At 38.5% G+C, this 276,736-nt stretch overlaps 1 protein-coding gene, 1 long non-coding RNA gene and 1 pseudogene across 2 annotated transcripts in view; 2 read left to right on the forward strand and 1 right to left on the reverse strand.

The window, feature by feature from the left end:
- The window catches only part of LOC105485091 (melanoma-associated antigen C1-like), a 6,249-nt gene extending 747 nt beyond the window's left edge, over positions 1-5,502 (forward strand). The window contains exons 2-4 of the mRNA XM_024793897.2: positions 1,478-1,575; positions 1,731-1,837; positions 2,173-5,502. Coding sequence (XP_024649665.2) covers positions 1,834-1,837; positions 2,173-5,033 — 2,865 coding nt within the window. The 5' untranslated portion in view covers positions 1,478-1,575; positions 1,731-1,833 and the 3' untranslated portion in view covers positions 5,034-5,502. The remainder of the gene's footprint in view (positions 1-1,477; positions 1,576-1,730; positions 1,838-2,172) is intronic.
- A 21,589-nt stretch (positions 5,503-27,091) lies between these two features.
- LOC105485101 (melanoma-associated antigen C2-like) lies at positions 27,092-28,219 on the forward strand (annotated as a pseudogene).
- A 90,894-nt stretch (positions 28,220-119,113) lies between these two features.
- LOC139360900 (uncharacterized) lies at positions 119,114-241,570 on the reverse strand. The gene is made up of 4 exons (XR_011618480.1): positions 241,401-241,570; positions 199,170-199,509; positions 132,388-132,437; positions 119,114-119,183 (listed from the first exon to the last, which is right to left on the reverse strand). It is a non-coding gene; the product is annotated as an uncharacterized lncRNA (long non-coding RNA).
- Positions 241,571-276,736: the final 35,166 nt, after the last annotated feature.

The raw sequence follows: 276,736 nt of genomic DNA on the forward strand, positions 1-276,736 counted from the left end.
CGCCGCCTTCGCGGTCCAGCACGAGTTCTGGCTCCGGCGGGCTCGGTGGGACCCACACATGGAGCGGTCAGCTGGCGCCTCCAACCAAGGGCAGTGAGGGGCTTAGCACCCGGGCCAGCAGCTGCAGAGGGTGCTGGTGGGCCAGCACTGCGCTCGAGTTCTCCCCAGGCCTCAGCTGCCTCCCCGCAGGGCAGGGCTCAGGACCTGCATCCCGCCATGTTGGAGCCCCCCTTCCGGGGTGGGCTCCCCCGTGGCCTGAGCATCCCCAACAGGCGCTGCCCCCTGCTCCATGGTGCCTGGTCCCATTGACTGCCCAAGGGCTGAGGATTGCAGGCCCTGCTCGGGACTGGCAGGCAGCTCCACCTGCAGCCCCCATGCAGGATCCACTAGGTGAAGCCAGCTGAGCTCCTGAGTCTAGTGGGGACTTGGAGAACCTTTATGTCTAGCTAAGGGATTGTAAATACACCAATCAGCACTCTGTGTCTAGCTCAGGGTTTCTAAATACCTCAGTCATTACTCTGTGCCTAACTCAAGGTTTGTAAATACACCAATTGATACTCTGCATCTAGCTAACTTAGTGGGCACTTGGAGAACTTTTCTGTCTAGCACTCTGTCTGTAGCTCAAGGATTGTAAACACAGAAATCAGCACTCTGTCAAAACGGACCAATCAGCTCTCTGTAAAATAGACCAAACCCTCTCTGTAAAATGGACCAATCAGCAGGATATGGGTGGGGTCAGATAAGGGAAGAAAAGCAGGCTGCCCAAGCCAGCAGTGGCAACCTGCTCGGTCCCCTTCCACACTGTGGAAGCTTTATTCTTTTGCTCTTTACAATAAATCTTGCTGCTGCTCAATCTTTGGGTCCACGTCGCCTTCCTTTAAGAGCTGTAACACTCACCACGAAGGTCTGCAGCTTGACTCCTGAAGCCAGCTGAGACCACAAACCCACTGGAAGAACGAACAACTCCAGATGTGCCACCTTCAAGAGCTGTAATACTCAACCTGAAGGTCTGTAGCTTCACTCCTGTCAGCGAGACCACAAACCCACCAGACAGAAGAAGCTCCAGACACATCTGAATGTCTAAAGGAACAAACTCCAGACACACCATCTTTAAGAACTGTAACACCGCGAGGGTCTGCGGCTTCATTTTTGAAGTCATCGAGACCAAGAACCCACCAATTCCGGACACAACATGTGCATCAGAACAGACGTGAGGCCACCCGGATCACCCCCGTGGTAGAGTGCTGGGAGGTGGCTGCCACCTCATTACCTCCCACTGCTCTCAGCGCTGTGGAGTTTCACCTGAGGTTTTGCCTCAGGCCAGCAGAGTGGTGGGGGCCTGGCCCTGTCTCAGAACATGTGACAATGCTAATTGAATGCTGAGGGGGCCATGAACCTCAGAACTGTGGGACTCTGGGAGTCTGGCCAGTCCCAGCTGACGTCATAGCTGGAGGGTCTCCCTCACTTCTTCTTTCAGGTGCTCCAGGAACCAGGAGTTGAAGACCTGGGTGTGAGGGACACATACATCCTAAAAGCACCACAGCAGAGGAGGCCCAGGCACTGCCAGGAGTCAAGGTGAGTGCACAGCCTGACTCTGTACCAAGGGCCCTACCCCCAGAAACAGGGCAGACCTGGCAGCACCCAGCCCGTAGCCACCCACTGTCATTCCTGGTGCCTCCGACTCTGCCTGCCAGCTGTGCCCTGAGGTGCTTTCTCACATCCTCCTACAGGTTCCCAGGAGACAAACCCCCTAGAAAGACAGGCGACCTGTGAGGCCCTAGAGCACCACCGTAAGGGAAGAAGAGCTGTAAGCCGGCCTTTGTCAGAGCCATCATGGGTGAGTTTCTCAGCTGAGGCCACTGGCACTGTCCCTCTCTCCCTCAGTCCTGTGGGATCCCATCATATCCATTCGTGCTCACACGTTTACCTGCTGCTCCTGAACAATATTCATCATGCCTCTCTCTCCAAACATTCCATGCCCCAGCTTTGAGCAAGGCTTCCAGAAGCCAAATTTCACACTGGAGTTGGTAGATGCAGAGGATCCCCCAGATGAAGGACAGGAGGAAGCCTCCTCCATTTTCTCTTCCTCTTTCCACTTTTGATTCCCCTCCTCCTCCTCCTCTTCCTCTTCTTTCTTATCCTCATCCTCTTCTCTGATTCTGCGTTCTCCAGGGGACAAGGATATGCCTGCTGCTGGGATGCCGAGTCTTCTCCAGAGTTCCGCTGAGAGTCGTCAGAGTCGTCCTGAGGGGGAGGACTCCCCGAGTCTTCTCCAGAGTCCTCCTGAGGGGAAAGACTCCCAGTCTCCTCTCCAGATTCCTCAGAGTCCTCCTGAGGGCGAGGACTCCCTGTCTCCTCTCCAGATTACTCAGAGTCCTCCTGAGGGGGAGGACTCCCTGTCTTCTCTCCAGATTTCCCAGAGCCCTCCTGAGGGTGAGGCCGTCCAGTCTCCTCTCCAGAATCCTGCGAGTTCCCTCTTCCCCTCCACTTTATTGAGTGTTTTCCAGAGTTCCCCTGAGAGTACTCAAAGTCCTTTTGAGGGTTTTCCCCAGTCTCCTCCCCAGATTCCTGTGACCTCCTCCTTCCCCTCCACTTTATTGAGGCTTTTCCAGAGTTCCCCTGAGAGTACTCAAAGTACTTTTGAGGGTTTTCCCCAGTCTCCTCCCCAGTTTACTGCGAGCTCCTCCTTCTCATCTACTTTATTGCGTGTTTTCCAGAGTTCCCCTGAGAGTTCTCAAAGTCCTTTTGAGGGTTTTCCCCAGTCTCCTCTCCAGATTCCTGTGAGCTCCTCCTTCCCCTCCAATTTATTGCATATTTTCCAGAGTTCGCCTGAGAGTTCTCAGAGTTCTTTTGAGGGTTTTCCCCAGTCTCCTCTCCAGATTCCTGTGAGCTCCTCCTTCTCATCCACTTTATTGAGGCTTTTCCAGAGTTCCCCTGAGAGTTCTCAAAGTACTTTTGAGGGTTTTCCCCAGTCTCCTCTCCAGATTGCTGTGAGCTCCTCCTTCTCCTCCCCTTTACTGAGTCTTCTCCAAAGTTCCCCTGAGAGTTCTCAAAGTACTTTTGAGGGTTTTCCCCAGTCTCGTCTCGAGATTCCTCAGAGTCCCGCTGACGGAGACAACTCCCCGTCTCCTCCCCATAGCCCTCAGAGTGCTCCTGATGGGGAGGACTTCCAGTCTCCTCTCCAGATTTCCCCTGAGGGGGAGAACACCCTTTCTCCGCTCCAGATTCCTCAGAGTCCTCCTGAGTGGGAGGACTCCCTGTCTCCGCTTCACTTTCCTCATAGTCCTCCTCAGGGGGAGGACTCCCAGTCTTCTCTCCAGAGTCCTATAAGCATCTGCTGCTCCTCTACTTCACTGAGTCTTCCCCAGAGTTTCCCTGAGAGTCCTCAGAGCCCTCCTGAGGGGCCTGCCCAGTCTCCTCTCTATAGTCCTCAGAGCCCTCCTGAGGGGATGGACTCCCAGTCTCCTCTCCAGAGACCTCAGAGTCCTCCTGAGGGAGAGGATTCCCTGTCTCCTCTCTACATTCCTCAGAGTCCTCCTGAGGGGGAGGACTCCCTGTCCCCTCTCCAGTTTCCTCATAGTCCTCCTGTGAGGGAGGCCTCCCTGTCTCCTCTCCAGATTCCTCCGTGTCCTCCTGATGGGGAGGATTCCCAGTCTCCTCTCCAGACTCCTCAGAGTCCTCCTGAGTGGGAGGTCTCCCTGTCTCCTCTCCGCTTTCCTCACAGTCCTCCTCAGGGGGAGGACTCCCAGTCTTCTCTCCAGAGTCCTGTGATTATCTGCTCCTCCTCCACTTCACTGAGTCTTCCCCAGAATTTCCCTGAGAGACCTCAGAGACCCCCTGAGGGGCCTGCTCAGTCTCCTCTACAGAAACCTCTCAGCTCCTTCTCCTACACTTTAGCGAGTCTTCTGCAGAGTCCTCATGGGAGTCCTCAGAGTCCGCCTGAAGGGCCTGCCCAGTCTCCACTCCAGAGACCTGTCAGCTCCTTCTCATCCACTTCATTGAGTCTTTCCCAGAGTTCTCCTGAGAGTCCTGAGGGGCCTGCGCAGCGTCCTCTCCAGAGTCCTGTCAGCTCTTCCTCCTCCACTTCATTGAGTCTTTCCCAGAGTTCCCCTGAGAGTCCTCAGAGTCCTCCTGAGGGGCCTGCCCAGTCTCCTCTCCAGAGTGCTGTGAGCTCCTTCTCCTCCTCCACTTCCTTGAGCCCAGTCAGTGAAGAGTCCAGCAGCCCAGTAGATGAAGATACAAGCACCTCAGACACCTTGCTAGAGAGCGAGTCCTTGACAGACAGTGAGTCCTTGATAGAGAGCGAGCCCTTGTTCACTTATACATTGGATGAAAAGGTGGACGAGTTGGTGCGGTTTCTTCTCCTCAAATATCAAGCGAAGCAGCCTGTCACAAAGGCAGAGATGGTGACGAATGTCATCAACAGGTACAGGGGCTACTTTCCTATGATCTTTAGGAAAGCCCGTGAGTTCATAGAGATTCTTTTTGGCATTTCCCTGAGAGAAGTGGACCCTGAGGACTCCTACGTCTTTGTAAACACATTAGAGCTCAGCTGTGAGGGGAGTGTGAGTGATGAGCAGGGCGTGCCCCAGAACCACCTCTTGTTTCTTGTTCTGAGTATCATCTTCATGAAGGGCACCTGTGCCTCTGAGGAGGTCATCTGGGATGTGCTGAGTGGAATAGGGGTGCGTGCTGGGAGGGAGCACTTTATCTTTGGGGAGCCCAGAGAGCTCCTCACTAAAGTTTGGGTGCAGGAACATTACCTAGAGTACCGGGAGTTGCCCAACACTGCTCCTCCACGTTACGAATTCCTGTGGGGTCCAAGAGCTCATTCAGAAATCAGTAAGAGGAAAGTAGTGGAGTTTTTGGCCATGCTCAACAATACCGTCCCTATTTCCTTTCCACCCTCGTACAAGGAGGCTTTGAAAGATGTGGAAGAGAGAGCCCAGGCCATAATTGACAGCACAGATGACTCCACTGCCACAGACAGTGCAAGCTCCAGTGTTGTGTCCCCCAGCTGCTCTTCTGAGTGAAGTCTGGGGTAGATTCTTCCCTCTGAGTTTGAAGAGGCGGTTGAGTTTCTACGTGGTGTAGGGCTCGCGTGAGGCTGGGGAGAACACAGTGCTGTTTGCACTTCTGTTCCATATGGGCGGTTAAGGGATTTACCTGTTTTCCTTTTGGGTATTTTTCAAATGCTTTTCCTATTAATGACAGGTTTAAATAGCTTCAGAATCTTAGTTTACGAATATTAGTCACACGTGTATTGCTGTTTATCTGGTTTAAGAGTAACAGTTTGATACTTTGTAAAAACAAAAACACACACAAACACACCACATTGGGAAAACCTTCGGCCTCATTTTGTGATGTGTCACAGGTGAATGTGGTATTGCTGTAGGAATTTTCTTGAAACTGTGAAGGAACTCTGCACTTAAATACTGGAACAAAGTAAAGGATTGTTAATATTTGCATTTCCTCAGGCCCTTTAGTTTGTTGTTCTTGAAACTAAAGATACATACCTGGTTTGCTTGACTTATGTAAGAAAGTAGCAGAAAGTAAAATGTAACAAATAAAAGTGTCAGTGACTCGTTTATTTGATGACCATTATATCAGCATTTGCTCATAGAAGTTACTGTTAGTAGTGAAGTTACTATTAAAAGCAAGACTTATCCCTACCTTTAAAACGGTAGAGTGTAGCTACAGACGCCATATCAGGAATGTGGTAAGATTTTCTCTACAATCTAAAGAATAAGTTTCAAAACAAGTGGGGAGGTGAGACTCCAGATGGAGGCTTTGAGTAAAAAGGCCCTGAGTTAAGGCAGTTTTGGGCTTTGGGAAACTGCAGGTGCTTCTTTGGTTGCTGATTGTTATGAAGCTGGGTGGTGGCAGGGCCCAGACTCTCAGAAGGTGATGGAAAAGCCTGGAATGGAAAACTACTTGAGCAGTTGGCTCTGGGTGGAGGATGAAGCAGAGAGGAGTCTCCACATGGGGAGGTCATGGAAGGTGTCCTGTGGCTCTGTCACTGGGGAGCTTGAACACAGTGCAAGGACTAGGTGATTGATCCCCATCATCTGCAAGGGTTTCCTGAGAAATGTGGTTAGAATTCCTTGATGTGGTGCTCAGAAGCCTCCGGGCTGACACTCATTTGCCAGGCCTGGGAGAGCCCAAGCCCATTCCATTGACAGTAGTTTTAATTGGGTTCTTTTGAATGTAATGTGGACAAGTCTAAGCCATGTGTAGATTTTTAGTGTAGCTTAAATAAAACGAGCGGTTTGGATGTATGATCAGTGGGGAAGGCGAAAAGGAGTTCGTCCTTAACTCAAAATCTATAGTCATTGAGTTGCATTCAGCTGTGAAAGCCTCTCCTTACTTGAATGATACAATATGTCCTTTTAGAAAGAAAATGTCCTGAGTTATTCTTATGAAGCCAAACTTTTAGTTCAGTTCATATTCTATGACATATTCAGCTAGATGTTCTGTGAGTCGTTTTGCATAACAAAAACAAGAGCTGAATTTTTCTCAAAAGACAGTGGTAGACTTTGGGGTTGTAATCAACTGCCCTTTATTAAAATTCCAAGGTATACCAAGCTCTCTGCCAGGTGTTTTGCCCACAGTGTATACATTCCAGCAATTCTACAGAACAGGGATTTCCAAACCATTTTACAGACAAAAAAGCTGAGGTTTATAGCTCATGACAGATACCCCACGATCACATGATCATCACATGATTAGAAAGTGACTGGGCTGGGACTTGAGTTCTGAATTCATCAAGACCCACACTGTCCCCACTCCTCTCAGCCTGAGCATAGTCTTCTTCCTGTTATGTCACTTCTCTTCACACTTCCTAATGTCTCTCAGATATCAGGCAAACCCGCCCCCAATATTTCAATGTAGGCTCTTTCTATTTTCCCTAAGTGTCGGCCGGTCTGAGAAATAAAGAGGAAGAATACAAAGAGAGGAATTTTACATCTGGGCCACCAGGGGTGACATCACATATTGGTAGGTCCATGATGCCCACCTGAGCCACAAAACTAGCAAGTTTTTATTAGGGATTTCAAAAGGGGAGGGGGTGTATGAACAGGGAGTAGGTCACAAAGATCACATGCTTCAAAGGGCAAAAAGGTGAACAAGGGTCAAATGCTTCTGAGGAAACAGGGCAAGGACAAAATTAGGAACTCCTGATAAGGGTCTATGTTCAGCTGTGCACGTATTGTCTTGATAAACATCTCAACAGAAAGCAGGGTTCCAGAGCAGAGAACTGGTCTGACCTCAAATTTAACCAGGGTGAGGTTTTTTTCCCCACCCTAGTAAGCCTGAGGGTATTGCAGGAGACCAGGGCGTATCTCAGTCCTTATTCCAAACGCATAGGACAGACACTCCCAGAGCAGCCATTTATAGACCTCCCCCAAGGAATGCAGTTCTTTCCCAGAGTATTAAATATCAATATTCCTTGCTAGGAAAAGAATTTAGTGATATCTCTCCTACGTGCACTTTAGCGATATCTCTCTTAATTGCACATCCGTTTATAGGCTCTCAGCAAGAAGAAAAATATGGCTCTTTTTTCCCGACCCCACAGGCAGTCAGACCTCATGGTTGTCTTCCCTTGTTCCCTAAAATTGCTATTATTCTGTTCTTTTCCAAGGTGCACTGATTTCATATTGTTCAAACACATGTTTTACTATCAATTTGTACAGTTAATGCAATCATAACAGTGGCCCTGAGGTGACGTACATCCTCAGCTTATGAAGATAACAGGATTAATAGATTAAAGTAAGACAGGTGTAAGAAATTTTAAGAGTATTATTAGGGAAGTGATAAACGCCCATGAAATCTTCACAATTTATGTTCCTTTGCCGCGGCTCCAGCTGGTCCCTCCGTTCGGGGTCCCTGACTTCCCACAACATTCAGATAACATAAAAAGGAAACCTGTGACAAATATTTAGATAGGCCTAGAGAAGAAAGGTGACAATGAGAATCAATACAATTCAGGAATGGTTTTAGGCTTTCTTTACTGAAATTCTTTCGTTATGAGCCCTAGGTTTCTTGAGATCTGACTGTCTGGGTGCCAGTACTTTTGTCCAGCCCCAGGCCTTTCCCACATTACAGCACCCTCCATTTGATCTCCCCTGGGTGCTCTCTTGTGCAACTCTGGAACATGGCCTGCTAACTTCTCACTATGTCTCCCACCCTGAAGGCTGTGCCCAGCCCTCAGTGCAAGAGCCCAGAGACATCTGCCCATCCCCTGACATAGAGCACTGTGTGTCCCTGGAGAAGTTCCCTGACTGATTCATCCCTCCCCCTGGCTCCTCTGTGATAATGGCCCTTCAATGTGAATATTCATTTTGGATAGTGGCATTTCCATATCTAGGCTGGGTATCTTCAACACACTGCTAACGTATTTCCACATACGCTGCAGAGTAAAATCTGATTTGCCACATAACACATGGATTTTAGGGATGCAATCCTAAGATCAGATACAGCCTATTTGAAATCTTCCTAATATTTGATACTTGTAGTTAGTATGAGTTTAATGAGATGCATTATTTGAAACAGGGCACTGAACACAAACAGAGATGAATAAGCTTTTGTAGATGATCAAATACCAATCTGTCCTTCATAAACTTTGTAGATGAGGAAAGGCTATATACATCCCTTTGTAAATGATCTACAAGAAGGTGAATTTCTAATAAAACAAAACCATAATGAAATCTTGAAGACTGCCTAGGAGGTAACAAGGGTACTTTGGGGGACATGCCAGCTCTGATGAGAAATAAACAATAGTTAAACATCCTTCCACTGTCTCTTGTGTGTGTACCTGCTCCACTGGAAAATCTTGACTTGCAGTGAGCCACAGGCACATGTATAGCTCTTCAGGAATGTTCCATCATATGGAGGGTAGCAGAGGCTCACAGGGCAGGTTATTTATCATACACCAAATATATGAGAGAATTCTCAGACTAAAGAAATTATATAGGTTATTAAAAGGACAGTGCCAAGTGATATTGAGGAAGTAAGGTTGATCCTCTCTGTGAAGACTTACATAATTGTTTTAAAACTGGATGTAATCCTGTATTTGAAACCACCAGTCACCTCGTAGGTGCAAGAAAAAGCTGGAAGATTTCAAGGCTATGCAGACATTCCCAGAAACAATCCCAAGCAATGAAGAGACTTACTGTCATCAATTATAATAATTGCTTTTCATTGAGCACCGTAATAACATATGGAAGAGACTACAAGTGCCTGTCTCTGTCTTGTCTAGCTCGCCTTCCTGGCTGGTTCATTTGTAGTTAGACAGAAGCCAGTGCACCGCTCCCATGCTTCCGTTTCTGTTCAGCACTTAACATCTGTTGCGATGTGGAGCTACAAGGTGAAAGCAGCTTGGATTCCTGGCTTAGGTGAAAGCCAGGACCCGCTGTGGATTAGCTTATTATACCATCACAGAATACCACAAACTGGGTGACTTTAACAATAGAATTGTATTTTCTCACACTTCTGGAGGCTAAATATCTAAGATCAAGATATTAGCCAGTTTGATTTCCTCCCTGGCCTCTACGTGGTTTGCTGGTGGCAAGAATTCTCAGTGAATTCTTCCATGGTTGTTCCTTGGTCTGTGTGTCTGTATCTTAATCTGCTCTTCTTATGAGGACACCAGTCATATTGAATATGATCCTCACCATAAGAGCTCATTTTACCTTAGTTGCCTCTTCAAGGCTCTGTCTCCAAATACAGTGACATCCTGCAGTCCTGGGGTTTGAGACTTGGATATATGAACTTGGAAAGAGGGACACAATTCAGCCCATAACACCCTGCCAACTTAAATCAGAATTTATTTGCACAAAAATAAACTTGTGTTAAGCCATTTAACTTTCAGGGAATTTTTTCTGTTCCATCAGTTTACTGTTACTTAATGTGACTCCTGGAGTGCTCCTCTTCCTTTTCTTAGGGTTACTTCAATATTTTACTTAAAAGTAAATAGTGCACATATTTTTCTTGCAAAAATTCTAAAAATACATAGAAATTGCATTGTTTTCTTTACAAAGTTCCTCCAGAACTCAGCCTCCTACTCAGAAGTTCCCACAAGTAACGATGTGGCTGTGTAAATTTTAAAATATGATTTTTGATTTCTGCCTTTCATAAACATTATATACACATATATGTACATATACACACACGTGTAATGATATAATGATAAGCATATAGATCTGCCACTTACCTTTGCCACTATTATAGGTTCAATTGCCTGTTCCACAAAATTCTACATTGTGGCATTGATTTTGAGATAGGATTATTTCAAAGACAATCATGTTAAAATGAGGTTATTAATGCTGGCCTTAATGGAAGTCACTATAAAAAGGGGATATTTGTACATAGAGATATGAGTAGAGAGATGACAATGTGAGTAGACACGGAGGGAAGACAGCTAGGTACAAGGCATGGAGAGAAGCCTGGAAAACATCCCGCAATCACAGCCCTCATAAGGAATCAATCTTGTGTACACTTTGCTCTTGGGCTACCAGATTCCAAAACTGTGAGACAATGAATTTCTGTTGTTTTGTCATCCAGGTTATGGTACTTTGCTATTGCAACCCTAACATGCCATGATACTCACTTATTAAAATGTATCCAGCATCTTTCCATGACAGCACATAGAGATCTGCCTTACTTTGGCAACTTCCCCCGAGAATGCCAATTTATTTCTGTGCAATAACAAACTGAACCAACCTCCTCCTGATGAACACATATTTGCTTTTTCTTTGTGGCTAAAATTAATACAAATATAATCAACATATTTGAGCATAAATTCTGGGACAAATGCATAAAATTCCTTATAAGGAATACATATCAATGTGGAAGTTGAGTAGAAACGAACAGGGTATGAATTATTTTATACCTTTTAAAATGTTATTTTTTCTCCCAAAGGTTTCACCAATTAATTTCCCTACACATTTGTTTATGTGGAAATGATTCAGTTGTTGTCAAACATATTTTATCAGAATTTTAAACCTTATTCAAACTTAGGGGTGAAAATCCTAGGTGAGTTTGGGTTTGGTAATGACTTTTTTAGATGCATCACCAAAATTTTGGTCAAACTTATAGGTGCAAACCCCAGTTGACCTTGAGTTTGGTGGTGACTTTGTCAGATGCGACATCAAAAGTGCCAACATCTAAGAAAAGAGATACAAATTGGACTTCATTAAAATTAGCAACTTCTACTCTAAAAGACTGCTAAGAGAAAAAACAAGCCAGAGACTGGGATAAATGTTCTGTGACACACATATCTGATAAAAGATATATATTTAAATATGCACAAAATGCCAAAACCCAATCATAAGAAAACCAAAACCCCAATTTAAAATGGACAAAAAATTCTAAGCAGTTACCCCACCAAAGGATATATAAGAAAATTAAGTAATCATAAACAACTATTCAATTTCTCTTATGGTTTTGCTCTGTGTCCCCACTGAAATCTCAACTCAAATTTTAATCCCCACATGTCAAGGAAGGCAGGTGATTGGATCATGGGGGCAGTTTCCCCCATGCTCTTCCCCTTGTAGTGAATGAGTTCTCACGAGATCTGATGGTTTTATACATGTTTTGAAGTTCATCCTTCCTGTTTCTTCCTCCTGCCAGCTTGTGAAAAAGGTACTTGCTTCCCCTTCACCTTCCGCCATGATCATAAGTTTCCTAAAGCCTCCCCCAGCCGTGTGGAACTGGGAGTCAACTCAACCTCTTTTTTAAAATAAATTATTCAGTCTCAGGCATTTCCTTATAGCCGTGTGAAAACAGAATAATATATGATTAGAGAATCACAAATTGAAACAACTAAGATACAACACTACAGACCCAGAAGAATGGCTGAAACCCAAAACACTGAACCAACAAATGTTCACACATGTATTGAGGAACAGGAACTTTCAATCATTGTTAGTGGGACAGACCTGAAGGAATCGTGAAAGCCTTTTGCTAAGTGAAAGGAGAAAATATAAAAATGTGACATAATATATGATTCCCATCATACGATATTCTGGAACAGGCAAGATGAATACACTAAAAATATTAGTGGTTTCCAAGGGCTGAGGGGTTGGAGTTGAGGAATGGGGGATTGATCAATAATAGGTGGAGTACACAGGAGATTTAGGATGGTGAAACAATTCTGTATGATACTGTAATGATGAATACTGGCCATTTCACACTTATCAAAACCTATAGCATCCGCAGTGTTGAGTGAGTCCTGATGTAAACTGTGGACTTGAGTTAATAAATAGGTATCAATACAGATCCATCACTTGTAGCAAACATGCTATAATGATACAAATTGTAAATAATAGGAGACACTGTGTGTGTGTGTGTGTGTGTGTGTGTGTGTGTGTGTGCGCGCGCGTGAGGCAGGGCAGGGAGAGTAGTGTAGATATGGGAAACTCTATAATTTTGACGAAGTTTTCTCTCTGTATTTTTTGATTAGCAATGCTCTAAAAATGAAGCCTATTTTTTTTTTAAACATACAAATAATTTGAACAGACACAGTATCAAACAGTATACGCTTATTGGAAAGAGGTATGTAATGTCATTTGTCATTAGGGAGATGCAAACAAAAACCAAAGCAGATTCCAATACACACTTATTACAATGGCTAAAATCCAACAATCTAAAAATATCAAATGTAAGAGAGGATATGGAACAACAGGAGTTCTCATTCCTTGCTAGTTGTGATGAAAACTGATACAGCTGCACTGTTAAATCAGTATTTTCTGCACTTCTTCCTATGACATGGTGAAAGCTAAAACTATAGGAACTGAAAGCAGAACGTAGTTGCCAGGGCCTTTGCAGAAGTGCAGTGACTGACCTCAAATGGGATGCACGGGAGAATTTTAGGTTGATGAAACCGGTCATTATGATACTTGGAGGGTACATATGGGCCTCCACGCATTTGCCAAAATACATGTAACTTCACATAATAGTTGCATTTGATGTGTGGTTTGAAAATTTTTCTCAACTTTTATCTTAGAAGTGCACGTTTGTTACCTAGGTAAACTTTGTCATGGGGGTTTCTTGTACAGATTATTTCATCACCCATCTAATCCCAGTACCCATTCATTATTTTTCCTGATCCTCTCCTTCCTCCCACTCTCCACCCTCTGAAAGGCCCCAGTGTGTGTTGCTCCCCTCTGTGTGTCCATGTGTTCTCCTCTCTAGCTCCCACTAATAAGTGAGAACATGTAGTATTTAGTTTTCTGTTACTGTGTTAGTTTGCTAAGAATAATGACCTCTGGCTGCATCCATGCCATGGATTGGGTTTTTTCTTCAGGTAGCAATAACAAAGAAGCCTTTAACCTCATCTAGGTGAGAGATAATATTAACATCACACACAGCAGTAGTAATGGAGATCGAAAAATTGGAAGGATTTGGAATAAATTTTAGAGGTTGAAGGAAAAAAAGTTGCCATTGGATTGGATTTGGGATAAGACAAAGGGAGAAATCAAGCACAAAAGTATAAATTGTGTGTGCCACCTTTGATGTTAACAAATATCAAATGAAGACATACTTTGGTTTTTCCATTTTTTGACAGCCTTCATGTGTATTTTGTAACCTCTCTTGCACACACTCAAATGATTCTGATTCCCTGAAATCTGGGAATGCCCTCCCCTCCTTCAACCTGGCATCCAACAATTCTACATTCATGGCACCTGTGGTAAACCTCCACTGGCAGTGGTAGCATCTTCATTGAAGGCTGAATCTAACTGAGAAATAGGAACTGAAGGTGAGTCATTTGGGCATGTTTGGAGAAGGGTTGTGTTCACTCCTTTAAAAGGCCCCTGACACTCCCCACTGATTCAATCCCAAGAACATTAGTCCCTCTCTCTTCTGGACAGGAGACTTATTTCCAATACCAGGAGGTAAAAGGATAGGCTGCCGTCTTCTTTTTACCATCCATAACTAATGCTCCCTTCTTGGGACCTCAGAAGAAAAGCTCCATGAGGATAATTCCCAAGGACATGGGAACGAGAACTAGAATTTACCCACCAGCTGCCTCCCAGTCTGGGAGAAGAGCTTCCTTGTCTGTGGGTTTCCACCTTGAGCGCTGAGGTTTGATGATCCACCAATCCTGGCTATGAGCAGAGGCCCACTGCCCCTGGGACACAGAGACAAAGCTAAGGAAGGAGGTCAGCTCTTGAACAGCTGAGTTGATCCTGACCATAGTGGGTGTAGAGCACCCCATTCCTCAGGGTAATCTCTGGCAAAGCCACAATCACGTTTTTTGGAATCTCAGGACTCATGAATCCTCCTGAGAGTACTGTCAGGAGTAAGAGCAGCTGAAAAGAAGTATGTGGAGCTCTTATCCATGTGGAGAGGGAGATAGGCCTCTACTCCTATCATGTGAGCAACCTGGCACTGCCACTAAGTTAGTAAAGTGTTTGTGGACCTGGTCAGTGTGTCTGTCATCAACACAACAGCCGTCCGTCATGACTTTCTAGAATAGAACTGCTCAGGTTGTATTTCTTGAATCCCCAGAGTTCCAGAAGGCAGCAGGTGGACGGGTCAAGTAAGAGGAGGAATAAATCCATCATGGTCCCAGGTAGCCTTCCCCCAGCTACTATTGAGATCTAAGTTCTACTCTCAAAAAGCAAAGGCTTATGAAAGCAGCTAGGGCTTCTATGGCTGAGACAAGGGGGTGAGAGGATATCACATTTTCTCTGTTGCTCTTTGACTTGTATCATCTTGCTCCTCTTGTTACTGAGGTGACCATTGACCCCAGCATATTTCAGTTCTTTCAACTCCAGCCTTACTGATGCTCTAATTTACTCATAATGGTGACTCACTAAGAGATAATCTATACAAAGACTTATTTATTTTTCTGTGCATTTCTGTGTTTTTGAAGTTTTTATAATAAACATTTTTAAAGTAGGTATTAAATAGCCCTGTAATGGCATATTTGGATAATACAAAAAAGGGTTCCACTTACATTAAATTGTTTATATGGATATTTAGTTGTTCCACTGATACTTATTTCAATAAGACAGTCTCCAGCTCTAAAGCTGCAACACTTTTTAATCAATTAAGCTTGCATTCATATACTTTGTTGGTTTTGTTTTTCAGGACTTTCCATTCAGTTCCATTGGTCTCTCTGTTAATCCCTGCACCCAAATTTCAAACTCTTCATTACAATAGTTTCTTTGTAATTCTTACTATCTGGTAGATGAATTGCTCTTCTTCAAGAGTGTGCTGTCTATGCTTGGCAATTTCCATGTCTTTATATTTTAGAATCAGGTGATTCACAGATGCCTTCATGTCCAAAGAAATGATAGGTTAGATGTTGTATTTTCTTTATTTTCATATTCATTGTTGCTGCAGAAAAACAAAGTTTATTTTTCCTGGGTTGATTTTATACCTAAGAAGTTTATATATTTTCATCTATTAATAAGCTGGGCCATTCCGCTGTTGCTGGTGGTATGCGCATTTGAGCATAGACTCTGCTGCTGCTGCCCCAGTGAAGCACTTTAGACAGCAACTCCCAGCAGAGTGTTGTGGTCGGCGGACAAGAAACACCTCGGTGTCTCTAGCAGAGCGGCTGCTTTACATCACAGGGACAGAGAACAATGATGTGGGCCTGGTACCAGTCCCCAAAGGTGGAGCACACAGTCCAAGAGTACTGACCTGAGCTTTTCCCCCTAACAACTTCCAGAAATGAAGCCTCTTGACAAAACCCACTACCGTCAAACCCTCAAGGGCATCAGCGAGTATAAAATAATATAAAACCTATTCAAAGTAAAGAAACTTCAAATAGCAAAGGAACATCAGCCCACACAGATAAGAAAGAACGAGCACAAGAACTCTAGCAACTCCAGAAACCAGAGCCTCTTCTTCCCTCCTCACTACCACGCTAGTTCTGCAGCAATGGTTCTAAAGCAGGGTGAAATGGCTGCAACGAGAGACAGAGTTTAGCATCTGGATGGACACAGATCATTGAGATTCAGGAGGTAGTCAAAACCAAATCCAAGGAATCTAAGGAATCCAATAAAATGACAGAAACATGAAAGATGGAATCACCATTTTAAGAAGGAACCAAGCGAAGAGGTAAGGCCAAAAAACTCACTGAAGAAATCTCATAATGTAATTAAAAGTATTAACAACAGAATAGACCCAGCAGAGGAAAAATCTCTAAGCCTGAAAACCAGTTCTCTGAATCAACTCAGTCAGAAAAAACTATATAGAAAAAATAATAAAAAATAACGCCTCAAACCCCCAAGAAATTTGAGATTAGGTAGTAAGACCAATCCTGCAACACATTGGCATCCCTAAAAGACAGGGAGAAAGAACAAGCAACTTGGAAAACAAATTTGAGGGTATCATTCACAAAAATTACTCCACCCCTGTTGGATGGTCAACATTCAAATTCAGGAAATCCCGAGAATCTCTGTGAGATACTATATAAGACAACCCCCAAGTCACATAATCATCATATTCTCCAATGTCAAGATGAAAGAAAAAATATTAAAGGCAGCTGGAGAGAAGGAACAGGTCACCAAAAAAAGGAACGTCATCAGAGTGGACATCAAGGTGGATAAATGTCAGGTGATATTTATCCTGGTAAATATGAACACTATTCTCTGACTAAATAATCATTTACATAGTACTTGCATATGTTTATCAGTTACATGAGGTATTTTGATATAGGCTTGCTATGTGTAATAATCACATCATGGTAAATGGGTTATCCACAAGCATAGACATTTATCCTTTGTGTTTCAAACAATCCAATTACACTCTTTTAGTTATTTCAGAAAGTACAATTAAATCATTTTGACTATGGTCACCCTGTTGTGATAGCTAATACTAGGTCTTATTGATTCTCTCTAACAGTTTTTTATAAACATTAGCCATCCTCACTTCTCCCCCAGCACCCCTCTACATTTCTCAGTCTCAGGTAACCATCCTTCTACATTCTGTCTCCATGAATTCCATTGTTTTGATTTTTAGCTTCTACAAGTAAGCGAGAACATGTGAAATTTGTCTTTCTGTGCCTGGCTTATTTCACTTACCATAATGACCTCCAGTGCCACCCATGCTGATGCAAATGACAGGGTCTCATTGCTTTTATGGATGAATAGTACTCCATTGTGTATATGTGATACAATTTGTTTATCCGGTCATCTGCTGATGGACACTTAGGTTGCTTTCCAATCTTGGCTACTGTTAATCATGCTGCAGTGAACATGGTTGTGCAGGTAGCACTTCAGTGTAGTGATTTTCTTCATTTTGGGTAAATACTGAGGAGTGGGATTACTGGATAGTATGGTAGTATTGTTTTCATTTTTGGAAGAGTCTCCAGGCTGTTCTCCATAGTGGTTTTACCAATGTGCATTCCCACCAACAGTATAAACAAACTGTGATACACCTATACAATGGATTACTATGCAGCCATAAAAAGAAAAGGCCTGCCAGACATGGAAAGACAGAGATGAACAAAAAAAGTGTGTTGCTAAGGGAAAGAAGTTAATCTGATACCTTGGTTCTGATTACTCCTATTTCAGTTATCCAAGCTCTGGTGTTCTTTTTATGTTAAGATTTCTGGCCGGGTGCAGTGGCTCATGCCTGTAATCCCAACACTTTGGGAGGCTGAGGCAGGCAGATCACCAGAGGTCAGGACTTCAAGACCAGCCTGTTCAACATTGTGAAACCCCGTCTCTACTCAAACTACCAAAAAAAAAAAAAAAAAAATTAGCCAGGTATGGTGGTGGGCGTCTGTAATCGCAGCTACTCAGGAGGCTGAGGCACAAGAATCTCCTGAACCCAGGAGGCAGAGGTTGTAGTGAGCCAAGATCGCGCCACTATACTCCAGCCTGGGTGATAGAGTGAGACTCCATCTCAAAAAAAATAATAATAAAATAAAACATAAATTAAAGATAAAAGATTCCTGCATGACAAGGTTGGATTGATCCAATAACATCAATTTTATTTGATACACTTCCATTCTCACATTGATTTTTTTGTTTGTGCACCTCCCCGATGAAAATGCATAGGTTGTAACGTAATCCCCAATATTTGGCATTTTCGTTATGGCAAGCCAAACTGACTACCACACTCCTCTACATTCTCTGACTCTCTTTCTGGTACTCTCACGAGAAATTGGGCTTCTAGTACATTCCACTATGCCATCCACCTACTTTTTATGGGTTTGCCTCCCTGGCTAAATAGTGAGAGCATATAAAGAGAAAAATAACAGAGAGGTTTTCTCCCATATTTTTGGAACAAAGATCTTCTTGACAGAAGGAAGGATGTTCCTCTCTCAGAATTTTGATGCCTGACCAGCTGTGGCTGGTGCTCTCATTGGAAGATTACACCTTCAAGAATGGCGCTGGCTTGCCTGGAGGCCAACCTTGAAGAAGAAAGGAATTTCTCATGTTCTCTTTGTCTTTTAGGAATCTCCTATCCTATTTCTTCAAACACAAAGGGTTTTCTAGAAAAAAATGCAAACATAAATTGACATTGATCACTTTCTGTCTCTATATCCTGTGCAATTCTTCAGTTTTATATGCCTTTAAGTCCAGGCTGGAAGACTGAGAAGGAAAAAAGTAAAGGAAACTAATCACCCTATCAAAATATTACTTTGAATTCTAGTTTCCTTCCGTAATTCTCCTGCTTCTATTTACTATTTTTACAAAAAAAATTTTGCTTTAGAATAGTTTTAGATTCACAGAAAATTTACAAAATAATAACTCCAAGATCCAGATGTTGGCTGGTTTGATTTCTTCTCTGGTCTCTCTGTGGCTTGCGGATGGCCACTTTCTCACTGAATTCTTGCATGATTGTTCCTTGGTCTGTGTGTCTGTATCTTAATCTGCACTTCTTATGAGGACACCTGTCATACTGAATATGAACCTAACCTTAATACCTCATTTTACCTTAATTACGTCTTCAAAATTTCTATCTTCAAATACAGTCACATTCTGGGATACTGGGCTTTACAACTTGGATATATGAATTTTTGGGGTGAGTCACAATTCAGCCCATAACACCCTGCCAACTAAAATCAGAATTTCTGTGCCAAAAAATAAACTTGTTGTGTTAAGTCATGTAAATTTCAAGGATTTTTTTTCTTGGTGTTCCATGAGCTTACTGATACTTTATCTTCCCACTGGACTGCTCCTCATGCTTTACTTAGGCTTATTTCAATACTTTACTTACAAATGAATACTGCATATATTTCTGTTGCAAAAATTTTAAAAATAAGTAGAAATCACAATTCTCCCCTTTGGAAAGTTCTTCCAAAATTCAGCCCCCTATTCAGAAGTTTCCACAATTAACCATGTGGTGTTTAAATTTAAAAGCTGATTTAGAATTTTGAGAAAGATAGGTGTGGTTTTTAAATATAATTTATATGTATATGAGCATGTGTGTGTGTTTATAACTAAACATGGGTAATAATATACGTATAGGTCTGCCACTTCCTTTTCCACTATTATAGGTTCAGTTGCATCCCCACTAAAATCTTATGTTGAAATTTACATGTGGCATTATTTGGAGATGGGATTATCTCAGAGGCAAGTAAGTTAAAATGTGGTTATTAAAGAAGAGCTGGTATTATTCCAACTGAAACCATTCCAAAAAAAATTGAAAAGGAGGAACATCTCCCTAACTCATTCTATGAGGCCAACACCATCCTCATACCAAAACCCGGCAGACACAAACAAAAAAAGAGAAAACTTCAGGCCAATATCTTTAACAAACATTGATGCAAAAATTCTCATCAAAATGCTGTCAAATCATATCCAGCAGCACATCAAAAAGCTTATCCACCAGGATCAAGTAGGCTTGATTTCTGGGATGCGAGGTTGGTTCAACATATACAAATGAACAAATGTGATTTATCAAATAAACAGAAATAAAGATAAAAACCACATCATTTTCTCAATTGATGCAAAAAAAGCTTTTGATAAAATTCAACATTTTTTCTTATTAAAAACTCTCAATAAATTAGGTGTTGAGGGAACATACTTTAAAATGATAAAAGCCATATATGACAAACTCACAGCCAATATTATACTGGATGGACAAAAGCTGGAAGTATTCTTCTTGAAAATTAGCACAAGACAAGAATGCCCTCCTTCACCACTCTTATTCAACATAGTATTGGGAGTTCTGGCCAGGGCACTCAGGCAAAATAAATAAATAAAGCATATTCAAATAGGAAGAGAGGAAGTCAAACAATCTTTGTTTGCAGATGACATGATCATATATCTAGAAAACCCCATTGTCTCATGTCAAAAGCTTCTTATGCTGATAAACAACTTCAGCAAAGTCTCAGGATATAAAATCAATGTACGGAAATCACTAGGAGTCCTATACACCAACAACAGGCAAACTGAGCGCCAAATCATGAATGAACTTTCATTCCTAATTGCCACAAAAGGAATAATATAGCTAGGAATACAACTAACAAGGGAAGTGAAGTATCTCTACAAGGAGAAAGACAAATCTCTGCTCAAATAAATCAGGGGTGACACAAGAAAATGGAAAAACATTCCATCCGAATGGATAGGAAGAATCAGTATGATGAAAATGGCCATACAGACCAAAGCAATTTATAGATTCAATGCTATTCCCACTAAACTTTCACTGACATTCTTCACACAACTAGAAACAAAAATCTATTTTGAAATTCGTATGTAACCAAAAAAGAGCCCAAATAGCCAAGGCCATCCTGAACAAACAAACAAACAAAAAAAGCTGGAGGCATCATGCTACTTGACTTCAAACTATATTACAAGGCTACAGTAACCAAACAGCATGGTACTGGTACAAGGACTGACACATAGACCAGTGGAAAAATAATAGAGAATCCAGAAATAAGACCGCACACCTAAAATCATCTGATCTTTGACAAACGTGACAAAAACAAGCAATTGGTAAAGGACTCTCTATTTAATAACCGGTGATGGAAGAACTGGCTAGACCTAAGCAGAAAATTGAAACTACACCCCTTACTTACACCACATACAAAAATAACTCAAGGTGGATTAAATACTTCAATGTGAAACCCAAAACTATAAAAACTTTAGAAGAAACCTAGGCAATACCATTCAGGACATACACATGGGAGAAAATTTCATGACATATATGCTAAACATAGTTTCAACAAAAGCAAGCATTGACAAACAGGATGTGTTTAAAGTAAAGAACTTCTGCAGAGCAAGAGAAACTATCAACAGAGTAAACAGACAACCCAGAGAATGGGAGAAAATTTTTGTAATCTGTGCATCTGATGAAGATCTATATCCAGCATCTATAAACAATTTAAACAAATTTAAATGAAAAAAAATTTAAAAACCCACTAAAAGGTGGGCAAAGGACATGCACAGACACTTTCCAAAAGAGGACATACATGCTGCCAAGAAGCATATGAAAAAAGCTCAACATCACTGATCACTAGAGAAATGCCAATCAAAACTACAGTGAGACACCACCTCACACCAGACAGAATGGCTACTATTAAAATGTCAAAAAATAAGTGATCATGGTGAGGCTGTGGAGAAAAAGGAATATTTTTGCTCTGTTGGTGGGAGTGTCAATTAGTTCAACCCTTATGGAAAATAGTCTGTCAAATTCTCAAAGACCTAGAGACAGAAATAGCATTCAGCTGAGCCAGCAAACCCATTACTGGGTGTATATTTAAAGGAGTATAAATGGTTCTATTATTAAGACATATGCAAGTGTATGTTCAATGAGGCACTATTCACAATAGCAAAGACATGGAATCAACCTAAATGCCCATCAATGATAGACTGGATAAAGAAAAGGTGGTATATATACACTGTGGAATACTATGCAGCCAGGAAAAGGAATGAGATCAGGTGTTTTGCAGGAAAATAGATGAAGCCAGAGGCCATTATCCTTGGCAAAGTAACAGAGGAACAGAAAACCAAATGTCAAATGTTCTCACTTATAAGTGGGAGCTAAACCTTGAGAACACACGGACACATAGAGGGGAACAATGCACGCTAAGGCCTACCAGAGGGCAGAGGGTGGGAGGAGGGAGAGGGTCAGGAAAAATAACTAATGGATATTGGCTTAATACCTGGGTGATGAAATAATGTATATAACAAACTTTCATGACACACATTTACATACGTAAAAAGCCTGCACATCCTGAACATGCACCATGAACTTAAACTAAAAGTTTAAAAAAATGTGGTTATTAATGCTGGCCCTAATCCCATATGATGGGAGTCATTATAAAAAGGGGAAATTTGGACACCGTGCTATGAGTAGAGGGATGACCATGTGAACATACACGGAGTGAAGACAGCCATCTACAAGGCAGGGAGAGAGCCTGGAAAGCATCCTGCCCTCACAGCCCTCAGCAGGAACCAACCTTGTGTACACTTTGCTCTTGGACCACCAGACTCCAAAACTGTGAGAAAGTCACAAAACTCTGCAAATCCAATCATGAGGAAAAAGAAAACCAAATATAAAATGGGCAAGATAATCTGAAACGATATGCCGGCAAAAACATATACAAATGGAAAATAAGCACATAACACTGTCGAATGTCCTATGTCATTACAGATACACAAGTTAAAACAACTAGGAGATAGCACTCGACCCCCAGGAGAATGGCTGAATTCCCAAACACTGCAACATCAAATGTCGACATGCATGTTGAGCAACAGGAACTTTCAGTCGTTGTTTGGGATAGACCTGGAGGTATCATGAAAGCCTATTGCTAAGTGAAAGAAGAAAATTCTAAAAGGGCTACATAATGTACGATTTCAATCATACCATATTCTGAAACAGGCAACAAAGAATACACTAAAAATATTACTGGTTTCCAGGGGCTGAGTGTTGGGGTTGGTGCACAGGGGATTGATAATTAGGTGGAACACAGAGGAGATCCAGGATGGTAAAACAATCTGTGTAATACTATAATGATGAATATTTGCCGTTACACCATTATCAAAATATATAGTATCCTCAGTGTTAAGAGTGAGTCCTGACGTAAACCATGGACTTAATAATGAGGTAATACAAGTTCATCAGTTGTAGCAAACATGTCATAATAATACAAAATATAAATCAAAAGAGACACTTTGTGTGTGTGTGCAGCAAGCAGGGCAGGGTGGGTGGTGTAGATATGTAGGAACTCTAATTCTGATGAAGTTTTCTCTTTGTATTTTTGGATTAGCAATGCTCTAAAAATGAAGTTTATTCATCTATAAAAAGATGCAAATGATTTGAATAGATACTTTATTAAGGGGGTATACCAATGGTAAAAAAAAAAAGCACATAAAAAGATGACAAATTTCATATGTCATTAGGGAGATGCAAACACAAACCAAAGAAGATTCCAATACATGCTTATGAGAATGGCTAAAACCTGAAAATCTAAAATACTAAATGTAAGAGAGGATATAGAATAACAGAAATTCTCATTCCTTGATAGTTGTGATAAAAAAAAAAAAGAGTACAGGCACACTTTTAAGTCAGTATCTTATAAACCTAGTCATATGACAAATTGGAAAAGTTAAAACTCCAGGAACTAAAAACAGAAGAGGGTTGCTAGTGTAGCAGGATGAGCCGCAGACAAAACCTCTCAGATACCGAGTTGTAGAAGGAAGGGCTTTAGTCAGCTGGGAGCATCGGCAAGCTACTGCCTTAAAATCCCAGCTCCCCCAGTGCACAATTTCTGCCCCTTTTAAGGGTTCATAACACTAAAGATTTCACATGAAAGCGTCGTGATTGAGCAAGCAGGGGGTATGTGACAGGGGCTGCATGCACCGGTGGTCAGAGAGAAAGAGAACAGGGCAGGAAGTTTCACAGTGTCCTATACAATGTCTGGAATCTATGAATAACATCGGTTTCTCAGTTATGAGTTGATTTTTAACTACTGGGTTTAGGCCAGGCAGGCCCAGGCCTGGTTTCGGGTCTGGCACCGGGCTGCCTGTCTTTGGTTTTACTTCCTTGTTTTTTTCTTAAAATAGGTACTGAGTATAAAACCATATAAAACAATATGAGAGGGTCTCTCTCTTTCCTCACTAGGAGCTTAGTAGAGTGCAGTGATTGACTTCAAACGGGATGCACAGGAGAATTTTAGGCAGGTGGAACTGGTCAGTATGATACTTGGTTGGTAGATATGGGAGTACATACATTTTCCAAAACACATATAACTTCACATTCTAGTTAAATCTGATGTGTGTATTTAAAACGATAATCACATATTGGTTTTTAAAAGGAACACCGGGGCCTATCACGGGGAGGGGGGAGGGGGGAGGGAATGCATTGGGAGTTATACCTGATGTAAATGATGAGTTGATGGGTGCTGACGAGTTGATGGGTGCAGCACACCAACATGGCACAAGTATACATATGTAACAAACCTGCACGTTATGCACATGTACCCTAGAACTTAAAGTATAATAATAAATAAATAAATAAATAAATAAATAAATAAATAAATAAATAAAAATAAAAGGAACATGGGCTGCTGAAAAGACAACGGTTTTTTCAGGAACAAGGATAGGAAAAGAAGCAACAATAAGGAAGCCTTCAACATAGGCTGTGGGAGAGATGATGCTAACTTCACACTCAGCAGTAATTAAAGTGGAAACATTTGGAATGCATTTTAGCGGCTGAAGGAACAAATGTTGCTGTCTGGACAGGAGAGGGAGGGAGTGGAGGCCCCCTAAGAACTAATACCTTGAGGGAGACTGAGGGGCCTTCCTACCCCATTTCAGACAGGGGCAGTGGAGCCCTGCGTTGGGCATGGGAGGTTTTATACCACTGTGGGTGGATGGGATTCTCCCTCTCTTCTACCTTGCTGGTCTCGGGGATGGGAGGGGCTTATTCGGAGGTGAAAGACTCAGATGCACAGAGGCAGGGAGCCCAGGCAGTTTCAGGCTGTGCCTCCCAGGAGGGCAGGAAGGGAACACCCATGACTGGTAGTGCCACCAACCTGTCCCTGTGCCTGCTGCCAGCTCTGGAGGAGTCCATCAGGGTCTCCAGATTTACAACTTTCTGACTTCCATTTTGGGAGTCAGCCAGAGGGGAGATTTTCTCTGAGGAGGGCAGCTTCCGTTAAACAGAGAGAGTAGCCCCTGGGAGGCCATACCCCACTGTGGATGGATGTGAGTCCACCTCTCTTGCACCTTGCAGGTCTCAGGGATGGGAGGGGCTTATTCGGGGGTGAAAGACTCAGATGCACAGGGTCAGGCATCCCAGGCAGTTTCAGGAGTCCAGGCACAGCCTCTCAGGAAGGCAGGAAGGGAACACCCACGACTGGTAGTGCTCCCTGTCCTGTCCCTGTGCCTGCTGCCAGCTCTGGAGGAGCCCATCAGGGTCCCCAGATTTACAACTTTCTGACTTCCATTTTGGGAGTCAGCTACTAGAGGGGAGGTTTTCTCTGAGGAGAGCAGCTTCCGTTAAGCAGAGGAAGAAGCCCCAGGACTGGCCAATAATCAAGAAGAGAATTCTGTGGAAGGACGATGACCTCCCACCAGGGAGGGGACGCCGAGGCTGCAAAGAGACACTCCTTGCTGTCAGCCCTGGAAAAAGGGGCAGGTGGAGGGTGTCAAGGACTGGGGAGGTGAGAAGGTAGAGGTCAGCAAAGCTTAGGGAGTGAGCAGGAAAGGGTGGAGGGCGACCAGAAAGTGGTCAGGAAAGGATGGAAGGAGACTGACACGTGGGGGTTGGCTCCTCCGCAGAGAGGAGGCCCCACCCCTCGCTGCCCCTGCTGTCAGCTCTGGTCAAGCCCGGCAGGGTTCCTGGATGTGCTTTCCCGACTTGCACCTTGGGAGTCTGAAAGACCTGAGGCACTTTGTGAGGAGGCTCGTCTCAGTTCAGCAGAGACAAGTCTTAGACCTGGCCAATCCTCAAGGTAAGGGCCCTGAGGAAGAACTGAGGGACCTCCCACCACAGAGAGAAGAAACCCTGGCAGGTGTGCTGCCCCTGCCGTCGAACCTGTAGGTCCCAGACAGGAAAATGGCTGCCAAGGGCTGAGGGGTCCTCATGATAGAAGAAGGGAGGAGGTGCCGGCCCTCTAGGGAATAAATAGGAAGACTTTGAGGGAGACTCGGGGAACTCCCACCTCAGAGGACAGATTCCCGGAGATTCCCACCCTGCTCCTCATATCAACCCTCTTAGAGCTCCCCAGTCAGCTCAGGCTGAGCCGCAGCCCTCTCATTTCTAGGTGACAGGTGGAGGGGAGGGGGGCCTTGGTCTGGGAGTCCTGTGGCAAGTCAGCAGGGGAACTGCTTCTGGTTGGCAGAGGGAAGATTCCCAGACTCTGCTGGGGACAAGAGTGAGGACTGAGGAGTCACATGTGCACCAGAACAGGCGTGAGGCTATCCCGACCGCCCCTGTGGGAGAGCGCTGGGAAGTGGCTGCCACCGCACCACCTCCCACTGCTCTCAGGGATGTGGAGTTTGCTCTGGGGTTTTGCCTTAGACCAGCAGAGTGGTGGGGGTCTGGCCCTGTCTGAGAAGCTGTGAGGTTGCTAATTAAATTCTGAGGGGGCCAAGCAGCCCAGAACTATGGAGCTCTGCGATTCTGGCCAGCCTAAGCTGTTAGCCCTGGGAAGTCCAAGGCTCTGCTTGCAGTCTTTAGCCTGAGAGGCTCCCTCACGTCCTCTTGCAGGTGCTCCAGGAACCAGGATGTGAAGACCTGGGTCTGAGTTGCACTTCCTAAAGTCAGCAGAGCAGGGGAGGCCCAGGAAGCGCCAGGAGTCAAGGTGAGTGCACACCCTGACTTTGTTACAAAGGCTCTACCCCCGCAAACAGGGGAGACTCCTCAGCACCGAGCCCTAACCACCTACTGTCATTCCTGGTGCCTCAGGCTCTGCCTGCCAACTGTGCCCTGAGGTGCTTTCTCATATCCTCTTACAGGTGCCCAGGGGACAATCTCTCTAGGAAGACAGCCAACCTGTGAGGCCCTAGAACACCACCTTAAGAGAAGAGGAGCTGCAAGTCTGCCTTTGGCTGAGCCATCATGGGTGAGTTTATCAGCTGAGGTCATTCAGTGTCACTCTCTTCCACAGGCCTGTTGGATCCCATCATCCATATCCCTGTTGATACGTTTACCTGTTGCTCCTGAAGAAGTCGTTATGCCTCTCTTTCCAAGTGTTCCGTTCCCCAACTTTGAGGAAGACTCCCAGTACCCAGTTGTGATAGAGGATTGGATAGATGCATAGGATCCCACAGATGAGGAAGAGGAGGAAGCCTCCATTTCCTCTTCCACTTTCTACTTAGTATTTTCCTCCTCTTCCTCCTCCTCATCGTCTTCTCTGATTCTTGGTAGTCCTGAGGAGGACGAGGTACACTCTGCTGGGATGTCAAGTCTTCTCCAGAGCACTCCCAAGAGTCCTCCACAGGGTCCTTCCCAATGTCCTCCCCAGAATCCTCTGAGCTCCTGCTCCTCTTCTGTTTCATGAAGCCCAATGAATGAAGAGTCCAGCAGCCAAAAAGAGGAGGATGCCAGTACCTGTCCTGGCCTGCCAGAGAGTGAGTTCTGTTTCACATATACACTAGATGAAAAGGTGGCCGAGTTCCTGCTCCTCAAATATCAAACAAAGGAGCCTATAACAGAGTCAGAGATGCTGACGGTTGTCATCACCAAGTACAAAGACTACTTTCCTATGATACTCGAGAAAGCCGGTGAGTTCATAAAGCTGCTTTTTGGCCTTGCCCTGATAGAAGTGGGCCCTGACCACTTCTATGTGTCTGCAAACACAGTAGACCGCACCGATGAGGGTAGTGATGACAAGGGCAGGTCCGAGAACTGCCTCCTGATTCTTATTCTGAGTATGATCTTCATAAAGGGCAGCTGTGCCTCTGAGGAGGTCATCTGGGAACTGCTGAAGGCAATAGGGGTGTATGCTGGGAGGGAGCACTTCGTCTATGGGGAACCCAGGGAGCTCCTCATTAAAGTTTGGGTACAGGAACATTACTTGGAGTATCGGTAGGTGCCCAAGAGTTCTCCTCCACATTATGAATTCCTGTGGGGTCTAAGAACCCATTCAGAAAGCACCAAGCAGAAAGTACTAGAGTTTTTGGCCAAGCTAAACAATAGTATCCCTATTTCCTTTCCATCCTGGTACAAAGATGCTTTGAAAGATGTGGAAGAGAGAGCCCAGGCCATAATTTCCACCACAGATGATGCCACTGCCATGCCCAGTGCAAGCTTCAGTTTCATGTCCAGCAACTTCTCCTGTCCTGAGAGAAGTTTAGGGTAGTTTCTTCCCTTTGTGTTTGAAGAAGGCAGTTGAGGTTCTACATAGTGGAGGGCCCAGGTGGGGCTGGAGATAAAACGTGTTCTCTGCATTTCTGTTTCATGTGAGTGGTTTATATATTTACCTGTTTTTCTTTTGGTTATTTTCAAGTGCTTTTACTTTAGTAGCAGGTTTAATTGGTTTCAGAATCTTAGTTTATGAATAGTACTTACACACGTCTTGTCATTTATCTGACTTAAAAGTAAGAATTTTATATTTTGTTAAAAAATTGGGAAAACCTTCTCTCTTATTTTGTGATCTGTAACAGGATAGTGTGGTATTATAATAGGAATTTTCTTTAAAATGTGAAAGTACTCTGCAGTTCAGTAGTTGAACAAAATAAAGGATGGCTAATATTTGCATCTCCTCATATCCTTTATTCTCTTGCTCTTAAAAATTAAATATGTATACCTTGCCTGGCTTGGCATATTCAAAAAAGTAGCAGAAATTAATTCTGAATACAAGAAAGCCTCACTGACTCCTTTATTTGCTGAACATTATTTAAGCATATGCTTTGGGAAGGCACTCTTCATAGTAGGGATAGTGTGAAAAGCATGACTTACCCCTACTCATAAAACAGGAGATTATTGGAGCAGAAGCCATATCAAGAAGGTGGTAAGGTGTTCTTTACAATTTAAAGAACAACTTAAAAAAGGACTGGGGAGGTTAGACTCCCATGTGAGCCTTCGAGTATAAAGGTCCTGAGCTAAGGCAGCTTGGGATTTTGGAAAACTGCAGGTGCTTCTGTGGGAGCTGATTGTTATGAAGCTGGGTGTTGGCAACAGCGGGACTCTCAGAAGGTGAGAGAAAAGCCTGGAATGGAAAACTGCTCTGAGCAGTTCCCTCTGGGTGGAGGATGAGGCAGAGAGGAGTCTCCACATAGGGAATTAATAGAAGGTGTCCTGCAGCTCTCTAACTGGTGAGCTTGAACACAGTGCAAGAACTAGGTGATTGATACTCATCACTTGCAAGGGTTTCCTGAGAAATAGAACGATAATCCCTTGAAGTGCTTCCCAGAACACTCTAGGCTGGCACTCAATTCCCTGGCCTGGGAGAGCCAGAGCCCACTTCATGGAAAGGACATTTAATTAGGTTATTTTGAATGTAAGTTCGTCAACTCTAAGCAAGGGCTATTTTTAGTGGAGGACAAATAAAAGTAGTGGTTTGGATGGACGAGCATTGGGGAGGGTCAAAAGGAGTTGGTCCTTGACTTAAATTCTAGGATCATTGAGTTGCATTCCACCTTGGGAATTCTTCCCTTACCCAAACTATACAATATATCATTTCAGAAAGAAAATGTGATGAGTTTTATTTATGAAGCCGAATTTTTAGTTGACTTGGTACTCCATGACATATTCAACTACATATGCTGAAATGTTTTGAATAACAAAAACAGCTGAATTTTCACAAAAGACAGTGGTAGCCTTTGGGATTATAATTATATTGATAACAACTGCCATTTGTTAAATTTCCAATATATGTCAGACATTGTGCCAGGTGTTTTACTCACATTACATACCAGCAATTCTACAAGGCAAGGCTTATGAAACCCCTTTTACAGATGAAGAACCTGAGGCTCATAGTGCTTGATAAATTCCACAAGATCACATCGCTAGAGAGTGACAGGGCTGGGCCTTGAGCCTTGCTCTGAATTCATCTAGACTCATACTGTCCCCACTATTCCCAGCCTGAGGAAGGCTCATATCTGTTGTGAAATTCCCCAATATCACATTGCTAGAAAGTGACTCGGACTTGAGCCCTGGCCTGAATTTAATCTAGGCCCACACTATCCCCACTTCTCCCAGCCCGAGGACAGCCTTTAATCTAAGTCACTTCTCTTCATGCTTCTTAATGTCTCTCAAGTAACATAAAGATGAACCCTGTGGCCAAAGTTGTAAGTTAGGCCTAAAGAATGAAGGTGATAATGAGAATAAAGTACAATTCAGGGATCATTACTGGCTTTCTTTACCTACAGTCCTCGTGTTCTAAGCCAAAGGTTTCTTGAGAACTGACTATGTCCAGGTGCTGGCATTTTTGTCCAGCCCCAGTACTTTCCTACATTACAGCACTGTCCTTTTGATCTTCCCTGTATGTTCCTTGTGCAACTCTGGAACATGTCCAGGGGACTATTTTGTCACTAGTGTCTCTCCCTCTGAATGCTGTGCCCTGCTCCCAATGCAAAAGCCCTGAATCATCTGCCCTTCCCCTGAGATAGACCATTCTTACTCCCTGCAGAAGTTCCCTGACTCATCCATCCCTCCCCCTGAGTCCTCTGTGATAACAGCCCTTCAATGTGACTATTCACTTTGGATAGTGACATTTCAATACCTACCCTGGGCATCTTCAACACACTCTCAATGTATTTCCACATAGACTGGTGAGTAGAATCTGATTTGCCACATAATATACTGGTTTTAGACATTCTAAAGTCATAGACAGAGTATTTGAAAGAATCTTAATATGTGATATCTGTGGTAGGATTTTAATAAGACACATTATTTGAAACAGTGCACTGAACCCAAACATAGTTAAATGAGCTTTCATAGATGATCAAAAACCAACGTTTCCCTCATAATCTTTGTAGATGAGGACAGACTATAAAATCTCTTTGTAAATGATATACTAGAAGCTGAAATTCTAAAAAGCAAAATAATAACAAAATCACGAAGACTGCCTAGGAGGTGACAAGGGTTCCATGGCAGACATACTAGCTCTAATGAGAAAAACCAACAATGGTTAACCATCTTTCCACTCTCTCTTATCTGTATATCTGCCTCGCAGGAAAATCCTGGTTTGCAGCATGCCACAGGCACAGGTACAGCTGATCAGGAATGTTTAGTCATGTGGAGGGAAGTAGAGGATCTCAGAGTAGGATATTTATCATACACCAAAATGAATGAGAGAATTCTCAGCCTAAAGAAATCGTGTAGGTTATAAAAAGAACAGTGCAGAAAAGTGCTATTGAGGGAATAAGGTTGACCCTCCCTGCCAAGACTTAAGGAATTGTTTTAAAGCTAGATGTAATCCTGTATTTCAAATTGCCAGTCACCTCATAAGAACAAGAATAAGTTGGAAGATTTCAAGGCAATGCTGGCATTCCCATAAACCATTCCAATAAAATAAAAGACTTACTGTCATGAATTATAATAGCTGCTTTTAATTGAGCACCATAATGGCTTATGGGAGAGATTACAAGTGCCCCTCACTTTCTTGTCTACCTTGTCTTCCTGAGTGGTTCATTTGTAGTTAGACAGAAGCCAGTGCACCATTCAAATGCTTTCATGTCTGTTTAGGAGTTAACATCTGTTGCAATGTGGAGCAATAGGGTAAAATCAGCTTGGATTCCTGGGTGACATGAGAGCCAGGACCCACCATGTGTTAGTTTATTATACCATAACAACATATCACAGACTGGATGACTTAAAAATGGAAATGTATTTTCTCACATTTCTGGAAGCTGGATTATCTAAGATCAACATGTTGGCCAGTTTGATTTCGTCTGTGGCTTCTCCTTGGCTTGCAGATGACAGCCTTCTCACTGAATTCTTATGTGGCTGTCCCTTGGTCTTTGTGTTTGTGTCCTAATCTCCTCTTCTTATAAGGGCACCAGTCATACTGAATAAGGTCCTACTTTTAAGACTTTACTGTATCTTAATTGCCTCTTCAAAGGCTCTATCTTCAAATACAGTGACATTCTGAGGTACTGGGAGTTGTGACTTGGATAAATGAATTTGGGGAGAGAGGTGCAATTCAGCCCACAGCACCATGTCAACTCAGGTTAGAATTTATGTGCACAAAAATAAACTTGGGTTAAGCCATTTTAATTTCAGCAATTTTTTTGTTCCATCAGCTTACTGTTACTTTATCCAACTACTACACTGCTCCTCTTCCTTTTCTTGGACTTACTTTAGTATTTTTTCTTCTAAATAAATATTGCATATATTCTTGTTGCAAAAAGTTCTAAAAATACATAGAAATCACATTTCTTTCCTTTAGAAAGTTTCTCCAAAATTCAGCCTCCTACTCAGAAGTTTCCACAATTAACAATGTGGTGTGTAAATTTTAAAAGATTATTTTAGGCTTTTAGAAGTACAGATGCACTAATATATATACATATATATGCATATATTATATATAATAGCACACATGTATATGCTGTGTGTGTATATATACATGTATACATATAAAACTATACATGTGTAATAATATGCATATAGGTCTGCTGTTTGTCTTTGCTACTATTATAGGTTCAATTTCATCTTCCCCCAAATTCTACATTGACATTAAAATGTGACATTATTTAGAGATAGGATTATTTCAGATGCAATCAGGTTAAAATGAGGTTATTCATGCTGGCCCTAATCAAATATGATGGGAGTCATTATAAAAAGGGGAAGTTTAGACACAGAAATATGAGTAGAGGGATGACAATGTGAGCACGCATGGACTGAAGACAGTCATCTACAAGGCAAGGAGAGAGGCCTGGAAAGCATTCTTCCCTCACAGCCCTCAGAAGGAATCAACCTTGCGAATGCCTTGCTCTTTGACTAACAGACTCCATAACTATGAGACAATAAATTTTTGTTGTTTATGTCATCCAGGTTTTGGTACTTTGCTATGGCAGTCCTAATAAACCAATATAATCACTCATTAAAGTGGATCTGGCCGGGCGCGGTGGCTCACACCTGTAACCCCAGCATTTTGAGAGGCCGAGGTGGGTGGATCACCTGAGGTCAGGAGTTTGAGACCAGTCTGGGCCAATGTGGTGAAACCCTGTGTCTACTAAAAATACAAAAATTAGCTGGGCGTGGTGGCTCACACTTGTAATCCCAGCTACTTGGGAGGCTGAGGCAGGAGAATCGCTTGAACCCAGGAAGCGGAGGTTGGAGCCGAGATCACGCCACCGCACTCCAGCCTGGGTGACTATCTTACTGTTGGGACTACTTCCTAGAATTCCATTTTATTTCTGTGCGATAACAAATTGAACGATTTTCCTCCTGATGAACACATACGTGTTTCTCTTTTGTGGCTATAATTAATATAAATAAATTCAACATATTTGAGCATAAATTCTGGGACAAATGCCTATAGTTACTTATAAGGAATGCATATTCATGTGGAAACTGAGTCAGTGTGAACAGAGTATGAATATCTTATACTTTATAATGTTGGTGGCTTTTTCCCAAAATGTTTAACCAGTTAATTTCCCCCACATATTTGTCTACGGGGAAACTATTCATTTATTCACAAACATATTTTATCACAGTTTTAAATATTGGTCAAACTTACGGGTGCAAACCCTAGGTGACTTGGTTTTGGTGATTAATTTTTTAGATGCAACACCAACGTTTTGGTCAAACTTGTAGATGCAGATCCTAGGTGATCTTGGGTTTTATGATGACTTTCTCAGATGCAATACCAAAAGTACTAACCATTTATACCAACCTTTTAAGAAACAAGAGATAAATTGGACTTCTTGACAATTAAAAATTTCTACCCTGAAATAACACTGCTAAGATCATGAAAAGACAAGTCAGAAACTTGGATAAATGTTGTATGAAACACATATTTGATAAAATATGTGTATTTAAATATGCACAAAACTCTGAAAACCCAATCGTCAGAAAATAGAAAACCCAATTTAAAGTAGGCAAAAAAAAAAAAAAAATCTGAACGGGCACTCTACCAAAAAATAAATATATAGGAATGGAAAATAAGCATATATAATAAAAATGTTCAATATCATATAGCATTAGAGAATTGCAAATTAAAGCACCTGGGAGATAGCACTCTACACCCCGGAGAATGACTGACATCCCAAACACTGAAACATCAAATGTTGACGCATATGTTGAGCAACACAAACTTTGAGTCATTGTTTTAAGTGGGAAAGACCTGGAGGAATCATGTAAGCATATTGCTAAGAGAAAGTAGAAAATCTAAAAAGGCTGCATAATATATGATTACAATTATACAATATTCCGGAACAGGTAACTATGAATACACTAAAAATAGTAATGGTTTCCAGGGGCTTAGTGGTTGGGGTTGGGGCATAGGGGATTAATAAATAGGTGGAGTACACAGGAGATCTAGGATGGCAAAACAATTCTTTGTGATACTGTGATGAATACTTGCCATTACACACTTATCAAAACTTTTAGCATCCCAAGAGTTAGGGAGTCCTGATGTGAACTGTTGACTTTACTTAGTGAGGTATCAATACAGGTCCATCGGTTGTAGCAAACATGGCATAATAATATGAAATATAAATTATAGGAGACACAGTGTGTTTGTGTGTGTGTGTGTGTGTGTGTGTGTGTGTGTGAAGTGGGCAGGGCAGGAAGAGTGGTGTACATATGTAGGAACGCTGTAATTTTTATGAAATTTTCTCTTTATATTTTTGGATTAACAGTGCTCTAAAAATGAAGTCTATTAGTTTTGAAAAATATGCACATCATTTGAACAGATACTTTACCAAAGAGGATATACCATTCAGAAAGAAGTACATAAAAAGATGGCCAATATCATTTGTTATTAGGAAGATGCACACAAAAAACAAAGAAGATTCCAACACATGCTTATTAGAATGGCTAAAATTTGAGAATCTAAAATACCAAATATGAGTGGATATGGAAAAACAGAAATTCTCATTTCCTGCTATTTGTGATGAAAAATGATACAGCTAGGTTTATAAGTCAGTATTTTATGAGCCTATTCATAATGACAAATTTGGAAAGTTAAAACCATAGGAACTGAAGACAGAACAAAATTGCTACAGGCTTTGGAGAAGTGCAGTGATTGACCTCAAACGGAATGCACAGTGGAATTTTAGGTTGATTGAACTGGTCATTATGAGACTTGAATGGTAGATATGGGCCTCCATGCATTTGCCTAAATAAATATAACTTTACATAGCAGTTAAATTTGATGTATGTATTTAAAATGTTTAACTTTTATCTTAAATTCAGAGATGCAAGTGTAAGTTTGTTACATATGTCGACTTGTGTCATAGTGATATTCGTACAGATTATTTCATCACTCAGTTATTAAGCCTAGTACCCATTCATTATTTTTCCTGATCTTCTCCCTCCTCCCACCCTCCACCCTCCCAAAGGCCCTAGTGTGTATTTTTCCCCTTTACGTGTTCATGGTGTTTCCAACATTTAGCTCCTACTTATAAGTAAGTACATGCGGTATTTGGTTTTCTGCTCCTGTGTTTGCTAAAGATAATGGCCTCCAGCTCCAAATTTGTATGGATTGGATTTTCAAAAGGATCATAGCCTGCTGATAAGACGGTGGATTTTACGGGGACAATGATAGAAAAAAGTAGCAACAACAAAGAAGCCTTTAACCCAGCCTAAGCGAAAGATAACATTAACTTCACACACAGCAGTAGTAATGGAGATTGAAAAAGTAGAAGGATTTGAAAAGGATTTTAGCAGTTGAAGGAACAAAGTTGCTGTTGGTTTTGATTTGGGATAAGATAAATGTAGGTATCGAGCACAACAGGAAAAACTGTGCCATCTTTGATGTTAACAAAAATCAAATTGAGCCATACTTTGTTCTTTCAATTTTTTGTCGGACTTCCTGTGTGTTTTGTAACCTGTCAGAAACATGCACAAATGTTTCTTCTTCTTTGAAATCTGGGAATGCCCTCCCTTCCTGCAACCCTGTGCCCAACAATTCTATATTCATGGCAACTATGGTACACCTCCACTGGCAGAAGCAGCATGTTCACTGAAGGCTGAATCTGAAGTGAGAATAAGGGACTGAAGGTGAGTCATTTGGGAGATGTTTAGAGAATGGCTGTGTTCGCTCACTTCAAAAGTCCCTGACACTCCCCACTGATGTCATCACAAGAACCTCAGTGCCTCTCGCTTCTGGACAGGAGACTTACTCCCAATATCAGTAGGTAAAATGATAGATTGCCATTTCTTTTCACCTTCCATAAGAAGTGCTCCTTTCTTGGGACCTCAGAAGAACAACTCCATGTGGATAATTTCCAAGGACATGGGGCCCAGAGCTGGAACTCAACCTACTTGCTGCCTCCCAGTCTGGAAGATCTTCCTTCTCTGTGGGTTTCCACCTTGAGCACTGAGGTTTGATACACCAATCCTGATTGTGAGTAGTCAGGATTGCTGTGTAAAAGCTTTTTAAGATGATGCAATCCAATTTGTCTATTTTTGCTTTTGCTGCCTGTGTTTGTGAGAGTATTACTGAAGAAATCCTTGGAAATTCCAATATCTTGCAGATTTTCTCATTTTTTTTTGTTACAAGTTTCTTAGGTTGAGGTCTTCAGTTTAAGTCTTTAATCAATTTTGATTTGATTTTTGTATATAGCAAGAGATAGCAGTCTAATTTCATTCTTCTTTATATGGATATCCAGTTTTTCTAGTAGTTGTAAATTAAGTCTTTCCTTTCCCCAGTTTATGTTCTTGGCACCTTTGTGAAAAATGAGGTCACTATCGATGTATGGATTTATTTTTGTGTTTCTATATTATGTTCCACTGATCTGTGTGTCTGTTTTTAAGCTAGTACTGTGCCATTTCATTACTATAGCTCTGTAGTATAATTTGAAGTCAGGTAATGTGATTCCTCCAGTTTTGTTCGTTTTGCTTAGAATAGCTTTTGCTTTTCTGGATTTTTTGTTGTTCAGTAGAAATTTTAGGATTTCTCCTTTTTTAGTTCTGTGGAGAATATCACTGGTATTTTGAAAACGATTACACTGAACCTGTAGATTCCTTCAGGTAGTACGGATATTTTAAAATTATTGATTATTCCAATCTATAAACATAGAATATCTTTCCATTTTTTGTGTCTTCTTCAATTTATTTTGTCAGTGTTTTATAGTTTTCCTTCTAGAGCTCTTTCACTTCTTTGTTTATGTTAATTTCTAGGTATTTTATTTTATTTTTAACTATCATAATGGGATTAATTTCTTAATTTCTTTTTCAGATGATTCATGACTGGTATATACAAAAGCTACTGATTTTTGTATGCTGATATTGTATCATGCAAATTTACTGAATTTTTTAAATCAGTTCTATATTTTGGTTGAGTCTTAGGTGTTTCCAAATATTAGATTATATCATCTGCAAACAAGGATATATTTTCTTCCTTTCCAATTTGGATGCCTTTTATTTCTTTATCTTTTCTGATTGCTCTACCTGGGAATTCCAATACTCTGTTGAATAACAGTGGTTGAAGTGGGCATCCATGTCATGTTCCAGGTTTAGAGGAAGGACTTCCAGTTTTTTGCCATTCAGTATGATACTAGCTGTGGGTCTTTCATACATAGCTTTTATTATGTTGAAGCACGTTCCTTCTATACCCAGTTTTTCAGGGATTTTATTATGAAAGGTCTGAATTTCATCAAATGCTTTTTCAGCATCAATTGATATGATCATATGGTTTTTGTCCTTCATTCTGTTGACATGATGTATCACATATATCGATTTACATATGTTGAACCATTCTTGCATCCCTGGGATAAATTCCACTTGTTCACGAAGAATGATTTTTTTAATGTGTTGTTAAATTTGGTTTTCTTCCATTTCATTGAGGATTTCTACATGAATATTCATCAGTGGTATTGGCCTGCAGTTGTCTTTTTTTAATGTGTTTTTGTCTGGTTTTGGTGTTGAGATAATACTGGCCCAATAGAGTTTGGAAGCATTCCCTTCTCCTCTACTTTTCAAAATTCATTGAGCATGTTTGATATTATTTATTCTTTATGTGTTTGGTAAATATAGTAGTGAAGCCACTGGGTCCTGGGTTTTTCTTTATTGGGAGCTTTTGTGTTGTTGTTGCAGATTCAATGTTGTTCTTTTCAGGTTTTGAATTTCTTCATGGTTCAAACTTGGAAGGCTTTTATGTCTGGGAATTTACCCATTTCCTCTAGATGCTCTTATTTGTTGGTATATAATTGCTCATAGTAGCCACTAATGATTCTTTGAATTTCAGTGGTATTGGATGTAATGTCTTCTTTTTCATCTCAAATTTATTTGGGTCTTCTCTATATTCTTCTTAGTTAGTCTGGGTAAAGATTTGTCAATTTTGTTTATCTTTTCAAGAAAACCAACTTTTTGTTTAATTGATCTTCTGTATTGTTTTTGATATTTCTGTTTATCTCTGCTTTGATTTTTATTATTTCTTTTCTTCTACTAACTTGGGGTTTAGTTTGTTCTAACTTTTCTAGTTATTTAAGATGGATCATTAGGTTGTTTTTTGGAATTTTTCTTCTTTTATTGTTGTAGATACTTATAGCTATAATCTTCCCTCTTGTATTAGTTCATTCTTGCATTGCTATAAAGAACTACCTGAGACTGGATAAATTATAAAGAAAAGAGGTTTAATTGACTTAGGGTTTCATGGGCTGTACAGAAAGCACAGCTCAGAAGGCCTCAGGAAACTTATAATCATGGATGAAGGTGAAAGGGAAGCATACATGTCCTACATGGCTGGAGGAGGAAGAAGAGGGATAAGGGAAAAGTACTGCACACTTTTAAACAAGCAGATCTAATGAAAACTCACTCACTGTCATGAGAACCGCAAGGGCAAAGTCCACTCCCATGATTCGACTACATCCCACCAAGCCCCTCCTCCAACACTGGGGATTAAAATTCAACATGAGATTTAGGTGAGGACACAGAGCCAAAACATATTGCCTCTTATTACTGCTTTCACTGTGTCCCATCAGTTTTAGTATATTGAGTTTCCATTATCATTGTTTCAAGAAATTTTTAAATTTCCTTGTTATTGTCTTTATTGGTTCACTGAGCATTCAAAAGCATATATCATGTATTTGAATAGTTCCTAAAATTCCTCTTATTTATTTCTAGCTTTATTCCATTGAGGTCAAAGAAGATGCTTGATATTATTTCCTTTTTTTAAAAGTTTTGATATTCCTTTGTGACCTACCATAAGGTCTATTCCTGAGAATAATGTGTATTGTGCAGCTGTGGGACGAAATGTTCTGTAAATACCTATTAGGCCCAGTTTGCCTATAGGACAGGCTAAGTCTCATGGTTCTTTGTTGATTTTCTGTCTGGAAGATCAGTTCAATGCTGAACTTGGGGTGTTGAATTCCTCAGCTATTATTGTATTGGGGTCTCTTTCTTAGGTTTAATAACATTTACTTTATATAACTAGGTGGTCCAGTGTTGGATACATATATATTGACAACAGGTAGCTTCTCTTTCAGAATTGACTCCTTTATCATTATATACTGACCTTCTTTGTCTCTTGTCATACTTTTCGTGCTAAAATCTATTTTGTCTGACATAAATGTAGCTACTCCTGCTCTTGTTTTTTTTGTTTAGCATGGAGTAACTTTTTCCATCCCTTTATTTTCAGTCTCTGTGTGTCTTTATAGGTGAAGTTTGTGTTTTTTTTGTAGGCAACAGATCTCTGGGTCTTGTTGTTTTTTGTTTTAATCCATTCAGTCACTCTATATCTTCTAATTGGAGATTTTAGTCCATTTACATTCAATGTTATTATTGATCGGTAAGAACTAATCTCTGCCATTTTGTTGTAAGTTTTCTGAGTTTTTGTGTAGCCTTCACTTCCTTCTTTTTTCCATCCTGTTCTAGTTTCTGTGAAGATAATTATCTCTGGTGATATGATTTAATTTATTGCTTTTCATTTTTTGTGTATCTGTTGTATGTTTTCAGATTCAAAGTTACTGTGTGACTTATTAATACCGTATTAGAATCCATTACTTGAAACTGATAACAACACAGTTCACATTAAAAATCTAAAAAGCAAATGGAAAGCTAATACAACTCTATACTATAACTTTATCTCCCTGCTTTTTAAACTTTTTATTATCTCTTCTTATATCATGTTTTACTCTCTATCTTGAAAATGTATTGTTATAATTTGTGATTGGTTCATTGTTCAGTGTTTCTACTTAAGATCAAATTAGTGTACACAGTTACAGTGTTATAGTATTCTGTGTTTTTCTGTGTACTTACTACTGCTTGTGAGTTTTGTACCTCCTGATGATGTCTTATTGCTCATTAACATCATTTGTATTCTGATTGAGACACTGTTCCCTTTAGCATTTCTTATAGGACAGGTCTTATGTTGATCAAATCCCTCAAGTTACATTAATATTTGTCTGGGACAGTATTTGTCGTTCATGTTTGATGAATTTTTTGACCCTGAATATACTACTGTAGGGTAAAACTTCTTTTCTTTGGCCCTTTAAATATGTCATGCTGCTTTCTCCTGGCCTGCAAGGTTTCTACTGAAAAGTTGGCTGCCAGTCATGTTGAAGTGCAATTGTATGTTATTTGACTCTTTTCTCTTGCTTTTAGAATTCTTTCTTTGTCCTTGGCCTTTGGTAGTTCGATTTTTGATTATTAAACTCCTTAACTCTTCTTCAGGTTAAATCTGCCTGTTGTTTTAAATGCTTCTTGTACTTGGATATTGATATGTTTCTCTGGGTTTGGAAAGTTCTCTGTTATGGAATAAACATTAACCCCTCCGCCCCACTGCTTTAAGGCCAATCACTCTTAGATTTGCGCTTTTGTGATTATTTTGTATATATTGTATGTGTGCTTCACTTTTAAACATGTTTTTACCTTTGTCTCCTCTGACTATGTATTTTTACATAGTGTGTCTTCGAGCTCACTAATTCTGCTTAATTCTGCTATTAAAAGACTCAGATACATTCTTCAGTATGTCAATTGCATTTTTCAACTCCCATATTTCCACTTTATTCTTTTTAATTCAGTCTCTTTGTTTTTTTTATTATTATTATACTTTAAGTTCTAGGGTACATGTGCACAACTTGCAGGTTTGTTACATATGTATACTTGTGCCATGTTGGTGTGCTGCACCCATCAACTTGTCAGCACCCATCAACTCGTCATTTACATCAGGTATAACTCCCAATGCCATCCCACCCCCCTCCCCCCTCCCCATAATAGGCCCCGGTGTGTGATGTTCCCCTTCTGGAGTCCAAGTGATCTCATTGTTCAATTCCCACCTATGAGTGAGAACATGTGGTGTTTGGTTTTCTGTTCTTGGGATAGTTTGCTGAGAATGATGGTTTCCAGCTGCATCCATATCCCTACAAAGGACACAAACTTACAAGGGATGTAAAGGACCTCTTCAAGGAGAACTACAAACCACTGCTCAGTGAAATAAAAGAGGACACAAACAAATGGAAGAACATACCATGCTCATGGATAGGAAGAATCAATATTGTGAAAATGGCCATACTGCCCAAGGTAATTTATAGATTCAATGCCATCCCCATCAAGCTACCAATGACTTTCTTCACAGAATTGGAAAAAACTGTTTTAAAGTTCATATGGAACCAAAAAAGAGCCTGCATTGCCAAGACAATCCTAAGTCAAAAGAACAAAGCTGGAGGGATCATGCTACCTGACTTCAAACTATACTACAAGGCTACAGTAACCAAAACAGCATGGTACTGGTACCAAAACAGAGATATAGACCAATGGAACAGAACAGAGTCCTCAGAAATAATACCACACATCTACAGATATCTGATGTTTGACAAACCTGACAAAAACAAGAAATGGGGAAAGGATTCCCAATTTAATAAATGGTGCTGGGAAAATTGGCTAGCCATAAGTAGAAAGCTGAAACTGGATCTTTTCCTTGCTCCTTATATGAAAATTAATTCAAGATGGATTAGAGACTTAAATGTTAGACCTAATACCATAACAACCCTAGAAGAAAACCTAGGTAATACCATTCAGGACATAGGCAAGGACTTCATGTCTAAAACACCAAAAGCAACAGCAACAAAAGCCAAAATTGACAAATGGGATCTAATTAAACTAAAGAGCTTCTGCACAGCAAAAGAAACTACCATCAGAGTGAACAGGCAACCTATAGAATGGGAGAAAATTTTTGCAATCTACTCATCTGACAAAGGGCTAATATCCAGAATCTACAAAGAACTTAAATAAATGTACAAGAAAAAATCAAACAACCCCATCAAAAAGTGGGCAAAGGATATGAACAGACACTTCTCAAAAGAAGACATGCATACAGCTGACAGACACATGAAAAAATGCTCGTCATCACTGGCCATCAGAGAAATGTAAATCAAAACCACAGTGAGATACTATCTCACACCAGTTAGAATGGTAATCATTAAAAAGTCAGGAAACAACAGGTGCTGGAGAGGATGTGGAGAAATAGGAACACTTTTACACTGTTGGTGGGATTGTAAACTAGTTCAACCATTGTGGAAAACAGTATGGCGATTCCTCAAGGATCTAGAACTAGAAATACCATTTGACCCAGCCATCCCATTACTGGGTATATACCCAAAGGATTATAAATCATGCTGCTATAAAGACACATGCACACGTATGTTTATTGCAGTACTATTCACAATAGCAAAGACTTGGAATCAACCCAAATGTCCATCAGTGACAGTCTCTTTGTTAATTTATCTGATAGGATTCTGAATTCCTTCTCTGTGTTATCTTTATTTATTTCGTTTCCTTAGAACAGCTAGTTTGAATTATCTGTCAAAGAGGTCATATATCTCACGATTTGTCCCTGGTGTCTCATGTAGTTCATTTGGTGAGGTCATGTTTTCCTATGTGGTCTTGATTCTTGTGGATGTTTGTCAGTGTCTGGACATTGAATAGTTAGATGTTTATTGTAGTCTTTGTAGTCTGGGCTTCTTTATACTCATCCTTCTTGTTAAAGTTTTTCAGGTGTTCAAAAGGACTTCAGTATTATGATCTGGCCATATCTGCATTAGGGGACACCCCAAGCCCAGTAACTCCGTGGATCTTCCAGACTCATAGAGGTACTGCCTTGAAGAAGATCCGGAATAATTATCTGGATTACTAGGCAGAGACTCTTGTTTTTCTTCCTTACAATATCCTGAACAACCAAAGTATCTTTCTCTATTCTGAGCCTCCTGGTGCTGAGGGAGAGGTGGCACAAACACTCCTGTGGTCACCACTACTGGAATGGTACTTGATCAGACTTGAAACTTGTACAGCATGGGTCTTACACATCACCCACAGTAACCACTACATGGCCACTGCCTATGTTTGCTTAAAGCCCTAAGTCTCTACAATAAGCAGGTGCCAAAGCCAGCCAGGCTTATGTCCTTTTTTTCAGGGCAGCAAGTTCCCCAGCCACAGGCAGATCCAAAGGTGCTTTCCGGAGTCAGGGAATGGAGTCAACAACTTTATAATTCTACTTGGTGTTCTATTGTACAGTGGCTGAACTGGCACTCAAACCACAAGAGGCAATCTTTCCCATTCTTTCCTCCCATTTTCACAGGATGAGAAGCCTCAATACATGGCCACCACCACCATTGGCCCTCTAGGAGTACTGCCAGGCTACTGCCAAAGTTCCCTTTAGGCCCAAGGACTCTTCAGTCAGATTGTGTTGAATGCTACATGGCCTAAGACTCATCCTTCAGGGCATTGGGCTCCCCTATGGCTGATGGCAGGCCCAGAAATTCTGTTCAACAGCCAAAGCTTGGAATTGGTGACCTCAAGAGCTTGCTTAGTGCTGTACCCTCCTGTAGCTGAGCTGGTACCTAAGATATAGGACAAAGCCTCCTTTACTCTCCCCTCTGCTTTTCTCAAGCAGAAAGTGTCTCTCCCTCCACCCATCACATCTAGGAACGTGTTGAGTCTCACATAAAGCCAGCAAGTCTCAAAGTCTCGCGCAAGGCCCATGGCACACTACCCAAAAATTGCTTCTGGCTATTCAGGGCCCAAGTGCTCCTTAGTCAGCAGGTAATGGGTCTTGCTAGGACCGAGTCCTTCCATTCAAGGAAATGCTTTCCCTTCTGGCCCATGGTGTGTCTAGAAGTGGGAGCTAGGGCCTGAAAAGGGAGCCTCATGACTCTAATGCCCTACCCTACTGTGACTGAACTGGTATCCATGATACAAGACAACGTCCTCTTTATTCTTCCCTGTCCTCTCCTGAGGAGGAAGGAAGGGGTATCTTTTGGATCTGTGAGCTGTGCAGCCTGGGTCTGGGGGAGGGGTAGTGCAGGCACTCCTTTAGATGCCCTAGCTCATGTCTCAGTGGGTCAAATGCTTTCCATGTCCACTGGCACTGAGTCTAGTTGATTACTTAGACTCACCTGGAAATTGTAGTCCTTCTGGCCTAGACTGCCTTTCAAGTTCATTTAGAGCCCCAGAGCACTTTGGTTTGTGTTGGCGATGCTTGACAGACTCATGTAATGACCACTAGGATGAGTGATTTTCCTCTGGCTAGAGCTGGTTTGAATGCTCCCTCCATGGGAGGGCACTGGCTGAGTTTGAACCAAATTTCCTTTGTTCTCTGACACAGCAACACTGAGTCCAATTCAAGGCCTCATAATGCCTGTGCTCTCCCTCTGTTAAGGACACAGATTTTCTCTTCACCAAGCAGCTAATATTAGGGCATGAGGGCCGCATAGCATAGGGAATTCAAGATTGTCTTTTCTACCCTTTTCCAGTGCCTCTTTCAGTGAGGACCCAGAAGAAAGGCAGAGGGACCTCTCATAACAAACATGCAAAACCTCACAGAAACGTGGCCTTAGTGTCTGCCCTGAGAGGCCCCGGTGCCTGAATGTCAAGCAGCACAACCCTCTCCTTCCTTCTGGCTTTCTTTTCTGAAGTGTCAGGGAGATGGTGGCCTTAGTCCAAGGGTGGCATCCTCAGGTCAGTAGAAGGGAGGGGATGTACATCTTGGCTGGAGTAAATATGAATACATTTAAGACACCTGAGGATACATCTCACTATAGTACACAGGGAACCACATAATATTCAGCCTGTTTCTTCTATAATTCCTGGGGAGACAATGATTTCTTTATATTGAGTAAGTTCAATGTATCATTTTTTTCCTGTTTGAATCATGCATTTAATTTGCATTTCTCTAATGGCTAATGATGTAGAAGAATAATTAACGTGTTTATTTAACATCGTATGTCAACTTTAGTGAGTTACATGTTGATGTATTTTGCCTATTTTAAAAATTGAGCTGTTGCTTTCTGATTTTTGAATTAAAAAAAAAATCCTTCATGTATTCTGCATACAGGTCCTTTGTTGTATATTTGACTTGTAATATTTTCTTGCAGTCTCTATCTTTGGCACACACTTGTAAAATGATAAACATCATATGTCATTAGGGAATTAAAAATTAAAACAACATTGAGGTATCATTACACATCTATTTGAGTAGCTAAAACCCAAAACATTGAAAACATCAAATGCCTCCATGTGGAAGCCACCAATGTTTGGGCCTTGCACCCTCTGAAGTAATGGCCAGAGCAGTACCTTGGCTTCTTTTAACCATGACTGAGATAAAGAATGCCAAGTCCCAATGCTGCACCGAGCAAGAGCAGGGCCCTGGGCCTGACTCAAGAAACCATTTTTTCCTCCTAGGCCTCTATGTCTGTAATGGGACTGGCTTCCATGAAGGTCTCTGACATGCCCTGGAGATATTTTTCCAATCGTCTTGGAAATTTACATTTGGCTCCTTGTTACTTATGCAAATTTCTGCAGCCAGCTTGAATTCCTCTCCAGAAAATGGGTTTTTCTCTTCTACCATATGGTCAGGCTGCAAATTTTCAAAACATTTTGCTCTGCTTCTGTTTTAAATGTAATTTCCAATTTCAGATCATCTCTCTCAAGTTCAAAGTTCCACAGATCTCTAGGGAAGAGGTCTTTGCTCCAGTTCCCAAGAAGTTCTTCATCTCCGTCTAAGACCACCTCAGCCTGGACTTCATTTTCCGTATCACTATTAGCATGTTGCTCAAAGTGATAGCTCAAACCCTCTCAAAAAACAAATCATACAGCTTTAATAGTCACCCAGAGGAATTCCACAAAACATTCAAAAAACAAACAACATCAATTCTGCTATGTAAATTCCAAAGAAAAAAACAAAACAGAAAAGGGAGCATCTTCCAAGTTATATGAGTCCGGCATTACTCTGATAACAAAACCAGACAAATGCAATACAAAAAAACCTACAGTGTAGTATAGCTTTTGAACACAGATGCAAAATCCTTAGAAACAAGTCAGCAAAACCATACTTCAATATATGTAAAGAATAAAAAAAAACACTAGGACAAGAAAGTTTTAATACAGCAATGCAAGGCTGGCATACATTTGAAAATCAGCTGGGCGCGGTGGCTCACGCCTGTAATCCCAGCACTTTGGGAGGCCGAGGTGGGCAGATCACCTGAGGTTGGGAGTTTGAGACCACCCTGACCAGCATGGAGAAACCCTATCTCTACTAAAAATGCAAAATTAGCCAGATATGGTGGCACATGCCTGTAATCCCAGCTGCTTGGGAGTTTGAGGCAGAATTGCTTGAACCCAGGAGGCGGAGGTTGCAGTGAGCCGGAGATTGCGCCATTGCACTCCAGCCTGGGCAACAAGAGACAAACTCTGTCGCAAAAAAAAAGAAAGAAAGAAAGAAAAGAAAATCAATCAGTGTAATCCACACTAATTATAGTTTATAAAAGGAAAACATATCATCGTAAAACTTTATGTAAAATGTATTTGACAAAATTCAACTTTCATTAATGACAAAAAAAACTTTCAACAAATTAGGAATAGAAGAAAACTCTTTCAAATTGAGTTTTAAAATGTACAAAATTCCTACAGGAAACATAAAAACTGAATATTTTCCCCCTTGGATTGAAAACTGGCAAGGATATCTACTCTTACAACTCCTATTCAACATCATACTGGAAATCCTATCTAGTGTAATATAATGATAAATAAGTAAAAGGAAACACATTGAAGGAAATATAAATAAATTTTTTCTAATTTATAGATAACATATTTACCTACATAAAAATTCCAAGGAATCTATAGAAAATTTCTTTGAATTAATAAGCGAGTTTATTAATGCCATGAGATATAAAGTCAACACAACATAGTCAATCTTAAATTAAATAGTAGTGATGAACAATTGGAAACTGATGTTTTTAAAAAGCAATGCCATTCATAACAGCTTTAAAATAATGGAATACTTAAGTATAAAGATAATAAAACATGATATCAAAGGAAAAAACTCCAAAAAACTGTGGTAAGAAGTTAAGGCAGACAAATAAATGGAGAGACATACCGTGGTAATGGATTGGAGACTCAAGATAGTTAAAAAAAAAAAAAAAAATCAATTCCCTAGAAATTGATGAATGGACTTATAATTCCAATCAAAATCCTAGCCCAATGTTTTGCATCTATGGACAAGCTTTATCTAAATTGTATGTGAAAATACAAATCAACTACCAAAGTAACTTTTAAAGAGAAGAATAAGTTTGGAGAAATTACACTACTTCATTATAAGAGTTACTGTAAAGCCACAGTAACCACTGCATTATGGAGTTGATGGTCATCACTGAAATCAATAGAACAGAATAGAGTTCAGAAATAGATCCATTCAAAGGTGAACAATTGATTTTAAGAATGATGTGAAGGTAATTTAGTAGAAATAGTCTTTTCTGTATAGTGTTGGAACAATTGGACATCTTTAGGGTAGATAAAAACAAAAAGCTCCATTTAAACATCATGATAGTTAATGTATAAGTTAACTCAAAGTGGATGATAAATTTAAAAGTAAAATATAAAACTATTAAACTTGTAGAGAAAAACAGGTTTCATGATCTGGGTTTAGGAAAATATTATAAGATAGACACCAAAATTATAATTCATAGAATAAAAATATGATTTAAAAGATTTAATCTAAATTTTAAAATTTGTTGTATGAAAACACAGCTAAGATAAGGAAAATATAAGGTATAGACTGTGAGAAAATATTTGCAAGTTTCATATTCAACAAAGAACTTGTGTCTAGAACATATGAAGAACTTTCAAAATTCAACAGTAAGGGAACAACCAACCTAACTTAAAAACAATCACAATACTTAATCCAGAGAAGATATATGAGTAATAAATAAGTACACGAAATTATGTTCAACATAATAACCTATTAGGAAAATAAAAATTACAACCATGGTGAAATACTTTTACACACTTATTAGAATGGCTATATATATATATATGGCTATATAAGGTGATATATACATATACACACATATGTACATATCTACATATACTAATAATGTTAAGTATTGGCAATAATGCAGATCAACCAGAACCCACATACTGGTGGTAATGCTATGGTACAGCTAATCTGGAAAACATCTGGCAGTTTCTTATAATGGTAAACACACACTTCAATATGAGCCAACAATTCCATTCTTGGATATTTATCCTGGAAAAGTAAAATGTGTATGTACACACACACACACAAACTGAACTCAACTGTTTCTAGAAGTTACATTCATAATTACCAAAACTAAAGACAACCCAGATATATTTCCACAAGTTCGTGGATAAACAAACTATGGTCATCTATACCATAGAGTACTTGCTAGCAATAAAAATGAGTGAATAATTGATACATGCAACTTGGATAAATCTCAAAGACATTATTGAGTGAAAGAAACCAGCTTTCAAAATATTATGTGGTATATGATTACATTTATATAACATTCTCTAAAAGATAAACTATTGTGACAGAAAACAGATCGATGATTGTGGATTGTGGTTATGGGTAGGGAGTGATGATTAAAAGACAACATGAGGCTGGGCGCCATAGCTTATGCCTGTAATCCCAGCACTTTGGGAGACCGAGGTGGGCGGATCACCTGAGGTCAGGAGTTTGAGACCAACCTGGCCAACATGGAGAAACCCCATCTTTACTAAAAATACAAAAAGTAGCTGGGCATGGTGGCGCATGCCTGTAATCCCAGCTACTCAGGAGGCTGAGGTAGGAGAATCTCTTGAACCCGGGAGGCGGAGGTTGCAATGAGCTGAGATCGCACCACTGCACTCTAGCCTGGGCAGCAGAGTAAAACTTTGTCTCAAAAAAAAAAAAAAAAAAAGCAACACGAAGGATTTTTGGGGGTGGTGTAAGTGTTCTATATGCGAACTGTGGTCATGGTTACACAGATCTGTACATGTGTTAAAATTCATAGAACTGTACAAAAAAGTGAATTTCTATGTATATCAGCTTTACACACACACACACACACACATGCACACGTTGCATCCTGAGCAAAATAATAGATTAGTACCATGTTCAGAGATGTGGAGGGAGCAGAGGTACTTTTCCTGATCATATCATAATTTATCTCCTTTCTGGTTCCTGAAAAAATCCAGATAATGACTTATGACAGGGGACTAATGTAAACTTAATCAAGTAGCAGCCCTAATTACAACTATTGTGCCATCTGTGGTATCTTCACTAAAGCCTATTAACAGTCTTAGGTTTGTGAACATAGATATTGGTGTGGCAAATATATTATGTTTCATATTCATCACGAAGTAAAATATGAAACATTCCAGAGATACGTTAGCTCTTTTGCTCTTTGCCATATAATAGAGTCCAAAAATATCTGGACACATCCGGCTATTCCACAGAACATCACATTGCTTTACTATATTGAAGCACTTGAGCAAGAGAAGTCAAGTGATCCTGTGGCCACGACTACCAATCATAAACTAGATAATTCCATTCCTGGATTTCATAAAGTCTACCAGGTCCAGTCACAATCTCTCATAAGAGGAAATGGGATGGTGCACAGCAAAGGATACAAATAAGCTGAGCAAACAGATAGTTAATACCCAACCATAGTAGGGTCTCAGTCGGATCATGCTCAGAGATTGATGCCTCTCATTCAGACTACAGCTCTTGTCTTTTTGGAATGTCCTTGTGTCCAGGTGGAAAAAAAAGATGGCTGATATGTAAGCCTGGGACATTGGTGCAAACTGAAAATGGGCTGCTGCTATTTTGCATTCTTTCTCAGGCTTACCTTGAAATAAAGTGGTAATGGGAAATCCTCCCAATTAGAAAAGTTTCTGTCAGTGCATCTGGTAATTGACTTTATTTGGAGAGAGATGTGGCATGATATAGGAGTAGGTTTCAATAAATGTATGAGCTCCACTAAGTGGCTTGGTTGGTCAGTAGCCCAGACGGAGCAAGGTGCAAGACTAAATATGTGATGGACTTATGTGAGTGAATACAAAATGTAGAGGTCTTTTTTTTTTTTTTAACATTAGTCCACCTAAACAGCATCTGTTCCATTAGAAGGACTAAATATCCACTGAACGGATGACCTAGCAAATTACTGATAGTCAACCTCTTTCCTCAAATACCACTAAAATGCTGACAACAAAGACAGATGTCAATGCCCTAACATGGCACTAATGTTTGAGGATATCAACAGCTAGTCTGTGGCAAGTTGAATCACATTGAAGAACTTTCTACTTGAAAAGTGAAGCAATATATTCTCTCGTATGTATATATACATAAATATATATATGCATACACACACACACACATATATATACACACACATATATAATTTTCTGGGTATGGGTTTACATTTTCTGACCACAGGCCCTCGACCAAAACTGTTATCTGAAGGCTCACAGTGTGTCTGATTTCTCACTGTGAGAATCTGCCATTGCCTTGGATGAAGGGCCCACTTTACGGCAAAGGAGGTGTGGCAGTAGGCACATGATCATGAGATCCACTAGTTTTATAATCTAATACACTACCCAGAAACTGACAGACTAATACAGTGGCAAATGACCTTCTAAAGATGTTGCTGAAGCATCATTGTGGGAATGAGACCCCTTATTCATGGGCATTATTCTGCAGGATATGTTTTATTCTTTAAATCTATGGACAAGATACGGTTCTGTGTCTTCAATAGATAGTATTCACAGGTGCAAGAAGAAAGGGGTGGAATTAAGAATAGCCGTCTTCACCATTACTCCCAATTATGAACTTGGTGGATTTGTTTTGCCAGTCTCCTCGATTTTAGGCTCTGTGGGTGTAGAGATTCTGGTTCCCACAGTGGGATCACTTCCACAGTAGAAACAGTAAGATTCCTGCTGCATATAAAGCTTACAACCACTGCCTGGTCACTTTGGGCTTCTTCTGCAAGTATACCAACAGATATAGAAAATAGTTATTATATTGGCAGTAGTAATTAATCCTGATCATCAGGAGGTAAGAGTGTTGCTATATAATGTGGGCAGCAAAGAGTATGTTTGGCATTCAGATGATCTATTGTGGCATCTCTTGGTACTTCCATGCTCTTTCTTAGCTATTCATGGGAAAGTGTAGTAACCACAGATCTAATAAGGGAATGGACACTGGGCTTCAGACCTCTCAGAGATTAGGGTCAAAGTCATCCCACCAGGAAAGCCACCTAGACCAGCAGAAGTGATAGTTGACGTTAAGGAAAATCTGGCATCAGTGGTAGGAAAGGAGATACATATTAAATATGTACCTTAAATATATTAAATAAATACATAAATACCAGGAATTGTGCGAGAGAATGTATGCTCAAATGTAGTGAACTTAATATTAAGAAGCAAAAAGGCCTGAGTGGCGGAAGGGATGGATGGTAGTAGACATTGTGATGTCATGCTTCCCAAAACCCATTTATTCAGTGAGTGGATTCATTCTTCTAGCTGCTGAAAATGATCAGAGCCACCTTGCCTGGAAATGTACATCACCTAGTGTGGTAGTCCATAACTAATGGCTGAATGATAGAAGGATATAAAAGACTGGCTTACTTACTTCAAGTGAGGATCACACAAAGGTAATGTTTACTAGACTTTTCGTAAAACAGCTTTATTGAACTATAATTGATATACAAAAATCTGCACGTATTTAATGTGTATAATCTGATGAGTTTGGATATGGTCAAACACCAATGATACCATCATCATATGATACCATCATCATGATCAATGTGATAGACATATGCAAACCTCCCAAAGATTCTTTGTATTCCTTTGGTTTTGTGTGTGTATGTGTGTGTGTGTGTTTGGTAGTAAGAACAGTTAACATGAGTTCTACCCTCTTAACAAATTTTGAAGTGTACAATATTATATGGGTAACTGCAAGCACTTTGTCATACAGTAGATCACTAGAACTTATTTAACAAAGCTAAAGCATTATACCCATTGAACAATACCTCCTCATTTTCCCAATTCTCCCTCTATCCCCTGGCAACCACACTGTATATGTTCTGTGTATGAGTTTGACTATTATAGATACATTATATAAGTAAAATCATGCAATATCTTTCTGTGACTGGCTTATTTTACTTAGAATAATATTTTCCAGGTTCATCTAAGTAGCTACAAATGACAAGGTTTCCTTCTTTTTAAAAGCTGAATTCCATCGTATGTATATACATTTAAAAAATGCATTTTTCTATCGATGGACATTTGGCATACTGTGAATAATGCTTTAATGAACATGAAAGTGCAAATATCTCTTCAAGATCTTGATTTCAACTCTTTTGGAAATATAGCCATAAGTTGAACTGCTGGGCCATATGGTAGTTCTATTTTAATTTTTTGAGAAATTAGACGAGGATGTCTACTGTTACCACTTCTATTCAATATAGTACTATAAATCTTAGCCGGAGCAATTAGGCGAGGAGAATAGATAAAAGGAATCCAAATTAGAAAATAAAAAGAAGTAAAATAATCTGTGTTTGCAGATGACATGATCTTATATGTAGAAAACCTTAAAGACCCCACAAAAAATCTGTTAAACTAATAAACTAATACAGCAAAGTGGCAAAATACAAAATCAGCATACAAAATCATTACATTTCTACACACAAATAACAAACTATCAAAAAGAACACTACAAAACAATTTCACTTATAATAGCATAGAAATAATATTTAGAAATGAAGTTACTGAAGAAGTGAAAGACTTGTACACTGAAAACTGCAAAACATTGATAAAAGAAATTGAATGAGACACAAATAAATGGAAAGGTATTTTGTGTTCATGGATTTAAATACTTAATAATGTTAAAAGGTCCATATTACCAAATGCAACCTACAGATTCAGTGTTACTCCCATCGAAATTCCACTGACATTATTTAGAGAAAAAAAACCCACAATCCTAAAATTCACATAGAATCACAAAAGACCCAGAGTAGCCAAACAAATCTTAAGAAAAATAGTAAAGCTGAAAACATCACATTTTCTGATTTCAAACTATCCTACAAAGCTGCAGTAATTAAAATAGCATGGTACGGGCATAAGAAAAACATAAATCCAATGGAAAAGAACAGAGAGCCCAGAAGTAAATCCACACATATACAGTCAACTGATCTTACACAAGAGTGTCAAGAACATGCAGTGGAGAAAAGATTGTTACTATAACAAACGGTTTTGAAAAGTAGACATACACATGCAAAATAATAAAACCAAACCTTTATCTAAAACAACAAAAAAGTAAACTAAAAACAGATTAAAGACTTAAATGTATAACCTGAAAATGTGAAACTCCTAGAAGAAAAGATAGGGAAGAAAGCTTCTTGTCACTGGCTGGCAATAATTTCTTTGGTATGACTCCAAAGGCAAAGGCAACAAAGGCAAAAATAGACAAGTGGGACTACGTAAAACAAAAATATTCCACACAGCAAAGCTAACAATCAACAACAAAAAAGGCAACTTAAAGAATGGAAGAAAATATTTTTAAATCATATATGAGATAAGGAATTTGTGGTATTATGCTTATATATGCAGATTGGTTTTTATCCATGGTTCCTACCTTGTAACTCCCAGACTTTGTTACAGTATTTTGTCATAATGTTGTGGCACTTTAGGCACTAGGAGCAGACATCAGGAAATAGGATATGTCTCTCTGACCCTCTCCTGTCCTTTTACCTACGAAAAGCAGGACTCTACTGTGATCATGAGTCAAAAAATCCTCATTTCAGAGAATGTTCTGCCCATACTCTGGAGGCAGGAATTCTGTACAGACAAACCAAGAAGACTCTTAAAAGACATACCTTGCTGGGTTTCCCAACTCAGTCTATTAGTATAATGCCCGTTTGTCCAGTCATATTTCTACACAGTTTTCAATCATGCTCACATAATGACACCTCTATAAAAATCAAAACGAACAGGTTCAGGGAGCTTCCAGATAGCTGCGCAAGTGGAGGTGCCTGGAGTGTGGTACACTCAAGGAGGGCATAGAAGCTAGATGCCCCTTCCCTCACATCTCACCCTACTCATCTTTTCATCTCTGTCCTTTGTAATATCCTTTATATTAAGCCAGTAAACGTAAATAAGTATTATCCTGACTTCTGTGAACTGCTCCATCAAATCAACTGAACCCAAAGTAGGGATCATGGAAAACCCAACTTGAAGCCTGTGGGTCAGAAGTTCTGGAGGCCTGGACATATGACCAGTGTCCTAGAACGGGCAGTCTTGGGAACTGAACCCTCAACTTGTGGGATGGGAAACTATTTCCAGGTAGATAGTGTCAGAATTGAATTGGAGGACACCCAGTTGGTGTTGTCTACAAAATTAATTGCTTACTTGGTGGTAGGTAAAACTTAATCTCCCCAACATTTGGTCACAGAATTCTGTGTTAATGATGGTTGTGGTGTTAGAGCAGAGGAAATCATGGTTTGAGAATTTTTTCCCAAACTAGGCTAACTTCCAAAAAGATAAGAAACTCCTACAATTCAATAGCCGAAACCCAAATACCCCTATTAAACAACGGGCAAAGGACCTGAAGAGGTATTTCTCCAAAGAAGACATACAAATGTCCAACAAATATATAAAAATATGCTCAACATCATTAGTTATCAGAGAAGTGCAAATCAACACTACAGTGAGATATCACTTCATACTTTTTAGGATAGCTATCTATCTATCCATCTATATAATATGTATATATATTATATACATGTATATTTTATATATATATATATAAACAAGTGTTAGGCAAAATATGGAGGAAGTGAAACCCTTGTACCCTGTTGGTGGGAGTGTAAAATGGTGCGACAGCTATGGAAAATAGTATGGGGGCTTCCTGGACTAGATTTTTGCTAAGTTTACATATTTGCTGGGTTTCACTACTTTTTATCTTGCTCCATTTCCTCATCTACAGGTGTTTACTAAAGAGTATCCTTTAATAAGTCACTGTTCCAGCATTCCCTAGTTTAGAGTCTGATTTCAGAAACCAGACTTAAGAAATTTTTAGAATGGGAGTTAAGATCCAGTGGAGAAAGAAAGAAGATGTTTTTGACAGTTGATGAAACAAGGCCCAAGAAGGGAAAAGAAAAGGATATAATCCCAAGCACAGGTAGATTATATCCAAGTTACCAAAAGGAAAATTACATCCCACTAATTACCTGAATTTGGAGAGCTGCAAAAGTTGATGGAGACTATGAAAACTCTATGAGGAAAAGTAGTTGAGATTGGGCCCAAGAGTAGCCCATTAGGCTTCTTTGCTGCATTTCTTTCACTGAGTCCACTCTGTGCATGCAGGCTGACTAGAGACATGATATATAAACCACGGAAAGAGAAGTGGCATTCCATGGCACAGGTTCACCTGCAGGACAGCTGTACTAAGCTGATCTGTTATTTGTTTCAATATTACACTCATTTAACTATACAAATGTCATGAAGTTACCTAATACACATCAGAAGCTAGAATTCAAGGATAGCCCTATTCTATTTATACTGTAAATTAGTAAGTAGTCATTATGAGATTATGTTCATGATACTTACTAATAAACGTACTTCATCCCCAACCCTCTGTCTTTACTTTTAGGAAAACAAAATAGATTTTCTAACAGTCAGCACTGAACAAATGAGAAATATAATTGCGCTCTCTCTCTCTCTCTCTCTCTTTCTCTCTCTCTCTCTCTCTCTCTCTCTCTCTCTCTCTCTCTATATATATATATATATATATATATATATGTTACAAAGCTCAGAATCTCATATTCATTAGCTGCCTACAGCATGAACCACAAACATGCTCACTTGCTGTGTATCTAACTCACTGGTTTTAAAAAACAAAAAGCCATGCATGGTGTCTATAGTCCCAGCTATTTCTACTTGAGAGGCCGAGGTGAGAGGATCAGTTGAGTCCAGGAGTTTGAGGCTGTGCTGTGATCACACCACTGCACTCCTGCCTGGATGACAGAGCTAGACCCCATGTTTTTTCTTTTTCTTTTTTTTTTCTCTTTTTCAGATGGAGTCTCGCTCTGTTGCCCAGGCTGGAATGCAGTAGTGTGACCTCAGCTCACTGCAACCTCCATCTTCCGGGCACAAGTGAGCCTCTTGACTCAGCCTTCTGAATAGCTGGGACTACAGGTGTGCACTACCATGCCTGGCTAATTTTTTTTTTTTTTTTTTTTTTTTTTTTTTGTATTTTTGGTAGAGATGGGGTTTCTCCATATTGCCCAGGCTGGAATCGAACTCTTGACCTGAAGTGATCCACCCACCTCAGTCTCCCAAGGTGTTGGGATTACAGGCATGAGTCACTGCACCAAGCCCAGACCCTATCTTTAAAAAAAGAAAAGAAACCTAGAAATGAGTTCTGGATCTGGCAATAACTAGCATTGCAAAGCATTTGAGGCGTATTTTACTCATTAATGAAATAATGAGTTTGGCTAGCTTCCTTTGTTTCCCAACTATTTTTTGATGCTCTCCTGCTTATGGGAGGTAAGTGCTGATCACCAAAATCTCTCTTGGCAGCAATGTTGCTCTCAGTGTAATTATCCATTGTTGCATGGAGCATCACCCATATCCTGCAATTCTCATCCTAAACCTGTGAAGTGACTGTCACTATCCTTTTACCATGTGGGTCAAAGGGGTTGACTTTCCCAAGATAGCAGTCAGAATTCAAAGCAAGGCTGAAACTGCAGTTATACTGTTATGCATCCCAACTTGGGGCAAGCTTTTCTATCTCAAAAGTTATGAAGGCTTATCACGGCTTTGCGTGTATGTAATATTATAGCTTTACTATCATGACTTATTTTATTCAGAGTCCATGGGGGGGGTATTTCAGTCTCCTAGAGTCTCTAGGAGTGCATGGTGTTCAAATGGCAAGGGCTGTATATACTCAAGTGTTATATCTTATTAAAAATTCAAGAACAAAAGAAAACAAACTTATAAAACTCAAATCCACCACAGGGTTCCACAGTACTCTGGGAATTGGAAGCAAACAAACTCTCAAATTATGATTTGTCAAGGACTGTGTATATTTCCCCAATTATGTTCTTTTCAGCTACATGCTGATTATGGTGAACACAATATCTGTGAATCCTTAGGAGTTAGAGTTGTAGTTTAAAAAATAAGTGGTTTTAATAAAGTAATGTCTTTGGGAAATTTTGAGGGGGATCGTATTTCATGGCATTCCCAGTAATGATGTATCAACTACTAGTCCTTTAGTTTTATGAAAAACAAGTTTCAATAAGATGTTTTTCAATTCCTGAAAGCATTTGTGATATTATAAAAGTTCTTGTTATAAGTGAATATATTGTTCAGTAACAGATTTTCTGATTGCATTGATCTGTTTGAAAGAGCCTCAAGATCCTAACTACGGCTTCCAGCAAAAATGGTTCTGTATGGTACATTCAGTAACATCCCCACTTGGCTCCCAACATAACAATGATGAATTTTTTTAAAGGAATCACTCCCGAAAACCAAGATACACATCTCCATAAACCAGAAATGGAACATAACATGCAGCCTGCTGGGTTCCTGGAAAAGAAATATGCAATGCATCATCTTGCCTGTTTCCTCAGCACCCTACCTTCAACAAAGAAGCTGAAGAAAAGCATGATCACAGCCAAGGGCTGGGAGTGTGTATCTCAATGGCTAAAGGTTGCAAGCAGCTGCGCTACCAGGAACTAGGGCAAGCCATAGGCTAAGGGAATGAATTTGTGTCATCTTCAATATTGCTGCAGGGAAGGACCATTGAGTTTCTATTATCAGACCCATATCTGGACATGTGGTTCCCAGGAGACTGTGTGGAGGCAACCAGGAAACTACCAGACAACGAAAAGAAGAAAGGATGTATTTTAACCAGAGGAAGAGCAGGATGTGAGAAACAATATACAAATCAAATGGTTCAATATGTAGATAATAGCTCATTTTTGTGCTAAAACAAAAACTTGAACTCAATCTTGTCTCCACAATTGCTAGGCCATCATTGTTTCCAATCTACTGTTTATGCCTACATATATATAGTACCACAAGTGTTGGATACAGGAATGATCTGAAAGGGCTTGAACCATCAAATTGTTACTTAATCATGAAATGAATGCATATAGCTATATCAGAGGACAACTGCATGACTCAGAGTACTTTAAAATAGTGTGCCCATAGAACACAATGTTGAGTAAAGAATAGGTAATAAAAATGAAGTTTACATATACAATATTAAACATAACTACATTCTGCAGCAACTGTTTAGAACTAAGACCAAAACATTTTTCCAGGAGGAGTATTTTATCACTGACTTTGTTTAGAATTGCCAGTGGATGGTGATAGTGAAAAGCAGACCAATTCTCAGTCAACTTTATTGGTTTCAAATTGTCTACAAACAATATATCCCATATTGCCTGCACCCTGGGCAATTGTTCCCACTGCTATAATTCTTTCAACTCTATCAGTAGTGATATTCTCTTTCAATTATCTTCTTTTTGGCAAATTGTTTTGCAATTCAGGGGAAAGAAGTACTCTTCTGAGGGGTCCTTTGCTGCACACACAGTATTTACTATAGTCTTGGCCTCAATATGATGCTCAATTCCCTTTACACGGTCTCTAGCTGATCTTCTCTATTCTGCTGACTGTAATCACCACTCATATGTTATATTGTTAATCTATAAACAAAGCCTAGATTATTTTCATGAGAGCTCATATACACAAAAGCCTGATGGGCAATCTTTATCTAGATGGATCACAAGCAAGGGGTGCCATAAATGCTGGAGCTAAAGCAGGTAAAGAAAGCTAACACAACACACCATCTTGCCTGCCTCCTCACCACCCTACTCTCAACAAAGAAGCTGAAGAAAAGTGTAATCACAGCCAAGGGCTATGAGTGTGTATCCCAATGGCTATTGTGTATCTAACACAGTAGCACACAGCTGAGTGTTTACTATTAGAATTGTTATTCCTCAATTCAGAAATCTGAAAATAAGCCAAGTCTAAGATGTAACCTTATCATCTTCAGAAGGAGCCTTCACATGACATTTAAAAAGAACACCAGAAAAGTAAGAAGAAAGTCTGAGAATAAGTCACAGATGCCAAGGGAAGAGTGTATTTTGAGAAGGAGGTAAACAGTATTGTCAAGAGATCAAGTAGATTCTGTCTGAAAATTGCCATGGAATTAAAGTTTGTGCTATTGGAAAGGGGATTTTCAGAAAACTGGATGTACGTGTATGAGAGGAAGAATACACATCCGTTATAGATTATCTAATGCAATAATTTTGTAGGATAAATATTAAGAAACTGACACTCAGGTAAATTATGTAGCTTTCCTACATAGGTATTTAGAGGGAAAAAAGGTGAAAAGTCACTTATGTTTCTTCAGAAAACTTTATCCAACATTTGGAATTTTAAAAAATCTTTTATTTCAGGTTTAGGGATACATGTGAAGGTTTATTATGTAGGTAAACAGGTGTCAATGGGGTTTGTTGTATATATTATTTCATCATCCAGGTATTAAGCTCAGTACTCAATAGTTACGCTTTCTACTCCTCCCTCTCCTCCTACCATTCCTCCTTGAGTAGACCCCAGTGTCTGTTGTTTCCTTCCTTGTGTTCATAAGTTCTTATCATTTAGATCCCACTTATAACTGAGAACATGAGGTATTTGGTTTTCTGTCCCTGCATAAGTTGGCTAGTAATAGACTCCAGCTTCATCCTAGTTCCTGCTAAATACATGATCTCATTCTTTTTTATGGATGTATCATATTCCACGGTATATGTGTACCACATTTTCTTTCTCCAATCTGTTGTTAAAGGACATTTAGGTTGATTTCATGTCTTTGCTATTGTGAATAGTACTGCAATGAACATTTATGTTCATGTGTCTTTATGGTAGAATGATTTATATTCCTCTGGGTGTATACTCAGTAATGGGATTGCTGGGTCTATGGTAGTTCTGCTTTTAGCTCTGTGATCACACAGGTATAGGATAAAAATATAATTCAGGAAAAATAAAGCTCATTTGATAATCAATAGAGGAGTACTAGTGCATTAGTCACAACTCCTCAATATAAGATGCAAGACAACTCACTTTAAATGTCCTAGGTAAAAAAGGGGGATTCGTAGCTTGATAGTACTGAAATGTCCAGGAGTGCTTCTGGCTGCATAACAAAAACAACTGGATGCAGGGGTGCAGCAGTGTCATTAAGATGAGTTCCACACTCTCCTCCATGTACCTCTTTCCCAGCAATCCCATTTCTTTGTATTTATTCAAATGAGCTGAAACTTTATGCCCATGCAAATGCCTGCACATGAATGCTTATAGCATCTTTATTCATAATTGCACATACTTGGCAGCAATGAAGTTGTCTTTCAAAAGGTGAATGAATACACATACTGTGGCATATTCATGCAATAGAATATTTTCAGTGATAACAAGAAATGAGCTATGAAAGCATGACGAAACATAGAGAACTGCAAAAAGCATATTTCTAAGGGACATAACCCAATCTCAAAAGGCTGTATACCATGTAATTCCAACTGCAAGTGGTCCTCAACTTATGATGACTTGACGTAATTTTTGGACTTTGAAAAACAGTGTGGAGGGTTCTCAAAAAATTAGAAATAGAACAACCAGATGATTCAGCAATTCCACTACTGGGTATATATCCAAAGGAATTGAAATCAATATGTTGAAGAGTTGTCTGCACTCTCATTTTTATTGAAGCACTATTCAGAGTAGCCAAGATATGAAATCAACTTAAATACCCATGAATGGATAAATAGATAAAGAAAATGTGGTTATATATACACAATGAAATATTATTTATCCTTTAAAAAGAATGAATTCCTGTCATTTTCAGCAACATGGATGAATCAGGAGGACAAACTGTTAAGTAAAATAAGTTAGACACAGAAAGACAAATACTGCATGATGTTATTTATATGTAGAATTTGATGAAGTTGAAGTAGAGAAATAGAGAGTACAATGGTGGTTACTGGAGGTTGGAGAGAGGAGGGGATGAGAGATGGGAAGAGGTGTATCAACTGGTACAAAATTAATCAGAGATGGGAAAAGTAAGTTCTGGTGTTCTATTGCACAGTAGGGTGACTATAGTTAAGAATATTGGATTGTATATTTCAAAATAACTAAAAGAGAGGCTTTTGAATGTTCTCACCACGAAGAAATGGTAACTGTTTAAGGCGATGGATGAGCTATTTACTCTGATTTAATCGTATGTAATGTATCTATGTATTGAAACATCACAGTGTATACCATAAACATGTACAATTATTATGTGTCAATTATAAAGACAATGTTTTAAAAAGATGGTGCAAAAGCAACATGCTTTAAGTACGCTTCTTGATTTATGATGGTGTTACATCCAGAGAAACTCATCTGAATGAAGCCCATTGTAATCTGAGGGGCATCTGTCTGACATTCTGAAAAAGACAAGACTATGGAGTTAGTAGAAAGATCAGCTATTGTCAGGAGTTCAGGCTAAGACTGGGTTGAGGGGAGGGAGGTATGGATGAATAGATGGACACAGTGGATTTTTAGTGAAACTATTCTGCATGATATTGTAGATGTGGATTCATGTCACTACATACTTGTCAAAACCCACTGATACACAACACAAACAGTGAACCTTAATGTAAACCAGGGACTTTAGTGAACAATAATATATTGATATTGTTCATGAATTGTGATAAATAGAGCATGCTAAAACAACATGTTAATAATAGGAGAAACGGTGGGTAGGTTGATGGAGGTGTATACAGGAAATCTCTATACATTCAACTCCATTAATTCTGTAAACCTAAAACTGCTCTAAAAATAAAATCTACCAATTAAAAAATTAAATAATTGTGTTATTAATTTATTCACCTATTAATTCATTTGATAAATATTTTTTGAGTAAATACTATGTGCCAGACACTATAACTATATTTGGGGGTTACATAAGCAAATAAGACATGGTGCCTGCCCTCAAGTAGCTTATATTGCAGTGTCAGACATTGTCAACTAAGCATGTGCTCACACTGTAATCTGGTTAGTGTTATATGGGGTGAGTGTAAAGTGCTATGGGGCCACATAGAAGAAGCAGTTAATTTATTGTTGGAGAATCAGGAAAGGCTTCCTGGAGAAAATAACGTCAAGACAGTCATTTCCAAGCTAAATCAATATAACCCTCTGCATCCATGCCCCCTAACTAACTAATATCTTTCTCTTGGGTTTAGCCGAATTCAAGGTAGGAGGTATATGTGAATACCTTTTTCCTGCATGTTACATGCAACTGCATGTAATTAGGTCCATATAATTTTCACATTATATGTAACAAACACTGTTGAGTCCGAAAGCTTCTTCAAATGGAGCCTAAAAGCAGGTACCTGGAGAGCAACTGGGAATCTGGCACAAGACAGAGATCAGAGACCAGAGATCAAGGGGGGAAAAGGCAAAGAAGAGTAAATCATAACAGGAGAGTGAATAATCTGGGAAAATGTCACTGACATAAGGTTATTACTGACTACGGCTGATCTTTACAATATTCCTTTACAGGGATATTGTGCCAAGGGGACTGATCCATTTGAAGGGCCCTACAGCAGACAGACAGTACTATAAAATATCAAAATTAGTCATAATGATTGTTCAGTCTACCCAACATCTGTGTCATTTTTATGGCAGTAATGCCTTACTGTGCAGAACCTAGTGCAAAATAAAAATGCTAAAATTATTTGTTTGAAAATTGTTATCAGTTTCAAAATAGCGGCAGCAAAGAATTAAACCAAGTGCAGAGCCCTTTTAAGAGTGAGACTCTGTGCAACTATACCAGTCGCACACTTATAAAGCTTGCCCTGATCCCAGGCCCTCCTTACACAGTCAGTCATCTTGCAAATGCTTGAACTCTGCCAATGAACCATTAAAATTTGGTGTCTCTGGGACTTTGACAAAACCAAAAGGGCATCAAAATTCATCTAATCCAGATTGTAAATGTTTAACCCTAGCATCCTCCTCATTAAGCGGGAGCATGATCAGTGGGACCAGCTGGTCCTGACATTTTTATCACCTGAATTCTGAAGCTACATCTAATTTGGCCAAATAGATATATTCAAAGGAGCCAAATTTCTCCTCTAGCTTGGGAATACATAATAATAGGCAGTGCCTGGCATATAATAGGCACTCAAGACTGTTGAATGAATGAATGGAATCATCATATCTTACATCTCTGTACCTTTCAGTCCTGTATTTCCACTGCAAGGTTTACTTCTTAAGAACATAGGCCAAAAGGCATACAAATGATTGCGTATGAAGTTACTTATCACAACACTTTTATAATTGTACACATTTTCATATGATCTAAAATTTCTCTAGTTTTTTGACATGGGCAATTTCTGCATTATATTAACTGAAAACAAAGATACAAAGCTCAATGTAAGACTAAAGTACAATAGTCAAATACAAGAATGTAGAGGGGAAAAAAAAATGCCAAAATGACAGCACTGTTTTTTCCTGAATGACGGATTAGAGGTACTTTTTCCCCAGAAAGTTTATGTGTTGTTACATATGGTAGGATTTTTTAAAAAACTTACGTATATGAACATTACTCTTTATGTTTGTTTTACTTTGCCCCACAATTTAAGCAGGTGGTTCAAGCCTTTGTAATTCCTTGCCTCAAGCACTTTTTGTAGGATCCAGTACCAAAGCAGCTTATACTTATAGACATGTCCTATTGTTTAATTGAAGCTTAAACCCACTGAAGAACCATGAGTAGGTTTGCATAAGTGGAGTCATTAGAAAAGCAAAAGAAATATGCCTTTGAAAGTAGAGAAAGGGAGGGGAGAGATCTCCTCAGCTTGGGAAAGACAGACCTATCAGTCCCAAGGCAGGAAGGACCTGAACACCTCTTAGTGCGGGAGTTGTGTGAAGGTGACAAGATCCCACATGTAGAACAATGTGTATTACCATAATAGGTCAGAGGAGAGGTGAGAAGCTAATCTTCCATGACCTTTTTTTGGCAGCTCTTTAAATCCTGGTATTATCCTGGGAGTAGGAATTGAATCCATAAATGATGGGATTTTCTGCCAACACAGAGGAAAAATAACTTGGAGAGAAAATGATGTTGATTGAAGGGAAAGAATGATATTTTGATTCATTCTAATTGTATATATTTTCTAAACTTTCTACAGACATTATGCATTAATTTGTCATCAGAAATAAGCAAGCAACAATAACAAAACCATATAAAATATTTTCACACTTATTTCAGATTTTGAACTAGGTTGGGCCCCTGGATGAACAATCAAGATCAAGATATGCATTTTGCAGAAATAAAAGTTCAAAAACTCAAAATATTTTCACATCCATGATTGTGTGTGATTGTCACAACAGTCTTATGAAATTGACAGAGCTGCTTTTACTGTCCCTATTTTTCAGAAGAGAAAACTAAAACTCAAAATACTGAAGTACCTTGTCCATGGCTATAAAAATAAATTTTGACACTTAGGATTCAAACCAGGGTATGACAGGTTAAGGGTCAACATTGTATCATGGTGAGAAGAGCATAAGTTGTGGAGTCAGAGAGACTTAGGGGCATATCTTGGTTCCACCATTCCCAGATGTGTGACCTTGTTTCCAATCTGTAGAATGGGGAAAACAGCTCCCTTACAGAATAAAAATGTGAAAGTAAAACGTCATCACGTTACTAAGACACCCAGTACATACCAAATATTCAGATAATTGCTAATGCCTCTTCCATTTCCCAGGTGTTCCAATTCAATATTCTGACCTGGTTAGATTTCAGCATTTCTTAAAGCACGACCTATAAGCCATCAACTGGAGAACTTGATGAAATAATCATGCTCTTAGTTTAGTCCTACTGAATCAGAACTTCTAGGGTTGAGGCCCAAGAATCTGGATTTCATTATGCTTTTAAAATTATTCATATACACAATAATGCTTGAGAATCACTTTGATTCTCCATACCATCTAATGATAAAGAATACAGCTGGTTTTTACAACTTACCTCACTGAGTGAGAAATAACTTTTGTTGAATTCATCTCCCGTGTCTATCTTTCCTCTTACATAGGGACATTCATATACTAGGTTTAACTTGGTAAACACTAATTTGTGTTTATTAAATATTCAGAAAATATTTTAACAGATGAAATCCCTAATCAAACACTGAAATTCGAGTCTATTATGCCAGCACAAGGAATAATTCTCCTTCACTGATCTCTCTGCCAAGGTTGACAAGAGACTGAAATATGGACATGTGTATTTCATTTAGCACCCAAACTTCAAAGCTCCCTTTCTTGTTTCACAAGGAGACCTGTCTGGTTGTTAGCTTCATCCAGGCAAGTGCAGTGGCCTGAACATTTGTGTCCTCCTACATTTTATTTGTTGAATCCTAACTCCCTAGTGTGATGGTTTTAGAAGGTCCTTTGTGTGGTGATTAGATCATGAGGGCAGAGCCTTCACGAATTGAATTAATGCCATTTAAAAGAGACTGAATAAACTTATTTGCCTCCATCCATCATGTGAGGACCCAGTAAGAAGGTACCATCAGTAGAACAGAAAATACACCATCACCAGATACAGAATCTGCCAATGCCTTGATCTTAAACTTAGACTCCAGAACTGTGAGAAATAGACTTTTGTTGTTTGTAAGCTACCAATTTGTGATAACTGCCCAAAAGGACCGAGACAGCAAATAACATAATTTGGGTTTTTTATGTTCAATGTAAGGTGAAATCAAGACCAAGGATAGCACTCAGAAAGCTGTCAAAGTTTTAAGTGAGCCCTCAGAATAATAAAAATAGCAGCCCTCGATATCTATCCAGAGTTAATTATTTTGTAGGAAATCTTAATGACGTGACATTTGTCTCTCTAAAAAATGTACTTCTTAAATTTTAATGTGCAAAGGACTGACCTAGAGATCTAGTTAAAATGCAAATTCTGATTCAGAAGGGGTAGGATGGGTCCCAAAATTCTGTACAAGCTCCTAAGTGATATAAATGCTGGTATCACATGGACCATATTTTGAGTAGCAGGGAATTATAGCGCCCTAACAACCCTACTTCTTAATTTTTCCCATTCTTCTTCAATGTACTTTTAGAAATTATGTTTTATTGACAGATTATCATTGTGTATATTTATCAGGTACAGTGTGATGTTTTCATCTATGTATACATTGTAAAAAGATCGAATAAACCTAATTAACATATCCATCACCTCACCAACTTCTTCTTTTTGTGTGTGGTGAGAATGTTAAACTTTGATTGGCAACTTTGCAATATACAATATATTTAAGTTGAGCTCCTAAACCATTATTTTGCATTTAATTCTTTTAGCCTCAAATGAGAATTGTTCGTATATATGATGCTAAAATTACCTTGTAGTAACCTCGAAGATAAAAACCATGTACCCTTTGTTCAAATAAATGTCTATGGCACACTTATTGTGTACTGAGCACTGTAATAGATATGTTTACCTAAATTTTCTCATGTGATTAATATAACTTACTTTAAGCAAGAACTATTATCTCCATTTCACACCCATAAAAACTGAGGCTCGGGGAAATAATTTATTCAAGGTTACATAGTTATTAAATGGAACATATATGATTAAAAAATGACTTCAAGTCCAGTTTACTTTCAATCATAAAAATACATAATTATCATTGTATAATCAGTGACTCTCATCTTCTTCAGCAAGAGGCATAGAGTAAGACAAGAAGTATACATTTGATAATTTTGCTGAATGGATATTGAATAAAACAACTCTAGCATTTTGTTATTTAGTTGAATATTGTACTAAACTGAAAATCTGTTTGTGGTGAAGATGGTGAAATTTAAACTAAACATGTTTTCTCGGGATGTTCATTTTTTCCCTAAGCTTGTCTTGTGGAATATTCTTTTTTAAACTTTTATTTTAGGTTCAGGGGTACATGTGCAGGTTTGTTATATAGGTGAACTGCGTGTCATGGAGATCTGGCATAGAAATTATTACCCAGGTAATAAGCATGTCCCTGTAAAGGACATGATCGCATTCTTGTTCATGGCTGTATAGTATTCCATGGTATGTATGTATCACTTTCTTTTTATTCAGTCCACTGTTGATGTGTACTTAGGTTGATTCCACATCTTTGCTATTGTGAATAGTGTTGTGACGAGCATATGGGTGCATGTGTCTTTTTATTAGAATGATCTATTTTCTTTTGGATATATATCCAGTAATGGGATTGCTGGGTTCAATTTTAGTACTGCTTTAAGTTCTTTGAGAAATCTCTAAACTGCTTTCCACAGTGGCTTAACTAATTTACATTCCCATCAACAGTGTATATGCCTTCCCATTTGGCCACAGCCTCACCAGCACCTGTTTGAATAGGTTTACATTAATTACTGTATTCAAATAGCAATGTATTGTAAACCTATGTAAACAACAGAATTGGGGTTACAGCTATCCACCTGCAACTCACGCAGTTTCCACCCTAAAGAAGAGGATAATTTTGTATAAAAAGAGGGAGAATGAAGTGTAAGAAGGCTATTGTAATAGAAGTATGAGTGATGGGGATGTTCAGAGAGTGCTAAAGAGCACAGAGAAGAAAGGCTTTAAGTGGGGAGAATTTAGAAACGACTGTGACGGCATTAACTTGCGGGTTATATCTCAAAGGACGTCAAGAGGAGTACGAAAGACAAGGGGAATGACATTATGTATTACTGTGCACCAAATGGTCTGAGAAGCATCAGGATGTAGAAACACATGTATGAGCATAGTCTATTCTGGACTAGATGCATTTCAGGATTATTGGTCCATGAAGTGCAATGAGGCAATTAGAGATGAGAAATAAGGCTGGAAATAAAAGTAGAAGCCACATATGTGAGGCTGTGCATGTCCTGCTTAGGAACTTGTAATTTATCTAGTAGGATATTATTTCTCAAAGTATGTTCCTCAGACACCTATGGGTACTCATGACACTTTCAGGGAGTCTGCAAAGGCAGAACTATTTTCCAATTAATACATATACACTATTAGTCTTTTTCACTCTGCTGACACTTTCACTGGTGATTCAAGAGCAGTGATGGGTACAACTCCTGCCACATTCACAAAAATCAAGACTAGCAACAGGGCCAGGCATGTTGGCTCACACCTGCAATTCCAGCACTTTGGGAGGCTGAGGCCGGCAGATCCCTTGAGGCCAGGAGTTCGAAACCAGCTTGGTCAACATGGTGAAACCCCATCTCTACTAAATATATAAAAATTAGCAGGGCATGGTGGCACGTGCCTATAACCCCAGCTGCCTGGGAGGCTGAGGCAGGAGAACTGCTTGAACCTGGGAGGTGGAGGATGCAGTGGGCCGACATCACACCACTGCACTCCAGCCTAGGCAAGAAAGCAAGGCACTGTCTCAAAAAAAAAAAAAAAAAAAAAAAACCAGCACGATAGTGCAAATGTGTATTGTAGAACATACTAGTAATCCTGTATTCTTCACTGTTAGGTACTCATGGTTTAAAAAAAAAAAAAAAAGGTTTCACATGGGAATGCTGTTAATAAAGCAGTGAAAACGATTAATTTTTATAAATTTCAACCTTGGGCACATGTGTTTTTAACATTCTGTGTGATGAACTAGAAAGCATACATTGATCGCTTCTGCTGCAGACTGAAGTATGATGGTTGACTGTAGGAAAAGCACTGGTATGGTTTTAGAATTGTGAGCTGAACTAGATGCATTTTTCATGAAATACTGTTTTTGCTTTAAAGAATGACTGACAAACAAACCGGCTATTCAGACTGGGTATTTGGTAGATATTTTCTCAAAAATAAATGAAGTGAGCCTACCACTTCAATGACAGCAAACGGCAGTGTTTGTTGCCAATGATAAAATGTAAGCTTTCAGTGAAAATTAAAATTTTGGAAAACTTCTATCTACTATAGTGAGCTTGACGGCTTATTAATACTTAACTACTTTTCTGCTGAGATTGGCGATGATATTAAAATATGTGAATGTTTGATGTTTATAATGGAATGTGTCAACATTTGAAAGACCTATATATCTTAGTGAACCAATATTTTCAAACTGTCCAGTGGTTGATGTGACCAAATTATGCATGGGTAATATCCATTCAAAGTATAAGACAGGCCAAGGGACTTTAATGTAACAGAGTACAAAAAGTTCATTAATATGACATCAAATACCACATTATTGCCAGCCCTTAAGAAATGACTTCTTGTGTAGTTTTACCATAGTATCAAAGAATAATAACCAAATGACATGAAGAGGCTATTTTCCAGCTACATATATGTGGGAGGCTAATTTTTTTATGTAATTCAACCCAAATGATATATCGCAAGAGATCGAATGCAGGATTAGATATGAGAAACCAGTTTTCCTCTATGAAGCCAGATATTAAATAAATGAGTTAGAAAAATATAAAACAATCTCACTTTTCTTCATTTTTTATTTGTTTTGAAAAACATAGTTATTTTTAGTAACGTATTTATTTTAACTGTCAATGGGCTTATTATTGTTACTTTTCTTTTAATTTATAATATGGGTTTTGTCCTTAATACTTATTAGGAGGGTCATAAAACAAATTAAGAAAAGGGTCATTAAACCAAAAAGTTTTAAAACTGCTTCTGTAGGTGATAGAAAGCTACTGAAAGGTTCGATGTAAGGGGCGTCAAATTTAATGTAAAGAGGCCAAATTTGATTTTTAGACATATCACTCTGACTGCTCTTCAAGACTGCATGCAAGGTATCTTACTGTTAATTTCTAATTTTTGGAAGAATACCATTTTCTATAATATAAACATTAAACATATTCAAACCACAGCAAGATTTGCAGTGGGTGGGTCATTTTTCCAATAAGAAACAATGTGATTTTGATCTAGAAAGGTGAAGTAACTTGCCCTTGGTCACTCACACTATCCATGCCAGGATTTGAACTCAAATACGTCTGACACCAAAATCTGTATTTTTTTCCCATTCCACTGTACTGTTTTATTTTTTGATTCTTTATTACAAAACATAAGTATTTCCTTCACTTTGACTAAGTATCAGAGAAGTCATTCTTTTAATAACAAGAACTTCAAAAAGTTATTTCTTGTTTTCTTGCTTTACCTTCCTTTCTGGGTGTGACAGAAGCCAGAGGAATAGTTATTTCCAGGCAAGCACACAATCAATCACTGGAAAAAAAAAATTACTTGAAACAGTAACATTTTTCCAGAGTAAGGCCACTATAAGAAAAAGGTAAAACTGCACCCAAGAGCTTCCCCAACACACACATACATGGACAGGTATAATGCACACATAGTTACAAAGAGGTAATTGTGTTAGTTTCCTGTTGCTTCTATAGCAATTCACCAAAAACTTAGTGGTTTAAAACAAAGATATATTATCCTATAGTTATGGGCATCAGAAGCACAACAGAGGTCTCACTGTTCTAATATTAGGCATTGGCGGAGTGTGTTCTTTCTGGAGATTCTAATAGATCATCCATTTTCTTGCCTTTTTTAGCTCCTGGAGGTTGCCAGCATTCCTTGGCTCATAGTCCCCTCCCATCTTCAGAGCCAGAAATTATACCACTCTGACCTCTACTTTCATCATCACTTCTCCTCCTCAGACTCTGACTCTCCTGTCTGCCTTTTTCACATATAAAAACTCTTGTGATTACATTAGCAGTCAACTGATTAGCAGCTTCAACTCCATGTACAACCTTAATTCTTCCTTGCCATGTAACATAATATATTCCAGGTTTCAGAAATAACAAATTTGGACATCTTTCGGTAAAATATTTTGCCCACCACAGTACATTTTTTTGCACTGTCCATACCCCCATTTAAGAGTATAGAAAAGCAGACTGTTGGCCTAATTTCACTAGACATCACCTCCTGCAAGCACACACACACACACACACACACACACACACACACACACACACCCCACACTTCTAAGTAGTTTTAGCATCTTTAGTTTTCTTTACTATACAAATGTCACTCCAAATTATGGTGCACATCTTCTCTTGTCTTTCTTTCTGACGTGGTACTATCTAGAAATACAGACTTGGATGATAAGAAGTTGATGGTCCTAAATCCTGCTGAGGATGAGTTATTGCTAATTCATTCTTGAGCAGACTGAACGAGATGAGTGTCTTTCCATTTGCAATTGAAGAGAATAAATTTCATGTCAGCAAAATCCATGAAAATTCTTAGGGTGTTTTCCTCAATTTGGTACATTGTCTTTTTACTTGATCAGTACTTTTTTTTCAAACTAGACATATTAGCTGGAGAGGAGTTAGTGACCCGGACACTATGATATTATCTGAAGAAAGGACTGATTCTTTTTCAACAGATCTAAAATGTGGCAATAAACTTGTGTTCCCGACTCCATAGCCACTCATTTATCCGTATACAATCCACTCATATTCCTCAAAAATGGCACTAGTATTTTTTGTTACTACTTTTGTTGTATTTTTAAAATTTTTTATTTAAAACACTCTAACATTTAAAATGTCTACACAATAGTATATCAAATGGATAGACATAATTTGACTTCTCTAAACATCCACCTGTTTTTTGGGGTGATGGGCATCTAAGTTGTTTCCAGTGTGTCCCTAATTATACATACTTTCTGCAATCAGCACTTTAGAGCAGGGTTTCCAGTTTCAGCACTACTGATAATTATTTTTTGTGGGGAATTTCCTATAAGTGTAAGATGTTTAGCAACATCCCTGGCCTCTATCCACCAGATGCCCTTAGCACCCTCACAGTTGTAACAAACAAAAACATCTCCAGATATTGCCAAATATATCCTGGGGTCAAAATTGCCTTTGATTGAGTATCATTGCCTTAGAACATATTTGCTCCTTTAGTTGCATTATTTCTTTGTGACAGATTTCCAGGATCAGAATTTATGGGCCAAATAAAAATCTTTGCATAGTTCTTGATGTATTAGCAAATTACTTTCCCAAAGGGTGAATCCTCTTTCCCTGTCCACCAGTAAAATCAAAGTGACCCAATTCTGCATTAACTGCAGGAGTCTCAGTTAACATCACTTGATTTTTGTTAATTTGCTGATGCAAACTCTTACTTTACTATTATTGTTATGTTTTATTTCCTTGAATACTTAAGAATAAAATGCTGCTTATGTATGTTTACCATTTGTATTTGTTATTTTGTAAAATGTCATTTAAATTCCTTAGTCTCTTCATGTTATAGGATTTCTGGTAGTAACAAAAGAGTAAAAAATATAGCGAAAATGTGCTTTACAGAATTGGGGCAGTCTTTTGTAAGTGGGGGCTAATTCATAATTTTTTAAAAAAAGTTTATGGTCTGCATTTTTTCAAGACTGTACTATCATTTAGGAAAAATAAAGTGATATCTGAAATGACTAGTAAGTCTTATTTTATGATTTCTCAGTCAACAATGGGCTTCATTTCGGGGGAAGGTAGGCTAAGTTTTCAGAATTTGCTATCTAATGTGCATTATAGTAGCTTGTTGATAAATCTGCACCTTCAAATAGGTGTCCTTGTTGATTAGGACTCTTTTGAGGTTCTGATGTTTGTTTAGTCATTCTTTGACCTTGTAAGGCACACAGTTGTAATTTTTTTTAATGACTCAATACTGCCTTCTTGAGAAGACATTTGTTCTTCATATATATAATGATCAGAAATGTTTTTAAAACAAATTATGTACTACCTTGCCCACTTATTTTAAAAATATCTCTCTTCTCCACTCTTGCCATCTCACATCACTACTAGTTTATTTCTCCTTCTGCTTCCTAGAACAGTGCAAATGCTATCAATCAATTATTTTCTGTCTACTAGACCTGGCCAAGAAAGACTGAATTGTTTAATATATAGAGGGTTGAAGTTAGTAATAGAGAGGGGCCCTGGATTTATTTTTCTCTGAGCCTCATTTTTTTCCAATATACTTTGAGGGATGCTGAAACGAGATCTCAGGCTCCATAATAGACTCAGTGAGGTCAGTGGCATGACAAAGCCCTTGGATATTCTCACTGCTCTCGTCTGTTACTGTCATAGATCTAGAAAGTTCTCGTGAAGAAGCCACATCAAACTTGAGCAACAATACAAATGCCAAGGTTCTTTATGAGCAAAAACTAGAATTACTCAGAAACTCATTCTCAAACTATATAGTCAAATACAAATCTTTGTATAGTTCTTGATGTATTACCAAATTACTTTTCCAAAGAGTGTATCCTTTCCCTGCCCCCAATAAAATATATATCTACCATGTCAGAAAGCATTTATAAGTTTATATGAAATGCAAATTTTATGTTCAACAACTATCAGAATTAATACTTTGTAGAATGTTACATAACCCATCTATTTCATAAATTTTCTTTATATTAACTTTTTTCATTAGCCAAGACTTTTGATGCTATATTTTATCAAATTTTGTGGTCTTTTAATTAAAATTCAAGACTGATTTAACTTGAATATGAAATGTTTCTTTAACACAACTCCAAATTGCAGCTAAGTGAACTTTTAAACTACAGTATTTCATTTAGAAGAAAAAAAAACCAATGTAATAACTAGACAACCTTGTTGAACCTTCTGTCATAATGATATTTCTGCCCTGACTTGATTACTTGACTTCATTTTGCCAAGTTTATTGCCCAAAAAGGATAAATATATATATATATGTGTATGTGTATATATATATATATATAAATATATATATATATATATATATATATATATATATATATATATATATAAAAATATAAACGCACACAAATCGCTACCTGCAACAAATGTTGTAGATTTAATATTTCCACTAAGGCCGCTTCAACACTGGTTGTTAGGTTGTTACTCTAAGGAAAAGCATCCATTCATTTTTCTTGTCTTTTAATTTTCTAAAACTGAGTCAAGCAGTTGAATCAGACAATCTGTAGTCTCTTGCTAACAAAACATAAGAAGAAGCTGATACCCAGGACCAATGAACCATATGCCTATTAACAACCTATGGGATGCTCTTGGCTATGTCTTACACTACACTAGTGCACAGCACAGAAGAAAGTAATTTCAAGGTGCCGGTATTTATGCAAGTGAAAATGTGTATGGGAGGCAAAGGGCCATAATACCCAGAGAAATATCTGACAATGGGTGATGTTGGGAAAAAGGGAAAAGATTCTTTTTCCGGGATGGTTTGAATGCTGGTCTGGAGATGGAGAGAAGCTTGAGGTCATTTAAAAGCTTTCAGAATGGTTATGTAGCACCAGGTTTTGACAGAAATGAGCAGCGTTTCTCTGTCTCCTAGACGCTGGAAACATTTGGTAAAGGAGTAAGAGATCTTTGATTCCAGAAGACTTCTATTGGAGGAATTGCTGGGCAACTTAAAAATGCTAAAATCTCAGTTTCTTCACTGTTAAACAAAGATCAACTTGGTTGATTGGGAATTTCCACATTCTTACTTCTTATTTCCTTTAAACTCCACGTCATTGTTTACACACAGAGAAGCCTCTGTATTAAAAAGGATATCATCTTCATTTTTAAGCATCAGTTGACTCTGGGGATGTTTGTTGTTCCTATATCTTCAAAACCACTTTTTACACTATTTATACTATCCTGACAATGCAACAGTGACCCTCATCAGTGGGTTCTTTGGGTTAGCTCATTTTAGGCTTTCTGCTTTTTCAAGCTAAACTGCTTGTGGGATTCCATCTGTTTAGTAACATTCAGTCTATAATTAAACTAGAAAAAAAAAGTCATGCTGGAGGAATCCCTGGGCAAAGTTTAACTGAACGCCCTTTTCCCATTCCATCTCTTTAAATGAGTTCAGAAAATTAGATGAGAGACTCTGATCCTGTTGCTTTCTTTAAAGGTTGGAGAGTTTTACTTCTTACCAGAGTCCCCAGTTGTAATAAGGCAGGTCCTTAAGATAGAGTCATATCTCCAAGAGTAAGTCCACCATCACTCATCTGAGTAACACTTAGCCAGATAGATCATAAGCTTTGAAGCAAAGATCTGGATTTAAGTCTTGCATCTGCTGTTTACTTGCCATGTGATATCAAACCTTACAACTCCGAATATCATTTCCATATGTAAGATGGAAATAATGTCCTATAATAATCTTCTAGAAGCCTTGTGAGAATCAACTCAGGATTAAAAAAATGTAAAACAACAGCAAAATGTTTGGTGTGTAAGAGGCCAACTAATATTAGTTGAATATATAAATGCAATGATGACTCTGGGAGGTAGCTATTGTAATTCTCACTTTACAGATGAATAAACAAGTTCAGAGACATTATTTGTCCAAGGCCACACAGCACTCAGGCCTTTAACCAAACTGTTATACCCTTGACCTCTCTTTTCTCCTCCATCTTGTCCCCTCCCCAAATCTAATCCATTAGCAAATCTGCCCTAAAATTTGTTCTAAAATCCTGACATTTGTCATCATTTCTGCTACAATCATCTTATTCCAAGTCTCACACATTATCTCTCATCTGTTTATTTCGACAACCTCTTTTAACTCTTAGTTTTAACTCTTACCTTCTCTACTATCTGTTCCCAATACAGCAGATGTGATGATCTTTTTAAACCGTAAAACAGACCATGCCAGCTTCCTGCTTAACACTAGACAATGGTTCCCATCTGCAGTTAGAATCAAATACAAACTCCTTAGCAGAGCCTTCAGGACTCTGTATTATCAGATCTTTGTCTGTGCCTCTAATTTAGTCTCTTACTACTCTTTCACCTTGTTCACTTTTTCAATTTCACCAGCCTAACTGCCCCTTCTCATGCAGCCAAAATGCTTTCCTGCCTCAGAGCTTTTACCATTCCTCTGTTTGGAAGGCATTTGTACCAGAACTTCCCAAGGTTTACCCTCATCATTCATGTCTCTGATCAAATGTTACCTCTCCAAGAGGCCTTCTCAGACCACCTTATCTGAAACAACATCATGACCACACTCAGTCCTTGACTCCTCACCCTGCCTTATTTTCTCTCTAGCTCTTAACCACTATCTAAAATTACTGTATTTACTTCATTTTTTACTTGATTATATTCTGCCTCACCTTGCTCCCAAAAGATGTGCCTCTTTCAGGTAAAACAAGACGAAATAAAACAAAACAAAACCAAAAACAGAAACAAAAAAAAGTCATTTAAGTGGAAGGGTGAATTAGCAAAATATATTTTGTTTTTTAAGATTAATTAGCAAAACCATTTGATGCCAGACCACTGATGAGTTTCCCACTATAGAAACAATATAAAGGCAGGCATTTTTACAAGCATTCAAACTCTCAGGACACCATTTAGCAAAGAGAAAAATCATCCAACCTTCTGCTCACTCAGGAATCAGGTGTAGGAATGGCGTGGTTGATTTCCTCTCATTTTAGCGATTAGTTGTAAACGTTTCTCCACCAAGTCTTTCGTCAAAGCTACTAATAAGAAGCCAAACTGACTAATCTGATCTTTATGCTTTCTCTCCAGCCCTGCGCAGTACATATTGAAGGTGCTAATGAACAATGTACTGGCTTAATGCACAATCACAGGAGGCCAAAGAAGCAGAGCAGAGCAGAGATTCCTAAACATGTTGGCTAATTTGGCTTGCGTTTCTTACAAAATTTCTTGTCTAAAAACACGAAGATATAAGGTTTGGTTTACTTATCCTTGAATATGTGCTGATACAGGGAGATGACCAGCCTAATAAGAATTAGCAAGAAGGGGAGAAGTGGCTCAGAACCAGTCCAACCACCTAAATGACAAAGGATTCATCAAACTATTCAATGTTAGCATCAACAGGCTTCACACGTAAGTAACCCACGGCTTCATCAATACCTTAGTAAGGGAGGGGTGTTGTTTATATCAGTTTCATACTGTTGTAAAGTCTGTGTGTTATTGTCATTACAGTATACATATAAACTGCTTAGTAAATAACATAATGTATTTCATAATGATTTGTTTGCTGAACTAATTCTGAAGATTAATTTATCCAATGACTGAAATCACTCCATAGAGTGGGTATATAACACTGGCAAAATGCACTTTCACAATTAAAGCCATACCTGAAGTTCACAGTAGCTGGAGAGAGCTGGGTTTTTCCTATGAAACTGGGATTAGAGCTCTTGTATCAGCCAAAATATTTTGCGATACTGTGTGGCACAGACATAAACATGCTGGGAAACTGTCAAAGGGAATTTTCTCACCAATAAGAGTATGCTTTCATATATGTAGGAAAAAATGACATGGCTTGTTTGTTTATAAGTCTCATACTGCTTGCTACCACTTGAGCAGTAATTCTGAAAAGTGAAATGTTGGTGAGCACGTAATTCATTTGGAGCTCTGCGTTTTCCCATTTGGTGGCATACAGTGAGCAAAAAAAAAAAAAAAAAAAAAAAAAAAACAAAAAAAAACTAATAGTAGACCAGACTCTGTACTGTGTTGGCAAGACATCCTTAGCACCCCAGATTTCACCCCCAGTGTGAGATTTACACTGCTCCGCAGCCACTGCAATGCACCTCTTTTTGCATTTCTATTTAAACAAGTGTTTGGATAAATGCTCTGATGTCACTGCTCAGGATAAAGATTGCTGCAAGACCCAACTGCAAGGAGTTCTTTAACATTCTGTGCACATACCCCTGCAAAGTCAGCACTTTCTCAAAGTGATTTCATAGCTCAACCCTTCATTGTAAGAGAACAGTTAGGTCCCCCACATAAATTGGCTGTCTCTGGAGCATTTTCTCTTGGTCCCTAATTTGTCATGTTACAGAATCAGAGCGCTGTGTCTTTACTTCCCAGGCCAGTATGCTCATCTGTTCCAAGGATGTCTATCTTGCTAGTAATCAGTGCTTTTGTCCTATGAGAGTGTATTCTTATTGTCCACCAGTGAAGTCATGGTTCTTTAACTGAGGATAAAAATTACCGTTTTATTCATCTCACTTAATTACACACTACAACACATAGTCACAACAATAGCTATTCTTTTAGGACCTCTACTTTATGCTAGAAACCAGAGTTGTGTACATAATTCACGGGGTTCAGTATGAAATGAAAACACAGGACCTGTTCAAAATTATTAAGAATTTCAAGATAATGACAGTAGAGTATTAAATCAAATGCTGAACCCTTCTAAATGCAGGACCCTGTGTGATTACGCAGATAATGTGCCCATTAACCATTCCTAACTCCTCCCAGACTCCTACTACCTTGCCCAGACTCTGGTAATGATTCTTCTACTCTCTATGTTCATGGGTTCGATTGTTCTGATTTTTAGATCCCACAAATAAGACCCATTATTTGATAGCACAATAGGGTGACTATAGTTAATAATAACTTAATTGTATATTTTTAAATAACTTAAAGAGTGCAATTGGATTTTTTAAAAATTCAAAGAATAAATGCTTGAGGGAAGGGTTACCCCATTTTTCATGATGTGCTTATTTCACATTGCATGCCTGTATCAAAAAATCTCATGTAACCCATAAATATATGCACCTACTATATACCCACAAAAAATTTTTTTTAAAAAGAAAAGATAATGTGCTTATAAGCCAGTCCTGCTAAAAGTGAATTTATTTATTTATTTATTGTGGATCTATAATACTGGTATATATTTATGGATTACTTCTGAAATTTTGATGAGCATACAATGTGCAATGATCAAATCAGGGTAATTGGGATATCCATCATCTCAAGCATTTATAATTCTTTTATGTTAAGAGCAGCCATTTTTACTTTTCTAGTTATTTTTAAAATGCAGTAAGTTATTGTAAACTTGCTCTATTGAGCTATCAAAATTAGATCTTATTCCTTATATCTAACTGTATTTTTGTACCCATTGACCATCCCCTCACAGTCCCCCTCCACACTACCCTTTCCAGCCTCTGGTAAATATCACTCTACTTTCTATCTCAATGAGATCAATTTTTAATCTCTCATATATGGTTAAGTACTTGTGATATTTGTGTTTCTATCCCTGGCTTATTTTGCTTAACATAATGCTTTCCTGCTCCATCCAGGTTGTTGCAAATTACAGGATTTCATTTTTTATAGCTGAATAATATTCCATTATGTATATGTAAATCATAATTATCTCTATTTTCCAAGGATGGAAACCAAACTCAGTGAAGTAACACATCAGAAATTACACAGCAAGAAAGGGATAGTACCAGGTGCATTGACTCAAAAACCTATCTTCTTCCTATTACAGTAAAGGTTAGCAAACTATTGCTTACAGGCCAAATCTGTCCACAAGCTAAAAATGGTTTTTACATCCCTAATTTGTTAAGAAAAACAAAAGAAGTATAATATTTCATGACACTTGAAAATTACATACAATTCAAATTTCAGTGTCCATAAATATTATTTTGTTGGCACACAGTCATGCCCATTCTTTACTTATTGCCTGACTATTCTTGCACTATAACAGCAGAGTTCAATACTTGTGCCTAAGACCAAAGCCTAAAATATTCATCTTTTACAGAAAGTTTTCCTATGTGCAGCCAGTGAACACAGACTCATTTGAATGAAAAATAAAATGTATACGTGTATATTTAATTGGATATCTCACTGTCCTTGGCGTCCTCATTTTGTAGGGCTGCCATAACAAAGTACCACAAACTGGGTGGCTTAAAACAACAGACATGTGTTGTCTCACAGTTCTGAAGGATAGATGCTGGAGGGCAAAGTGTTGGCAGGGTTGGTTCCTTTTGGGGGCTGTTAGGGGGAATCTGTCCCTTGCGTCTTTCCCAGGTTCTGATGGTTGCCTATGATCTTTGACATCATTAGGCTTGTAGAAGCATCACCTTGATTTTTGCCTTCATGTTTACATGATATTCTTCTTTTGTGGGTGTGTCTCTGTGTCCAAATGTTCCCTTTTTTACAAGGGCACCAGTCATATCAGATTAGAGTCTTCCCTAGTGACCTAATCTTAACTAAATCATCTGGAAAGTTTCAATTGCAAATATGGTGACATTCAAAGGTAACTTTAGGTGAAACTCTACTGAGGGTTGGAACTTCAACTTTTTTTATTTAATTAATTAATTTATTTATTTATTTATTTTTTGCCAGAGGGAACCACAATTCAACCGATAATACTTAGGATAAATTTTTAAAAAGTAGGCAAATAAAAATATAAATGAGCAAACAATGTACAATCATGTATCATTCCTCCATTTATTTTCCCACCCCGGCCAAAGAACAAATCATGCAAGAAATATTTATGGCATCTTTCCAAGTCAATGTTCTCCATTTTTCAACTTTTATCTTACCAAACTTCTCAGATCCGGGGGCATCTTTGATGTGCATTCAACTCTGCCTCCAAACTCCTTTGTTCCAGTTTGTATCACTCAAATCAGGTGATGCAATATAGGTCTTTTTCCTCACCCGTGTTCTGAACATTAGGATATACACCCATGATGGGGTTTTACACTTCATTCATCCTGTCCATTTAAATCCTATTTTATCCTTAATACGTGTGTTTGTATTTTCTGTTAGATACCATATACTTGAAAATAGAATGATACTTTATCAGAAACCCAAGGCTATCAAGCTTCTCATTGTCTCACTTGAATTTTCAGCAAATGCCTTTTGTAATTCTTAAGCATTACGGTGTGCCTTCAGTTCCTGGCACAGTATTGCAGACTGCATCGTCCCTGCAACTGCTGGATACTTATCTAGCACTTTAACACTCAGGAATCACTTTCATCTTCAAAGCACTGTTTCCTGACTTAATTAGTCTTTCTAATTTTCAATGAAGTAAGTGTGCTATCTTTTTACTTTATATTAAGGGCAAGTGAAGTAACAAGAGGAATCATTTATATAGCATGGCTGATCCTTCTTAATGAGTGAGGATCTAGTTATCGTTGCCTGAGTTGAGAAAGCAAGTAAGGTTTTGGTCCCAGAGCCACAGAATTCCTAATTATCCTTACATGGACTCACTACTCATCAAATACAAATACCCAGCAGAGAATGACTGCTTAATCAACATTCGGTGATTGAATGAAAGTACGAATCAAAGCACATTTTAATATCTAGGATGCATCAGGCACTAAGTAAAGTCATGTATATACTCAGTTTGTTTTTCTCTCTCTTTATTTTAAGCTTTTTTGGGCACACATTTGATAAATAAAAATTGCATATAGTTTGTCTGTATATATGCATATATTATATATCTAATTATACACATTATCAGGTTTTTTGTTTTCTTCAATTAAGATGAGAGTACATGTATGCTAGGAATTTACAAAATGACCTCCCCATACTGTCCACCTCGTCTCTGCTGTTTCACTACCACGATCTCTGACACAACCCCATTATATAGAGATTTCAATTATTTTGTGTCATGTCTAAAGTGCTTTCAAAGCCTTAGTGTATAAGAGAAACCCCTCAATCTAACTTTTGCTGAAGGTACAATGCTAGGGAGTCATGATCCCTTTATCCTTGCTCTGTCATTCCTTTTTACTGCCTGGCTATGGTTAATCAGATCAGAGATAGGAACATGAGCAAAGGGCAAACTGTGATATGGCCTGCCACACACTGAAAAAATGACCACCTAAACATGAACAGGCAGCGCTGATCTGGTCCCTGTTCTCAGGAATTTGAACTGAAAACAATGCAGGGAGTGAGGCCATTCACAAAGAGCTAAATCTGAAAGGCAAAGAACCCATGAACAAGTATAGCGTTATGACAGTTATGAGAAAGTAGAGCAAGTGCAAACACTTGGGACCAAGGGTTTTCCCTCTCATTCATTTAATGTTCTAGATTTTAGCACCTTATTCCCTATGTTGCTCTCTAATCATATGATTATCATCAATTTGGCAATTTCAAAATCCATATAGATGACACTACTACACCCTGGACTCTTAGCTACTTGACCTTCTCACTTCCAATTTTCTTGGCCTCCATTCCACCTTGAACACTCATTTCACAATTAAAATGATCAGACTTACAACTCCTTGACTCCAAAGAGTGAACTAACATGAATAAAGTATTCAGTGTGGATTATTACAATAGTCAAGGGAAAATAGGATGGTTGCTCCTACTAGTGAGCGGGCAGTAGAAATGGTTATAGAAATGATGCATTTACAGTAAGTTTACAAAATACATTTTGATGTTAGAGCCAACAAAATTTGCTGATGCACTGGATAGTGGTGGTGGCGGTGAGGAAAGTCATAAAGGATGGCGACACATTTGTCCTGAGAAACTGGGTAAATGGTGATACCATTTATTAAGGTGAAGAAACAGTACTGGGGGAAATAAGAGTTCAGTTTTCAACAAGAGGAAATATCAAGTAGGCAATTGCACATAGGAATATGTGTTCAAAAGAGATGTCAAATTTGAAAGGCAGTAGCATACAGAGAACGGTTAAATCTATGAATCTGAAATCACCTAGGTTGTGAGTGTAGAAAGCAAAAAGAAGTGAATAAAGAACGAAGCTCTGGTACACTCAAACTTTGAGCATTTGGAGAGAGAGGAAGTAGAATATCCTTTCCTGGATAATGATGAGTGTCTCATGAGTTACCAGGGTGGTAGGATGTGAATCAAAGGATATGAACAGAAAAACGAAGGCAGTAAAAAGAAAATAGTGTAAAAAAAATCAAGTCACTCTGTTTTCTGGCTGTAAAGTTATATGAGTCAGCTCACGAGTGAGTATATTAACAAGCATATATTAGTATATTAATAAAATCACCATGATTGGATACTTGAATGAGTTGGGGTCAACAGTGCTCACAAAAACAAATCAAATCTATACACATATCAAACAACAACAACAATATACACTTGTTATACCTGTTTAGCTTGATATAGATACTATTTAGAAGTTAACTAAGAGCAATAGTAATATAATTCATATCCTCAGTTTTATTTTACAACTCTTAAACTCAACTTTTACTAAAAGAATAACTATTTATAACTAGATACTTTAAAAGAAAATATCAAATTTCTAACATACTTTAACAATGTTACCTACTTAAATTTCATTAGGAGCCACTCATTTTTCAGTTTAAATCAAGAATAAGTACTTCTCAACCAGGAGCGGTGGCTCACGCTTGTAATCCCAGCACTCTGTGAGACTTAGGCGGGTGGGTCACTTGAAGTCAGGAGTTCGAAACAAGCCTGGCCAATATGGCGAAACCCCATCTCTACTAAAAATACAAAAATTAGCCAGGCGTGGTGATGCATGCCTGTACTCCCAGCTACTTGGGAGGTTGAGGCAGGAGAACCGGAACCCGAGAGGCAGAGGTTGCAGTGAGCCAAGATGGCACCACTGCACTCCAGCCTGGGCAACAGAGCAAGACTCCATCTCCAGAAAAAAAAAAAAAAAAAAAAAGGAATAAGTACTTCTCCTCTGTGCTGCAGACATCTACCTTGTGTCTCTATTGAAACATCAGAAATTACAATTTTCTGCTTATATTTTATGTGCCTTCTCTCCCCACTATCATATACATTCCTTAAAAATAGAAACTATGCTAGTATATCCATTTGTATACTTAGTTTTCAGCTCAGAGCCTAGACCAGTGCATTCACTTGTCAAAAAACATGTGTTGAACACTCCCTAACTCCATCTTTAGGAAACTCCATTGTTCACGGGTTTTCTTTTGTAAAAAGCTTAGGAAAAGAAAGCCAATTACTTCTCAAATTGAATGCCATACTAGACCTTCTAGTTAAGAAGAAAGCACATTTAAAAGATAGCTGCATTATACAATGGAAAAGTGTGAGGAACCCTTGGCTTCTATTTCTATATGTCTTTAAAAGTTTTTATGATTCAGGGCTAAATACTTATTCAAATGGAAGAATTTAAACTAATAGACTACGATTATTTTAGCTATCAACTTATCCTTCATGCTAATTGTGACTTCCAATATTTCATGACTCTATTTGAATAAAAAAACAAAAAGGATTTTTATTCTACACCAGTATTTAAATCTGGGGAAATCATTATCAAGAAATTGGCATATGAATGTATGCAGGACACTTATCCAGGTACTGCATTTTCCTTTGGCAGACTGTAGGGGGCATGGGAATCTGCAACAGTCCTTCTGATGTTACAACTCCTCATTTATGGGTTAGTTTTTCAGGGACTCAGACTCTTTCATCTTCACTTCTCTAGCTGCAATTTATTCCATCATTATACTAAGATAAAAAGCAAAAGCAGAAAGCCTTTATATTAGGGGAACATTCTTAATATTTCTTGCTTTTATGTTCAAAAGAAATTTGATGTGTCAAGCTTTCTCCCATACATTTTATTTTATAGTTAGATGAAAATATTACATAATAAAACACACATCGATCAATGATTTTTCCATATAGTTTTCATTTTTACACAAGCAATTCTTATATACGGGAGGTATTAGGTTATCTTGCAGAGAGTATTTAAATGAGGTAAAAAACCAATTAGCTGAAATCCACATACTGTACTTGATTTTAGCCAATCATTTATTCAATCAATTATTTCAACCTCTTCTTCCTCCCATGCTAATATAAGAATCAACAATGACTGATACAAATTTTAGTCCCTTTCTTATAGAAAGGGGCAAGAGAAGATGCCAAAGGATGCATATACTGTTTTTAGTGTAGTGTTGCTGTTTTTAGTGCAATATTGCCAATTCTGAAAACATTGCAAATAAAAAATAAGGGCTAGTTTGGGACCATGCCTTATTCATCAAATAAAACAAAACCAAATAAATCATTCACCAGTTGGTTCTTTTCCCCCAGAGAACACTTCACTGATGTTATCATGAGAACCAATGAAAAAATCAGATTTGTTTTATAGATAATTATTTTGAAAGCATATGCTTCAATATGCAGATAGTCCATAACACATAAGTTAACTATAGTTACTACAGTTCCTCCACCAGTTTTTAGGGTTAAATAGGTTTATTTCTACTGTGGGCTTAAATAGGTATTCAGTTAAACCATTTAAACGTCTTCGGATTTGAGATGCTGCACATCTTAAGCCCTACTGTAAAGGTGGAAAAGGAGGCCTGGGAAAGATTATCCACATAAATAGTGTATGATTAATTTTTACTTACATTTGTTCAATTGCATAAATTGCTGACAACTATGTAGTACTGAACTTTCTGAAGTTATACATCACTAGTCATTGTTATGTTACTTGTGTTCAAGTAAATACATGAATTACATGTGCACTCATTTCTGAGTTTGTTCTTAATTGAGTTTTTATAAGAGTCACTTTGAATTTATAATGATGACTGACCTCCAGGAAATGCAACTGTTGAGACACAAAGAAGACTGTCCAGAGACTGAGAAAAAGACTAACTTTCATTAAGCAAATATTATGTTTCCAGATATGGATGTTCAGTTTTTCCTTTATTGTTCTAAAATACACAGATATTTTAATTCCAGCTTCTATGCAGAGGACACTCAAGAGTTTGTAACCTGGCTGGTGAAAAGACTCTGAAGAACACTAAGTAGAGAGATACATGTAAAGAATAATACATATTTTTTAAACATACTGCATTAGATAAGGGTTTTCTAGACTTCTGTCCTTTGCTTTCATGCTCTGAAATGGAAATTCCTTGTGAGGGTGGTATGTAGTTTTTTAAAAAAAAATCTTAGTAGCTATCTTTTTTAGGAACAGAAGTAGAGGCAGGTTTGCCTTAAGCAGCTCCAAGCTTGATTTTTCCCTTTGCCTCAGTGATTTTGGGGTCCCAAGATTTATTTTCCTTTCACATTTCCCCTCTTCTTTTTAAAATCTATCAGAGAAAGCATTTTAGAATAAAATGTCTCTCTGCTCTCAGGTTTCATCTGATCTCTCATAGCTAAGATGTTTTTTTCCTCGACAGGTAGACCCCACGTTATTAGGAAAGCTCATTTTCAGCAGGATGTGAAGTCTCACGTCCTATAAAGAGAATATAAGGGGACAAAGGGAGAAAAACAAAGAAAGAACAATCCTGGAAAACTGATATAGGCCATATTACTCTGAAGTCCATATGGTGGTCTTGCATCAGTGTGCTTTCAACATTAATGGTTAATTTATAGAGAAACTGAACTTATTTTATCTTTCAAAATTGGCCCTTACAATCTCACGCACTCATCTCTTCCGTGATAGTCCCTGGGCTTTCGGGAGTTGAATAGCTTTAATTTCTGGCCCTGTGTCTCATGAATGCAGTTTATTTTGATTGGCATCTTCTACTGGGTCTGAAGATGAGGCTTTAACTGCTGTCAGTTTAAGCTTTAGCAGGACGTAATGTACTTTTTAGACTCAGGAGTCAAAGCCCTGTAACTTAATGGCACAAAGATGTTCAAAGCACAAACAGAAAGCTACATGGATGTAATAAACTTATGTAATTTTTTTTAATCTCAGTTATTTCTAAGCAAATCAAACTTAGTAATAACATAGGAATTATTTTGATAGAGTGTAAGACGTGTTTATTAGGCCAGTTACCAAAAGGCAAAAGAAAAGACCTTCTGCAGTGTTACTGCTGTTCCCTATAGAGAATATTATGTTGGAAGGAAACACTTTCTTTAAACCTTTAAGATATAACTTTTTTGTTTGTTTGTTTGTTTGTTTTTTAGCATTAGGCCACAACAGTTAGAAGCTGAAAGGAAAAAAAAATTACAGGAGCTGAAAATTAGTTAAAAAATATAGTTATTATTTCAGGCCTTTTAAAATGGGAGAGAAAGTTGAAAATAGTGAGACTTAATAAAAGTTGAACTTTGCATTAAAAAATCACATTGTCTTTTAATTTATTAAGATTAAAGCAACATCTTAAGAAAATTTCGTAGTTCGAACCAATTCTTTAGCACATAAGTTTTGTAATCAAACCCAATCTCTAGAAAGACCACAATAATTTTCCTTTAATTCTAGACAATTCGATCATATAAAAGTTTTTCTAATACATGTTCTTATTATAACTTATACAGATCATTCATGACATGCTGGGATTTTTTGGTTTGTCCTGAACATCTCTCTTTCTTAAACAACCAGTAATTGTCTTCAAGGACAAAATTTACCATACGAGATTCTTTCTCATATAAAATTATTTTTCTTTAAGCTTTCTTACAAAAAATACTTCTTTTTTCCATAATTTTCTCTATATCTCTCTTATTTCTTGGTTATTTTTACCTTGTTTTATACATAACCTTTAAATAAGCTTTAAATTAGACAAAAGTTATTCACCTTTTAAAAAGGACAAACATTCTTTTAGAAACAATGTTTTTCTACAATATATTTTATTGGAAAATACCCAAGTAATGAAATACCCATTATTCAACTTAATATCACTTTAGATTCTAAATTAGGACAAGTTTGTCTACAAGTATTTATCCCATTACATTTACTGAATTATTTTAATAGGCTACTTAGAATGTTTATGAAAACTATAATAGTCATTATTTATGTTATGAAAATGCCACGCAAAACTGAGACAGTGAAATAAATTTGACCTAATGGACTCTATCTTGCTTCTAACCATGAGGCTGTCCTTTTATTTCTGGGCATAGGTCAAACTAACTTTGGGAGGAACTTAGTTTATAGTTTTGCTTTAAAACAAAGATGATAACAGTCCTTTCCAAAAACAAACCCTCTTCCTGCCTGGGGACTAGGCTGCCTAAAACCACAAGCTTTGAAACTATGGTTTAGGAGTCATGCCTCTGGAGGCTGCAAGATTCTAAATCTCCCCAAACTGTTCTTGGGGATAATATCACTATTCTAAAATATAAGATCAGTTCTTGAGATATTTTACAGATTCTGCACTCCATTGACCTACTGGCACCTCCCAGATCAATGATCTGGCTCATTGGGTCTTGAATCAGTGTAGGAGGATAGTTTCTACTTTCTATGATTTACTCTCTGACCCAACCAATCAGAACTCCTGATTCACTACCCCCTGTGCACTAAAGTGTCCATAAAAACTCTGATCCCCGAATTCTCGAGGATACTGATTTTAGTAATAAAACTTAGATATACTGCACAGTGGCTCTGCATGAATTACTCCTCTCTATTGTAATTCCCCTGTCTTGATAAATCAGCTCTTTCTAGGCAGTGAGCAAGGTGAACTCATTGGGTGGTTACAGTTACCTCATTGTCACCCATTTTATAGCCTGTGAATTTCAGGTGTTTACCTATGTAACAAACTTAAGATTAAATATACAGTTATTTTACAGAATAATTCAAGATTTAACTATTTTCATTAAGCCAATACTAAGGTCTTATTTATCAAAAATTACACAGGCAAAGATCTTTCTGTTTTGGGCTTGGTCTCTAGTTTTGTATCCCTTATGCCAAATTTTGACACTTGTAGTGTTTGGCAGGAATAAGTATGAAATTGCTTGATAAATAAATGCAGACAAAAATGTATAATGAAAATTCTTGAGACATTTCTAGTATTACTTTACCAATAATTTTAAGGCTAGCTTATTAAAACTTTTACTTCCATCACATGAACTTGAAAAGAATTTCAGTTTATTATTTAATTTATGAGTACTCTTGATATGGTTTGGCCCTCTGTCCCCACCCGAATCTCACATCGAATTGTAATACCCACATGTCAAGGAAGGGAACTGTAGTCCTGATGTGCTGAGGGAGAAAAGTTATTGGATCATGGGGCTGGCTTCCCCCATGCTGTTCTCATGATAGTGAGTGAATTGTCACAAGATCCAGTGGTTTCAAAAGTGGCAGTTTTTTCCCTTACTATCACTTCTCTCTCCTGCCACCTTGTGAAGAAGGTGCCTGCTTCCCCTTTGCCTTTCACCACGATTGTAAGTTTTCTGAGGCCTCCTCAGCCATATGGAACTGTGAGTCAATCAAACCTCTTTCCTTCAGAAATTACCCAGTCTCAGGGAAGTTCTTTATAGCAGTGTGAAAATTGACTAATAAAGTAAATTGGTACTGCAGAGAGTTGGGGTACTGCTATAAAGATAACTTGAAAATGTGGAAGTTACATTGGAACTGGATAACAGTCAGAGGATGAAACAGTTTGGAGGGCTCAGAAGAAGATAGAAAGATGTGGGAAAGTTTGGAACGTCCTATAAACTTGTTGAATTGTTTTGACTAAAATGCTGATAATGATGTGGACAATAAAGTCCAGGCTAGGGTAATCTCAGACTGAGATGAGGAATTTCTTGAGAACTGAAGCAAAGGTCACTCTTGTTGTGCTTTACTAAAGAGACTGGTGGCATTTTGCCCTTGCCCTAGAGACCTAGGGAACTCAGAACTTGAGAGACATGATGTGAAATTGGGACTTATGTTCAAAAAGGAAGCACAGCATAAAAGTTTGAAAAGTTTGCAGCCTGATTATGTGATAGAAAACAAAAACCTATTTCCTAGGGAGAGATTTAAGCCTGTTACAGAAATTTGCATAAGTAACCAGGAGTCAAATGTAAATTGCCAAGACAATGGGGGAAAATGTCTCCGGGGCATGTCAGAGGTCTTGGCGGCAGCCACTCCTATCACAGGCACGGAGGCCTAGGGGGGAAAAATGGTTTTGCGAGTTGAGCCCAGGGCCCCCCTGCTCTGTGCAGCCTCCTGACTTGTTGTCCTGCATCCTAGCCCCTCCAGCTCCAGCTGTGGCTAAAAGGTGCCAAAGTGCAGCTAGGTCAATTGCTTCAGAGGGTGCAAACTCCAAGCCTTGGTGGCCTCCATGTGGTGTTGAGCCTGCGGGTGCACAGAAGACAAGAATTGAGGTTTGAGAACCTCCTAGGTATCAGAGGATATATGGAAACACCTGGATCTCCAGGCAGAAGTCTGCTGTAGAGGCAGAACTCTCATGGAGAACCTTTTCTAGGGTGGTGCAGAAGAGAAATGTGAGGTGAGAGCCCTCACACAGAGTCCCCACAGCTGCATTGCCCTAGTAGAGCTGTGAGAAGAGGGCAACCCTCTTCCAGACCTCAAAATCGTAGATCCACTGACATTTGCACTGTGTGCTTGGAAAAGCTTCAGACACTCAACACCAGCCATGAAAGCAGCCAGGGATGGAGGCTGCACCATGCAGAGCCACAGAGGCAGAGCTGCTCAAGGATGTGGAAGTCTACCCCTTGCATTAGCATGCCCTGTATGTAAGACATGGAGTCAAAGAAGATTATTTTGGAGCTTTAAGATTTAATGACTGCCCTGTTGGATTTTGGACTTCCTTGAGGTCTGTGGCCCCTTTGTTTTGACAAATTTCTTCCATTTGGAATGGAAAATTTACCCAATGCCTGTACCCCCTTTGTTTCTTGGATGTAACTTTATTGTTTTTTGTTTTACAGGATCATAGGTGGAAGGAACTTGTCTCAGATGAGATTTTGGACTTGGACTTTTAAGTTAATGCTCAAGTGAGTTAAGACTTTGAGGGGCTGTTGGGAAGGCATAAGTTTTGAAATGTGAGGACATGAGACTTGGGAGGGGCTAGGAATGGAACAATATGGTTAGGCTTTGTGTCTCCACCCAAATCTTACCTTGAATTATAATACCCATAGGGAGAGACCTGGAGGGAGATGATTGGATTATGGGGGCAGATTCTCCCATGCTGTTCTCATGATAGAGTTCTCATGAGATCTGATGGTTTTAAAGGTGGCAGTACTTTTTTCCTGCACTCTGACTTCTCTCTCCTGCCACCTTGTGAAGAAGGTGCCTGTTTCCTTTTCACCTTCCACCATGATTGTAATTTTCCTGAGGCCACCCCAGCCATATGGACCTCTGAGTCAATTAAACCTCTTTCCTTTATAAATTATCCAGTTTCAGTGAAGTTCTTTACAGCAGTGTGAAAACTGACATAGACAACTCTTTAAGCCAAATTGGTACCTTCTGGCCAAAACACAATGAAATACATGTATGTATACATAAACACACACACACACACTCATACAACCAAAGATCCTATAGCTTTTACTTCAGAACTCTAGTCATGAGATATTAATACAAACTCATTGGTTTGCAAAATAGTAACAGAAAGAAATAGCTGGATGCAAATAGTGGATTTTATCTAAGTAGAAAAGCAACAGCAGCTTTAAAGCAGCCAGAAAAGAAAATAGAGAAAAAGAGAACTTAGGAACTCTACAGTTTGTGGGTCGACACTAGGACTCATTTTTCTTGGTGTAAATGTGCACAAAGATCATTATTTCCATTTAACACAAATTCTAGCAAGTAGAAGAACCATAAAAGCAACAAGGTGCCCCAAAGGGGAACATTCTCCTTGTTTTCTCCTCATTCATAGATTATTTGTTTCCCACTTTTCTTTCTTAAAAGGAGGAACTGAGCTGTGGCCTAGGCTCTTTGTGGAGTGAGTTAAAGTGTGTGCTGGTTGTGGGACTCCACAGTGTGCTACCTCTTAGTCATTTCTGCCCTCTTACCTGTCTCAGTGTCTCTCTCCAGAGGTCTAAGCACCTCTAGAAGGGCTGAAAGAGCAAAGTGACCAGCTCCCATGTGTGCTTCCTGGACAAGCCTTTTTAAAACTAATTTTGTTGGCAGTTCCCTGTAGGGCTGCTACATGTCACAGAGGCTCAATGATGGGGTTTGGCTCTGTGTCCCCACCTAAATCTCATCTTGTAGATCCCATAATTCTCATGTGTTGTGGGAGGGACTCAGTGGGAGATGACTGAATCTTGGGGCTGGTCTTTCCCATGCTGTTCTTGCAATAGTGAGTGGGTCTTATGAGATCTGATGGTTTTAAAAATGGGAGTCCCCTGCACAAGCTCTCTCTTTGCCTGCTGTCATCCACGTAAGATGCTTCTCCTTGCCTTCCACCATGATTGTGAGGCTTCCCAAGCCACATGAAACTGTAAGTCCATTAAACCCTGTATAAATTACTCAGTCTCAAGTGTGTCTTTATCAGCAGTGTGAATAAGGACTAATACAGTAAATTGGTACCAATAGAGTTGGGGGCTGCTGAAAAGATACCTGAAAATGTGGAAGCAACTTTGGAACTGGATAACAGGCAGAGGTTGGAACAGTTTGGAGGGCTCAGAAGAAGACAGGAAAATGTGGGAAAGTTTGGAACTTCCTAGAGACTTGTTGAATGGCTTTGCCGGAAATGCTGATAGTGATATGGACAATAAAGTCCAGGCTGAGTTGGTTTCAGATAGCGATGAGGAATTTGCTGGGAACTGGAGCAAAGGTGACTCTTGTTATGTTTCAGCAAAGACACTGTGGCATTTTCCCCTGCCCTAGAGATGTGTGGAACTTTGAACTTGAGAGAGATTATTTATGATATCTGGCAGAAGAAATTTCTAAACAACAAAACATTCAAGAGGTGACTTTGGTGCTGTTAAGGCATTCCATTTTATAAGGGAAGAACAGCATAAAAATTCAGAAATTTGCAGCCTGATATTGCAATGAAAAAGAAAATCCCATTTTCTGAGGAGAAATCCAAGCTGGCTGCAGAAATTTGCTTAAGTAACAAGGAGCCAAACGTTAATCCCCAGGACAATGGGGAAAAGATCTCCAGGGCATGTCAGAGGTTTCATGGCAGCCCCTTCCATCACAAGCCTGGAGGCTTGGGAGGAGAAAGTGGTTTCGTGGGCTGAACTCAGCATCCCCATGCTGTGTACAGCCTACGGACTTGGTGCCCTGTGTCTCAGTCACTCCAGCCATAACTAAAATGTGCCAAGGTACAGCTTGGGCTGTTGCTTCAGAGGGTGGAAGCCACAAACCTTGGCAACATCCACGTTGTATTCAGCCTATGAGTACGCAGAAGTCAAGAATTGAGGTTTTGATTAGCTATAGATTTAACTATTATTGACAATGGGCGCATTTCCTCATGGAGATATATATATATATATACGAAATTATAAATAGTTATGGGTATAATTAGTCATACACAGATAGTAATAGATTGGTAGACTCTTAGAGTTATATTTCTTTGACCCATAATGTAATCTAGTCACAGAAATACAGAAATATCTTTAGGTCTTCCAAAGCTTTCATCAAATAGGGTGACTGGGCAGCATATTTCTTCTCTTTGATTCCACCACGTTACATTCATTTATCGTTACTTACAGAGAATCTAAGGTACAATATCTTTAGACATAAACTCATGTATGTAAACTCCCGGGAGGTTTCTTGTGCTCCTGCACCCCATTTGTTATGCTCAAACACCAGGAAGTTCATGACGAATAAAAAGCCAACCACCTGTGCAATTTTGATTCCTAGAAAGTGCTTCCACTCAGAATCCCTGGCCCCTGTCCAATTCTAAGGAAAAGTGAGCAACACTAACAACAACAAAAAAAAAAAGAAGAAAAGAAAAAATCTATAAGGAAACTTGATCATTCCAATTTCAGTACCTCTGAATCACTCCTGTCTGAACTTTTAGTCCAGTATTCCCTCAATGAAAAATGTTTCCATGACCCTGAAATTCACATATGCCTTTCGCCCAGCATGGAAAGTAAGACAGGCATACAAGGAGGTTGACAACATCATCTATCTACCTTTCAAGTTGCTACACATTTACCAAGTCCTAGTTAAAATCCTACCTCCTCCAATAAGTCTTTCCAGATGTTTAAAGTCAGGATTCATCTATTCTTTTTTTTCACAAGGCTCTGTTTGGAGGTCTAGTGTAGCACTAAGTACATTCTTGCTTGCATTGGCTTTAATATTAATGTCTCTGTTTCCCTCAGTGGACTATGAGCTTCTAGAGAATAGAGATGCATGCTTAATTTGTTTCTCTATGCACTAGAGAATGGCAGTGCTTCTAAATTATTGGAGTATGTCATTCTTGTGAAATCAGTCATAATTAACATTACTAACAATGGAATATCAAAGTTTACAGTGGTATATTCGGCTTTGGTATTACACATGCATGTGTGTATGTTATATGTGTATGAAAACAAACCTGCACATTCTGCACATGTATCCCAGAACTTAAAGTAAAATAAAAAAAGAAACAAAACAAAACAAAAAGGGTGGCCCGTATAGGCCTCAACGAAAAGGTGGCCTTTGACTTGAAAGAGGGTCAGTGCCATGGATGTATAGGGAAGAATGATTCCAGGATGAAGCAGCAGCCAGTTCAAAGGCCCTAATTAGAGACCGAGCCCGGCATGATCCAGGGACTGTAAGGAGTCCAGTGTGGTTGAAGCGAAGTGGGTGGAAACCCCACTTCTCCATGCACCCACCATGTCCTGCACCCCAATACAATGCTGCCCTCCCTCTATCCTCCCCACTGTTACCTTGCCATGCCATCACCTGGCACACCGTCACTTTTCTCTCATGGGACTTGGACAACTACCTCTCCCTCTAGGGCTAGTTTCTGCCTCAGATTGCCGAGACTCACCTGCCTCTCCTTTTATACTTAAGTGCCCCACTGTGGCTCATTCAAGCCCTGAGTCCCAGTGCCCAGCTAGGTTATTCTCCCATGCAGAGGCCATCCAGCACTGCTCCCTGGTCACCTTCTGGCTGTGGCACAGGCAGCAGCGCCTCAACCTGGCCTCAGGAAGGAAGCTGGGGGGAGGTTCCTGGACGTTCAGGGGAGAGGAAAGAACACAGACTCAGGAACTCCACAATGCAGTGCTTCGCTGAGGAAACAAAGACTGACAGCTAGATACCTGTCAACAGGCACCTGCCACTTCTGCCTGTCAGGCACTGCATGAGACTCTAGCTCATTCGACCCACCTGAGAGAAAAAGATCAGGAAACTTACAGGCATTCCCAAGCTCACACAGTTTGTGAGGTTTGGAGCTGGGATTTGCATGAGGCTCCTGGGCCCACGCTCATAACTGCTGTGCTGTGCTCGCTTAAGCCCCATGTCACCTGTGTGTAAAATGAGACTAGACATTGTTTACCGTTCCATCTGCCTCTAAATGTGAATTTGGTCAAAAGACAAAGTCTAGAGGAAAAGTTTCTCTGCCACTCTTTTCTAGCTTGCTTTTTAATAGTTCAGATTACTTGTAGGTGGTATACTTGTTGAAAACAGAAATTGTGACCGTTCTTGTCATATGAAGTTTCAAGCTTAATATCTGAAATGCAGAAAGACATTGGGTATGTTTATCTGTGAATCTACAATCTCAATACATTCCCTTCTCTCTCCGTAATACTTTCTAGCAATATATTGAACTCTCTTTCCAACGTGAATGGTCACATTTTCTTTAGGCAGTTTCTTGTCATTGCCTGTCATTCATTCTTCCTAGGGGATATCTCCATCTAGCAGAGAGAAGTCCAGCTTCCAAAATGAAATCTGAAGTTGGCTTCTGTGTAACTTATCTACCTGATCTTTAACCCTTACAGCAGCAACCTGAACTATAGGACATAATTGGAATATTCCTTCCAAGTTAATAGATCTGCCTACCACCTAAGAAAGAGTAAGTCCCTTCTAAAACAATAAGCATCAACTGTCAAACATCCTCTCCAAACCTCATTCATTACTAGACATTTCAAATGCAAAACTCTGCACTAGGCAGAGGCCTGGGATTGGCTACTTTGTTCTTGGTTTACTCTGTAAACAGCACACCCAGCAGCAGCCTCATGCTATGTACACTCTTGAAAGAATTTGATCCAATGCCTTCAGTACTTATCTCACAGGATGTTTCAGAACAGAATCTGCCACCAGATGATTTTCCATCAGATTTGCATTCATCCTTCTGTCTCACCCATGTCCATTTATCCTGAGGATATTAGCTTTTGCTTTTTTTTTTTTTTTTTTTTCTGTGCTCTGTACATATGCAGTAATTCACCTAAGGGACTGGTTTTCAATTTACTCCTGTTCCTGACCTTGATTGCCAATCACCCTCCCCCTAACCCCTGTTACTGGACAGCTGGAATTCACTTTTCTAAAGGAATCAGTTACTTAAGGTTGCCTACCATGACATTGGTTTACTTAACTTTCGGGGAAATCTCAACGGAAGTGCACAGTCCCAGGAGGAATGGCACAGGGCAGGGCTTAATCTCCTTTCATATTTTAACCTTGCCTTTCAGCAGCTTCAATCAACCCTTATGTATAAAACTGATGCTATCCCATATTCTTTCCCACAATCCTAAAATATCTCGCTCTGAAACTGTATCTCAGACAAGCAGCATGTATGCCATGTGTCTCCTGAACAAGATGTCAACCTTGCTCAGCAACACATTCCAGATGGGATTTCTGTTCCCTTCTTTTTTCCAACTTCTCATGGAATAGTCAGGCCAGGGTTTTCCAAACATTAGGTCATAATAGTAACCCCCAATAAATATTAGCTACTGTCATTATTATGAAGCCATGCATTGAGTGCAATAACATAACCTTCATTGAATATAATATGAAGTAGGTGGATACTTTAAAGATTGTTTTTTGTTTTTCATGTTGTTGTTGTTTTGAGACAGAAGAGTTTTGCTCTTGTTGCCGAGGCTGGAGTGCAAAGATGCGATCTCAGCTCACGGCAACCTCCACCTCCTGGGTTCAAGCAATTCTCCTGCCTCAGCCTCCTGCGTAGCTGGGATTACAGGCATGGGCCACCAGACCCGGCTAATTTTGTATTTTTAGTAGAGACGGGGTTTCTCCATGTTGGTCAGGTTGGTCTTGAACTCCTGACCTCAGGTGATCCACAAGCCTCGGCCTCCCAAAGTGCTGGGATTACAGGCGTGAGCCACCACACCCGGCTGATACTTTAAAGATTTTTGTGTGACAAAGTTCAGAGAAGTAAACTAAACTCTTGGGCGTTATAACTACAAAGCTAAAATTTGAATAGAAGTCTTAGTGACTATAAAATTTATATTCTCTACCACTATGCTATTCCTTTTCCATAAATGTCTGAACACAGAGGAAGTAATCAAGTCTCAACTTGAGATATTGCCACATGTTTATGAGATTACAGAGCTAGTAAATATAAGAAAACATTTGGTGTGTTTTTTAAACTCCCACCTTTAGATGGAGACACTCACTATCTTACCAAATGTATTCTAAAAGGAAAAATCAGTATGCTTCAATTAATTTAATGAGAAACATTGGTACATAAAATAGAAGTCACAGGTATGAGGTGGAGATAGACACTGACTCACTTGTCCCCAGAATCTCTACCTTTGGCAAATTAAGGGAAATATCTCTTGAAGCAATCCTTCTTTGACCTGGGGATGGCTTTGGTTATTGGAACAAAATCTCCAAGAGAATAATTGAGAACTAATATGTGACTTGAATTTTTATAAGCCATGAGATGGGATGGGAAATATATGTGTCTTGAATTTTTATAAGCCATGAGATGGGATGGGAAATATATGTGTCTTGAATTTTTATAAGCCATGAGATGGGATGGGAAATTGAGTTATGGGACTAGATCAATATTAACACAACCCTCTAGGTTCATTAATATTCACTAGCATCCATTGGATTAAAAATTTGGAGTCTCCCTCTATTAGACTTCCTGAGAAATGTACTTTCTTTGATTTTATGGCCCTTATTGCTCTCTTTGTGTGTCTAGTACATAATGAGTACTAATTAAAGTACTAATTAAAGTACTAATTAAAGCAACAAGTCTATAAGAAATATGATTGTAAATGCATTTTGTTAGAAGAAAACATATTTGTAAACATAAAAACAGATAGGAATGTGAATGGCTAGATAGGATTCAGGAATGATGAATGCCTTGAAAATTTAATAGAAATGCAGCTATCTCCTCTGGAAAAAAAAAAAACACAAACAAAAAAATTCTAACATAAATAACGTTCTACCTATTCAGTCAAGAATGATTTCATGTTTAAAGTGGAGTAGCCAATGAATCAACATTTTGGTCGAATTGCTTTTAAGAAGTCTCGTTACATCCCATGTAGAGATAATTTGCCCAAGGTGCTACAGTTAGTAAGCAGCAATTTCTGGATGCAGGCCCTACTCCTGTGATATGAAAGAGAATAGATGTTGGAAAGTCTATTCTCTTTTCACTATACTCTGCAAGGGAAAAACAAAACAAAAAAAACCGGCAGCTACTGTGCAAACACATGAGAGGGTGAGTCTTATTTTGTCTGAGGAGGTTACAGCAATTTCCAAGAAGGTATTATTTGAGTTAACTCTTAAAGAATGAAAAAGGATTTTCCAAGAAGACAGGTCAGGGAAGGTGATATGATCATGTCCCCATCCAAATCTCATCTTGAATTATAGCTCCCATAATTCCCATGTGTTGTAAGAGGGACCCGGTGGGAGGTAATTGAATCATGAGTGTGGCTTCCCCTATGGTGTTCTCGTGGTAATGAAGAAGTCTCACAAGATCTGATAGTTTTACAAGGGAACCTCTTTCACTTGGTTCTTATTTTCTTTTTCCTGGCTGCCATGTAAGACATCCCTTTGCTCTTCCTTCATCTTCCACCATGATTGTGAGGACTCTCCAGCCATGCTGAACTGTGAGTCAATTACACCATTTTCCTTTATAAATTACCCAATCTCGGATATGTCTTTATTAGTAGTGTGAAAGCGGGAAAATGAACTAATACAGAAGGATGTCAAAAATATGTGTATTTGAATACTCCTGCATGCATAAATGGAAAAGGAGTTACAATCTGGTGTGTTCATTCAAGGATCTGCAAGTGACTGGTATGGCTGAAGTCCATGTTGCACATGGGAGAGTAGTGCCTCTTGGGGTTGCAGAAGCTATACTATGGTGTCTGAATGTTTGTTCTCTCCCCTATTCATATGCTGAAATCCTAACCCAAGGCAATGGTATTAGGAGATGGAACCTTTGAAGGGTGATTAAGTCATGAAGGGGGAGCTTTCATGAATGGGCTTAGTGACCTTATACAATAAGGCCCCAAAGAGAACTGTCACTTCTTCTACCATGTGAGGACACTCCTACAAGATGATATCTCCAAGCTAGAAAGTGGATTCTCATCAGAAACCATATCTGAAGGTGCTTTGACCTTGGACTTTTCAGCTTTCAGATAAGAAATACATTTCTGTTCTTTATACGCTGCCTAGTTTATAGTATTTTGTTGTAGCAGACCAAAAAGACTAAGATAGGTTGATACGGGCTAGACAACGAAGAGTCTTAGGTGCCAGGCTAGTGAATTTAAATTCCCTAGGTAATGTGAATCTATTGAAGGGTTTTGATCATGAAGTGGAAAAGTAAGATTTATATATCGGCTTCAGTATGTAGAATGAAAAGTAGGGGAGAAAGACCACGTAGAAATCTAGACAGTCTAGACAAGAGCAGAGAAATGATTACATTCAGCAGCAAAAGTAATGGAAGTAACAGAGTAGTAAGCAGAGTAGAAATTTGGAAAATCTCAATAGACTTAACAAGATCTAGTGACTGCATTTGGAGGGGGAAGAAGGAATTGAGGGTGACTGCAGTTTAGACTGACTTGATGGTCAGGCTGAACATTGGTATCATCTGTCGAGAGAGAGAATACATCAACAGAAGCAGATCTGGAGATGAGAGAGTACAATTTTGATAGTAGAATGGAATCACACTGAGGACTTGATTGGGTCTGAATCCCAATTTTGTCATTCACAACTTAGGCAAATTATTTAAGCATCTTAAGCCTCTGCTTTTCATTTGTTTGTTTGTTTGTTTATCTTTAAGTGTCTAATTAGAGCATGATATGGTTTGGATCTGTGTCCCCACCCAAATCTCACGTCAGATTGTAGTCCCCAATATTGGAGGTGGGTCCTGGTGGAAGGTGATTGAATCACGGAGATGGTTTCTTCTGAATGGTTTACCACCATCACCTCGGTGATATTCTTATGATAGTGAGTGAGCTATCATGAGATATAATTGTTTAAAAATGTGTAGCACCTCCCCCCTCTCTTCCTGCTTCTCTTTGCATGTGAAGTGTTGGCTCCCTCTGTGCCTTCTGTCATGAGTAAAAGCTCCCTGAGACCTCCTCAGAAGCAGATGCCACCATGCTTCCTGCACAGCCTGCAGAACCGTGAGCCAATTAAATCCCTTTTCTTTATAAATTACCCAGCCTCAATAAACATACATGTGCATGTGTCTTTATAGCAGCCTGATTTATAATCCTTTGGGTATATCCCCACTAATGGGATGGCTGGGTCAAATGGTATTTCTAGTTCTATATCCTTGAGGAATCACCACACTGTCTTCCACAATGGTTGAACTAGTTTACAGTTCCACCAACAGTGTAAAAGTGTACATATTTCTCCACATCCCATCCAGCACCTGTTGTTTCCTGACTTTTTAATGATCGCCATTCTAACTGGTGTGAGATGGTATCTCATTGTGGTTTTGATTTACATTTCTCTGATGGCAAGTGATGAGTGTTTTTTCATGTGTCTTTTGGCTGTATGCATGTCTTCTTTTGAGAAGTGTCTGTTCATATCCTTTGCCCACTTTTTGATGGCATTGTTTATTTCTTGTAAATTTGTTTGAGTTCTTTGTAGGTTCTGGATATTAGCCCTTTGTCAGATGAGTAGACTGCAAAAATTTTCTCCCATGCTGTAGGTTGCCTCTTCACTTTGATGATAGTTTCTTTTGCTGTCCGTGCAGAAGCTCTTTAGCTTAATTAGATCCCATTTGTCAATTTTGGCTTTTGTTGTCATTGCTTTTGGTGTTTTAGACATGAAGTCCCTGTCTGTGCCTAAGTCCTGAATGGTATTGCCTAAGTTTTCTTCTAGGGTTTTTACGGTATTAGGTCTAACATTTAAGTCTTTAATCCATCTTAAATTAATTTTTGTATAAGGTGTAAGTAAGGGATCCAGTTTCAGCTTTCTACATATGGCTAGCCAGTTTTCCCAGCACCATTTATTAAATTGGGAATCCTTTCCCCATTTCTTGTTTTTGTCAGGTTTGTCAAAGATCAGATGGTTGTAGGCATGTGGTATTATTTCTGAGGGCTCTGTTCTGTTCTATTGGTCTATATCTCTGTTTTGGTACCAGTACCATGCTGTTTTGGTTACCATAGCCTTGTAGTATAGTTTGAAGTCAGGTAGCGTGATGCCTCCAGCTTTGTTCTTTTGGCTTAGGATTATCTTGGCAATGTGGGCTCTTTTTTGGTTCCATATGAACTTTAAAGCAGTTTTTTTCCAATTCTGTGAAGAATTGGTAGCTTGATGGGGATGGCATTGAATCTATAAATTACCTTGGGCAGTATGGCCATTTTCATGATATTGATTCTTCCTATGCATGAGCATGGAATATTCTTCCATTTGTTTGTGTCCTCTTTTATTTCGTTGAGCAGTGGTTTGTAGTTCTCCTTGAAGAGGTCCTTCACATCCCTTGTAAGTTGGATTCCTAGGTATTTTATTCTCTTTGAAGAGGAACTGTTCACAATAGCAAAGACTTGGAACCAACCCAAATGTCCATTTATGATATACTGGATTAAGAAAATGTGGCACATATACACCATGGAATGCTATGAAGCCATAAAAAAGAATGAGTTCATGTCCTTTGTAGGGACATGGAGGAAGCTGGAAACCATCATTCTCAGCAAACTATCACAAGGACAAAAAAACCAAACACCGCATGTTCTCACTCATAGGTGGGAATTGAACAATGAGAACACTTGGACACAGGAAGGGGAGCATCACACACTGGGGCCTGTCATGGGGTGGGTGGGGGGGGAGGGATAGTATTAGGAGATATACCTAATGTAAATGATGAGTTAATGGGTGCACCACACCAACATGGCACATGAATACATATGTAACAAACCTGCACGTTGTGCACATGTACCCTAGAACTTAAGGTATATAAAAAAAAAAAATTACCTAGTCTTAGATAGGTCTTCATAGCAATGCAAGAATGGGCTAATACAGAACAAATACCTTGTAACACTGATGGATAATTTAAGTGAGAAAAATATATGTTAGTTACCTGTTTTGCACAAATACTGGCTCATTTAGTAAAAGCTCAAGATATACATGTTGGACTTATTGAGAGTTTGAGATTCCAGTGATACCCCCAGACAGAGAAGTCTTTTAAAATCAGGATCACTCTACTCTAGGCCTTCCTAGAGACCCTGGAAAAACATAAAAATCAAGGTCAATTAATTTGAAAAATAAGATCCACCTGCCTCAGCATCCCAAAATGCTGAGATTATAGGCATGAGCCACCGCTCCTGGCCCGGTTTTGCTTTCTTTAGGGTAAAACATTTTTTCTTCCTTAAAAATATAAGATACAAAAATACAAAATATTCATTTAAAAATTAAAAACCAGGAAGGTGAAAGTGCAACAGGAAACAATTTAAATTACACAAATACTCACCATATAAAACTGCTAACCTTCTGGTGTATTTCTTCCTGTTTTTTCTGTTCTATAGCATCCTCTTCCATTGATAGGTATCTGTATTCTTATGAAATCTCACTCTCACAATTTACTTATTAATATACAGAAGTTTTGCATTTATTATTTCTCAAACATATCCTGGCTAGTCTAATATATTCATTTGTTTAGATGAACCTTAACATTTCTGTCAAGCTATAGAAATTCTTTTTTTTCTCTGCAGTCACGTTAAATTTATAAATGCATTTGTGAAGAATGGATATCTTTACATTATTGAGTCTTATAATCTAAGGCTATATCTTTATTAATACAAGATTCATTTTGTATCTATGTGAGCTTGCTATGATATTTAAATACTCTGTGACTAAATTCCCTCAACTGTTAAGTTGTACCCACCTCGCAGTATTGCTGAAAGGATTAAATGAGTTAATACATGTAGTATGTAATGCAGTTTGAAGCAGTTTGAACAGCATCTAGCATACAGTAAGTGCTCACAAACTGTGTTGTCTTTTTTGTTGTTCTTTCTTCTAGTAAAATGTATAGTTTTCTTCATATATGCTCTACACATTTCTTGGTAAGTTTACTCTTGGAATTTTACATTTTGACTTTATTGGAAAGGTTGTTTTTTCTGAAATTATGCATTGATTTTCTGAAATTCAAATTTAATTGGGTTGCCTGAATGATTTTTTTCTTTGTGGTTAAATCTGGCAATACTACATCATTGAGAATGATATATTTTCATTTCTATTTTTCATTGATTATTTTGAGGAAACAGAGAAGGCTTTTCTCATTTTTTTTTTTTATTATACTTTAAGTTCTAGGGTACATGTGCACAACATGCAGGTTTGTTACATATGTATACATGTGCCATGTCGGTGTGCTGTACCCATTAACTCGTCATTTACATTAGGTATATCTCCTAATGCTATCCCTCCCCATCCCCCTCCCCACAATAGGCCCTGGTGTGTGATGTTCCCCTTCCTGTGTCCAAGTGATCTAATTGTTCAATTCCCACCTATGAGTGAGAACACGCCATGTTTGGTTTTCTGTTCTTGGGATAGTTTGCTGAGAATGATGGTTTCCAGCTGCATCCATGTCCCTACAAAGGACACAAACTCATCCTTTTTTATGGCTGCATAGTATTCCATGGTGTATATGTGCCACATTTTCTTCATCCAGTCTGTCACTGATGGACATTTGGGTTGGTTCCAAGTCTTTGCTATTGTGAATAGTGCCGCAATAAACATACATGTGCATGTGTCTTTATAGCAGCATGATTTATAATCCTTTGGGTATATACCCAGTAATGGGATGGCTGGATCAAATGGTATTTCTAGTTCTAGATCCTTGAGGAATCGCCACACTGTTTTCCACAATGGTTGAACTAGTTTACAGTCCCTCCAACAGTGTAAAAGTGTTCCTATTTCTCCACATCCTCTCCAGCACCTGTTGTTTCCTGATTTTTTAATGACTGCCATTCTAACTGGTGTGAGATGGTATCTTATTGTGGTTTTGATTTACATTTCTCTGATGGTGAGTGATGATGAGTGTTTTTTCATGTGTCTTTTGGCTGTATGCATGTCTTCTTTTGAGAAGTGTCTGTTCATATCCTTTGCCCACTTTTTGATGGCGTTGTTTGCTTTTTTCTTGTAAATTTGTTTGAGATCTTTGTAAGTTCTGGATATTAGCCCTTTGTCAGATGAGTAGATTGCAAAAATGTTCTCCCATTCTGTAGGTTGCCTGTTCACTCTGATGGTAGTTTCTTTTGCTGTCTGTGCAGAAGCTCTTTAGCTTAATTAGATCCCATTTGTCAATTTTGGCTTTTGTTGTCATTGCTTTTGGTGTTTTAGACATGAAGTCCCTGCCTGTGCCTATGTCCTGAATGGTATTACCTAGGTTTTCTTCTAGGGTTTTTATGGTTTTAGGTAGATCAGTGGTTCTGGAATTATTAACATGAGCCCCAATCACATGAAAGGGATTCTTGAGTCATGGTTTTCTGGGCCTCAGCATCAGAGTCTGTGATTCAACAGACCTGGGGTAGATTCTGAACATTAGTATTCTTTTTAAAAATTTTTAAGATTTTTTTTTAAATTGCTTGTGGCTACATATTAGGTAATCACATATATATTAATGGAGGTACTGGAGATATTTTGATACAGGGATGCAGTGTGAAATAAGAACATTATGGAGAATGGGGTATCCATCAAGCATTTATCCTTTGAGTTACAAACAATCCAATTACATTCTTTAAGTTATTTTAAAACATATATTATTCTCGACTACAGTCACCCTATTGTGCTATCAAGTAGTAGACCTCATTCATCCTTTATATTTTTTGTACCCATTAACCATCCACACCTCCCGCCCAATACCCCACTACCCTTCTCAGCCTCTGGTAACCATCCTTCTACTCTTTATGTCCATAAGTTCAAGACATACACATTGCAAACAGGCATATGAAAATATGCTCAACATCATTGATCATCAGAGAAATGCAAATCAAAACTACAAGGAGCTATCATCTGACCCCAGTTAAAACGAAAATTGGTATTCTAACAATGCTCAGGTGATGCTGACGCTGCTGGTCTGGGGACCACACTTTGGGAATTGCTGCCTTAGAGGAAGTCTTATTTCTTATTTCTCATACTTTATCAAGGAATTATCTTGCTTTGGTTTTGTTGTAGTTTGTTTTGGTAAACATTTAAATGATTTTCAATTAATAATAATATTGTCTCCAGATGTCTGATATCTTATGTTAGCTTTAACTTTCAGAGTAATGCCAAATAAGTTTAGTCCTGGTATGTGGTTTTTGTCTTATTTCTGACTTGCATAGGAAGGTTGATAGTATTTCCACAGTACATGTACTGTGGCAATTGCTTGAAAGATATTTTTCAGTCATTTAAAAATGATTAATTTTTAATTTGTCATCTTCCTGGTTTTATAGAAAGTTTAATACATTTTAATAATTATCTACATTTTCATATTTTTCCATTGTCCTATTCATGCTACATATTATATAAATTAGTTTCTAATATTAACCCAAATTTATATTTACAGCCCTGAAAACTGTCTCATCTCATATCTTATTTCCAGGATATTGCTGGTGGTAATCTTGGCAGAGTGGATTCATGTTTGCTTTTGCAGGAGAGAAAGGGAAATGAAGTCAGCGTGCTTCTACATGACGATAGATAGTGGAACCACCATAGCTTTTTTCTGTCACTTTATTTTGTTTTTAGTATTATACATGAGGCTTTATATTTCCATCTAAAATTCAAATTGAAACATCTGACAATTTTATTGGAGAAGATTTTATCTTTGAATGACATACATGAAATAAGAATTTTTTTTTAAGTCTGAACTATAATCTTGAGATTAAAACTCTTCATTCCAATAATATTTTACAGCATGTTCTTGTGATTCTGTTTACTCAGAAATACAACATTATTAAAATGTTGTTCTTTTGCTTAGCCAGATAGCAGGTATTGAGTAAAGAATATTCATTCACCATATAAAATGCGCATTAAAAATGAAGTTTAATTGTTTTTGATTGCTCTTAGTTAAAAAAAATCGTGATGTTTAACAAACATGTGTCATTGATCACTGGAAAGTCTGATGCATCTAGTCCTTTCACACCAATAAATGTCTTTTGTAGTTGGCTGTGTCACTGAATTTAAGCCTACGAATAGTAAAAAGGTCCAGAAGGAATTAGGTGGTAACCTATAAGTATATGGCGGCTCAAGTCTAGAACAAGTCAGATTATCCTCATACTTCAATTCTGGATTTGAACTGAAGTCAATTCAATTAAAAACAACTGAACTAACCTAAAAAAAAAAAAGATGTACATGTTTGGAGAAGAGCTGAATTACAAGTGAATATGTTATGGCAGGACTTTTGGCCTCTGTTATTGTTGCCAGTGGTATGGATATGTTGTGTCATGTGTGTGTGTTCACGCGCATGTGTGGGTGTGTGTCATGCAGATGTGCTTTGACAAAATGAAAAAGAAGAATCTGCTCTATACTCACATTATCGCTGAGAAAATTTGCCTTGCATATGCCAGCATTTTTGACTCCTATTGTCAGTAAGAAAAACATGTATTAATAATAAAAGCATGTATGATTTCCATGATGGATTAGCGAAAGCAAAGCATGCTTCAAAGGATATTTTTAAAGGACAATGATCCTGATGTGGCAGAGATGCATGATTAACATAACAGAATGCCAGCCAGAATCACATTTTGCCTATTGTAAAAGTGGTTCCTCTGTCACCTTACATTTCTGCCTACTCAGGCACTCCAATAGCTTTGTTTTGAATTACCTTTACCTTTCTGTTATCCCCTTTATTTGGCAACTCGCATTTTAATTACCCAGAGAAACATCTATGCATTTTTCTCCCAGGAGACTTTTGAATAGTAGTAATATATCATTAGCCATCTTTGGAGAAAAAGCAAGTACTTATCGAGAATTCATGTTACTCATATTCCTCTGAGTTGTCTGTTTCTTACCCAAGTTCTATTTAGGATTTCAAGATACAATCCTGACTCATACCTTTTAGAAGAAAACAGGCCATGGGCTGGTACTAAGAAGAAAACTTTTCTCCTATTTTCAAAACACTCTTGGAAAATAGTTATAGCACAACCACATATCACACTGTGCATGTGTATAATTCTTTACAATTCATCTGTTTGCTCCTTACAAAAATGTTTTCAGGATATTAAGGAAGACATTGGGATTGATTCCCATTTTTCATTGCAAGAAACCTAATTACATTAAGAGAAGCCATTTTAGGTTAGGAGAAAGGAGTAGGTGGCTGGCTTTTATCACACACGGAGTACATGACAAATTCAGAACTCCAACCTAGGATTCTAGTTTCTTACCCACACATTCTCCTTCTCTAAATTGGAAATTATTTTTTCTACCTTATTCCCTAAATAATAAAGATCACTTACATTTCACTGGGCATTTTATTGATGTCTTTTTTTTAAATTATTTTTTATTATTATACTTTAAGTTCTAGGGTACATGTGCATAACGTGCAGGTTTGTTACATATGTATACTTGTGCCATGTTGCTGTGCTGCACCCATCAACTCGTCAGCACCCATCAACTCGTCATTTACATCAGGTATAACTCCCAATGCAATCCCTCCCCGCTCCCCCCTCCCCGTGATAGGCCCCGGTGTGTGATGTCCCCCTTCCCGAGTCCAAGTGATCTCATTGTTCAGTTCCCACCTATGAGTGAGAACATGCGGTGTTTGGTTTTCTGTTCTTGTGATAGTTTGCTGAGAATGATGGTTTCCAGCTGCATCCATGTCCCTACAAAGGACACAAACTCATCCTTTTTTATGGCTGCATAGTATTCCATGGTGTATATGTGCCACGTTTTCGTAATCCAGTCTGTCACTGATGGACATCTGGGTTGATTCCAAGTCTTTGCTATTGTGAATAGTGCCGCAATAAACTTACGTGTGCATGTGTCTTTATAGTAGAATGATTTATAATTCTTTGGGTATATACCCAGTAATGGAATGGCTGGGTCATATGGTACACCTAGTTCTAGATCCTTGAGGAATTGCCATACTGTTTTCCATAATGGTTCACAACTTTTCCAGTGTATGTATTTGAAATGCATCTTCTTTACGGTCATGAGCACTTTCGTGAAGAGACAGGTGAGACTGAATGCTAAAACCGGGGCCATTAGAGCAAGTGAAAAGAGACTTTTTAATTGGACACTGCTTTGGTTTTAGCTGCTGTTGCTGCTACTACTACTGCTACTCCTAGAGAGACAATAACAGCACTTGTACACACTGATGCCAGCAGTAAGCAGGATACACGAATATAACTACAAGTCAGCACCTCGGGAAGGGAAGACTCCTTTGAGGGACATCCCATTTCTAACGGAAAACTGTTGGCAGCTATGATGAGGCTAGGAAAGGCATTCTGAGTATTTTAGCAATTGCAGGGCAAGGAACAGGAAGCAGTTGAGGAAGAGGAAAAAGCTGAAAATATACTTCCACTAATCTCCAGTGTATTTATCTTTTCTCCAGATAGCACTCAGTAGTGTTACTTGCATCATGGATAGGAATGGTTTTAGGAACAGTTGGCCTCTCTTGAACCAAAAGGGACTGGAGGGGCAGAAAGCATCGTTGTGTGTGTGAAGCTTGAGTTTGGGTGTCAAATATGGTTTCAGAAACTGCCTCTGCTATTTTCAAGCTGTGTGAATGGGGAAAATTACTTACATCTCCGAGTCTTTGTTTCCTTAGCTTTCAAATGTATATAATAATAACTAGGTCAGAGAAAATCTTATTTGCTCATATCACTGTGCCACTCCTGCTAACCCCCAATATTTCCTGACACGTTAGAATGAGATTCTCCAGTGCCAGGGCTCAGAAAACACCACCTCAAAATATGACTGTAGAAGACCAGAATACACCACACCAAAATATAGTTCTTTGGCATATTTTTAGCTAGTTATTCTAAGAAACTGCAGACACTGGAGTAACTCTGAAAAGCCACCCTTTTGTAAAGATAATTTGCATGTATGAAAGAAATCTACATTAGCAAAAGTATCTGTATCAGGAAGGGGGCTGCTGCAAGACAACTTTTATTACCTGAGATACTTTTTTTTAAACTATGTAACATGATAATCTTTATGCACCATACATTTCTCCCCTTAACCTCCCATAACTTGTGGCTACCACAACCTCAGAAGTCCCAATCACCTATTCCTTCCCGTGGCTCAGGATGTTATTATGTAAGTTTTAATCATCTGACTCTTCTTTGAGTCTTATGTTTTATGTAACTCCCATGTGGATGCAAGCATTTAAATATGCTCTTACTCCTGTAGCCCAGCCAAAGAACCAAGGAGGGTGGAAGGAAGTAATTTTTTCTTCTTCGACAACAGAGATTAAGCACATAGGGATGGTGGTGGTGTGTGGAGGTGATGCTATTACTTACAAGGACTAACTATGTGAGAGTGTGTATGAAGGGTTTGCTATTATTTCTAGATGAATTGTCACATGTCAGGCACTATTATAAATGATGGAAGAGTTCAGGAAATGCCACCCCAAAATATACAACTTTGAATATCAAACTGAGGGCAGTCAGGAAACAGCAAATGCATGGAGGAGATTTTTCTGAATTTCCCTTATCTGCCTATAGACAGATTCTACAAAATAAATGCAGTTGTCATGATTCCTTTCTCCAGGACTCTCATAAATTAGGAAGAATTAACTTGGATTGAAGGCGAGGAAAAGGGGTGTCTACATCACTCCCAGATGGGCTGCCACCTATTCTTCTAAGGACCCCCTTATCTTTCCTCCAAATCATTTACTTTCCCTTATGAAGAAGGCATATAAGCTTCTATGTCTCACTGGGTTTTGGCATATTCACTTTTCTTTTTCCTTGATGCCCCCATGCACGTAATAAATTTGTGTATCTTTTGTCCTGCTAATATGTCTACTGTCCATTTATTTCAAAGACTCAATTATCAAACCCTCAGAGGGTAGAAGAAAAGTTCTCTCTCTCCTACAGTGACTTCTAAATGAGAACTTATTTATTCCTTAAAACATGTATACATCCTCAATTTACAGATGAGAAAATTGAAGTAAAGAGAAGTTAAATAACTTGTCCAAGGTCACAGAGCTATTAAATGGCAGAAGCAAAATCTGAACCCAAAAGTCTTACTCTTAACCTTAATGCTAACTACATTACTTTTCCCAAAGTCTTAAATATTTTTTTAAAATGTGTCGCCAACATGCAAGCGACAAACAAGTAGCACCTTTGTGAGATTTACGAAGCATCGAATGGCCAGAAATCATCAAAATTATCTTCACATTCTACCTTATTCATTTTAAAGCTTCTTAAAGTCTACAGGGAAAAGACCCTATTCTCGAAATTTACAACCCACTCTAAACAATGAGTGTTTAGCTTTTATTGCTTTAATATTTCTTCATGAAAATACTGCTTAAAATAATTATAATTTCCATGTTATAATTATTTCATATTTATTCAGTTACTGACATCTCCATTGACTTTCATTACACTCTCTCCTTAGTCATCTAAGCTGACTATGTTTCTACAATAAACTCAAAAATCTCACTTCTCAGATAGGCTTTATTTCTCTAATCCACCTTGTTCACTCCCATTTTTCCTGCTCCACTACCAATATCCTCCTTAAAACACATGTATGTTCTTCATATTGACATCAAACAACAGTTCTGTCTTACTTTATCCTTGTTTTAAAACAAGACAAAAACTGAAAAACTATAGTTCTGAACATGGAATAAGTATTTGGAAACATTATTTAAAATTAATTTTTTCTAACACATTACACTAAAAGTAGCAACTTCGGCTTACTATAAGATTAGCACACTCAACTGAGTGGTTTAAGCATCCTTAGGGATTCGAGTGTTATTTAAAGTAGTTTTATCTTGTAATTATAAAATAATATAGAATCATAAAAAATCAATGATTTCACTTGCTCATGTTTATTAACTCACTTTAAAATCATATATCCCAGTATGCAGAATTATATCAGTTATTGCACAGGGCTTTTAAAATATATGCAGGGCATATTTTTATGAGTTTAAGTTACACATACCTAGTCAAAATTTATTAAGCACGTTTTAAATTCCATGCAATAGGAGAGGCACAATATGCTGGTCTTTTTAGTATATAATCTGACAATAATTATAATTAGTATATTTTAAGGGATATTATAGTTTAAGAAATACTAGGTTAATTATCATTCAGGAATGGAAAGTACATAACTTCTAACTTACACACACACACACACACACACGCGCGCGCACACACACACACCCCCCTAATTATAATAGGTATCACTAATAAAATTATGGCTATCTTTTCTAGTAAGCTTTGAAGAAGCCTCAGAATTCCCCTCAATCCTGTGCACTTGGCAACTACTATCAATTGATTGAAGTTTGCACAATAGATGAAACTCAATTGCCATTCCTAGTGTTACTAAAAATAATCTTATATAGCTGTTTTTAAGAGATTGGTCTTTTGTAGAGAATTATAAAAGAACACATGATAGGAATCATACAAATAGAAACTAGCCCAATTGATGACAATAATTGATCCTACTTAAACACTGACAAGATCATTACATAACATTTTAAATTAATAAAGCAAGATAAATTAAATCCTGGATGTTAAGGAAACTTTGGTTATGTACATTCCACATGCTTTCCAAAAATTTAATAAAAAATATGTAATGACCAGTGGCTCCCCATGATCAAGAAGTAATGAAGTATATGTAAATATGACAGTCTATGTTTGGAAAGGGCATGCAACCATTTTCACTAATTTCTCAAAATTTAGGACAGCTTTCTGATAGAAGCATTAAGAATTTTAAAGAATTGTGAGTATGTGGCTAAATCAAAGATGTTGAATCTCTTTACAAACACATCAAAGCACAGAAAAATAGGAAAGAGAAAAATAATCAGTCAGAGCTTCAGTAACAGGTCTCTTTAATGACATTTGAAATATGATATGTCCAGTACCCTATCCCAACAAGAGCCCATAGTTGTAGATTCAGACCTAATAATTACTAAAAAAAAGTATTGTACTTTATTTATAATAAAGAAATTCAAATGAAAATAACATTTTGATAACAAAAATAGCAAGAATTATTTTGAAGATGATAGTAAGACCAATTAACATAGAGGCTTCCATAACAGGTGACATGATAAACTGGTAAAATCATTATGGGAAGCAATATAACACTATATATCAAGAATATTAAAAACATTCACACTGTTTAATGTAGACTTGATCCATTCTAGGAATCTCTCCAAGAGAAATAATTACAGGTAAAGCTAGCCTAGGTGCTCCACCTAAAAAGATACAGAATGGCAAAATGTGTAAAAAAACCACCAACCAAATATCTGCTGTCTTCAAGAGACTCACCTAACACTTAAGGCTTCATATAAACTCAAAGTAAATAGGTAGAAAAAGATGTTCCATGCAATTGAAAACCCAAAACAATAGAGTAGCTATTCTTATATCAGACAAAAAAAAATGTTAAAACAACAACAGTAAAAAGGCAAAGGCCATTGTATAATCTTGAAAAATCAGTCCAATAAGATAATACAGTCTTAAATTAATGTGCACCTAACGTCTTACATTAATGTGCACCTAACACTGGAGCTCCCAGATATATAAAACAATTACTACTAGACCTAAGAAATGACATAGACAGCAACACAATAATAGCAGGGGATTTCAGTACTCCACTGACAGCACTAGATAGATCATCAAGACAGAAAGTCAGCAAAGATACAATGGACTTAACCTATACCCTAGAACAAAAGGACTTAACAAATATTTACAGAGCACTCTTTCCAACAACAGCAGAATACACATTCTATTCATCAGCACATGGAACATTTTTCAAGATAGATCATATGGTAGGACACAAAACAAATCTCAATACATTTAAGAAAATTAAAAATATATTAAGTATCTTCTCAGACCACAGAGGAATAAAACTGGAAATCAAAAAAAGGAACCCTCAAAGTTATAAAAATACATGGACATTAAATAATCTGCTCTTGAATGACTTGGGGTTAACAGTGAAATCAGGATAGAAATTTAAAAATTATTTGAAAGGAATGATAATATTGGCAAAAGTTATCAAAACCTCTGGGATACAGCAGAAGCAGTGCTAAGAGGAATGTTCATAGCATGAAATGCATACATCAAAAAGTCCAAAGAACACAAGTTGACAACCTAATGTCATACCTCAAGCAACTAGAGAAACAAGAACAAACTAAACCCCAAACCAACAGAAGAAAAGAAATAACAAAGATCAGAGCAGAAGTAAATGAATTTGAAACAAAAAAATAAAAAAGGCAAATTAAACAAAAAGGTGTTTTTTAAAGATAAAATTGATAGACCATTCGTGAGATTAACCAAGAAAATAAGAGAAAAGATCCAAATATGCTCAATTAAAAATAAAACTGGGGATATTACAGTAAATACCACAGAAATACAAAATATTTTTCAAGGCTAGTAGGAACACCTTTATGTGCATGGACTAGAAAATCTAGAGGAAATGGATAAATTCCTGGAAATGTACAACCCACATAGATTAAATCAGGAAGAAATAGAAACCCTGAATAGACCAATAACAAGCAGCAAGATTGAATCAGTAACAATAAAATAAAAATAGCCAACAAAAAAAGGCCAGGACCAGATGTGTTCACAGCTGAATTTTACCAGATATTCAAAGAAGAACTGATACCAATTCTATGGAAACTATTTCAAAAGAAGGAAAAAGAAACAATCCTCCCTAAATTATTCTATAAACCAGTATCACCCTAATACCAAAACCAGGAAAGGACATAAACTGAATCAAACAACACCTCAAAAAAAAAGTACATCATGATTAAGTGGGTCTCATCATCCCAGGGATGCAGAGATGGGTTAACATATGCAAGTTAATAAATGTAATACATCACAAAAACAAAATTAAAAACAAAAACAATCTTGTCCTCTTAATAAATGCTGAAAAAAAACAGCTGATAAAATCCAGAATGTTGTTATGATAAAATACTTCAACAAAATAGGCATAGAAACTATTTATTTCCAAGTAATAAAAGCCATGTATGACAAACCCACAGTCAACATTATTCTGAATGGGGAAAAATTGAAAGCATTCCCCCTGAGACCTGGAACAAGTCAAGAATTCTCATTTTTACCATTTCTAATTAACATAGTACTGGAAGTTCTAGCCAGAGAAATCAGGCAAGAGAAAGAAATAAAGGGCATCCAAATTGGAAAAGAGGAAGTCAAACTGTTGCTGTTTGCTGATGATACAATTGTATACCTAGAAAACCATAAAGACTCATCCAAAAGGCTCCTAGATCTGATAAACAAATTCAGTAAAGTCTTAGGTTACAAATTCAATGTACACAAATCAGTAGCACTGCTATACACCAACAACAACTAAATGGGCAATCAATCGAATCAATTCAATCCCGTTTACAACAGCTGCAGAAAAATAAAAATATCTGGGAAAATACTTAACCAAAGAGGTGAAAGATATCTGCAAGGAAAACAGAAACAAATGGAAATACACCCCATGCTCATGGATGGGAAGAATCAATATTGTGAAAATGACCATAGTGCCAAAAGCAATCTACAGATTTTATGAAATTCCTATCAAAATGCCATACTCGTTTTTTAAAAAATCTAAATGTATGTAATACCACAAAAAGCCTGTAAAGCCTAAGCAATAATAAGCAAAAAGAACAAATCTGAGGAATCACATTATCAAACTTCAAATTGTACTACAAGGGTATAGTTACCAAAGTAGCATTGTAGTGCTATAAAAATAGGCACTTAGATGAATGGAACAGAATAGAGAACTCAGAAATATACCCAAATACATATTGCCAATTGATCTTCAACAAAGCCTAAAAAAACATAAATTGGAGAAAGGACACCCGATTCATTAAATGGTGCCAGGAAAATCGGCTAGCCACATGTCACATGTAGAAGAATAAAACTGAATCTCTCTCTCTCACTTTATACAAAAATCAACTCAAGGTGGATCAAAGACTTAAATCTAAGACCTTAAGCCATAAAAATCTTAGAAGATAATATTGGAACATCTCTTCTGAACATTGGCCTAGGCAAAGAATTCATGACTAAGACTCCAAAAGCAAAGGCAACAAAAACAAAAATAAATAAATGGGCCCTCATTAAACCAACAAGCTTCTGCATAGCAAAATAAATAATCAGCAAAATAAAGAGACTACCCACAGAGCAGGAGAAAATATTTTCAAATTATGCATCCAAAAAAATGACTAGTATCCAGAATCGACAAGGAACTCAAATCAGCAAGAAAAAAAAACATAAATAATCCCATCAAAAATAGGCCAAAGGATGTGAATAGACATTCCTCAAAAGATTTAAATCAAGTTTAGCCTAAAGCTGCCTCCTTACATATTTTATGTTTGGCCTAAACGTTTCTCTATACATCGTAAACTATACCTAAATAGAGTTATAAACAGACTGTAGCCTACTCTTGTGCCAGTCACTGAGTTTTGGCCGAAGGTGGCCAAATATTCAAACCATATTCAAATAAGGCAAACACTGAGCTATCACCAATCCAGTTGTTTCTGTACTTCAGTTCTAGTTTTTATACCTCACTTTCCTTTTTCTGTCTATACATGTTCTTCCTCCATGTAGCTGCGCTGGAGTCTCTAAGACGACTTTGGCTCAGAAAGCTGCCCAATTTGCAAATTGATCTTTGCTCAATTAAACTTTTAGAAATTTAATTTGACTAAATTTTTTTTAACTGACGGCATCAGAAAGGGGATCTGAAGTAGAGCCTGCAGGGACACCCAGGAGCACCAAGTGACAAAGTGAAGTACCCACTAGGCCCATTATGTCTGTTGCTCTCTCAGAGCATCTCGAGATAGTGGTAAGTACTCGCTTAGATTCTGAAGCTCCTCAGATTTGTATTTTGAGCTCTCAGAGTTTCTTGGAGCAAATTTCTGATCCAAACTGTGTTTGGACATCATGACAGAAACTGGACTGGGTCCAGGATCAAATTGGATCCAGTAATTAACTGGCTTGGATCCAGTTAGAGGCCTCTTATGTTTGACTGGCACAGAAAAAAAAATGGTAGTAAATAGTAATATTGCAGAGGGTGTAAAATTTGACTTTTGAAAACTCACAGAGATTTTTGTATTCTACCATTTTGTTTCATTTTGTGTGTGTGTTTAGGTAGGAAAAAAATGGTTAAGTTGATAAAGGGAACCTGAAAGACAAAGCAAGTATTTGAGGTAAAAATGGGATACTGAATTTCTGAAGAATCGAGTTCCTTCAGTCTTATACATACATAAGTATTAAGCCTCTGAAGCAGCAATATCTAACAGAAATGGTGAAATATTACCGAAGTTACAGCACAAAGTTCCAAACGAGCAACACTGCACTGAACAAGGACATTTGAAAATGAGGACTCCCAAACTACTCTCATCTAGGAATGCCTATTAATATGCAGAAGCTTCTAAAAAGATTTCAAAATGTTTATTTAAAAACTTTATGAAAGGGAAATAAAAAGTTTAAGTGACTAACTGATCAGAAAAGTTAAATCTGCTAACCTTTTGGCTCTCGCCTTCCCATGCCTTAGGTTGACCAGGTGGCTCTCCCCTTGCCATGTCTAAAGACTACCACATGTCTTTCGCCTTCCAAAGCCTATGATAGATGAGATGGCTCTCCCCTTGCCATGTCTAAGTGGTACCATATGTCTCTCACTCTCCCATGACTAAGATCTACCAGATGTCTCTCACCTTCCCATATCTAAGGTTGACCAGATGTCTCTACTTCCCATGCCTGAGGTTGACTAGGTGGCTATCCCCTTGCAAAGTCTAAGGTTGACCAGATGTCTCTCGCCTTTCCACGACTGAGGTTGACCATATGTCTCTCGCTTTCCCATGACTGAGGTCGACCAGGCAGCTATCCCCTTGCAATGTCTAAAGTGAACCAGATGTCTCTTGCCTTCCCACGACTAAGGTCAACCATATGTCTCTTTCCTTCCCATGCCTGATGTCAACCAGGTGGCTGTACCCTTACAATGTCTAAGGTGTACCAGATGTCTCTCACCTTCCCTTGACTACAGTCTGGCATACGTCTGTCATCTTCCCTAACTAAGGTCGAACTAATAGCCTCAGGCCTTCTCACATCAAAGATCTACCATATGTCTCTCATCTTCGCATACCTGAGGTTGACCAGGTGGCTGCCCCTCGCAATGTCTAAGGTGGATCAGATGTCTCTCGCCTTTCTATGACTGAGGTCGACCACAGGTCTCTCACCTTCCCATGCATGAGGTCGACCAGGTGGCTGTCCCCTTGCAATGTCTAAGGTGAACCAGATGTCTCTCGCCTTCCCATGCCAAAGGTTGATGAGATGATTCTCCCTGTGCCATGTCTAAGTTCTACCAGATATCTCTTGCCTTCCCATGCCTAAGGTTAACCATAAGGCTCCCCTTCCCATGCCTGAGATTGAGCTGATGACTCTCTCCATGTCTAAGGTCTATCAGATGTCTCTTGCCTTCCTATGCTTATGGTTGACCAAATGGCTCTCCTTTTCCCATGCCTAAGGTTGACCAGATGCCTTTCGTCTTTCCATGCCTAAGTTTGACCATATGGTTCTTGCCTAGAATCCTAGAATATGGTGTCTTTAAGGTTCATGAAAGGATGGAAAGGATCCTGAGAAACACTTTTGAATACAGGTTTTTGATAACTTTAGAACCACATATTTTGGACTGGGTAAGAATTCCTGGAACTTTCATGAAAAGACTTACTGGTTTATAAAACAGCTAACCCAAGCAATAGAATCATTAATTGAATTCCAAGGAAGTAGTTTGCCACATTTTCATGCTAAATCAGTCAGTACTAAAATTTTTTAAATATACAGTTTAAATGAACTTCATGCTCTAAGTCAAATTACCTAATGATAACATATGTACCTAAATTGGAGAAACAACTGGTATTTGAGAGGACATAAATCCAGTGTTAAGCGTGGACTCATGTAGAACCCTGATGTTTGCCTTGTCCTTTCTGAGTCCTGAAAACCTTTTTATTAAAAGTTCTCCATTCCATGATTCATCATGGAGAAGATAAAATGATCTAAATTGAACATATGCATATGAATATATGTGTGTATGTATATGTATATATGTGTGTAGATATGTGTGTGTGTGTGTGTGTGTGTGTGTATATATATATATATTTACTTCTAAATTGCTAAAATATTTTATGACCAATATTTGGTTTGTCAAAACCATATTCCTGGGCAGACAATCTAAACTCCTATCCACAATCAGGTAGTACATTCCAATACCTGATTGGTTATTTAAATATTTATACAGAAATTCTATTCAATTGTCATTTTAAATGAATGTTTTTTTTCTGGTTGTATAAAAGCTTTCTCTTGCAAGAGGGCTGTTATAACAGTAGCTCATTATGCCACACTGTATTTACTCCAGCAAAGAAAAATGTTCATGGTTCACTGATTGAGGACAATCAACCCCTTCACGTTCTAGAACCCAAAGGCTGGATCTTCTGAGAACATCCAAGAAAGACTGCCCTTGCCATCCACACTGCTGGAAAACTTCAGGACCTTTAACCTTAGGCTCATAGTCTCACAACTCAGAAGGGTCCCTCCACACTCTTGGAACTGTACATCCAAACATCCATTGGAAATCTTAAGGTTAAGTTAACCAGGGAAGTTTCTCTCCAGAAGAAGATGGCATCCAGGAGGTGGACATCTTTTTCCCAAGATCACAGAACAAGAATTCTCTACTATTATGAGATGAGACTCTTACCTTTCATTTTTTCCTCTTGCTTATACATGTGTGAACAATAGAAATGAAAAGGGGGTCTGTTGTATGCATTCATGGGGTATAATTTTACTTGTGAATAATTTTGCAGCCAACCTTATACATGGAAAACATACCTTGATAGATGGAAGATGAAGGCCCAATGTAGGTGAGAAATTATAATGGTACATATTGTGCCTGATAACCAGTCAGAAGCAGAACATTAGTCCACTCCTCTTAACCCACATCATAGTTAAAGACAACATTGCCAAGAGGTCTTCACTATTCTAGAAGAGTATAATTTGTTAAGGTCCTTTTTCCTTGGGTTGAAGTAAATGAGACAATTAGGAATGTATCACTCATAATAGGCTTTATAGCAGATTCTACTGTAAAGGCTAAGGTTACATGACAGATTTTAAATTCTGTTATGAAAGTTGTGTTAAATAACAAAATCTCTCTAGATTACTTACTGGTTAAACAGAGAAGTATCTATGCAGCTGCTGGCACTCCTTGTTGCCTATGGAGAAATACATCACATTGGTTATTATAGAAATTCAGTTATAGAATATTAATGAAGAAACTGCTTAGTTAAAGCAAGGAGACTCTTTATCTAACTCATTCATTGATCAATTTGATTTTAGTTGGTTTGGTTTATGTGGACACTGGCTAAGAAGCATACTCCAAAATCTTGATATTATCCTCCTGATAGTCAAAATAATAGTCACCCTGGTGTGCTATATTCTTTCAGAAGGATTAAATTTCTTAATACAGCCATCTCTAGAACGTCAAATGGTCTCTCTTCAACTGGAATAACAAGAGCTGAAAGAAATGTATGACCATGAGGTCACCATAACCTATGAATGATGTGCTGAGACTGGAAACTCAAAATGATGGTAACTGAGAGTGGCACTAAGGCCCTCTGTTTTGGTCATGCTCTCCCCTAAGCTAGAACCTGGCCAAAGGGGGAAATTTTTAAAGAAAATTATGGGAGGCCATTGTTTTGAACTGAGCTCATGCACTAGGCCCCATCAGACCACACAAAACCAAAATGGAGTCACTTATACTAAATATGACAATCAAACTAAGACTTTAAGAGAACACATAGATCCTAGAACAGAGAGTTTTGTTTTTCTCCTGTAAACAGGATATTCCAGCATAAGGAGGGTACCTCCTACTCTAACCCTGACAAAAAATTAAAATGAAGTCCTTGTTCCCACCTTACAAAACCCACTGTTCTGCTATTTCCCCATGTGTTTCAAGATCAAATAAGTACACTTACAATGATGATAGTGATATCGATGACTATAGTTTGGGCCAATTTCTCAAAATTTTGAGGATGACCAAAAGGAGAAAATTGTTAAGTCAAGTTTAGCCTAAAGCTGCCTCCCCACATATTTTAACTTTGGCCTAAAATTTTTGCTGTACACTTCTCATGAACTATAACCTAAATAGATTTGTCAACAAACTGTAACCTACTCTTGTTTCAATTCCTGAGTTTTGGCTAATCAAAGATGGCCAACTATTTAAACCACATTCAAACAAGGCAAATGCCGAGCTGTAACCAATTCAGCTGTTTCTGTAGCTCACTTCCATTTTCTGTATGTCACTTTCTTTTTTATGTCCATAAATCTTCTTCCAGCAGGTGGCTGTGCTGGTGTCTCTGAGCCTACTATGGCTTGGGAGGCTGCCCAAATTGAGAATTGTTCTTTGCTCAATTAAACTTTTAAAAAATTTAATTTGGCTAAAGTTTTTCTTTTAACAAAGACATACAAACAACCAACAAACACATGAAACAAATGCTCAATATCACTAATCATCAGGGAAATGCAAATTAAAACCACAATGAGGCCGGGTACGGTAGCTCACACTTGTAATCCCAGCACTTTAGGAGGCTGAGGCAGGTGGATCACCTGAGGTCAAGAGTTTGAGCCAGCTGGGCCAACATGGTGAAACCCCATCTCTACTAAAAATACAAAAATTAGTCGGGTGTGGTGGTGCATGCCTATAATCCCAGCTATGCAGGAGGCTGAGGCAAGAGAATTGCTTGAACCCAGGAGGCGGAGGTTGCAGTGAGCAGAGATCATGCCACTGTACTCCATCCTAGGTGATGGAGCGAGACTCTGTCTCAAAAAAAAAAAAAAAAAAAAAAAACACCCACAATGAAATACCACCTTACTCCTACAAGAATGGCCATAATTAAAAAGTCAAAAAATAAATAAATCCGTGTTGGAGTGGATGTGGTGAAAAGGGAACACTTGTGCACTGCTGTTGGGAATGTAAACTGGTACAACCACTATGGAAAACAATACAGAGATTCCTTAAAGAACTAAAAGTAGATCTACCATTTGATCTGGCAATCCCACTAATGGGTATCTACCCAAAGGAAAATAAGTCATTATATAAAAAAGACACATGCATATGCTTGTTTAGAGCAGCACAATTCGTAATTGCAAAGATATGGAACCAACCTAAGTGCCCATAGACCAATGGGCAGATAAAGAAAATGTGGTACATATACACCATGGAATGTTACTTAGCCATAAAAAGGAATGAAATAATGTCTTTTGCAGTAACTTGGATGGAGCTGGAAGCCATTTTTCTAAATGAAGTAAATCAGGAATGGAAAACCAAAAATTGTATGTTCTCACTTTTAAGTGGGAACTAAGCTATGAGGATGCAAAGACATACAGAGTGATATAATGGACTCTGGGGACTGAGAGGGGAAGAGTGACAGGGGAGTGAGGGGTAAAAGACTATATATTGGGTACAATGTATACTGCTCAGGTGATGAGTGCACTAAAATCTCAGAATTAATCATTAAGAATTCATCCATGTAATCAATAACAACCACCTGTACCCCAAAAACTATTGAAATAAGAAGTAATAATAATTAGAGATAAAACGAATAACTTACAGGCAAAATTGGCTATTAAAACACTACTGATAAAATTAAAAAGTCAAGAAACAAGAGAATACTAAACATAGAAAAAAGGTTACATATATTAAAGTACATCATACAATAGAATACTACTCAGGATTAACATAGTATTTACAAAAAATAGTAATAACATTAAAAGTCCTTATGTCATTATACCATCTAAAAAATATAAGATATAATTGTGTGCGCAGTATGATCCTGACTATGATACAATATAAAAAGCATAAAAAATATTGGCAAGATGTTAACAGCAGTTACATTTTGGTAGTGAATTTATTATTATTTTTCTACTTGCTTATAACTTTCAGCACATAAAAAATACTAGACTTATTTTCAAGATAAGAATAAATCCACATGGAAAATTTTAAAAACAGGCAGAGTATCAAAAGAGATTAGCTCCAAAGAAACATCACTCAGACTGACAGCAGACTTCTCATTCACGGTGGTATATGTCAGAAGACAGAAACATGTCTTCAAAAGACTGCAGGGAAATATCTCGCAAAATATAATTCTATATTCAGCTAATCTGTCATTCAAGAATGAAGATATAATGAAGAACATTTCAGCAGATATACAAGGCCAAGCAACTCTAACTAGTAAAATGTTTAAAATAAAACAAAAATAAAAAGAAACAGTTTTACTCTAACATAAAGAAAAGTGAACTCCCTAAAAAAGGAATGAGACAAGAAAAAAAGGTGTGAAAGGAAATCATTAAAAAAACAGAAGAAAAACAAGTGATTTTTAAAAATTGATGATAAAAGTACAACACCTAAAACAATGTAGATATTCTGTTTTACCTATTTAACTTTTGGATTAACTGGTATTTCTCATTCTTGCCATAAAATCTTTCAATTTTTGGTTGATAACCACAACATACACACTTGTGCATCTAACAAACTATTCTCTACTTTGCCCATATACTTTAGCTCACCACTATTGATTTGTATATTGCCAAGGGTCAGTTGTGTTTGATCCTAAACCTGTTTCATTTGTTCTTATTGTAATTACTATATGTAAATTAATCAATTGTATTAGCTTTATGAAAAGGGGTTGTTTCTACAGTAACTGAATATACTGTTTTGGAAAAACCTTATAGAAGCAAGTTATTTTAGAAAAAAGATACTATCGAATTTAAGGTGGTTTAGACAAGTTTAAAATCCTGGTAAAAATAGTGTCAACACCCAGAAGGATTTTACATTCACGTTGATTCATTTAAATTTTCACTACTTTCAAAATGAATACACACTAAAATTCATGGAGATGCACCGTTGATGTGGTTTATGTAGAGAAGAAAAGACAGGCTATATTCAAAGACATTATTGGACTTTGTCAAATGAATTTAACCCACATACATGGATATGACCTAAGTTTTCCCCCTTTTAGTTTGTTAATATGGCAAGTTCATTGGTTTTCAAATATTAAACTAATCTTGTATTTCAGGAATAAACTGTACTTGATAGTGTCTTTTCTTATGTATTCTGATTTTAGTTGCTAGAATTATGGCAATTGTATTGGCATGTAGTTTGCTTTTCTTGTAATATCTTTGATTGGTTTCATATTAAGGTAATAAAGGCCTTATAGAAGGACTTGAGAATTGTTTCCTCTTCTGCAGTTTTCTGGAAGAGATTGTGATGAATTAATATTTCTTCTTTAATGTTTGGTAATTAATTAATGCCTTTATACATAAAGTGCATTTCTTTATAAGAAGCATATAGTCAAGTCTTGCTTTTACATCCAGTCTGACAGTCTCTGCTTTTCAATTGGACTGTTTAGAACATTTATATTGGATGTGATTTTTGATATATTTAGGGGTTTCTTTTCTTTGTCGCCTTCCCACAAATATAAGGAGTTTTCAGTAATGCCCCAATGAAAGTAGTGCTTTTTGTCTTTCCCCACTGATTAAGGCTTTTGTTCTACCGTTGAGAGAAGAGGAAAGCATCTGGGGCAGTTTTCTCCCCCGGAACTGAACTACCCTTTTTGTGTCCCAAGTCTGCAACACAACAGCCATTTCTTTAGGTCTCTTTCCAGTCTTTTCTGTTTGGACCAGGGCGGTTGGTGGTGAAAGAGGCTATAACTGGATTTGAATTCCATCAATTTTTCTGACCCTTTTAGAGAATTCACACTATCCCACCAATCTGATCTTGGCCTTCATTAATTTGACAAATGAATTCTTCTTCCCACTATCTGATTAGATCTACCCCAGTTGTGAAAGAGTTCGTGACTACAGACGCTGAAGGCACCTTCTATCCTCAGGTTTTGAGTAGGGTGGTTGCTCTGCAACCTCGGCTCTCTCTGTTTGAAACTGAATATCAATTTAAAGTAAACTTGTCTCTTTTTCATTGTAAATTTAGGAGTGATGCTCCTTCTATCCAGCTCTCTAGTTCTCATAACAGAAGCTAGAAATCCTTTGGTGTACATCTTTAACTTATCACAAACTACTTTCAAGTGATATTATACTATTCCACATAGAGTTTAAGAACCTTATAATAGCACAGTATAATTTCATTTGCTCTAGTCTTTGTGCTATAATTGTTATATATGTTACTTCTACCTATGTTATAAACACCACACAACATGACATTAGAATTTGATACATGCTATGATGAGGAAATACAAGCAGCTATGGGAATAAACATAAGAAGCGTGGCAGGGCACGCTGGCTCACGCCTGTAATCCTAGCACTCTGGGAGGCCGAGCTGGGTGCATCACCTGAGGTCAGGAGTTTGAGACCAGCCTGGCCAACATAGTGAAACCCCATCTGTACTAAAAATATGAAAATTAGCCAGGCATGGTGGTGCACACCTGCAGTGCCAGCTACTCAGGAGGCTGAGGCAGGAAAATTGCTTGAACCCCAGAGGTGGAGGTTGCAGTGAACCGAGATTGCGCCACTGCACTCCAGCCTGGATGACAGTGAGACTCCGTCTCAAAAAAAAAAAAAAGAAGCTTCTCCCCAGATATGGGAAGAAGACTGTCAGAGAAGCATTCTCAGAAAATGATATCAAGTCTTATAGTTGAAAGATGAATAAAAGTTATCTAGATAAAGTGGAGTGGGCAGGGAGGAGATAATGCTAGGCTGAGATAGTGGCTTGGGATGAGGCTGGAGAGATAGGGCGGTATCAGAATATATGGTACCTGTACGTTATGGTAAAGAGTTTAAACTTTAAGCACAGTAGTAACCTATGAAAAACTTGTAAGTAGAAGAAACATCTGATCCAATTAATATTTTTAATAGATTATTTTGGCTTCTGTGAGGAGAATAGTTGTTGCACAGGTACATAAGGAATCCAAGTAGATAGAGGTAGCCATTGAAATACAGGAGTAGGGACAGTCTAGTATGAGGAAATAGTAAGAACAAAGGTCCCAAGGCAATAAGGAACTCAGTTGAAAAACAGAAAGGTGCCTGTTTGCCTCAAGGGTCCTAAGAGGGAGTGTGGTATCATCAGATAAGATCAGACAAAGAGTCAGAGACCAGATTATACAGGGATCAGTAGAACAAGTTTAGATTTTCTGTTTTTATTTTAAAAGAAAAATAAAAGATGTGAGCAGGTTGGGGAAAAAGGAAAGAACGAGGAGAATTATTTGTATTTTTCCTTTGCGGTTTTTGTGTGCACACATTTCTATTTACAACAGTTTATGCATACTACTCTTACACTAGACAGTGAATTTCCTCTTTTAGAAAAAAAAAAACCGCAATAGGAAATGGCTGAAAAGTTTTTATCCCATGGTCATAATCTAATTTGCACTTTTAAATTTTACATGCATTTTAACTTTTATTTTTTGAATAAAAGAGTTATAAAAAAAAAAAAGAACAGAGAGTTCTTATAAACTCTTTGCCTAGCTGCCGATACAGTTAGCATCACATACAATTATAGTACAGCAATAAAAAAAAACCAGAAAATTAACCTCAATAGCAATACTATTAACTGTTATACAGATCTTATTTAAATTTCACCAATTGCATGACTAAAGCCATTTTTAAGTTGTTTTGGTTTAGGGTCTCACACTGCATTTTATTTTGATGTTCCCTTTAGTATTCTGCATGCTATAAGAGTTCCTCAGGGCTACTTTGTATTTTTTGTGATCTTGGCATTTTCAAGAGCACTGGCCAATTGTTTTGTACTATTAGTAGTGAATGGGTAAGTAACTACTATGCTAAACGTAGTTTCCCATCATGGCTTCCCATCTGAATAAATGGAACCACAATTCATCCAGTTGTGCAAAGCAAGAAACCTAGAAGTTATCCTTTGTCACCTCTCTTGTTCAGCAAATCCCCTTAATCAATTAAGGCTGAACACCTATTGATTGCAGTTCTTAAATCATCTCCCACATCAGGGAGACAGTTTTCTCCATTTTGTCATCCCTTCTAATCTAAAGAAACCATCACTGATAATCTAAACTAATGCAATAGCTTCCTAACTAGTTTCGTTCCTTCCACTCTTGTATTTCTCCAACTCATTATCCATATTTCCTCTTAAAATAACTGACAGAACTCATCCAATGTTTCTCATCCCAAAGTATATCACTACCCTTCACCCCATTCTACAAGGCAGAAACCTTGGAGTTCTTCCTATATCTCATATTTTCTCACGTAACTATATTCAATTCATCACCAATTTTATTGACTTTTATTCCAAAATATATAGCAAATATTTATTTCCTTTTTATGACTGTCTAGTTTGAGTCACATTATCTCTTATGTGATCTAATTTAACAGTCTCTTCTCTCAAATTTTGCTTTTCACCAATCCATTCTCCAGGTTAAATCCAGAAAACCCTTAAAAATGTAAATCAAATTACCAAGAAAAAGTAATAACTCCACAATAGAGAAACTTGGCAGACACCATTGTAATCAAGTGATCCAGGTTAACATCACCAGTACCAAGATGGATTAACATAATGCACCTGCTGATATTATGTACCGATATGGGCACAACATCATTTTGTAATATTTTTATTAAAAATACAAAAGCTCATTAGAATCATGAAAACACATTAGACAAATGTAAAGTGAGGACTATTCTACAAAACAATTGGCCAGTGCTCTTGAAAATGCCAAGATCACAACAAACAAAATAACTCTGGGGAACTCTTATAGAATGCAGAATGCTAAAGGGAACATCAAAATAAAGTGCAATGTGAGCTCCTAGACCAAAACAACCTAAAAAAGACCTTAGTAGTATAATTGGTGAAATTTAAATAAGATCTTTACAATAGTTAATAGTATAGCTATTGAGGTTAATTTTCCTTTATTTTTTAATTGCGGTGCTATGATTCTATGTGATGCTAACTTTATAGGAAGCTAGGTGAAGAGTTTATAAGATCTCTCTGCTCTTTCTTATAACTCTTTTATTCAAAAAATAAAAATTAAAATGCATGTAAAATTTAAAAGTACAAGTTAGATTATGACTATTTGATAAAAACCTTAAAACTTTTCAGTCATTTCCTATTGCTGGTTTTTTTTTTTTTTTTTTTTTTTTTTTTTGCTTCTATGGGAGAGAACGTTGTAGGGATGGGGTAGAGAAAGGTTAAACATGTGCTGTCAAAACATGGCTTTCCAGCAGTACATTGCAGAGTCTGGCAGGTTCACATTTTTTCATGGTTTTTAAAAGCAAGACACAAGGAATTTTGTCAAGAGATACATTTCCTGCTCATGCATGTTACTAATTCTTTTTTTTTAACTTATATTTTAAGTTCAGGGGTACATGTACAGGTGTGTTACACAGGTAAACTTGTGTCATGGGTGTTTGTTGAATAGATTATTTCATCACCCAGGTATTAAGCCTAGTACCCATTGGTTACTTTTCCTGATCCTCTCCCTCCTCCCAGCCTCCACCCTCCAGCAAGCCACAGAGTATGTTGTTTCCCACTATGTGTCCATGTTATCCTTCGATAAAATGTGTGATGCTGCTTTAGCTAGCACCACCGAATCCCTGCTGGCTTTCTATTTCAGCATGAGAAGCTCTCAAAAGAAGGCCACAACCCCATAAGGTAAACATTTAAAAATCAATCCATGTAACAAATATCATACCATCCACACATTATACGGAGGCAAAGTCAGGCCAGGCAAAACTTCCTGTTGAAGAGAACACGTTGTGTAACCACCTGAAAACTTCAACACGACCAGGAAAAGAATGTAAAGGCCACAGTGAGGAGAAAAGCTTGAATGTACTTATAACTAGAAGTAAAGTAATGCTGACCCCTTTCTAAACATTCTATGAGAGCAACATCTGTATCTTTTTAAGAAGAGATGGATTTTAATCATTTGCAGAGGATGAAATGGAGATGGGACTCAGAGGTGAGGGAAAAATACAAGCGGTGAAAGACATTGAACCACATCAAGAACAAGCTAATACTTCCTTTTTGTTTCCTGGTAACAAAGAATACTGTTCACCTATTATTTTCCCCTCTTCCTTTATTTCATTAATTTAGCAAATATAGAGAGAACTTCTAATGTGTGTACTTTGTTTCCACTGTGTATGGCTTGACAGATGGCAAATTGCATAATTTGTCTGTCTAAAATTATAGCATATAAATCAGTGGACAGACTTAGGATTCTTTGTTATCAATTAGAGATAGTATAGAACACATTGGCAAATAAGAATAGAGAGGAAATCCAGAAATGTATCTTAGTTAGACATTCTAGTAGTTCTTTGGAGTCTGGCGTGTACCATGTGATTTAATAATTATTGTAACAAAATGAAATAAGGAACAAAGTATTAATGACATATCATAGACTTTGAAGCAGGTAAAAATTTAATTTCTATTAAAGCATAAAGAAAGCACAAAACCTTTTAGGAATCCTAGACTCTTTACTTAAAATTAATTAAGATCAGACAACTAGTCAATACAGTAAGACCTACCACCACCCTCAAACTTTCATCAAATATTTAATAAAATGCACTGTCTTTTTATTCACAACAGTTGACTTTTTACCACTCATCGAAATGTACATATTGAATGGAAGCTTAAAATACTCTTCAGACTAAGCAATAACTTTTTTGTTCAAAAGCCTGGATATATCAAATGTGGATGGCCTGAATTATCTTGATTAATACTTATTTAATTTCTTATGTGTACACACAAATTATTTTATTGTTGCAAATAGTCTTGAATAAATTTCCCCTAATAATATCTATTACTCGGATATCCACAGTAAAATGTTTTAAATACATGTTTTTAAAAAAATTTGCTAATGAAACCTAAAGTGTTTTATTTTATTTTCCATACGCTTTACATTTTGCTAAGATGAAATAAAGTTTTTTCCCAAAGAAGCAAATCTCCACCTGCTTCATGCTACCAAGGAATACTAAATATGGTAGACAAGAATGTCCTGTAAATGACAAGTGAAGAGGGTTTTGCCTACCTGAAGTGCTAATAAAACCCAAATAATCAAGACTTTTTTCTCTAGGTAAAGTCACTTTGTCTTTGGTGGCCACTAAGACAAGATTGACAAAACATCTGTTTAGCTACTGAACTCTCAAACTCTATGAGTGCTGGTCTTCTTTCAGTACTTGGCTGTTTCCTCAAATATGACCAATTGCCAAAACCCGAGGTTAATCCGCATGAAATCCCATAGGATCTAGAATAATGATCCATATAAAACACATGTAGACTGGAGAGTGATTTTCAAATATAATATGCTGAATTACGCAGTACGTTCATGATCGGCTTGTTGGTATTTCCTAATTTTGATTCACTGAGAAATACAATTTTAAATGGGAAATATTCCCTCTTAGAAACTAGCAACTAATCCAGCTGGTTCATTTTTCTTTTCTTCTCCACATGAGGCCAGTTGCAAAAAAGTTACTCTAGGCTGTGTCTGTTTTTAAGTGACCTGCATTCAAATATGTACTCTTTCCAGTGCATTTGAGCTACTCAAAAAGAAAATAAAGGAATGGCCCTTTCTTGAACACCCCTTAAGTAGCAGGTAAGTTATTAACAGGTCTGTTTAAGTGCTTTGGCACATGCTAAAGGACTGAGAACGGGAGCATGCACATTCTCAAAATCTGCACAGCCACGAGGAAGAACTGATTCTTGACTGAGACTCTGGGGAATTGGGGACTGGAGGTCCTGCCTACATTGTTTTTCTTTGTGAATTTTAAATTTGATTTGGTTGAATCCCAAGAAGGGATAATGGTGACAGTTTGTGCTGCTTAGATCAGGAATAAGTATAGCTTCACTCGAGCAAAAAATGTAGAAGTACAATGGAAACTAAGAGACAATTCACAGAACAAGAAAGAATTGTTATTGTGGATGGAAAAATGTTCAGTCCTCAGTAATCATAAAAGGAATTAAAAATAAAAGCAATATATCATTTTTCATTGATCAAATTAGCAAAAATTAAAAAAAAATACCAACACATTTTGTTGGCAAGGGGGAAATAAGAAGGGCATTTCTACATATCACTTATGGGAATGTCAACCAATACAAAGTTACTGTGGAAAAAAATGACAAAACATATGTGAGCCTTTCACCTGCTCATATCCTTCGATTCTGGCATTTAGAATGAACACAATTTGAAAAAGCGGATGGTTAGATAAGTCATTTACTTTACACAAAGACCTACTCCCAGCTGAAACACAGAGTGAAACCACTGACTGCTCTGTTGGGACATCTGGCTCACATTGCTGGGGAGTGTTTGAAAGAGTTCAATGCTATAGTGATTGCACTTGGATCCTTAGGGATTTTTATCTTTGAAATATTATTTTAAAATCTAAAAATAAAATGGATAAAGCAATGCACAGATGAATAGTTCTTTAAGTCAAAGTCCATTGAAAATGCTTGGATCTGCTGTTTTATCTCTTGGAAAGCGAATGTATTTAATCGAAGTAAATCTCCAAATATCAGATTAGTAAGGAGTGCTTGATAGCGAGTCAAAAAGAAACTGCTTTTCCCACGTATAGTAAAGGACATATTAGAGTAAGTTGAGTTCATTTTAATCAAGTAAGCAGCTTCAGAGAATGGATTCTTGAAGGCAGCCTTAGAAATGTCAATAATGTAAATGCTTACCAAGAAATGCATCCACACGTTTCCCTGCCTGGCAGCTGGGGTTGTTGTGAATGCTCTTCACCCTGCTTCACTGCACACCTACAATTAAATTACACTTTTCATCCCTGTATGGGTTCTCATTTGGTATCCCAAGGGCACTGGAATCGAAAGGATAGACCCTATGCACAGCTGGAACGGTCCTGATAGAAATAATACTAATCCTTAAAAATATACGAAATGTATCATGGGTCTTGGAGACCAATGAATCATATGGGTCTAACTGATTGAAAAAACTGCAAAGCCATAATGTAAAACCTCTTGAGCATAGTCCTGCATTCTCATTGCTGATTGAACACTAAATAATAGCTTAGGAAGAATGACATGAGGATAAAAATGTCATGATGCATTGCTACAAGAAAGGATTAAGTAGCCCTACTAATTAAGAGTCTGTCATTTTGACATGAAGAAAAAATCACAAGAGGTGCCAGATATCTGAGAAAGACATGTGCTTGTCATTTCAATACAGAGACAAGGGAAAACCAGCTTGATTAGAAGAGGGTACATTGGAAAATTAGAGTACTTTGCTTTTTTATAGCTTGTACTCCTGAAAACATTATTTTTTGAAAAATCAAAAGCTGCCCATTAACAGTCCCTGTAAGAGTCTTTAGACAGCTAACAGTGTTTAATAACAGCCATGGCTTAGGTCAATTCATACATTGGTGATATGGTACAGTGCCTGGAGTCTATTATACCTGACATATGAAACATTTCTTTTTTGACTTAAATGTAATGTGGCTTCTAAGACACACAGCTATTTTGACGCCAGACTGTCAGATGTGTAGACTTGCTAGAGTATGGTGACCACGGCAATGCAGCTGTATGAGAGTTACATGACCACCTTATCCTGTGTTTCCTTTAAGGCTTGTAAAAGTGTTTTTATTCAGGTACTTTTAATACATTGCTCAATTAAATAGTGTCCATTTTGTGGGTATGAAAACTAACCATCAGGGTGGTTAAGCAACTTGCTAAAGGTCACACAGTATAGAATTGGAGAATAAGAATTTTTCCTAGGTTAATCAGATATTTACAAAGCCTACATGGTTACCCCTATTGTACCATGACTCTGTAAGAATACTGGCATAAAGACAAGAGTCTGAACCTGGAGTCTGGTGTGATATAATTTGGCTCTGTGTCCCCACCCAAATCTCATGTTGAATTGTAATTCAGAATGTTGGGGGAGGGACCTGGTAGGAGGTGATTGGATCGTGGGGGCAAATTTTACCCTTGTTGTTCTTGTGATAGTGAGTGAGTTCCCATGAGATCTGGTTCTTTCAAAGTGTGGAGGACTTAGCACTTTGATCTCTATCTCTCCGTCACCATATGAAGATATGTTTGCTTCCCCCTCACCTTCTACTGTTAGATATGAGTTCTAAACTTCTTTTCGAAGAATAAATATGTCAGTATGCTCAATTCTTTGCCTTCTACTTTTAAACTCAACTTCCTCATAAAGCAACCGTTTTTGATTACCTGCTCCACCCTGACTCATTTCAGTCACCTGCTCCACCCTGACTCATTCTGAGTAACTGCTCCACCCTGACTCATTCTGATTACTTGCTATGTCATAACCGTTTTTCCAGCCAAACCACTCACCCTGTCACTCTCTTTAAATTAGTCAATTGAAATTAGTTTAGCTTGTGCAGTCTAATCCTAGCCAATAGGGGAAAGACACAGCAGCAGGGGCCACGTGCATCAGGGATAAGAACCCCTTCCCCTCCCTTGTCCAAGTGTGCACTCACCATTGCTCCATCTGTAAGGGTGCATCCTTCTATAGAAGTAACTTGCCTTGCTGAAAATGAAAAAGAAAATTTTATATTTGAGTGCTATTTCTTTTGTGGCACCGAAACATTATTTATAACACTACCATTATTGTAAGTTTCCTGGGGTCTCCCAGTCATACTTTCTGTATAGCCTGAAGAACTGTGAGTCAATTAAGTCTCTTTTCTTCATAAATTACTCAGTCTCAGGTAGTTCTTTATAAACAGAGTGAGAACAAACTAAAACCAAAAATTGGTACCAGAAAGGGGGGCATTACTATAAAGATACCTGAAAATGTGGAAGTGACTTTGGAACTGGGTAACAGGCAGAGGTTGGAACAGTTTGGAGGGATCAGAAGACAGGAAAATGAGGGAGTTTGGAACTTCCTAAAGACTTGTTGAATGGTTGTGACCAAAATGCTGATAGTGCTATGGACATTGAAGTCCAGGTTGAGGAGGTCTTAGATGGAAATGAGGAATTCTTGGGAACTGGAGTAAAAGTCACTCTTGCTATGCTTTAGCAAAGAGAATAGTGGCATCACTCCCCTGTTCTAGGTATCTGCAACTTTGAACTTCAGAGAGATAATTTCCGGTATCTAGAGGAAAAAATTTCTAAGCAGCAAAGCATTCAAGATGTGGCCTGGCTGTTTCTAAAAGCCTTTATGCTCATTTGCATTAAAAAATTACCTGAAACTAAAACTTATATTGAAAAGAGAAGCAAAGCATAAAAGTTTGAAAAATTTGCAGCTTGATCATGTGGTAGAAAAGAAAAACATACTCTTTGGAGAGAAATTTAATGCTGCAGAAATTTGCATAAGTAACCAAGAGCCAAATGTTAATCACCAAGACAATAAGGACAATGCCTCCAGGGTATTTCAGAGACAATCAAGGCAACCCCTCCCAATCACAGATCTGGAGGTTTATCAGAGAAAAATGGTTTCATTGGCCAGGGCCAGTTTCCTGCTGCTTTGTGCAACCTCAGGACATGGTGCCCTGCATCCCAGCCACTCCAGGTTCAGCTCCAACCACAGCTAAAAGGGGCCAAGATACAGCTCAAACTGTTACTTCAGCGGGTGCAAGTGCAAAGCCTTGGCAGCTTCCACATGGTGGGCCTACAGGTGCACAGAAGGCAAGAGTTGAGGTTTGGGAGCACCTGCCTAGAGTTCAGAGGATGTATGAAAATGCCAACACCACATGGAAGTCACCAAGGCTTGGGGCTTGCACCCTCTGAAGCAATGACCTGAGCTCTACATTGGCCTCTTTTAGCCATGACTGGGACACATAACACCAAGTCCTGAGACTGCATAAAGCAGCAAGGCTCTGGAACCAGTCCACAAAATCATGTTTTCCTCATAGGCCTCCTGGCCTGTGATGCCGTAACAACCTCTGACATGACCTCAAGACATTTTCCCCATTGTCTTGGTGATTAACATTTGGTTCCTCATCACTTATGCAAATTTCTGCAGCTACCCAAGTCGCCTCTTGAACACTTTGCTGCTTGGAAATTTCTTCCACCAGACACCTAAATCATCTCTCTCAAATTCAAAGTTCCACAGAACTCTAGGGCAGGGTCAAAATGCTACCAGTCTCTTTGCTAAAATATAGCAAGAGTCACCTTTATTCCAGTTCCCAAAAAGTTCCTCATCTCCATCTGAGACCACCTCAACCTGGATTTTATTGTCCGTATTACTTTCAGCATTTTTGTCAAAGCCATTCAACAAGTCTCTAGGAAGCTCCAAATGCTCCCAAAGACAAGGAACTTCCAAAATTTCCCAAATCTTCCTGCTTCTGAGCCCTCCAAACTGTTCCAACCTCTGCCCGTTACCCAGTTCCACAATCACTTCCACATTTTCAGGTATTTTTACAGCAATACCCCACTATCTGCTACCAGTTTACTATATTAGTCCTTTTTCACACTGCTATGAAGAAATATCCAAGACTGGGTAATTGATACAGAAAAGAGGTTTTATTGACTCGCAGCTTCACATGGCCAGGGAGGCCTCAGGAAACGTACAATCATGGCAGAAGGTACCTCTTCATAGGGCAGCAAGAGAAAGAATGAGAGCTGGGCAAAGGGGGAAAAGCCCTTTATAAACCCATAATCTCCTTTTTTTTTTTTTTTTTGAGACGGAGTCTTGCTCTGTCTCCCAGGCTGGAGTGCAGTGGTGGATCTCAGCTCACTGCAAGCTCCGCCTCCCGGGTTTACGCCATTCTCCTGCCTCAGCCTCCCGGGTAGCTGGGACTACAGTGGGACTACAGGCGCCCGCCACCTCGCCCGGCAGTTTTTTGTATTTTTTTAGTAGAGGCGGGGTTTCAGCATGTTAGCCAGGATGGTCTCGATCTCCTGACCTTGTGATCTGCTCGCCTCGACCTCCCAAAGTGCTGGGATTACAGGCTTGAGCCACCGCGCCTGGCCAATCTCCATTATTTAATTACCTCCCACCAGGTCCCTCCCATCACACATGCAGATTATGGCAACTACAATTCAAGATGAGATTTGGGCGGGGACACAACCAAACCATATAAGAAAGCATGATTGTATTCTTAAATGTGAGAAGGACATGCAATTTGGGAGGGGCCAGAGGTGGAATTATATCATTTGACTCCGTGTCTCCACCCAAATATGTCAAAGTGTAATTCCCAATGTTTGCTGAGGGACCTGGTGGGAGGTAATTGGATCATAGGGACAGATTTCCCCTTGCTGTTCTTCTGATAATGAGTGAATTCTCATGAGATCTGGTTCTTTAAAAGTGTGTAGCACTTCCCCCTTTGCTCACTCTCTCTCCTGTCACAATGTGAATATGTACTTGCTTCCTTTTTGCCTTCTACCATAATTGTAAGTTTCTTGAAGCCTTCCAGCCATGCTTCCTGTACAGCCTGTGAAATTGTGCATCCCTTAAACCTCTTTTCTTCCTAAATTACCCAGTTGTGGGTAGTTTTTGATAAAAGTGTAAGAATGAACTAATACAGGTTTCAGCTTTTTTATTGACTCAATAATTGATCTTAGGGAAACCAGCCTTTTAATGATTGTTTGCTTGTTCCCTTGTCCACTTGTCATTTATGGGTTACTTCACTTCCTTTTCAACACAGCCCATGATGTTCATTGGCTTCTATTTCCCTCATTTCACCAGCATGATCTTTAAATACTTTTGGAATAAGAATTAATAAAACAGGTTGAATTACTGCCCACAGGTTTCTAGGATAACTACAGAGAAAAAGTCTCTCAGAGAGTTATACCAATCAAGGCAAGAGGAAAATATCAGAATTTGATACCCACAGTCCCTTCTTCTTATGGATATTAGTTTTATTCCCTGAGTCTCTCATCATTAGTGAGCCCTCTGGAACTTGGTTAGTAGAGTAGAAGTGAAGAAAGCCCTAAACAGATTATTTCATTAATAGTGTTATATATGCTAATATTCTCTTGCATTAGCTGACTAATGCAAGTTGACTGCAATAACAATGAGATTACTAATGAAAATTGTTGGGATCGATCTCATAAAGCAGAATGGGCAAAATCACCAAAGATGGCAAATAACTCTTTATCCATTTCTTCCTGAGGAAGAGAACAAAGAAAGCAGGCTATCTTCTAGATTACTAAGAAACAATTTGTGTTATATAACTAGATGATAGGTGGTACTACCAACAACTATCCATGCTAGTAGTAAAGAAAAATCTGATATACACCATTAAAAGGGTGGTAGATAGCATTAAATGTAGGGCAAGTAGAAACATAAACTTGTTAAGCATCCCGAGATGCCAGAGGGAACTCCACAAGGTTCTTCACAAAATTAATCAGATTTTCATCCAAAAACAACCCTGCATTATGGGTACTTTTGTCTTTATTTTACAGATGAAATTAATAAGGAGCATAGCATTTAGCAACTTGCCCATTGCTGTAATTCAAATGTGTCTTCCAAATTTTTTGTATTAAAAGTTTAATTATCAAACTAATATGTTGATTGAAGATGGGACCATTTGAAGATAATTAAGATTAGCTATGATCGTCAGGGTGGATCCATCATGCTAAGCCTGGTGGCCTTACAAGAAGTGAGAGAAAGGCCTGAGCTCATATGCATTTTCTTACCCTTTTGCCACCTGATGCCTTCTGCCATGTAAGCAAGAAGGCCTTCACAAGATTCCAGTGCCCTGCCCTTAAGACTTCCCAGCCTCCAGAACTATAAGCTAAATAAACTCCTTTTCCATATAAATTACCTAGTTTCAGGTAGTCTGTTATAGCATCAGAAAACAAACTAAGACACCTAGAATCCAACAGCCAATTATGATAAAGCCATCAAATAACTTTAGAAGCCTTTGCTCTTTCCGCTACATGATGCCAAATCATCTGGGCTCTCTCAGCTGATCCTCCTTAGCTTTTGTGATTGAAGGCACACATTTAACAGATGGGGAAAGGAGGAGTTTGTGGCTTCATAACAGAGTGCAGTACTCCCCTATGTGCACACAATTTGTCATGTCCCTCATAATCTCTAGGAGCCAACCAACTAACGAAAATAACCTAGGTTTAGAATCAGGGAAAATAAAAGTGCTACATAGACACTGGCAAAAGCTGGTTCGATATTTAATCAACTCCCTTAACAGCCCTTTGAAGAAGAGAGACCTCAATATCAGCCTCTTGATAGATGAGGAAACTGAGCCAAAGAAAATTGAAGCGACTTGTCTAGCATCACTGAGACATTAGTTACAGAGCTAGGAAGAACCAAACAGCTTTGGACTGTTCTTTCAACTTCCTGTCAAGAACATTCCACATCAAACACAAAATACTGAAATACACAAACCAGCCACATAGGGTAATTATTCCTTGTAAGTAAGATATGATAAACATATATGCTTCACAAAATGAAAAATAGTAGCTTTCTTTCTATGACAGTCATCCAAAGTTTGGGGAGGGAACTGACTGTTCAAGATGAGCCTGAACTTGAATTTCACAAATTAATGAGTTTTTTCTACAAATGATTTTATCAAGATATTCCCTACTCATGTTCTGAAGTTTGGAAGAGGTATGTCCAGAATAAACATTCTTTGTCCATCAGAGTCCCAAAGGTGAATAATAAATAAAGTGCTATTATAGAAACCCAAGCATCAGGCCAAATTCCTTTTTCTTTATGCCATTGAAATACAAGCCTGTCAGGGGGTGGGGACAAGGGGAGGGAGAGCATTAGGACAAACACCTAATGCATGTGGGTCTTAAAACCTAGATGACGGGTTGATAGGTGCAGCAAACCACCATGGCACATGTATACCTATGTAACAAACGTGCACGTTCTGCACATGTATCCCAGATATTCAAGTAAAATTTTAAAAAAAGAAAGAAATACAAGTCTGAAAACAGACTACAATTCCTGTATTATACAGTTCAATTTGACTCCCTTACTCATCTTATTTGACCTTTTTGGTTCTTTATAAACACATTTAGAATAAATTCCGGTGCTGAGCACTTGGAGGGCACTGATAACCTGAGTTGACACATGGATGGAATGATAGTTTTGATTCAGGATATAATAATAATGATAATAGTGCTACTGTTATAAGCTCTTATCATGCATTGGTCACTATATGTTGTACTTGATATGCATTGCTTCATTTAATCCTCATAGAAAATCCCATGGGGAGAGCTACCATTATTTATTTTCATTCATAGTTTACAGACATAAAAACTGAGGTACAGCGCAAACCCGGAAGGCGGAGCTTGCAGTGAGCTGAGATCCGGCCACCGCACTCCAGCCTGGGCGACAGAGCGAGACTCCGTCTCAAAAAAAAAAAAAAAAACTGAGGTACAGCATGTCGACATATTTCATACAACTATAAGAGTCAGAGCAGGCACTCAAACTCAAGAGTCTGATTCTAATGCCTCAGGTCTCAACTAATGTTCAAGGTAATTATTCTGCCAAGAAGACTATACAGAAATACAGAGCCAATGCGTCTGCAAAATAAAGCAGTCCAAATTCCTAAGCAAAGATCGGACTGGGATGTTAGCCAATATGCTGTATTATTCCTCAAACTCTGCAATAAAGACTGTGAGTCATTGACTATCAGTCAACAGGCATTTATTCAGCATATACCCTGTGTAAAACTCTAGACAAGGAACTGAATGGTAGCCAGAAAGACTAGAAGGGCAAAAATAACCAACTCACAGAGGTTTGACCTGCAGAAAGGAAGAATTGACCACAAAAACTATTCCTAAAGTAAAATTGAGACTGTATCTATACAAATGATACATTGGAAAATATAAGTTCAGCCACTCATTTAGTATGAAGATATCAGTTGAATTTAAAAAAAAAATGTAGTTAACAACTGTTTTAGTAATAGTGTATAAGAACTGCTTGATTAAATTCATATCACCCCAAACCAGTATGCACGTGTGTGTGTATATATGTATGTGTATGTGTATATGTATATGTATATGTTTGGGTAGACAATATTAGAACTACTTTAGGCTGGTTTATGACTAATTAGCATTTATATCTGTTATATAATGAGTCTTATAATTGAAATGTATCTATGCATTTGGATTGTAAATGAGTAGAACATTCCTAGAAAAAGATAAAATATAGAACATAAAGAGTTCAGCTTCACCTTTTGTGCTGATTATTTACCAAGACACACAGGACAAAAGGAAATATAGTTGAAGTAGTCTATAAAATAAAACTTACACAGCTGATATCTGTAGAGTGGTTTATCAATTTAAATTTTCTACATTAAATTTGCACCTTACTTTTGATGTATAGTGCATGATTCTACTATGCTAAAGTACTGAAAAACTAAGTAGGTACAATTAAGGAAACAATTAATTTACAACAACATCTAAAGAAATAGAATACTCCAAAGTAAATGTAAACTGGTAAAAGACCTGTACAATAAAAAATATAAAATATTGATGAAAGAAATTGAAGAAGACACAAATAAATGGAAAAATAGCCCATGTTCTTGGACTGAAAAAAAATAATATTGTTAAGATGTCTGTGCTACCCAAAGCTATCCACAGATTCAATGCAATCTCTATCCAATTTCCTGTATCATTTTTTACAGGAATAGAAAAAAACACCAACAATTCAATAACAAGAAAACAGATAACCCAATTAAAAAACAGGCAAAGGATCTGAACAGACATTTCTGAAAAGAAAAGATAAAAATAGCCAAGAGATATGTGAAAAAAATGGCCAACATCAATAATCATCAGGAAAATTCAAATTAAAACCATGAGATATTACCTAACACCTGTTAGAATGGCTATTTTCTAAAATAAAAATAATAAATGTTTATGTGGATGTGGAAAAAAGGGAATCTTTGTACAGTGTTGGTGGGAAAGGACATTAGTCCAGCCACTTGGAAAAAGCATGATATTTTGTCAAATAAACTAAGAATAGAATTACAAGATGAAATAGCAATCCCACTTCAGGGTATATATCCAAAGGAATTGAAATTGGCATGCCAAAGAGATATCTGCACTCTCACAATTATTGCAGCACTATTCACAATAACCAAGATATGGAATCATCCAAAATGCCCATCTATAATAGGTGAATGTTTTTTAAAAAGTGATATGTACATTCCAATGGAATACAATCTAGCCTTACAAAAGGAGAAAATATGTCATTCATAATAACACGGTTGGAACTGGAAGATGGTAAGTGAAGTAAGCCAGGTGCAGAAAGACAAATACTACATAATGTCACTTATATGTGAATGTAAAATGTTTATCTCATAAAAACAGGTAAGAGAAAGGTGTCTCAGAGGCTAGGGGGAAGCAAAGGGATGGGAAAATGGCAGGTGTTGATTAAAAGATAGAAGGTTTCAGTTAGACTGGAGTCATAAGTTGCACTAATCTATTACACTGCATGATAATCACAGTTAATAAGGTATCATATATTTCAAAACTGCTAAAATAATATAATTTTTTTTTGAGACAGTGTCTCACTCCATCACTCTGGCTGGAGTGCAGTGGTGCAATCTCAGCTCACTGCAACCTCTACATCCCAAGTTCAAGCAATTCTGCTGCCTGAGCCACCCAAACAGCTGGGAATACAGGCATTCACCACCATGCCTGGCTATTTTTTTTATATTATTATTTTTAGTAGAGATGGGGTTTTGCCATGTTGGCCAGGCTGGTCTCAAACTCCTGACCTCAAGTGATCTGCCTGCCTTGGCCTCCCAAAGTGCTGGGATTATAGGCATGAGCCACCACAACTGGCCAATAATAGATTTCTGATATTCTCACCATAAAAAAATAATGTTAGTGAGGTGAAAGGTATCTTACTTAGTGTATTAGTCCGTTTTCATGCTTCTAATAAAGACATACCTGAGACTGGGAAATTTACCAAAAAAAAGAGGTTTAATGGACTTACAGTTCCTCATAGATGGGGAGGCCTCACAATTATGGTGGAAGACAAGGAAGGAGGAGCAAGTCACATCTTACATGGATGGTGGCAGACAGAGAGAGAGCTTGTGCAGGAGAACTCCTCTCTCTCTCTCTCTCTCTCTCTCTCTCTCTCTCTATATATATATATATATATATATATATATTTTTTTTTTTTTTTTTTGATACGGAGTCTCACTCTGTCGCCCAGGCTGGAGTGCAGTGGCGCGATCTCAGCTCAGTGCAAGCTCCACCTCCCAGGTTTATGCCATTCTCCTGCCACAGCTTCCCGAGCAGCTGGGACTACAGGCGCCCGCCACCTCGCCCAGCTAGTTTTTTGTATTTTTTTTTCTAGTAGAGACGGGGTTTCACCATGTTAGCCAGGATGGTCTCGATCTCCTGACCTCGTGATCCGCCCGTCTCAGCCTCCCAAAGTGCTGGGATTACAGGCTTGAGCCACCACTCCCGGCTGGAACTCCTCTTTATAAAACCATCAGATCTCGTGAGACTTATTCACTATCATGAGAACAGCAGGAGAAAGACCCACCCCAGGATTCAACTGCCTCCCACTTGGTACCTCCCATGACACATCGTAATTGTGGGAGTTAAAATTCAAGATGAGATTTGGGTGGGGACACAACCTAACTATATCACTTAGCCTGATTGACTCTACAAATGTATACATAGATCAAAACATCAAATTGTACCCATAACACAATTATTATTTGTCAATTACAAATAAATAAAAAGTGCTATAACAATAATACTTTGCAATTGAAAAAAAAAAATAAATGCCACTAGCTCATGCCCAGAATAAAAGTAGGTATAGGCAGCAACTACACATGCTGTGATTGGTAAATGTTGTTTTAACCACTAATAAATACATCACTCATATTCATAATTCTTTGAAGACTCTATCTTTAGCTCAGGTTTCTTTATGTCTTGTAGATCTGCATAGGTAATGTGTATTTGATTTTTCTTTCAGCCAAGTGTTGCTACTGTTAGGCTGGAATAAACAATAAACATCAATCATACAGAAACATAAAAAATGAAGATGTAATTGTAGAGTAATAATTCTCTTGCTTTTTAAATTATCTGTGCAGTGTGTGTAAATTTAAATTCACTTATTTTTTTGAAAATACTAATGCCCAGACTTCATCCTACAGATTATGACTTAACTGTCTGGATTTAGACATGAGCACAAGGATCTTTTATCTTTTAGTTTCCCAGGTGAGTTCTTGTGTGCACCAAGGTCTAAAACATTGCTGATAAATAAAAATTAGGACTTTTGAGTTGCCAATAATGACTCCTCTCAACTTGGATACTTGTATAACTGTAGAAAAGATATAATTCACTGAGGAGTAACACCAGCTTTTTAATCCAGCCCCATACTTTTATAAGAATTATCTTGGCCTTTTGAAATATTTATCTTCTTAAAATCTAAATGATTATGTAAGAGCCATTTTATTTATTACCTCCATGTTTCAGATTAAAAAAAAAAACAGAAATACTGTGTTTGCTGAGATATTATGAGTTTAAGAATATTGTAAACTATAAAATAACTAACACTTAAAACTTCTTTAGCTGACACAAAAGAGTTATTGAAAAGTGCAAATTAGAATCTATGAAAGCCTCCACCATCTTTTGTTTGTATAATTTCATGAATGCTTAATTTGCGCTAGACACTGAAAAAGCTAGATACTCAGCAATAAACAAAATTTCTGCCCCACAGGACTCATTCTAGTTGGAAGGGTGTACAAAAAAAGATAAATATCTCAGATGATTATAAGTTTTATGGAAAAATAAACTGAAGCAAATTATTAGAAAAAGGAGAGGAGCCAGAACAAGATGGCTAAATAGAGAAGCCTCCATTTATCCTCCTCCCGACAGGAACATCAGATTAAATAACCATCTACACACACACACGGAAAAATCACCTTTAGAAGAACCAAAAAATAGGTGAGCAATCACAGTACCTGCTTTAAACTTCGTATCACTAAAATCAGCACCGAAAAGTGTAGGAAAGACAGTCTTCAATTGTTTTTACAACTCCTCTTTACATCCCCTGTCAGCAGCCATGCGGTATGGATAATTGGTGTACTTAGCGTAGGGAGAATGCAATGATTTTAGGACTTTGTGTTGAAACTCAATGCTACCCTATCATAGTGGAAGGCAACACTCAAAACAACACAGCGAACACCCCCAGTAGGAGCATTTAGGTCAGCGCTCACCAGAGGGGAACCTTTTATACCAGTGGTACAAACGTGAGTTTTGTCAAGCACTGCCACGACAGGCTAAAGTGCTCTGGGGTCCTAAGCAAACTTGAAAGGCAGTCTAGACCATAAGAACAGCAACGCCTAGGCAAGTTCTGTTGATGTTCTCGGCTCAGACCCAGTGGACATGGAGAGCATACAACCTAGTGAGATATTACTTGGGATGCCTATGGGAGTGCTTGTGCCACTCCTTCCCTAGCCTCAGGCAGCTCAGCTTGCAGCAACACAAGTGACTCCTTCCTTCCACTTGAGGAGAGGAGAGGGCAAAGAGTACCTTGTCTTGCAACTTGGATACCAGGTCAACTACAGTAAGACAGGGTACCAGCTGGAGTCATGAGGCTCCCATTCCAAGTCTTACCTACTAGACAACATTTCTAGACACACCCTGGGCCAGAAAGGAAACTTTGGCCTTTAAAGAAAGGACCCAGACCTGGCAGGATCCATCACCTGTTAACTAAAGAGTTGTTGAGACCTGGAATAATAAGCAGTGATATGCAGGGAGTCTGCCATAGGCCTTGGATGAGTCTCTGAGACATGCTGGCTTGGGGTATGACTAGGCGCAATCACAGATGAGGTGGCTACGAGGAAAGACCCCCCTGTGTGAGATAAGCCGGGGGGAGCAGAAAGGGAACTTTGTCAGGCAGCTAAGGCTCCAGCTCAGCCACAGTGGGGTAGAGCCCATGCAGAATACTGGGTCCCTGATTCTAGGCCTTGGCTTTTGGATGGCATTTCTGGACCTGTCCTGGGCCAGAGGGATGCCCACTGCCCTGAAGGGAGAGTCCCAGGCCTGGCAGAATTGACCACAATTTGAGAGAAGTGCCTTTGTGGCTTAAGTGAACATTAGTGGTAGCCTAGCAGTATGCCCCATGGGCCTGTGTGATAGTGGACGTGGGGAGAGACCTCTCTGCCTGTTGAAAGGGGTGGGAAGAGCGGAAGGACTTTGTTTTATGGTTTGGGTCCCAATTCTAACACACTGAAATAAAGTACGAGGTAGATACCCAAGGTTTCTGACTGCAGGCCCTGGATTCCAGATGGTACCTCTGGACTTGCCTGGGCCCGTGGAAGCTTTCGCCCTGAAGGGAAGGACATAACCCTGGATGGATTTACCGCATGCTGGTTGTAGACCCCGAGTTCCTTGAGCAAACGAAAGTGGTAGCCAGCTTGTGGTTATAGTGGGTCTTGGGCAAGATCCATTACTCTGCTCTCTTCTGGCCTGATTCAGCACAGTCCTAGTAGTGGCACCCACAGACGTGTTTGTATAATTCCTCCCAAAGCTCCAAACAGCTCAAGAGGGAGAGAGAGATGGAGAGGGAGAGGGAGAGGAAGGAGACGAGAAGAGAAGAGAAGAGAAGAGAAGAGAAGAGAAGAGAAGAGAAGAGAAGAGAAGAGAAGAGAAGAGAAGAGAGGAGAGGAGAGGAGAGGAGAGGAGAGGAGAGGAGAGGAGAGGAGAGGAGAGGAGAGGAGAGGAGAGGAGAGGAGAGGAGAGGAGAGGAGAGGAGAGGAGGTAAGAGAGAGGAAAGAAGAGAGAGGAGAGACACTCATTTGTTTTGGAGAAAGTAATGGGAGAGAACAAGAGTGCTTTCCTGCTAATCCAGAAAATTCTTCCAGATTTTATCCAACACTACTAAGGCAGTACATTTACAGGTCTGCAAGAGCTACAGCATCACTAGGTTTGGGCTGCCCCTTAATGCAGATATGCCAGCAGTGACCAGAAACTTAGGTCATAACACCCAAGTCCCTTTGAATACCTGGAAAGCCTTCCAAAGAAGGAAGCCTAGACTGTGAAGACTACAGTGAATACCTAACTCTTAAATGCCCAGACACCATTGAACATCCACAAGCATCAAGACCATCCAGGAAAACATGACTTCACAAAATAAACTATATATGTCTCTAGCAACCGGTTCTGGAGAGGCAGAGTTATCTGACCTTCCACACATGGGATTCAAAATAACTGTTTTGAGGAAACAGTGTAATTCAAGATGACACAGTGAAAGAATTGATCATCCTATCAGATACATTTACCAAAGAGACTAAAACAGAAATTTTCCAGAAATTCTGGAGTTGAAATATGTAATTGGTCTGGGTGCAGTGGCTCATGTCTGTAATCACAACACTTTGAGAGGCTGAGACTGGTGGATTGCTTGAGCTCAAGTTTGAGAGCAGCCTGGCCAACATGGAGACACCCAGTCTCTACAAAAGATACAAAAATTAGCCAGTTCTGGTGGCGTGTGCCTGTAGTGCCAGCTACTTAAAGGGCTGAGGTGGGAGAATCACTTGAATCTGGAAGGTCGAGGCTGCAGTTAGCCAAGATCGTGCCACAGCACTACAGCTTGGGTAACAAAGTGAGACCCTGCCAAAAAAAAGGAAAAGAAAAATGTAATTCACATACTTAATAATACATCAAAGTCTCTTAACAGAATTGATGAAGCGAAGAAAGAACTAGTGAGCTCAAAGACAGGCTATTTGAAAATACACAGTCAGTGGAGACAAAAGAATAAGAATAGAAAACAACAAAGCACAACTACATGATCTAGAAAATAGCTTCAAAGGGGCAAACCTAAGAGTTATTGGCCTTGAAGTGAAGGTGGGAAGATAAGTAAGCATAGAGAGTATTCAAAGGGTGAATAATAGAGAACTTCATAAACCTAGAGAAAGATGTCACTACTCAAGTGTAAGAAGGCTATAGAACGCCAAGCAGATTTAACCCAAAGAGACTACTTCAAGGCATTTAACGATCAAACTCATGAAGGTCAAGGATAGAAAAATGATCCTAAAAGTAGCAAGATATGTGAAAGAAATCAAATACAATGGAGCTCCAATATGTCTGGCAGTAGAGTTTTTATTGGAAATCTTACAGGCCATGAGAGAGTGGCATGACATATGAATTAGTTCGTTCTCACACTGCTATAAAGAAATACCTGACACTGCGTAATTTATATAAAAAGAGGCTTAATTGGCTCATGGTTCTGCAGGCTATACAACTGTACAGGAAGCATGATGCTGGCATCTGCTTGGCTTCTAGAAAGGCCTCTGAAGACTTACAATCATGACAGAAGGTGAAGGGGAAGCCAGCACTTCTCACATTGCCAGAGCAGAAGAGTAAGGGACGAGGTGCTACGCACTTTTTTTTCTTTCTTTTTCTTTTTTCTTTTTTTTTTTTTTTTTTTGAGATGGAGCCTCACTCTGTTGCCCAGGCTGGAGTGCAGTGGCACGATCTCGGCTCACTGCAAGATCCACCTCCCAGGTTCATGCCATTCTCCTGCCTCAGCCTCCTGAGTAGCTGGGATTACAGCTGCCTGCCACCACACCTGGCTAATTTTTTGTATTTTTTAGTAGAGATGGGGTTTCACCATATTAGCCAGGATGGTCTCAATCTCCTGACCTCGTGATCCGCCTGCCTCAGCCTCCCAAAGTGCTGGGATTATAGGTGTGAGCCACCGCACCCGGCCAAGGTGCTACACACTTTTAAACGACCAGATTTTGTCAGAACTCTGTCATGAAAACAGCACTAGAGGGATGGTGCTAAACCATTAGAAACCAACCCAGTGACCGAATCACCTCCCACCAGGACCCACCTCCAACATTGAGGATTACAATTTGATATAAGCTTGAGCAGGGACACAGATCAAAACCATATTACTTTGCCCCTAGCTCCTCCCAAATCTCATGTCCTTCTCACATTTCAAAATGCAATCATGCCTTCCCAACAACCCTCCAAAGTCTTAACTCAGTACAGCATTAACTCAAAAGTCCACATTCCAAGTCTCATCTGAGACAAGAAAAGTCCTTTCTACCTATGAACCTGTAAAATAAAAAACAAGTTAGTTACTTCCAAGATGTAATGTGGATTGATATGGTTTGGCTGTGTCTCTGCCCAAATCTCATCTTGAATTGTAGTTCCCATAGTCCCCATGTGTCTTGGCAGGGACCAGGTAGAAATAATTGAATGATGGGGGTGGTTTCCCCCATCCTGTTCTTGTGACAATGAATTAGTTCTCATGAGATCTGATAGCTTATAGGGGGCTTCTCCCTTCACTGGGCACTCATTTTTCTCTCTCCTGCTGCCAAGTGAAGAAGGACGTGTTTGTCTCCACTTCTGACTTAAACTGTAAGTTTTCTGAAGTATCCCCAGCCATGCAGAACGCTGAGTCAATTAAACCTCTTTTCAAGTTACCCAGTGTCAGATATGTCTTCATTAGCAGCGTGAGAATTGACTAATATAGTAAACTGGTACCAGGTAGTGAAGTTCTGCTGGAAAGATATCTGAAAATGTGGAAGCAACTTTGGAACTGGGTAACAGAACGAGGTTGGAAGGTTTTGGAAGGCTCAGAAGAAGACAGGAAAATGTAGGATAGTTTGGGACTTCCTAGAGACTTTTTGAATTGCTTTCACCAAAATGTTGATAGTGATATGGAAAATAAAGTCCTGGCTGAGGTGGTCTCATATGGAGATGAGAAACTTGTTGAGAACTGGAGCAAAGGTGACTCTTGTTATGTGTTACCAGAGAGAGGGGTGGAATTTTGCCCTTGCCCTAGAGATCTGTGGAACTTTGAACTTGAGAGAGATAATTTAGGGTATCTGGCAGAAGACATTTCTAAGCAGCAAAGCATCCAAGAGGAAGCAGAGCATAAAAGTTTGGAAACTTTGCAACCTAACAATGTGATAAAAAAGAAAACCCAATTTTCTGGAGAGAAATTCAAGCCAGCTGCAGAAATTTGAATAATTAACAAGGAGATGAATGTTAATCACCAAGACAATGGGGAAAATGTCTCCCCATTGTTAGAGGCATGTTAGAGACCTTCACAGCAGCTCCTCCCATCAGAGGCCCAGAGGCCTAGAAGGAAAAATATGGTTTTGTGGGTCGAGCCAAGGGGACCCCTGCTCTATGCAGCCTGGGGACATGGTGTTCTGCTTCCCAGCTGCTTCAGCTCCAGCTGTGGCTAAAAGAGGCCAACGTACAGCTCGCCCCATTGCTTCAGAGGGTGCAAGCCCAAGTCCCAAGCCAGAAGGTGGCTTACATGTGGATTTGGCCATGCAGGTGCACAGAACTCAAGAACTGAGGTTGGAGATCCTTCACCTAGATTTCAGAGATGTATGGAAACGCCTGGATGTCCAAGCAGGGGTTTGCTGCAGGGGCAGAGCCCTCATGAAGATCCTTTGCTAGGGCAGTACAGAAGAGAAATTGAGGTATAAGCCCCTATACAAAATTCCCACTGGGGTACTGCCTCGTGGAGCTGTGAGAAGAGGGCCATCGTCCTCCAGACTCCAGTATGGTAGATCCACAGAGGGCTTACACTGTGCACCTGGAAAAACTACAGACACTGAATGCCAGGCCAGAAAAGTAGACAGGATGGGGGCCACAGCATGCAAAGCCACAGGGGTGAAGCTTCCCAAGGCCATGAGAGTACACCTCTTGCATCAGAGTGACTTGGATTTGAGCCATGGAGTCAAAGGAGATCTTGTTTAATGACTGCCCTGTTGGATTTTGGACCTGCAGGGGGCCTGCAGCCCCTTTGTTTTGGACGATTTCTCCTATTTGGTAAATACAGTTGTATTTACCAAAACTTGTACCCTCATTGTATCCAGGAAGTAACTAACTTGCTTTTGACTTTACAGGATCATAAACAAAAGAGACTTCTCCTGTCTCAGATGAGACTTTGGACTTGGACTTTTGAGTTAATGCTGGAATGATACAAGACTTCTTGGGACTGTTGGAAGGGCATGATTGTGTTTTAAATTGTGAAGAAAGATTTGGGAGGGGCCAAGGCAGAATAATAAGATTTGGCTGTGTCCCTATCCAAATCTCATTTTGAATTGTAGCTCCCATAATTCCTATGTGTCATGGGAGGGACAAGGTGAAGATAATTGAATCACGGGGCAGATTTCTCCCATCCTGTTCTCATGATAGTGAGTTAGTTTTCATGAGATCTGTTGGTTTTATAAGTGTCTCCCCCCTTTGCTTGGCACTACTTTTTTCCCTCCTGTCATCATATGAAGAAAGACGTGTCTGTTTCCCCTTCTGCGATCATTATAAGTTTCCCGAGACCTCCCCAACCATGCAAAACTGTGAGTCAATTTAACTTCTTTTCTTTTTAAATTACTCAGCCTCGGGTATGTCTTCATTAGCAGCATGAGAACATACTAATACAGGTGTACAGGCATTGGATAAATACTCCCATTCCAAAAGGAAGTAGTTGGCCAAAATAAAGGGGCTAGAGGTCGCATTCAAGTCCAAAATGAAGCAGGACAATAATTACATCTCAAAGCTCCCAAATAATCTTCTTTGACGCCATGTCTCACATTCAGGCCACAGTGATTTCCCAAGGCCTTGGGAAGCTTCACCATGAGGACTTGTAGGGTACTTCCCCCATGGCTGATTCATTGGCTGCCATTGAGTGCCTATAGTTTTTCCAGGTGAAAGCTGTTGGTGGCTCTACCATTTCAATTTCTGGAGGACAGTGGACCTCTTCTCACAGCTTCACTAGGAGTGCCCCGGTGGGGACTCTATGCAGGGGTTCTAACCCAATATTTTCCCTTCTCACTCCCCTAGTAGAGGTTCTTTGAAGCAGGCATCTGTCTGGACATCCCTGAAGCAGGCATCTGTACAGACATCCATGCTTTTCCATACATCCTCTAAAATCTAGGCTTCCAAGCCTCAATTATTGAACTCTGCACACCCAGACTTAACACCACATGGAAGCCTCCAAGACTTAGGGCTTGCATTGTCTGAAGTAGCAGCCTGAGCTATACCTGGGCCCTTTTGAGCGCTGGCTAGAGCTATAGTGGATGGAATGCAGGGAGCAGTGTCTCGAGGATGCATAGGACAGCAGAGCCCTGGGCCTGGCCCACAAAACCATTCTACCCTTTCAGGCCTCCAGGTGTGTAATAGGAGGGGCTGCTACAAAGTTCTCAAAAAAGCCTTCCAGGCCTCCCCATTATCTTGGCTATCAGTATTTGGCTTTTTTTACTTATGCAAATTTCTGTAGCTAGCCTAAATTCTTCGTATAAAAATGAGCTTTTCTTTTCTACTACATGGCCAGGCTACAGATTTTCCAAACTTCTACACTCTGCTTCCATTTTCAATATAAGTTCCAGTTTCTGGTCATGTCTTTGCTCACTTATATGAGCATAGGTTTTTATAAGCAACCAGGTTACATCTTGAACACTCTGTTGCTTAGAAATTTCTTCCACCAGAAACCCTAAATTGTGACTCTCAAGGTAAAAGTCCCACAGATCCCTAGAGCAGGGGCACAATGCTACCCGTCTGTTTGCTGAGGCATAGCAAAAGTGACCTTCACTCCAGTTTTTAATAAGTTTCTCATTTTCATTTGAGACCTCCTCAGCATGGACTTCGTTGTCTATATCACTATCAGTATTTTGGTCACTATTCAACAAGTCTCTAGGAAGTTCCAAATTCTCCCTCATGTTCCTGTATTCCTCTGATTCCTCTAAGCTATTCCAACTTCTGCCTGCTACAAAATTGCAAAGTTGCTTCCACATTTTCAGGTATCTTTATAGTAATATCCCTCTCCTTGGTATGAATTGTCTGTATTAGTCCATCCTGATACTACGATAAAAAGTACCTGTGGCTCACGCCTGTAATCCCAGCACTTTGGGAGGCCGAGGTGGGCGGATCATGAGGTCAGGAGATCGAGACCATCCTGGCTAACATGGTGAAACCCTGTCTCTACTAAAAATGCAAAAAATTAGCCGGGCGTGGCGGCAGGCGCCTGTAGTCCCAACTACTCGGGAGGCTGAGGCAGGAGAATGGCGTGAACCCGGGAAGTGGAGCTTGCAGTGAGCCAAGATCGCGCCACTGCACTCCAGCCTGGGCAACTGAGGAGACTCCATCTCAAAAAAAAAACAACAAAAAACAAAAAACAAATGTACCTGAGACTGGATAATTAATAAAGACAAGAGGTTTAATTGGCTCACAGTTCAGCAGCCTGTACAGGAAGCATGATCATCTGCTTTGCTTCTGGGGAGGCCTCAGGAAACTTACAATCATGGTGGAAGGTGAAGGAGGAGCCAGCACTTATCACGTGGCTGGAGCAGGAGAAAGACAGAGAGTGGGGAGGTGCTACACACTTATAAATAACCAGATCTCATGAGAACTCTATTATGAGAACAGCAGTAGGAGATGGTGCTAAACCATTAGAAACTGCCCCTGCGATCCAAACACCTCCCATCAGACCACATTGGGGTTTACAATTTGATGTGAGATTTGGGTGCAGACACAGATCCAAACTGTATCAACATATTTAAAGTGCTGAAGAAAAAAAAAAAAACTTATAACCCAGAATAGTTTATCTGGTGAAAATATCCTTCAAATATGAAGGAGAAATAATTTCCCAGACAAACAAATGCTGTTATTTTATCACCATGAGACCCATATTAAAAGAAATGCTAAAGAAAATTTTATAATCTGAAATAAACGGACATTGTGAGATATGGTTTTGCTGTGACCCTACCCAAATCTCACCTTGAATTGTAATAATTCCAATGTGTCAAGGGAGGGGCCAGGTAGCAATAATTGAATCATGGGGGCAGTTTCCCACATACTGTTCTTGTGGTAGTGAATAAGTCTCACAAGATCTGATGGTTTTATAAAAGGGAGTTCCCCTGCACACAGTCTCTTGCCTGCCACTATATAAGATGTGCTTTTCTCCTCTTTGCCTTTCACCATGATTGTGAGGCCTCCCCAACCATGTGGAACTGTGAGTCAATTAAACCCTTTCCTTTATAATTACTCCGTCTTGGGTGTGTTTTTCTCAGATGTGTGAGAACAGACTAATACAATGAGCAATAAGAAACAATCTGAAGATATAACTCTCACTGGTAATAGTAAGGTGCAGAAAAACACAGGATAGTATAATAGTGTAATTGTGGTGTATACACTACTCATATTTTAAGCAGAAAAATAAAATGATGAACTAAACAAAAATAATAAATACATGCATCTGCAGTGAACCCATTTTTGACAAAGATACCAAGAACACACATTGTGAAAAGGACAGTCTTTTTAGCAAATTGCGCTGAGAAAACAGGATATGCATATGCAGAAGAATGAAACTAGTGCCCTATCACTCATCATAAACAAAACTCAAATCAAAGCGATTTAGATACTTAAATAGATGACCTCAAAGTATGAAAATACCAAAAAAAGGTGGGGAAACACTCCAGCACACTGTACTGTCCAAAGATTTCTTCAGTAAAACCCTGCAATCACAGGCAAGCAAAGCACACATGGACAAATGGGATTACATGAAATTAAGAAGCTCTGGCAAAGCAAAGGAAACAAAGTGAAGAGGCAACTCATAGAATGGGGGAATATATTTGGAAATTCTCCATCTGACAAGAGTTTAATAACCGGAATACATAAGGCATTTAAACAACTAGAAAAATATACTAATTCAATTTAAAAAGAGGCAAAATTTCTGAATAGACATTTCTCTAAAGAAGACAAATACATGGCAAACAGGTATATGAAAAGGTGCTTAGCATCATTTATTATCAGAGAAATGCTAGTCAAAACTATAATGAGATATTATCACCCCATTTAAAATGGCTTTTAGCCAAAAGATAGGCAATAAATGCTGGCGAGGATGTGGAGAAAAGGGAACCCTTGTAAACTCTTAGTAGGAATGTAAATTAGTACAATCACTATGGAGAACAGTTTGGAAGTTCCTCAAAAAACTAAAAATAGAACTACCATATGAGCAAGCAATCCCACTGCTAGGTGTATACTTGAAAGAACGGAAAATAGTTCATTGAATATATATATCTGCACTTTCGTGTTTGTTGTAGCACTATTCACAATAGCAAAGATTTGGAAGTAACCTAAGGCCCATTAAGAGAGGAATATGATCTTATATATAAAAAATCTAAAATTTCTACCAAAAATATTGTTAGAACTGATAAATTAATTCAGTAAAGTTGTAGGATACAAAATAAACACACAAAAATCAGTAGCATTTCTATATAACAATAGTAAACTAGCTGAAAAAGAAATCAAGAAAGTAATTCCATTTCCAATATCTAAAACAATAACTAGTAATAATTCTAGCTAAGGAGGTGAAATATTTCTACAATATGAGCTACAAAACACTGATGAAAAAATTGAAGAGGAGACAAACACACACACACACACACACACACACACACACACACACACACACGGAAACACATTCTATGATTATGGACTGGAGATCATATCATTTTGACTAAAGTATAATGGTAATAAACATGATGAGTAGTGATTTGACTCAAGACATACAGTAGTTTTCCTTTATCCTCAGTTCTACTTTCCACAGTTTCAGTTACCAGCAGTCAATCACAGTAAAAAATATTACATTACTACTTTTGTGCTTTGGGACCATCTATTATTAAGTAAAATATAAGTTACTGGAATAAAAACACTGTGAGCCTGTCACAGTCAATCTGATAAACCAAGACTGCTAATAAGTGATTAATGACAATCTGAGTAGGACAGAGCAGGATGGTGTTAAATTTAAGTCTGCTACTAAGAATGCCACTCAAGTGAAAACTTATGAGATGTTTATTTCTGGAATTTTCCATTTATATCATAATGCCTATGTCATTCACCTCAATCTTATCATATAGTCATTTAATCATCTCACATCATCACAAGAAAAAGGGTAAGTAGAGTACAATAAGATATTTTGAGAGAGAGAGATACCACATTCACATAACTTGCATTATAATATATTGCTATAATTGTTCTATTTTATTATTGCTTATGTTGTTAATCTCTTAGTATGCCTAATTTATAAATTACACTACCATAGGTGTGTATGTATAGGAAAAAAAACATAGTGTATATAAAGTTTGTAACTATCTGTGGTTTCAGGCATCTAATGAGGGTCCTGGGATTTATCCCACATGAACAAGAGAGAAGCATTATAATTTAAATATAAAGTCAACAGAGCTGCCGATGAATTGTACATGAGGCACTAAAGAAAATAAAGAAACTCCAATATCCAGGTAAATGATGGTAGCATTATTAAATGAAGGGAAGCTGGGGGAGGGGCACGTTTCAAAAGGCTGTGTTAAACAGTAGTTTAGTTTTGAGTATGTTAAATTTAAAATGTTTATTAGACATCCAAGTGGGAATATCAAGTGGACAGCTAAATACAGAATGTGAAGTATAGCAGGGAAGTCTGGGCTAGAAGAATACATTTGGAAGTATATCAATTAATGTAACTTCAGCTGCAAGTAACAGAATAACCAACTGAACATATTTCTAACAATCAGGAGAAGTTACTCTCTTGTACAACAAGAAATTAAGAGATGAGAAGTTTCAGATTTAATAAGTTTAGCAATTCACTGAATCATTAGGACCCAAGTTTCTTTTATTTTTCTGCTTTACATATTCAGTGTGGTGATTTATAGTGCCATAGTTAAAAGATGACACAGTATTTGTAAGTGTCATATGTAGATGAACACATTAAAAGCAGAGAAAGAGAGTGTTTCAGGAAAAGGGAGTGATAAACTGTACTAAATATTACTCATTGTTCAAACAAAATGGGGTATGAGAACTGATTATTGGATTTAAAGACAAAAGTCCTTGCTGACCGTGACAAGGATAATTTCAGTGGATTGTAAAGAAAAAAAAATCTGATGGTGGTTTCAAGAAAGAAGTGGTGAGGAGGTAGAAGACAATTTTTTTGAGGCGTTCTAGGTAACATGAGTGAGCCTTTAAAGTAGTCTGAAATTCAGGTGAAATGGTTGGGCCAGATATATACTACTGTAAGACAGCCATCTCAGATAGGAACATTGAAAGTAAATTTGAGAGAGAATGCCTCTGAAATCATAGAGACTATTGACCAAAAAGGAAACTCTATATCCTCATCTGGATATTAAGAGGACTTCAGGAAATAATCTGTAAGCCTGTTTTCAGTAGTACTATTGATAAATCCTATATTCTTTTATGAATAGCCTTGTAAACATTTGGAGTCTTTTCCAACCACATTCTGATATGCATATGGGGCATAGTAAAGGAGGTAGTGCAGAATACTATGGAGGCTACTATCTTTTTAAATTTCCTTTAAATTTCAAATTAATATAAGCTTAGCCTATCAAGTTTAAAAAATTCACAGATACATAAAGAAAAAAAAAATTCCAGTCTCCTTCCATGTCACCATAAATACTTTCTTAATGATTATGTACAGATATAAATAGATGTTGTGTGCCTATCAATCTATCTATGTGTGTTCAGTACGCTCTTTTCCTTTTTTTTTTTTTTTTTTTGTTTGAGATAGAGTCTCGCTCTGTCACCCAGGCTGGAGTGCAATGGCACAATCTTGGCTCACTGCAAACTCCGCCTCCTGGGCAAGCAATTCCCTGCCTCAGCCTCTCGAGTAGCTGGGATTACAGGCACTCACCATCACACCTGGCTAATTTTTGTATTTTTAGTAGAGACGGGGTTTCACCATCTTGGCCAGGCTGGTCTTGAACTCCTGACCTCATGATCCACCTGCCTCGGCCTCCCAAAGTGCTGGAATTAGAGGCATGAGCCACCACGCCCAGCCTCTTTTCCTTTTTATTCACTGAGTTTACACTAACTCATGCTTCACAGAGAGCACTTTTAGTTGATAGCTGCAGATTTAGCTCATTTAAAAAATAGCTACGTAGTATCATATCAATTTTTCCTAATTTTAAGTCTTTGGCAGTTGTTTTGTTTGTTGTTGTTGTTGCTGTTGTGTGTAAGTTTGGGCCACTACAAAGAACACAGTTAGACATACATACATAACATTTTTCTTATGTTTGTGTGATAGATATACAACAGCAAAAATGCCAAGTCAAAAATTATGTGCATTTTTACCCTTTTAATAGAACATGCCAGATTCTTTCTAAAAAATATATGTAGCATTCCCTGCTTTTTTTTTTTTTTCCATTTGCTTGGTAGATCTTCCTCCATCCCTTTATTCTGAGCCTATGTGTGTCTCTGAATGTGAGATGGGTCTCCTGAATACAGCAAACTGATGGGTCTTGACTCTATCCAATTTGCCAGTCTGTGTCTTTTAATTGGACCATTTAGTCCATTTACATTTAAGGTTAATATTGTTATGTGTGAACTTGATCCTGTCATTATGATATTAACTAGTTATTTTGCTCGCTAGTTGATGCAGTTTCTTCCTAGCATCGATGGACTTTACATTTTGACATGTTTTTGCAATGGCTGGTACTTGTTGTTCCTTTCCATGTTTAGTGCAATGAGATCACTTGGACACAGGAAGGGGAACATCACACACCAGGTCCTATTGTAGGGGGGGGGAGGGATAGCATTAGGAGATATACCTAATGTAAATGACGAGTTAATGGGTACAGCACACCAACATGGCACATGTATATGTATGTAAGAAACCTGCACGTTGTGCACATGTACCCTAGAACTTAAAGTATAATAAAAAAATTACTAAAAAAACCCAAAAAAACAAAAAATAAAAAATAAATAAAATATATATATACACACACATATATATACACACACACACACACACATATATATATATGTAGCAATTTACATTTCTCTCAGTGATATAAGAGGGTGCATGTGTTCTTGGGACTCCCTAATAAGTATACCCCCTCTCCATTCTAATACGTCAGCTGCGGGACAGATCCTCAGCACTGTCAGTACAAGTTACTGTCTTAGCAGTCATCTCTATGTGCAGCTCTACATCATGTCCCTTGAATGAACTAGGGCTTATCAAGGTTGGAGAAACATTGCTTTATTAGTTCTTCTGTATCCACAGAGGCTGAGGCCCCAAGCACTGGGTAAAAGGACAGGGTTAGGCCAGGTCTCTGGGTCCAAATTTAACAAGTATTCCCAAATTTACACTTGGAAGATTAAAACTAATTATCTGAAGAAAGCTAGAAAGCTACATAATAGTACTCCATCCAAGTGAGAATCAAAGTAACTGAGAGCCAAATTCGGGTACTTCTATCTTCAGAAAATGACATAGAAAAGAAATGAAGCAATTGTCCTTACAGAGCAATTTCAAAAAATTGCATTTATTTGCCTTTGTGTAGACTGTCTTACACACAACGTTAAACCTACCCCAGATTGCCTAAACCTGGAAATGAAGACATTTAGTAAACTCATAATTTTAGCTTCCCACTATGTTTTATCAATATCATAATAACAATGTTGCCAGTAACACATGTGAAATAAATGTTTGTAGATAGACAATTACAATGCCCAGTAAGATGATATCTCAATTACTTATGTGCCTCACAAATAGAAACTTAAATGCACAGGGAAATCAATACAATAAAAAAATCAATGGTCAGTTTATTCTTAAAGCGAGCAGACTAAAGAATGATTTCAAAAGTATGGATGTGCAATATGATCAGGAGAATTAAAAATTCAGAACACCCTGTATTCATACACTCAATACAAATGCAACATTGATTTTTACAAAGCTTAATTGGGTGTGTGTCTGCGTGTGTGTGTGCACATGCATGTGTGCCATCCATATTGTAAAAATTAAAAGTAATTTTCCTAACTGCCCAAGTTTGAGTTCTCTAGGTATACGTCAACAATAGGTGCTTCGCTGGTAGATATCTTTTGAATAGAGGATTTCATAAAAGATATGGGGGTGAAAATCAATTGTTCCTCTCCCAGCAACATATTATCTCAAAGGTAGTGGCTGGTTAAAAATTAAAAACTTTGAAGAGCAAAGAATCCATCAGCTGAGTTTAAAGCCATTCCCAATATACATATCTATATATGCACACAAATCTAAAAGTCCTCCATATTAAGACTTCTCAAATTGCTCTATTCCCTTCATTGTACATGCCCCTGAATATCACACTGTCAGGGTGACTTGGAAAAAAAAATCCAGCCTATGTGAATAGACACCTTAATTCTTGATTTTCCCTGGTGTGACATCTTTAGTACATACCACCACATCATGCACAGATCAGGGGCTAGAGAATTATTGTAAAAAATCAAACATTTGTGAATTGTAGTTACTATGGTAGTCTTGTTTTTACTTTATTTCCTTTTGTGAATTTCCTGTGGGCTTCTCTTTTTGTGATTAAGTTTTCTTTGTTTATTTGTTTTTATTTCTTTGATTGTTTTTAGTTGAAATATGTAAAAGTAAAAAAAAAGAAGTTTAAGCTTCATAGGCACACAGATAGCCCTAGGTTGAATCTTTGACTTGCCATTTTCTAGTTGTAAAATGATCTTGAATAATTTCATCATTTCTTCATCTGTTAAATGGGATAATAATAGAGCCTATCTCACAGAGTTATTATGAAGGGTAATTGAAATAATGCATGTGAAACTGTAGAAAAAATAAAAGAGAAATAAAGGAACAAGAGATTTACAAAACAAAACAATAAACAAAATGTCAATAGTAAGTTCTGATCTATCAATAATTACTTTGAATGTAAAGTAGGTTGTGATGTGGCAGGGTATGTAAAACAGGTTAATTATTACTACTATTCACATAACTACGCTCCACTGCTGTAAAGCAAGCTAACCACAAAAGTAGAAGTCACGAATGAAATGACTTATGTGGCCTTTTCTACAGTAAATTTTAAACCCACATTCAAGGACTACTGACTCACCCAACACACTGTGATAATAGATACATCTTATTTTGCTACCCAGAAGAAACATCATCATTTTTAAAGGAAGTGGGGTGGAGTGGAAAAAAGGAATGACAGCTATCCACTGGAGGACAAAGAATAAAAAACTTCGTAATTACAGACTGTGAGAAAATGTTATGAAAGAAGTAAATCAGTGATAAGATCACGAACAACGGGAGGGAGGACACAAAATTAGATAACCGAAGAAAATCTTTGAATAAGTAATATTTGACCTGAAACTGAAAGTTAACACAGAGCGCGAGGTGTTTAATGAATGAAGCAATCAAGGTGGCCTAAGAGTAGTGGAAAAGGAGCAAAAGCTCCCAAGGTAAAGTCAGTGAGGTAAAAGGGGAACGTAGCGAGTTGAACTTTATAGACATGATAAAGGTATTTAAATTTTTTATTAAATGTGATGGGAAACCATGGAAGAGTTTGAGAAAAACATTAACATAATTTGATTTATGTTTTGAAAAATAGTACTCTACCTGCTGCTCTTTCTTAATAATGTGTTATTTTTTTGCCCATGTCTTTCTTCTAGAATCAGAGCTTTGCTTATTTTATGGTTTAGATTAGTTTGTCTTCCTAAAGGGCCAACTCCTAGACTGCTCGAGGCTACTTTTTTTTTTTACAAGATCTGTGCAGAGGGCTAATAATCCTTGGACATTGTGTCAGAAGGCAAAGTACTTGAATAATTTAGGAAAGGACTGCTTCCATGAATCTTACACATAAATTAAAACAACAGGGAGCTGTTGGCCTGCAATATCAAGTTGTTATGACACTCCCTTCTTGTATGGACAAAGTATCAAGATTACTTGAAACATGCCCAAGTTTTTTATTTAAAAAAATAAAAAAGCATTTTTTGCATTATGTGCTAAATACTATATAATTGACTTATTTATGCAATACCATAAAATTTCCCTTACACAGGTTCTTTGCAGTCAGATCCTCCTCTATCCATTATCTCTGAAGATTGCTAATCTTTTCCACTCCCTATAGTCTTACCTTTTCCAGAATGGCATATAAACAAAATCTTACAGTATATATCCTTTTGAAACTGGTTTCTTTCGCTTAGAATAATATTTTAAGGTTTATCCAACTAGTTGTATATATCAATTGCCTGTTCCCTTTTATTGCTGAGTGGTTAGAGTTCCACTAATAGATGTACTAGTCAGTTGATCCATTCAACAGTTGATGGAAATGAGATGTCTTTTCCAGTTTTTGGCAGTTATGAATAGAGCTGCTGTAAACATTTCTTCATGTTTTTGGGATTGTGTAGTCATTCTCTAATTGTGTGTTTACCTTTTTAAGAAGCTGATTGTTTTCTAGAACCACTGGATCATTTTGCCTTTCTGCCAGCAATGTATAAATGATCAAGTTTCTCCCCGTCATCACTAGTACTGGGAGCTATCTGAAGAGAAATTATGTGCTCAAACATTTTAACACTTAATATAGTTATGATGTCAGTGTCCCCAAATTGATCTGCAGTTTAACACAATCTCAAAGTCCCACAGGATTTTTTTGTAGATATAGACAAGCTGATTCTGAAATATATACAGAAAGGTAAATGAACTAGAATAATCAGAACACTTCAGGAAAAAATGGCTGTTTTTAAAGGCTGAACCACAATGTGATTAACACAAGAAGAAATAAAAGTGTAAAAATATTTGATTTTTAATATCATCAGATATTCAGTTTTCAATTTTCCCACTTATCTGCAAAATGTTTCTTTTACCTTGTTTCTAACAGTAACCAAATAAGTTTTATACAATCCAATTAAGAAAAGAACATTAAGAATAAATTCATAACATTAAGATAGCCACAAACATCCATTTAAAATGTTAGAAAATTGAATGCAGCAATCTACTAAAAGGACCAAGAAGATCCATTATATTATGACCAAGTAGAATGATCCCAGGAATGAGAAGTTTGCTTAATATGACGGAGTCTTGCTTTGTAACCCAGTCTGGAGTGCAGTGGCGGGATCTCGGCTCACTGCAAGCTCCGCCTCCCCAGGTTCACACCATTCTCCTGCCTCAGCCTCCCAAGTAGCTGAGACTACAGGTGCCCGCCACTGGGCCCGGCTAATTTTTTGTATTTTTTTTTAGTAGGGTTGGGGTTTCACTGTGGTCTCGATCTCCTGACCTCGTGATCTGCCCGCCTCAGCCTCCCAAAGTGCTGAGATTACAGGCGTAAGCCACCATGCCCAGCCAAAAAATTGCTTTTTTTATAAATAGTTAATATTAGAAGATGAAATCTTTAAGAGTACATTTATAACAATATCAATATATTAGAAGTAATTACATATGAGTAATAAATGAAAAATAAAAATAATAAATGAAATTAAGGAAAAATGTGGCAGAACTCTACATACAAGATTACAAATGTTACTCAGAAAAATTAGCTGTATATAAAATGTACATGGATTGGAAGACAATCTTCTTAAGATTTCTATTCTTCCCAAATTAATCTGTAGCTTCAATGTAATCCCAGCCAAAGCCTAGGCAGGCATTTTTACAGAGATTAACAAACTCACTTTAAAATTCATATTAAAATTCAAGGGCCTAGAACAGCCAAACTCATTTTGACAAGGAAGAAGAAAGTTAGAGAACTTAATCCATCCATCTTCAATATATATTTTAAAGGCATAATAATATAGACAATATAGCATTGGCATTAGGATAAACAAATAGATTAAAGAAGAGAATAGACATTCTTGAAAGAGACCCACATATACACAGTCAATTGATTTCCAACAATAGTCCTAATAAAATTAAATGGGAAGAGGAAAGCATTTTCAACAAAAGGTGCTGGATGAACTGGATATTAACGCTAAAAAACTAAATGAATCAACAACATCACCTACCTTACACCTTATAGAAAAGTTAATTTAAGATGGATTACAAACTTACATGTAAAAGTTAAAATAAAGTTGTCAGAAGAAAATACATCTTTGATATTATGATTAGCAAATCTTCGTTAGGATACAAATGGCATTATGCTGAAAATAATAATAATATAAAAAGCAATAAGTTGGACACAGAAAAAAAAAAACAAACCCTGCTTATAGAAGGATGTCATTAAGAAAATAAAAAGCTGTGATTGTAGCACTTTGGGAAGCCAAGGCAGATGAGTCCCTTGAGGTCAGAAGTTTGAGACCAGCCTGGCCAACATGATGAAACCCCGTCTCTACTAAAAATATAACAATTAGCTGGGTGTGCTGGTGCATGCCTGTAATCACAGCTATTTGGGTGCCTGAGGCAGGAGGATTGCTTGAGCCCAGGAGGCAGAGGTTGCAGTGAGCCAAGGTCTTGCCAGTGCACTCCGGCCTGGGCAACAGGGTAAGACTCCATCTCAGAAAAGAAAAGAAAAGAAGAAAAGAAAAGAAAAAAGTAAATAATAGACTAGGCCAAATATTTGAAATTCATACATCTGACAAAGTGTATGAATGTTTAAAAAAATTCTTGAAAATAAAACAGAAAAAATATTTGAACAAACACTTTAAAAAATAATATACAAGAATAGGCCATAAGTTTATGAACAAATATTTAAGATTATATTAATTTAGGAAAATGTAAGTTGAACCATAAAGAGATATCACTATACCCACATTGGAATGACACACATTAAAATTAATAAGAATAGAAGGTTTTGGCAAAATTATGGAATAAGTGAAACTTTCATGCATTTCTACTGGGACTGGAAAACAGTGTGTCCATATTGGAAAAAATTGTTTAGCAATTTCAAATAAAGTTAAAGCTATATCTGACATTATGACAGCAGCTCTCCTCCCAGGAGATGTGAAAGTCGATATAGTTCTAGAGACTTGTGCAGAAATATTTATGGCAGTATTACTCATAATAGTCCCAAACTGAAAACAACCCAAATGTCCATCTGGTGCATTCATGAAATTGGATACTACTCAGCAATAAAATAACAAAGTAATCATACATGAATTAATCACAAACTTTCACTCTAAGCAAAGGAAACAAAATAATGAAGTACATATGCCATGATTTTATTAAAGTTCAAGAAAAAATGCATCTAATTTATGGCAATGAATATAACAGTAGCTCTTTCTGGGGACAGTGGTTGACCATAAAAAGACAGAAATACATTTCTGTAGCATTAGAAAGTTTCTAGGAAAAGAACCAAGTTGGCTGACTAGATGCAGCAGAGAGAACATCGCCCACTGAGAGACCAGACCATCAGGAAGACTGCGCACTCCAAGCAGAACATCAGAAGGAGGGCATTGAGAGTGGATGGAGGAAAGACGCTGACCTTGGACTGAAAAGGGAGGAACCTGCAGTTTCTGATAAGTTCCTCGTTTCCATCTGAGACCACCTCAGCCCAGACTTCATTATCCAGATCATTATCAGCATTTTGGTCAAAACCATTCAACAAGTCTCTAGGAAGTTCCGAACTTTCTCACATCTTCCTGTCTTCTTCTGAGCCCTCCAAACTGTTCCAGCCTCTGCCTGTTACCCAGTTCCAATGTCGCTTCCACATTTTTAAGTATCTTTATAGCAGTACCCCACTCTGTGGTACCAATTTACTGTATTAGTCTGTTTTCACACTGCTATAAAGATACTACCAAAGACTAGGTCATTTATAAAGGAAACAGGTTTAATTGACTCACAGTTCAGCATGACTGGGGAGGCCTTAGGAAACTTATAATCATGGTAGATGGCAAAGAGAAAGAAAGGCACCTTCTTCAGAAGGCAGCAGGCAGAATTGCATTCAGGGGAATTGCTGGACACTTATGGAACCATCAGATCTCGTGAATTCACTCACTATCATGAGAACGGCATGGGGGAACTGCCCACATGATTCAATTACCTTCACCTTTTCTTTCCCTTGACATGTGGGGATTATGAAGATTATGGGGATTACAATTCAAGATGAGATTTGGGTGGGGACACAAAGCCCAAGCATATCAGCATTGGAGGGCTCCAACAGACAGGCTCTGTCCAATGTGCACCAAATCACCCACAGCCTACCCTCACTGCAGCCTATCATCATTTCTTTGATGGCATGCATTTGCCCACAGCCCCCCACCAATTGCTTTGAGAATGCAAGAACAGGTGAGCCTCAGTTGGTCTTTGAAATAATAAATGAGATTGATAGAACACTAGTTAGATTAATAAAGAAAAAGAGAGAATACAAATAACTACAATCATAAGGGACAAAGGGGACATCACCACCAACTCCACAGAAATACAAAATCCCTCAGAGACTATTACAAACATCTCTATGCACACAAACTAGAATACCTAGAATAAATGGATAACTTCCTGAAAATATACAACCTCCCAAGATTGAACATGGAATAACTGAAACCCTGAATAGTTCAATAATGTGTTCTGAAATTGAATCAGTAATAAAATGCTTAACAACAAGACAAAGCCCTGGCCCAGATGGATTCACAGTCAAATTCTACCAGACATATAAAGAAAAGTTGGCACTAATCCTAGTGAAGCTATTTCAAAAAATTGAGAAGGAGAGGCTCTTGCCTAACTCATTCTACGAGGGCATCATCATTCTTAAAACAAAACCTGGCAGAGACACAAGTAAGAAAACTTCAGGCCAATATCCTTGATGAAGACAGATGCAAAAATCAGCAACAAAATACTAGCAAACTGAATCCAGCAGCACATCAAAAAGCTAATCCATCATGATCGAATAGGCTTTATTCCTGAGGTTCAAGATTGGTTCAACATACACAAATCAATAAATGTGATTCATCACATGAACAGAACTAACAACAAATGCGACATGATATCAATAGATACAGAAAAGGTTTTGAAAAAATTTAACATCTCTTCATGATAAGAAACCTCAACAAAACAGGCATTAAAGGAATACCTCAAAATAATAAGAGTCATCTATGACAAACCCACAGTCAATATCACACTGAATTAGCGAAAGCTGGTGGCATTTCTGTTAAGAACTGGAACAAGACAAGGATGACCACTCTTACCACTCATACTCAACATAGTACTGAAAGTCCTAGCCAGAGCAATCAGGCAAGAGAATGAAATAAAATGCATCCCAATAGGAAAAGAAGTCAAACTCTCTCTCTTCACAGAAAATGTTTATTTATATCTTGAAAACCCCATTGTTTCTGCCTGAAAGCTCCTACATCTGATATACAACTTTGGTAATGTTTCTGGATACAAAATCAATGTACAAAAATCAGTTGCATTTCTATACATGAATAATGTACAAGGTGAGAGAAAAATCATAATGCAATCCCAGTCACAACATTCACAACAGATGCACACACATGGAATGAAATACCTAGGAATATAGCTAATAAGAGAGGTAAAAGATCTGTACAATGAGAATTACAAAATACTGATGAAAGATATCAGAGATGACATAAACGGAAAAACATTTTATGCTCATGGATAGGAAGAATCAAGATTGTTAAAATGGCCATACTTCCCAAAGCAATTTATACATTCAATGCAGTTTCTATAAAACTATTAATGGCACTTTTCACAAAATCAGAAAAATACTATCCCAAACACCTCATGTTCTCACTTGTAAGTGGGATTTGAACAATGAGAACACATGGACACAGGGAGGGGAACATCATACACCAGGGCCTGTCAGGGAGTCAGGGGGGAAGGGGAGGGAGAGCATTAGGACAAATACCTAATGCATGCAGAGCTTAAAACCTAGATGACAGGTTGATGGGTGCAGCAAGCCACCATGGCACATGTATATCTGTGTAACAAATCCGCATGTTCTGCATATATCTCCCAGAAATTAAAGTATGGTCATAAAAAATTTAAAACTATGCTAAAATTCATATGGAACCATAAAAGTGGCTTAATAGTCAAAGCAAACTCAAGCAAAAAGAACAAAGTTGAAAGCATCAAATTACCTGATTTCAAACTATAGTACAATGCTGCAATAACCGAAACTACATGGTACTGGCACAAAAGCAGACACACAGACCAAGGGAATAGGTTGAAGAACCCAGAAGTAAAGCCACACACCTACAAACATTTGATATTTGACATAGTTAACAAAAACAAGCAATCCAGAAAAGACTTCCTATTGAATAAATGGCACTAGAATAACTGGATAGCCATGTGCAGAAGATTGAAACTGGATCACTTCCTTTCAACATACACAAAAATTAACTCAAGATGCATTAAAGACTTAAATGTAAAACCTGATACTATAAAAAAACCTTAGAACAAAACCTAGGAAACGCTATTCTGGACATAGGCCCTGCAAAGATTTCATGACAAAGACACCAAAAGCAATTGCAACAAAAACAAAAATTGACAAGTGGTACCTAATTAAAGAGTGTCTCCACAGCAAAACAAAACAAAACAAAACAAAAAATCCAACAAAAAAAAAAACTATCAACAGAGTAAACAGACAGTCTACAGAATGAAAGAAAATATTTGGAAACTATGCATCTGACAAAGGTCTAATATCTAGAATCTATAAGAATCTTAAACAAATTAATAAGCAAAAAACAACTCCGTTAAAAAATGGGCACAGGACATGAATAGACACTTCTCAAATGGAGACATGCATGCAGTCATCAAGCATATGAAAAAAAATCTAACATCACTAATCATTAGACTAATGCAAGTTAAAACCACAATGAGCTACCATTTCACACTATTCAGAAGGGCTATTATTAAAAAGCCAAAAATAACTGTTGTGGGCAAGGTTGTGGGAAAAAGGGAACACACACACTGATGGTGGGAATGTAAACTAGTTCAGCTCCTGTGGAAATCAGTTAGGAGATTTCTTACAGAATTTAAGACAGAACTACTATTCAGTCAAACCATCCAATTACTGGGTACATACCCAAAGAAATGTTGATTATTCTACCATAAAGACACATGCACATGTATGTCCACTGCAGCACTATTCACAAGAGCAAAGACGTGGAATCAACATAAATGCCCATCAATGGTAGATTGGATAATGAAAACTTGATATGGATACACCATGAAATACTATGCAGCCATACAAGATAATGAGCTCATGTCTTTTGCAGCAACATGGATGGAGATGGAGACCATTATTCTAAGTGGATTAATGCAGGAGCAGAAATCCGAATACCACATGTTCTCACTTTTAAGTTGGAAGAAAACATTGAATACACATGGACACAAAAGAGGGGAAAATGGACCAGGGCCTACTTGAGGGTGGAGGGTCGGAGGAGAATGAGGTTTGAAAAATGGCCTATCAGGTACTATGGGTGACACCTGGGTGACAAAATAATCTGTACACCAAACACCCGTGACATGCAATTCACACAAACCCATACATGAACCCCCTGAACCTAAAAGATGGAAGAAAAATAAAGGTTTAATATATCGATGTGGGTGATTATTATTCAAATGCATGTGTTCCCCAAATTTATCTAACTATACACTTAGTCTCTGCATTTGAATATATGTAAATTATACCTTGATTTAAAAAGCTTTGAAAATGTTATTTATTAATTATGTAAGCCATTTACATAATTCCAACAACAAACTTATTGTTTTCATCTCAACATCTTTCCATTTATTTTGCTTGCTAAAGCTTTTCTCTAATAGGTTCTTTAAGTGCTCATGGAAACAATATTCTATGATTTCTTCCATGTCCATAAAAAGTTTTCTTTGGCCTTTTTCATTGAAGATCATTTTGGCTGGGTACAAAGTGCCCAGGTCATATTTTCTTTTCTCAAGTATACTAAGTATATTACTTTCTTACCATCTGTTATAAACAATTACTGTTAAGAAGTTTGATGACAGTTCAATTTTCTTGTTCTTACTAGAGATCTTGCCACCTGGATATCTGATTATTTTATCTCCTCTTCATGTCTTCTCATTTTTACTAGAGTATATTAAGTTCTTGACCACTTTCTGTTGATCTTCCTATGTAAAGTATGTGTCTTTTCAATAATAATTTCAAATCTTAATTTATTATATAAAATCTCTCTTGATTTAAAATTTTTGTTGGTTTATCTTGATTTATATTAATTTTGTCCATTTGTTGTGGAGATGTGGAAGAATCTTATGCATAAAATATCTGTTATTATTGTCTATATGTATCACTGTTTCTTGAAAATGTTTTGATCTTGCTTTCTTTTAAAATAAAAAAAACCCTCATTTTAATATTTTCTTTTTCTTAAAGGATTTTTATGACTTCTTTTATGCTATTTCCAGTTAATTATTCAATTCTAGCATATTTTTCTTTTTCATTTTGAATTACTTTGAGTTCTGATAGCTTTTACTAATTTTCCTTTCTTAAATATATTTGCTTTTTAAAATTCTACTTTCTGTTGTTTTAAAAATATTTTCTACAGTTTTTTTTGGAAAATTGCTTATAATTCATCTGTTTTGTGAGCATGCCTTCTCAGTGTGCCTTCGTTGTCCACAGGGACATTATTCCGCTCATTATTCTCTTTTTTTCTTATAAATAGCATTGTATGTGATTCTACCATACTAAATTTCTGTTGTTCATGTTTAAGTTATGGTCTTTTTTTCTTAAAAGAAAAAATGGAAAGATGAAGAAAAAGGTGGAGTAGGCAACTCCAAGGGGCCATCCCATTACAAAAGCATTAGAAAATTAAACAAAAATCCTCAGAATCAACTTTGTCACGACTTTGGAAAATAATCAAAGATTTAGACCAACCAAGCATGTGCTGAATCAATTTAAAAAGCCACTTTTAAAACAGTGAGAAATATTTTTAGCGTTTTAATTTTGCCTTGCCCTATCCTTCTGCTCAGCTAAGTCATTATCTTGAAGCTTCTCACGATTATCTTTTTAAACATTCTTTCTTCTCTTTTTTGTCTCTCCTCTCCTTCCAGACTAATTCGTTCCGCCAAATTAAGACCTCCTTCAGGGCGGAAAATCAGTGGTCATTTCTCAAAAATACTGTGAGGGAAATGAACAACCTGCAGCTGCCTTGGTTAAAAACTATTCCTGAGCACCAAAAGTCTGGGAGGAAAATCTGTGGAGATAATGTTTTTGCAGGTATTGGGGCACCGAAAAACACCCATGTAAGCCAGGAAATTGAGAAAGCCATGCCTACGTCCAGCACAGGAAGCACTGTCACAATAAACCAGAGAAGACTCTAGGCTTTCACCTCTGGCGGATTTCTAGGCTGGATTCAAAGAAGTGAAGGCTATAGTAAAGTTGTGAAAGTCCTGAGAGGTTGCCCCTGCACGGAGCCAGTCTGTACAGTCTTTCATCTGTTTTGAGGTGTGTGTTTGTGCGTGTGTGTGCGCGTGTGTGTGTGTTTATCTTTCCTTTCTGGTGTTGAGTGAAATCTGTCAAAATACTAGCTGAATTTAAGACAAAGGAACAGAGACTTTGGAAATCATGCATAATAAAAAAATGCAGACTTCACGAAGACATTTTAGAATATTTCTAAACAGCTACAGTCTACAAAAAGCAATAAATAAATAAATAAATAAATAAATAGAGGAGGATCTGATTTACACACATACAACATTATAATATTAAAAATGCTTACTTTTCAACAACTCTTTATGAAGCTTGCTAACATGCAAGAAAGTGTGGCCCATTTACAGAAGAATGAACAGAAACTGTTCTTGAGGAAGCACACCCATTTGACTTATGTGGCAAGTATTTAAAATCAGCTGCCTTAAATATGCTGAATTAGCTAAACTAAACTATGGACAAAGAGCTAAAGGAAACCACTAGGCAAATGCTGTATGAGCAAACAGAGAATATTAATAAGATAGAAATTATACAAATATATATATATATATTCTGGAACTTAAAAGTTCTATAACTGAAGTGGAAAATCACTAGAGGGTTTCAACAACAGGTTTGAGTATGGAGAATAAAGAAACAGTGAGATATGTGATTAGGCAATTGACTTTGTTCAGTCTGAGGCACAGGCACTAAAAAGAAATGAATAAAGAGAAATAAATAAAGACTGAAAGACCTTTGGTACATCATCAAGCACACTTTCACATGCACAATAGGAGAGACAAATAGAAGAAGAAATAGTATTTAAAAATATTTTAGTGAGAAAATTGCAAAATTTTATAAAAGACCACATACTCAAGAAACTTAATGAACTCCAAGAAGGATAAACATTAAGAGATTTACAACAAGACACATTATAATCAAACGGGTTTCGTGGGGAGGTGGGAATGGTTAATAGGCACAAAAAATAGTTAGAAGGAATGAACAGGGCCTAGTATATGATAACACAACAGGGTGTCCATACTCAATAATATTTTAATTGTACATTTTAAAGTAACTAAAAGAATATAATTGGATTATTCGTAACATAAATGATAAATGCTTGAGAAATGCTTGAGGGGATGGATACCGCATTTTCCATAATGTTGTGATTATCATGCATTGCATCCCTATATCAAAACATCTCATGTACCCCATTAATATATATACCTACTATGTACCCCCCAAAATTAAAAAATTACTTTAAAAATTGTCAAATTGCTTGTTTTTGAGATTTCATAGGGCTTATATTACTCTAGCACAATAAGATTTTTCTGTGGTCCCTTTGCATTCTCACCTACGAATTGGAGCCAACATAGCTCCTGGTCAGTATTAATTAATTTAGTCAATTCAGGATTGTAATTACTACCCTTTGGTGATCAGGGACATTTTTCTCCTTACACCTGCAGAATTTGCCTTATCAAATGGTTCTTCGTGAGATGGCTCTTCCTACCCACTCTTATTTTGGGTTTCATGGTAAGTCCTGTCACCTGATTTTATTATAGATTTTGTTTGTGACTTTCAAATATTTGTGTCCAAGTTACTCTGCCTTGTGAAACAATTTCTTGTTCACAGACACACAAACGCACACACACTCTATTATGGTTGTCATCTTCCTAGAATGCTCTCTTTCAGATTTCCTCTGACCTGGTCTATCTAGGTTTTGTAGCTAAAGGAGTTAGATTAGGCACCTAAGTACAGTTTCAATGGCTAGGGGCAATAGATTTAAAAGAAAAAACATTACTACTCATGTGAATCTGTTGGATACTAAGAGGTTTTGAAGTTGTGAACTATGTTTTTCAAAACTGAATATGCAACTCTCAAATAGTCACCTCCACTTTTCTTTCCTTTAGTTGGGCACAGATTTGCATAAAGCGCTTTTCAACTGATTGCTGAACTTGGAAATAATGTTGAAATCTCAGTTAGGCATGCATTTGCAGCTCACCGAGATTTCCCATTGGTAGCTTATTTCATGCGCCAATAGTTTATTTAACATTTTTTTTTTGTTCTTGAAACACAGTGTCATCTGTTTGAAACTATCGTTTTGATTGTTCAGTGAGTTCTTGCCTGAACAATTTGACATACTCAGCAGCTCTGTTTAAAGAAAGGACTCTGTTTAAGGTCTTTTCTTCTTCAGAGGCATAATATGTGTCAGAGGGGAATTAGGAAGAAATTACCATTGTTTAATGAATACTAAAGTAAAATCGGATTAAACATCTCTACAAATAGCCAGATCCCATGGGCCTCTTGACTGTAAAGATTGTGGAAGGTAATTATATAGTGTAATTAAATTATTTTAATTCAATTCCAAACATTGTTTTATGAATAGAACATATTCCCTGTTATGAATAGGGAATACCTTTCTTTCAGCTAAATCCTCCTTTGGGATACAAGGGAATTTGTCATTGAAATATGAGCAATAAGGGACAAAGACTTTTAAAAAAATTCCTTGTTTTGATCTATCCAATCTGTAAATTTGGGGATTAACTTTAGCATTTGCAAGTCATGTTATTGGCATGAAACCAAATTAAACCTTTCAAAACTTGGCTCAGTATAAACATTCAATCATTGTAGACTAAAAAAGGCAGATTTACTGTTTTGTGGTTTTCTTATCAGTTACCAAGAGGCACTTTCAACTCAGTCTTAGATAGGATTTTTAAAAATATCTAAACCTGCTTCTTATTGCCATTTGAATTGTTAGTAGAGCATGGACAGTCATTGGAGTGTTTGAAGAAATGTGTGACTAAATTCCAAATTCATTAGCTGTACGTCCAGGGTAAATATATTCCATCACTCTGAATCTCAATTTCTTCATTTGCAAAATGAAGAATATGGCTAGATGACTTCTTCATCAGCTCTAACATTCTGTAGACCCCCAATAACAACAACTACCATGAAAGTAATTGGGCAGTTATTATATCTATACTTTACAGATTAGAAAATTGGTACTTAGTGGCACAGATAGGAAGGAGAGAAGCTAAGATTCTGACCCAGAACCCTCTGAAGCTCAATCTATTATTGTTTGGGCTATATAATAGTACTCACCTATGTGATTAAGGTCTATATTCATGTATACAAAAATATAATTATTGCTATTTTCTGTGATTGACTTTTCACTATAGATTTCTGTGTGCAAACCAAAAGCCAGTGATAGAGAGGAGAATACTATGAACACTCGTAAGACTAGAAACATAACACTGAAAGCAGTGTAGAGGCAACAAGGTTCCCTTCAATGTGGGAACTTAAAATCTATTAATCTAGTTTGTGGACAGTTTAAAATAAAATAAATAGAGGATGAAGTCGTGTCAGAAGACAACCACTCACTTTTTGAAGGATCCTCAAGGGTTAATATGCCACCATTCTACCTTGGACAGACTCTTTTAAAGGCACAGAATCATCCTTGGAACATTGATTTATTTATATATCTTTCTCCATTTACTGAAATGAATCCCTCTGTAAAGAGATACTGTATCTATTTATCTCTGTGTGCCTAGCACCGGGCCAAGTGACTGGTACTTAGAAGGCTGAATGAATAAATGTATGTATTTAGGGATGGGGTAGTGGAAGACAATTTATTTTTAACAGCAACAACAGCAGTGATAGCTAACAATTACTTAATGTATATTTATCAAATGACTACTATGTGCCAAGGCATCCTTGTAGATGATACAATGAATGAAACAGACACAAATATCTGCCTCATGGAGATTACATTGAAGGAGCTAAGAAAATAAACAAAAAAGAAGTAAAAGAGATTGTACTTAGATGTTGATAAATGCAATGAAGAAAAATAAAGCAGGGAAGAAGGTGGCAGACTGATAGAATATGAGATCACATCTCTAAGGAGGAAGGTCAGGAAAGGCTTCACTGTAAAGATCACTTTCAAACCAACTGGACCCATTTGCCAACACCATACCAGAAACTTAACATACATGTATTAGTTTACTAGAACTTTCTGTAACAAACTTCCACAAATTGGGTGGCTCAAACAACAAAAATTTATTGTCTTCTTAACCAGCGTCTGGATTTCCAAGATCAAGGTATCAGCAGGGTAGAGTTCTTCTGAGGGCTGAGAGAAAAGGATCTGTTCTAGGTCTCTTTAGCTTGTAGATGGTCCTCTTCAACCTGTGTCTCCTTATGTCATCTTCCCTCTGTGCATATCCGTGTCCAAATTTACACTTTTTATAAGGACACCACTCTTATTGGATTAGGGCCCACACTAATGACCTCATTTTAACGTGATTATCTCTGTAAAGACAATATCTCCAAATACAGTCATGTTCTGAGGTTCTGGGGGTTAGGATATCAACATAAAAAATTTTAAGAGGAAAGAATTCAACCCAAAATTGTGCATTAGGTCATTTAATCCTCGCAATAACTCTGCAAGGTTAGTATTGCTATTCTTATTTTACATGTGAGAATACTGAGACTCAAAATATTTAAGATCACAGGGGTAGTAAACTAGCAGAGCTTGGACTAGGATTCAGATATATTTGACACCATAAGCCTTGCTATTAACCAATATACTATACTTTTCCCACTCATACATAGTCCTGAATTATCTTCCTAAAGCAAGAACAGAAGGCTGGCAGTATATCTTTTTGAAGCATTCATTTACTCAAAATATATTTATAGAACACAGGCTAACTGCAGTGAGCTGAGATCCGGCCACTGCACTCCAGCCTGGGCGGTAGAGCGAGACTCCGTCTCAAAAAAAAAAAAAAAAAAAAAAAAGAACACAGGCTAAGTACCATGCATTGTGTTAAGGCCTAGTGATTCAAATAGTGGTAAAATAAAGTAAACCATACTACTCTTTTCATAGAGCTTGTATTTCATCAAGTGAAACAAAAAAAAATACATTCATAAATGGATAATTTTAAGCCAAGTTAAGTTCTCTGAAAGAAAAAAATAATAATAATTAGATAAGTGTTTGTAACTTGAGAACTTGACCTAGATTGGGATGAGAGAAGTCTTCCCTGGAAACTACTTGAATTATATCTAAAGAGTGATATAATTAATACCTAATTAATTATGGAAAGACTGAAATGAGAAATGGGAGCTAGGTGAAAGGAAGAAAGTTCTAGACAGATGTAACTGCATGTGCCAAAGTACAGTCAAGAACCTGAGTTTTTAGTATAACTGAAGCCTAGAGAAACAGAAGGGGCATGTTGCAAAGTTGGAAGCAGGAAGGTAATAAATAGCTTCCAGACTACATGAAGGCTTTCAATCTTTATCTTAAGATAATGAGATTCTACTGAAGGGGTTTGGGGAGGATGCATAGTGCAATATTTTTATTTTGGAAGATCGCCCTGGCTATCGGGAAGAAAATTGATCACTGAAGAACCAAATTAGAAGCATGACAATGGATTAAAAAACTATTGTAATAGATTGTAAGAGTAGCTTGTAACAGTGCAGAAATAATAGAAGATAGAGAACAGTAGATAGATTTAAGAAATATTTAGGAGGTAAAATTGTGATAATATGATAACAGATTTAATGTTAAGATTGAATGAGAGGGCTGGCAAAAGACGACGCAGTTTTCTGGATTGAGTCAATGGATAGATATAGATATCATCCACAAAGATGAGAAACGGTGGAAGAGGGTCAGAGTTGAAGGTGGGGGAAATCTTAGATTTAAACAAGGATATGTTAAATTTGAGGCAAAGAAAGGATATTGAGAGAGTACTAGATACATAGGTCCACAGCTCTGAGGAAAAACCAGTCCTGGAAATGTAAAGTCGGGAGTCATCAGCATAGAGGTGGTAATCAAAACAGAAGAAAATCCAGATTAGCTTTGCATTTTCCAATTTATTTTCTGAAAATATTGTGGGAATGGAAAATCTGCAGCAAAACAGAAAGCTCACTGGACTCAGTCAGGAAATTGGGGCTCTGATTAGAGATCCCACTGTAATTCACATTGTGTTATCTGGAAAATTATTTTCTATGGGAACATAATTTACACAAATAAGAAGGGAAGGGGATAGACTCTTTAAATATCACGACTCTCAACTGAAATTTTCTGTGCTTCTGTGAAAGTTACAAATATATGGATCATCCACCAACATATAAGGTTCATGGAGAAAAGCAATAGTTTCTGGACTAGGTTCCAGACATGAAGCTACTTACCAGAAGCTAAAATATGATTGTGCTTGTCATATTTTTTTCTCACATGTTTGGAAAGTTTATAGTCTTGATCTGAATTAAGATAAACCAAGGTAGACAATGGTCTCAGTTGTAATGGGGCTATGAAAACAGTGATCAAGAATAGATGTTTTATAGTGCTAGTAAAGGCCAGGGGAGATTAAGATTATGGGCCTTTCTTATTTCCTTCTTGCTTCTCAGGGGATACATAATTATTTTCCAAGCCATAGTTTTAAGATCATCTCTAGACATTATAATACATTTATTTTAATTACTTATACATCACATATTTTCTAAACACCAGAATGCAGTGCTAGACATGCTGGATACAAGGATGAATGATACTTCGCATTTTACATTCACCCATGGATGGAGACAAATAAACAAATATATGAATAGAAAGAAACACATGATGCAATACCTAACCACTCTTTGGGTAAAATCAGAAGTGCTGCTGAAAGCTAATTGAAAGAGGGTATATCTATCTTAATGTAGAGAATAAGGATAATTTTGCTATATAAAGATTGGAGGGGTGGTAATGTGAAGAAGAGAACTATTCAGGTGAATGTATTAATTTGTGGAAGTTCTAGAAAGAGACACATAGAGTATGGAGTATTTTAAGAAACAAGGAGTACAACCATTTTTATTAGGTATGTTAAAAACTAGCATTTAGACAAAAATATTTTGATTCATTGTATTGTGCCAAGATAATTTTCAACTTGCCTTTAACTTTTGCAAATGGGATTACATTTAAGAAAGATCATGAAAGGGTCACAACCTGCCAGCTTAATTAAGTTTCTGAAATGACTCTGGGAAAAATTAATATATGTGGATACCAGCCCGAATCATCTGGACTGAGCAGACTTTGCTAACACACAAAACCCCTCAAATATAGGAATATTAAAAGTTTTTAATATAGCAATATTTATAATGGTGGTTAGAGAATTATTTATCCTTTCCCTTGTTACCTTCTGTCATTTGTTATTTCAAAGTCAATAAGAGTCTTTCAGAGCAAAACTTAAAACCTCGGGGCTAGGTGGCCATTTGGCAAATTCTCCTATGTATATTTTAGTAAACTCAAGTGGATAGAAACAAAATAAACTTCATTCCAGTGTAAAGTTTACTTACCCTTTGAAGAAGGTGATGCTAAATATTAGTACTGAGTAAACTCCAATCGTCTTTCTGATCATCTCAGATGTTGGATAGCTGGCAAAACCAAGATTGAAACCTTTTTTGTTTGTTTCTGTTTCCAAGAAAAAATTTTTTTATCAATAAGGTAAAGAAATAGGCATGGGCAAAGACTTCATGTCTAAAACACCAAAAGCAACGGCAGCAAAAGCCAAAATTGATAAATGGGATCTCATTAAACTAAAGAGCTTCTGCACAGCAAAAGAAACTACCATCAGAGTGAACAGGTAACCTACAGAATGGGAGAAAATTTTTGCAATCTACTCATCTGACAAAGGGCTAATATCCAGAACCTACAAAGAACTCAAACAAATTTACAAGAAAAAAACAAACAACCCCATCAAAAAGTGGGCAAACGATATGAGCAGACATTTCTCAAAAGAAGACATTCATACAGCCAACAGACACATGAAAAAATGCTCATCATCACTGGCCATCAGAGAAATGCAAATCAAAACCACAATGAGATACCATCTCACACCAGTTAGAATGGCGATCATTAAAAAGTCAGGAAACAACAGGTGCTGGAGAGGATGTGGAGAAATAGGAACACTTTTACACTGTTGGTGGGATTGTAAACTAGTTCAACCATTATGGAAAACAGTATGGCGATTCCTCAAAGATCTAGAACTAGATGTACCATATGACCCAGCCATCCCATTACTGGGGATATACCCAGAGGATTATAAATCATGCTGCTATAAAGACACATGCACACGTATGTTTATTGCGGCACTATTCACAATAGCAAAGACTTGGAATCAACCCAAATGTCCATCAGTGACAGACTGGATTAAGAAAATGTGGCACATATACACCATGGAATACTATGCAGCTATAAAAAAGGATGAGTTTGTGTCCTTTGTAGGGACTTGGATGCAGCTGGAAACCATCATTCTTAGCAAACTATCACAAGAACAGAAAACCAAACACCGTATGTTCTCACTCATAGTTGGGAACTGAACAATGAGATCACTTGGACTCGGGAAGGGGAACATCACACACGGGGGCCTATCATGGGGAGGGGGGAGGGGGGAGGGATTGCATTGGGAGTTATACCTGATGTAAATGACGAGTTGATGGGTGCTGACGAGTTGATGGGTGCAGCACACCAACATGGCACAAGTATACATATGTAACAAGCCTGCACGTTGTGCACATGTACCCTAGAACTTAAAGTATAATAATAATAATAAAAAAGAAAAAAAAAGAAATAATGAGGCCTCACATGTCCATAGTCCTTTATGACTTGCAAAGTCGTTTCACATCTACTGTTTCAACTGGCCTCTCCATTCTCTCTGCAAGTATGGCAGAAAAGAGTTTAAGGTCCTTATTTCACAGAAAAGAAACACTAAAGCTCCAGAAGTTGATTTGTTTAATGTGACAATCAGGACTGAGGCCAAGACTAGCACTCCAAAATATGGACCATTATCACAGTGCTTGAATATACCAAATAATGTACAGTGCTTACAATGTTACTTTGTTAAGTAATTCTACCCTAACACTCTGATTTCCTAAAGTGTCACAGACCTGAAATTCTATGAAATTCTGCAAGGATGAAATTTAATAACACTGTGTCTTACAGGCATAATTGTCAACTGCATAATATCAGATTTATAAAATTACACTCTCATATTTTATTATCATGGGCCTCAAAATGTGCTATAAGATTGTGTGTGTGTGTTTGTGTGTGTGTGTGTGTGTTTATTCATATGGTTATCTATGAATAAATAATTTAACCATGCCATGTAATTAAACTCCACTACTTATTATCTATATGATCTTATACCTAGGTATGGCCATATTATGTCAGCCCTCCTGTGTGGGTTTGCGGTCATTATGTCATTGGCACCAACTTTAATAGCCCAAATAGTAGAGCAGAGGAATAAGGCAGAATTGATGCTTTGTTGATGTCTTCTTGCCAAATGAAGGCCAAATGATGTCATCGCATATCATCTAAGTAAAGATTTCATGGGATTCCTGGGCAAGATGGCCACATAGGAACAGCTCCGGTCTGCAGCTCCCAGCGAGATCAAGCCAGAAGGCGGGTGATTTCTGCATTTCCAACTGAGGTACCCGGTTCGTCTCATTGGGACTGGTTAGACAGTGGGTGCAGCTCACGGAGGGCGAGCAGAAGCAGGGTGGGGTGTCACCTCACCCAGGAAGTGCAAGGGGTCTGGGAATTCCCTCCTCTAGCCAAGGGAAGCCTGTGTTGCCTTCACTGGGACCTGCCTCTCTGTTGTGCTCTAAAAGCACTAAGGTTTAAGCACGGTCTGGTTGGGTCCTTTTTCTAGAAGGAGCACACATTTAGGAATGAGTAACTTTTACAGAGAGTTCAGGGATACTCACACAGCGAGATCAAGCCAAGTTAACAGAAGCAAATCAACGGAGATGTTCCTGAGCTACCTTTGAATTCACATAATAAATATAACAGGAGATAGGGTAGTGAGAGAGTGAGTCAGGATAGTTAGGTGGTTTGAGTAGGGTTTTACATGGTGGCAGATTTCTTTTTGGCTTATTTTTTCCATTTTTCTTTCACTGGCCTGAATTAGGTGTTAACATGATAAGGCAAAGTAGGACAAGGGTGTGATTGGACTAAGAAACAGCTCCTTGTAGGCCTTCAGTTATCAAAGGAGTAGCTTATCAGTAATGACAGTCACATTTCTTCCCAAGATGCAGAGAGGGCAACTCTCAACTTATTCCATGTGTGTTTACTGCCTCTGCCAGTCCATAAGAAATACAGTATGCAGGAATCGCAGATGGAAAACTTACCTCCTGACTACCAGGACCATGGCAATCGCTTTTTTAACTGGTCTCCTTGTTTCTGTCATCCCCTACCCCCACCCTGAAGTAGTCTATTCTTTTTTTTTTTTTTTTTTTTTTTTCTTTTTCTGAGACGAAGTTTCGCTCTTGTTGCAATGGCGCGATCTCGGCTCACCGCAACCTCTGCCTTCTGGGTTCAAGTGATTCTTCTGCCTCAGCCTCCCGAGTAGCTGGGATTACAGGCGTGCCCCACCATGCCTGACTAATTTTGTATTTTTAGTAGAGACGGGGTTTCTCCATGTTGGTCAAGCTGGTCTTGAGCTCCCAACCTCAGGTGATCTGCCCACCTCGGCCTCCCAAAGTGCTGGGATTACAGGCGTGAGCCACTGTGCCTGGACAGAAGTCTATTCTTTATATAGCAGGAAGAGGGATTTTCTTTTTCTTTTTAAGAGGCAAGGTCTCTTTATGTTGCCCAGGCTGGCCCTTGAACTCCTGGGCTCAAGCGACCCTCCCACATCAGCCTACTGAGTAGCTGGGACTACAGGCATACATTCATGCTCAGTTCAGAGTGACCTGTTAAAAACGGCAATAAGCTCAAAGTAGTTCTGTGTCTAAAACCCTCCAATGACTTATAGGTAAACTTAGAATAAATCACAAAAGCCTGAAAGTAGACTATAAGCTGCTATGAGATCCAGTATGTTGTCACCTATCCCATCTAATCACCCACCGTTCTCTAACTTGGTTACTATCTTCCAGCTACACAGACTTTCTTGCTCTTCCTGAAACATACCACACTTATTCACATCCTTGGATCTGGGTATAAGTGCTGGTATCTCTGCCTGGAAGGTTCTCCCCTCAGAAATCCACTGAGTGACTCCTAGTCATTTCACTCTTAGCTTAAATGTCACCTCTTTCCCTGATGGTGTCATCTCAAGTGCATCAGTCAACCTAGTCCCACTCCAGATTCCTTGTTGGGACAAAATGGCACTGGTACAGAGAATATTCCAAACCAAAAGGAATTAGCAAAATCCAGAGCCTTTGCACTATACTTTATGGCTTCATCCACCTCATATAAAAAGTAGAATTTGATTTCTACTCCTAAAACGGATTCCTGTAATTCCCGTGATTCTTTCCTTTCATCATTCTGTTACCATAGGGACTTCAATTTTAGCTATTTATAATGTAGGTATCCATTGTTTAAAAGAGGCCCCACTATTAAACAACAATTTAAAAGCCACTAATCTAGTTTAATTATGGCTTCCTTTTCCAGATGAGAAGGCCGTGGGAAGCAAAGGCAGTTGCCTCAAGTACCCATTCAGTTAGAGGAAAAGTCAGGATCAAAACCCAATTGTCTCTCCTCCTACTCTTGAGTTCTTTCCACAACCACAGACTGTAGTATGCATCAAAGAATATTTTGTATACAACTCTCAATAGGTATAAATATAAAGTCATTGCAAACTGTCAGTGAAACAATCAGGATTTTGTTGTGTTGTGTTTTGTCTTGTTTAGGAAATAGAAAAACATGGCATAGGTTTAATATATGGATTACAAAATAAATTTCAATAAAGATGTTTAGATGTGAACTAAATTATCCAATATTTGAAAGGGCAGAAGGTAGTGTATATTTAGTATATGTTAAATATAGTTTCTTCTTCAATACATCTTTGAATAGTTATTCACTTCCTTCTAATTTGCCATGATCTCATTATTATTCCAATATAATAGAGAAACAAAGGACATAACTGGCAACTTTTTTGGATTATTCATTATGAACTGTTTCTGAAGAGTTGTACACATATAATGAAGGTCTGAGGATTTATTTTTCTTCTGGTTTGGAAAAGTGTACTGCAAAGACTTAAAAATGTGTACTTTTACTTTGTAAAAAGGCTTATTATGAGCACAGAAAAAGTTTCCATCTTTTTCTGGACACATACAAAACAGAGCATAAATTATATCAGTGAAATAATACTAATTCAGAAAAACAGGGCTCAGCAAACTGCAATCAAAACATTAGAAGAAATTCAAAATACGAAACAATTAAAAAAGACAAGAAAACTTATTCTGAAGATTTCAGGCAGGAGTTGATGAAAAATGTGCTATTGTTTCTGGAGACCATTAGGTGACTTACTGTAAAATTATAAGCAGATGGTTGGAAATCTGGGGTCTGTAGTAAGCAAGAAAACAAATCTCACTGAAAAATTGAGTAAAGAAGAGAAGTAATGAGCAGAGCACTACTTTTCATGTTAAGACAAAGATTCATTTCTTACAAGGTCTGAGATCTCAGCACAGGCTTGTGTTAATGGTCAACACACATCAAGAAGAGAGAATTTACTGGGCGGGAAAACATAGAGATGGTCTTCAAAGACACCATTACCATGATGAGCAAGCTGCCTGCCATAGTAACAACCACCTCCCATTTTTGAAAGTTTACCCATAGTTTTTTGGGATATTTACAGCTTGTTATGAACACTTACATTACTATTGAGGGATACTACAGTGTAGGGGGTAAGAGTATGGTGCTGGAGCCAGAAGGTAGGATTTAAGTCTTACTAGCGATACAAAATCGCGCAAGGAATTTAACTTGTCTTTGCTTTAGTTTCTTTATCTATGAAAAGGGACAGTAATGAGTTCCTAAGAGTAATTAAGCCTATTCATCTGTTTTTACATGTTAGTTGATTAGAATCATGGATAACACATGATTGCATTGTCAGCTGTAACCATAATTATTACGTAATCACTACTGCCCCGGAAATTACCTCAAGAATTTTACAAGAGTACATCCATGTGTGCTTGTGCACATACACATACATATAAAGTGTTTCTTGGTAACCTGTCATGCACCAGGCACTATGTTTAAAATGTGACAAATGATTTTATTCACTATTCACTAATCATTTCTTCACAAATAATTTTATTCAACTGCATAATAAAAGGGATTATACTGATAATAACAATGACTGTTAGTATAATAACAAGTGTCAATGTTTCTTAAGTGCTTACTCAGCATCTTGTGTTATAGTAAGTGCTCTGCTCTGCATGAATTATGTCATTAATCTTCAAAACTACATTATGTGCTATGTACTGTCACTGTGTCTACTTAACTCCATGAGAAAAAATGAAGTAGACAGATGGTCAGTGTCTTGCTTAAGGTATTAATAATACATCTGGCGACTGGTAGAGCCTGGATTCAAATCCAATTCTGCTGACTTCAGAGTCCATACTTCCAACAACCACCTATCGGTGCCAGCAACTTCCCCTATCTTGAGAGCCTACAGTCTCTTCCAATGCATACATAGTCAAGCCTCAATGTGAGATTTTAATTTGCTTTCCAAGGTGTCTGTGATACTAAATTTACCTGGCTCTTTTCCTATCTCACCAGCTCCTCCTCAATGTCCTTTGCTGGTTTATCCTCATATCTCTGCATAATACATGTTTGAAGGGCCCAGAGCTCACCCCCTGGACCTCTTCTCTTTTTTATCTACGCTTGCTCCTTTGGTGATCTTGTCCAATGGCATGGCTTTAAGTATAATCTATAGTTGAAAGACTCCCACATTTATAATCTCACCAGTTGTTCTCCTAAACACCAAGCTAGTATACCCAACAGCCTAGTTAACACCTCTGCTTGAACATCCAATAGGTATCTCAGGCATAAAATATTCAAACCAAGTTCCTGATCTTTCCCTTCAAATCTGCTCCTTTCTCAATCTTTCCTACTTCAGAATTTGGCAATTGCATCCTTTCCATTGCTCAGGCCAACATCCTTAGTCATCCTGACGTTTCTTTTCCCACCACTCCCCTGCATGTTAACTCAAGAGCAAACATTCTCAATTCTACAAATGAGGTATTTCTTGAGTCCATAAATGTCTCACTATTCTCACCACTAGGCTGTGAGCCCAACCTACCATTATTTGTCATCTGGACTACTGCAATTAACTCTACCACTGATTTCTAGCCGGCGTTCCAGCCATCTAAACAGCATTCTTTTTGCAGTGGTGTTTTCTACACATGAGATTCTTCTATGTGCTTTACCTACATTAACTCAATTTTAATACAACCCTATAAGTTCTACTTTTCTTCCCATTTTACAGATAATGAAATAAATGCTCAGCTAAGTGAGGTAATCTGGCCAAGGAGAAATTGTACAACAATCTTAGTCATACTCCTTCCACGGGGCCTTGAAGCTTCAGCAATCTAGTAATTTCATTCTTAGGGCTTTGTGTGAGAAAATAAAGTTACCCAAAATAGATGTCTGAAGGCATTCATTAAAATATTAACTATAATTGAGAAATTTCTGCAACAACATAAACGTATCTGAACAGAAGAATGGTTAAATAAATCAGAATATATTGATATAATAAAATATTAAGCTCTCAACTCTATTGTGATGGTTTAATATCAAACTATCAGGGCCCTGGGCCCAGCACAGGAAACCATTTTTTTCCTCCTAGGCCTCCTGGCCTGTGATGGGAGGGGCTGCTCTGAAGATCTCTGAAATGCCCTGGAGACACTTTCCCCATTGTTTTAGCTATTAACATTCGGCTACTGTTGACTTAAGCATATCATCCTTTTGATTTACATGTATTCAGATTACAGGGCATGTAATGAACAAATGCTCCATGTGTGGGTAGTACCAGTTTGAAGCTACATTTAGCCCACTGTGGGAATTTAAAAATGTCTCAGGAGGTGGTAGGGTAGGTATTATTTGGTGTCTCTTTAAGTCAGTTGAATTATATACACTCAAGAGGGCTTTCTGAAGATATATTTGCCTGGAAATTTTGAAGAGGGACAAGTTCCCAAAAAGGATAGCATAAAAATCTAAACTGATGTCTTATCCTGACTCCATGAACTCTAGTCTGAGCTCTATGGATAGTCTGCAGGAAGAAACTAAAATAATTGTTCCATGAAGAGCTCCTGTGCACCAGGCACAAACATTTCCCCCAAGCCGTCTACTCTACTCCCTTCATGCTTCACCTGGAAAGATCCTACATACATTTCTGGTTCCAGCTTACCTGTCATTTCCCCTTAGAAGTCTTGTCTGCCAGCCCAACCTTTATGTTTCCTTAGTATCTTCTTCATTTATCACAGCACTTATCACATTTTACTATAATTATTTAATTTTTGTCTTCCTCTAGACTATAAACTTCTAGAGGATGAGGGCTTGTCTATTCCAAAAACTACATCTGTCTTGTTTAGTTTTGATTCTGCAGCTCCTAGCATAATCTTTGAATCACAGTGGGTCATCAAGAAAACAGTAATAGGGTAACCAAATTATTATCTAATCCCAAAGCTACATTACTTTGCTATCTAAAGGAATACTGGAAAATGAAGAGAATATTTACTGAAGCCCTAAAAGAAGTGACAGGGAATTACGTTGCATACCACTCAGAACTATGTTCTAAAAATCTTCACATGTATGTCCTCAGTATCACTAATCAATGTTTAATGTTCACTATTCTCCTTTTGTTTTGCACAAGAAAAGCAAATAATCCTAACTAAACCAAAACCAAGCAACCAACCAAGCAATCTACATCTGTTTTTCCCGTTTGTGTCTTCTCTGCCTTCTTTCCTATTTTAGACCTTCCACTCTTAAGAAAATAACTCCAGGTAATTCTAGCTCTTCTTTACTGGCCACAATTTAATAGCTCAAGCATATTGCCCCTATCAGTTATAACAAATGCTGAGACAATTTATTTGCTAGAATAACAAAATACCCTTTATACTTAAGAGATTGGAGTGAGGGATGGGATGGGATGGGTTAGTCAAGATAGGAGAGGCAATGTTGCTAACAAATATCATCTGCTCTCAGACCAGTTAATTGCAAGCTAGAAAGTTTTTTGATAAGCAGTTTCATAGGAGCTCAAGCTGCTTCTATCCTGGGGCTTATGGTTGCCCTGGCATCAAATAGCCAGTGGAAGGTTGCAACAGTATATAGGGAAGCCACACCAGTTCCATCAACTTTGACTTGTATGTGACATTTATAACTTCCACTCACATTCTGGTGGCCAGAACCAGTCACATGGCCAATCTAATTGCAAAGGAGATGTAAAAATGTAAAAGTGAAGATGGTTATCAGTGAGCACTAACATTCCCTTTCATATGAGACAAGGAGAGGCCAAGAATATGAGTCATGAATAGATTTGCCTTTGTCATAGAAATATGGTAGAGAAAAAGATATTTTTGAGTTTCTGTCAATGTTATTTTACTGTTATTTTCTTATTAAACTGTGATTTTATTTATTATTTATTACAATGTTGTAAGAAAGATTTTCTAAATATTATCTAATATCTTTCACAATCAAATTAAATATGAACCAGTTTGTCCCACTCTCTCTACATGTGATGCAGAGAAAATGGCAGTTTAAGAAAATGAAAGTAAAATAATTGACAACCACCTTAAGATCAATGTTTTAGTTATCTACTGCTATGTAACAAAGTATTTCAAAATTTAACAGGTTGAGTAAACAAACTTAAAGTTTCTGTGGCCCACAAATCTGGCAACAACTGGGTGCTTATGATTCAAAGTATTCCATGAGGTTGCAGTCAAGCTGTTAGCTGGGATTGGAAGTCTTATCTGAATGTTTGATCAGGGAAAGAGGTAAGATATTTCTAAGCTCACTCATGTGATTGCTGGCAGTACTTAATTGTTTAAAACTATAAACCTTTCTGCAGGGCTAGATCACAATAGGGCAACTGGCTTCCCTAAGGGTGACTGATCCAAGACAGTGAGATAAATCAACAAAGTCAGAAGTCATAGTACTTTTTTTGTGTGTGAGAGAGAGTCTTGCTCTGTTGCCCAGGCTAGAGTCCAGTGGCACAATCTTGACTCACTGCAAGCTCCGCCTCCTGGGTTCACGCCATTCTCCTGCCTCAGCCTCCCAAGTAGCTGGGACTATAGGTGCCCGCCACCATGCCCAGATTGCATTTTTAGTAGAGATGGGGTTTCACCATGTTAGTCAGGATGGTCTCAATCTCCTGACCTCTGATCCACCCACCTCGGCCTCCCAAAGTGCTGGGATTACAGGCGTGAGCCACTGCGCCTGGCCCAGAAGTCATAGTATTTAAATAACTTAATCTCAGAAGTGATATACCACAATGTATACCATATTGTATTTGTTAGAAGTGAATCAATAAGTCCAGCCCACACACAACAGGAGAGTATTACACATGAAAATTAATATTAGGAGGATGGGGTCATTGGGGATGTATTTTGGAGGCTGTGTATTAGTAATTTTCAAAACAAAATCTTTACAAATTTTTTTTAAATTTATATACCACTTAAAACTGTAAAGCTACTAGAAGAAACCAGGGAAAATTCTTTATGACGTTGGACTGAGCAAGTATCTTTTGGATAAGACCCCAAAAGCACAGGAAAGGAAAGCAAAAATAGACGAACGGGATTGTATCAAACCAAAAAGCTCTGTACAACAAAGTAAACAACAAAGTGAAGAGAAAACTCATGGACTGGGAGAAAATATATGCAGATTACACATCTGAGAAAGAGGTAATATCTAAAATACATAAGGAACTTAATGCAACAGCAAGAAAACAAAAATTGATTAGAAAATTGGCAAAGTATCCGAGCAGACATTTCTCAAAAGAAGAGATAGAAATGATCAACAGATATATGAAAAAATGCTCAACATCTCTAGTCATCAGAGGAATGAAAAATAAAACCATGAGATATCACCTCACAACTGTTAGAATGGCTATGATAAAAAAAGGACAAGTAATAACAAGTGTTTGTGAGGATGTGGAGAAAAGGGAACCCTTGTACACTGTTAGTGGGAATGTAAAATAGCACAGACATTTTGGAAAATAGTATGGAGATTTCTGAAAAAATTCAAAATAGAATTACCATATCATGGAGCAATCCCACTTCGGGATATATATCCAAAGGAATTAAAGTCAATATTGCAGAAGAGATGTGTGCACGCCTATGTTAATTTCAGCGTATTTCACAATAGCCAAGTTAGGGAATCAACCTAATTGTCCATCAATGGATGAATGGATAAAGAACATGTGGTATATTTATACAATGTAGTACTATCCAGGATTAATAATAGAGAAAAACTTTGTCATTTACAATGACATGGATGAAACTGGAGGACATTATGTTAAGTGAAATAAGCCAGGCGCAGTATACAATTGTATTTGTCCATTTTCATACTGCTGTAAAGAACTACCTGAGACTGGGTAATTTATAAACTAAAGAGGTTTAATTGACTCACAGTTCTACATGGCTGGGGAGGCCTCAGGAAACTTGCAATTATGTCAGAAGGCTAAGGGGAAGCAATGCATGTCTTATGTGGTGGCAGGAGACAGAGAGTGAGATGGAGAATGTGTCACACTTTTAAACCATCAGATCTCATGAGAACTTACTCTCGTGAGGATAGCATGGGGGAAACTGCCCCAGTGATCCAATCACCTCACACCAGGCCCCTCCCCCAACACTTGGGGATTACAGTTCAAGAGATTTGGGTGTGTACACAGAACCAAACCATATTATTCTTCCCCTGACCTCTCCCAAATCTCATGTCCTTCTCACATTTCAAACTGATCATGGCTTCTCAGCAGTCCCTTAAAATCTTAACTTGTTCATTAACTCAAAAGTACAAGTCCAAAGTCTCACCTGAGACAAGGAAAGTTCTTGCCACCTATGAGCCTGTAAAATAAAAAACAAGTTAGCTACTTCCAAGATCCAAACCCCCACCAAGACTTGGGGCTTGCACCTGAAGCAAAGACCTGAGCTGTACCTTAGCCCTTATAAGCCATGACTATAGCTGGAGTGACTGGAACACAGAGCACCGTTTCCCAAGGCTACACAGAGCAGTGAGGCACCCAACCGAGAAAAACATTTTTTCTACCTAGGCCTCTGGGCTTGTGATGGGAGAGGCTACTGTAAAGACCTCTGAAATGCCTGGGAGACACTTTCCCCATTGTCTTGGCTATTAACATTCGGCTTCTCTTGATTTATGCAAATGTCTTCAGCTGGCTTGAATTTCTCCCCAGAAAATGGGTTTTTCTTTTCTACCATATGCTCAGGCTGCAAATTTTCCCAACTTTCATGCTCTCTTCCGGGAGTTTCAGTTTCACATCATCATTTTGTGAATTCATATGACCGTATGCATTCAGAGAAAGCCAGGTCAAATCTTAAACACTATGCTGCTTACCTATTTAATAAATGGTGCTGGGAAAACTGGCTAGCCATATGCAGAAAACTGAAGCTGGTCCCCTTGGCTTACACCTTATACAAAAATTAACTCAAGATGGATTAAAGACTTAAATGTAAAACCCCAAATCATAAAAACCCTAGAAGAAAACCTAGGCAATATCAGTCAGGACATAGGCATGGGAAAGACTTCATGACTAAAACACAAAAAGCAATGGCAACAAAAGCCAAAATTGACAAGGATCTAATTAAACTAAAGAGCTTCTGCACAGCAAAAGAAACTATCATCAGAGTGAAAAGGCAACCTACAGAATGGGAGAATTTTTTTGCAATCTACCCATCTGACAAAGGGCTAATATCCAGAATCTACAAGGAACTTTTAAACAAGTTTACAAGAATAAAACCAAATAACTCCATCAAAAAGTAGGCAAGGGATATGAACAGAAACTTCTCAAAAGAAGACATTTATGCTGCCAACAAACATATGAAAAAAAAATCTCATTACCACTAGTCATTAGAGAAATGCAAATGAAAACCACAATGAGATACCATCTCACTCCAGTTAGAATGGCAATTATTAAAAAGTCAGGAAACAACAGATGCTGGTGAGGCTGAGGAGAATAGGAATGCTTTTACACTGTTGGTGGGAGTGTAAATTAGTTCAACCATTTTGGAAGACAGTGTGGCAATTCCTCAAGTATCCACAGCAAGAAATACCATTTGACCCAGCAATCCCATTACTGGGTATATACCCAAAAGATTATAAATTCTACTACAAAGACACATGCACGCGTATATTTATTGAAGCACTATTTACAATAGCAAAGACTTGGAACTAACCCAAATGCCCATCAATGATAGCCAGGATAAAGAAAATATGGCACATATACACCATGGAATACTATGCAGCCATAAAAATGAATGAGTTCATGTCCTTTGCAGGGACATGGATGAAGCTGGAAGCCATCATTCTCAGCAAGTAACACAGGAACAGAAAACCAAACACATGTTCTCACTCATAAGTGGGACTATAACAATGAGAACACATGGACACAGGGAGGGGGACATCACACACTGGGGCCTGTCAGGGGTGGAGGGCAAGGGTAGGGAGAGCAATAGGACAAATAATGTATGTGGGGCTTAAAACCTAGATGATGGGTTGACAGTTACAGCAAACCACCATGGTACATATATACCTATATAACAAACCTGCACGTTCTACACGTGTATTCCAGAACTTAAAGTAAAATTTAAAAAGAAAAAGAAATTTCGTCTGCCAGATACCCTAAATCATCTCTCTCAAGTTCAAAGTTCCACAGATCTTCAAGGCAGAGGCAAAATGCTGCCAGTCTCTGCTAAAGCATAGCAAATGTGACCTTCAGCCCAGTGCCCAATTAGTTCCTCATCTCCATCTGAGACCACCTCAGTCTGGATGGCATTGTCCGTTTCACTATTATCATTTTGGTCAAAACCATCCAAGAAGTCTCTGGGAAGTTCCAAAATTTCCCACATCTCCCTGTGTTCTTCTGAACCCTCCAAAGTGTTCCAACCTCTGCCCATTACCCAGTTCCAAAGTTGCCTCCACATTTTCAGGTATCTTTATAACAGTGCCCCAAACTCCAGTAGCAATTTTCTGTGTTAGTCTGTTTTCACACTGCTATAAAGAACTACCTGAGACTGGGTAATTTATAAAGGAAAGACATTTAATTGAAGCATATTTCTGCCTGGCTTTGAGTGTTTGGGAAAATTACAATCATGTCAGAAGGCAAAGGGGAAACAAGACACATCTTACATGGCAACAGGAGGGTGAGAGGAGGGAAGTACCACACTTTTAAACCATCAGATCTCACGAGAACATACTCACTATCGGGAGAACAGAATGGAGGAAACTGCCCCCATGATCCAATCACCTCCCACCAGGTCTGTCCCTCAACATGTGGGGATTACAATTTGAGGTGAGATTTGGGTGGTGACACAGAGCCAAACCATATCAATGATCTCATATGCAGAACCTAAAAATGTTGATCTTATTGAAACAGAGTTTCGATAAGTGGTTACCAGTTACTGCGGAGTGGGGAATGGAGAAGGTTGGGGAAAGGGAAGCTCTTAAGAGTACAGACTCTCAGTTTTACTGGAGGAGTAAGGTAAATCTATTGCACTGCATGGAGATAAATCAACTAAGTCAGAAGTCACAATATTTTAATAACTTGGCCTCAGAAGTAACATATCACAACTTCTGTCATATTTTGTGTGTTAGAAGTGAGTCAATAAGTTTAGCTCACATTCAATGGGAGAGACCATGGTTAATAAAAATGTATATTTCAAAATTGCTAGAATAATATATTTTTAATATTTTCATCACAAAGAAATGATAAGTTAGTATGATAATGGACACATTATTAGCTTGATTGACTCTTTCTTCAATGTATACATAGATAAAAATATCACATTATACCCCATAAGCATATACCACTATTATTTGTTCATTAAAATAAAACCTTATTTTGGAAACTAAAGTGTTAATGCTGTTTTCTGAGGTATTAGAATAAAATATTTTAGTTAAATACTGTAGCCATGAAACTAAAATACGCATTGCTGAAATGTCAATAAAGTCAGATATTATAAATTTCCTCTGAAATAAAACTCATGTTCTAAGAGTTTTTCAGTATGTAATTTTGTAATTTACAGCTCCTTTCCTAACTGATAATTGTGTTCTTGCTTTCCAGATAGAGACTTTGAAAAAAAATATTTTTGACATTGCTACCTTGGGAATATGAACATAAAAAATCAGTTTGTGAGGTGACATTTAGTTATGAAAAAGCATCCCCTTTTGAAAGGCATTTCAAATTTTCTGTTCAAGCAGGTTTCCTTCAGAGCACTGAGGTGATAGCTCACCATGCTATAAAAATCCCAGAAGGATTTTCCTGACACATTGAGCAAAAGGTAATTCTGAACCAAAAAAAAAAAAAAAAAAAGAGAGTATATTCTACTTTGCCAAAGAACTTACTTTTTTACACCTTTTTTTCAAGTTCATGGGTACATGTGCAGGTTTGCTATACAGGTAAACTTGAGTCTTGGGGATTCGTTGTACAGAATATTTCATCACCCAGGTATTAAGCCTAGTACTCATTAGTTACTTTTCTAACCATCTCCTTCCTCCAACCCTCCAATAGGCCCCATTGTATGTTGTTTCCCTCTATGTGTCCATGCGTTCTCATCATTTAGCTCCCATGTTTAAGTGAAAACATGAGGTATTTGGCTTTCTGTTCCTGTGTTAGTTTGCTAAGGATCATGGCCTCCAACTCCAGCCATGTTCCTGAAAAGGACATGATCTTGCTCTTACTTTTACGGATCAAGTTAGCTCACATTTTTTAAAAGTCTTTCTAATGTCAAAAAAGCACTATCTTCTGAAGAGATCATTATAATTCTATGGGCAAAGATAGATATCAAAATGTCCAAAGTCACTTAATGATTATATACGTAAAATATTTGTTTCCTCATAAGAATTTTTTTAAATGGAACACACACACATACACACACACTGACAGAACTTTCATTCTGCAATTTTTTCATTATTCAGCCAATCTCAATCCTCTACTTTGCCACAGGAATAATCTTTTTCTTTTTTTGTTGAGATGGAGTCTCGCTCTGTTGCCAGGCCAGAGTGCAGTGACGTGATCTCAGCTCACTGCAACATACACCTCCTGGGTTCAAGCAATTCTCCTGCCTCAGCCTCCCAAGTACCTGAGACTGCAGGCACATGTCAGCACACCCAGTTAATTTTTGTATTTTTAGTAGAGACAGGGTTTCACCATGTTGGCCAGGATGGTCTCGATCTCTTGACCTTGTAATCCGCCCGCCTCAACCAGGAATAATCTTTCTACACAGAGGTCTGATTGTGTCACTCTCTGGCTTTTAATCTGTCAACGATTCCCAACTGTCAAATTCCTTAGAATGTTTAAGTCTCTTTATGGGCTGCATAGACTCACCCTCTAAACTTTTGTTCCAAGAACTACTGCAGGAACATACCAGGAAAGCCGAGAGAATCCACAGAGCCTTTCAAGGAAGTGGCTTCCCACTGCGGGCTCCACGAGACAGCCAAAAAACCGTGAATGCCCAAGTTTGAAAGGGGGAAAGTCTATCTCGAACACACATCTTCACTGCAAAACCTAAAGGTTTAGATCATGGGAGAAGGATTTGACCTTACCTGGAGCTGAGATGAATTTAGAGACCTGAGCGAAATATAGGGGTAGAGGAAGCAGTAGAAAGAACTCTGTGGACACTGTCAGTCCCCAGGGAAGCCATTCCTGACTTGGCTCACAGGGGTCCCTGGGGAGGGCTGCCAGTGGAATTGGAGAAAGACCAGAGGGAGAAAGAAACTTGCAGCTCAACTTTGTAACAGTTTTGACTGAACACGAAGTTTCCTAGACAGAATCCTGAGTAGGAGGTGAATGGAGGGTACAGATATGAGTACAGAAACCACAGCAAGAAGGGAGGCATGAAACCTGAAAGCCCTGCTTGGTTCTCAGCAGGGAGGCTTGTAGACTAGGGCAAGTTCTCAGCCCTGCTCAGCAGCTGCCTGGAAATAAACTTGGTGCTGTTGGAGGGGCGAGCACAATGGCAGTGAGATCAGCTATTCAGGCTGCATGGGAGCTGGGTGAGGCCTGTCACTGCCGGCTTTGTCCCACTTCCCTGGTGACCTGTATGATGCAGCAGAAGCATCCATAATCCCCCTCAGAACATAACTCCTGAGAACCACACCCCCTCCCCCACAGCAGCCACAGCAAGCCCCACCCACAAAGAGCCTGAGAACAGACATACGGAACCCTGCGTCCACCTGACGGTCTTTCTTTACCCACCCCGGTAGCTGAACACAAAGAACATAATCTCTTGGGAGCTCTATAGCCTTGCCCACTGCCTGAGAAACCAAAATCCTTATCCAGCAGACCCTAGGGCAAGCTTATATCCTCCCTATGCTACCACAGCTGATGCTTTCTTGAAAGTACCACCTCCTGGCTGGAGACCAACAAACACAAAACCAGCACACTAAACAAAACTATACCCAAAGGCCCTCACAGAGTCCACTGCACTCCCTGCTACCTCCACCAGAGCAGGTGCTGGTATCCATGCTTAGAGACCTGAAGACGGATCACATCATAGGACTCTTTGCAGACACTCCCCAGTACCAGCCCAGAGCCCTGTAGCTTCACTGGGAGGCTAGACCCACAAGAGAAATAATCACTGCAGTTTGGCCCTCAGAAAGCTACATCCCTAGGGGAATGGGGAGAGTATCACATCAAGGGGGCACCCTGTGGAACAAAAGAATCTAAACAGCAGCCCTTGAGTCCTAGATCTTCCCTTTGACATATTCTACCCAAATGAGAAGGAACCAGAAAAACAATTATGTTAATATGGCAAAAGAAGGTTCTTTTACACAACCAAAATATCACACAAGTTCACAAGCAATGGATCCAAACCAAGAAAAAGTCTCTGAATTGCCCAAAAAAAAAAAAAAATCAGAAGGTCGATTATTAAAGCTACTCAAGGAGGCACAAGAGAAAGGTTAATACCAATTTAAAGAAATTTAAAAGAAGACAGAGGATATAGACAAAAAAATCTACAGAAAAATAGATACCATATATAAAAAACAATCACAAATTCTGGAAATGAAGGACACACTTAGAGAAATGCAAAATACACTGGAAAATCTCAGCAATAGAACTGTACAAATAGAAGAAATAACTTGAGAGCTTGAAGACAAGGCTTTCAAATTAACCCAATATGACAAAGACAAAGAAAAAAGAATTTAAAAATGAACAAAGTCTCCAAGAAGTTTGGGATTATGTTAAATGACCAAACCCAAGAATAATTGGTGTTCCTGAGAAGGAAGAGAAATATAAAAGTTTGGAAAGCGTATTTGAGGAAATAATTGAGAAATATTTCCCTGGCCTTTCTAAAGATCTAGACATCCAAATATAAGAAGCTCAAAGAACATCTGGGAAATTCATCACAAAAAGATCATTGCTTAGGCACATAGTCATCAGGTTATTTAAAGTCAAGATAAAGAAGGAATCTTAAGAGCTATCAGGCAAAAAGTATCAGGTAACCTATAAAGGAAAACCTATAAGATAGCAGATTTCTAAGCAGAAACATTACAAGCTAGTGTTTATTGGGGTCCTATCTTTAGCTTCCTTAAACAAAACAATTATCAGCAAAGAATTTTGTATCCAGAATAAACTAAGCTTATAAATGAAGGAAAGATACAGTCATGGGCCGGTCACAGTGGCTCATGCCTATAATTCCAGTACTTTGGGAGGCAGAGGTAGGTGGATCACCTGAAATCAGGAGTTTGAGACCAGCCTGACCAACATGGTGAAACTCTGTCTCTACTAAAAATACAAAAAAAAAAAAAAAAAAAAATAGCCAGGGATGGTGGCACATGCCTGCAACCCCAGCAACTCAGGAGGGTGAGGTAGGAGAATCACTTGAACTCGGGAGGCAGAGGTTGCAGTGAGCTGAGATCATGCTGTTGCACTCCAGCCTGGACAAGAAGAGTGAAACTCTGTCTCAAAAAAAAAAAAAAAAAAAAAGAAAGAAAAGAAAAGAAAAAGAGAATTCACCACTACCTAACCAACACTACAAGAACTGCTAAAAGGAGCTCTAAATCTTGAAACAAATCCTCAAAATACACCAAAATATAACCTCCTTAAAGTATAAATCTCACAGGGCCTATAAAAACATGACATAATTTTTTTAAGAAAACAAGGTATTCAGGAACAACTAGCACAATGCATATAATAGTACCTTAATTCTCAACACTAACATTGACTGTAAATGGCCTAAATGCTCAACTTGAAATATACAGAGCGGCAGAATGGATAAGAATTCTGCAAGCAAGTATCTGCTGTCTTCAAGAGACTCACTGAACACATAAGGACTCACATAAACTTAAGGTAAAGGGGCGGAAAAAAGTATTCCATGCAAATGGACACCAAAATCAAGAAAGAGTAGCTATTCTTATATCAAACAAAACAGATATTAAAGCAAAAACAGTTGAAAATGACAAAGAGAGACATTACATAATGATAAAAGGACTAGTCCAACAGGAAAATATCATAATCCTAAATAAATATGCATCTAACACACTGGAACTCCCAAATTTATAAAACAATTTCTGATCGACAGCAACACAGTAATAGTGGGAAACTTCAATATTCCATTGACAGCACTAGGCAGATCATTAAGGAAGAAAGTAAACAAAGAAACAATGGACTTACACTATACTCTAGAACAAATGGATTTAACAGATATTTACAGAACATTCTACACAATTGCAGAATACACATTCTATTCATAAGCACATGGTTGATTCTCCAAGGTAGACCATATGATAGGCCACAAAACAAGTCTAAATACATTTAAGAAAATTGAAATTATATCAAGTACTATCTCAGACTACAGTGGAATAAAATTGGAAATAAACTTCAAAAGGAACTCTCAAAATCAGGCAAATACATGGAAATTAGATAACTTGCTGCTGAATGATCATGGGGTCAGCAATGAAATCAATATAGAATTTTAAAAATGCTTCGAACTGAACAATAGTGACATAACCTATCAAAACCTCTAGGACACAGCAAAAGGAGTGCTAAGAGGAAAGTTCATAGCATTGATTGCCTACATCAGAAAGTCTAAAAGAACACAAATGGACAACCTACAGTCACACCTAGAGGAACTAGAGAAACAAGAACAAACCAAACCCAAACCCAACAGAAGAAAAGAAATAACAAAGATCAGGGCAGAATTAAATAAAATTGAAACAAACAAAAATAATAATAATAAAGATAAAGGAAAAAGCTGGTTCTTTGAAACAATAAACAAAATTGATAGATCATTAGTGAGATTAACCAAGAAAAGAAGAGAGATCAAAATAAGCTCAATTAAAAACAGAATGGGAGATAGATACTGCAGCTGATACCATAGAAATACAAAGATCATTCAAGGCTACTATGAAAACCTTTATGCACACAAACCAGAAAACCTAGAGGAGATTGATAAATTCCTGGAAAGATCAAACTCTTCTAGAGTAATCCAGGGAGAAATAGAAACTTCGAGCAGACCAATAAGAAGCAGCAACATTGAAATTGCAATAAAAATTTGCCAACAAAATAAAGTCCAGGACCAGAGGGATTCACAGCTGAAATGTCAGATATTCAAGGAGGTATAGGTACAAATCCTATTGATGCTTTTTGACAATATAGAGAAAAGGGAAATCCTTTCTAAATCATTCTATGAAGCCAGTACCACCCTAACACCAAAACCAGGAAAGGACATAACAAATGCTCAAGAAATATTTGTTAAATAAATGAGTGAATAAAATAAGCCAATGACTGAAGTAAGTCACAGCGGGAATAAAGAAGTTTATAAATTAAAAATTGATTAAATTATAGTGATATTAATTCAAGTTCATCTTCTTTCTTACATGCTAAAACTACATTTTTCCTTTGTTCCATGACTCTGGGAGACATCTTTTAATAACTACAGACATTTCTCAGATCCCAAAGAATGTACCCTATTGTGCTTTCATATAATAATCTTCTCTCCCTTCTGCACCTCTATCATATTTTTCTAGAAAGTTTTGAGTAGCAAGATAAGTAAATGACTATAGTTACCAGCCTTGGGACACTCAGCTCATTATGCAAATAAAGTAAGCCTAATATTCAGAGCATGGCACATCACTTTCTATTTTAAAGCCATATATTATCATATGATGAAATTAAAATAATAGTTCTCAAATGATATTAATAACCAGGAGAAAATCCATGAAAAACATATATATAGAAAAGATGCCTAAATGGCATATTACTAACTCGTTTGATCCAAATAGCTCTTAATGGAACTACTAAATATTGTATGATTTTGCCTGAATACATATTTCATTTTAATCACAGAATAATGTGGCAATTACGGTACAACACTTATACCTTCCTTTTGAAGGGGAATGTCTTTTAATATTAATGGTTGTAAGAATAGATAAAGCAGTGTGGCAAAGCATAATTGCAAATATATTAATATTTTAATAAAAATTTTAATTGTCAGCCAATTTGTATTAGGTAAAACTGAAAAATCATTAAACTTTTCCTTCAAATTAATAAAATTGTCTCCAATCTTTACACTATTCTGGCTTATTAACACATTTCCTATTTCTTCTGGGGAATGCTAACAATCATGCAAATAAAGTAGTTGCAGCCAGATCTGTTCTTCTGAGCGGTCTCAGGGTGTAATGAGAGGAAAAAGTAATTAACCAAGAGTCAGAAAGAATACTTGGTTTCAATGTCTAGACCTGCCCCTGCCTTAAAATGTAACATTTAACAGATTGCTCTAACTCCTGGATTCTGTTTACTCGTCTCTAAAATGGGGTTACTAATATCTACCTTCTTTTCCTCCTAAGGTTTCTATTTGAATAAAAAATAAGAGTAACGAATATATTTTATTAACATGGGTTCACCAGCAAATGTGTGTGACTGAAATGTTCTCTGAAGGAACGATTTACAATTACATAATGACATATAATGTTTCCTTGATACCATTAACTGTCTTCTACTGTTTAAGAAATAAAAACTTAATATGCATGAAGGACATTGTGAACCAGAGTCAATTATCAGCTGTATATCTTCATAATATTTAATCATGTCACCATTTATTGGTATGCTATTCATTCACTCATCAAATATTCATTGTACAACATTCATTTAGTCATAGCAGACTGAGCTCTTGTGTTTGTTTCTACTCCTTGAAATATCACTAAAATTATGGTACACACAAATGGAAATGGTACAAATCCACAAAGACAAAGAATATGGTAAAGGAGACAACCAATCAAGATGTCACTACATTTTTTAAAGATTGGTAGCCAAGTGGTTAGTGATTTAGTAAAGACCAGGGAGCTGAAATTAAAATGTCTGCAGACAACAAACAGCGGCAGCAAGAAGCGAGTCAATTTGGCTGCAGAACCCTCAGAAGCTCAGATTTCGTGGCAAACAGCTATAGCAGAAGGTTATATAAGGAACAGGGCTGAAAGTAGGAGAATTGTATGAAATTTTGTATACAGCAGAGTTAAACTCCTCGCACATCCTGTTCTACTCTTCAGCTCACACACCCTTCCCTTGGACAGGATTACGATAGATACTGACTTGGGGGTACCCTTTAAATAAAGAGCAAAGTTCACACACAATCATCCTAGAATGAAATACACCATTCAACAAATCTTGCCCATGCCCACAGAGCTCCCAATTCATGTTTTAATAATTATTTTTAAGTATAAAATTAAATGAAATTATCTCACATGAAAGACACAAAGGACTTCAAAACAGAACATTTCAAAGGTAAACAAAGCAACCTATTAATGCTATTCTCGAAGAAATAGGAGAAGATATTGTATAAATCATTCATGAAACTAGAACAGGATGATATAAAAAGTGATCAGAGAACAAGAAATAACTTAGGAATGTGTGTGTTTGTGTGTATTTGCATGTATGTCAACGTGTGTATATATGTGTGTGTGTGTGTGTGTATGTGTGTGTATATATATATATGTATATATATAAATTGAAAATTTCTTCGAAATATAAGACAATAAAGTTCATTTTCTTTGCCAAAAAGTAGGGTAAAAATATAAGCCTGGGTAACAGGAGAGAAAAGATTAAAAAATTAAAGGATCAATTTGTGAGCCACAATATCTTCCTAATAAGACTAGAGAGATGAAAGAAAACAGAGGAATGGAAATTGTCAAACATATAATCGAGAGTATTTCCTAGAACTGAAGGGCTTGCCTTTTCAGATTGAAAGTGGCCAATGCAATAAATCCAAAAGGCTTATAGACATAGATAGGCACATTGAGGAATTTTAGATCACCACTTCTGTTAGTTTCCTATTTTAATTGTAACAAAGTATCACAAACTTGATGGCTTAAAACAACAAAATTTATTCTCTCATACCTCTGCTGGGAAGAAGTTGAAATCCATTACACTGGACAAAGTTCAAGATTTTGGCAGGACTTGTACCTTCTGGAGTCTCTCAGCGAAAATATGTTTCCGTAGCTTTTCTAGCTTCTGGATGCTGTTTGCATTCCTTCCCTCATGACGCTTTTCTTCCTTAACTCCACCTTCTTGCTTCTGTAGTCACATCTCTTATTTCTGTAGTCAAATCTCTTTGACTGGCTGTGGCAGCTCACAACTGGAATCCCAGCACTTTGAGAAGCCAAGGTGGGAGAATCACTTGAGGCCAGGAGTTCAAAATCATCAAGATAAGCATGGACAAAATAGTAAGACTCCATCTCTATAAAAAAGAAAAATAAAAAAGAAATTAAGCTAAATTTAAAAATCCCTCTCATTACCTCTTATAAGGATCCTTGTGATTATATTGGACTCTCCTAGATAATCTAGAATAATCTCCCCATCTCAATATCCTTAATTAAATCACATCTGCAAGTCCCTTTTATCATATATTTAATATGACAACAGTTACACGATCCAGGAATTAGGATGTGGGCAACTTTCAGAGAGCATTATTCAGCTTACCACACAGCCATAATGAAAAATATTTTTAAAGCCTTCTAGGGATGGGATAGATGGTCAGAAAACGTAGTAAGAACCAGAAATCTGAATATCATAAGAACTTGCAACTGCACTACTGAAAGCTAGAAGTGGGGAGAAAGACTCTGAAGTAGAATTTCATGCTCAGTCAACCTATAAATTAAGAGATTTTTAGAGCTGCAAAATCTCTAGAAATTCCCCTTCCCCATTTCCACTGAGCATATGGCTTAACCCTAACAAGATAATAAACTAGGCAATAGAAACACACGAGATCTAGGAAAGAGGCCATTCAACCTATGAGTGAGATGAGAGAAGTCCCAGGTGGTGGTGAAGGGAAGTGTCAGAATGACAGTTTGGTTGCAGGTTTAGAGAGCAACTAATACAGATTGAAGCCCAAGAGATCGTGATCTTGAGTTGTGAGGAAGAATTTCCAAAAAGCAGAAAACAGGAACTGATAGACTGACAAACTATTCAAGAATTTTAACACAATTTTGAGCAGAATGCTACAGAAATGTTTGGAATTTTGGAAAATTAGGTAAAGGTACATGGAAAATTAAGCTAGTAAACAAAAAATCAGGCATATTCCATACCAGACAACACAAAATGCTACATGAAAAGGAATAAAATAATTGCACACTTCATAGTTCAGCAATGAGTAATATTCACGTGGTAAAAATGTAATAATTAACTGCTACTTTAACCAAAAATTTTGACATAAGTATTTTGGGAAGATAAAGGTAAGGAGTGGAGGTTGTAACATAAAGAATTGTATGGATTATGCCAATAATTGAACCCTTGTAAATGGATGGTAAGAATGTAAATTAGTACAGTCACTAGAGAAACAGTGAAGAGGTTTTTAAAATTTAATAATAGAATTTTCATATGATATAGCAATCCTGTGTTTGGGTATTTACCAGAAAGATTAATTTGCCTAAGAGGTGTCTGCACATTCTGGAATATTCATTGCAGCTCTACTCAAATGGCAGAGAAATGAAATCAACCTAAGTGTCTATCAACAAAAGAATGGATAAAGAACATGTGGCATATATACATAATAGAGTACTATTCAGCCTTACAAATGAGGAAAATTCTGTCATTTGTGACAACATGGATGGAATTCAAGAACATTATGCTAAATGAAATAAGCCAGGCACAGAGAGACAATTACTACATGATCTTATCTATATGTAGAATCTAAAACAATGAAACCAGTAGAAGCAGAGAATATAATGCTGGTTACAGAGGCTGGGGAGTGGGGAGAATGGGGGAAATATTGGTCAAAAGGTAGAAAGCTTCAGTTAGACCTAAGGAATTAAGGTTTTTAATATCTATTGCACAATGTGGTGAATATAGTTCATAACAGTATATTGTGCATTTCAAACTAAGAGAGTACATTTCAAATGTTCTCATCCCAAAAAAAAAAAGATTTGATGTGTTGGATATGCTAATTAGCTTGGCTTATTTCATATTGTATTCATAAATCATAACATTGTTTTGTACCCCATATATACAAAATTTTAAATTGTCAATTTACATAAAAATAAAAAATAATTTATATTCCTTCCAACAACGTACAAAGGTTCCCTTTCGTCCACATTCTTGCCAGTATTATCAAAACATCTCATGTATCCCATAAATATATACACCTATTATGTACCCACCAAAATTAAAAATACAAAAAAATTAAAAAATAAAATAAAATTAGTGATTGATAATTCCATAAATATCAGCACGTGCTTATTCTTTACAAAAACTAGAAGTAAATACCAGAAGAAAGAGTCAAAAGTCTCTGAGGTATGTGGCTTAAATTGAAGAGGGTTGTGACAAGGGATGACTATATATTGTTATGTCTGTTGGTACTACTTTGTTATCTCAACAATACACATGGATTCTTTAGAAAATAAAAGTGGGCCCCAGAGCAAGATGGCCGAATAGGAACAGCTCCCAGCACAAGCGACACAGAAGACAGGTGATTTCTGCATTTTCAACTGAGGTACCGGGTTCATCTCACTGGGGAGTGCCAGACAATCAGTGCTGGTCAGCTGGTGCAGCCCAACCAGCGAGAGCTGAAGCAGGGCAAGGCATCGCCTCACCTGGGAAGTGCAAGGGGGAAGGGAATCTCTTTTTCCAGCCAGGGGAATTGAGACACACAACACCTGGAAATTCGGGTAACTCCCACCCTAATACTGCACTTTACCAAGGGTCTTAGCAAATGGCACACCAGGAGATTATATCCCACACCTGGCTGGGAGGGTCCCATGCCCACGGAGCCTCCCTCATTGCTAGCACAGCAGTCTGAGATCTAACTGCAAGGCAGCAGTGAGGATGGGGGAGGGGCGCCCACCATTGCTGAGGCTTAAGTAGGTAAACAAAGCTGCTGGGAAGGTCGAACTGGGTGGAGCCCACAGCAGCTCAAGGAGGCCTGCCTGTCTCTGTAGACTCCACCTCTGGGGACAGTTGCATTGCTAAACAAAAATCAGCAGAAACCTCGGCAGATGCAAATGACCCTGTCTGACAGCTCTGAAGAGAGCAGTGGATCTCCCAACACGGAGGTTGAGATCTGAGAAGGGACAGACTGCCTGCTTAAGTGGGTCCCTGACCCCTGAGTAGCCTACCTTGGAGACATCCCCCACTAGGGGCAGACCGACATCCCACACCTCACACAGTGGGGTACACCCCTGACACGAAGCTTCCAGAGCAAGAATCAGACAGGAACACTCGCTATTCAGCAATATTCTATCTTCTGCAGCCTCTGCTGCTGATACCCAGGCAAACAGGGTCTGGAGTGGACCTCAAGCAATCTCCAACAGACCTACAGCTGAGGGTCCTGACTGGTAGAAGGAAAACTAACTAACAGAAAGGACACCCACACCAAAACCCCATCAGTACGTCACCATTATCAAAGACCAAAGGCAGATAAAACCACAAAGATGGGGAAAAAACAGGGCAGAAAAGCTGGAAATTCAAAAAATAAGATCGCATCTCCCCCTGCAAAGGAACGCAGCTCATTGCCAGCAACGGATCAAAGCTGGACGGAGAATGACTTTGACGAGTTGAGAGAAGAAGGCTTCAGTCCATCAAACTTCTCAGAGCTACAGGAGGAATTACGTACCCAGAGCAAAGAAACTAAAAATCTTGAAAAAAGAATGGAAGAATGGATAACTAGAATAATCAATGCAGAGAAGGCCATAAATGAACTGACAGAGATAAAAACCATGACACGAGAAATATGTGACAAATGCACAAGCTTCAGTAACCGACTCGATCAACTGGAAAAAAGAGTATCAGCAATTGAGGATCAAATGAATGAAACGAAGTGAGAAGAAAAGTCTAAAGAAAAAAGAGGAAAAAGAAATGAACAAAGCCTTCAAGAAGTATGGGATTATGTGAAAAGACCAAATCTACGTCTGATTGGGGTGCCTGAAAGTGAGGGGGAAAATGGAACCAAATTGGAAAACGCTCTTCAGGATATCATCCAGGAGAACTTCCCCAACCTAGTAGGGCAGGCCAACATTCAAATTCAGGAAATACGGAGAATGCCACAAAGATACTCCTCGAGAAGAGCAACTCCAAGACACATAATTGTCAGATTCACCAAAGTTGAAATGAAGGAAAAAATGTTAAGGGCAGCCAGGGAGAAAGGTCGGGTTACCCACAAAGCGAAGCCCATCAGACTAACAGCAGATCTCTCGGCAGAAACTCTCCAAGCCAGAAGAGAGTGGGGGCCAATATTCAACATTCTTAAAGAAAAGAATTTTAAACCCAGAATTTGATATCCAGCCAAACTAAGTTTCATCAGTGAAGGAGAAATAAAATTCTTTACAGACAAGCAAATGCTGAGAGATTTTGTCACCACCAGGCCTGCCCTACAAGAGATCCTGAAGGAAGCACTAAGCATGGAAAGGAACAACAGGTACCAGCCATTGCAAAAGCATGCCAAAATGTAAAGACCATCGATGTTAGGAAGAAACTGCATCAACTAGCGAGCAAAATAACCAGCTAATATCATAATGACAGGATCAAGCTCATGCATAACAATATTAACCTTAAATGTAAATGGACTAAATGGTCCAATTAAAAGACACAGACTGGCAAATTGGATAAAGAGTCAAGACCCATCAGTTTGCTGTATTCAGGAGACCCATCTCACATGCAGAGACATACATAGGCTCAAAATAAAGGGATGGAGGAAGATCTACCAAGCAAATGGAAAACAAAAAAAGCAGGGCTTGCAATACTAGTCTCTGATAAAACAGACTTTAAACCAACAAAGATCAGAAGAGACAAAGAAGGCCATTACATAATGGTAAAGGGATCAATTCAACAGGAAGAGCTAACTATCCTAAATATATATGCACCCAATACAGGAGCACCCAGATTCATAAAGCAAGTCCTTAGAGACTTACAAAGAGACTTAGACTCCCATACAATAATAATGGGAGACTTCAACACCCCACTGTCAACATTAGACAGATCAACGAGACAGAAAGTTAACAAGGATATCCAGGAATTGAACTCAACTCTGCACCAAGCGGACCTAATAGACATCTACAGAACTCTCCACCCCAAATCAACAGAATATACATTCTTCTCAGCACCACATCACACTTATTCCAAAATTGACCACATAGTTGGAAGTAAAGCACTCCTCAGCAATTGTACAAGAACAGAAATTATAACAAACTGTCTCTCAGACCACAGTGCAATCAAACTAGAACTCAGGACTAAGAAACTCAATCCAAACCGCTCAACTACATGGAAACTGAACAACCTGCTCCTGAATGACTACTGGGTACATAACGAAATGAAGGCAGAAATAAAGATGTTCTTTGAAACCAATGAGAACAAAGATACAACATACCAGAATCTCTGGGACACATTTAAAGCAGTGTGTAGAGGGAAATTTATAGCACTAAATGCCCACAAGAGAAAGCAGGAAAGATCTAAAATTGACACTCTAACATCACAATTAGAAGAATTAGAGAAGCAAGATCAAACACATTCAAAAGCTAGCAGAAGGCAAGAAATAACTAAGATCAGAGCAGAACTGATGGAGATAGAGACACAAAAAACCCTCCAAAAAATCAATGAATCCAGGAGCTGGTTTTTTTAAAAGATTAACAAAATTCATAGACTGCTAGCAAGACTAATAAAGAAGAAAAGAGAGAAGAATCAAATAGATGCAATAAAAAATGATAAAGGGGATATCACCACCGACCCCACAGAAATACAAACTACCATCAGAGAATACTATAAACACCTCTACGCAAATAAACTAGAAAATCTAGAAGAAATGGATAATTTCCTGGACACTTACACTTTCCCAAGACTAAACCAGGAAGAAGTTGAATCCCTGAATAGACCAATAGCAGGCTCTGAAATTGAGGCAATAATTAATAGCCTACCAACCAAAAAAAGTCCAGGACCAGATGGATTCACAGCTGAATTCTACCAGAGGTACAAGGAGGAGCTGGTACCATTCCTTCTGAAACTATTCCAATCAACAGAAAAAGAGGGAATCCTCCCTAACTCATTTTATGAGGCCAACATCATCCTGATACCAAAGCCTGGCAGAGACACAACAAAAAAAGAGAATTTTAGACCAATTTCCCTGATGAACATTGATGCAAAAATCCTCAATAAAATGCTCATCATCACTGGCCATCAGAGAAATGCAAATCAAAATCACAATGAGATACCATCTTACACCAGTTAGAATGGCAGTCATTAAAAAGTCAGGAAACAACAGGTGCTGGAGAGGATGTGGAGAAGTAGGAACACTTTTACACTGTTGGTGGGATTGTAAACTAGTTCAACCATTGTTGAAAACAGTATGGCGATTCCTCAAGGATCTAGAACTAGAAATACCATATGACCCAGTCATCCCCTTACTGGGTATATACCCAAAGGATTATAAATCATGCTGCTATAAAGACACATGCACACATATGTTTATTGCGGCACTATTCACAATAGCAAAGACTTGGAATCAACCCAAACGTCCATCAGTGACAGACTGGATTAAGAAAATGTGGCACATATACACCATGGAATACTATGCAGCCATAAAAAGGGATGAGTTTGTGTCCTTTGTAGGGACAATGGATGCAACTGGAAACCATCATTCTCAGCAAATTATCACAAGAACAGAAATCCAAACACCGCATGTTCTCACTCATAGGTGGGAATTGAACAATGAGATCACCTGGACTTGGGAAGGGGAACATCACACACCGGGGCCTATTATGGGGAGGGGAAGGGAAGAGGGATGGCATTGGGAGTTATACCTGTTGTAAATGATGAGTTGATGGGTGCTGACGGGTTGATGGGTGCAGCACACCAACATGGCACAAGTATACATATGTAACAAACCTGCATGTTGTGCACATGTACCCTAGAACTTAAAGTATAATAATAAAAAATAAAAATAAAAAAACAGGAAAAGAAAAAAGAAAATAAAAGTAAGGCACTACCACAAAGAAACATTAAGGGAGTACTTACTTTGAGTCAGACATCATGCTAGGGTCTAGGAACATTTTCATTATGGCAGTTCCCTGCCCACATGTATCTTTGCATTCCACTCGGTGGCCTTGTCCTTGGTGCTGTACAAGTCCCTGGCTCTAAAGATTTCATAGTTTTATAATACAGAATCTGAATAACATTTTTATGACCTAATATTCAATAGGCACTTTTTATCCCCTAATATAGTACACAATTTATATTATAGTAATCCAGAACATTATACAAAAATTATTTAAATCCAAAAATAACCTACGAGTTGTACTGAAAGCACAGCTTTGCTCTATTCTCCCTACAAAAAAGCATTTGCAATAGGTTTTGATAATCAGTAGGCTTAACTTACTTCACATTTGCATTTTATTGTACATTAATACAGTCTGGATCGCTACACTAATCCTGAAAGTAACTTTGCATCCTTTAGTTACGCTGCTCTGAAATTCTTCTTCTAACTGCTAGGCTCATGTTATTAACAATAACAACAGCTTCCAATTATTGAGCATTTAATCCATCCCAGACAGTATGGTAAGAGACAAATATGTGTTACTTCCATTGATTTTCACGCAGTCCTGTGAAGTAATAACTATTATATTTTCATTCTAAAGACACATGTGAGGTTCAGAAAAATTAAACAATTTGCAGAGTCACAAAGCTAGTGAATGAGTCAGGATTTGTACCCAGACTGTAAGGCTGAGAAGCAAACACTAAACTACACTTACTGACTTTCAAACATTTCAGCGGCTCCTGCCAGGTGCAGAGGCCAAGGCGGGCAGATCACTTGAGATCAGGAGTTCAAACCTAGCCTGGCCAACATGGTGAAACCCCATCTCTACTAAAAATACAAAAATTAGCCAGATGTGGTTGTGGACACCTGTAATTCCAGCTATGCAGGGGGAGGCTGAGACAGGAGAATCGCTTGAAACCAGGGTGTGGAGGTTGCAGTGAGCTGAGATTGTGCCACTGCACTCCAGCCTGGGCGACAGAGTGAGACTCCATCTCAAAAAAAAAAAAAAAAAAAAAAAAAATGCAGTGCCTCTTCACTGACTAAAGCTTCAGATAGGAGCTCTCCATGGCCCAACTGCTTAAATACTTATCTTTCCAATGATTCCACTTTGACCTAGTTTCCCCCTAAATTCCATGTTAATATCCAACTGCACAAGCTTCTAAAAACTATTATTATTGAGAAACAACTTTTTTTGTCATCAGGTATTACCCCTTCCCATAAAATTATCTATTGTATGATAACATAATGGCTATGTCATTCCATGAGAAATCTTCATATTTTCAAACATATGTGGAAGAAGTTAACAGTAAGTCATATTCCATGTAGTATTTTTATGGACATATGTATTCAATATTAACTAAATTGCAGACTCTCAAATGTGTAGATCATATTGTATCTGATCTCTACACAATTCAGGAGAAATTGAAGCACATAATATATGCTCAATCAGCATTCCTTTAATAGAAGTGGCAAAAGGGTTAAATAATTGACTTAAAGCAGTTGACTTGCATTTAATTACTAAGGCTGTTAGATACAAAATAAATGGACAGAGTATCTTATGTATTTTGTTCATTTTGTTCAAAACATCACATACACACACATTTATGTAAAAGAACAGTGATCCAGTGAAGTCTTTCTTAACATAGTAATGTGGTTTAAATTATCATATATAAGAAGTGGTAAAATTTAGATGTACAAAGAACTCATTTCTAAAGCCAGATTTTAAATATCTATAATTTAGTAGCATTCTAAAAATGAACACACACATGACAATTGATAGCGTTTATACAGATCATATTCATACCCTGAGCTGAAATTACATCCTCAACACTCTGAAACTCTGCCTCTGCTTGAGTAATGTATTCGTCTATTCTCATGCTGCTATTAAACACATACCTAGAACTGGGTAATTTATAAAGGAAAGAGGTTTAATTGACTCACAGTTCCACATGGCTTGGGAAGCCTCACAATTATTGTGGAAGGCAAGGAGGAGAAAGGTACGTCTTACATGGCAGCAGACAGGAGAGCATGTGCAGGGGAACTCCCCTTTATAAAACCATCAGATCTTGTGAGATTTATTCACTATAATGAGAACAGCATGGGAAAAATCCACCTCCATGATTCAGTTACCTCTCACTGGGTCCCTCCCACAACACAGGGAGATTATTACAATTAGAAGTGAGATTTGGGTGGGGACACAGAGCCAAACCATACCACTCCACCCCTGGCCACTCCCAAATCTCATGTCCTCACATTTCAAAACTAATCATGCGTTCCCAAGAGTCCCTCAAAGTCTTAACTCATTTCAGCATTAACTCAAAAAGTCCACAGTCCAAAGTCTCATCTGAGGCAAGGCAAGACCCTTCCACCTATGAGCCCGTAAAATCAAAGGCAAGTTACTTACCTCCTAGACACAGTGTGTGTACAGGCATTGGGTAAATATAGCTGTTCCAAATGGGAGAAATTGGCCAAAAGGAAGGGGCTATAGGCCCCATGCAATTCCAAAATCTAAAAAGGCAGTCATTAAAACTTAAAGCTCCAGAATGATTTCCTTTAACTCCATCTCTCACATCCAGACCACACTGATGCAAGAGATGGGTTTCCACAGGCTTGAGTAGATCCGCCCCTTTGACTTGCAGGGTACAGCTGCCTTCCCGGCTGCTTTCAAGGTTAGCGTTGAGTGTCTGCAGCTTTTCCAGGTGCATGATGCAAGTTATCAGTGGATCCATCATTCTGGGGTCTGGAGGATGGTAGCCCTTTTCTCACAACTCCTGTAGGCATTGCCCAATTGGAAACTCTGTGTGGAGGCTCGCACCCCACACTTCCCTTCCACACTGCCCTAGCACTGCCCCCGCAGGAAACTTCTGTCTGGAGATCCAGGCATTTCCATACATCCTCTGAAATCCAGGCGGAGGGTCTCAAATCTCAATTCTTGACTTCTGTGTACCCACAGGCCCAACACCACATGTAAGATGCCAAGGCTTGGGGCTTGCATCTACGGAAGCAATGGCCTGAGGTATACATTAACCCCTGTTAGCCATAGCTAAAGCTGAAGAAGCTGGGATGCAGGGCGCCACGTTCAGAGGCTGCATAGAGCAGTGAGACCCTGAGCCTGGCCCACGAAACCATTTTTCCCTCATAGTCCTCTGGGCCTGTGATGGAAGGGGCTGCAATGAGTGTCTCTGATATTCTTTGAACACATTTTCCCCATTGTCTTAGTGATTAACATTCAGTTCCTCATTACTTGCACAAATTTCTGCAGCAGGCTTGAACTTCTCCCCAGGAAGTGGGTTTTTCTTTTCTATTGCATCATCAGGCTGTAAATTTTCCACTTTTATGCTCTACTTCCTCTTGAATGCTTTGCTGCTTAGGACTTTCTTCTTCCAGATACCCTACATCATCTCACTCAAGTTCAAAGTTCAAAGTTCTCCAGGGCAGCAGCAAAATGCCACCAGTCTCTTTACTAAAGCATAAAAAGTCATGTTTGCTCCAGTTCCCAACAAGTTCCTCATCTCCATCTGAGACCACCACAGCCTGAACTTTATTGTCCATGTCACTATCAGCATTTTCGTCAAAGACATTCAACAAGTCGCTAGGAAGTTCCAAATCTTCCCACATTTTCCTATCTTTTTCTGAGCCCTCCAAACTGTTCCAAACTTGGCCTATTACCCAGTTCCAAAGTTGCTTCCACATTTTGAGGTATCTTTAAAACAGCACCTCACTATCTGGTACCAATTTACTATATTAATCTCTTCTCACACTGCTAATAAAGATGATATGGTTTGGCTGTGTCTCCACCCAAATCTCCTCCTGAATTGCGGCTCCAATAATTGCCACATGTCATGGGAGGAACCCGGCGGGAGGTAATTGAATTATGGAGGCGGGTCTTTTTTGTGCTGTTCTAGTGGTAGTGAATAAGTCTCATGAGATCTGATGGTTTTATAAAGGGGAGCTTCCCTACACATGCTCTCTTGCCTGCTGCCATGTAAGAAGTGACTTTGCTCTTCACTCACCTGCCCCCATGATTGTGAGGTCCCTTGGCCATGTGGAACTGTGAATCTGTTATACCTCTTCCCTTTATAAATTACCCAGTCTTAGGTATGTCTTTATTAGCAGCATGACAACAGACTAATACAGTAAATTGGTACCAGTAGAGTGGGGTGCTGCTGTACAGATACCTGAAAATGTGGAAGCAACATTGAAACTGGGTAACAGGCAGAGGTTAGAACAGTTTGGCAGGCTCAGAAGAATATAGGAAAATGTGGGAAAGTTTGGAGCTCCTACAGACTTGGAGGGTTCAGAAGACAGGAAGATGTGGGAAAGTTTGAAACTTCCTAGAGACTTGTTGAATGGCTTTGACCAGAATGCTGCTGATAGTTGATATGGAACAATGAAGTCCAGGCTGAGGTGCTCTTGGATGCAGATGAGGAAATTATCGGGAACTAGAGTAAAGGTCACTCTTGCTATGCAAAGAGACTGGTGGCATTTTACCCCTGCCCTAGAAATCTGTGAAAATTTGAACTGAGAGAGGTGATTTGGGGTATCTGGCAGAATAAATTTCTGAGTGGCAAAGCATTCAAGAGGCAGCAGAGCATAAAAGGGTGAAAAATTCGTAGCCTGATAATGCAGTAGAAAAGTAAAACCCATTTCCTAGGGAGAAACTAAATCAGGCTGCAGGAATTTGCATAAGTAACAAGGAGCCAAATACTAATCACCAAGACAATGAGAAAAATATGTCCAGGGTATGTCAGCGTTCTTCATCATAGCTCCTCCCATCACAGGCATGGAGGCCTAGGAGGAAAAAAAATGGTTTCCTGGGCTGAGCCCAAGGGGCCCCTGCTCTTTGCAGCCTCCAAACACGGTACCCTCTATCCCTGCTGTTTCAGTTCCAGCTGTGGCTAAAAGGGGTCAACGTACAGCTCAGGCTGCTGCTTCAGAGGGCACAAGCCCCAAGCCTTGGGACCTTACATGTGGTGTTGGGTCTGTGCGTGCACAGAAGTCAGTAATTGAAGTTTGAGAACCTCTGCCAAGATTTCAGAGGATGTATGGAAATGCCTGGACTTCCAGGCAGAAGTTTCCTGCAGGGGCGGTGCCCTCATAGAGAACCTCTGTTAGGGCAGTGTGGAAGATAAATGTGGGGTGCAAGCCCCCACGCACAGCCCTCACTAGGGCACTGCCTAGTGGAGCTGTGAGAAGACAGTCACCATCCTCCAGCCCCCAGAATGATAGATCCACCGACAGCTTGCACCATGCACCTGGAAAAACTACAGACACTCAATGCTAGCCTTGAAAGCAGCCAGGAAGGGGGGCTGTACCCTGCAAAGCCATAGGGGTGGATCTGCCTAAGACCGTGGCAACCCACATCTTGCATTCATTCGACCTGGATGTGAGACATGGAGTCAAAGGAGATGACTTTGGAGCTTTAAGATTTGAATGCCCCACTGGATTTCAAACTTTCATGGGGCCTGTAGTCCTTTGTTTTGGCCAATGTTTCCCATTTGGAATGGCTGTATTTACCCAATGCCTATACCCCTATTGTATCTGGGAAGAAACTAACTTGCTTTTGATTTTACATGCTTATAGGTGGAAGGGACTTGCCTTGTCTCAGAGGAGACTTTGACTGTGAACTTTTGGGTTAATGCTGAAATGAGTTAAGATTTTGAGGGACTGTTGCGAAGGCATGATTGGTTTTGACATGTGAGAACATGATATTTGGGAGGGGCCAGGGGTAGAATGATATAGTTTGACTCTGTGTCCCCAACAAAATATTACCTCTAATTGTAATAATCCCCACGTGTTGTGGGAGGCACCCAGTAGGAGGTAACTTAATCAGGGGGGCAGGTTTTTCCAGTGCTGTTCTCATGACAGTGAATAAGTCTCACAAGATCTGATGGTTTTATAAAGGGGAGTTCCCCTGCACACAATGTCTTGCCTGCTACCATGTATGATGCCCCTTTGCTCTTCCTTTGTCTTCTTCCATAACTGTGAGGCCTCCCCAGCCCTATGGAACTGTGAGTCTGTTAAACCTCCTTCCTTTATAAATTACCCAGTCTTGGGTATGTCTTTATTAGTAGTGTGAGAATAGACTAATACAAAAGACATACTCAATACTGGGAAACTTATAAAGGAAACAGGTTTAATGGATTCACAGTACCACATGGCTGGGAGGCCTTACAATCATGGCAGAAATCAAGGAAGAGAATGGCACATCTTACATGGCAGAAGGCAAGAGAGCATGTGCAGAGGAACCCCCCGTTATAAAACCATCAGATCTTATGGGACTAATTCACTATCACAAGAACAGCATGGGAAAACCTGACCCTATGATTCAATTACCTCCCATCAGGTCCCTCCCACAACATGTGGGGATTGTTACAATTAGAGATGATATTTTGGTGGGGACATAGAGCCAAACTATATCAAATAACATCATTTTTAGTGGCCTGATCCACTATTACGTGGTTCTAACTCCCGGTTATAAGTATTAGAAAATGATCACCATACTGTCTTGTAGGTGACCCTGATCCAATTGCTTTTGCATAGAATGTTTCCTGAAAGTCAAGCACTCCTCCACACTAACCCCACTTCCTGCAAAGGACTGGCAGCACTGTCTGCATGGTGACTTGGCAGGAGATGAGATACTGTATATTACTGGAATTTATTTTGCTACTTAGTTGACATATTTATTTTAGGAAATGATTCAGACAATATGTTAAAGGTTCCAGACAGAGGTCCATTGGCTTTCCTTATTGGAAAATAAAGCATATGTGAGGTCAAAAAAGCACTAGAGATTTCTCTGCAACTGTACTAATGAGAAATGACAGAGGCTGAAAGAAATGATGGAAAATAAATAGCACTGGGGGACTGGCTCAACATCTGATTAAACAGAGTACAGTATTTGTTTTCCTTTTGGCTGTATATTTTAGGCTAAAGATAAAAATATAGTAATTTCATGTAATTGAGAAAAGGTCATCTGGCTAATTGTATTTTAAGCATAAGAAAGTGGGAAGAGGACTTAACCTTCATTTGTTGATTATCATATCGCTTTTAACATTGCTAGAAGGAAATTCTTACCAGTCAGAGAGAATTTTGACCAAAAAAAAAAAAAGGGAAAGAAAAAACAAAACAAAACAGTGGCCCTAAAATGTCTTGGAATCTTTTGTCCTTCGTATATGTCCTAATGTATACCTTTATAGAAAAGATCATGTTATAATAATTAGCAGTAACATTCGTTTAAAGCGTATATATTAATGTCTTATAAGATTTATGCTACTTTTGAGAAGTGCAGTGGTGAACATTTTAATTGCACTATAAATACTATATGGAGCAATAGATTGCTCAGATAATCATTTTTGCCTTTCAGCTAAAATTTGCACAATGCTACAACATCTAAAAACTAAAATTGGCATCATAATTGCCACAGAGTTATTTAGCCAACGTAAGTATACTCACCATGCAACTGGCAAACCATATAATTACTATTATTTGGGAGATCGTTTTGCTAAATAGTCTGTTTATAAGGTTAGTACCATTTTCTGTCATATTTTATCTCAAAGTTTAATTGTCTGTGGCTTCATTGCAAATGTGAAGGACTCAAAACAACTAGCGTAAGAATGAAAAAATGGGAAACTAGAAAGTATTTTAGAACCTGCAGGAATCTCTTTATGCTGTTTGTGTTACAGGTGAGCTGTATGAGAATCTACATGGATTGTATACAATTCTTATCCAGTGACACACTGTGTGGCATATACTTATCGGAATTCATCTAAACACAACTTGTTTCACATAAGCTTTCCACTATTATCATCACGCCACTATTTCTGAAAAGATAGTGCCATACTATTCTCCAGTAAAGGGCACCAGGGCTCCTTGGAAAATAGCTAACTTTAGGACTGGGCTAGGAAATATACAAGATAAGCCTGGATTATCTTGTAGGGTTTGACAGTAAGGACATGCTAAACAAAATAAATCAAAATAAACAAAAAATACAATGAAGGGGGCATATCAAAGACACACTGGAGTCAATTTAAAGAGATGCCAATGGCCAAAACTGAAACAATTTGAGCAAGAAAATAAATAAAGTAGTATTGAATTATAATGCAAAGTGTAAATTAAATATCCATGAGTTCAGAATGATATAAATAACTATCTGAATAAATAAATGGAAGAGAAAAGACACATCTCCTTTGTAGAAGAATTTAAAACCATTTATGAAAATACTCTACCCTCAAGTAAAGGGAGAATGATTCGCCACTCTTTAAGTGTAGACTGTCCAAGGTGACTTCCTTCCAAAGAGGATAGTATGGAAAGAGGGAATACAAGAGTGAGTTTACAGTGGATAAAACTGCCAAATACTTCCTCACTCAATTGGTGAAGATCAACACCAACAATTATAAGTCATGCCGATAGTGTACCCTTGATATTACGTGATGAAAATGGCACTTTACCTCTGTGGTCTTCCTCCAAATAACCCATAACCCCAGTTTAACAGAAAACATAAGAAGAATCCAAATTAAGAGAGATTCTAGAAAATACCTGACCAGTAGTTTTCAAAATTGTCAAGGTCATCTAAAACAAGGAATATCTGAGACTGTCACAGGCAAGAGGAGCCTAAGGAGAGAAGATGACTAATGGCAGTGTAGTGTCCTTGATGAGATTCTGAAACTGAAAAAGGGCATTCAGTAAAATCTAAGAAAACTTGATTAAGTTTTGGACTTTAGTTTAAAAAAAGGTAACACTTGCAAATACCTTATCCTAGAAGAGAATTAACTCTTCACTAATCTGGCAAAAATTCTGAAAGGAAATCTTTCTTCTCTCTGAAAATTAAAACCAACCTAAATGTTTTTGGAGATATAAACTCCATTTTCTTCCTCACAGGACTGATAGTAAATACTTTCTTGGGTCATAACTTTAAGTTTTTGCTTCTCATAAGGATCTTGATGGATAAAGGGAATTACAATACAAATAAATTACATTGAGTAGTGCGAAAGAAATGATTCAAAGCAGAATAAGACAATCCCTACCTTAAAAGTTCCCATAGTCTAACATGTGAGGTACAAGAAAACTTTATGTAAAATATTTGATTTAATTAGAAGACACTCAAACTTATATGTCAGAATGAACGAGACAAGAAAATCTCCTGGTTCTACTGGTGGGGAAGGTTTTACATCAGAAGTGACATTTGAGCTGCACATTAATGAATGAGCATAGATGCCGCAGTAACATAAGGAATATTGTGCACAAATACATTTGTTGTTAATAATTAGAAAAAAGTGGAAATTGAAGGTTTGAGATGAGAAAAGAGGTAAAGTTGACAGATGATTAGGAACTCATAGATGCTTTAATGTAGTCTTGAAAAAGAGGTGGTGTGAATTTCTGACCTTTAGGTGGTGAAAGAGCTGAGATGTGCATGGCGTTAATGGGAGAGCTGGCTAAGAGTTTACCTGTTTTATAGCATGACATTAGTATAGTCATGCTAATGTCATATATAATGGAGATGTACCAGAACAATCTATCCCAGGACATATAAAAATTCAGCCCTTACTTAGCAATGCCCAAACCAAGTAAATAAAATCTACCAAAAAATAGTTTGTATCTCATGCCTATAAGTTATTTTGTGTCTTTGAAACATAGAACAGGAAATGAAAAGCAATATATTTAAAAGTTATTATTTTTCAGATACTTAGCCTAAGGGTATGCCAAAATAACAGTGAGGTCACTGCTGAATGGAAAAACTAATCAGTTTGGGAAAGACCTAAAGAAAGTGCCCCTAAAAATATACTTATATCTTTTGTCTATCAACTGCTTTATGTGTAATCTTGTACCATACAAAATAAGAAAAACAGTAGTTTAGGCGAATGATCTGGTCTAACCAGATCACCTAAATAGCCCTGTCCTCCAAAATATTTACTTATTGCAAGTAAACGTGTTTTACTATACACATTTTATACTGAATGACAGTTCCAGAACTCCATTAGCAAAATCTACCAAAGCCAAAGGTGTTATTTTTAGAATATAAACTCTGATAGTCCTGCAAGCTCCTGAAAATTGGAGACGAGACATCTAAGAAGGGTCTAAATCAACCAGGTCCTAAAATCACCTGGCACAGTGGTTCATTCCACAGGGTAGTCAGACAATAGAGCAACAAGACAGTCCCATATGACAGAGAAAACTAGCAAGTTAAAGAACTTTTGATATTTCTCAACATTTAGAGCTGCCATTTATTTGTTTAGCACTTTAGAGATTTAAATAATAGCACCATACCTATCTCATTTGATCTTCATAACAGCCTCAAGGAACAGATAGGACATGCATTTTCTCTCACATTTTATAGATAAAGAAACAGATTCAGCCAAGGTAATTTACTTTGTGACAAAGAGCTGGTAAATAACAGAACCAGGGTCAGTTCATAAACTCCTTTCCACTATATCCTGCAATTGCTTGAGATAGATAGATAGATAATAGACAGACGGACAGAAAGATGATAGTATATAGGCACAAAAAGCTGAATTTTAATTTTGAGGGTTTTATTCTCAATTAACTCTCCATAAGTCAGAAAGCTGAGACCTGAAAATTTTGCTTTCAGACCATATAGCAAGTAATGTTGGTTTATTCTTTTTCACGGCTCATTTTTTTGTACCTGTTATGCTATCAGAAGCCAATTCATTATCTTGTTCTCAGTTCAGCCTACTTTTCTGTGTCATTTACTATCACGATGACACTTCTCTCTGCTTACAGTTACACTCTAGCTGTAGTATTTTTTTATCTTTTTTTTTTGAGATGGAGTCTCACTCTGTCACCCAAGTTGGAGTGCAATGGTGCAATCTCAGCTCATTGCAACTTCTGCCTCCTAGGTTCAAGCAATTCTCCTGCCTCAGCTTCCCTAATAGCTGGGATTACATGTACGTGCTATCACACCCAGCAAATTTTTGTATTTTTAGTAGAGATAAGGTTTCACTGTGTTGGCCAGATTGGTCTCGAAGTCCTGACCTTGTGATCTGCCCGCCTTGGCCTCCCAAAGTGCTGGGATTACAGGCATGAGCCACCACGCCAGGCCAATTTTTTTATCTTTTTAATTTAAAAAGATTTTGACCATACAAATACGTATAAGAAGGGCATAACAGAAACCTATGCTATCTGCCATCCAGATTTAATGGATATTAACTTTTGCCATAGCTTCTCCAGATGCTTTAATTGAAATAAAACACTACAATACATTAATCCCCACATCTCCTCAGGGACAAGCATTGTCTTTATGTTAATATGTGCCCATTTCTTTATATTATTTCCCTACAAACAACATGGTTTTTAATCATTTACATAAGTATTGTATATGTATTATTTTGCAACTTTCCTTTTCTACCCCAAATAAATTTATTTAAATATATCCATACTGACACAGTAATTCATTTTAATTTATTATTCATTTGGACTGCTATGTATGATTTCCTTTTACAAAAAATATAATTTATTTTTTCCAATATTGAAAGACATTGAAGTTGTGTTCATTTTTTTCTATTATAAACTATGCTGTAGTGAACATCTTTGTATGTATTTTTTAGAACATTTATATCAGAGATTCTGTAGGTCGCTCAATGAAGAGTGGAAATTTTGGTCTGTAGGATAGATTTAATTTTTCTCAGTGTGGTAAATTACTCCCCATAGTGGTTTTTCAAGCTACATTCTCCCCACCAGGGTATGGGAATTCACATTTCCCCACATCCTCTCGGTTGTAGTAATTATTGTTCACCAGCTATTTCTAGATTTCTGTCTTCTGCAGACATGGAGGCATTGTCCTCTGCCATCCCTTTTGAAGTTAGTCATAGACATACAAATTGTTTTAGGCAATGAAATGTGAGCAAAGCCTTAAGAACCAGTGAGGAATTCCCCATGTTTTCTCTTTGCCTCTGCCTCAGTGAACTTTAATGATCCATATACTGACTTCATCACATTGCGACTCAATGATGACAACATAGAATAAAGTCTCTAGTTGACTTGCAATAAATATTAGGTATGAGCCATAAATAAATCATCAATGTTTTATATCATGTTTTGGTAAATTGGTCAAATCTGGCCCACTGCATATTTTTATAAAGTTTTATAGAAACACAGCCATGCCTATTTATTTATGTATTGTCTAGGAAGAGTTGAGTAGTTGAGATAAGTTTGAAATATTTACTATTTGTCCCTTTGCAGAAAAAGTTTTCTGAGCCTTGTTTTAAATCACTGAGATTCTGAGGATGCTTGTTACTATAGCATTGCATAGTTCATTCTGACTAATATGTTTACCGCCTTGTGGTATTATTTCACTGTAAACTTTTTGCCAATCTAATGAGTATCTTAAATTATTCCTTCTCAATGAAGTAAATAATTATTTTTGAAAGCCATAGATATATTGTGCTGATCCTCAGGGTCTTTTAAAGTTATTATTAATAAACTTTATTTTTAGAGAAGTTTTGGCTTACAGAAAAATTGAGTAGTAAGTAAAGAGATCTTCTACCTATATTCTCTCCCTGCCTCAGTCTTGTTATAATCTAAAAAATCCTTTTTATTAGGCAGAATGCTGTCACAATGGAGAATTAATCTAGAAATGTTTGGAACACATCATCCACTTCTTTAAAAAAATTATCAAACAAAACTATTTAAAATGCTGCTCTAAACAAGATATTTAATACACGTTTTGACAGTCTTATTCCTTGGTGGATAGTTACATGTAAACAGTCTTGCTGTTAGAATATTATTTACTCTTCATTAATTTTTAACACATATGTACTTTTTATAAACATTAAAGAATAAATTATTGAAAAACCATATATATTGTGTAAAATAAAACTGAAGAATGCACTGCAGCCTAGGGGTAGCTATTAAAATATTATTAATAAGAAGAAAAAAAACAAATCCTGGAGTACGATAAAGGCAATCTAAACAGATCAATCAAATTTTATGAAAATGGATCTCTCAGGGTTTGGGAATACACACAAAGGAAGAGTCAGTTGAACTGGTTATTGCTGTAGCATGTTGCATATGATTCAATGTAGCATTTTACTATCTGAAGCAGCAAGATACAGCAGAAACAACTGGGACAGAGTCAAGAATCCTGATATGAAAGCCTGGTTGTAATGTTTCTTCCCCTGTTCCTGAGCCTTCAATTTATTTAACTGTCTAGGGAAAAAAAGTTGGAATTGATCAGTGGTTCCAACTTCTTCTTCAGCATAGCATTTGCTTTCCCCAAATAAACTCTATGTAGCTCTCTGACATTAAAAAAAATGCAGGTATATATTAATTTATTTTATAAACTGAAATGTGTAATATGTATATATTATAATATGGACCAAAGAGAATAGTAAAAGTCTTTTGATCATACAACAATTCGAAATCATGGCTTACAATTACAGCAATAACCCTAAGTACCCAGAAAATTGTAATCAAAGACTATTCTTCCATAGAATCTAAAGTTGTATGAAGCACAGCTTGGAAACTGCTGGACTAGAGCTATCTCTTTGAAAGGCCCCTCTGGTTTTAATATTGAGTTTGCAATGGCTACTGCTGCAGGAATAGGATCCTACAACAGTTCAGATTATGGACTTGGAAAGTAGACTGTCATGATTTCAACCCTACTCCTACTGTTTCCTTATTGTATAACCTTAGGAAAGTTTTCCAGAATCTTTGTGTCTCCATTTCCTTGCCTACAATATAAAGATGATGAAACATCTTCCTGGGAAAAAATGTGAATATTAAATGAGATAGTGCATGTAAAATGTCTGCCACATAGAAGCTCCATATAAATGTCAGTTGGTGATATTAGTGTCCTAAAAGAGTTATTTCAACCACAGTGTCCTAAACCCTTTTATTCACTCACTTTGCCAATCTAAGGACCATCTGAATGCAATTTCCAAATCACTGCTATTGGCAGCTTCCCACAGAGCCTCGGCAGATCTAATTCCATTCATTAGAACAGATGTTGCTGAGGGCCTCCTCAAAGCAAAGTGCTCTGTTAGGCAGAGTAGAAACTACAAGGGTAAATCTGAGTTGTATTTAGTATTTTGAGACATAGGTGACCATAGCCTTGCGCAGGTCCAAAATTCGATGGAAGTATAAGGGTTCCAGGACCTGGGAAGGCTTTGTAAAGATAAGGTTAGAGGACAATTTTAAAAGGCAAATGTTACAAGCATATATATGAATATTCACTTCCATGTTTTCATTAAAATTATTCTAATAGTAAATAACACTTACAGAAAGGTTAAGTAAATTGCCAGAGTTTACATAGCTAGGAAGTAGCAGACCTGGGATATAAGCCTAGGTGGTAAGGTTGTACACTTACTATTCCAATGGATTACATGTTTCCTTCTAATGTTTGTTTCCAATATTTGTTTCCCTCTATGTGAGTTGACTGCACTATGCTCTTCAGTTTGTCTAAGTCATGTGACATGATTTGCCAGTAAAAAATTAATAATAATTAATGGAGATGATACGTGCCATTTTTCAAAGAGAAACTTTAAAAGCTATTGTTTGGTTCTGTCATCACTCCATTTGCCATCTCACATCAGCCTAGGATGGCCCAGGTAGGGACTGCTCCTTTAGCCTGGCTCCCAAAACAAAAAGAAGGCACAGAAAGAAAAGCCAAAGCCAATCGTGGAAGACATGTACTGCTAATGAGAAATGTGGTTTTTCTGGCTATTGTAAGCCACTTAGATTTTGAAGTTGTTTGCTGTAGCAGTATAAAAACTAGTGGAAAAAAAAAAAAAACATGAATGGATATAACCATTAAACTAGAATGCAGTTCAAACTGCCAATGTTATTATTCTGAACTATTAAGCCAGCTTCTAACATTGAATTACTTCATGCGTGGCTTAAAATCTCTTGAGGTTTTTTAAAATTATTATTATTTTCATTAATGCAATGATAAAGTAATAAAGCCTAAAGTCTAAACTCTTCATCCTGGTGGCACTCAAGGCCTTCTATAGCCTGGCACCTATTTTTCTCTTTTGAGTCTCATATCCTTTCCACTTTCCCAATTCTCTCCTACTTTTTCCACCTTCAGATATGCACACAGTGAACACTAGGTCAGGCCATTTCTAGGTTCGTCCAGGCCCCTTCGCATGCCCATACATTTTTTAGTGCCATTACAAATTTCTGGATTCCTTCACCTCCCCTCACTCTCCGTCTTCCCTATACATTTCTATTAATACACAAAGACCCAGCTCCAGTGCTATTCCCCAGGGAGATGTAAGTGTTCCCTGTTCTCTGGTCTCAGTAAGCTGCATGAAGAAGTTTAACAAGGCAATTCATACATAAAAGGTAACAAAAGATAAAGGTCTCTCTGCCCCAGCCCTCCCCCGACCTCGGACCGTGAGCTTCTTGAAGACAGGGACTGTGTCTTTATCTCTTTCTATATTCTGAAGACCACATTGAGCTTCGCAATTAATAGAGATGACACACATGCTTGCAGCCATGCAGGTTTAGGAAATCAATAAATTTTAAAAATAGGAAACTCTATTACTCAAAATTAATGTCAATTTGGTTTAGACCTGTTACTGCTATTGCCCAAAGAGAAATGCAGATCTCAATGACACAAATAACTAGAGGAATGGTCTGAACATCCGCAAGATGGGAGAATAAAACTTTCCAGGACTCATCTCCTCCCACTGCAGAAACATCCGTTTGAATAACTATGCACACACAAATATACTTTGACAAGGGCTAAGTAAATGAAGTGAGAGACTGCAGCACCTAGAAGTAGCACAGAAAGAAGAAGACGCGTTGAAGAGGGTAGGAAAGTTTCACATCACTTGCATCACCCCTCCACAACCCCAGGTCGCACAGCATGGATAGCAACACCCTCTGCTTAGGGTAAGGAGAGGGAAGTGAGCAATGGACTTTGTCCTCGTCCCTAACATTGGACCCATTCCAATAAAACTCAGCACTGAACAGGCCCCCAGAGTTCCAGACTCCAGACTGGTAACTGTGGACTGAGCCTCTTGAGCCATCCCAGAGCCAGGCCAGACCACAGAGACTTAGGCTCCAGGCCTGCACCAGGCCCAGGCTGATTACAGTATCCCGGGGAACTGAACCATTCTCAGAAACAGACTGGCCCCACATCCCCAGGTTTTAGGTCCACCAAAGTGCTGGGTCAGCTCCTGTGGCCCCAGGGTCCAAGACTGTTCAAGGTTCCAGACGAGTCCAGAATCAGGTTGGTGTATACAATCTCAGGCTTTAGGCATTCCACAGCCTAGGTCAGGCATCAGGCCAACACCCATGGACACAGACTCCAGGCCTACCAGGTACCAGCCTGGGCCCTGCAGCTCTACCCTCTTGGCCAACTCCTGTGGTCCCATGCTCTACCAGACAATTGGTCTAGGTCCATCCCAGTGGACCCCAGTGCTGTGCTCATCCCAAGAACCCAGGCTCCAAGACCACTGCTAGGGACGAAGGTTCCAGGCTGATTCTTATGGCCCCAGTACCTGGGCCAACATTCACAGGCATAACCTACAGGCCAGCATCCACACAGTAACCCTTCAGGAGAGTACGTGCAGACTCATACTCTAGGCTTGTTTCCACCGTACCAGACTCCAGGCCAGACCCTGTGGTTGCAGGCATAAGGCCAGCACCCAAGACCCCAGGCTCCAGACTAGCCCCCAAAGACTAAGGTTGCATGCCTGTCCCAGTACTAGGCCAACTCCAGTCTCCAGGTCAGTCCCAGTAGTTTGAGACTCCAGTGGACCTAGGGTCAAGGCGTGTTTCAGCAGAACGAAGATCCAGGCCCACCCCAATGGACCCCAGTGCCAGGCAGAACTCATGGACTGACACTCCATAACCACCCCTGTAGACCCAGGCTCTAAATATGTCTCCACGCACACAGGACACAGTCCTTCCCCAGGGCCAGGCCACTTTCCAAGCACCCAGGCTTCAGACTCGGCCCAGGAACAAAGTTCATCCCAGTGCCTGGCTTACCACAGCACACTCAGTCTCAATGCTCACCCCAGCACAAAGTCAGCACCTGTAGACCCACACTTCAGGCTTTACCATGGATACAGGCTCTTGCCTGCTGCCATGAATCTAATCATCAGATTCACCCAAAGGATTCAAACTCTAGGCTCAACCATGTGGACCTAGGCCCATCCATCAGCTGACCCAGACACCAGGCCAGCCTGCCCAAGAAGTCCAACAAGTCTGCCTACAGATCACAACAGGTATCCTGCCAAAACTCTCTGAATGAGTTGATTGGTGAAGGACTTTCCCAGGCAGTCAGTCTGCAAAGATTAAAATAAGTCCTTACCTCTTCAAATGTGCAGATATCGACATAAGGCAACAAGAAGCAAGAAAAGAACTCATAACACCATCAAAAAATAGAGTAATCACCCAGTAGATGCCCCACTAAATAAATGGAGATATGTGAACTGCCTAACAAATAATTCACAATAATTGGTTTAAGGAAGTTCATTAAACTTTGAGAAGAGAGAAATAATTCAATGAAATTGGTAAAATAATCAATGACCAACAAAATAAATTTATCAGAGAGATTGAACTTAGAACAAAAATCAAACAGACATCCTGGAATTGAAACAATTAATGAAATGAAAAATACAGTAGAATGCATCAAAAGCAGAATTAATCAAGCAAATGAAAGAATATGTAAAATCAAAGACAGTTTACTTGTAAATATATAGTCAGAGGAGAAAAAAAAAAAAAAAAAAGAATGAAAAAAGTTTACAGGCTTTAAGGGACCACACCGAAACACCAAATGATTTATTTTAGGAGTTGATGAAGAAAAACAGAAAAGCAAAGGGGTAGAACAAAACTTTAAAAAATAGCAGAAAATTCTCCTAAGATGAGAAAAGGTATATCCAGGTACAGGAATACCAAGTGTCTCTATTCAGATTCAATCCAAACAAGATTATACCAAGACATATTATAACCAAACCACTCAAAGACAAAGAAAGGATCCCAAAAGCAGCAAGAGAAAAGGAGCAAGTGACACATAAGAGAGCTTCAATAAGGGTAGCAGCAGATTTCTCAGCAGAAACCTTACATGTAAGGGGAGAGTGAGGCTGCACTTTTCTTTCCAATCCAGAGCCCAGAGCTACAGGGGCCATCCTGGCCCGCCCTGGTGCAGTCTTTAAGCCTGAGTCTATGTTGACTGGACTGGTTCTGCACTGGGTCAGGAGGCTCAGCCCAAAGATGATACATAAACAACATACTTCAAAGGGCTGATGGAAAATAATCTGACAACTAAGAATACTTTACCTGAAAAAGACTGTTCTTCAGAAATGAAGAGATAAAAACTTTCTTAAACAAAAGCTGGGGAGTTTATCACCAACAGACCTGTCTTAGAAAAAATGTAAAAGGAAGTTCTTCAAGCTGAAAGAAAACTATGCTGATTAGTATCACAAAAACATATGAAAATATTAAACTCATTCATAAAAGTACACAAATTCAGAAAACTTAAGGTGCTGTACGAGCCATTTACATCTTTTCCTTGAAGGTTAAAAGACAAAACTATTAAAATAATAATAGCTATAATAATTTTTAAGACACACACAAAATAAAAAGATGCACACTGTGATATTGAAAACATAAAATTTGTAAGGGGTAAGGTAAAGCAAATACGTTTTTAAAAATGAGATTAGGCCGGGCGCGGTGGCTCAAGCCTGTAATCCCAGCACTTTGGGAGGCCGAGACGGGCGGATCACGAGGTCAGGAGATCGAGACCATCCTGGCTGACACGGTGAAACCCCGTCTCTACTAAAAAATACAAAAAACTAGCCAGGCGAGGTGGTGGGTGCCTGTAGTCCCAGCTACTCGGGAGGCTGAGGCAGGAGAATGGCGTGAACCCGGGAGGCGGAGCTTGCAGTGAGCTGAGATCCGGCCACTGCCCTCCAGCCTGGGCGGCAGAACGAGACTCCGTCTCAAAAAAAAAAAAAAAAGAGATTAAATTTAATATGTTATCAGCTTAAAGCAGAATAGCCTGTTTTAACTATAAGATGTTTTATCTAAGTCTCATGGTAACCGCAAAGTAAAAACCTTTTGTACATCCACAAAAGATAAAAGCAAGATATCAAAGCATGCCACTAAAGAAAATTATCTGATTACAAAAGAAGACAGCAAGAGGAGGAAAAGGAAACAAAGGCTCTATAAAACAAAATGGGTGTAAGTCCTTACCTGTGAATAACTACCTTAAATGTAAATGGATTGAATTCATGAATCAAAAGACACAGAGGGTTTGAATGGATAAAAAAAGTAGACAAAACAATATACTGCTTACAAGAGACTAGCTTTACCTTTAAGGACACACTAGACTGAAAGTGAAGGAATGGAAAAATATATTTCATGCAAATGGAAACCAGTGGTAGTCATATCAGATAAAATACATTTTAAGTAAAAACCTGTAAAAGGAGACAAGTCATTATATATTGAAAAAGGAGTCAAATTATCAAAAAAAATCATAACAATTATAAATATATATGCAGCCAAGAGCAGAGCACCTGAATATATAAAGTAAATTTTAATACTTCTGAAGACAGGCTGTAATGTCACAATAGTAGGAGATTTTATACCCCACTTTCAGTTATTCATAAATTGTCCATACAGAGAATCAATAAGGAAACCTCAGACTTTAGATTAAAAGGAAACTACAGAAATATAAGGAACATTCCATCCAACAACGGCACACACATTAGTCTCAAGTGCACATGGATCATTCTTCCAGATAAATCATATGTTAGGAGACAAAACCTAAGACTTAAAGATCTTAGCAAATCATAACAAATATCTTTTCCAACCAACAATAGTATAAAAGTAGAAATCAATAACAGAATGAATATCAGAAAATTTACAAATGCATGAATATTAAACAACATGCTCCTGAACAACTAATAGGTTAAAGAAGAAATTCAAAGAGAAATTTCAAATAAAAATACACAAAATACCAAAATTTATAAGATTTAGCAAAAGCAGTTCCAAGAGAGAAGTTCATAGCAATACACATTTACATAAAAAAGAGAAATATTTGAAATAAATAGCCTAATTTTATACCTCAAGGAACTAGAAAAAGGAGAGTAAGCATAGCCTGAAGTGTGTAGAACTAAAGAATATTAAAAATCAGAGCAGAAATAAATGATAGACTAGAAAAACAAAAAAAAGATTAATGTGTTGTTTTTTGAAAAGATAAACAAAATTGACAAACCTTAGACTAATCAACAAAAAAACCTCAAATAAATAAAATCAAAAATGAAAGAAAAGACATTACAACTGACACCACAAAATAAAAAAGGATCAGAGCAGACTACTATTAACAACTCTATGCCAACAAATGAGATAACATCGAAGAAATAGATACATTTCTAGATACAACTTACAACTTATCAAGAGGGGGTCATGGAGGAATATAAAACTTAACAGAATCATAGCAAGTAAGGAGACTGAACTAACAGGAAAAAAAAACTCTAAAAAAAAAAAGACCAAGAAGAGGTGATTTCACTGATTAATTCCACCAAACATGTAAAGAAGAACTAATACCAATTCTCTTCAAAGCCTTTCAAAAATTGAAGGGAGAGAAAGCTTGCAAACTCAATTTATGAGTCCCACATTACTCTGATAATAAAACCAGACAAGAGTACTACAACAAATGAAAATGACAGGTTAATATATCTGATGAACATGGAATCAAAAATTCTCAACAAAATGCCAGAAAACTGAATTCAACAACGTAAAAAATATCATTCTCTATGATCAAGTGGGATTTAACCAAGGGATGCAAGCATGGTTCAAGATACACAAATCTATAAAAGTGATACGCCACATTAACAGAATGAAGAACAAAATAAATATCACCTCAATAAATGTGGAAAGATTATCTAACAAGGTTCAATATATTTCTATGAGAAAAAGTCTCAACAAATTAGGTATAGAAAGAATGTACCTCAAACAAACAAAAAACAAAGGCCATAAATGACAAATCCACAGTTTATATCATCCTCAATGGAGGAAACCTAAAAGCTTCTTCTCTAAGATCAGGAAAAAGACAAGGAGGTCCACATTTATCGCTTATATTCAATATAGTACTAGAAGTCTGATATACAGAAATCAGGCAAGAAAAATAAATAAAAGCCATCCAAATTGGAAAGGAAGCAGTTAAATTGTTCATGTTTGCAGATAGCATGATCTTATACATAGAAAATCCTAAAGACTCCAACAAAAAGCGCTTAGAACAAATAAATCCAATGAAGTTGCAGAATGCAAAATCAACATATAAAAACCAGTAGCATTTCTAATACTAACAATTAATTATCATTGATAATGACAGAAATGAAGACAAAATCCCATTTCCAATAGCTGCAAAAAAAAAAATAGAATGTTTAGGAATAAATTTAACAAAAAAAGGTGACAATCCTATATACTGAAAAGTAAAAAACATTGTTGAAAAAAATTAAAGAATATAGAAACAAATGGAAAGATATCTCATGCTCAGGGATTAGAATAATTAATATTGTTAAAATGTCCATGCTATCCCTGTCAAAATTCCTTTGACATTTTTTCATGTAAGTCAAAAAAGAAAAAAAAAAAAATCCTAAAAACTTTATGGAACCACAAAAGACCCAGAATAACCAAAGCAATCTTGGGCAAAAGAACAAAGCCGGAGGCCTCAAAGTACCTGACTTCAAAATATACTATAAAGTATGGTAAAGTATAGTAGTACCAGCAAGGTACTACTGACATAAAAAAGAGACATACACCAATGGAATAGAATAGAGAACCTAGAAATAAATCTGTACATTTACTGGCAATTTATTTATTTATTTATTTATTTTATTATTTATTTATTTAGTTATTTATTGAGACGGAGTTGTTGCCCAGGCTGGAGTGCAATGGCACAATTTCAGCTCACTGCAACCTCCTCCTCCTGGATTCAAGTGATTCTCCTGCCTCAGCCTCCTAGGTAGCCGGGATTACAGGCATGCGCCAACACGCCTGGCTAGTTTTGTACTTTTAGTGGAGATGGGGTTTCACCCCATTGGTCAAGCTGGTCTCGAACACCTGACCTCAGGTGATCCACCTGCCTCGGCCTCCCAAAGTGCTGGGATTACAGGCATGACCCATCAAACCCGGCCTACTGTCAATTTATTTTTGACAAAGGTGCCAAGAATACACAATGGGGAAGGAACAGTTTCTTCAAGAAATGGTGTTGAGAAAACTAGATAACCATGTATACAGAAGAATGAAATTAGACCCTTATGTCACACCATATACAAAAATTAACCCAACATAAATTAAACACTGAAATGTAAGAACTGAAACTATAAAACTACAAGAAGAATATGTAAGGGAAAAATCTCCATAACATTCGTCTGGACAATGAGTTTTGGATACGACCCCAAAAGCACGGGCCAAAAAACCTTAAATAGACAAATGGGATTTCATCAAACTAAAAAGCTTCTTTGCAGCAAATGAAACAATCAAGAGACTGAAGATGTTACTTCCAGAAGAAGAGAAAATATTTGGAACCTGTATATCTTATCAGGGGTTAATATCCCACAATATAAGGAACTTGTACAACTTTATAAAAAGAAAATGAATCACCACATTAAAAAATGGGCTAAGGGCCTGAATAGACATTTCTCAACAGAAGACGTAAAAATGGCCAACAGGAATATAAAACAGCTTTCAATGTCACTAATCATTAAGGAAATGTAAACTAAAATAACAATGCACTGTTGTCTCACATATGTTATAATGGCTAGTATCAAAAAGACAAAAGACAAGTGTTGATAAGCATGTGGATAAAAGGGAACCAATGCTGTTGGCAGGAGTGTAAATTATTACAACCATTATGGAAAACAGCATGGAGGTTCCTCAAAAAACTATAAACAGATGATCCAGTAATCCCACTACTGGGTATATATCCAAAGGAAATGAAATCAATTCTATGAATGCAATCAATTATATCAATTAATTAATGAAATCATTATATCAAAGAGATAACTGCATTCCACATTCCTGCAGCATTCTTCACAAAAGTCAAGATATGGAATCAATCTAAGTATCCATCAATGAACGAATGAAAGAAAATGTGGTACAGATACGCAATGAAATACTCTTTTGCCTTAGAAAAGAAGAAAATCCTGTCATGTACAACAACATGGATGAACCTGGACAGCATTATATTTAGTGAAATGAGCTAGGCACAGAAACATCAATACCTTATAATCTCACTTATATTTTTAATCGCAAATGTTAAACTCAGAAGCAGAGAGTACAATGGTGGTTATCAGAGCTGTGGGTTGGGCGTGGAGAGATACTTGATAAAGGATATCAAATTTCACTTATGAAGAATAAGTTTAAATGATCTATTGTATAATACCATGACTACACTTACTGTGTCATTTTTGATTTTTGTTTTTGTTTGTTTGTTTTTGAGACACAGCCTTGCTGTTGCCCAGGCTGGAGTGCAATCTTGGCTCACTGCAACCTCCGCCTCCCGAGTTCAAGCAATTCTTCTGCCCCAACCTTCCAAGTAACTGGGATTACAGGTGCATGCCACCACGCCCAGCTAATTTTCTTTTGTATTTTTAGAAGAGACGGGGTTTCGTCATGTTGGCCAGCCTGGTCTCGAACTCTTGACCTCAGGTGATCCACCCGCGTCATCCTCCCAAAGTGCTGGGATTACAGGCATGAGCCACCACGCCTGGCTAATGTATTTTATTTTTTGAAAATTGAGTATATATTTTAAGTGTTCTTACAAGAAATGATAATTATTTGAGGAAATGCATATGATATTTAGCTAAATTTAGCCATTTTACAATGTGTATATATATATTTCAAAACATGTTATATACAATAAACACATAAAACTTTTGTCAATTAAAAATAAATGTTTTAAAAATACCAAAAGCAGGTTCCATATATACAACTATTAAAGTGAGAAAAATAAACTTAAATATGGATATTTATGTATTACTTATATAGAGTAGCCTCCTCTTATCCATGGTTTCACTTTGTGCAGTTTCAGTCACCAGAGATAAACTGTCACATGAAAATACTAAAAGCCGAATTCCAGAAATAAACGATTAATAGCTTTGAAATTACATGCTGCTCTGAGTAGCATGATAAAGTTTTATGCCATACCATTCCTTCCTGCCCAGATCTGAATCATCCTTGTCCAGCATATTCAAGCACACACATCACCTGCCCATTAGTCACTTACTAGCCACCTTGGTTATCAGATTGACTATAGTGGTATTGCAGTGCTTGTGTTCACATAACCTTTTTTTTTTTTTTTTTTTTTTTTTTGAGATGGAGTCTCGCTCTGTCGCCAGACTGGAGTGCAGTGGCATGATCTCGGCTCACTGCACCCTCCGCCTCCCAGGTTCAAGTGATTCTCCTGCCTCAGTCTCCCAAGTAGCTGGGGTGACAGGCGCCTGCCACCACACCCAGTTAATTTTTGTATTTTTGGTAGAGACGGGGTTTCACCGTGTTGGCCAGGATGGTCTCGATCTCTTGATCTCGTGATCCACCTGCCTCCGTCTCCCAAAGTGCTGGGATTACAGGTGTGCGCCACCGCGCCCGGCCCACATAACCTTTATTTTCTTAATAATGGCCTTAAAGTGCAAGAGTTGTGATGTTGGCATAATGTTCGAATTGTTCTACTTTATTTTTAGTTATTGTTTTTAATCTCTTACTGTGTCTAATTTATAAATTAAACTTTATCACAGGTGCGCATGTATAGAATAAAAGAGCATATATATGATTTGGTACCATCCATGCTTTCAGGCATCCTCTAGGGGTCTTGGAACATATCCCTCATGGATAAATGGGGACTGCTGTATTCCAATCTTCCAAGAGCACTAAGGACATTTGAGGTCACATGTTTTTCCTCTAATCCCTGTCAAGCAATTCCAAAGGACTCCTAGTCGTAGACTGTAAAGGACTAATATAGACAGGAGTGAGTCTGGGACCATGACTGCCCCCATGTAAATGAAACCAGATCAGGGTTCATCCTCAAGGCCCAGTGAGGCCTTACAGATGCTTACTAGCATCCTGATTCCGAATGTTTCATACCATCCTTCACCTGAATGAAGGGAAGTGGGTAAAAGCAAAAAGATACTTGTTTTCATTTGCCTCACTACCAGAGATTAACAAACTTTTTATGCAAAAGGCCAGATAGTAAATATTTTGGGCTTTTTAGGCCATAAGGTATCTGTTACTACAACTCAACTCTGCCCTTATACCGTGAAAGTCACAATACACAATACATAATAGAATGGAATGGCTATATTCCCCCAAAAAACTGTATTTATGGACAATGACATTTGAGTTTTATATGATTTTTCACATGACACAAATAGAATTATCTGGGTTTTCTTCAGCCACCTAAAATATAAAAATCATCTTTGCTTGTCTGCCAGACCAAAACGGGTCATTGGCTATATTTGACTCATAGTGTATAGTTTGCAGATTACTACCCTAAGGTAAACACACATTCTGTAGTGTCAAGTAGTGAATTAACTTTATTACTTATAAATTTGACTGGGGTGCTTCTGTTGAAAGACCACACTGCTCCTCATCTCTGTTAATCGTAAAACACAATTATGCAAGCTTTGCTGAGCTTTAGCTATCTCAGAAGTCTTGATATTTATTTAAAATTTTGAATTAAGTTAGAGTCCTCTTTGCATTTCTTAGTGGCATGAAATGAAATTTTAATGAGATTTTTCTCATTCCCTAAGAATGTGCAATAGTGCTAGAGCTATACAAACTCTTCTTTATATCCTGGGTGTTACTATGGGAGGTCATGAGACCACTTCCTCTTGATGTCTTTAAAAGGAAGATGGGTTTTGCATATGTCAGGAATTATTTCTAGTTTGTCCTGCCTGGAGGCAGGGGTTGAACTCACTGACGTCCCTAATTCTGTATTATGTAACAGCGGAATAAATTTAGTATCATTACAACAAAATCACCCTAACTGGCTGGTTACTTTCTAAACATTTCAAGTTGGTGCATTCTGGAAGAAGAAACCCTGGATATGCAGTCAGGTGACCTGAGTATAGGTGGCAGTTCCATCACTGCTGACTTGAGCCATATGCCTAAGTCCCTTCATCTGCAAAGTTTTTCTAATAACATCAACTACCTAATAGGGATGCCATGAGCTTAATGTGCTTAGAATAGTATCTGCTTCATTACAATCACTTAAGTACGTTTGGTTTTAGTATTGTATTCTTTTCACCTTCAAAAAGAGTGGTGATCACCCAGTGACTGCAAGTGAGAAGGTGCTCTGAAAACTATGACTGACATGTCATATGTTACCATTAAAGTAATGGCATATAAAGGCTGTAAAAGCATAGATGCTTCTCCCCATTAGTTCTTCATTTTCATCTTCATTTTTTTCAACTTTGTTCTCCATTTTATTCATTTTCTCTTGGAGTTTGATAAGCATTCCATTAGAGATTTACCTTTTCACCTTTCAAACCTCTTTGGGAGAATAGCAATCTAGGACATAACCAACCATTTTTAGAGTTCTCTGAAATCCCGAACTTTGGAACTTTAGCCACTTAAACAGAATTTGAATTGGAGATATTTTAGTGAAGGAATGCAACTTTTTTTTCTCTTCTTAGAAAGTATGATCTAGACCAAGAGCCCATTATTATGTCTAAATCAAGGAAAGGTGAATGACGAAAAATACATCTTCCTGGATGTATTCTGGATGTCCCTCTCGACAGGCCATAATAGCATCATTTGCTAAGAGAGTGGGTGATGTGCACTTTCACTTTTGTTGATCCTACACTACCTATATCATGTCAAATACGTTAAAGACACTCACGTTTTGCGTTAAATTAATTACACAATATAGATTTTTAAATTATTTTAATGAAAGTCATTCATTTTAAAGTGGCTATAATTCTACACTTGTGTTCCATAAGCAGGAATTCTTGTAAAGTCACAATAACAACTTTAAAAGTTGTTTTATAATGATGAAAATTAAGTATACTAGCAGGCAACATTTATTAGACAAATACCATGTGTCATGCACACTTCTAAGAGCTTTTTGTTAACATACTTCATTTTCGTAACAACCTTATGAGTTAGGATTCACTTTATCTGTTTTATAGATGAGGAAAACTAGCTGTTTTGTAGCACTGGCAAGATAGCCTGAGCCGGAATCCATACTTTTATGAGGTTACATTTTGTAGATTAATTTTTATTTTTAGTATGATTTTTGCATTAGGCCATTCTTGCATTACTATAAAGAAATATCTGAGACTGGGTTATTCAGAAAGAGAAGAGATTTAATTATCTTACAGTTCTACAGGCTGTACAAGCATTGCTCCAGAACCTACTTCTACTAAGGGTCTCGGGAACCTTACATGATTGATCATGAGGGATCCACCCTCATGGTCTAAACCCCCCCCCCCCCCCACCGGGACCCACCTCCATCAGTTGGGATTACATTATCAACATGAGATTTGGATGGTACAAATATCCAAAGTATAGCACTTTTTGTATTTTTGAAGTGTTTTTTTTTTTAGATTCAGATGTCAAGCATTTTTGTAGGCCCTTACAAAGCTTCTGACACCTAGGTATCATTCCTGTGGTGTCTAATACAAATCAGCGGCCTCGCCAGCCTCATGGACTCCTGCTTGACACATAAGGAGGAAGAAGCTTCAGACAAAAGTTAAAAGAAGTCTTTTGACAAAAGATTTATGCACAAAAGCATAAAAGCAGCCCTGCAGGAAACCTCACATCTGATAGTATGACCCATTTGGAAAGAGGGACAACCTCCGCATTTCTCGTGGAGGACGACATGGCTCCAGTGCAGAAGAAACTGCAGCAATCCAGCAGTGCTTGATTACACTAGAGTTTGCCACTTTGGAAGCACCCAGGGTTCTACCCTAGCCACAAATGACCACATTGTCATGAAGGTGCTGGTAGCAGAGGTAAGGGTGAGGTACTGCTCTCAAGTGACTTCTGGAATATTCTATGTCAATCAGAGGAACTTGATGGGAAGATCCTTATAGTATCATATCTATGAAAAACTAAGGCATCTTTGGGGAAAGTCGAAGATATGCCTTGGAGGGACTTGGATGGAAGGCTCTGCATTATTCAAGAAAGAATATGAGGCAGTTAATGTTATGTGATGCTTGTGAATTTGAATTCATTTATATTCAAATTGTGATGAGACATGGAGGAAATTTTCTGGTGAGTAGAGGGAAATTCTGAGAAATTTGTCAAAAGATATTCACAATACACCAAGTTGTTTTATTTTACAGTAAGGTTTTTGCAAATCCTCCTGTAAATAATAAAGATTCTTGTATAAAGCAAGATACAGCTGTATTTGCATCCAACCAAGAGAGCAGGCAGACAGATTGCTGACTTTACCAATGTCATATCGTTAGACTGTCATATCTAGCAAAGGAGAGCTGCTAACGTTCATTATAATCGCATCCTTAGAAAGAAATTCTTCCCGTCAAATATTCACTCATGTCCAAATTTGACAACTCTTTCCTTTGGATCATATTACAAAACACATCTTGCCCCCAAGAGTAGTTGTTTAATAAATGCATTTGCTCTTTAAGCATTATCAGTATTCTTTAAACAGAACTCTGTGTAAATTGTGGCAATTTATTAGATAAATATGTATTACACATCTCAAACATGGAGGGCGCTATAAAAATACAAAGACGAGCGCTAGATCTTAAGGTGTTTATAGTCTAGTGCAGTGATTGTCAAAAGTGCATGGAACTTATGTCAGCCTCCTCTGCCCCTCTTCCCTCAAGAGCTACCAGGAATACATATCACAGACTTTGGAGGTAGGCTTTTTGTTTTCTCTGTTGAGTCACATGTATCAACTAGAGTGACATATACCTTGGGCATGTTGGGACTGGGTAAATGGCTATAGACTCCATTGAAGTTTTTCCTTTTCCTCTGGTTTAGTGAGACAGATAAAATGTGCACATGGCATAAAATCCATTTCAAATTGTGAGCTAGCGCCCACACACACACACACACACACACACAGAGTTGAACCAAACATTTCATGGAACGATATTTGTCCTATGTGTGATGAGCTCTGGTATTTTTCTATTCTGTTTCAACTGAAAAATAATATAAGCCACACGCCAAAAAACTGACCTCTCAAATCACTAATGAATTGCCACCTAGAGTCTGAAAAACACTTTTTTATGATTTGGTAATGGTTTGGAAGACAGAGATGAGGAAGACAAGGTCATTGAATGTATTCCTGTATTTCTGTATTATTATCATAAAAATGATATACTTGTAATTACCATGATGCAGGCACAATTATAAGTCTTTGTTGTAATTACTATGATGCAGGCACAATTATAAGTGCTTTTCATGTACTAGGTTATTTAATTCTTACTACAATCCGGTGAGAGGTATGTGATTGTTAGAATTGTTTTACAGGTAAGGAAATGGAGGCACAGAGAGGTTAAGTGGTCTGACCAAAGTTACCCAGAATTTGACACAAGGCTTCCTGACTCCAGAACCCATGCTTTTGAGACCTCTCTAGCAAGTTTCCAGCCAATCATCTTACATAGTATGCCATAGGTCACCATGAGCTAAGAAGATAGTAAGAATAAATCTACTCTACAACTAGGGAAAATAAATAAATGAAGAGCATATTTCACCACCAGAAATGAGCAATGGCTTCCTGGTATTTAGAAGGCAAAAATAAGGTCTAATCCACACCCTAGGAGTGACTCTCTTTTAGGGACTCTAGAGGAATACAAATGACAGAGTGAAGCAGACATGGCCAGGGCCAACCACTTTCTTCCCCTATATTTTAAGTCAAGAGAAGAAAATACAAACAGATTCAAATTCCCCTTCCTGAATCTCCTCATTTCAGATTCGAAGAGTCAGGACACAGAAGAAAGCATGGCTTGAAAACACAATGACTATGAAACACATCTCAGATCCACTAGCAATTAAATAATGGCATTTGATTAGCATTTATGAATAACATTTGTAAATACCTCATTTTTGTTGTAAATACTTTCATTGATTCTTTGTTATTTAATTTTATCTTCATTGATTTTAATTTAGATTTCCTCTAGCTCATAAACTAGGTAAATATGAAATCTTTAATAAATCACACTATTAAACCTAGCCATCACCCTGGGTTACCCCGTGCATCCATCCCTAATAAGCAGGTTTAATAGTGTACAGGGAAATAACAACAATTGCCTAGTACTTTTAATATGTGCAACATGCAGAAACAAAGAAATAAGGAAGAAAACCACTAGGTTTTTTTTTGCAGAATAAATCTAAATTAATCCTGAACAGATTGTCTTCACTGCTGTTTCTGAAAACTTGTTTTCATGATGATCATCATCCATATTTGAGTAAACATTATCTAAATAAATTCCAAAATTTTAACAATGCACAACCTCACAGGGTATGTGAGGGAAGAAAAGCAAAACGTTCGTGTTTCTTTCCTTTGTCCTTGTATTCCCAAGTCTCAGAGACCAAAACAGGGTGCATCCATGGGTGTCAAAGTGGCTTTCACCCATATTAACAGGGGGGCCTAGAGGGTAGCAATACCCACTCTTACCTACATATGCCCTATCTCACCTGCTGCCAGTATCCTTTGAATTCCCTAGACCTTGGGAATTATGCCATAGATATTAGCATGACCTTTATCCATGAAATGGGAAGCTTGGCTTAATGGACACGAATCAGTCATGCTTACCTGTGCTGTGCCTTTTAACTTCCATTATCGTCTGTCTCTGGACCCCTTAGATCCCATTTTCTTTCCTAGAGCTTTGAACTGAAGCTTGGAATTTAGTTTGGGACAAAAATGTGTCTCAGGGTGGCTACATAGACTGCTCATCATAAGCCAAATGCTAAGGTGAAGCTGTGGAATTGAGTCCTCCAACAACAAGGGGGAAAAAGGATATCTTATGACATACCCAGATAACTGGTGGCTATAGTTCTGCTTGCTAAGATTTAGATACATGGGGCTTGGCTTTGGTTAGCTCACTTGGTCTTACTTTCCAAAAAAAAGGAAACCTCTGTTTGATGGGCATTCTATTTATTCCCATCACCTGGCAGGATTTGCAGAAAAATTGCTCAGAAGTAGAATATTGATCCGGATTTTTACATCATCCATCCCTTTTGTTCTTTTTGAGCTGCATCTGGAGACTGCTGGTTTGTTCACCAGAACAAGCAGAGTTAGTTTAAAATGTAGGCAAAAACCTAAAAACAACTGAGTGTAGAATTTAATGACAGATGTGTAAGTTTTGAATACAATTTCTCTCTCTCCAGTCCTCATTTTTGTTAAAAAACAAATAATGATAGGACTGAGTTGCTTACAAGATAGACTTTAGTCTTATACTTGGCCTGCTTATTTGCATCAAGTGCAGCAAGAATAATTATTTCTACGTAGGACTTTTGGGTTGGCTTTGATGGAAATCTGTTCCACAGGGAATCTCAGATAAAACTTTTTAAAGCCCATCCCAGCAATGGGTTTGTATCCTCAAATACCTGTGAGTTGGGTAATCCTCTCCTATTAAGGTCTGAAGATAAACTTGGAGCTCCTGGGCCTGTCAGAAAGTGACATTCTTTACTTACCACAGGTCGGGAACCCTGTACAGTAACTGCACAGACAAGGGTATGAGGCCAGTTTTCCCAACGGGCTTTTATCAGTTCTGCAAGTTGAGCTTGACTCCTTAAAGGGAAGCACACCCTTCCAGTCAAAGCCTCGGTAAAACAACCAATTTCTACAATTGTGTCCTGTTGCAAAAGAAAATGGAGTCTTATTGCACTGATGCAAACAACTATATTGCTGTAAGTTCAGAATGCTCGCAACAGTTTCCAAATTCTGGAGAAGCCAGGAAAAGAGAGAGAGAGACAAATATGCTCCAAATTTTCTTTGCAAGAGTATACCTTACTCAAATATGAAAAGCTGTAAATAGTTCAAAATAACTTTCTCTGACTCTGAAAAACAAAACAAGGATCAGCAATATTCCATGCAAAAGTCAAAAAGATTGGTTCAGTTTTCTGAGTTCAGTCCATTTAGTTAATTCTGGTTTTGCTTGATATTCATGAAGATATTAGCTCTTCACAAGTCCTGTACACTTTCCTTTATTCCAATGTCACAACCTCCAAAGTTATCAGAAAGCTGTATTTGAGAGCACCTATCAGAGTCCTATAGTTTATTATAAACCACCTTTTGAAAAGGATTAAAACAAGATATCAATTGTCTGTGGATAACAAAATGCCCAGGGTAGTTACAGCTAAAAACAAAATTGACAAAGAAGTTTGGTTATCTCTGTGGTTTACAATAACTTCACATCACAACCTTAATTATGATAGCATATACTTTAAACATTAGAATTTTAGAAATCCCATACAGTTTCGGAACATATATTAGTATTATTTACCAAAATATAACCTAAAGAAGATTAAACACTATGTTGGCAATCTTGTGTAACTAAACATATCAAATAATCCTGTTTACTGTTCTTTTGGATACTCCAGAGGCCAGCCTTCTGTGGCATCCAAAAGCCAGTTGTCAGGCAAGATAATTTTGAAATTGAAGTTTGAATTTGGGAATCCTGTTAAATATGTTAGATGTTTATAACAGTTGATGTTTTGAAATAGAATTCCAGATTATCATGTTGTTTATTTTGCCAAAATGATGACTTCCAAATTTAAAAAAGCAAAAATCTTTTATATTTGTACAAATTTTGCTAAAAAGCAGATTAATGCCTTACAAGTTCTTCATCGTGCTTTTATTTCAATGCTAAATTTACAGAGAAACCATATAATACCCTTTTGAATTTAGTCAATATATTCACACACAGAATTTCTTTTGCAAGATTAATTTTAACAATGCTTCCATCATTTGTTTAAATTTCCAGATTTACCTTATCTAATTCAAAACAATCCTTTAAACTTAGGTAAGAACCCTATTTCTGCGCCTTCTTATAAGTTTTTACTAAAAACACATCATACTGTTCTTACACACCTTGCAGGTAAATCTATTTCCAGTAGTTTAAATTACATGTTATAATGGTAACTCCTAGCAATTTTAACTTTAATGTAAAATCTGGTAAGTTGTTTTAATTATGTGCTGATGCAGCCAAGGTTTGACTCCTTCCAGCATGATTAAGGGTGTGGTTAATTCCGTATGTCCCCAGGCCTTATCAATTGTGAAGCCGGCAAGTTGAAAAGTTCTCAAAAAACCAAAAAGTCACTTTGTAACCTTAAAACCTTTAGCAAAACTAGTATCAGTGCCGCATAATTTAGTTCACCTATTTACATTTTGGTGATATCTGCATTTTACCAAAATCTTTAAGGCTGTTTTTATTTCTCAAAGATTAAAGTCACATGAACTAAAAGGTACCACAGTTTTTAGCTTCCCTTCACAAAATATTTGATCCAAGTGCTTGTCTTCCTTTGTGCCAATTAATTAGAGCTCTTTTTTTTTTATAGACATCACACACACAACATAAAATATAACTACACAGGCAGAAGAAAATCCAGCAGCCATAAGATCTTTAATTTGCCATTCTTCTATTTGAATTATTGACCTCTGGGTGGAGCGCTTTAAGAGACAGGGCTAGAAAAACATGCAGCTTCTAAAGCCTAATAAACAGCCATAGGTAGGAGGAAAAAAAAGATTTTTGAGAGGGATTCATCCACTTTTAATTCCTGGGGTTTAATGAGGGAAACAGAGTTCTCTCCCATCTCATGCATGCATTAAAAGTGCCAAGGCAAAATAGAGAAAAATAATTCAGTCGACTGAAAAAAAAAAAAAACCAACTTTTTTTCCAGCAAAAGAAGATCCAAGAAAAGAAAAACATAAAGGCTTAATTTTAAATATATCTATAACTCAGATATTCACTTTTAATTAAGCTGAGCACTCTCTAAGCAAATCCTTTTAACTCCTTTATTACCCAACTTCAGCCGCACCAAGCGGCCAATATTTCTGGCTTTCAAACGCTACTGAAGGTCACTTCACAGGTGAAACCAACATGCCTCAGTTAAGGTTATGATTTAACCACAAGTGTATGAGGTATTGTCAAAGGGGCTAAGCAGTTCTTACAAAATTTAGAACCTTTAAAGGTAACTCAGACAAAGGAAGATTTAAGGAAAAGACTAGAAGTTGTTCATGGGGGGAAGAGAATCAGCAAGTAGCAAAAGTCACACAGATGTCAACCCAAAAGCACTCATTCCCTAAGTCAGGTTTGACCCTGGCTGCCTCTATAAAATGGTGGAGGCTAAACAAAACATCACCACGTGGTTACAGGTCACTCTCCCAAGGATGTAAAACAAGATGGAGGCCTGCAGCAAAGTTTGCTCCTGACCTTACAGAAAGTTATGCAGAGCACACCGAATTGGCTACAGCTTAAGACCAACCTGACAAATCTTTTTTTATAATTAAAACTTTACAGAGAATATAAACAGTGATAGTTGGGGTCCTGGCCTAGAAAAACTTTTTCTAAAAAGAAAAAAAAAGTGTCACATAAAATTAACTTCTGACAGGGTAAAGAAAAACAAGTTAAAGTTCAGGGTTGGGAAGATGTTTTGGGGAAGAACCTCTTTTTTGTTGTTGTTGTTGTTGTTGTTTTTTGAGAGGGAGTCTCACTCTGTCACCCAGGCTGGAGTGCAGTGGCGCAATCTCAGCTCACTGCAACCTCCGCCTCCTGGGTTCTAGCTATTCTCCTGCCTCAGCCTCTCCAGTAGCTGGGACTACAGGCACACACCACCACGCCCGGCTCATTTTTGTGTTTTTTTAGTAGAGACAGGGTTTCACCATATTGGCCAGGCTGGTCTCAAACTCTGGACCTCCTGATCCACCCACCTCGGCCTCACAAATGCTGAGATTTCAGGTGTGAGCCACCTCACCCGGCCTAATCTCTTATTCTTATGCCAATGGGTTCCTCTAACAGGGAGAGAAACTTAAGAGGGGAGCTGGGGAGCCATCGGTTCACCCATGCATCCTGAAAAGAGAAGGAAAAGGAAAAGGAAAAGGCCGACATTCCCGACCCCCAGGAGTGACATGGGGGAAGGCATAATTTCCTCCACTCTCACAAGATATCTGAGGACAAAAAGGCTTAGAAGCAAAAGGAAAAAATATTTCTTCTTTGCATGTTACTCACCTTTCCTCAAGCCCCATGTCTAGATGCCAAAAGTGTTGCAGAATTTTCTTCTTAGTTCAGCTAAAACTGGCCTTTTGTCACACAACCAGGAATGATTAGGCTTGCGGACACATAGAAGGGTGAGGAAAATGGAATTTAGTGGGTGGAAAAGAGAAAGGAAAAATAACTCAGCAAAGCGAGAGTCCTGCTGGCAGTTTTCCTGCCTCACAAATTGATTCCCAGGTCACCACACAGGAAGAGGAGAGGCCAGGCTCCTACCCCCTGCAAATGGTATGAACTTCCTGAGGCTGCATCCTGTCCTCCCAGTGTGCAGGTGGACATTATTCAGAAAGAATCAGTTGGTAAAGGGCAGGCTTCATCTGGAACCAGCAGTCCAGTTTTTCAGCCTTCAGGCCGTTTTAGGACTGAAGGTGGGGTTTTGCTGGGGATCCTTGGCTGTCTCCTGTCTCTATCACCGTCATAGTTATATAAATGTTATGTAATAGAGAATATGAGCTCCATGAAATGTAACAAGCTGAGGAAGTATAAGTTATTAAGATCAACGTAAATACAATTGACCTAAAGATCATGCATGCTTTGAAGCAGCACAAGACTGTTAAGAGAATTTAGGAATACTAACGTGCATTTCTTATTTTTTCAGGTTGATGTATTATACCAATGGGTGGCAATTCTGGCCAAATATTAGAATCACCTGTGGGAGCTTCAGAACTAATGCCTATGCCTGTGCCCTAATCCCAGACCAATTGAATCAACATGTACGGAATATGATCCCTGGATATCAGCATTTTTCAAAGCTCCCCAACAGATTTTATAGAGTAGCTTAATTTAAGATCCCACAAGGGAAGGAAATGGCAGACTAATATCTTTTAGTGCCACTTTCAGAAACAGAATGCATTGCCCAAGTCGTTTGCCACTGTTTTCTATGCTTAAGGCAAATCCTAGGTAACAAGCATGTGAAATTTACATGCCTAACTGTTCTTTTTGAGTTTTCTAACACTCCAAGAAGTTTTCAATGTATCTAAATGTTCCTCCGAGAATCTTAGGAATTCTATCCCTGCCAGTACAGATAGTCAAGTCTTAGGAATGTAATTAATTTCTTTCATTCTCTGGTCTTCCAACAACAATGTTAATTTTATTTTAAAAAATGCATTAAAGAGAAGTACATGGTAGCAATTAAAATTATGGATTCTTTTGTCTGTTTTCCTAACTTCTGACACCTGTTCTTCATTTGCTAACTGTATGACTTAAAAAGGTACTTAATTTCACTGAGTCACAATTTTTTCATCTGCAAAAATCTTATTAGATGGTTACCTGTGGTCAATATTTTAATACAGGAAAAGTGTTTTGAACAAGGCCTGCAACATACTAAGATACTCAATAATTGTTAACTTTTTTAGCACGCAAAATTAGGGCTTCAGATGTTTGCTACCTACCAGGACAAAACGATTGTGTTAGGTCTGTTATAGGATGTCAATAGCTACCTATTAATTAAGCCCGGAAAAGCAGAACAGGAATTTTGAAGAGTTTACAGTTTTAAAAAAGTCAAGAAACATACAATCGTTGGGTAAAACATTGCCTAATGTGTACGAAAAATCAGTGCGTTACTACAATATACACACACATGTGCAAAATCATTTTTTAAAAGATGCTATAATGAAAATATTGTAACTAAGCACAGAATATTGTTTTAGGTCAGTAGTTCTAAACCCTCACTGCACAATAAACGAGTGAGTTTCTAAAAAACATCAGTCCTGTGGCCCCTACCAAGATATCATGATTTGTCAGACTTGATGAGACATCTGTGCATGGGATTTATTTTAAAGCTAAAAAGTTTATTCTAATGTGCAATCAGAGTTAAGAACTACTAATTTAGGTCATTCAACTAGTTTGGGCACTGTGTTTTTAACTGAACAATTTAGGCATATATTTTGAACTTTACTAGAGTGGCTATTCACTGATACCCTAAACTTTTTATCTAGAATTTACAATCCATAAAAGTATGGCTTGTGAAAGTTTAGGAGGAGACATGATATTTCCTTCAGAAAAACTCTTTCAACCTTCCAAGCAACATAGAGTTCTTAAAACTATTGAATTAATGATACTACACTACAGCATCTTAATGGAGACATACTCATTTCAAAACTATTGTCTTACATGATGCATGGCTTTCACCATTAACACAAAAAAATACCGTTGGGAGCAGAGCAAAAAGGCAGAATAAATGGAACACCAAATTGAACAACTATCTACACAAAAAAAGCACTTTTATAAAAAACAAAAATCAGGTGAGCATTCATGGAACTTGGTTTGAACTTCGTAATACTGAAAGAAGCACTGGAAAAAAAGAGGAAAGATATCTTGAATTGTGGACACCACCCCTCCCCCATACCTTGACAGTGCCTGCAAGGTGAGGAAAATCTGTGCACTTGGGAAGGGAGAACACCGCAATCGTGAGGTTTTTCAATGAACTCAGTGCTGTCCTGTCACAGCAGAAAGCAGAATTATGATGTACATAACTGATGCCTAACCAAGGAGAGAGCATATGGATCAGCCCAAGTCAGAGGGAAATCACCCATCCCAGCAGTGGGAACTTGAGTTCCAGCAAGCCTCGCCACCTCAGGCTTGAGTGCTCTGAGTCCCTAAATAAACTTGAAGGGCAGTCTAGGCCACAAGGACTGCAACTCCTCCTTGAGCCCAAGTGTAGAGCTGGGCTCAGAGCCAGTGGACTGGGGTGGGGGGTGGGCACAAGACTTACTGAGATATCAGCCGGGGTAGCTAAGGGAAGGCTTGTGCAACCTCTACCACAGCACTAGGCTGTACGTCTCATGGGTCAAAAGAGACGCCTTCCTTCTGCTTGAGGAGAGAAGGAAGGGCAGAGAGGACTTTGTCATGCATCTTGGATACCAACTCTGCCACTGTAGGATAGCGTACTGGGCAGAGTCATGAGGCCCCTATTCCAGGCCCTAGCTCCTGAATGACATTTCAAGACACACCCTGGGCCAGAAGGGAATCCACAGCTTTGAAGTGGAGGACACAGTCCTGGCAGGACCCATTACTGGCTGAATAAAGATCCCTGGGTCTTGAATAACTAGCAGCAATAACCAAGCAGTACGCCATGGGACTTGGCACTCTGAGACTTGCTGGAATCAGGTGAGACCCAGCACATTCCCAGTGCTTGTGGTTACAAGGCAAGACTCCTTTTGCTTGAAAAGAAGTGGAGGGGAAAGTGAAGGAAACTTTGTCTTGCACCTTAGCTATGAGCTTGGCCACAGGAGCATAGAGCATCAAGTGGGCCCTTAGGGTCCCCAGTTCCAGGCCTTGAATCTTAGAAGACATTTCTGGATCTGTCCTGGGCAGGTAGAGACCCCACTGCCCTAAAGGGTGAGCACCAGGCCAGGCAGCATTCACCACAAGCAGCATGCACCAAAAGCTGATTGAAAAGCCCTTGGGCCTAAAGTGAACATTGATAGAGGCCTGGCAGTACTCCCCATGGGTCCGTGGTGGTGCTGGACATGAGGTGAGACTCCTTTGCATGTGGAAAGGAAAGGGAGAATATGCAGGACTGTGTCTCATGGTTTGAGTGCCGGCTCAGCCACAGGGCAATGAAACACCAGGTAGAAATCTAAGGTTACTAACTTCAGTTCTTAGCTCCAGAACAGCATCTCCGAAACTGCCTGGGGCTTAGGAGAGCTTGTCTCACTGAAAGGAAGAACAATAACCTGTCTGGCTTCCCTGCCTGCTGATTTTACAGCCTTAGGGCCTTCAGTGAACACAAATGGTAGCCAGGCAATGATTACAGTGAACGTTGAGTGAGACCCAGTGCTCTGCTGGCTTCAGGTCTCACCCAGTGCGTTCTCAGTGGTGGTGGCCACAGGGATGCTTGTGTCAAAGACTTTCCCTACCCACAACTTCAAGCGGCTCAGCAAGAGAAAGAGACTCCAATTGTCTTGGAGAAAGTAAGGGAAATGAACAAGAGTTTCTGCCTTATAATCCAAAAAATTCTTCTGGATCTCAAACAAGACCACTAAGATGGTACCTGTACGGGTCTGCAAGAATCAGAGCTTTACTGTAATTGGGGTGTCCCCCTAATGAAGACATTGCTTAGATCACAGCACCTAGGTTATTTCGAATACCTGGAAAACTTTCCCAAGAAAGATGGATATGAATAAGCACAGACTACGAAGATTACAATAAATACCTTACTTTTCAATATCTAGGAAGCAACAAACATCTGCAGGCATCAACACCATCCGGAAAAACATGATCTAACCAAATTAACTAAATAAGGCCTCAGAGAACAACCATGGAAAAATAGAGATATACATTTCAGACAGAGATTTCACAATAGCTGCGTTGAGGAAGCTAAAAGAAATTCAAGATAACACAGAGAAGGAAATCAGAATTCTATCAGATAAATTTAACAGAGATTGAAACAATTTAAAAGAATCAAGCTGAAATTCCACAGTTGAAAAAATGCAACTGACATACTGAAGAATGCATCAGAGTCTCTTTATAACAGATTTGATCAAGCAGAAGAAAGAATTAGTGAGCTTGAAGGCAAGCTATTTAAAAATACACAGTCAGAAGAGGCAAAAAGGAACAAAAAAGAATGAGGCACACCTGCAAGATAAAGAAAACAGCCTCAAACAGGAAAATCTATGACATACTGGCCTTAAAGAGGGAGTAGAGAAAGAGATAGGAGTATAAAGTTTACTCAAAGGGATAATAACAACTCCTCAAACCTAGAGAAAGATATTAATATCCAAGGACAAGAAGGATATAGAAAACCCAGCAGATTTAACCTAAAGACTACCTCAATACATTAAATAATCAAATTCCCAAAGGACAAAAAAAAAGATCCTAAAAATAGCAGGAAAAAGGAAACATGTAACCCACAATGAAGCTCCAATATGTCCAGCAGCAAATTTTTCAGTGGAAACTTTATAGGCCAGGAGAGAGTGGCATGACATATTTAAATTGCTGAAGAAAAAAACTTTTACCCTAGAATAGTATATCCAGCAAAAAATAATCTTCAAATATGAAGGAGAAATGAAGACTTTCCCAGACAAACAAAAGCTGAAGGATCTCATCAACACCAGACAGGCCTTACAAGAAATGTTAAAGGGAGTACTTCAATCAGAAAGAAAAGGAAATTAATGAGCAATAAGAAATTATCTGAAGGTACACAATTCACTGCTTTCAGTAAGCACACAGAATGAAACTAGGCCTCATAAAACTTAGAAACTAGGCCTCATATAAAAAGTTAACACCAGGTGGCTCTGGATAGGGTCCCACCCTGCCTCGATAGGGTCCCACCCTGATAGGGTCCCACCCTGCCAATTCCGGGAAACAACTTCATGGGGTCCCACCCTGCCAATTCCGGGGGTCCCACCCTGCCTCGAAGTTCCCGGAATCAGCAACTCTAAGAAAAAAAAACCTCATAAGGTCCTGCTCTAACCAATTAGAACAAGACACCTTGCTCAGGCCATAGCTAGACCCAATTACCACGCGCCTAAAGCTTTGTTTGAATTTCGCGCCTTAAGCTGTGTTTGAACTTGTGTTTGCCTATATAAACAACCTGTAACAAGCACTCGGGGTCCCAGGGCCAACTTAGAGCTTGGGACCCTAGCGCGCTAGTAATAAATAACTCTCTGCTGTGAATCTCGTGTCGGTGATCCTTCGCCGCGACCCCTGCCCAGGAGGGAATCAACAGTTCGGTTCCAACATTTGGTGCGTTGGCCGGGAAGTGGGATCGTCCGGGGACCCCCGACCCATCCGGCGGAGACCCATCTGGCCCGGGCCACGGACTGCCCACCAGGTACTTTCATTTTGTTCTGTCTGTCTTGCCGGCTAACTCTGAGCTCTGGGGAGTACTCCTTCTGAATTAAGTGGGGAAGGGGGACAGACGTGTCCAGCACCTTCCCACTTATGCCCTCAGGGGACGCCCTGGCGGTAGTCTGGGGGAAGGCTGACGACTCAGTCAGCCTTCTTAAATCCGTAGGCAGGTCGCCCCTGCCGTCTGAATATTTGTGATCTTGTGGCGCCACTCTCTGGCCGCGCAGCTTCTCCTTACTTGCCTGGTCTTTGTTTTTGTTACTTTCGTTTTGTCCTTGTTATACGTGGATGGAATGGGACAGACGTTGACGACTCCTTTGTCTCTAACCTTGACTCACTTCCCTGACGTCCGGGCTCGAGCCCACCATCTCTCTGTAGAAGTCCGTAAGGGACGATGGAAAACATTCTGCTCGTCCGAATGGCCAACCCTCCATGGGGAGTGGCCCCGGGACGGAACATTTAACCTCTCAATTATCTTGCAGGTTAAAGCAAAAGTGATGGATCCTGGGCCACTCGGACACCCGGACCAGGTGGCCTACATAATTATTTAGGAGGATCTGGTCCGAAATCCTCCCTCTTGGGTGAAACCCTTCCTCCATCCCCCTTCCCCATCCCAATCTACCCTCCTTGCCTTAGAAGCCCCAAAGAATCGGGATCCGGACCCGCATAAGCCAGTCCTCCCAGACGAACCCCAGAGGGACCTCCTCCTTCTTGACCCCCTGCCTCCTCCACCTCAAAACCCCTTCTGGGACCTCCACCTTACGCTTCACCCTTGCCCCCTGTCTTGTCCCCAGCTCTTTCCTCTACCACCTCGGCCCCTACCCTTTCTCCAACTTCTCCCTCGGCCCCTCCCTCCACCCCATCTCCTTCTCCAGCCCCGCCCAAACTCACCCCTCGGATGCCGCCGCCGACACCTCCTCGTCTCCGCTTGTGGCGGACTGAGGACCCAGAGGGCCCTTCTACTTGGCAATCCTCCCTTTTTCCCCTCCGTACTGTCAATCGCACAGTCCAGTACTGGCCCTTCTCTGCCTCTGACCTCTACAACTGGAAAACCCATAACCCTTCCTTTTCCCAAGACTCCCAGGCCCTAACCTCGTTAATAGAATCCATTCTCCTCACTCACCAGCCCACTTGGGATGATTGCCAGCAACTCTTGCAGGTCCTCCTAACCACTGAAGAAAGGCAGCGAGTCCTCCTGGAGGCCCGGAAAAATGTGCCAGGACCAGGAGGCCTCCCAACCCAACTTCCCAATGAAATAGACGAGGGATTTCCCCTCACCCGCCCAGACTGGGACTATGAAATGGCACCAGGTAGGGAGAGTCTCCGAATCTATCGCCAGGCTCTGTTGGCGGGTCTCAAAGGGGCAGGAAAGCGCCCCACAAATTTGGCCAAGGTAAGAACCATAACTCAGGAAAGGGATGAAAGCCCAGCAGCCTTCATGGAAAGGCTTCTGGAAAGGTTCCGAATGTATACCCCATTCGATCCAGAGGCCCTAGAACATAAGGCTACCGTAGCTATGGCATTCATAGATCAAGCTGCATTAGATATCAAAGGAAAACTCCAAAGACTAGATGGAATCCAAACCTATGGATTACAGGAATTAGTTAGGGAGGCAGAAAAAGTATATAATAAGAGAGAAACCCCTAAGGAAAGGGAAGCCAGGTTAGCGAAGGAACAGATGAAGCGAGAGGATCGTAGGGACCGAGTGAGAAATAAGCATTTAACAAAAATCCTGGCGGCAGTTGTAAAAGAGAAAGGACCAGGGAGAGAGGGAGAGAAGCGAAGGCGACCAAAAGTGGAAAAAGACCAGTGTGCCTACTGCAAAGAACGGGGACATTGGATCAAAGATTGCCCCAAGCGTCCTAAAGACCAAAAGAAACCTGCTGCTGTCCTCACCCTAGGTGAAGATAGCGAATAGGGGTGTCAAGGCTCTGGAGCCCCCCCCGAGCCCCGGCTAACTCTCTCTGTAGGGGGGCAACCCACCACCTTCTTGGTGGACACAGGCGCCCAACATTCAGTTTTGACAAAGGCAGACGGGCCCTTGTCTTCCCGCACATCCTGGGTCCAGGGGGCAACAGGGGGAAAATTGCACAAGTGGACTAACCACCGGACAGTTAATCTTGGACAAGGAATGGTGACACATTCCTTCTTGGTGGTACCTGAATGCCCCTACCCCCTCCTAGGGCGAGATCTTCTGACCAAGCTCGGAGCCCAAATCCATTTCTCCGAGACAGGGGCCCAGGTATTAAATCGGGACGGTCAGCCCATCCAAATCTTAACTGTGTCTCTGCAAGATGAGCATCGGCTTTTCGACGCTCCGGTCATCACTAGCCTCCCTGATATTTGGTTGCAAGATTTTCCCCAAGCTTGGGCGGAAACGGGAGGACTCGGGCTAGCTAAGTATCAAGCCCCAATCATAATTGATCTAAAGCCCACAGTGGTGCCCGTGTCTATCAAGCAATATCCCATGAGCCGAGAGGCTCATATAGGAATTCGGCAGCACATTAACAAATTTCTAGAACTCGGAGTGTTGCGACCTTGTCACTCGCCCTGGAACACTCCTCTTTTGCCAGTAAAAAAGCCTGGTACTCAGGATTACAGGCCTGTCCAAGACTTGAGAGAAATCAACAAAAGAACCATGGACATCCATCCCACGGTCCCTAATCCTTACAACTTACTCAGCACCTTAAAACCAGGCTATGACTGGTATACAGTATTAGATTTAAAAGATGCTTTCTTCTGTTTACCTCTGGCCCCCCAAAGCCAAGAACTCTTTGCCTTTGAGTGGAAGGATCCTGAGAAAGGAATTTCAGGCCAATTGACCTGGACCCGGCTTCCCCAAGGATTCAAGAACTCTCCCACTCTCTTCGATGAGGCTCTTCATCGAGACCTGACCAACTTCCGGACCCAAAATCCAGAAGTGACCCTACTCCAGTATGTGGATGACCTCCTCTTGGCTGCTCCTACAAAAGAAACCTGTATACAAGGTACCAGGCATCTACTCCAGGCACTGGGTGAAAAAGGATACCGGGCATCCGCCAAGAAGGCACAGCTCTGTCAGACCAAGGTAACATATCTGGGGTATATCCTGAGTGAAGGGAAAAGGTGGCTCACCCCTGGGCTCATAGAGACAGTGGCTCGCCTTCCACCACCACGAAATCCCAGGGAAGTACGTGAATTCTTGGGAACTGCTAGGTTCTGTCGCTTGTGGATACCCGGTTTTGCTGAACTGGCCGCCCCCCTTTATGCACTCACCAAGGAGAGCACCCCTTTCACCTGGCAGACAGAGCATCAATTGGTTTTTGAGGCACTAAAACAAGCACTCTTGTCTGCCCCGGCCCTTGGGTTACCGGACACCTCAAAGCCCTTTACCCTCTTCCTGGACGAGAGGCAAGGAATTGCCAAAGGGGTCTTGACCCAAAAATTAGGGCCTTGGAAAAGACCGGTAGCATACCTGTCTAAGAAGCTAGACCCTGTAGCGGCCAGCTGGCCCCCGTGTCTCCGTATCATGGCAGCCACCGCTATGCTGGTCAAGGACTCTGCTAAGTTAACCCTTGGGCAGCGACTGACTGTTATTACCCCACATGCTCTAGAGGCCATAGTGCGGCAGCCTCCGGACCGGTGGATAACCAATGCACGCCTAACCCACTACCAGGCCCTCCTACTGGACACGGATTGCGTCCAGTTTGGCCCTCCAGTCACCCTAAACCCTGCTACGCTGCTGCCGGTACCAGAAGACCAACCAAGCCCACACGATTGTCGGCAAGTACTGGCTGAGACCCATGGAACACGAGAAGACCTTAAAGACCAAGAACTCCCAGACGCGGATCACACCTGGTACACAGACGGCAGCAGTTACCTTGACTCAGGTACCCGGAGGGCGGGAGCGGCAGTAGTAGATGGCCACAACACCATTTGGGCACAATCACTACCTCCTGGCACGTCTGCACAGAAGGCTGAGTTAATAGCACTAACCAAGGCCCTAGAGCTGTCCAAGGGAAAGAAAGCTAACATTTATACTGATAGCCGATATGCCTTTGCAACGGCTCATACTCATGGAAGTATCTATGAAAGAAGAGGTCTCCTAACCTCAGAAGGAAAGGAAATCAAGAACAAAGCTGAAATAATCGCCTTATTGAAAGCCCTTTTTCTTCCTCAAGAAGTGGCTATAATTCACTGCCCCGGGCATCAGAAAGGACAGGATCCAGTCGCAGTAGGAAATAGACAGGCTGACCAAGCGGCCAGGCAAGCCGCCATGGCGGAAGTACTGACCCTAGCCACAGAACCTGACGAAACCAGCCATATAACTATTGAACATACTTATACCCCAGAAGACCAGGAAAAAGCAAAAGCCATAGGGGCTATAGAAAACAAAGACACTAAAAACTGGGAAAAAGGAGGAAAAATAGTCCTTCCCCAAAAGGAGGCCCTGACAATGATCCAGCAGATGCATGCCTGGACACACTTGAGTAGTCGAAAGCTAAAATTACTGATTGAAAAAACTGACTTTCTAATCCCAAAGGCAAGTACCCTTGTAGAACAAGTGACATCTGCCTGTAAGGCCTGTCAGCAGGTAAACACTGGGGCTACCCGAGTGCCAGAAGGGAAACGAACTCGTGGTAACCGCCCAGGAGTCTATTGGGAAATAGACTTCACTGAAGTAAAGCCTCACTATGCTGGATATAAGTACTTACTGGTGTTTGTAGATACCTTTTCAGGATGGGTAGAAGCCTACCCCACCCGGCAAGAAACGGCACACATAGTAGCCAAGAAAATTTTGGAAGAAATCTTTCCTAGATTCGGACTTCCCAAGGTAATTGGGTCAGATAACGGGCCGGCCTTCGTTTCTCAGGTAAGTCAGGGGCTCGCCAGGATATTGGGGATTAATTGGAAATTACATTGTGCCTATAGACCCCAGAGCTCAGGACAGGTAGAAAGGATGAATAGAACAATAAAAGAGACCCTTACTAAATTGACCTTAGAGACTGGTTTAAAAGATTGGAGACGCCTCCTATCCTTAGCTCTGTTAAGGGCCCGAAATACGCCTAACCGTTTTGGGCTCACTCCATATGAAATCCTCTACGGAGGACCTCCCCCTTTGTCAACCTTGCTTAATTCCTTCTCCCCCTCCGATCCTAAGACTGACCTACAGGCCCGGCTAAAAGGACTCCAAGCAGTACAGGCCCAAATCTGGGCCCCCTTGGCAGAACTGTACCAACCAGGACATCCACAGACCAGTCACCCCTTCCAGGTGGGAGACTCTGTCTACGTTAGACGGCATCGCACTCAAGGACTAGAGCCTCGGTGGAAAGGACCCTACATTGTTCTCCTGACCACGCCCACAGCCATAAAGGTTGACGGAATCTCCACTTGGATCCACGCATCCCACGCCAAGGCTGCTCCAGGGACACCCGGACCAACACCACCTGAGACATGGAGACTCCAACGCTCCGAGGACCCGCTCAAGATAAGACTCTCTCGTATCTAGCCCCTTGCTTGTTACTAGCCCTCCTTCCCTGCGTCGCTGGCAGTAATAACCCCCACCGGCCATATAACCTGACCTGGCAGGTAACTGATTTTAGTACTCATGAGGTCTTAGATAAAACCTCAAAAATTGCTCCTATAAGGACTTGGTTCCCTGACCTCTATTTCAACCTAGACAAAATAGCAAAGATAGATGACATGGAAGGGGGAGAATGGAGAAAACAGGCTAGAAGGGTGTCCGTAAGCCGGAACGGGTTCTATGCCTGTCCCGGATTCAGGACAGGAGAAATGAGGAAAACTTGTGGAGAAATAGATGCCCTGTTTTGCGCTAGTTGGTCCTGTATAACTACTAATGATGGAGAATGGAAATGGGCCACGAAACCCTGGTACATAACCATGTCCTTTGTCCAGCGCTGCACCAGAACCCGATATTCAAAAACTTGCAATCTGGTCCGCATCAAGTTTGAAGATGCAGCAAAATCTGATAACCGTTGGATATCCGGGTTAACATGGGGCCTATATTTATACCAAAAGCCACTGTATGGAATCCCTATCCAAATCAAATTAATAGTCAACCCTATCACAGCCCCTGTCGCAGTAGGACCAAACCAAGTTTTATCAGAAACAGGGAAGCCCCTGGTTCCTGCATCGAGAGAGCCCCAACCAAGAGCTCCTAAAAGCACTTCCCCACCCTTAATCTCCACCTCCTCTAAATACACACCCTCAGCCCAAAACGTCACCCGCGGGCCCCTTGACTTGGGAATAGGTGACAGGCTCCTAAATCTCATAAAAGGCTCCTATTTCGCTTTAAACCAGACAAAGCCAGAATTTACCTCCTCTTGCTGGCTATGTCTGGCAACAGGCCCCCCTTACTATGAAGGCATCGCCTCCACTAATAATTTCACTAACTCCGCCAATCCTACTGGATGCGCGTGGGAACAACAAAGAAAACTAACCCTGGCTGAGGTTTCTGGGTCGGGAACCTGCATAGGCCGAGTGCCCCCTAGTCACCAGCATCTTTGTAATGTAACCTTGACAGTACCCAGCTCCAATCACTATTTGGTCCCCTCCGAGACGGACTGGTAGGCTTGCAACACTGGGCTCACCCCCTGTGTATCCACAGCCGTTTTTAGCAGCGGCACCCACTATTGCGTATTGGTACAAGTTGTTCCCCGAGTATACTATCACTCTGGAGACTCCTTTGATCTCCGGTATGAGCAAAAAACTCATACTAGACCAAAGAGAGAACCTATCTCCCTCACCCTCGCCGTTATGTTAGGAATTGGGGTAGCGGCTGGAGTTAGGACCGGGACAGCAGCCCTAGTGCATGGTAACCATCATCTGCAACAACTTAGAATAGCCATAGATAAAGACCTTAGAGCCATAGAACAATCTATCACAAAACTTGAAGAGTCCTTGACTTCTCTGTCTGAAGTTGTATTACAAAACCGACGAGGACTAGAAATTGTCTTTCTGAAAGAGGGCGGGCTCTGTGCAGCCCTGAAAGAGCAATGTTGTTTTTATGCAGATCATTCAGGAGTAGTTAAAGATTCTATGGCAAAACTAAGAGAAAGATTAGACAAGAGGAAAAAAGAGAGAGAATCTCAGCAAAATTGGTTTGAAAATTGGTACAACCGATCCCCTTGGTTTAGCACCCTAATCTCCACCATCTTAGGACCCCTCATCCTGCTCACGCTCATCCTGACTTTCAGGCCGTGCATACTCAATCGCCTGCTCACCCTTATTAAAAATAGATTAAACATAGTACATGCTATGGTTCTGACCCAACAATACCAGACCCTCAGGACTGAAGAAAAGGCTCAAGATTGAGCCTCTGACACAAAAAGAGGAGGGAATGAAACTAGGCCTCATAAAACTTAGAAACTAGGCCTCATATAAAAAATTAACACCAGGTGGCTCTGGATAGGGTCCCACCCTGCCTCGATAGGGTCCCACCCTGATAGGGTCCCACCCTGCCAATTCCGGGAAACAACTTCATGGGGTCCCACCCTGCCAATTCCGGGGGTCCCACCCTGCCTCGAAGTTCCCGGAATCAGCAACTCTAAGAAAAAAAAACCTCATAAGGTCCTGCTCTAACCAATTAGAACAAGACACCTTGCTCAGGCCATAGCTAGACCCAATTACCACGCGCCTAAAGCTTTGTTTGAATTTCGCGCCTTAAGCTGTGTTTGAATTTGTGTTTGCCTATATAAACAACCTGTAACAAGCACTCGGGGTCCCAGGGCCAACTTAGAGCTTGGGACCCTAGCGCGCTAGTAATAAATAACTCTCTGCTGTGAATCTCGTGTCGGTGATCCTTCGCAGCGACCCCTGCCCAGGAGGGAATCGACAGTTCGGTTCCAACAAGAACAAACACAGTACACTATAAAACTGTAACTATGATATGTAAACTACTCTCGTCTTAAATAGAAAGATTAACCAATCAAAATAGTAATTATAATAACTTTTCTAGACAAACACTGTAAAATAAGAAATAAATAGAAATTAAGAACGTTAAAAAGCAAGAAGTTAAAGTTAAGATGTACAATTTGTATTAGTTTTCTTTTAATTTGTTTATGAAAGCAGCGTTGACTTGTTAAAAGCTTAAAATAATAGGTTATAAGATAGTATTTACAAGTCTCATGGTAATATCAAATAAAAAAAATGGATATACAAAAAAATCCAAAGCAAGAAATTAAATTGTATCACCAGAGAAAATTACCTTCACTAAAATGAAGTCAGGAAAAAAGGAAAAAAGAAAGAGAATACCAAAAATCAACCAGAAAACACATAAGAAAAAGGCATGAGTAAGTCCTTACTAATCAATAATACAATAACATTGAATATAAATAAACTCTTCAGTGAACAGACATACAGTGGCTGAACGGATGATAAAACATGATATAATGGTCTATTGCCTATAAGAAACACACTTCACCTATAAAGACACACATAGGCTAAAAATAAAGGAATGAAAAAAGATATTCCATGCCAATGGAAACCAAAAAAGAGTAGGAGTAGCTGTGCTTATATCAGATACAGCAGATTTCAAGACAAAAACTATAAGAAAAGACAAAGTCACCCTGTAATGATAAAGGGGTCAATTCCTTAAAAGGATATAACAATTATATATAAGTATGTATGCATTCACCCAACACTGAAGCACTCAGATATATAAAGGAAATAATATTACAGCTAAAGAGAGAGATAGACGCTAATACAATAATAGCTGAATACTTCAACACCCCGCTTTCAGCACTGGGGCAGATATTCCAGACAGAAAATGAACAAAGAAACATGGAACTTCTGCACTATAGAACAAATGGACCTAATAGATATTTACAGAACCTCTTTTTTCCAACAGCTACAGAACACACGTTATTTTCCTCAGTACATGGATCATTCTCAAGGATAAACCGTATGTTAGGTCCCAAAAACACTCAAAAAATTAAAACAATATCAAGCATCTTCCATGACCACAAATGGATTAAAACTAGAAATCAACAACAAGAAGAATTTTGGCAAATATACAAATACATGGAAATTAAACAATATGTTCCTGAATGGCCAGAAGGTCAATTAAAAAATTAAAAAGGAAATTAGAAAAAATCCTTGAAACAAGTGGTAATGGAAACACAACATACCAAAACCTATGAGATACAGCAAAAGCAGTACTAACAGGGAAGTTTACAGGTATACGTGCCTATATCAGAAAAAGAAAAACTTCAAATAAATAATCTAATGATGTATCTAAAAGAACTAAGACAATCAAAATCAAACAAAACCTAAAATTAGTAGAAGAAAATGAATAATAAAAACTAGAGCAGAGATAAGTGAAATTGAAACAACAAAATACAAAAGATCAATAAAACAAAAAGACATTTTTTGAAAAGATGAACAAAATTGATAAACCTTTAGCCAGATTAAGAAAAAAAAGAGAGTTCCAAGTAAATAAAACCAGAGATGAAAAAGAAAATATTAAAACTAATACTTCAGAAATGTAAAAGATTGTTAGTGGCTGGTGTGAGAAACTATATGCCAATAAATTGAAAAATCTAGAAGAAATGGACACCTTTCTAGATACATACAACCTACGAAGATTGAACCATGAAGAAATCTAAAACCAGAACAGACCAATAACAAGTAACGCGATTGAAACTTCAATAAAAAGTCCCACCACAAAGAAAATACTGGAACTCAAGAGATTCACTGCTGAATTGCACCAAACATTTAAAGAAGAACTAATACCAATCATATTCACACTATTCAGAAAACTAAAGAAGGAGAGAACACCTCCAAACTGAATCTACAAGGCTAGTATTAACATGATATGAAAACCAGAAAAAGACACATCGAAAAAGGAAAACTATAGGCAAATATAACCGATGGATATTGATCCAAAAATCCTCAACAAAATACTAGAAAACCAAATTCAATAACACAATAAAATGATTATTCATCATGACCAAGTGGGATTTATCCCAGGGATGCAAGGATGGTTTTACATATGCAAATCAATCAATGTGATACATCAAACCACAGAATGAAGGGAAAAAATAAATATGATCATTTCAAATGATGCTGTAAAAACACTTCATAAAATTCAACATCACTTGTTGATGAAAACCCTCGAAAAACTTGCTATAGTAGTAACATACCTCAGCATAATAAAAGCCATATGCTACAGACCCACAGCTTGTATCATATTGAGTGGGGGGAAAGCTGAAAGCCTTTCTTCTAAGATCTGGAATGCAAGGTTGCCCACTTTCACCACGTTATTTAACATATACTGGAAGTCCTATCTAGAGCAATCAGACAAGACAAAGAAATAAATGGCATCCAAGCTGCAAAGAAAGAAGTGAAATTATCTTTCTTTGAGGATATCATCTTATATTTGAAAAAAATCCTGACGACTCCATTAAAAAACTTTTAGAACTAATAAATTCTGTAAAGTTGCAGGATACAAAATCAGCATACAAAATTCAGTAGCATTTCTATATGCCAACAGTGAACAATGTAAAAAACATTAAAAAGTAATCCCATTTACAATAGCCACACGTAAAATTAAATACCTAGGAATTAAACAAAGAAGTAAAAGACCTGAAAAATGAAAACTATAAAACACTGATGAAAGGAATCAAAGAGGACAAAAAATGGAAAGGTATTCCATGTTCGTGGATTGAAAGAATAAATATTGTTAAAATGTCCATACTACCCAAAGCAATCCACAGATTCAATGCACTGTCTCTCAAAATACCAGTGACATTCTTCAAAGAAATAGAAAAAAGTATCATAAAATTGATAGGAAACCCCACAAGATTCAGAATAGCCAAAGCGATCCAAGAAAGAACAAATCTGGAGGAATCACATTACCTGACTTCCAATTATGCTACAGAGCTATAGTATAATAACCAAAACAATATGGTTCTGGCATTAAAAGAGAAACAAAGATCAATGGAACAGAATAAAGAACCCAGAAACAAATCCACACACCTACAGTGAACTCATTTTTAACAATGATTCCAAGAACATACATTGGGGAAAGGGCAGTGTCCTCAATAAATTGTGCTGAGAAAACTGGATATTCATATGCAGAAGAATGAAATTAGAACCATCTCTTGCCACATATAAGTGAAATACAAATGGATTAAATACTTAAATCTAAGACCTCAAACTGTGAAAGTACTTAAAGAAAACATTGTGGGAAATTCTCCAGGACATTTGGCTGGGCAAAGACTTCTTGTATAATGCCCCACCTGCACAGGTAACCAAAGCGAAAATGGACAAATGGGATCTTATCAAGTCAAAAAGATTCCGCATAGCAAAGGAACCAATCACCAAAGAGACAATCCACAGAATGGGAGAAAATATTTGCAAACTACATATCTGACAAGGGATTAATAACCAGAATATGAAAGGAGCTCAAACACCTCTATAGGAAAAAAAATCTAATAATCCAGGAAAAAATGGGCAGAAGATTTGAATAGACAGTTCTTAAGACATATAAATGGCAAACAGGTATATGACAAGGTGCTCAAAAGCATTGATTATCACAGAAATGCAAATCAAACCTACAATTAGATATCACGTCCCGGCAGTTAAAATGGCTTGTAACCAAAAGACAGGCACTAGCAAATGCTAGCAAGAATGTGGACAAAAAGAGAGCCCTCGCACACTGTTGGTGGGAATGTAAATTAGTACAACCACTATGAAGACAAATTTGGAGTTTCCCCAAAAACTGAAAATAGTGCTATCATAGGATCCAGCAATACCACTTGTAGGTATATTCCCAAAAGAAAGAAAATCAGTACATCAAAGAAATAGCTGCACTCCTATGTTTGTTGCAGCACTGTTCACAACAGCCAAGATTTGGAAGCAATCTAAGTGTCCATCAACCAAATGAATAGATAAAGACAATGTAGCATATATACACAATGGAGTGCTATTCACCCATAAAAATGAATGAGATCCTGTCATTTGCAACAACATGGATGGAACTGGAGGTCATTATGTTAAGTGAAATAAGCCAAGCACAGAAAAAAAAATCATGTGTTCTCACCAATCTGTGGAAGCTAAAATTAAAACAATTGATCTCATGCAGATAGAGAGTAGAAGAGTGATTACCAGAGGCTGGAAAGGGTAATGGGGACAGCAGGAGTGGGCATGGTTAATGGGTACAGAAGTATAGTTAGAATGATGAATTCGACCTAGTATTTGCTAGCACAATAGGGTAACTATAGTAAAAAATTATTTAATCGTACATTTAAAAATAACTAAAGGGGTACAATTGGATTATCTGAAACACAAAGGGTGAATGCTTGAGGTGATAGATACCCCATTTGCCCCAATATGACTTTTATGCATTGCATGCCTGCATCAAAATATTTCATGTAACCCAGAAATATATACATCTACTATATATCCACAAGATTAAAAAAAGCTAGAGAAACATTTCCATAAGCAGAAAAAAAAATTTATTGTCCACCCCAGAGCACCATATTCACCTGATTTCCAGAAGCAGGAACTTCAGTAAACATGACCTTGGTAGGTCATCCTTGGTGAGAACTCTCTCTTTCATGTTGGTTTTGTTGGGGAGTTGTGACTACACGCTAAACTAAGGATTATAGAATTGTCAAAGTAAAGCAATAAATGTAGTGAACACAGTAAATTTTACATTGTGAACAAAATGAGAAGCAGTGAAGAAACTACGATTATTCAATAGCCAAAAATTCCAAATTATCGAATTGTTTTTGCAAGTTAAAGAAATATTTCAGGAATTTTATTTATACATGCATAATGTTAAAGGCTGTCCATGATAATTACTAGCTTTGTGACCTTGAAGTTATTTAACTTCTTTGCGATTCATTGTTTTACATACACAGGCAATGATAATAGCATTGCCACATAAAGTTATTATGAAACTTAAATGGAATTGTATATAAAATGACTTTGTCACAGTGTCTGACACATAATATATACTCAAAAATATTGTTAGTATTCCATAATCATTACCTTATTACCATTATTTGAACTCTATAAAGAAGTAAAATATATGATCCCTGTTCTTCAAGAGCTTTGAATCAACCTTGGGAGAAAATTATCTTAAATTGAAATAATAGTATTTGGTCTACATTTCAAATAATTAAAGCAATAGTGAGCTTGAGGTGTACTATTAATTGTAACACAAATCATATGGAAAATCATTGCCCTGGGAAGTCAGAAGGAGATGGCTTGGAATAATTAATAAAATACTCCCTTGAAAACTTTGTTCTACTCTCTCTTACATCTGTTACTTAATATCCATGTCTTTCAGCAAATCACAGTACTTCTCCAGGCCTGGTTTTACCCACTTGTAAATGAAGTGATTGGAATTTTCTAGAAATAACCTTCTAGGAGTCTTTGTTAGAATTAGAGAAAGATTCAGATATGAATAAACAGCCATCAGATCACAAAGTTAGAGGAAATTGTTAAAGATGGAAAGTATCACATGCATCAAGGATAGAGTGAATAAACCTTGCTGGCTAGAATGCAATGTTCAAGTGGGAAAATACTGGGAACTCAAGCAGACAATTTAGTTTCTGGAGGTATTTGAATGTCTTTCTAAGAAGTCTGGACTTCATTCCATGTGCAGTGGGCAGTTTTAGGAAGATGAAATCATATTGGTAAATAAGAAGTATTTGGGCCAGGAAATTGGCAGAAAAAAACAGTTATGAAGTTATTATCATAGTCTGAACCTAAGCTGGAACTAAGTGAGTAACAGGAAAATATAAAGACAGTCATGCAAGGTATTATGAAGTGATATGCGCTTGATTGTTGACTGGATAGGACAGATAAAGTAGAGTTGACAGCAGATGATAGAAGATTGGAGGTAAGGAACCGCTGGTGAGTTAGAAAGGATAGCTAGTTTGGAGAAAGGGAAAAGGGATGAATAATTAAACCTTAGAAATATTTGAGTTTTCAGTCAAAAATGTGATCCCAGTAAACATAGACCAAGGACAAGTGGAGAATGGAAAATAGGAGAAGGTTTAATGGAACTGTAAACTTGGGAGTTATCTGCACAGAGATGGTAGCTTAAATAAAATTAATAGGATAAATCTCCAAAAAGAAATTAGTAAATGATTATGCACAAGCAGTACAGTCAGCTTTATTTTTTAATTATTCAAATGAGAAGGGCATTATTTAGCTAACATTGGTGAATGCAATAAAATGAAAATACTACACCTTAGGGATCTAGAATAAGAAATTTTTGCTAGGTATTTGTCTTCATTATTTTATTGGCTAAAGTCAATGTCTTAATTTGGGTTCCTACAAAAGTCAACTCTGAGGCAAAGATTTAACTGTAAGTTGCTTATTTGGGAAGTCATCACAGAAAGCACTGGAGACAGTGAGGAAAGGAGAAAGGGAAGGGAGGAGAGTCAATAAAATCTATGTTGATGATGAGGTTACCACTGTGGGCAAGTGGGACTCCATCCTGTCGGCAGTCCTCTGAAGGGCTGTGTGGATCACGTCTCAGAATTATTCTACCAAGAAGTGAGGAAGCTGGGATATTTATTCAATGATTTCTGTTCCTCATTTGTTGAGGGTAGCTCCTGGGATGATACTGACATAGCACTTCCAGTCTGCCCCTGTCCAGGGTGGTCGGAGAACACTCTCAGAAAGAGCAGTAAGAATGCATACCTGTATTGTAACTCTTCAGAAGGCTCCAATGTATTATGCAGAAGCAGCACAGTCAGCCTTAGTTTTTAAAAATTCAAATGAAAGATGAGATGAATGAAGGACCAGCATCTGTTAGAGACAATTGTTAGTGTTTGTTTGTATGCCTTGCCTACACAAAACGGATACAGAAACGAGATGGCAACAACATGTGTCTAGATAGCAAGAAACCTTATGGTTATGTTGTATTCACAAAAGGTAAGGTCATTATGGCTTTTTGGTTTTTTAATGGATGTTGATAAGACACCCACTCAAGAAATCATACAATCAGATGTACATTTTAAAAACAAATGTACATAACTGGGGTCCATTTCTTCCTTTGAAAATAAACACAAATGTATGTATGTGTTTGCATGCACACACATTAAAGCATCACAGTATTATGTAGTCAAATGTTCATACCTTTTCTAGAAAAGAGCTTTCTTTTAATATCAAAAGAAGCCATACTTAGGTGATACACAGGGTTGTGGAGAATAACAACACGGATTTTTGTTTTGACATGTGTGTTAGTTTGTTTTCACACTGCTAATAAACATATACCTGAGACTGGGTAATTTATAAAGGAAAGAGGTTTAATGGACTCACGGTTCCATATGGCTTGGGAGGCCTCACAGTCATGACAGAAAATGAATGAAGAGCAAAGGGACTCCCATTTACAAAACCAACAGATCTAGTGAGACTTATTCACTACCAGGAGAACAGTATGGGGAAAATCGCCACCATGATTCAGTTATTTCCACCTGGGCCCACCCTTGACTTGCGGAGATTATTACACTTCAAGGTGAGATTTGGGTGGGGACAGAGCCAAACCATATCAACATTACCTTATTGGATGTGTAGACACAGAAAACATTTTCCCAGGGAAAGGAATACAATGGCTTCCTTACTGGCATCTGGTCATGAGATTTTGATTGTTGCATGCCCATAAATATAGTCACAAGCTGCAAAATAACCCAAACATGATGATTCTGACAAGCCATCTATTTAATATTAGTGTGGCCCCAGACATAAACAAATAACCAACCTTTCCTCACTTGTTAGGCTGGCAATCTGCTAGGCTTTCCTGACAAACTAAAACAGTTTTCTACAAAGTGTGAAGAAAATGCCTTCATGTGAAAATGGAGCTTCGAACAGTATAATCACCCTGCATGTAAGTGTGATATCACTCAGCTGAAAATGCAGCATAGCCACAGTTCATAAGCAGTTTGTGTATTTATTAATGTGGACCAGCTGGCAAGATACCCTGCCAAGCCCTCTAGAAGACTAGATGTGGGAATAATTATTTACCAAGGTAAAAACTGACAAGACTGCTATAGTGATGAATTGACACATACGGAGCTCATAGATGAGGAATTACAGTAAGTCTTGTTTCACCACAAAATGCTTAATATCCACGTAATTTGATTTATACTTTTTTTTGGCATTTTGGTTGAGCCATATGTCATATAATTTGAAGAACTCCATTGAAGAAAAACGAGGTTAAAAAAGAGTCAAAACGATATGGCATAATGGAATGCAAAGTAATTCACAAAATAATACAAAATCAACACGTTCACGAGGCCATATGACCATTAATCTAGCAAAAGAGCATTGAGAAGTCATCACAGAAGGCACAGGAAAACAGATATTGTAGGGCTGTCCTATAAATCCTAAAGTCTCTTCAATAAATGCTATTGCTACCATGGACATTTATGAAGAGGCTACTGTCAAAAAGCTGCATTCTCTGAAGCAGAAATCAACATTCATATGCAAAAAATGCACATATAGCAAAGCAAACTTTTCTTTTTGAGGAAAAATTGTGTGTGGATATAAATATGGCATGCTGAAAAACATGTATATCCAAAGATTTCATGTCACCAATGAAATCTTTTTTTTGTTTGTTTTGTGTTTTGCTTTTTGTTTTTTTAACTAATGAAACCTCTGTGATTAGCACTACTGAGTAAAATGGCCATATTTACTTTGATGATAGCCACACAGGTATTAAGTATTTTCATTTAATTTAAAGCAGTCCACTCATTCGTCTCTTTCAGATCATCTGTAAGTGTGTTATTGCCAACCAAGGGATGGCTTCACCTTCTAATGCTTGTAACACTTTTGAGAATTACAGAAAAGTTATGGCTCCTTTAATCTCTGGCAGCCAATCAACCCTAATTATAATTGAATAGGGGAAAAGCATATACCTTGAAAGAAGTTTTTAAAGCTTAGATGGTTTAGAAGCATTGCAAGGAAACTAAATAGCTCGGTGATTTAATTTCTCCAATCCTGGCTCCTGTTTCCCAAATAGGAGCCATAGTTCTCAGGAGACTGAAATATCTCAAATATTGATTGCAATTCATTTTCTTCTGAGAAAAACGGGTCCAGGAGACAAGTTTTCACACTTAAGAAGTACAGTAATCAAAAACATTTTTAAAATGAAATACTTTAAAAGAAAAATTTGTTTGCAATTTTTTGATGGAATGTCATATCACAGCCTTTCCTTTTCTCAGCTAAGAGAATTTCATCTCCAATATTATTATCTCAAAGCACAGCCATGGAGAGAATATGTACCTGCTTTTAAATATGCTTTGGAAATAATTATACAATAATGTTAAAGGTTACAATAATTGTTAAGAGGTTATGGTGCAGGAGAAAGTCCACAGAGAATTTAAAATATATACAAATGTAAGAAGATGCTTAAGGTGATGGTTACCTCGTTTATTTTCATGTGATTATTATGCATTACATGCCCATATCAAAATATCCGATGCAATCCAGTAATGTATACACATATATGCACCTACAAAAAAATGGAAATAAAAATAAAAATTTAAAATCTGAAAAAGGCATATGATTATAGAGCGAAGAGGGTAGAAGAGAAAGAGATGGAGGGTGATTCAGCAAAACACTGATGGATAACTGTGGCCTGAAGTCCTCTAAAGTACATTGCACTGGCAGTCCGGCAGAATTAGATCTTAATTTAGGCTCTGTGCATCTAAGCAAACTTAAACATTCACACCACCACTCTGGTCTTTGTTTCTCAATCAGCAAGATGAGGGAGTATATAGAGTCATATTTGCTTTTCAACTCAAAAGAAAATTTTTGATAATAGAATTCATCTACTCTATTTCATTCATCAAATGCCTGTTTCAAGAACACTGTACAGGGTTGGAGATAAATGATAGAAAATACAAACTTCCAACCCTTGAGGATCTTGGCCTGATGGAAATTGACAGGGAATCTGGCCTCAAGGTGGGCCAAGCTGTGAGTAAGGATGTGCCAAAAGCTCTGTTCACGACTGGATTACTTAAGAGGGAATAGGTGTGCGCCGGGAATGGTGAGGAATGGGGTTGTAAAAGCAAGAATTATTGCTGAGACTCTGAAAGGTCTAAGTGACAAGTTTGACACAGGTTGATGATAAAATTTTCAGTGCTAGAACAGAGTCTGGATTTGAGCTCATAATGAGGAGCTTTTCCAGTTTTCAGTAGAGGAAAAAAAGAAGAAAAGATTGAGAACATACATTTTGACATTAGAAAATCGATTAAAATACATTAGTTGAATATGGAATGTCATGTCATCAAAAACATTCTTTTTCTTTAAGTTTTCTTTTTTGATGGGAGAATTAAACTTGACAAATAGGCATAACATGTTACAAAGTAGTATTCATATCTTTGAGGTCAATCGTTTGACATTCAGCAATCGACTGATAAGCCAACTAAAAACTTTCAGTAAGAAGAGATGGTTTAAATGATTATTTGAAAAAATGAATGCTCAAGATCAGTTAACGAAAATGTAACATAAAAAGGATAGCAAAGTATAGAAGATTACTACTTCAATAAATGGGACTTGTTCTACTTGATATCCTTGTGGAAAAACAAATCGGATTCATATATTAAGTCATTCTCCCAAATGAATTACAACTGTACTAATAGATTCTTAGAAGAAAGCCGAGGAAACCATATGTAGAATTGAAGGGAGGATGATTTCTTAATAATAAGACAACAAACCTAGGATGATAATTGAAAGATAGATACAGAAGACTCTGCAACTAAATATCATTACATTTATAAACAAACTATAGAGATTGAGCATATCTAATTGTATTCACTAGTAACATGTTGCGAAACCATAATACCATGTCACAAGCAGGATATTAACATTGATAGAGTCGGGGTACAGAATAGTTCCATCACCACAAAGATTCTGGCGATTTATTCAAAGGAAAATGATTTCTTTTCCTTTAGGTATATATCTACTAATGGAATTACTGGGTTGACTGGTAGCTCTGTTTTGAGTTCTTTGAGAAATCTCCAGACCACTTTCCACAGTGACTGGACTAATTCACATTCTTATCAAACTGTAGAGCCACTGACAGCCTGCAACATGCACGTGGAAGAGCTGCAGGCACCAATGGGCAACTCCAACCTGTAAGAGCATCCACGTGGGCTGAACCCAGCAAAATCACAGCAGTGAGGTTGCCTGACATCTTGGGGACACACTCCTTACCCCAGGGTGTGTGGAATACCAGATATGAAGTTAAAAGTGATTAGCCTCCAGCTTTAAAATTTAATAACTGCTCTGTTGGGTTTCAAATTTGCTTGGAGCCTGTTACTCATTTCTTCTGGTTTATTTCTCTCTTTGAGAATGTGTACTCGATACTTTTCTCACTATTGTATCTTGGAAGTAGATAACTTGTTTTGATTTTGCAGGCTTACAGATGAGTTTGGACTTTGTTTTTTGTGTGTTTTTTTTTTGTTGTTGTTGTTGTTGTTGTTTGTTTTTGACAGAGTCTTGTTCTGTCGCCAGGCTGGAGTGCAGTGGTGCAATCTCAACTCACTGCAACCTCCGCCTCCTGGGTTCAAGCAATTCTCCTGCCTCAGCCTCCCCAGAAGCTGGAACTACGGGTACGCGCCACCACACCCAGCTAATTTTTGTATTTTTAGTAGGACGGGATTTCACCATGTTGGCAAGAATGGTCTCTATCTCTTGACCTCGTGATCCACCCACTTTGGCCTCCCAAAGTGCTGGGATTACAGGGTGAGCCACTGCACCCAGGCAACTTTGGACTTTTAAATTCATACTGGAACATGTTAAGATGTTGGGACTATGAGGATGGAATGAATGCATGTGTATGTGAGAAGGAAATGAATTTTGGAAGGTTAGGGGTAGAATGCCATGATTTGAATGTTTGTACCCTCTGAAACTCATATTGAAACTTAATCCTCAATGTATGAGTGTTAAGAGCTAGGGTCTCTAAGAGGTAGTTGGGTGAGGATGGATTTATTTATTCATGGATTAATGGGCTGTCATGAAGCAGGTTAGTTATTATAAGAGTGCTCTGTAGTTATCCTTGAACAGGTCCTTCACATACCTTGTAAGTTGTACTCCTAGGTATTTTATTCTCTTTGTGGCAATTGTGGATAGGAGTTCATGCATGATTTGGCTCTCTACTTGTCTATTGTTGGTGTATAGGAATGCTTCTTCAATGCAGAAACCTAACAAACCCTACATTTATTCAGGTGGTCAAAGTTAATTTCAACTCTTGAAATCATGTTATAAGAATGGCAATTAAATCCTCTAGTCTTGCTTCCCAAAACCAATAATTTCAGTCTAATCATAAAACAATCAGACAAATTAAAATTGAGAGGCATTCTACAAAATACTCAGTGTACTTCTGAAAACTATCAAGTTCATAAACCAAAGTAAGTCTGAGAAATGGTCACAGACCAGTTAAAAATAAAGAGATATGAAAATTAAATGGACAATGTGATTCCGGATGAGATCCTTGAACAGAGAACCATATTAGACAAAAACTAAAAAACAATTGAATAAAATATGAAATTTACTTAATAGTAATGTGTCAATATTGGGTTGTTAATTATAAAAAAATGTGTCATACTAATAGAGGTGTTAACAACATGGGGAACTGGGTCCATGTATATGGAAACTCTGTATTATCTTTGTAAATTTTCTGTAAATCTAAAACTGTTCTAAAGCAAAAGCTTTAGATAAAAATAGTAAATAGAAGCAGGAGAATTAGGGAAGAAAACGAGAATTCAAACTAATATTTTGATAGGGTAGTTAGTTTCCTTTATTTTTCCTCTCTGTCTTCTAGCCTGGACTTAAAGGCATATAAAATTGAAGAATTGCACATGATACAGAGACAGAAAGTCTTTTAAGGCAATTTATGTTTTCATTTTTTCTAGAAAAACCTTTGTATTTGAAGAAATAGGATAGGAGATTCCTAAAAGACAAAGAGAACATGAGAAATTCCTTTCTTCTTCAAGGTCGGCCTCCAGGCAAGCCAGCCCCATTCCTGAAGGCATAATCCTCCAATGAGAGCATGAGCACCAGCTGGTCAGGCATCTAAAACTCTGAGTGGGGAACATCCTTCCCTCTGACAGAAGACCTTTGTTCCAAAAAGTGTGGGAGAAAATTTCTCTGTTATTTTTCTCTTTATATCCTCTCACTATTTTGCCAGGGAGGCAGACCAATTCAAAGGAGGTGGATGGCATAGTGGAATGTACTAGAAGCCTAATTTCTAGTGAGAGTAGCAGAAAGAGAGTCAAAGAATGTAGAGGAGTGTGGTAGTCAGTTTGGGCTGCCATAATGAAAATGCCAAATTTGGGTATTAGGTTTCAACCTATGTATTTTGATCGAGGAGGTGCACAAACCAAAAAGCCAAGGTGAGAATAAGATTGTATCAAATATAATTGACGTTATTGGACCAATCCAATCTTGTCATGCAGAATTTTTTTTTTTTTTTTTTTTTTTTTTTTTTTTTTTTTTTTTTGAGAAGGAGTCTCACGCTCACTACAACCTGCACTTCCCAGGTTCAAGCGGTTCTTGTGCCTCAGCCTCCTGAGTAGCTGCAATTACAGGCACGTGCCACCATGTCTGGCTAATTTTTTTTTTTTTTTTAATATTTTTGGTAGAGACGAGTTTCACCATGTTGAACAGGCTGGTCTTGAACTCCTGACCTCTGGTGATCCACCCACCTCGGCCTCACAAAGTGCTGGGATTACAGGCATGAGCCACCGCACTCGGCCAGGAATCTTAACGTAAAAAGGACACCATAGCTTAGACAACTGAAATAAGAGTAATTTATAACCAAGGTATCAGATTAACTTCTTTCCCTTAGCAACATGCTTTCTATGTTCATCCCTGTCTTTCCACATCTGGCAGACCTTTTCTTTTTATGGCTGCATGGTAATCCATTGTATAGGTGTATCACAGTTTGTTTATACTGTTGGTGGGAATGCACATTGGTAAAAAAGCACTATGGAGAACAGCCTGGAGACTATTCCAAAAATGAAAACAAAACTACCACACTATCCAGTAATCCCACTCCTCAGTATTTACCCAAGATGAAGGAAATCAGTACACTGAAGAGATGCCTGCACAAGCATGTTTGCTGCAGCACGATTAACAACAGCCAAGATTAGGAAGCAACCAAACTGACCATCAGCAGATGAATGGATGAAGAAATTGTTTTACGTATACACAATGGAGTACTATTCAGCCACAAAAAAACATTGAGACCCTGTCTTTTGCATCAACGTGGATGGCACTGGAGGTCATTATGGTAAGTTAAATAAGTCAGGCACAGAAAGACAAACTTCGCCTGTTCTTGCTTACTTGTGGAAGCTAAAAATCAAAACAATGGAATTCATGGAGACAGAGTGTAGAAGGATGGTTACCTGAGGCTGAGAAATGTAGAGGGGTGCTGGGGGAGAAGTGACGATGGCTAATGTTTACAAAAAACTGTTAGAATCAATAAGACCTAGTATTTGCTATCACAACAGGGTGACCATAGTCAAAATGATTTAATTGTACTTTTTGAAATAACTAAGAGTCTAATTGGATTGTTTGTAACACAAAGGATAAATGTCTATGCTTGTGGATAACCCATTTCCCTGATGTGATTATTACACATAGCAAGCCTACATCGAAATACCTCATGTAACCCATAAGCATATGCAAGTACTATGTAAATGATTATTTACTCAGAGAGAAGTGTTGATATTTACCAGGATAAATATCACCTGACATTTATCCACCTTGATGTCCACTCTGATGACATTCCTTTTGTTGGTGACCTGTTCCTCCTCTCTAGCTGCCTTTAATATTTTTTCTTTCATCTTGACATTGGAGAATATGATGATTATGTGACTTGGGGATAGTTGTCTTGTATAGTATCTCACAGAGATTCTCTAGATTTCCTGAATTTGAAGGCTGACCATCCAACAGGAGTGGAGTAATTTTTGTGAATGATACCCTCAAATTTGTTTTCCAAGTTGCTTGTTCTTTCTCCCTGTCTTTTAGGGATGCCAATGTGTTGCAGGATTGGTCTCACTACATGATCTCAAATTTCTTGGAGGTTTGAGGCATTATTTTTTATTCTTTTTTCTATATATTTTTTCCTGACTGAATTGATTCAGAGAACTGGTTTCAAGTTCAGAGATTTTTCCTCTGTTGGGTCTATTATGTTGTAAATACTTTTACTTGCATTATGAAATTCCTTTAGTGAGTTTTTTGGCCTTATCTGTTCACTTGGTTCCTTCTTAAAATGGTGATTTCATCTTTCAGCTTTTCTATCATTTTATTGGATTCCTCAGATTCCTTGGATTTGGTTTTGACTTTCTCCTGAATCTCGATGATCTGTGTTCCTATCCAGATTCTAAACTCTCTGTCTCTCGTTGCAGCCATTTCACCCTGCTTTAGAACCATTGCTGCAGAATTAGTGTGGTAGTGAGGAGGGAAGAAGGGGCTCTGGTTTCTGGAGTTGCTAGAGTTCTTGTGCTGGTTCTTTCTTATCTGTGTGGGCTGATGTTCCCTTGCTATTTGAAGTTACTATGCTTTGAATGGGTTTTTTATTCTTTTATACTCCTTGATGCCCTTGAGGTTTGGACAGTGGTGGGTTGTCAAGTGACTTCATTTATGGAAGATGTTAGGGGGCAAAAGCTCAGGGCAGCACTCATGGGCTGTGTGCTCCACCTTTGGGGACTGGTACCCGGCCCACATCATTGTTCTCTGTCCCTGTGATGTAAAGCAGCCGCTCTGCTAGAGACACCGAGGTGTTCCTTGTCCACCGACCACAACACTCTGCTGGGAGTTGCTGTCTAAAGTGCTTCACTGGGGCGGCAGCAGCAGAGTCTATGCTCAAATGCGCATACCACCAGCAACAGCGGAATGGCCCAGCTTCTCAAGAGATAAAAATATATAAGTTTCCAAGGTATAAAATCAACATAGAAAAACTGAACTTTATTTTCTTGCAGCAACAATGCATATGAAAATAAAGAAAATATAACCTCTAACCTATTATTCCAAACATCAAGTACCTTAAGAAATTTAACCAAAAAAAAAAATTACAGAAAAACCATTAATATGCTATTTAAAAATATTAATGAAGACCCACAGGAAACTAAAATAAAATAAATCCATGGGAATGAAGTTTCAATAATTTTCCTTAAAACAGAATTGATAGATAATTGTAATCCCAAATCACAACAACCAAATGCCTTTGGACATGAAGGCATCTATGAATCACCTGATTCTAAAATATAAAGATGTGCAAATAGCCAAGCATAGTCAATACACTCTTGAAAAAGAGCAGTTCATCAAACAGATAGTAAGAATTACAAAGAAGCTATTATAATGAAGAGTTTGAGATTTGGGTGCAGGGATTAGAAATAGACCAATGGAACTGAATGGAAATTCCTGAAAAACAAAACCAACAAAACACGTATAAATGCAAGCTTAATTGATTAAAAAATGTTGCAGCTTTAGCACTGGAGACTGTCTTGTTGAAATAAGTATCAGTGGAACAACTGAATATCCACATAAAAAACTTTAATGTAAGTGGAACCCTTTTTCATATTATACAAAAAATGCAATTACAGGGAAATTCAAAACCTACTTTAAAAATGTTTATATAAAAACTTCAAAAACACAGAAATTCATAGAATAATAAATAAGTCTTTGTATAGATCATCTTTTAGTGAGATGACAGGATGAGTAAGTTAGAGCATCAGTAAGGCTGGAGGTGCAAGAAATGAAACACTCTGGGGTCAATGGTCACTTCAATAACAAGAGGAGCGAGATGATATGAGTCAAAGAGGAACAGAGGAAATGGCACCACCTCTCTCCCCCTTGTCTCAACCATAGAAGGCCTAGATGCTTTCATAAGCCTTTGCTTTTTGAGAGTAGAAGTCAGATCTCAATAGTAGCTGGGGGAAGGCTACCTGATATAATGATGGATTTATTCCCCCTCTTACTTGACTTGTTCACCCGCTGACCTCTGGAACTCTGGTGATTCAAGAAATACAACCTGAGCAGTTCTATTCCAGACAGTCATGACGGAGGCTGCTGTGCTGATGACAGACACCCTGATCAGGTCCACAAACACTTAGTGCCAGTGCCAGGTTGCTCACAGGATAGGGGAGTAGAAGGTTATCTGCCTCTCCACATGGATAAGAGCTCCACATACTTCTTTTCAGCTGCTCTTACTCCTGACAGTACTCTCAGGAGGATTCATGAGCCCTGAGATTCCAAACAACGTGATTGTGGCTTTGCCGGAGATTACCCTGAGGAATGGGGTGCTCTGCACCCACTATGGTCAGGATCAACTCAGCTGTTCATGAGCTGACCTCCTTCCTTAGCTTCGTCTCCATGTCCCAGGGGCAGTGGGCCTCTGCTCATAGCCAGGATTGGTGGATCAAACTTCAGCGCTCAAGGTGGAAACCCACAGACAAGGAAGCTCTTCTCCCAGACTGGGAGGGACCTGGTAGGTAAATTCCAGCTCTGGCCCCCATGTCCTTGGGAATTATCCTCATGGAGCTTTTCTTCTGAGTTCCCAAGAAGGGAGCATTAGTTATGGATGGTAAAAAGAAAATGGCAGCCTATCCTTTTACCTCCTGGTATTGGAAATAATTCTCCTGTCCAGAAGAGAGAGGGACTAATGTTCTTGGAATTGAATCAGTGGGGAGTGTCAGGGGCCTTTTAAAGGAGTGAACACAGCCCTTCTCCAAACATGCCCCAAATGACTCACCTTCAGTTCCTTTTTCTCACTTAGATTCAGCCTTCCGTGAAGATGCTGCACTGCCAGTGGAGGTTTACCACAGGTGCCATGAATGTAGAATTGTTGGGCACCAGGTTGAAGGAGGGGAGGGCATTCCCAGATTTCAAGGAATAAGAAACATTTGTGCGTGTGTCAGAGTGATTACAAAATACACAGGAAGGCTGTCAAAAAGTTGAAAAACCAAAGTATGTCTTCATTTGATATTTGTTACCATCAAAGGTGGCACAATTTTTACTTTGGTGCTTGATATCTCCCTTTATCTTATCCCAAATCTAATCCAACAACTTTTGTTCCTTTAACCTCTAAAATCCGTTCCAAATCCTTCCGCTTTTTCTATCTCCAGTACTACTGCTGTGTGTGATGTTAACATTATCTCCCACCCAGACTAGGTTAAAGACGTCTTTGTTGTTGCTACTTAAAAAAAAGAAACCCATTCCATGGCATGGATGCAGCCAGAGACAATTATTCTTAGGAAACTAACGCAGTAACAGAAAACCAAATACTACATGTTCTCACTTATAAGTGGGACCTAGAGAGGAGAACACATGGACACACAGAGGGGAGCAACACACACTGGGGCCTTTCAGAGGGTGGAGAGTGGGAGGAGGGAGAGGATCAGGAAAAATAACAAATGGGTACTAGGCTTAATAGATGGGTGATGAAACAGTCTGTACAAGAAACTCCCATGACATAATTTACTTGTGTAACAAACCTGCACTTCTATCCCTGAATGTAAGACAAAAGTTAAAAAATTTCACAAATACACATCAAATGTAACTATTATGTGAAGTTATATGTATTTTGGCAAATGCATGGAGGCCCATATGTACCATCCAAGTATCATAATGACCGGTTTCATCAACCTAAAATTCTCCCGTGCATCCCATTTGAGGTCAGTCACTGCACTTCTGCAAAGGCCCTGGCAACTACGTTCTGCTTTCAGTTCCTATAGTTTTAGCTTTCACCATGTCATAGGAAGAGGTGCAGAAAACACTGATTTAAAAGTGCACCTGTATCAGTTTTCATCACAACCAGCAAGAAATGAGAATTCCCGTTGTTCCATATCCTCTCTTACATTTGATATTTTTAGATTGTTGGATTTTAGCCATTGTAATAAGTGGGTATTGGAATCTTCTCTGGTTTTTGTTTGCATCTCCCTAATGACAAATGACATTACATGCCTCTTTCCAATATGTATATCCTCTTTGATAAAGTGTTTGTTCAAATTATTTGCATGTTTTAAAAAGCTAATAGGTTTCATTTTTAGAGCATTGCTAATCCAAAAATACAGAGAGAAAACTTTATCAAAATTACAGAGTTCCCACAGATCTACACCATCCTCCCTGCCCTGCCTCACGCGCGCACACACACACACACACACACACACACAGTGTCTCCTATTATTTACAATTTGTATTATTATAGCGTGTTTGCTACAACTGATGAATCTGTATTGACACCTATTTATTAAGTCAACTCCACAGTTTACATCAGGACTCACTCAACATTGGGAATGCTATTGTTATTGTACAGAAATAAATTGGCATCCTCGGGAGAAGTCCCGGAAGTAAAGCAGATCTCTATGTGCTGTCATGGAAAGATGCTGGATACATTTTAATAAGTGAGTATCATGGCATGTTAGGGTTGCAATAGCAAAGTACCACAACCTGGATGACAAAACAACAGAAATTCATTGTCTCACAGTTTTGGGATCTGGTAGCACAAGAGCAAAGTGTACACAAGATTGGTTCCTTATGAGGGCTGTGATTGCGGGATGTTTTCCAGGCTTCTCTCCATGCCTTGTACCTAGCTGTCTTCCCTCCGTGTCTACTCACATTGACATCTCTCTACTCATATCTCTATGCCCAAATATCCCCTTTTCATAGTGACTTCCATTAAGGCCAGCATTAATAACCTCAATTTAACTTTGAATTAATCCTATCACGAACTTTGAATTAATCCTATCACGAAATCAATGCCACATGTTAATTTCAATGTAGCGTTTTGTGGAAGAGGCAATTGAACCTATAATAGTGGCAAAGGTAAGTGGCAAACCTATATGTATATCATTATATCATTACACATGTGTGTATATGTACATATATGTGTATATATAAAATGGCACATGTATCTTTAGGAAAGCCAAAATCAAAAATCATATTTTAAAATTTACACAGCCACATTGTTAATAGTGGAAACTTCTGAGTAGGAGGCTGAGTTCTGGAGGAACTTTGTAAAGACAACAATGCCATTTCTATGTACTTTTAGAATTTTTTTGCAACAAAAATACACGCACCATTTATTTTTAAGTCAAATATTGAAATGACCCTAAGAAAAGGAAGAGGAGCACTCCTGTAGTCACATTAACAGTAACCTGATGGAAGAGAAAAAAGTCCCTGAAAGTTAAATGGCTTAACATGAGTTTATTTTTGTGCAAATAAATTCTGATTTAAGTTGGCAGGGTGTTGTGGGCTGAATTGTGTCCCTCTTTCCAAGTTCATATATCCAAGTCTCTACCTCCAGGACTGCAGAGTATCACTGTATTTGGAGACAGACCCTTTGAAGAGGCAACTAAGGTAAAATGTGGTCTTATGATTATGATCATATTCAATATGACTGGTGTCCTCATAAGAAGAGCAGATTAAGATACAGACACACAGACCAAAGAACATCCATGTAAGAATTCAGTGAGAAAGTGGCCATCAGCAAGCCACGGGGAGGCCAGGGAAGAAATCAAACTGGCCCATATCTTGATCTTAGACATTTAGCCTCGAGATATATGAGAAAATACAATTCTACCGTTTAAGTCACACAGTCTGTGATATTCTGTTATGGTATAACAAACTAATCCACAGAGGATCCTGGATTTCACCTCAGCCAGGAATCCAAGCTGCTTTCACCTTGTCCCTCGACATCACAACAGATGTTAAGCGCTGAACAGAAACGAAAGCATGGGAGCGGTGCACTGGCTTCTGTCTAACTACAAATGAACCAGCCAGGAAAGCGAGCTAGACAAGATGGAGACGGGCCCTTGTAGTCTCTCCCATATGTTATTACAGGGCTCAATGAAAAGCAACTCTTATAATTGATGACAGGAAATCCCTTCATTGCATGGAATTGTTTCTGGGAATGTCAGCATAGGCTTGAAATCTTCCAACTTTTTCTTGCACCTATGAGGTGACTGGTGGTTTCAAATACAGCATTACATGCAGTTTTAAAACAATTCTGTAAGTCTTCGCAGGGAGGGTCAACATTAATCCCTCAATATCACTTGGCACTGTCCTTTCATAACCTATATAATTTATTTAGGCTGAGAATTCTCTCATATTTTTGGTGAATGAAAAATAACCTACCCTTTGAGCCTCTGCTACCCTGCATAGGACGGAACATTCCTGAACAGCTATACACGTGCCTGTGGTTCACTGCAAGCCAGGATTTTCCTGTGGGGCAGGTACACACACAAGAGACAGTGGAAGGATGTTTAACTATTGTTTATGTCTCATCAGAGCTGGCATGTCGCCCAAAGTACCCTGGTCAACTTCTAGGAAGTCTTCAAGATTTTGTTACGGTTTTATTTCTTTACCAATTCACCTTCTAGTAGATCATTTAGAAAGCGATGTCTATAGCCTTTCCTCATCCACAAAGTTTATGAAGGAAATATTGGCATTTGATCATCTACAAAAGCTTATTCATCTCTGTGTTCAGTGCCCTGTTTCAAATAATGCATCGCATTAAAATCATACTACAA

The sequence above is a fragment of the Macaca nemestrina genome, chromosome X (genome assembly GCF_043159975.1).
Source record: "Macaca nemestrina isolate mMacNem1 chromosome X, mMacNem.hap1, whole genome shotgun sequence".
Lineage (NCBI taxonomy): Eukaryota > Metazoa > Chordata > Mammalia > Primates > Cercopithecidae > Macaca > Macaca nemestrina.